At 37.9% G+C, this 288,358-nt stretch overlaps 1 protein-coding gene across 1 annotated transcript; it reads left to right on the forward strand.

Moving 5' to 3' along the window:
- Window positions 1-25,839: 25,839 nt before the first annotated feature.
- On the forward strand, window positions 25,840-214,094 carry Tll1 (tolloid like 1). The gene is made up of 21 exons (XM_032919237.1): window positions 25,840-26,222; window positions 110,673-110,783; window positions 114,178-114,258; window positions 116,146-116,298; window positions 116,782-116,899; window positions 129,174-129,352; window positions 131,908-132,013; window positions 136,278-136,402; window positions 142,967-143,082; window positions 159,412-159,514; window positions 162,110-162,226; window positions 163,263-163,408; window positions 177,948-178,143; window positions 179,631-179,756; window positions 182,805-182,965; window positions 187,016-187,196; window positions 190,077-190,202; window positions 192,659-192,786; window positions 202,297-202,510; window positions 210,538-210,788; window positions 212,100-214,094. Exons 1-21 carry the CDS (start codon window positions 26,054-26,056, stop codon window positions 212,232-212,234), a joined length of 3,042 nt encoding a protein of 1,013 aa, XP_032775128.1. The 5' UTR covers window positions 25,840-26,053; the 3' UTR covers window positions 212,235-214,094.
- The last annotated feature ends 74,264 nt before the right edge of the window (window positions 214,095-288,358 follow it).

Here is a 288,358-nt window from a genome sequence, read left to right on the forward strand (position 1 = left end):
GCAGAGGCACATGACGTATTGCAATCTTAGCTCTAGAGATGCAGGGCAGGAGGATTCTTGAAGTCTGCACGTCAGACTGTCTAGTGGCTCAGTGACCTCTCAGGACAATGAGAGACCTTGTGTAAAAATGAACACACACACACACACAGAGAGAGAGAGAGAGAGAGAGAGAGAGAGAGAGAGAGAGAGAGAGAGATCTCTATCCATGCATAAATATGTTCACACTCACCCCTTCACATAAACATGTTCCCACATGGAAACACATACAGGATTGATGATGATATTAATAATAATAAAAATATTTTAATTTTGGAGGGAATGCTGAGCTGCAACATGTGGCTTTGTCATTGCGTCTGTCTAAGTGTCTTCCTCTTGGCCAGGAGCAGCATGTGGTGGCATCTCTGGGTAGCTTGTGTCAATATGCTTTATTTTATTTTACTTTAGTTTTTTGGGAGAAAATATTCAGGGGTGACTCATAAGATTTTGTTTTGGAAAAAAATTGTAGTACATTTTTGACTTTTCCCTTTTCTTTTCCAAGCAGCTGTGATAGGTGCACTTGAGAGTCCAGGTGCTGCGTGGTATTTGAGAGAAACCGCTCTTGCTTTTCTTCCAAACCTGAAGTACCTGATTTTGCACACACCCAAGAATGTCTACCTAAAAATATCATCTGCAAAAGAAATAAATTATTTTTGGCATAACTTGTTGAAGAAATTGGTAGTATTTACTAACGTTTTATCACACCAATGTATAAAAAAGAAGTTAGTGACTTCGCCAGCTGGAAGAGTACTACATAAAGCAACCAAGTAAACAGAAAGTGAGTGTGTGTGCATACATGCGTGCATGTGTGCATGTGCATGCATGTATGTGCATGTGTGTTGTGTATGTTCGTGCATGTGTGAATGTGTGTATGTATGCGTGCTTTATTTGCCTGTGTACACATGTGCATATGTGTATGCTTGAGTATTGAGTTTTTTATCTTACACAAAATGCCTTCCAGTATAAGTAAATATACATAGCTATGTGCTTTCTAAGACATTATATTTTCTCTGTAATAATTTAACGTATAATCTCTATTTTAAATTTATAATATACTATCACTGGAATTATAAACTCATTTAATCTAGGTTTTGTGATTGGTCCTTTCAAAAGCATCATGTCTCCATCAAATTCCAGCATGTTCCTGTGGCCCACCATGCAGACAACGAGAGCAGTGCAAGCATGAACACATTCCTCACCACGGAGCTTTTGCTTTTGTTAAATTCAAAAGGGATAGAATTGCATTTAATGAGTGTTTCATGATTATGAACAGAGCATTGACCTAAGCACACATGCCCTGTGAATATGCGCCTCCCTCCCTCCTTTAGACTAAGCCTCCTTAAATGGGATTCTAGCAACTCTGCCCAATAGAAAGTCAGCATATAATTAATTTGTGCTGTGTGGATCACAGTGCTCAGGGCTTGGTAATCTATCTCACCTCATAAAATGGCATGTTAACTCTCTCTCAGCAACAAGTCATACAGAACCACTTGCGAGTTAGCTTTCCAGGTAGAATCAGGCCCTCTGAGTCTTCTTGTTGGATACCTTTTCAAAGCATCTCACTTTTCGATTCGGACATGCCATATTAAGGCCTTGAAGGGATTCATTTATTCCCAAAGAAGAAACAAATACCCATAGTGTCACAAACAAAAATGTAATCACTCAAATATAATTTGTTATTTTTGAAGGAATAGTCTGGGAGACATGTCCCTTTAAAGACGCACTTCTGATTTTTTGACCCTGGATTAACCATAAAAGATACATCCTGTGACCTAACGAAAAGGCAGCTTCTGGCATAAGAATTGTACAAAGCAATGGTGACACCTACAGAGAATGCATGTAAACTCTCAACTTTAGTTGGAACATACTCGATTGACTGCTACTAATACTTTACGTTACAACCGTCCTGGTGGGCACAAAGTAAGACAGCTTAAGTTTGATGTGTTCTGGTTTTGAAGGCACGCCATTTGTTGTGAAACATCTTACTTTATCACCCTGTCAACAAATATCATTGCTGCAATGTTACAATTTGATTGCCAATTTTCTGTCAGTCAAGTGTGCAGCCCACCTCGCTTAGCAACACTATGGTAGTCCCATCTGATGATGTGAAATCAGTGATGTGCATATAGGCCACACTTCTACTGAGGAAAGAGCTCTCTTCTCTTCTCTTTTCTGATGGTTCTATGATAGAATGTTCCAGAACATAAATCCAGATAAGAAGAAGAACTAAGAACCCCATCTTATGAAACAATTAGTCTCAAAAATTTATTTAATCATAGTCCACTGAATATATTTTAGGTAAGTTAAACCCCTATTAATGGACATTATGACAGAATGCAAATGTCATATGTTGTCTTAAGAAAAATTTATTGAGTATTAGAGCCTAATCTCTTCATGTGATGACTATTAATGAAGAGAAGTTGGACTCCACTGATTGGAGGAAAGCTGAAGGTATTACCAGCAACTGTTAAAAATTATCTCATTTATTTTCAATAAAAAAATAAAAACACCTGTCCTAGTTGGCATTCTATGGCTGTGATAAAGAACAGGACTGAGGGCTATTCAGGAGGAAGAGATTTATTTCAGCTTATGTGTTGCATCCCATCACTCAGGGAAACCAGGATAGGAATTCCAGTTAGGAACTTGGAGGTAGGAAATGAACCAACAGCCATGGGGTGTGACTGCTTACTGGTTCTTTCTACTTCGCCATAGCTAGCTACCCCTTAGAACAACCCAAGTCTACCTGTCTAGAAGTGGACCACCTATTGTGAGCTAGACTCTTCTCCATTTATTAGGAGAAATCAAGAAGATGTCTGACAAAGCTCGGATTACCCAAGATATAATCCACAGACTACATGAAGCTCAAGAAGAAGGATGACCAAAGTGCGGATCCTTCAGTCCTTCTTAGAAGGGGGAACAGAAATATTCATAGGAGGAGATATGGAGACAAAGTTTGGAGCAAAGACTGAAGGAATGGCCATTCAGAGCCTGCCCCACCTGGGGATGCAGTCCATATACATACAGCCACCAAACCCAGACAATATTGCTGATGCCAAGAAGTGCATGATGACAGGAGCCCGATATAGCTATCTCCTGAGAGGCTCTGCCAGAGCCTGACAAGTACAGAGGTGAATGACCACAGCCAACCATTGAACTGAGAACAAGGTCCCCATTGGAGGAGTTAGAGAAAGGACTAAAGGAGCTGAAAGGGTTTGCAACCCCATAAGAACAACAATGCCAATCAACCAGAGCTCCCAGGGACTAAACTACCATCCAAAGAGTACACATGGACAGATCCATGGCTCTAGCTGCATATATAACAAAGATGGCCTTGTTGGACACCAATGTAAGGAAAAGCCCTTGTTCCTGCCAAGGCCGGACCCTGCAGTGTATGGGAATATCAGAGCAGGGAGGCAGGAAGGGGTAGGTAGTTGGGTGGGGGGAACACCTTCATAGAAGAAGGGGGAGGGGAGAAGGGATAGGGGGGTTATGGATGGGAAGCTGGGAAAGGGAATAACATTTAAAATGTAAATAAAAAATATCCAATTAAAAAAAAAAGACCAAAAGAAAATGTCTGAAAGACATGCTTACAGGCCAATCTGATGGAGGCAACACTTCAATCAACAGCTCCTTTTCCCAGATGTGTCAAGGTGATACTAAAGTTAGTGTTACAATACCTAAAACAGCTTTAATCATGAAACCAGATCCAACCTTAGTCAAGCGAGCATGCATGGATGCAATCTGTGCACTTACATAATTCTACACATTTCCAAGAAAGTATTCCCAAGAGTCTTGTTTTCATTGTTTTAGATGCTCATGGGCAACCCAGGGCCTTGCGCTTGCTAGGTAAGCGCTCTACCACTGAGCTAAATCCCCAGCCCCTAAGTGTACTTTTAATATGAAAATAGTAGCAAACTGATGAAGGAGTTAATAAAACTATATTCCAGTATAAGTAAAATATCACATTATTATTCATATGATATGAACACAAAAGTCTGACAACTCAGAAACAGCATTATCTAGACAGACATATCAAGACTTGTCATTTACACTTAGACTCTTGGATCACAAGTTACTGCGGAAAGATGGATATTTAATGTAAATCTTAGGAGAACTGACTTCTCTACACAGTCACAGAGACCAAAGGAAACACAAAAGGTGAACTCCATCGTCATCTGATCTTACATGTGGACAAGCTGAAGGGAAATAAGATCACACAGCTCACAGTGACTAAAGAGAGGCCAGAAATGCAGGAATTTTTCTATGTAAAAATTATCACACAGGTAAAAAAGGAAACAGTAAATGTGAGGAAGATACAGAAATTATAAAAAAACACAGTATCCTAAAAATCTCAAAACACGCAGTCGAAAACAAAGATTATAGTGAGATTCTTTAATGTTATCTGGGACCCACAATCCAATCCAATTTGGGAATACACTGCACAGAAGAGGGTTAAAATTTTAAAAAATGTTAAATGAATAAACTGTTGATTATCTCAGAAAGTTTTAACCACTGAGAAATTAGTTGATAGTTTTAAGGCAAGCTCTTGTGGGTTTTCCTGCTTTTACATAGAACTATTTTAAAATAGACATTGAGAGCAGTGAGGGACAATATCCACACAAAAAAAATATACTTTATTAGAATATGGACAACCCTATCCCAGTGTGTATTTAATAAATATGAAAACTCTGACAAAAACAACTTGGGGAAGAAAGGATTTATTTTATCTTACACTTTCAGGTCATAACTCATCTTTGAGGGAAGTGAGGGCAGAAACTCATGGTAGAAACCAGAAGGCAGGATTGCTTGATTCTCCACAAAACATTGTCTCTGATAAAGAAACTCACTCACAGCTAAGGAAGCACTGTGGGGGCTATGGATGCTTTCTTGCTGGTTTGCTCATTGACTCATGCTTAGCCAGTTTCTTTATACATCACAGGACAACATGCTACATACGATGGCCTGGCCCCTCTTATATCAAATCAATCCCTACCTGATATGCCCTACCTGATGGACCAGACATAGACCTATCTGTTGAAGATAAATTCTCAATTACAGGCTTTTCATCTGATTCTAGATTGTGTCAAATTTACAGTTAATACTTAAACTTTATGATAACTATCTTGGACCAATGAACACCAAAGGAGTAAATATAGGGTAGACACTCAAGAGTTGAACATATTCTGTTCTATCCTTTACCATACTCTTGTTTAAATTTTAACATGAATGAAAACTTCATTATCTTGAAGGGAAATCGTTCATTGTGGGACTTATGTAGTTTTTTATGTTTACATTTCATCTGTCTTTTAATGATTTAGAGATGTATTATATTGGCATGATACAGCTGTGTGTTTGGGCATGTTATGTTATTGTGCTAGATGGTGATAAATGAAAGTAATCACACAGGAAATAACCATTCATGACTGTACCAGATCAACTCTTTTACTTCATTGGGCGTTAAATATTTCTGAACTTTCTGGACTATTGGTATCCAAAATAAATGTAATTTAGGACCTGGGTATTTGAAGTCACAGTGAATAAAGACAATGAAATAAACAATTAACAACACGAGTTATATGTGTGATTCAAAACTAGGTCTAATGAATCGATGGAATTTCTAAGATAGAAGATAGATAGCAAGTGTGATGGTTTGTACATGCTCAGCCCAGAGAGTGGCACTATTAGAAAGTGTGGCCTTGTTGGAGTAGGTGTGTCACTGTGGGTGTGGGCTATAAGACTCTCATCCTACCTGCCTGGAAGTCAGTATTCTGCTAGCAGCCTTCAGATGAAGATGTAAAACTCTCAGCTCCTCCTGTACCAGGCCTGTCTCCTGCCATGCTCCTGCCTTGGTGATAATGGACTGAACCATCTGTAAGCCAGCCTCAGTTAAACGTTAGCCTCATAAGAGTTGCCTTGGTCATGGTGTTTGTTCAAAGTGGTAAAACCCTAACTAAGACAGCAAGTGAAGGGGAGATGGTGTAGCAGTACCAAATTAGATCAAACAGATTTTTACTATGCATACCTTAAGTGGATAGCAAAATTTTACCCCTAGCCTGATTCACTACTTTAATTCTTTCTCTTTTGTCACCTGCTCTGTCTCTTGTGCACTGCTAGACTCAAAAATTCAATGTAACTACGTCATGGTGGATTTAAGCACACTAGTTTACTAGTAGGCTATACTTCTGTATATAGACATTATTCAAATAATTTTAAACATATAATTTCAGTTAAATTATTTACTGTATATCTATAGCTATGAGATTTTTAAGTGATTTTATCCCAGCAATTAATTTAGGTTTGTGTATAATTAAAATTTTTCCAAAAATAAAAAGGGTCATTTTGAAAGAATTAACACATGTGTTTAATAAATAATAAAACAAGTCAAACATTGCTTTTCTTTCTCAGTGTAGCTCATATTTCAGAAAGCCATTAATAATATTGTCCACACCCATTGCCTGCACTGTAAAGAACCAATACTGAACAAATTTGTTCCCAAGAGTTGTAACCCCCCATCCCACCCTTATCTTCAGAATTGTGGGGCTCAAAGCAAAGCAAAATGAAACAAAAGCAACATAGGAAGACAGAACAAGAGGAGTGACAGTTCGTCTGCTATAAATAGCCACGTTAGCACATACAGATTTTCTTTCGCTGTAGCACAGAAAGCCTGATTCTGTACCACGCCTGAGGGCCGTTGGAATAGCTTCATATATTTTAGCCACAAAGTAAATTTTAATATATGCCAAACATAAAAAGTACATAGAAATGAACTAAATATAGTTGGATCCAACTGAAAGAAGAAGAGAAAAGACAATCCAGCCAGGTTAGAGTAGGTCTTACTTTTAATCTCAGTTGAAAGAAAACACAGTTCATCTCAGTTCTGAGGAGGACAGGGTAGGTGAATTGGTCAAGTTGAAGATCGGTCTAGATGGTCTGTTGAGTGAAATCTTATTTCCAAACCCCTTTCCCTTACAAAACCCTTCCTCAAATAAATAACAGCAATAAACCCAAACATCAAAATCAGCACACACAGGAAAAGGAAAAACGAAAGGAGGAAAACGGATGACTCATATGACTCAGATACTAGAAATTTAGAACTTTAAAAAAAAACAACCCTTGGGAAGGATTTTGAGCTGCACATTGTCAAGACATTACCATGAGAAAAGTAAAGCTGACCACAGGATCCAGGGCCGAGGGTATAACTCAGTGGTAAGTACATGTACAATGGCCTGGATTCAATCCTAGCATTAAAGCAAGCTAGAGCAAACCCAAACAGATGGGCCTCATGAGAGATACTGCCTGAGTTTACTGCAAGCCTACAGCCAACATCAAATTAAATGGAGAGCAACTCAAGGCAATTCCAGTAAAAATCAGGAACAAAACAACATTGTCCGCTCTTTCCATATCTACTCAATTCAGAACTTGAAGTTTTAGCTAGAACAAGGGAAAAACTGGAGGAGATCAAGGGGACAGAAATTGAAAAGAAAGATGCTATGGTAACATATATAAGGAAGCCTAAAATTTCCATTAGGAAACTGTTACAGCCAATAAACACTTTCAGAAATGTGGCTGTATATAAGATAAGCTCAAAACATGAAATTAATAGCCTTCCTATAATATACAAACAAATGGACTGAGAAAGAAATCATAGCAGTAACCCTTCATAGTCAACTTCAACAATATAAAATATCTTGGTTTAACTCTAACCAAGCAAGTGAAAGACTTGTATGATAAAACCTTTAAGTCTTTTAAGAAAGGAATTGAAAGTCTGCAGGTCTCCCATGAAATCAGCTACAACCATGGACACAGAGGAGACCCCGCCCAAATTATCATCCCAGCTGGTATCCCCACAGAGCCCAATAGACTTGGGACCTCTCCCCTCTAGAAAAACCCTCCTCCCTTTCAGTCTGCCCCTCTGTCAGTGGGGCAGATCAGTGTGTCTGCCCCTCTCCCCACCCCAGTCTGCAGGTCTCCCAGGAGATCGGTAGCAACCAGGAACACAGGAGGCGGGCAGCAGACAGACACACAGGCCAGTTAACACCAGGGATAACCATTCACAAGTCAGCAAAGGAAATTATATCCAGAAGAAACTGCAAAGCTCTACAAATTGGCCAGTGTCCATGGAAACAGGAAGCCAAGGGAATATTACTAGAAATTCTTTGGTGCTTTTGTCTTTATGAAGTCAGACAAAAGATGATTAGCCAAGAAGGCAAAGCAAACCAATGCCATAGTGTTGTCAGCAAAGACCAGTGTCAGCAAAACCCAAAGAAGAGGAAAGAGTGACAAGGTGAATCAATGCTACAGTCTTGTCCACTGTCTGTGGTGTTATACTTCTACCCTTCTCAAACATCAGAGGTTCTCTCAGACATCTGTTCTAGTAAAACATCACATGCCCCTTTCCAGATAGCTTCCAGAAAAACACCATGTGTCTTCTCAACGAAGCATCTTCTCATGTGTCTGCCTCAGCAAAAACATCCTCTCATGAGACAGTTTCCAGAAAAACATCACATGACACAACTGAGTCTCCAAAGAAACCAGACATTTCTACTTCAGTCTAAAGAGTTAGAAACTGAAAAAAAAATTGATAGAATAGGGCAAAATTAAACATTTCAAAACACTGTATATGCACATAAATATTTATAATACAGAACATTTAGAAAAAATAAGTGGCATGAAGATTGGATTCCTAAAATAAATAAAATGATCAAAATGATGATAATTGATTTAAAAATAGAGAAAAGTCAAATACTTATAAAAATAGAGCCCCCAGCTTACAGAGACCTTGTATATGAAAGAAACTTCACTGATGGAGAAGTCTTTCTCTTCAGATTTCCACAACTCAGAGGAGTAAGATGTAAAACAGAGGTGAGACTAGAGTTGAAGTTGGCTGTGCTCCACACTGCTGACTCCAGCATCTCATGCTCTTAGCTCTCAGCTCTCAGCAGTATTCATGAAAGCAGCAGAAAACCCTGTGATTTCAAGTGTTAAAACCCATGTAAACACTTGCAAAAGGGCTGGACATTGGGCTTGTCTTACCAGAGTCTGGGCAAGTCACAGAGCAAAATAGCCAATGCCTTTGGATGAATAGTGCTTGGCTGGCAGATACAAGGAAGCCTTTTCATTCTTCACATACTGGTATTGTTGGGCTGTGCATAACTTTCCATTCAGTCAACTGGACAAGCAGATGATGAAGTTAAGAAAAGAGATAGCAAGTCATACATGTGCTCTATAAAGTGCATATTAATATGTATTAACTATTCTTTGATTGTGAAGGAACCATATACAACTTTTATCATTATCAATATTTTACTCATAAAAATATGAATAGGATAAGACAGAATAGGAAACATTGAACTGTGTCAATCCCTCCTCCTTCCTTCCTCTCTCCCTTCCTTCCTTCTTTCCTCCCTATCCTTAGGGATGGTGATACATGTGTGGTAGGTGTCACCATCTCAAGTGCGCATAGGTGTGTCTCCTACATGATTTTAGATACAATGGAGTCGACAATGGCAATGCTTTATGGTTAGCCAAATACTTTATGAATAAATTACATCTCCAGCCTAGATGAGTCTTCATTTTGTGATAATGCAGTCATTTTTGGAGTTCTAGGCTAGCGAAACAATTAGCAAATGGATGATTATAGATTGTAGGAGCACACAATTTCTCAGGTTACACCTATGATCTTTTATATACAATATAAAAGAAGAAGCCTTTTGCTTCATTCTTGTATCTTTCGACTCAGAGTGACCTTTTTTCTTCTTTTATTTAGCATGTGTTATTTACTCTCTTCTTCTTCCTCAACATATCCAGCCTCGCCATGATCAATTTATTAGGTCATGACCTATGTTCATGCACATGTACACACGAACACACGCACACATGTTAAAACCTATGATCCATACATGAAAACGAACATGTATTACTTATTTTCCTGAGTATGGGTTATTTTACCTCCTACAATTTCCACATCCATTGTTTGTTTGTTTGTTTCAGTTTTTGTAATTTCATTTTTCTTTTTGGCCAAAGTGCTTTGAGAATTAAGCCGGAAATGGTATGACTGAACTGGCTTCATTGAGCTATTTTACCTTGTGAGTCAGGTTCTTTGGAGAGCAATAAAACAACAAACACCAATCATTTGTGCCATAGTGCATTTAAATAGCCTTGCTAAGAATTCTGAGTAATCAGAGACCTTCAAAGCGAGCAAGCCAGATGGCATGAAAGGATGGCTTCTTAGACCTGAACAGTGGTATGCTGTTGCTTACTTCTCCATTGTCTTACGCCAGCGCCATCATCTGTCCTCTGCGTGTGGTGTAGAGCTAAGCAATGTTGCTCCCGACGACAGGCTGGGCTGTGTTTCGAGTGCTTAAGAAGATTTCTTCCTTATGGAGAACTTTTGAGAACTAAGATCGCAGTCATTGAGTCCAGATTGTGACCTTGACACTTAGAAAGATCAAAGGGCAGAGGTACAGCTGAGATACCCACTGGATACCTGCCCGTCGTACAGAATGACAAGAGATTAAGAGGGTGTAGGTACGTCTAGACATAAGGGTATAGGATGCTTCTGTGTGTCATTTAAACTATGATGGCCCAGATAATTTATGCTAACAAGCTAAAAATATTTAAATAATAAATTTAAAGTTTTACATGAATTTGTTCATTCTGTATCGTGCATTTAACTTAAATATATCAGTTAATTACTTAAAATTGTTTTTTTATTTGCTCATTACAAAATTAGAAATTGGACCCATACTGACCAGTATGTATGATGGAAAAGTGCTTATATAATATATACCTTATACATGTTAGGATTGTTTCATTTATCAAATTTCTGTCCAGTTAAAATAAATTAAGCACACTGAGAAACTGTATCCGCAACTGTACATGCAGAATTATTTAGACTAAATTTTTTTCATAGACTTCTCTTTAATTGTTATCATTGTACATAATGCATGTATACATACACATACATGTGCGCACACACATGTATATATTCCTTATTGAGTCCGTTTAGTATTCCTCTTATGTACATGCAGTCAAGGCTAAACCCTTGCAATTAAAAACCTATATGGAAGTTCGTCCCTGGAGGAAGCTAATTTCTTCTTTTCCCATCAGCCGTTGATCACTTGTAGCTCTCCATGTACCTGTGAGAACATGTGAAATTTCCTTTGTCTATGCTTCCATTCCAATTGGTGCTGGTCTTTTTCCAGTAGCTATACTGTTGAAATCTGATGGTTTTGTTTTACTTCTCATGTCTAGGAGACGGTCTCCAGCAACAAATGTCCTGGGCCTTTTACTTCATCCTTTCTTGCCTCCTCTTCCCCAGTGTTCCCTGAATTTTTTTTTTCTCCATCTTTATTAACTTGGGTATTTCTCATTTACATTTCGATTGTTATTTCCTTTCCCGGTTTCTGGGCCAACATCCCCCTAACCCCTCTCCCTCCCCTTCTATATGGGTGTTCCCCTCCCCATCCTCCCCCCATTACCGCCCTCCCCCCAACAATCACTTCACTGGGGGTTCAGTCTTAGCAGGACCAAGGGCTTCCCCTTCCACTGGTGCTCTTACTAGGATATTCATTGCTACCTATGAAGTTGGAGCCCAGGGTCAGTCCATGAATAGTCTTTGAGTAGTGGCTTAGGCCCAGGAAGCTCTGGTTGGTTTGCATTGTTGTTCATATGGGGTCTCAAGCCCCTTCAAGTTCTTCCAGTCCTTTCTCTGAATCCTTCAACGGGGGTCCTGTTCTCAGTTCAGTGGTTTAATGATGGCATTCGCCTATGTATTTGCTGTATTCTGGCTGTGTCTCTCAGGAGAGATCTACATCCAGTTCCTGTCAGCCTGCACTTCTTTGCTTCATCCATCTTATCTAGTTTGATGGCTGTATATGTATGGGCCACATGTGGGGCAGGCTCTGAATGGGTGTTCCTTCAGCCTCTGTTCTACACTTTGCCTCCCTATTCCCTCCCAAGGGTATTCTTGTTCCCCTTTCAAAGAAGTTGCAAAGCATTTGCATTTTGGTCATCCTTCTTGAGTTTCATGTGTTCTGTGCATCTAGGGTAATTCAAACATTTGGGCTAATATCCACTTATCAATGAGTGCATACCATGTGTGTTTTTCTGTGATTGGGTTACCTCACTCAGGATGATATTTTCCAGTTCCAACCATTTGCCTATGACTTTCATGAAGTCATTGTTTTTGATAGCTGAGTAATATTCCATTGTGTAGATGTACCACATTTTCTGTATCCGTTCCTCTGTTGAAGGGCACCTGGGTTCTTTCCAGCTTCTGGCTATTATAAATAGGGCTGCGATGAACATAGTGGAGCATGTTAATTTCTTATTTCTTATTAAATTTATTTCTAAATTTCTTATTAAAAGCAAAACAACACAAAAGGAAGGACAAAAGGAAGAGAGGAAGCTGAGGTAGGGGAGAAAGGGAAAAACAGGAGGGAGAGAGAGCAAGTGATCGGACAAAGGCGACAAAAGAGGCAGGCCACGTGTGGAAAACTCTAAAATTAAACCTTGACTTTTCTCAGGGTTTCATAATCATGTACATTATATATGTTATACATGTATGTGTATACAACATGCCTGTGAAAAACCACCAGTACCTGTTGTGTCTCATAAGTGGACTCCTGAGCAAAAGGTCTGAAATTTGTCAAATGATTGCGATTCAGTTCTATTAAATATATTTACACCAGAAAATATGCCTATATAATACATATCTTGTGTGTGTGTGTGTGTGTGTGTGTGTGTGTGTTATAAATCCCCAAATAAACATTATTTCATCAAGGAGTATTTATTACCAATTTTAAGGATGAATTTTTTTTATATATAAAACTCTTTGGTTTAAGGTATTGTTAAGAATTAACAGCACTAGCAGGTAAGTTTAGAGTGTTCCAATTTAAGTGCAGATAAAATCTATCATTTACAATAGTAGCTCTAAAACACGGAAAATAAATACTTAATCATAAAGCTGATTTAGAATGAGTATTCTTTATAACAAATGCTCTGGTAAATACAGTGATACAGTGCATTAATATGTTCATTTATTAACATCAGATTTTTTTTTTAATACAGAGGACTTTAAAGTAGAGGCGAAGTATGAGAGGAAGGTGAAATTAGAATCTGGGTCTGACTTAAAGAGGATAGTTTTCACATTTCTCTTGAATGAACTCAGGAGGGGATGGTAAATAGTGCTGTAGAGAGAACAGAATTCACAGGCATCCAAGGAATGGGAAATGGTTGCTGCTCCCACTGCATTTCCCATCACAGCCCCTACTGAGGTCTGGGATGGTACAACTCCTGCATGGATCCTCCTCTCCCTCTGTGAAGTGAAAGTCGTAACCTGTCTACGCTATCTCGTATCCCTCATGGAAGTCCCCTACATGTTCTCATCAGTGTTGTTAGCAATAGCCGTTGTCCACCCTATAGACTGTCACCTTCAGAGTGAGCACTCATCTTCCATGTGTGTATAGTATATGTATATGCCCATACACATTTTGCTGAGAATGTGTGATGGGGTTTGTTTGATTGTCTGAGCCCCACTCTGAAAATTATAGTTATTACAAGTAAAATTACAAGGGTGAGTAGTGTTCAGTGGTAGCTGTTATGAACATGTTAATACACTGAGTGTGCCAGAGCACTTGTTACAAAGAATACTCATTGGAAATATACTTTACAATGGAATATTTATAAATGGCTGTTCAGTGTCTTAGAACTACCGTTGTAATGACCATTGACTCATACCAGCTACTCTGTGCTTTAGAGTTTAAAATTGAGATGTTTACATTTACTCTTACCTGTTTATGCATTTGTGTTTTAAACTGAAGTTATATTTACTTCATTAGCTTTTTTAATTGGAGAGAAACATATGTTTTATAAAATTAGTCAGGCTGTGGAGTATAATTGAATCATTCTATAATTTGAGCAGGTAGCTTACAAAAACGTTTGCTGCAAAACATGCATGGGTTGATTACATTTTCTTACCGGTGTATGTGGCAGAGGTATCTGTCTTTCACTGAAGCTGATTTCACAGTGATTTTACATTTTTACCCTTGTTCATTTCATTTTTAATTATTTAGTAACAGAAGATACACTGGTGATTAATAGAATGTCTATTAGAACATTAAGATATGTAAGTCATCTCAAACTGTAATCAGGAAAAGAGTAAGTAAAGGTTCTCTGAGAGTAGCGGGGGTAACTGTTTTCCTGTGTTTTTTCCAGAGTTCCTCCTGTAGGGACTCAGACTCTGTAAAGAAATTTATGTTGGCTGATAACTGGATCTCACTAGAGGTCGCAGGATGTCAAAAGACTGACCAGCTGACAGAGACACAGCTGCTTATGTTTCTCTGCGTAAGCAGGGTCTTTGTACATCGGGGGAATGCCTCAGACGGTGGGCCAGAGAAGCCATGACTTTGCAACACATTAGTGCCCCTTAGTGCCTGACTATTGCGCTGTTCCAGGGTTTGAAATTAAAGAGTTTCAGGGCAGATGAGATGGGAGTTCCAGGTAGTATGGCGGAACAGACACGTGCTGGGGGGGGGGGGGTGAGGAGAGAGAGAGAGAGAGAGAGAGAGAGAGAGAGAGAGAGAGAGAGAGAGAGAGACATTGTTGCTCATAAAGACCTTAGAGAAAAGCAAGCTCTAGAGGGTTGGTCCAGTCTCTTAAGCAGGGGTTTCCTCATATTGAGATCGAGAGCTTCCATTATGATCGTGTCTTCTTTATTTTAGGGAGAACCAGAGACATTTAATAAACATCACAGTCAATTAGAGGAGTTCAGCACATACGAAATCAATGCTTCAGAGTCTTAACCACTTTGCTAGAAAACTGGTGAATGCTCTGCTTTCCTTAATAGCACCGGCATTTTCCACGTGTGTATGAGTATGTCTTTGATGATTTTATTCCTCACGTTCCATTCAAGCCGTTCATACACATCCTTCAATGTTCAAACTCCAACACAGAACTTAAGACAGGTAGTCTTTGCTGGTCTTAAGTAGCTGATTAAGAAAACAAATCAATGTTGAAAACACATGCAAAAATCCCTCTCACACACAATTTTATCGGTGTGCCCCTGCTGAATCCCCTGGAGAACATTTAAATGGAAAATACTCTCACAAATTTACCTTGACATGAGTAACAATACAGTGATATAATTAATTTCATGGAAAAATACATTTTTGAAAGTTGAGAAAATCTGACTGCCTTTGGTAAAATTCAAAAGCCACGGGGTTTCTTACGCATGCAAACATTAACCATTATAAGGCTCATGGTTCGTATTGAAAGAAATCTAGTTTCACTGTAAGCTCTATTTAGATAGATTAAAATTTATCTTTATATTATTCACTTTGATGTTTGCTATTTGGAAAAATGACATATTAGAAACAACCAAGTGTGGAACCAAAGTAGTATCTTGACTTACAGGTTTAAGAACACCACAATATGTAACTGATCCACTATGCTTTAGGATATGTAAGATCAATAATTAGCGTGATTGGTATCCACATTTCCATGTCATCCATATCTTTCTGCTTCATGGCCATTCTATTTTTCCTTTAATGTATGCCCTGAGAACTGCAGTGTCTGTCTACTAGGGCGCCGGAATAAAAGTTGCTAGTAAACTCTCCCTGTACATATTGGATTAATTGCACTACTAATTGCTTTCCTGTTTTACTAGTAATTAAGAGGACACAGCTTCAGTTTCTCAGCATGTGGTCTGACCATTTCAGAGTAAGTCATAAACCTTGCACTAAATAATAGTACAGCGAAAGGCACAATTTCCATTCCTTGTAGCAATTGTTACTACAGACTCAGAAAGCAAAGAGAATTGTCTCATTCAGCGGTATCTCCAGAAATATGCAAATCTGTAGTTACTTCTGGACATTATTAGTGTAATATTTTTCAAAGGGAGATGTTCTTAGAAATTGTTCTAGCAATGGGATTGAATTCCTTTTCATCTAAATGTTGAGATAAAAAGAACATGTAGTCTTTTTTCAAATCCTTCTGAAGACTGAAGATCAGAGGGAGGGAGGGGGAGGGGCAGGGGGAGGAAAGGGGAAGGAGGAGGGAGAGACAGACAGAGATTTAGAGACACAGAGACAATGGGTTCTGCGCTCCCAAACTTTGGCATTTCAGAGGTGTGATGGTGGCTAGAAAGCGCTAGGTATACCTTTTTCTGAAACTAAATTTAAATTTAAAAAACCATGGAAATTGTCCAGAAATGTCAGCATTCTCCCCCTAGCAAAAACTCAAACCGCCATGCCCATCTGAAATAGTTAGATAATTGGGGATCAAAACCTTGGCTGGGTAATTAGCTCTTGACAGCTTGGCTCTCCTGTGCACACTGGCAAGGCAGCATGGGTAGCCGCCCCACTGACTCTAGAGACGAATAGAACCACCATTACATCACTGATTTGTTTTCTCAATTGTGCTCAGTTTTACAGGGCTTCTTTTCCACCTTGGATTGTCACACTCAGAGTAAATCCAAACGAAACGTTTTCTGCAAGAGTCGAGGGAGAAGTAAACCATGAACAAAATTGTCCCCTCTGAGTTGAGGATGCGCCTATGTCTCTGGGTTTTAGAGCTGGTGTTGTGGCTTAAGAATAAATGCTATGCACACATTCTAGGGACATTAATGTCGTTAAAGTGCTCTAAAGATGAAAAGCAATAGTTATATAAACAAGCACACTTCAGACATTCTGTATTGGTTTAGTTTTATAGTGTAAAATTAGTGTTTTAGTGGTTGGAAAAGCCACCCCAAAATGAGTTACAATGCCTGAAGATGAAGGCCAAGGTCATTATTTATTGCCCCTTAAAAGCCTAGTGCAGTTTACAAAATAAATCTGGCTAGATCCCAGAGCTAAGTTGAGAACAGAATGGAGAGTTTAGAAATACAGAAAAGCTAGTTTCCAAGTGCAGCTGTGTACGATGAATAGAGTTAAATCAGTCATAAAGTAACTTGGTGATTTTATAATGCATCATAAAAAGGAAGTCACACAAGTTTTAAATATATAGTAAGCAGTTACGCAACAACTTACTTAGGAGGATAGTAAACAATGCTCGTTTCTAAATTTCTTTCGTTTTAAAACCCTGTGTATTTATTTACTATAAGCTGTTTAATTTGAGAAACCCAAACTGTCAGAGACTCGCTTTACCAAAAGTAAACTAATACAATCAACGGTACTATTACTTGACATTCTTTTTATCTGAAAAATAAACCTCGTTTTTGACAATTTGTTCATAAGTAATGATTATTAATGGACTTTCAGAGTCTGAATGGATTAGTGGCGCCCTTATGGAGAGGCATCATTTGAGAACAGAAAAATGGGTGATTATAACAGCCACTGAGCTCTCACAAGCTGGCTTTATGCTGAGTGGCTGAACTATTCACCTCATTTGCCTCTCAGTCACCATACATGCTGTTGCTGTTTATCTTAAGGGCCTTATGAAGGTCCATGTGTTAAAATTTTGTCACCAGTGTGATGTTAGTGGAATGTATGGGGATATGTACAGGTCACCGATAGTGCCCTTAAAAGAGAGAGTGGGACACTAATAATTTCATTTTTCTATGTTCCTGTTCCTCAACTTTTGAGTTAGCAATTCCCTTCCTCTGTTATATATCATAACCACTAGCACCAAAAGTAACAAAGATAACTGGTTAAATACTGAAAATTCCAAAGCTTTGAGTCCAAAGACCCTAAACAGATCTTTTCCTCTTTTAAAGTTATGGAAATCTGATTTATTCATGATTAAGCATTTTTTATTTTAATGGTGGGGAGACATGAAATTAAGACAGATCAGAGGAACTCTGGTCTAGAGTAAAATCTAAGGTCACAAGGGGAATACTTCACATTGAAGCTCAAAGGGAACAGGTTGCAGTAGGTGCCAAAGGCTACTGGCATTGTCAGACATATTCTTTAGTGATCAGTGCTTGTAAGCATTGTTAGCAGAAATGCTGAGCCCAATAAATGGCAATTGGAGGACCTTGCAGAAGGTCAGAGTTAAATGGTGAAAAGAATGTGTTCAGTATCACTTGTTCTTCCAATGCTTATCTCCGTCTTCAAAATAATACCATATTGACAAGTAACTGGCATGTATCTGGTCCTATGCAATTTATGCCTTCTTGTCTTTTTAAAAAGATAAAACTATTCCATTCAACTCTTATTGCATTGGGGATTTATAGGAAGTATGTAGGCGGCTGTACTGGAAACTTCATGGCTATATTTTAATTGTTGAAGTAAGTACAATGAAATAGAACCCAAAGAACAAGTCATCTCAGTGTCCCACAGTGAGGGCACAGTAGTTACGAAGGGCATAACGACAAACTTCTAGGGAATACTGAAAGACTGAAAGGTCTGTTAAAACCAGCATCAAAACTAGGTATCAACAAAACAAAACAAAAACAAACAAACAACAACAACAAAAAAAAAACAAATTAAAATAGGGCACAGATCTAAACAGAATTTTAGAATGGGAAACTCAAATGTCAGAGAAACATTTACAGAAATGGTTAACTTAGCAATCAGGGAAATGCAAATCAAAAGTACCTTGAGATTTCATCTTATACCAGTCAGAATGACTAAGATCAGAAAAGTGACAGCTCATGCTGAGGACACTGTGGAGAAAAAGGAACAGTCATCCATTGCCGGTGGCAATGGCTAGCAATGAAGGGCAAACTTGTGCAGTGACTACGGAAAGCAATGTGCCAGTTTCTCAGAAGAAGGGAACTAGTCTACCTACCAGAGACACTTGCTCAAATGTGTTCACAGCTGCATTATGTGTAATAGCCAGAAATGGGAAACAACCTAGATGTCCCTCAACAAAAGAATAGATAAAGAAAATGGGACACATTTAACATTGTAGTATTATTTGACCATTTTTTTAAAAAATGATGAAATTACCAGGTAAATGGATAGAACTAGAAAAAAAAATGATCCTGAGTGAAGTATTCCAGATACAAAATAGACAAATACGGTACGTATTCACTTTTATGCAGATATTAGCTGTTAAGTCAATGATAACCAAGCTACAATCTATAGAACCACAGAGGTTAGGCATAAATGGACTAAGGGGATCTCTCAGGAAAGGGAAATAGAACAGATACCTATGAGTGAAGGAGGATATGGAAGAGGAAGATCGGGTAGGGGGATGGGAGAAAGATGAAGGTAATATGGGGAGAGACAACTAAAATTAAGGGCCTGTAAAAGTAACATTTACTTGTCGTCTTGGAAGCTTACTGCTGAATAAGCTCAGACTTTCTAGTTCTCTCTAAATTAGGGCTAGCTGATTCTACTCAGCTGTTCTGGCTCAAGCTCCTCTCCAAGCTGACTGATTCAGTCAGGCTTCTCTCAGCTTCTGACTGAATTGCTCTTCTTGGCCCCAAGCTAATTCTGGCTATTTGTTCTAATCTTCTGGTTCCTTCTTATCCTCTGGCTTCACCTGCCTCTGCTGACCTGCCTCTGCTGACCTGCCTCTGCTGACCTGCCTCTGCATAAACTCGGGAACAAACACAGTTGCACTTCTCTGCACTCACTGCACTGACTCCCAACTCACTAGGTCAGCTTCACTGCACCGAACTCAACTGACTGAACAGAACTGACCACTCAATCTCTCTTCCTGACCTGCTTTTAAGTGGCTTTTCTACCGAGAGTTGAGGGATCTTATCTCTGACTCATTTTGTCAGATCGGTTTTTCTGATTCATTACTTTGCCCCTCAAGTCAACTTCATTTTTGGAGATTAAAGGTGTGTACTGAGGCCATGTCTGCATTCCAGCCAGATCACAAGACCTAGGTCTTTCAATGTGATCAGAGCGGCCATGTTGCTGGGTTAAAATTTCTCTGTGAGGGCTGTGTGGGGGGCAGTATGGAAGCCACATGCAGTAGAAGCTTCCTAAAATACATACATATATAAAGATAATCTAAATAAAATCTCCATATTATGCGACAGAGTCCCAATTGCTCATCTTGTTACCAAATGAAGCTTCTAGTCTCAGCACTGGGTTACACCCAATTGAGTTGTTGACCAGAGAGCTCACATGGGAATCCCTGAACAAACCAGACAGTTGCTGAGACCTTAGATGTGTCCATGAACTGACATCAAAGTCTCAGGGTTGAAGGGAACAGCTACACAAGTTATTGAGCACAGAGAAATTGAGCTGGTGCCTACGTAGAACCTTCAGCCATACTTCCTGTGGTCTTTTGAACAGGAAGGTTCTCTGCATGATATCTCAGCCACAAACCCTTTGATCTACAACAGTGTCTTGTCTGCAACATGTGCTAGGGCAAGAGTGGTACAAAGCTTATGGAATTCGCCAACCAATGTCTTAGTTGACTTAATTCCCACTCTATGAGATGGAGCCCGTACCCAACACTGCTTAGGTAATGAAGAACCTGAAGCTAGATAGTCTAGGGACTCAGAACAAAACCAAATATTAGTGTTTGTTAATAAAAATGTAACAACAAATGAACAAACACAAAAACAAAACACTACAAAACAAAACCCTTGCACTAAAAAGACTTCTAATGACATTCTGCTACACTCCGAGATCAGTTTCTCCTCAGCCTTCAACAGAGAAGGTTCCTCTTGCAACTGATTTAAAGAAATACCCTGCCCCCGTCAGACATTATTATATAAAGAGTGAGATACCATTGAACACTCAGCCCTAAATATCAAATACCTCCCACAGGGTCTCAGGAAACCCTATGAAAGCGAGGGCAGAAAGAGTATATGTAAAAGCCAGAGAGGATGGAGGACATCAAGGAAACAAGACCCTCAACCTAATAACAGATCATATAAACTCCCAGGGACTGTGTACAGCCTATATGGAGTCTGCAGCAGGTCCTCTGTGGACACATTATGGCTTCCAGTGGGATTCCTGACTCTGCAAATGAATGGGGTTTCTTTTCATGTGCCTTCTCTTGGGCTCTTTTCCTCCTCCTCCCTCTCTTCTTTTTTATACTTCCAATTCCAATGTGTTAGTTTTTGTTTTATTATTATCCCTTAGAGCTAGTTTGTTTTCTAAGAGACAGAAAGAGAGTCTATCAGAATTGGAGGGGATGTGGGGAAGAACTGGGAGGATAAAGAGAAGGGCAACCACAATTAGGATATGTTATGTGAGAAAGAAAATCTATTTTCAATAAAAGAAAAAGAGAAAACAAACAAATGAGCAAACAAGTATGCAGAATACATTGCATCGAGATGCTTTCTTTCTGCCCTGGAAAGTCGCAAGCCTTTTCTTCAACAAATAACTTTCATTCTGAAGCAAATATTGCCATATGCTCCCTTCTTTCTTAGCTGATACTATGCTGATATGTGTCAGTTGTTATTAGCAACATGGACAGATCTTGACTAAGTGTTAGATCGCTGTAATTAGTTTTAGTTGTGGGGCTGGGGATATGGTTCAGTGGGAGAATACCCACCTGGCTTGCCCCAGGCTCTGGTTTTAATCTTTGGTACCATGAAGGAACTTCAAAAGAGAAGTCCTAAAATGTGTTGCCAAGGATAAACTAAAACAGAGGTAAATGAACTGGGGCCATTCAGTAATGGTGACATGTAAAATAATATGACCTGAAACGTCACAGTGCTGGCACTGGAGAGGTGGCTCAGTTGTTCTGAAGAGCACTTAGCTTGCTGCTCTCTCAGAGGATGCTGGTTCCACTCCAGACACCCCTGTGCGATGCCTCCATTTCCAGGGGATCTGGCACTCTCTGCCGGCTTCTCAGGTACCAGGAATTCACATGGTTTGCAGATATACATGAAGCAAAACATTCTTATCCACAAATGAAAATAAATAATTTTTGAAGTAATAGTTTTATTTTTATTTTTAAAAAGTAGAAGAATAAAACGATGTAAAAGTTGGATTTCACAGAGGTTCGGTGTCTGTTTCACAGGAAAGTATTTTACTAAAGTATATAAAATTTCACCCAGAAGAATAATGCTAATAGCATAAATCATTCTTCTAAAATTTGAAGCAGCATAAAATTGCCAATATTGGCTGTCTTTGACCCCCAGCGAGGACAGTTTCCTAGGAATGCGTCTTTATAGAATTCCCTAGTTATAATCTAATGTGTTAAAACAATACAAAACAAACAACAAGCAACACAAAACAAAAACTAAACTGCGCAGAGAGGGTGGCCTCCATTTCACTCCACAATAAAGTTTGAAAATTTTTGTCCACATAGTTTTCCAGACCTGTGTTTTACAGGAACTACATGTTTTGTGCAACATTTTTCACAGGAAGGGAATGCATTTGCATGTTACTTAATGTCATAGGAAAGCTTTCGTCTAACTGGCTAGATGATGAAGCAGACATATCTGGTTGGCATTCTCTCTACACACAGTATAATTTAACTAGTATGATAGCAAAGGAAATATGATGGTCGGCTATGAAGGTGTCCTTTTCCTGGGGTCACGGTTTGCTCCTATCATGAGGGGCTGAGCGTCTTGGCAGGTGCCACGGTGGTGGTCAAGGGCAGCCACCAGCTAGATGATGCCAGAGCCATGTCAGCAGGTTTCCCTGAAGAAATCAATTTCTCTTTTTCATCTTCCTGAAGAGATTGAATTTAGATACTGCATATGTCTTCAGCTACACTCAGATCCAACTTCTTAACCACAGTCCTATTTATCCAAATTGATCTTTTCACATGTGCAGGACAAAAAAAATCTGCCATCAACTATAGGAAAAAAGAATGACATTTAAAGCCAGCTGATTTGTTACAAATAGAGCTAAGTTTAAGATTTAGAAACTGAAAACTAGGGCTGGGAAGGTTTTCGGTGAGTAAAAGCATTTTCCGGGTACACGTGACAACCTGAGTTTAATCTCTCAAACCCACATAAAGCTGGACGCTGAAATACATCTATAATTCAGCATTCCTAAAGCAGGGTAGGAGGCAGAGACAGGAGAATTTAGAGAATCTTGTGGGCCAGCTAAGGCAGGAGCTGAGGAAGCAGAGGAGACGGTCCACAAGGTGGGTGGCCAGAAACTGGAAGGCAAGAATTGACTCTAGAAAGTTGTTCCTTGCTTACCTACACACACACACACACACACACACACACACACACACACACACACACACACACACACACACACACACACACACACACACACACACACACACACACACAGAGAGAGAGAGAGAGAGAGAGAGAGAGATATAAATATAAGGCCCAGAATATTGTGATATAAACAAATACTCTTGGCAAACACTTTAACCATAAATAAACATTTCTCCACTTAAATCTCATGCTTTAGTATGATAGACATCAATTCTCTGGATATAAATATATTGAATTTTTATTCATTAATTTATTTCATTTTTTTTTTTGATAAAGGGTCACATGTATTGCAGGCTGGCTTTAAAATCCTTACGTAGTTGAGATGACCTTGAACTCCACGTCATCTAGTAAGTTTAAATTTACTTTAGGGGGTAATGAGGATCCAACTGAGGGAATGTGCACGCTAAGCGAGCTCTCTATGGACTCAACCCCTAGTCCAAATTGATAAAAATTTCCAACCAAGCAGTGACAGATCTGTAAGGAAGATCTAACAGACATCACTGTCCATTAATAATAAGGCAGATGTCCCCATATGGTACCATTTTCTTTCCCAATAAATGATAAAACATGTTCATACTTGCCAAGGTTGTGCATTCTAGGTACAGACTCTGAAGAACCATATCTGACGAGAGTCTTAGATGTTTCCTGGCATTTAGTGGGCCCAGGGTAAGAAATGCAGACAGAGTCAGCAGTTCGAGAGCAGAGGTCTTCTAAAGAAAAATCGGATTTCTGGTTCTGAGCTGGGCTATGTAGGATGCACTTTTGCTTAGCCCTGCAGGAGCAGCACCAGCATTAATTATACAAACAGCTTTTTTTGGTTGGGTTGATCATGACTCAGCAAGAAATTTCAAAAGCAGTGTCTTTACCTCCTTATCAAGCAATTTTTCTTTTTTGTAAACCTGTGGTCTGGGTCTGCTCTATAGGAAGGGGTTAGATGTTTAAGATCTACAGAAAGAGGACATCATTGTGGTGGTTTTCAAGAAACTCCAACTTTGCTAAGGGGAAACAATCACTTCCCATTTACCTCCGGTTCCTCCTACCCTTTTCTTCAAGAAGAAAACAGTATGTTGTCTTCCAGATTATCTGCTTACTTTTCTGCTCCAAGTATACAAGCAAAGGTTGTTTCTTCCTATCCTAAGAGAGACAGACACAAAGACTCTCTTTCTCATACACACATATATATATACAGAGAGAGAGAGAGAGAGAGAGAGAGAGAGAGAGAGACTCCTGGCTCCTTACTTTTGCCTAAATGGCTACTTGGAACCGGGATGGGTTCCTCAAATAAAGATACAAAGGCACCAGAAGACAGTCCCTGCTAAAGTGACAGTAAAGTCCTGTTAGAAAAGGAAAACTCAGCTCTCCAGGCCCCCGGAAGCTTGGGGGTGGGGGAAGTCGGCTCACCTATTTTGGAAACTACTTACAGATGTGGGGAAACCTCGGAATTGCTCACACCAGGGGTTTTTTCAGAGATTTCCTCTGATTTTTTTTCCCCCTTCCTCAATTTCCCACAACCTGTGTTTGTCTTGAGTCTGCTGGGCTGAGGAGTGGTTTACCTCTCTGATCCAGCTGCCGGCTCTTAACACACCGTCCTAGGGAGGAAATCAAACAAGTGAAGCCGAAGGGTACTAGGAGGCGCTGGGCACCGGCTCCAGAACTGTCAGAAAATTTGCGTGGCTAGTGTTCCAACTTCTCTTCCAGCGCCCACGTGAGCCCTAGCCCCAGCCCATCGGCGAGGGCTTAGCGTTTCCTGCTGGTGCGATCTGGAACTCGAGTTTTTTTTTCTTTTAAATTAATTTCTCTAGTTCTTAGTAAAACTTTGTTGGTTAGGAGACTTTGGACAGAAGTCTGTTTTCTTATCCAAACAGAGAAAGGTCAGATACTTTTTTTCTTCCACCCTTGAGGTAGGAAGGTTCAACAGCAGCAAGGGAAAGAAACACACACCGCCTATTTATCTGGGGGTGGGGCGGGGGGGGCAGGATAGAGAGATTTGCAGCGAAGTTGTCACGATCCCTCGCGCCGCCCCCGGTCTGGCGCTCTGCTCTGACACGTACCTCATCTATTAATTGCTGGTCGTGGACACAAATGCGGAATGCATTCGGTTTTTTTTTTATCTTTAGTAAAATAGAAATGGAAATGCCAGCGCGCTCGTGTCTGTTTGTTTGTATAAGGCTATCAAACGAAGTCAGAGAGGAGGCTGGGGCCCGGATCCTGACCCTGATTGTATGAATAAGTAAGCAGGATGCGAGTGATTGGGTTAGATGCTGCGAAGATTTTTTTTTTTTTTCAAGTTAGGAAGAGGGTAAAAAAGACAGCCTGGAGGGGGGAAAGAGGCACTCCAAATCCTCACACCCCTTTGCTCTCCGGGCAGTCGGGAGCTTCCCTAGCTTCTGCAGGCTTTTAAGGTCTGGCGGCGTAGACATGCCTGGCTCCCACCCCCTTCCTCGGTCTCCCCTTTCAGTTCAGATGTGCTGATGTGCAGACCGGATTCATCTTCCCGGAGCGGCGGCGGCGGCGGCGGCAGCGGCAGCGGCAGCGGCGGGCGCAGGCGGCTGCAGCTCGCTCGGCCGCGGGGGTCCTGACAGCGGCGGGGCGCGGCGCGGGAGCCGGAGCTCGGGTGGCAGCTGAGCCCGCCGTGCGCCTCTCGCCGCGGCCGGTCGCGATCGCGATCGCGGGAAGTTCGGCCGCTGGAAGGAGGACCTGGACCGTGCCGGGTTGGCTGCGGCTGCCCTGGGCCGAGCTCCTCACCTGCCTTCCGCCCACCCGCGGGTCCCTGGCCAAGTTCCCCAGCATCCGGGGGAGCCAGGCAGCGTTTGCCCTCTCTAGCGTCCGGAAGACACCCGCATGTCTCCGGACACCTGAACACTCAGGTCTTTCCGAGGATCCTCCCAGTGGGGAGAAGAGCACTGTCCCTAGAGCCCCGCATATCCACGCGGCCCTCGGGGTCTGGTCCCCTCCTTCCTCTAGGGGAGGAGGATGGGTTTGCAAGCGCTCTCCCCTAGGATGCTTCTGTGGTTGGTGGTCTCGGGTATTGTTTTCTCCCGGGAGCTGTGGGTCTGCGCTGGCCTCGATTATGATTACACTTTTGATGGGAACGAAGAGGACAAAACGGAGCCTATAGATTACAAGGACCCGTGCAAAGCTGGTAAGTGCCTGTCTAAGTTGGGACTGTGGCGCGCTGCTGGGGACCAAGGTGCTGGAATCTCCTACTAGAGGCAGTGGGAGCTCACCTGTTTCCTTCTCTCCTCTTCCGCCCCTCCGTCGTCGCCCCTCCTCTCTCCCCCTCCTTTTTCCTTTCCCCCTCTCCACCCTGCGCGGCCCAAGTTCCCTGGAGTTCTGTGCTGGTAGGATCGGATGCCAAGCACTGGTCCCCCTCGCTAGAGGCAAACGTCCCGTCCTGGAGTTTCTGATCCCTCCCCCATCCCCTGTGAAATTAAACAAGTCATAAACACAGCTGGCTTCTGTGGGTTTTAAATGCCAGCACGCAGCGGGTTCAATGCACCAGGAAGGGACAAGACCTCCGCTGTTCCAGGACGAGGTTTCCCAGCATCTGTTCATGACCGAGTGGGCAGAGTTTTCCAAAAGGTGGGTGGAGAAAGCATCGCTACCTCTGGACACTCTCACTCCTTGTTTTACTAAGAGTTTAAGTGTGAGTTCCAGGCCAGAAGCACCAGTGTTGTGACAACCTTAAAAGAACTCAATTGTAGATAAGATTGGAGTTATTATTTTCTCCCATTTAAAAATAAATCTAAAAGTATTTATACCAAGTTGCTACCCCATTCAAATTTGTGTCTTCCTGAAAATACTCCCTGGAGCCGCAGTGGCACCGACATTGTCTGAAGCCCAGGGATCACCTCACGGGGCAGGGAACTCTTTGCTCCCACGAGCCCGGCGCCACCACGCGTCCCTCCTCTGCACCTCGCATAGCTTCTGCCTGCCTGTGGTGGGAGCTCCACGCGCGGTTCTCAGGAACCACGTGAGCGCAGTGCCCCAGGGAACCCAACACTGGCTGGAGCACCAGGGAGGGTTTTGGGGATTCCCTGTCCTAAGTTCTGTTGGATTGTGGCCGAGGCAATCTCAGTTCAGCACGGACGGACTCATAACTAACTTTGGGAAGGTTGCTGTAACAGGCCCAAGTAACAATGTCCTTGAGAAACTGAAGGCAAGCATGATCTGGTCTGCCCCAAGGGAAGGGGTGTGGTCTCCAGACAAGGGTGCAGAGGAAGGGTGGGTCAAATAGCCAATAGACCTAAGTGTATCCAGATCCCAAGACTGATGGTTAGGTCTGTGACTGTGTTTTCTCCCCTTCCCTAGGTAAGTAAGACCTAGTCAAACCTTCTTGGGCATGAAGGAGACCAGTGCACAAGTGAAGGAAAACCCTGGAAAATTCCCTGTTAACCTTTGATGACATATTCCCTCTTGTTATCAATAACACAGTTTCCCCAGGAATTCTTCAGGCTATAGTGGTGACTAGATGCCAAGTGACAGCTCAAATGTAACTTTTGGTAGGTGGTGTATTTGCAGTAATGCTGCACTAAGGGATGTGGAATTTCTGGTTTGTCTTAAGGGATGGACGAGGCCCCAGATTTATAATAGTGTAAAAGGAACTGTCTATTTTGATGTTCTTTCTTGTGGAAGAGTCAGTCAGCTACCAAGGTGAGGTGTAGGTACTGTGAGCTCAAGCATATGTAAACCATAGGTGTTTATTTTTCTTTACAAATAAACACCGAAAGAAAAAAGACAACTTGAGTGATACCGGCTTTTCATTTCCCCTTCAGTATAACATTATTTTTGAATAAGGATAGAAAATAATAACTTAGAATTACTATTGCTTTTCTTACCAATCTTTGACTAGGAGTATATCTGTGGGCGTGTGTCTATTTGCATCTGTTGTGAAGGGAAGACTGGCCAGTGTAGAAGGCTAAGATACATAAAGATACAGGGGTCTCTTTCCAAGTCCCCCCCCCCTTTAACATACTGAGATGAAAGGCTTTAATTTATCACTCCGGCTACAGAATGATAAAATCTTACTGTCTCTTTTATTAGCACTGTATAAGGCAAATGCAAGTTAAAATAACAGGGGAAGATAAGACCTGAGCACACTGAAATCCCAAACAAGAGTCAAAAGAAGGTTGCTGAAATAAGACACACGCAGGGGATCAGGGGCGAGCAGGCAAGCACATTGAGAAATATAGCCACCCAAAAGCAAGACAGGGGATTTCTAGGTACACATCGCCTTTGGTCTGTCTTTCATGTGTAGTGGATTCCAGGACTTAGTCCAGGGTTGAGAAGTGAGTCCTTTCTGAAGTTCACTAAGAACCATCCTGACGTCCCTTGCTCCTTTGTACACGACGGCTTGATGGTACACAGACAAACAGCTTTATGGTTTTGAAACTTCACTGAGTCTGTCGTTCCAGCTAGGTCCACGGCATTCCAGTGTGCTGGAGCTTGTTAATCTTCCCATTGCACAGAGAGGAAAAGAGAGACCCAGTGACATTAAATGCCTTTATGATGTCACCCCAGAACTCCATTCCTGCTGCATTTTGAATTTTCCTTTCTGATTATTTGAAACACAAAGAAACAATAAACACAAACCAAAGAAATGAGCCCAGGTTTTCTTGTAATCCTGATTGGTTTGGAGGAAAGTACTTTGATATCAGAAGTTAATTTCATTTACTTTGAATTTAAATCCTGGAAGTCATAGCCACTTACATATCTACTGCAGTGCAATATTGCCAGACCCACTCTTAGGAATTTAGCGCATACTCAACACAAGGCTGTCCATAGTCTCATCTACAAAACTCTATTCCAAGTAAGATGACAACAACAAAACACATATTCACGTACACAAGTCACCACTACAAAACCTGTGCTACGCAATGTGTTCCGTTCTTAATACCTTTATGAAGTTGAGGGCAATTATTAATCTGTAAGAGTTCTGATTTCAAGTCTGGAAAACCGTGGGAGAGAAGGAAAGCCTGTAATCATTTAGCTGAGTTGGTTGAGACATTTCTAGTACAAACGAAAATGCTTGGTTTAGCCTGCCATGACTTCAACTGTGTTCACAGATGAAATCTGCAGGGATAGAAGGGGGTACTTCTCTCTGTGAATGACTCTGCACAGAGATGCAGAGAGAATGACACTAAAGGATGCCTGGCTGGCCTCTCGGCTGCTCTATACTGGGGGATCCTCTGCTCAGCTGAGTGTTCAGTCAGGTGCTTTTCACTCTCTGTAGTGGAGAAGGTCATCAGAGACATGGTGAGGTGAGGCGACAGGGCGGGGGTGTTGTCTTAAAGAGAGGGTTGGCCTGTCTCCTTTCAGGATGCTGCTCCAGTGAGTGTTAACCTGCAGACTGACTTCTGTGAAGTGTCAGTTTACAAACTGTGTGTGTATGTGTGTGTGTGTGTGTGTGTGTAGGGGGGGATTTGTGTAGAAACAATGTTTAAAAGCAGAGACCCATGAAACAATTGGATGTTTTCCTCCCTCCTTCCTTCTTTTCCCACTTCCCTGCCTTTCTCTTTATCCTTCTGTACCTCTCTTTTGTTTCCTTCCTTTTCTCTTCCTTCTTGCTCTTTTCTTTATATTTAAGAAGGTATTAAGGATGTCCAGACAACTGAAAATATGGAGTTTGACTAAATTAGGGTTTTATATGGTGAGTGGACACTTGAAAGACTTATGAAATGTTTGGTCAGTAAGTTTGTTATCCCCTCTGTATTCACATGGGAGCTGCATGTGAAACAGTTCTCTACCTGGAAATTCATGAGTAGATGGCTCCTTTTCTGTTTCTTAAAGGTCAGTGAAGGTGAGAGGTTGAACTTGCCCTTTGAGAAGGATCTGCAGGCACCGTCATGAAAAAGTAAGCTTTTGGTATCCCAAGGAATCTTTGCTGTTTTTCCTACGACCAGGGTCCTAGTTTCCATGTCCCTGAGGTCTTGGGAATTTTTTCACCAGTTTCTAATTTCTAGGGTAGTTGTTTTTGTTGTTCTTGGTGGTATTTTCTGGCTGGACCGGCATCCTCTTAGGTTCAGTGTTTCAGAATTTGATGCTCAATTCCACGTCTACTTTATTCCATCACAATTTGAAATATCCAAACAGTTCCCTTGAAGTCAGCACCTCTCTGGGCTGCCAAGCTCTGCTTTGAAAACTCACTTTCAGGGTCTGCTGCTTTAACTGGTCTCTTCTGCCTTAGCTTTCGTGGCTCAGATCTTCAAAATATTTTCTTTTCCCACATTTTGCCTGTGGTGCCAACCAACTTAGACAGGGCCAAAATAAGGTTTGCCTAATGGCTGGATAAGGCGTTATGGTCTGTATACTTGAATTCTAGCCTTCATTTCTGTGCACACTTATTTCCCCTTATCTGGAGGGCCAGTGGGTGTTTGGTTCACAAGTAGAAGTTATCGACAATTAAAATAGATAAATTACTTTTCCTTGAATTTCTTAGATCAAGTCACTTCTTCTTTCTGTCTTCTCTTCTCATTCTTCCTCTTCTTCCTTTATTTTCCTACCCTGAACTCTTCACACCTGTTGTCTCCACAGTGTGACTGGCAAATTCAAAATTCACCTCCATAGTTTGGGGTGTGTTCCTAGTTTCCTCAAATATTCTGAATATTAACTGCTCAATGGATGAGTTTGTGAAAATTTCTCCTATCCTGTAAGTTGCTCCTTTACTCTGCTGTCTCTTCCCTACAGGCTGCAATCTTTCTAGTTTCATATAATCTTACTTGTCTAAATTTTCCTTTGTGGCCTGCACTTTTATATTCTCGACCAAGATATAATCCTTCTTTGGATCAGAGGTATAAAGTGACTTCCTATTTCTTTTTGTAGTTCTAAAGTTTGGGGGTTTATATTTGTCTTTAACCCCATTCGGGTTGGTTTTTCACTTATTCCTCACACAGACAGCATTTTCTTAGAACTGTTTGTTTAAACATGTGTTTTGACAGGTGTGAGGTACACGTCTGAAATTGCAGCACCTGTGAATTTGGGTAAGAGGATCAAGAGTTCTGTGTGGCCCTTGGTTACCAATCATACACAGCAAGTTAGGGCCCAGCTTAGTCAAATGGGACTTTGTCTGTCATGTGTGTTTTGAGAGCTTCTGTGGGAAGCCATTTGGCTCTAAATGCATGAGACTATCACTGGGTCCTCTTTATTCTGTTTGGCTGTATGTTTCGTTTTAATACCAGTACCATGCAGGGAGAATTATTACACCTTTGTGGTATAGTTTGGAATGACATACTCTGATTCTTCTAGCTCCCTTCTCTCTCATTGTGTTGGTTATTCTAGGTTTTTTCTTTCTTTGTTCCTACAAAATTTAAGAATGATTTTCTTATTTTAGTAAGTAAGACATTAATGTTTTGAATTAATTAAGTAAATATGTTTGGACAATGGGTGTATTTTAGCAATATCCTTGTGTCTTCCCATTTGTTCATATTCTTTTCAGTTTCCTCATTCATTATTGTTGTATATGTATGTGTGTATGTCTGGTTGTATGTGTATGTATGTACATGTATTTGTGTGTATGTGTGTGTCTGAGTGTGTATATGTGTGTGAGTGTATGTGTATACATGTATTTGTGTATGTGTGTCTGAGTATATATGTGTGTGAGTGTGTATGTGTACACATGTACTAGTATGTTTGTGTGTGTGTGAGTGTGTATATATGTGTGTGTGTGAATGTATACTACCTGTTGCCTGCTTGTAAATCTGTGTACCATATGTGTGCCAGGAGAATGGGTAATAGATCCATGAAACTAGAGTTACAAATGGTTGTGAACCTTCCTGGAGGTGCTGCGAATCAAACCTCTAGGGCTGCACCAAGTGCTCTTAACAACTTGGCCATGTCTTCAGCCCCCATCATCAGTGCTTTGAGGCTTATTACAGAGATCTTTCATTTCTCACTCCTCCTTGACTATTTTCTGTGATGGTTCATGGAGTTTTCATGGAGTCAGTTCAAGGAGTGATGTATTTAGCATTACTGTCTATATTTAAGATCATATTAAATATAACTCAGAATATGTAAGAATTTGGAAAGACTTTGCAAAACTTGATCTGTATAAAACCAACTCTTACCTTCATGATGAGTCAGTTTTATATGACAATCTAAGGTGAACATATTTTTTTTCTGTTGAAACTTACTCTTCCCTTTATTGTGTAGGTATGAGCCCTACATGTGAGTGTCTCATCAAATATGACTTATATAAACATTAAATTCACAACTAACAGTACAGGAAATCTATAGGCTCATTGGCCCCTGTGATGCTGACACGTAGATTCATATCCTGCCTGCTGATTGACCATTATTTACTTTAGGACATTATCTATGGTTTTAATTGTGCTCTAGTCCTTCCATGAAAATGTTTTAACTGCGATCTTCTGTAAGCATTTGTAACAAATGTTAGAAAACACAGTTGGATAGCCATTTAAACGAGTCATGGCACATTCTGCTGGAACTATCTAGTGTTAAGGGAGGTGGTGACGGTTCTAGTAAGGGCTCTGTGCTACCCCTCCTCACTGTATGGATGCCTGCTGCATGAGCTCAGAACAAGGCTAGGCCAGTGCTCAGGGGCCCAGAGAGACCCCAGGGACTATAAGATTTCATTTTCTGGGAGATTTTTGAAATCATTTGCGATCTTTTTTTATTCTAAGACTGGGAATGAATTGTAGAATTATCAAACTTTAAGGAGTGAGAAATTTTCTCCCCATCTTTAGCTATAACACAACTATTCAGTTTGTTTCCTTTAGTTTTCTATTGAATAATAACACTTTGAGAGGAAAAATATTTAAAACATTCTTTCTAGCCCTCAAAGCTATGAAATGAATTTCACAGAATGATGGGCTTTCCCAGAGTGCCAGAGGGGTCCTCTAGTTTATTTATTTAGCTCTTGTCATTTTAAGTCCTAAGACTGGATATTGACTATTGGAGTTTGGGGCACCTTTTTGACCTAATGTGTTGCTCATTTCACTGGCTTCTTGCAAAATGTGGGCTTATCCTAACAGGTCATTCTAAAGTGCTTGGCCATATATTTGTATTAAGAAGCATTGTAAATTAGGTGATAATTGAAATCCAAAAAGTGAACTGGGACATGTTTATTCTATTCAGCCTTTTCTCTTGCAATTTACATTTGTAGTTTCAGCTAAACATTTCCTGTCAATCACACTTTAACAATTCCCTTACTGCTGGTAACGAGGTCACAAGTAGCTACAAACCAAATCTAATGGTGTGTGTCCATACACTGTACAAAGCATTCAGACTTGGGGTATTAAAAAATATTCTAATAACATTTAACACTGTAGTATTTCATCAATGAAAAGAGTCACCACAGAGCCTGAGATAAAATATATGTATTTACCGTTAGGGTTTGATATCTGCTGTGTTACTAAGATTCCTGTTGATGCCATTTGATTGGTGTGATGGGGGAGGCAGGGGTGGAGGACAACAGGGTGTAACGGTTTGCTCATTCCTCGCATTTCTCATCCATGTTGAGCTGTCAGCATGTGGATTGTGCACCACAGAGTCACCTCCAGGGGTTACTGGCCTGTTTGCTCCTATCAGAGTCCTTTGAACTCTTTCTTTACTTTGACTGGATGTGAAGTGTTTACTGGGATAATTGCTGGTTTTTGCGCCATGCTGGGCATGTCTGTGGCGTCAGGTTAGTTGATTGACTACTCTAGATCCATGGAGCTCTGGTCCTCTTCCACGATCTGTTCTGAGATGGCAAATGCTTAGTAGTTGAGTGAGTGAGTGCGCGTGTGTGTGTGTTCTAGTAAGTATTGTGTTTTAAGATGGGTATATGTGGTCATATACACTTACATAAAATAATGTATATGTTTACATACACTATTTTAGTAAGTAACAGACTTCTTACAATGGTTGTCCCATAAAATGATATCATCTAGTAAGGTCACCTTAAGTTTCTACACAATGCTATACAGTAGACAAATTACTTAAAGACACATTTATTGAGCTCCATCCTCTTACTGGGTGCCATGACTATATTTCACTGCACAGATAATAGAACCTTTAAGTTTGAAAGCAAAATAAATAGAAAATATCCAAGAGGGCAGAAGTTAAGTGTCTCTGTATTTAGGAATCATCTTCATGATATATATCACACTGAAGATGGGATGGCACACATACATAGTCCCCTAAAACATAAGGATGATCTCTGTGAGTTTGTCTTAGTTAGGGTCTTATTGCTGTGAACAGACACCATGACCAATGTAAGTTTTATAAAGGACAACATTTAATCGAGGCTGGCTTACAGGTTCAGAGGTTCAGTCCATTATCATCAAGGCAGAAGCATTGCAGCATCTAGGCAGGCATGGTGTAGGAGGAGCTGAGTTCTACATCTTCACCCAAAGGAAACCAGGAAGACACGGAGGATCCTCAGGCAACTAGAGGAGGGTCTCCAAGCCCACCCCCACAGTGACACATTTCCTCCAACAAGGCCACACCTTTTAATAGTGCCACTCCCTGGGCCAAGCATATGCAAACCACCACAGAGTTCAAGGCCATCTTGGTCTACATTTTTGAATTCCATGTCACCCAAGGCTATATAGTAAGACTTAGTCTTAAAATAAGAAGAATCTAGAGTCCCCTCTCTGTGGAAGAAGTCCATGTTAATTGCATCAGTCACACAAATATCATAGTCTCTCATGAATATGTGAAGAAATTAAGACCTAGGAAAGGCTTGCTAGTGTCCTGTCCTGTCCCAGGGGTAGGAAGTGATGAGAAATTAGCCCAGGTTTCCATGTATACAATGTCTTCCCTTCCTTAGCCCCATATTCTGATACTCCAGTCAATACAATGCAAATGCGGTAAGACTTTCATTTGAGGAGGTGATAAATCTAACACAGGCATCCATGTGTTGTGATTGGCTCTTGCAAGGTTCCATATTTTCGTCATTGCTTGTGAATTTTAAAGACCTTCCCCTCCACCTTCAGAGTAAGACCAGAGTGTTTCACTTGTGTGAAGTGAAATGAAGGTCCTCTTTTGAGAGAGCATTCTCTATATTAGAGGAGCTAGAAATGAAATACCTCCCCCCATGTATGAGATAACTAAGAATGCATATGACTAGTAATTGTAGAGTTGAATATTTGAGTGGTTGGGGAAAGACACTGCTGGGCTTTTCTTCCCTGTGTTTAAATTGTAAAGGTAACTTAGTGTGGAACATTTTCCTGGCACAAAGTCTTCAGTACTAGGCACATGTGCAATGCAAAATTTAACATTTTTTTCTAATAAATTGTGGCAGCAGGTTTACCGTGTCACGGAGGCAGTGTGAATGGGTTTGGGCAGAGATTAGTCACTGGCATCCAGCTGCTCACACAGGTGGTGATATTTTGCATTTTTTACAGTTGAGATTATCAGAGAATGGTTATGAATCCACAATGGGTATGAAGAGCATTCTTTTAAATGCTGGCCATCCGTGGAAATTATTCATACTATATCTTATATATGCAGATGGTGTGTGAGTTTTTTTTTTAGGAGACAAATAAGCTGTGTAATGATATATACATTTTTAAATTACCCTTTTCAAACACAGTATCTAAAAGACCTAAGGTCATATGTTTTGAAAACTTTAAGGAATAGTAAGGTTAGGTAAACTGCTTGGAAGCCTAGTACTATTATGGTGATGAAAATTTCTTCAAAGAAAATATATTTATTACCTTTACCAAATGATCATGATTTTTAGAAAGGAGAATTTCTGTTTGTATTTGTTCTAGTAAGTAGGTTTAGCACAAAATCTGGTAAAAACTAGTCTTTTTAGGTTTTTGAAACCTTAAAACTGGCTGGCATTGGTGCTTTATAGGCAATTACAATCCATAAAAGAAATTGTGTATATCTGGGCCCAAGTGAAATGTGGCCAAAAGGCACACTCACCAGGGTTAGAATATGAAGAGTGGGGATAATAGACTAGATTGGGAGCTTGGGTTGCTTTAAATGTCTGTTTGGAATGGCGTGTATGAGCAGTTGGCTGGTTGAAGTAGCCATAGTTAACACAGTGAAAAAATAGTGATGATTGAGAGCTTCTTCATGGGATTCTAGGCTTGGAATATCCACAGGAGGAGCAAATCTTTAGGAGATACTCTGAAACTCAGAGAAGAATAAGACAAACTTCAAATACAAACTCTAACTTCAAAAAAAAAAAACCATTTTATTGTATGACTTTTTTTTTTTTTGATGAAACAGACAACTAAGCATTTAAAGATAACTTGCATTTCACTGTGACAGACAAGAATTGAACCCAGGACCCTGGACAACCAACCACATTGTCTGCCTCCCTCCCCATCCCTTTCTTTTCTTATTTCCTTTTCTTATTATATGCAAATATTTTGTGTGATCTTGATTTAGTTTCAAAATTATTTTTCAAAAAAAAATTATTTTTCAAGGTTTCAAAGGAGTAGGATAATAATTTGTTAATAACTTGAAGGTCGGTGAGGTGGCTCACAGGGTAAGGGCCCCTGCTTCTATGGGAGATATACTAGATAGGGTTTCTCTTGCTATAAAGAGACATCATGGCCACAGCAACTCTTACAAAGGAATGCATTTAATGGGGGCTGACTTACAGTTTTAGAGGACTAATCCCACTGCCACCATGGCAGGAAGCATGGTGATAGTCCCACTGTCACCGTGGCAGGCAGCATGGTGACACGCAGGCACATGTGATGCTGGAGAAGCAGTCACTGAGAGTTCCACACTGGATCCTCAGGCAGCAGGAAGCAAAAGGCTTGGAATGGGCTCTTCGAAACCTCAAAGACCATCCCCAGACACACTTCGTCTAACAAGACCACACCTTCTAGTCCTTCCAAATAGTGTCACTCCCTGGTGACCAAACGCTGAAATCTATGTGCCTGTGAGGGTCATTGTCATCTAAACCACCACACCAATGACTTGAATGTAATCCCAGAACCTACATAGTGGAAGTAGAAAACTGTCTACTGAGAGTCGTTCTCTGTCCTATACAGGGGTGAACAAACACACACACTAAATAATACAGGAAACAGTGGGCTTCAGAGTTAGGCGCGAATGGACTCCAATACTGCACCTTCTATATAATAACCATGGCTTTGGCAATTTGGTTAGTAACTCAGGTATGCTTAATTTTCTGATAGACAAAATGGAGATAATATGATCTGCATAATGTTATTATGAGAACTATATGAGTGTAAAGTATATGTTACTTCGCTTAAGACATACTGATGTATTACTTTTGTGTAAAACTCTACAAGTACATAGGGCATAGAGAACTTCTTAAGTCACAAGTACTTATTTTTTTTTACAAATCTTCATAAAAACAGTGAGATAAAGGTTGCTTTCTCCTGGATGAGTGAAGACGTATTCATTCTCCAGTATTCTAATACCTTTCTTCTTGACAAGTTAAAGCCCTTCCCCACAAAGAAGTTTTTGTCCCAAGAGATGTGATAGGACACCAGTGTGCCAAATGTGTTCCTGAATTCTATATACTCAAGATATATTGTCAATGTTCAATTAGCATCGACTAGTGTGTGAATAGAATCTTGGCTACATTGTCTTCTAGTAGTTTCTGGTTTGGATTTTATTTGCCATCTGGATTGACTTGAGTTTAAACATTTACAATCCCGTGTTTACAAAGAGCTAAGTTTGAGCATATGAGTCTAAGCTGCAAATGTTCATTAATTCATTCAGTATTTCTTGAGCATTTACCATGAATGAAACATGGTTCTCTCAGACACAGAAATATGAAATAAAATTGAGTCCTGAGGTTCTCACTTTACTGTGTGCATGCGTGCATGCATGTGTGTGTGTGTGTGTGTGTGTGTGTGTGTGTGTCTGTGTCTGTGTCTGTGTCTGCGTGTATCTTACCGCGTGCAGTTTGTGGAGGGCAGGATTCAACATTATCAGATGTCTTCCTCAATCACTTCTCCACCTCTCTGTGTCTCTACCTTAGCTTTTCAGATATAGTCTTTCACTGAACCTAGATTTCAGTGACTGGCTACATTGACTGGCTAGCCATCAATCAGGACCTAGTCATCCTCCTGACTCGACCTCCCTTAAACTGCACTAGTTTTCTAGAAACATGTCCAGAACTGTATTTTATTTAACATGGGGCTAGCGACTAAACTCAGTTCTTCATGCTTCCGTGGCAAGCCCTTTACTGACCAAGCCACTCCCCTAATCTCCTCACTTTTCTGTTTTGCAAATATATACTAGTTCATATACATGGTTATATACTAATAGCATAATTGCACTCTAAAAGTTAGCTTTGGCATATAATAGTGCCACAATTGTATGCTAAACTTATTTCAATTTAGCTTTTGAAAGTGGATACTAGGATAAATTATGACAAATTGAATTTATGGTCTCATACAGCTTGGGAGGATTTTTTTCTCAAGATACATGAAGAATTACACTTTGATGGGAGTACTTCCTGTAAGTACCCCATAGACTTTGACACTTGGCAGTGGACTGGGATGAGATGTAACCAGTAACTGCTTATGGAATTATTTGGTTGATAGAGTATGTTAGCTACCTTGATTTCAATTACTTTTTCTTAAGCAATTTGATCTTTGCGTTTTCAGCTTTTTATATTCCTCTGTAATTTTGAGTAGGTAAAAAAGCACACTTTGTGCTTATTCTTGTACAGATTTAAAAGCACATGGTTCACATTTTCTTTGTTTACAAAGAAAAGCAGAAATGCGATAAAAGAAATTAAATAAGAGGCTGTTCTTTTGATTCATACTATTCTACTGTAACTTTGCAAAGTAATTGTAATTGTCACTCTCTTTAAATAAACTTATCTGGACTGTGCTTTAGTAACTAGAAAAGAAACTAGCCTACTCGTTTAGGATTATATATATATATGTATATATATATATATATATATATATATATATATATATATATATATGGGCTGGCTGTGCTCTTATAACCCTGCCATGCAGGCAATACCTCTTGTTTTTGCTGGTCTTGGTCTTCAAGGTTTAAAAATGTCTAAGACCAGTTGAGCCCTAGCAATGTCTGAATTCTGCTGTCCTTGACATTATGAGCAGCTTCTCTGAAATCGGAGTCACAGGATAGGTGGCCCCTGTCAACTGAATGGAAAAGAAGGTTTGCCACTTCTGACTCACTGGTACAATGTCTCAGCCAGACCGTGGTAGCCATCAGACTGAAGTGGCCATAAGCTCTCTAGGTTTCCTCTCTTTATCACACAATAGCCTTGTAAGCCAGGCATGGTGATGCCCACCTTCAAAGCCAGCATTCAGGAGTCAGAGGCAGGTACATCTCTGTGAGTTTGAGGCCATTTTGATCTACAAAACTAGATCCATGCCAGTCAGAGTTATATGGTAAGGCAATGTCTCAAAATACAGTAGGTTTGAAAATAATGTGTGTGTAATTTTCCATCCTCTTTCTCTTCTTAAGTCCATCAGCAAAATATTTGCCTGTCCACGGAAGAGCAAGGGATGCTTGGTACCCCCGCCTGCTTCTCTAAGAGGGTTTAGTGCCACATTACCATCAGACTAGAGGTCAGCCTGATGAACTTGTTTCATGGGAAAGGTTTGACTATCAAGTGGGTACAGTGTGAGTAGAAGAAGGCAGAAATCAAATGTTCTCAAGTTAAGGTCAGTTTCACAGCAGAGTGCATAAGAGATATAAGCAAAGAAACTTGGAAAGCAATCTTGCCTTAAGGCATTTTACTGATTGTGGGGAATATTAGGATGTGTATTATTGTTTCAGAAAGAGTACAATGTAGCCCAGGATGTCCTTGAGTTTACTATGTGGCTAAGACTGCCCTTGATCTTCTTGTCTCACCTCATCTTAGTTGCTAAGATTACAGATGTGGGACCTGGAGACCCTCAGGGGTTAAGAGCACTCTCTGCTCTTTTAGAGTTCATGAGTTCAATTCCCAGCAACCACATGGTGGCTCACAACCATCTGTAATTGGATCCAATGCACTTTTCTGGTGTGTCAGCAACAGTGTGCTCATATACATAAAGTAAATTGAAGAAGACACCTGGCTAAAATATATACTTTTTAATTAACCACATACACATATTATCACTTATATTTAATCACTTGTATATATGTATATATATATGTGTGTATATATATTGCTCTTTAGCTTAGCATAAGCATATATTTTTAATTATTCTATGAAATTGACCTTCATAAATCTTCATTTTATCTGAATTTCCTAGTAAAGAGTAACTTTCTGTTATGTTACTTATTTTATGTAAAACATGCTTTAAAATGAAGAACAAACTTCTTAAATTGCTGTCAAAGGAAGTTTCATTCTTAAGGATTTTGTATCAGTAAATAAAGAAGTCCAACAGAAATTAGCAACAGAAAGTGGAGGTGGTGTAATTTAATGTAAACACTACTGAGTATTGTGTGGGAAACATGCATACAAATCATAGCTCTTGATGTTAAATTATATTAGCTTGCTCTCCTTCCAGAGCCTTTGAACTTAAGCCTGTTCAGTTGTAACTCGGGGAAAGTAATATCTAGTTCATAAAACAGGTAAGGATTAAGAGCACAAGGTCTGTGTAAGCCGATAAGCTGTATGATACAAATGAACATAAACAATGTACCGTACCTGATCTGTTTCATGAATGTGTGAGGTGAATTTGAACAGTTCTGTGCCCTTCCTGCAAGGATTTCATTACGTACATGGGAATGGGGCAATAACGCTTCAACTGTAAATATCAAAGCATAAGAAGCAAAATATTGTGTTAGTACTGAAGGTGGAATTCTCCACATCTGGTATAAAGAAGGCTTCTCATGAAGGATGACATTTGAGCTGAATCTTGACGTTGTGCAATTTTTTTTTTCTTGGTAAAAAGGTGGGGCAAAAATTTAGAGCCAAATAACGAAGATAAAAGCTGGAGCTGTGAAAGTTCATGACTTTTATGAAAGTGTGGAAAAGTGGGAATTAGTTCTATGTGAAAGGAGCAAAGGGTGGGTAAAATTTATGCTTTGGCAAGACCAGATCCTGAGTGATACAGTGTCAAGAACTTTTAACACCCAGACTTTGAACTTGATCCTGTTTGTAGTGAGAAAAGGGATTACTAGGGATTTAGAAACAGACTGCTGGCTTGATTGCAGCCATATCAAGATGTGTGAGAATGTAAGTGGGCTTGTCTAATAGTTGAAGGACGTGTGGGAACAGTGTGACTGTGAGCTTAGTGAAAGACCAGGGATGAACTCATGTACACTGGCTTCTGGGTCACAGAAGAGAAAGATCAGGTTTAAAACACAAGAGACACCATTGAGGATCAGATTGGGAGGTCAGCAGTGTCAAAGGCATGGCTATGGACACTGAACCTGTCTCAGTCAGAAAAGTTCTTGCAAGCATGTAGACCTGAGTTCTATTGCCAGCTTATGCATAAGGCAGTGTGATGGTACACCCTTGCAATCCCAAATCTGTGTAAGCAGAGACAGGCAGACGCCTGAGAGTAAATGGACAACGAGCCTACCATAATCTGCTTTCCACACACGCACACATACTTGAACACAGGTACACACATGCATACCCATTGACATATACATACATACTCAAAAATGAATAAATAAAGAAATCAAGAATGATAGGAAGGAAAGAAGGGAGGGGAGGGTAGAAGAAGCTTGAAAACACAAGCAAAGTAAGAGATAGAATATAATAACCAAGTTTGTGTTTTGAAAGTAAATAAACTTAGTTTAAAATCCCTTTGACTTACATGTAATTCTTCATTGTTGCTCATATATATATATACATATATATATATATATATATATATCAACTTGAAAAGTCTCAGTGTTTACATTCAACAGGAGTCACATTATTATGGGCTAATTCGGAAAGAATTATTTTTAAGGTAATCTTTTAATGCATGAGTATTGACTATAATCAATATTTGTTCATGCCTTCTTTAACTATATTTAATAGGTTTTAAGGACATAAGGGGATAGCACAGTTGACAAAGTCCCTTGTATACAAGCTAAATTCGTAACCACCATTCACATGAAGTCAGTTAAATTAATAGAAAGCAGATAGCTGGGTCCCTGGAGTTCATTGACTAGCTGACCTAGCCAAGTAGATGAGTTTCAAGTTCAGAACAAAAGAGCTAGTCTCTAGAGAAAAGGCCTACAGGAACTGAAGAGTACATCTGAAGTTGATCTCCGGCCTCCACCTATAGATCCATATACATGCTTTTGTATTTTTACACATATGTTAGCAAACACATGAACATACATATCTTCCACCCACCCATTCTGAGAAAGTAGTTTAACTGTAACATTTGTCAGTTTTGATAGATTTACTAACATTTTCTATTTTATGTATATCTCTTTCCCCTTTAAACTACTTATTGAAGCTATGTAAAATATCTCATTATATTTAAGATTTATTTCGTTGTTATGTATATTGACATGTATCTGTGTGCGGGCATGTGTACATGTGAGTGTAGAAACATTCAGAGTTGAGAAAAGGTGTTGCATCCCCTAGAGCTAGAGTTACAAGTGGTGCGAGCTGCCCAGTATGGGTGCGGGATGCTAAACTTGGCTCTTCTGAAAGAGCAGCAAGTGCTTTTAACCACCGCGCCATCTCAACCCTGAACTGTATATTTTTTTCCTTTGACGCTTTTATTCTTTTTTCAAATCTCCAGCAATTTCTTATAAACTAAATAAAAATTTCTTTTTATCAACTTTAAAATATTTTACTGTTCTTTGTTTGTCTGGTATTTTGAGACAGAACAACTTTAGCCCAGGCTGGCCCTGTACTCCCCACATATTTGAGGAAGATCTTGAATTCTTGATCATACTATTTCTACTTACCAAGTAACTGAATTAGAGGTGTGTCCCACTTTGCCCAACTCCTTTCATATACAATCAAGTCATGGTGAATAAGCATATAGTGTTGTTCCTTCCTTTACATTCCTTGAATATTTTAGTTTGTTAACCTTTTCTTACTGTGCTTACTGTCACCTTGTTCTACATTTTAAAGAGGAGCTTTCAGTTATGTGTCAGGTACCATTTATGATGTAAACTAGAGATACCATTTATCAGATTAAAGAATACTGCAGGTTTTAAATATGCATTTTTAAGATTGATGCAATCTGACTTATTAATGTATAATCACAAAAATTTGTTCATCAATATGAAACCAATCTATACTCCTGGGATAAATCATGTTTGAGTATCCTCTCTCTCCTCCTATTCTCTTCTCTTCTTCTTTCTCTTCTCTTCTCTTCTTCTCTTCTCTTCTCTCCTCCTCCTCCTCCCTCTCTCCCTCTCCTCCCTCCCTCCCTCCCCCCCCTCCCTCCCTCCCTCCCCTCCTCATCTCTTTTAATTTTGCCACATTCAGTTTACTGATACTTGGAGGATTTTATTTTCATATTTCCCATTTCTACTAAATTTGGAAGCTTTTTTCTTGCTTCTGCTGGGTCTGAGCACACTAAGAGCGAGAAGCACTTTAAAATAAATCCACTTTCCAAGCTTCCCAAGCACCACCATTCCAGCATAGACACTTAGTTCTGGAGCAGATTTTACTTATGATCTCAAGGTACATTTGCTTCTTTTCCTGCTTAGTTTCAAGCCTTTCAGAAAAATCCATACTGTGTACAAGGGATGGAATAAATTTAATTTTCATTCCTTATTATACATTATACATTTTACTTCCTAATTTTTGAGTTGTGTGCTTGCTCAGACGTTCCAGCTTTAGTGTGCCTTGTCCTCTGCTTTTTGGGTTTTGAGTCCCAGAGCACCAAGGAACTCAATAATCATGTCAATCAAATTGTGCTAATGTCTTTAAAACTGGCAATATTTTTTTGTTCCTGATTTTCCTATCAGCCACATGTTATAACATGTGGTTACATTACACAGGGATATATTGAATGTGTACAATATCTCATCCGTGTGTCTATAAAACTCACAGAGTGATCATTTTGAGCGTCTATGAGCTAGTATATCTCACATTGCTAGTTTTTTACGACAGTCAGCGTGTGTGGCCCATGTGTGAGCATAAGCATGTCGAGCCTGGAGGTTGATGGCTGGGGTTGTATTTTATTGCTCTTTTAAGTTATTCTTTGAGGCAAGAGCCCTCAATGTAACTCAGAGCATGTCAATGTGCCTATTCTAGACAGCCAGCTTGTTCCCCAGGTCCCCTGTCTTTGCCTTCTAAGGCTGCAATTCCATGAGGGCTGCTATGCCTTGTGGACACTTACATGGGTTCTAGAGGTCTCATCTCTTGTGCTCTGTCTTGAGAATAAAGTGTTTAACTGCTGAGACATCTCATTTGCTACCAGTTGGAGCCCTTTATACTACTATTTTAACTTTATCTTCATTTTTTCCCAGAATCTCATTTGGTGATGCAGGCTCACTTTTGGAACTTGCGATACTTTGTCTTAGCCTCTAAAGTTTGGGGATTATGTGTGCCTTCATGCCTGCTGATAACATTATTTCAACCTCAACTAAACTGTATATTTAGTCACATTTCTTTCAGCATCGTCTTCCACTAACATGGCCTCAAAGAGAATTTCATTCTTTTAATTTGTGGAAATGTAGCTGTTCATGTTATGTTAAGGTATTATAACCCTCAACTCCTCATAGAAAAATGCTATTCTAAAGTCTTAAAATAATTGCAATTATCATATTCAGCCTATTTGAAGCAGATTATGCAAATGAGTGAAGTTAGCAGTAGTGACTTGTGTACATGAATAGGGGTCAATTAGAAAGGTCACTCACTGACCCGCACTGTGCTGTTCACACATTAATTATAGTTCCCTGTGAGATATGCCATTGTGTTACACCATCCTTTCAGTTAAGATTTCTCTCTCTCTTTCCTTTTGAAACACAAGTGTTTTTTACTGGGCGAACACGAGTTCTGAACATGAAAGATCAGATCTGTTCATCAATATCCATACAAATCCGGATGTTGGAAAGGCCCTGAAGGAAACTAGCCTGCTTTGCTCAGTGTGCGCCAATAACGCTCTTGTTCTTAAATTCTTGCATCATCTCCATTGGTGCCTGTGTGTTTCACAGGGTCAGTCATTGCTGCCATTGATCTGGAGTTGGTTATAGACCAGGAAATTTTCTTACCTAGGAAGTCTGAAGGCAACACTAACAGCCAATACCGACAGTAGAACTTGAGTGAAATGTCTGGAGTGAGGGGCTAGATGGTGAGGTTTCAGTGAGGGAGGCAGGAGGGAGTTAACCACAACTGAGAGGAAGAAGCCGTATGGAAACACATGATTTTATAAGCTAACTTAAAGAAATTAGAAAGGAAAACCCTACCGAAAATATCCAAACAACCCAGTGGCTTTCCAGAACAAAGCTTGCGAGTGTTTATTGGAATGTGTATGCGTTCATGGATTGTTCAGTCAGTATTGAAACATTGTTTTAAAAGGCAAAACCCCATAAAACATCACAGTGTTTGGGGTTGGGGATTTAGCTCAGTGGTAGAGCACTTGCCTAGCAAGCACAAGGCCCTGGGTTCTGTCCCTGGCTCCAAAAAGAAAAGAAAAAACAAAAACAAACAAACAAACAAACAAAAACATCACAGTGTTCATCATGAGGCAAATGGCTGACTGAATTATGGCACATTTTTTGGAGAATCTATAAGGAAGGTTCTGTAAAAATTAGTTATTTTATACTGGATAACCAATTGCTGTGCTCTTCCCTAGGGAAGACCATTTCTTCCACTCTCAGCATTCCTTGACATCTGTAGTTCTTGGTGTAGGTTTGAGATCATAAGGGCTTTCCCTTATCCGTTTGGACATGAAAACATGTATATATATATATATATACATATGTATATATATATGTGTGTGTAAAATAAATATGTATGTACATATACTCATGTAATAACAATTAATGTAAAAGAAAGGCCATGAATTTGAATGAAAGCAAAGAAGGGTATATAACAGGGCTTGGAGAAATGATGTAATTATATTATAATCTCAAAAACAATGAAAGAAAAAATGGAAAGAATCAGCTTAAGTGTATTTGTTTCCATTTGCGGGAATATTGACAATACATTACACAAAAAGAAAAAGTTTTCTAAAATACGCATTTTATAGTAAAAGTGTTTATTGTATGTTGTTTACTTATGAATGATAGAGAAAAAATAGAAAAAAAATACTTGAAATAGATCTGCCCAAGTATTAATGTTTGTTACTTGATGATGAAATTGGAGTGGCCTGGAAGTGTTATGACTTAAAAAGAAATCATGTAAGTGTAATGGTTGACTTGTAGAAGCACATATAAATTATTTCAATTTTAAACAATAAAATTCTTTAGAGAATAATAGTAAAGAGTTTGTGGAAGCACTCAGTATTTTATAATGCATATTGTGGGGTGGGGTTATTCATTTGAATGCTTATGATTATAGAAGTGACACATGTACAGGACCTGGCACAAACTGCAGTTTTTTGTAGGTCTAAATATTTGCATGTGCCGCATATGTATATATGTGTTCATTTTTATGTAGCTATACACATTATTACATACACAAATTTTCAGAGATATAGACTAGCAAAAAAGATTTTAAATTGAGTAAAATCAATAGATCTATTTTAAAGGATATTTGAGTATGTAAGGTAATGAAAACCCGATCCATTGTAAAGTTTTAAAAGATGGTAATGATGAGTTAAAGGCCAGTAGCAGAAAGAAAAGTATAGTGCTTTGGTTCTAATTTGTTTTATATTTGAGAAATGAACAGGATACCGAGGAAGGGGTGTGATTATATTATGATCTCAGATCATTTAAAATAGAACTTATCAGATAATTTTTTGGTGGGCAGAGAAGTGAAGGATTTAAATTACAAGGAAGAAGCTGTGGTATTGAAATTACTTTGAATTTAATTATTGTAACTTCTCAATAACAGGACTATAATTAGCTAATTGGCAAGTGTTTGTACTTGGTATGTTCCCACTTTGAATTAGGTTCACATTTTGGGCTAAGTTACAGGAGGTGACTGAGAGTCGTTTTTTTCAGCTTCTTTAATACTCTTTTTCCCCCATTGTCATATTGCCTGTGGAATGGTTCTATCAAGGATTCAGAATCACTTCTAAAATTTCAGTTTCATTGATATGAGTTTGCCTTAAAGCTGTTTCATGTTATCTCGAAATCAGTAAACATCCATTTCAATAATTGGTTGAAGCTAAAGAATATGAAATAAAACAGGCTCAAAAATTCTGATGGCATGAATATATATGAATATATATATGAAAATATTCAGTTTTGAATGCTCAATTGAATACATGCACACACACACACACACACACAGACACACACAAACATACCTCATAAATAGGTCTATGAGTTGCTTTTGAGTAGATAGAAATGACTGGACTACAATCAACACTAAGTATTTCTCTAGTAATTTATATTTACCAATGATCTTTCATTTATCAAGTATGATTTTTCAACCTTGTATAACAATTATTATTATTAATTATTCCTTTTAAAAGTTAAATCTTAGTTTTAGAGAGACAAAATGATTTTGATACATATTCATTATCTAAGGCTTCTAATTTCAAATCTATTTCTCATAATGTTTCATACTCTAAAGAAAAAAGAAGAAAACACCATCACATGTCAATTGTAGTGAAATCAGGTTAAGAAGGCTAAAAATTAAACTTCAGTGAGAGGAGGCTAGATTCAAAAGCTCCATATGTGTCAAGGAATATATGTGAGGTAGGGTAGGGGCAAGGGCAGAGGCAGAGATAAGAAAGGCTCTGTGTGCGCATGTGTGCATCGTGTGTGCGTGTGTTCAGATGCATACGTGTCTTGCTGTGTGTGTGTGTGTGTGTGTGTGTGTGTGTGTGTGTGTGTGTGTGTGTGTAAGTGGACTGCATGAGCATGGTCAGATTAGGGCATCAGTAAGAGAGCACAAGGAAGTACTCAGATCCTGCAAATGGTTTGCAGGCAGAAACACTTGAACATGTTCGTGAGCCCAAAGTAGGGTTTTGAAAGAGAGAGACATAAACATTAACGTTGAATAAGTAGACAATTGGACATTTGAATTTAAAGTTGATAGGAGAGTCTGGGCTTGAGGTCTGAACTTAGAATGTTACTCATAGTAGTAATGCTTCTTTAGTGGGGAGAAGGCTGTTAGTAAGGAAGACAAGTGATCCAGAATCTTGGTTCTGGGATGTAGCAATACTTTTATTGAAGATGAGGAGGAACCAATATGCAGCCTGATATTTTTAAAATTGTTTTAAGATAATCTGGAATGAAGCTAGTTAGAATGGAAAAAGCTGTAGTTATGATAAAATATAGACAGCCATTTTCCCGACCATGCCCCGAGCCTCATACTATAATAAACATTGATACATGTAAGTGAAGTCCATTTTTTTCTTACTGATAAACTTTTGGGTGTTGTGTAAAAGAATGTTTATTTATTTTATTTATTTTAGTTTTCATTGTACCTCCTCATCCTCTTCCTTATGAAGAAACTTATTCAAAAGAAAGTGGAAAGTTTGCTTGTGATTTTACAATAACAGCCTATTTTTTATCCCAATAAGACATGCTCTGGCCCATGAGGACAGAGGTATCAATACATTTCTAGAGTGATGTGCTTTATAAGTGGAGACGATCAGTGGTGAGAATTACGTAGTGAAGTAAAAGACACTGGGAGGCACAAAAGATTTAAAGGACACGTGCTGGTGTGCTCTGTAAGAGAGACCCAGCCAGGCTTCAGCATTAACTGAGAGGAAGCATGGGTGCCAGACCCGTCTGCTTAGGTCTCTGAAAGCTTGAACCCAGTTTCCCAAGGCTAGGCTTGCAGAGCACGTGTCTTTCACAAGGGTTTGCACACTCATTAAAACGTCTGAGAGGGCACAGACTCCAGACTGACTTCAGGTTCAGGTTAGACTGAGAGTGGGAGAAGAACAGACTTCCTTTTAGCGCAACTGTGTTGTTTATAGCTAGGATATGTTGCTTCCTTTAACTTAATAGCAGAAGTGAAAATGGGAAATAATCAAGGTAAAAATTCACTCAAGAACTCTCTAGTAGAAAGATACAGCACATATCTATATGGCCTCTAAATCTTAGTTGCTCCTTTTATAAAGTTTGACAGACTGACTTCCAAGTCCCTAAAACAAAATAATGTCTACAAAAGTCCCTGTGATGCTAAATGGGGCCACATGTTCCAGGATGTCCGACATTTTTATACCTAAAATGTAAAAGCAAATGATTGTAGTAATATATTCAAGAAGATCAGGTGACTCAAATTCAGGGAGTTTTTTTTTTTATATAAAATAATGTTTATTATAATTCAGGTCAGAATTAAGGATTTTGAAAATAATGTACTATTCAAATAATCACATTGATCACTTGAAATAGTTCTTGTTATTATCCATTGTCCAATTTTACCTATGCAAAGACTTGGGATTTGCTAAGATTTAGTAACATTTCTAGACTATGAAGCTGCTATCTGATGAAACACAAAATACTTAAAGATTTGTTTTCTTTTCATACGTGGTGTGTGTGTGTGTGTGTGTGTGTGTGTGTGTGTGGTGTGTGTATACATGAGTTCAGAGCCCACATTGGCTTGAGGTGTCAGATTCATCATGGATATGGAGTTACAAGCAATTTTGAGTTGCACAACATAAGACCTTAGACTCAAGCAAGGATCACCTGCAAAATCAGAATGCACACTTTTTAAAATTATTATTTTCTCACATATAACATCCCAACTGAAGTTTGTTTTCCATCCTCTTCTCTCAGCCCCTCCTTCTGACATCCTCTTTCTTCCAGGTCTAGCCCTTCCTCATTTCTCTTTAGAAAAGAACAGGCCTCTCAGGGATGTCAAGAAAACATGTCATAACATGGTGTAATAAGACGAGGCACATCCTCTCATATTAAGGCTGGACTAGGCAACCCAGCAGGAGGAAAAGGGCCCCAAAAGCAGGCAAAAGAGTAAGAGACAGCACCACTTCCACTGTTATGTGTCCCACAAATCCATCAAGTTACACAACCACAATTTACACGCACTCTTAACCACTGAACCTTCTCTCTAGCCATCCCATCCCATCCTAATTGATGAATATCTCTTTCCTGTCTTTTGATCATGCGACATGTCACATCTGATGACTCACTTCAGCATGCTCAGAAAGAGAAACCAAGGTCAGTTTGACTTTGGCCAAGTTTCTCCATTTTAAATCTCATCTTTCTTTTCAAGGTAATGGTTCAACTTAAAGTCCCACCCCTGCCTCAAATGTTTAATCTACCCACATATTCTGTATAAATGCATAACTTCAATTTTAATGCCCTGAGGGATAAATGTACCATAATACATGTAATACATGGACCTGTTTAACAGTATTTCTTTTTGCTACAGAAACATTTAAGTCAGGGAAGTCCTTAAACATGGCATTTTCTCCATAGACGGAAACCAAAACAGTGGTTTTTCTGATAGAGGCACCTTTTCCTTGGTTTAACAAATTTCCTGAGGGTTTTCCTGGCTCCTATGTATCATCTTACTCAGATTGCTGGACCTGACACTCTGACTTCAGTTTCTCCTTTAATTATCATTCTGGGAGGCCTGCTAGTGCTAGCCCAACCCTTTCTTGCTTTATACTTCTCACTCCAAAACTTGATTAGCTTTTCTTCCTTTTCTCCTTAGCCACCCAGTCTCTGGAACCCATGTCCATCCTGGTTAAATCTGCCCAAGGGAGCATCTTTAGCAATAGGTTCTGAAGTACAGATCAGAGTGCAGGCTTCCTATCTGGATTGGACCTAAAGATCACTGTTGAAATGAATGAGTTTTTGTTTATCTAGTCTTTGTATTACCTGAAGTAAGATCCTCTGAGTTCAGTGATCTGAGAAGTTGAGAAGGAAGGACTAACCAAAATATTATTGTACATTATATTTATTGTGTATTATTTCATTATAGAATCTTGCAAAGGAACTTTAGTGTTGAGAGCAAATTGTAAATGCCAGAGAGTGTATCTGTTAATACTTACAACTGTGTGAGGACATCATAGCTAATTAGATTTAGAATTACATATCCCACAGAGTTCGTCATCTTACTATATAACAAATAGAAACCTTTTAGGTTGAATTCCTGCCTGTTTTCTGTCTCTAATCACCATACTACTTTAATTATGCTTTAGAGTCCACAAGCAAAACTTTTATTCAAATAATGCTTGTGCCCCACACAGTGTGAAAGAAGCACGTGTTTATTCCAAACCATTTCTGAACTGAAAGATTTTGGCCAAGTATCCCAATACATACTTATCTTACTTGAATAACAAATCCATTTCATTTTGAAAAAAATAGTGTTCAATGTTGTCAAGATGACAATCTTCCATGAAACTAAAGCTAATTGTATTAACTGATCTCATACATATTTCATAAATATCTATGTATGCTAAACGTTGTTTGAATGCCAGAGAAACCATGTCTTCATGTTCCTACAAGTGTTAGTAGTGGGAGAGAGGCCTTTTAAAGCTGAGTTTACTTGTATGACTCTGCATGCTACTTTTTCTTCTGAGAAAGACCACATAGATTACTTCTGAACTGTTGGCTTAATTATAGAGAACTCCTGAAAGCATATAAAATGATATATAATTTACTCACCCGAGCAACACATAGGTCAAAGCAGATCTTGCTTAGGCATGAAAATCGAGTTGAAAATGTGTTAATATTGTGTTCCCAGGCTCTAACCCTGTTTTACTGAGCCCATCTACCCTGTGTCTCAGCCTTAATTTGCAGTCATGAAAAATGACAGCTGTCTCATGGTAGCCAATTAAACTGAGGTATTATATAAAGGATTTATATATTAGGTTATCTTATCTCCAGTTTGTAGCATCAAGGGGTAAATTAATGAATGACAAGAAAGCCCATGAGTTAAATCTGAACAATTCTCCCTTATATTGAATCATTTCTCGCTGCATCAAGAGTTTATATGTGGAAATGCCTAATTACCTTTTACACGCACTACGTTCATTAGATGATGTTTTCTCTCAGCATTTGTAATCTGTTGGTATGTGTGCAATATTTATAGGGTTGCTTTCTTCTCAGTATTTCAGAGAACCAAAGATTCTCCTCACAACATCTACCTATGCATACTCACCCATTTTTTTTTTCAGATTGTATTTCTAAATAAGTTACATCTATCTATCTATCTATCTATCTATCTATCTATCTATCTATCTATCTATCTATCATCCATCTATCAATCTATCTATCTATCTATCTATCTATCTATCTATCTATCTATCTATCTATCAGTCATCTATCTCATAGTAGCTTCATTGAGGTTTTAGATAATATATAATATGGAAAATGTATTCTTTGAAACAGTTTTACATTAAATATATACTATCAAATTGTGAATATATGTCTACCAGCAAAATAGGACTACTACTTAATAAAATAGTACATGTGTGGATGGAAAGAACTGAGGAGCATCTGCGAATGTTGTCGGTTCAGTCATTCAGATGCACAGAGTACTTTCAAGATTTCAGGGAAGGTCATGTGAGGCCAGGAGGACCAAGCTAGCTCAGGATTACCTGAGAGAAACTTCATGATCCTGCCTTCACACCAAGACACCTAGTGTGGATAATGACAGTGTCTGCAGAGCTGTGATATTACAGACTTTACCTGTAGGCTAGCAAGCTGCTACCATTTAACAGGTTCTGGCAGAAATTCTTCTGGCATATTTTTTTTAGACATTAAAACCTTCATTATGCCTGGCATTGCCAAGGGCGTGACCTTTGTGTCTGTGGGAACGGTTCTGTTCTTGTGCTCTGAATCCTTTGGGGCTGACACAGGATAGGTAGTCCAGGCAGATACTAAAAATGGAGAGGATTTTTTGAGACCGTGAAGAGCACTGAGCTTGGGGACTTGTTAAAATAAGCGGTAAGTCAACCCAACCAAGCTTTGCCCCAGAGAGATAGATGATAGATAGAGGATGATGAAGATAAATAGATAGATGAACAATAAATAGATGATAGAGATAGTGAGACACACAGAGACACAGACACACACCTAGAGAGAGAGAGAGAGAGAGAGAGAGAGAGAGAGAGAGAGAGAGAGCAGAAATGATCATTCTTCTACACATAGCCAACTCCGCTGTCACAGTAGACATCTATTGTGGGTTGACATCTTATTTGGGAAGGAACTGACCCAAATGTAGGAAGTCTTCCTCCAGTTTGTGACTAGAGCTTTTCCCTATACAGAAAATATGAATTGCCTTCCAAAATCACTTAAAAAGATGAGTGTCCAGGGTGGCCCTAAAGACAATAAACAGACAAGCCAATTCCCATTGACTAGAGGTTGTGGCAATGGTCCCAGATTCCTGTGTCAGTGAGAATCTTTCTTCCACAGTCAGATGCATGGGCTATAGGATTCTACAGGAGCCCAGACAGCCTCAGTGGGGATGGTGTGCCCTCCCCTACTTAAGGAGCTGCAAGCTCTAGAAACCTTCACAGGTCAAGGAGATGCTCTGAGAGAAAAGATCTTTGCTATAGTCCCTATTTGTATTACATCCATTTCCCTTTAATTTTGTGTGCCATCTTGGCTTCTGCTCTTTGAAAGACAGCTAAAGGCAAGAGAATGCACATTGAACACCTCTATGTTTTAAATACTTGGAGTTTATGTGATATGGGAGAAAGGATTGTAATGAATGGCAGGCAGCATGCTGGGATATTTAAGTCTTAGACTGATGCTAGTTGATTTCCTTTGAAAAGGGCTCAGACCAAGGTGAATTGATACATGCAAGAGAGATACACGATGAAGCAAATGGAGAAACAGGGTAAAATGCATGTAGAGGGTCTACGTGGTTTATTGTATAACCATTTCAACTTTTTATAATTATTTCCATTTCATAATAATTTGTTGAGAAAATCACAACATAATGTTGTAGTTGACAGCTGAAGAAAGGGGGAGTTTCTGCAGAGTAAGATTAAAGCCTGCAGTGTCTGAAGTGATTCGTAGAGGAAACAGCATCCTGTCAGACCTTTGTGAAGTCATAGTGTTAAACCCATGAATGTAAACACTCTTGGTCTCTTAAACTTACTGGTTTGCTTTCTCTAATTTGCATTTGGAGTTTGGGCAGCTTCCCCAAACTGATGGGATTAGTTTATGATGTGGAATGAAACTTCTCTGGTGGATAAACCTCAGAGCTATCAAGGCTGTGTGTATTTGCCAGAGCTTGAGAGATGGCTTTGCACAATGGTTCTCAACCTGTGAGTCAAGACCCATTTGGGGGTCAACTGAGCCTTACCCATCACAGGGACCATAAACCAAATATACTGCATATCGGTTATTCATATTACTATTCATAACAGTAGCAAAATGACAGTTATGAAATAGCAACAAAAATAGTTTTGTGGTTGGGAGTCACTACCCAGGAAGGTTTGTATTAAAGAGTCACAGCATTAGGACACTTGAGAGCCACTGCCTCAGAGGTTAAAAGTACTTACTGCTCTTGCAGAGAATATCAGTTCAGTTCTTAGTATCTGTATGGTGGCTCACAACTCTTAACCAACTGTAAGGCTAATTTCAGGGGATACAATGCCTTCTTCTAGTCTCGTTGGGTACTTGTTAATGTACACGGCACATAGGCAACACACACACACACACACACACACACACACACACACACACACAAACCTAAAACAAATGAAGAATTCACATTTCCCAAGAATGAGAAGTGTCAAACTTGTACATCTCCAGCATCCTTAAACTAGACTGGTCAGATAGTCTTAATCAGAGATGAGGAGAAGCACATTGGTACATCTAGTTGGTTATCTAAGTTTTAAGCATGTATTAATTTCATTCTATACTTCATAATAAAAGGGTAAATGTACAGTAAACCAGTTTGGCTATCAGCGTATATTAGGTTTTCAAAGGCATCATAGAATAAGCAAAAAACAATGTATTCTAATTGGAGTTTTCCCAAATATTAAATTAGATACTATTTAATCCTACTGTTATTTACAGTTTGTAAATTTCATATTTCATTAACAGCTAACTGATTTTCTATACAATCTGGTAGCGTGTTTACTATTGGGATATGTATTATAGTAATAAAGGTTAAATTTTCAATTGGATGGCAGCATGAAGAAAGGACTTATAACCCATTTATGACTCATCCTTTGGAGGAGTGCAGTTTATTCTCAACATCCTTAACCTGTCTGTCTGTGGTGGGATGATGGTGTAGCCTCAAACAGCTTGTGGCAAAACATGGATGCAGAGTTAGTGCCTCTCCTGTAGGCCTTGTTTAAAACACTCACTCTGGGATACTCCTGTGCTTCTTTACCTCCAGGCCGACCACTGCTCTATGCAGTGTTGGGGCAATGCCTGGGCAGCCTGAGCCCTTGAAGTTCAAGAAGGAACATCTGGACTTCTCATGATGGGAGGTCAGAGGCAATGTAAGTGACTTCCTAATTTGGGGGGGCTAAATCCCTTCAGTGTCTGAGGTCTGTACAATGTTAGCCATAGAAGTGGTTTCCCTATGTGTTTAACACCATCATACCCTGATAGATCACCATGGGCCTCAGATTTACAAGAGTTTCTCTGCTGTCCCTCTAGTGAAAATATAGTTTAAAGGGAGGACACACTTCGTCTTGGTTTCTGTTGTGTTATTTGGACTATTTTCAGGTGGTAAGTGGAAACTCTTTATCTTTTAGGCTACTCTCAAATTTCATGGCAACTTAAACATCGTTGCTAAGCATTGTTGCTCAGATGTAGCTCTGTGTGTTTGCTAATGTTAGTTAATGGAGTCTGAATCATGAAAGGCTTTTCAAAGTTAAAGGCGTTAGGCTTGATGGTAGAGGCTGGTGATCCAAGTGGCTCAGAGGACGCATTATGAGGAAGATTACAGTTCAAGCTCTGCTTGGGCCATGGAGCAAGTTCATGACACTGAAAACTCAGTGAAATTGCAGCTGCAAGTGAATACAGGGCTGGAAATGGACCTCAGTCACAGAGCGTCTGAGCAGCAGATGTGGAAGCCCTGGATACCATCCCTGGTACTGTCGAAATGAATAAGGAGTAGTCGAGTGGAAAGGATGTTCGCTTTTGATAAATTGCATGGGACCAGAATTAAGGTGTTTTCATTGGAAAATGAAGCTGTGATGTTTACATTTAATTACCATTTTCATTAAAAACAGAGGTAGAACAGGAAATATTAGAATACCATCAAGTTGTATTTTCATCAGATCCTAGGACTCTAAATCTCATTGCAAATGATTATATAACTGTTTATGAGCTATTTGGTAACATGTGCCCTCATGCAGTTGGATTCCAGAATTTCTGTGCAATGTCAAACGTTTTGTCAGCATGAAGGGAAGATGAAATTCTGCAAGAAGGACGAGCGTTAGCTTCATCTCTTCTAGTTTCTTGTTTAAATAGATTTGAGGAATTAGTGTGAGATGAGTGATCTTTTCCCTCCTGTCTACTGTCCTTAACCAATCTACTAAGCAATCCATTGAAGTAGAAAGCACTGGGCATAGTAGGCAGCTTACACGAATACGGAACTCCCACGTGTACTCCGGGTTCATGTTTCCACACCTCTGAGGCATTAGCTTGAGGCACTTCCTCACCAACTGTGCTCAATTGTAAGGAGCAAATAAGAGTATATCTATCTGTGGAAGAAATTTTGTTAACTCTAAAACTCTGATAAATTTTTTGTTAATCATTTGGAGGTGACACTTAGAAAAGAATTAAAATTATCTGCATATTTTATACAATAATTTTAGAGATTGAACTATTCGCTTTTACATGGTTTGGTTTAAAAACCCCCAAGGAAACAAGTAACTATCGTATAATGCGCACACAGAATGCATGGGATGCCATCACCATATGTATGAAAAGCAACATTAGTTAGCATGGTGTGTCTAGGGTCAAGCTTTCCCTGCTTTCCCAGGTAACTTCCACTTCCTCCTCCTTTACCTCGCCATTCCTCCCACTTTTTCCATTTTCCCAACGTTAGTCGACTTTTCCGCTTTGTCTGTGGGTCTTAAGTTTTTTTTACCCCATGAATTCTTTTCTATCAGTCATCATGTTACTTAGATTTGCCCTGGCAGGCGTTCTCCAAAAACATTTTTGACATCCTTCCCTTGATAGCTTATAGCGAGACAAGGGAAGTTCTAAGCTGCTGGACCAGAACAAAAGGAGAGCAGCCATTGCTCCCCAGAGAGCCACGTGGTGCTGACAGGTGCGTATGGTCACAATTCAGCCAAGGAGGCTGCTCTGTGGCTTACGTCTCTAGCTGAGTTGGCCACACTTTCAATTAACTTTCTACAGCCACACCACCACTTGTTTTACATGGAGTGACTCAGAGAAGAACAGAAGCATAGACAGTAATGTATGAAAGGAAACCAACCAGTTGGAGAAAAGAAACACATAGCGATCTAAAAAGAAGGAGGGGTGTGATTTTAGATGCAAAAGGCCATTGCATGAAAAAGACAAAGAAACTACTTTCTGTCTGCTGTGGCTGGTCAGAACTGATTTCAAAAACGCTGACAGCCACTCTGGGGCGCCAGGAAAGGGTGCACTCCAATAGACCAAGGCCAAGAGCGCTAGGCTCAGGGAGAAGATAAAAGTGACCATGTAACAGGAGGCAAAGAACATGTTTATCTTGCTGTTAACAGTTTAAACATTATGAATTCAAGAGCAATATATAATTTAAAAGGATTTTTGACTGGCTAGCCTCAAATATACTCTGGCATTCTTTGTAATTGGCTGTTTCTTTTGGAAACCTACAGTGGAAAGAGAGGTGTAGAAAGCTTGGTGTTTGTGTGAACATGGTTCAGTATTCTCTAATTCCCCCAAAGCTGTTAAAAACTGAGATTTATTTTCTCATTTAAAAAATATATTAAGGATCCTTTTTGTTCTCCTATGTTGTTTTTTTCTTTCTTTTCTTTCTTGGTCATGAGCCACAGTCAAGTTTCTCTTGATGCAAAATGACTGATACATTTTTATATCTAATCAGAAAGGTAGTGACCCATTAAGTTGAGAGACATTTGGTGGGTATTAGCTTAGAACTTTCGAGGTTGTTTTCCATTTAGAAATGCTGGGGATTAAAACTAGCTGCTGTGCTCACTGGACACATGCTCTACCACTTGCTGCATCCATAGCTGGGTTGCAGGGTTTGTATATGTGTGAACACTGAAACTCTAAGAACAAAGGATGGCATTTGAATCGCACCTGCTTTCTGTTCCAGATCTTGTTAAAGACCCGAGTGCAGGACAGTGTCTGAGTGTGCTGGCCATTGCCACATCTGAGTGTGCCGTCTTTGCTCACTTTGTCTGCTTCTTCCACCTTCAGGTGACGACTGTGAGGCACTGTGCATCCCTAATTTCAGGCAAGACTCCCTATCACCAAAAGCTTGCACTTGCCTTTGGATAAATGACCAGCAAAGTATACCTTATGAGCCAAAGGATCACAGCAAAGCACATTCCCTTCCTGGTTTGTCTTGGCAGTGAAGCTTGGAATCAATAACCCCATTGACACCTAGAGCTCTGCAAATGAGTATTTAGTACAGTCACATGTGGTAGTTCCTGCAAAATACAAATAACATCCCGAATGGTTGTTATTTATAAAGTTAGCATAGACCTCAAAGTATTGTAGCAATATTTACAGTCTTTGGTAATAGAGTTTTCTGACATATGGAATTAGGTTATCAGTATTTTGTCTGGGAAGTTTCAAATAAGATACAACTTTACTCATGCAAATATTTAAAGTGGTTTGGTGGGAGCGCTAGACAATCTAACTTAAATGGAAATTTAAAATTAGGGATCCTGCCATGGACCAATGAGTTGATGACTTTAGGTGTAGGTTGCTAGCCTTGGTGCCCCAGAGACCCAGATTGCCAGACAACTTTGGAAGCTATGGAATGGAAGATAACAAACACATGTGCCAGCCTCATTCTTTCTCATTGCCCTTTTTCATTTGTAACATGTAAATTCAAGATTAAGACCATACTGAAGCTGTAACATTCAGAGTGGGAAAGATGTCTGGTTGAATCTTCATGCTAGAACATATACTGCTTCTCTTAAATGAATTTAAATGCATGAATAACTATTTAGATGATTAAAAAAACCTCTGGTACGTGCATATGACATGACTTGTACTTATTTCTACTTGTTCTCTTCCTTCTGTCTTCTTTCCTTCTCTCTTTCTTTGTTTCTTTCTTCTTTCATTTTTACATTCTGACTGCAGTTTTCATCCCTTCTCTTTTCCCAGTCCTTCTCCCTCTCCTCCCTTCCCCCAACTCCTCCTCCTTTCTCTTCATAAAAGATCAGCCCCTCCATGGATATGAACTAGCTATGGCATATTAAGTTTCAGGAAGATTTTAAGGCTAGATGAGACAACTCAACAGGACGAAGGGGTCCTAAAGGCAGGCAATGGAGACAGCCTCTGCTACCACAGTTAGGAGTCCCACAAGAAGGCTAAGCTACAGTTACATATATGCACTGGGTTAGGTTATTCCTGTGCATGCTCTCTGGGTTGTGGTTCAGTGACTGTGATCCCCTATGAACCCAGGTTAGTTGATGCTGTAGGTTTCCTTGTGGTGTCCTTGACCCATCTAGCTCCTTCAATCTTTCACCCTCTCTTCTACAGGATTCCCCAAGCCCCACCTAATGTTTGGTTTTTCATATCTGCATCTATTCCTATCAGTTGCTGGATGAAGCCTCTCTGATGACAGTTGGGCTAGTCACCAATCTGAGTATAGCAGAATAACATTAGGAATCATTTTATTAACTTTTTTTTTTACATTCATGTTTGATTTTATCCTAGGTTCCTAAAGCTATCTTATGATGAAATGTTTTTTTCTTACTTGAAAGGTGATTGGGTAGTAAACAGGAAGCTACTCTTTCAGGAAGCTGAAACTTTGACATCTGATAGTTTTGCCACCTTGTCATGGTGGTCTTACAGTTTCTATTGCTGTGTTGAAACACCATGATCAAAAGCAAGTTGGGAAGGAAAAGGGTTTATTTGGCTTACACATCACAGTTCAATAAAGGAAGTCAGGACAGGAACTCAGGCAGGGCTGGAACCTGGAGGCAGAGCTGTTGCAGAGAACCAGGGAGAGCTGTTGCTGGCTTACTAAACATGGCTTGCTCAACCTGCTTTCAAGGATTGAATCAAGGACTACCAGCCCAATGATGGCACCACCCACAATGGACTGGTCCCTCCTCCATCAATCAATGATTAAGAAAATGCCAATTAATTAGGAGAAGCATTGTCTTGAATGAAGTTTCTTCCCTTCAGATAGCACTAACTTGTGTCAAGTTGACATAAAACTTGCCAGGACAATGGCGTTGCCTAAGTTTCAGAGGTCCCTTTGTTTGCTGGACCTTATAGATAGCACAATTATCATGTATTTTTGCCATTAGTTCTTAACTGACTAGAGACAACTGTTAATCTGGGATTTTATAACAGAGTTAGGAACTGGAAGCCAGACTCTAAGAATACTCAGCTCACCAAATTTACTGTGCTTCCATGCCTTTTCATTAACATGACAATGAAGAAATGTTTTATATAGATTTGGGTTCCACCTACTCTATCACAATAAAGTTATATTTTACTAAATGATGTGTATTAGGGTTTGCTGTTTTATATTTGATCAATTTTGGGCTGGAGAAATGGTTCAGTCTTTAAAGGCTAGGCTCACAACCAAAACATTTTTTTTATCAATTTTAACTTTGTTATGAAAAAATTACAAGTAGGAGTTCTGGCCATTGAGTATTCATCCTTGGGTTGATAGTATTGAGAAATGAATTGACGTCATGTTTCATGTCTAGAAACAAGAACGGCACTCTGGAAATGAATACAAGAACAGAAAAATATAGAAGGAAAATGAAAGCAAAGAACAACAAAATAATTAAAATACGAATCAGGATTGAGAAAAATGTGGGTTAATCCCATAATTCCAGAGCAAGAAAATGTATAAAAATTTACTTTAGAAACATCTGTATGCCATAGAATAAAACAGTCTTTCTAATTTTCATATCAAAGTCTAGGAAAGATATTTGCTTATGCTTTTGTTTTTTTTAATTCCTCAACTCAATCTAACACAGAATTTGTGATTCCTATGGTTCATATTCATAAAGGAGCTTTCATTAGTTTCAAAGTAAAGTTAAGTAAGAAATATTAACATTACATCTAAAACCTATTAAGTGTGTGTTTTATTTCCCTCAGAACTGGAAGATTTACATTTAGATTTTGTTTTTTTCTTCTCTGGCTATTGCATTTGTAGCCATAAGCCAAGTGACATCATCATTGTTTTTAATTAAAAGGATTAATAAAAATATAAGAGGATTAAGCCTTTCAGGCTTTGGCTTCTATATTTAATAAAAAGAATATTGGTTTCAAGCCAGTGTGCTATACATGCTAATTGACTGATGGGTTGTTTGAAGTTATGTAGAAGATTTTCTCACCAGAGATGGTTCAACAAAGGTTGTAGTTCTTAGAAACAATTTTGCACTCATGGAACACAGGTCAATGTTTTAAGACATTTTTAATTGTAATTACTGGTGATGGAATGTCTGCTATTAGCACCTAGTGAACAGAGGCTTAAGGTGTGGCTATCTTGCAATATTCTGGAAAAGTCTACAGCAAAGACTTATCTCACCTAAAACACCGTTTTTTGTTTTTTGTTTTTTTTTTTGTTTTGTTTTGGTTTTTTTTTAAAGTTGAAAAAACAAATCCAGGAGAATTTATAGTTTAATTTCTTATAGCCTTGAGTCTTATTACCTTCCTTTTTCTCAGTCTTTATTAAATAGTTTGTGTTAATTGGTATGGCTATGAGCAGGTGGCTATATTTTGTGCTTAATGTGATATTTACAGGGCCATTTTTCAAGGCGTGCTGTGTCATAGAGAAAAATACAATCAAGGCTTCCCTAGCAGCTATATGACCTTGGTCATATTTTTCTGCCTTTTATTGATTTGTTATTGGAAATCAGAGTTAGAGACAATCTAATATTTCTTTTAGTTCAAACACATTAAAAATTGCAGTATTATTGATTCTTCAAAACTCTAGCATCTTCTGGGTCAGACCATAAGCCACAAGTTGAAGGGTAATAAGATTATAGCTTTGATTCCCTTTATCCTGCAATTTAGCTGGGGAGTCAGTTCAGGAAGGGACCATGTACCTTAATGAACATTCCATGAAAGCATGATTACGGTTCTCAAGTACACAGAGAGGTCAGCCATTTTGTCGTAAGTTGTATTGGGTAAGTAAGTAAGTACTCTAGGAGAACACAGCTATGGCTTGGATATTGGAGAAAAGATGGAGTAGGCTTTACAGATGGGAAGGAAAGTGATAGCCATATAAAACACACAGGCACTGCTTAGTAATGTTGAATATGTTTAGTATGTTAGATAAATGAAAGTCACTGGATAAAAATACTTCTGTAGAGGGCTGGGGATGTAGTTCAGTTGGCAGAATGCTTGGCCAGCACTTTGCAGGTAGAGGAAATTCAAGGTCACCGTTAGCTGCATGGCCAAAGACAGTCTGGTCTGCATAAAACCTTGACTCAAAACAGTTTTCTTCTTATCTTTCCTTAGAGGATCAACAGTTTCCACAGAAATGTTAAATCCATGACAAATCAGTTTTGCCACTTATGTCGAGTGCCTGCCTCAGGAGCACCCAGCTTTCGTCAGCACCCCACATTCCCTCAGCTCCAGACGCTTCTACCTCACCCACCTGAACCTTTGCTCAGTGTCCTATTTCATTGTCAATACCTGGAAGTACATTGTAGAAATTTCAAGTTCAACAGGTCTAATTTGGTTAAAAATAAAAAAGTCCCTGATACTTTCTTTATGAAGGTCCCTTAAAATAATTGTGAATTTTCATAACCTTGTTGAAGTGGTGGATTTGCATCATTAAAAGTTGCTGGTTAATTAACAGTCCATAGGAGTCAAGTATAATACCCTACTATATGTAAATTGTAAAATAAGGAATCTGATGGCAAAAATAGTGCCAAGACTTGTGTGATAAATAGACACACAGGTAGAGCCTATTTTTGCCCAGAATTGTAGGGCGTGTGGTTGTCAGTGTTGCCTCAGTCATCCTGTCAGAATACTTCTGTGGCTAAGAACATCAGAATCTTCCTCAGCGTGTGCCACAGAGGAAAGCAAACAGATAAGGGTCTCCCTAGCCATTCTTGATGGTCTGCAAGAGAAGGGTGTTCAAGTGGGATCAAGCCTCTGGGTTTTGCTTTTGGAAATATCCAGATCCAATGAGCCATTTACATAACACCTATTAGTGGCCTCAAGAAAGTTCAGGAAATTTACCCCATCCAAGCAGCTGAGTTCGCGTGACTCCTGATTTCTTGACATTTGAGCTCTTTCTAGAAATAAACCTAAGAATACCTACTGTTCTTTGCTCAGGACTTATCAAGTAATGTGTGCAAAGTATGTAAGAACAAAAAGTGTCTGTAGCACATAAAGGCACCATTTATATGATTAAGTTCTGAGTGCTTTGACACTTGGCAACCTGAATTTTTCTCTCAACAGAAAGTAAAAATTCCTCATTAACTGTTCCTTATGCATTTGTCACAACTTTACTTATCCTAGAAAATATCCCCCAAAAGAGCAGATTTGGCTGAAGTTGAATCAGTGCAGCTTTTCTAATTTGACCATGAAACGAAGCCAGTGCTATTTTAATCTGGTGGAGCTAAGGGGGTGGGGGAGTTAGAAATCACAATTTGGGTGCATTCTCCCAGAAATCTCTGGGGCTCAGCTACTTCTCTCCACTCTGAGTGAGAAAAGGAGTGGTAATTGAATGCATTCAAGGATACCATTGGACCCTGTGCTGTGAGTAGACGCACCAACAGTAGAGATAGAACGAAGATTGATGGGTAAGCTACTCTACTCAGAATATGTGAGAATTTAGGATTGAGATCCAAAAAACAGGTCTTTACACAATAGGGGCAAACTTATTTCATTTTATTGCCTATTAGATTTTACTTTCAAAATAAAAAAAGAAAAAGGAAAAGAAAAATTACTTCATGTGAGAGAAAAACTCATGAATTCCATGTTTTTCCTGACTCTTTGTAGCAAAATAAGAGTTTAGTAGTTGCAACAAAAGCTGGAAAAATATTGTCTGTCTGTCTGTCTGCCTGCCTGCCTGGTCGGTCTGTCTGTCTGTCTGTCTGTCTGTCTGTCTCTCTGCCTGCCTGCCTGCCTGTCTGCCTATCTATCTATCTATCTATCTATCTATCTATCTATCTATCTATCTATCTATCTATCTATCTATCTATTTATCTATCTATCCATCCATCCATCTCCCTACTAATCTCTTCATTTAAAAAATCTTTTCACTACATATGCTTCATAGTACTCTGGATAGTCTTTTAAAATGTAACTGTCAAAATAACATGTAAGAAGGAAAGTTTCTGATCTAAGTGTCAGAGGCTTTGCTGCTGTGCAGTGGCTCCTCACGGATTTTATCTGGCTCTCGCAACTGCTAGCTACATCCTGCGTCAGTCATAGACACGTTACTGAGTGCTTTTTCTGACTCATAAAGTGAGGAGGGCTTGACTTGGAAGTGCTAATATGGGCTTCCATATAACTAGAATTTGGGTGCTATTTATTCTGAGATAGCAATACCCCAAGGAAGCAGGTCCCCTCCAAAGGTTCTTCACCCCCATAGTTCATGGTTCTACCTGCCCTGTGGCCTTATACTTCCTTTGTCTCTTTGCTATGTATCAACAACTTCCTCGCCGCAAACCATTAACTCTTTTGACACACAGCATGGGACTCAGGACACGTGACTATTCTCTTGCTCCTCATGTCCTTCATGCTGCAGTGGGTGTCTTTGATTTGTTGGCATAGTATTGGAAATTCACGTTTCACATCCACCTTCTTATAGGAGAGCCACTTTCCTTTTCTAAACTGCAGAGGACTTCTAGGAAATATTCTTTAAAAAAGAGGAAAATGTCTTAATATACTAAACCTTTCCCAAATTATTCTTCTATCCTCTGTTGTGTGACTTATAATGACTCTATCCTGGCAAATAGACAGTAGATGAAGGACTTTCTGTGTCATGTAGCTGTAGACCTCATCAAAGTACAGAATGAAGTGTTATGAAGCAGACCTACAGAACTCATAACAGGGGCTAGAGAATGTCCATTGTCCTGAGCGCAGTGGAGGGAGAGGTCCTGTTGAGTACAAACACCAGCGGTAATTGAGGGTTCCCTATGTTGCAGTACCCCATCTTACCATAGTGCCATATTAACTTCACTCAGCAGATTCTCTGGCCACCACTGGTTCGTTCATTTCCCTTCAGCCTTTGCTGTTAGTGGCCTCCAGGAGTCTGGTGCATGCCAATATGCTTGTCAAAATGGCCAAGCTTTCTGAATTGCGGAGATGATTATAATTTCATATTAGTTTCTAGTGCTCATAAAGCATAGAAGACAGTAGAAATGTTAAGAGACTGTTTCACTTGCTATAGATTGGTTAGATATGACAATAATCAGTATTTTGGATTTTGTTTTGGTGAAATAAGTCTTAGAATTTAAATTTCTCATGAACAAGAATAGCAGCGAATGGTTCTTGTATGCTTAACCTACAACTAGATGCTTTACATAAAATATTTCATGTTGGAAAGGAAATATTAGACAGATATGTTTTCTACTTTTAAGATATAGAAATAGAGATGGGATTGGAATTTAACTCTGTCTCAGGTTGTCACATGCACTGTTCAAGTTAGAATTGGTAAATAGATCACATTAGAAAATAGCTTGGTGTCAAAATCCTACAATAAATAAAAAATGTTTAAAGCTTAGTTACCTTAGGAACACACTGGGGTAGCTGTGTTAAAAGAGAGAATGTTATTTTTCTGGTATCAATCTCTGTGGCTATACCAGCATAGAACGTTAATGCTTTTCATGATCTATGCTTATTCTGTTAAACCTTAGCATTAGGTGATAAAGCTCAGATGTAGAAAATCAAGTCAAACAACAGCTTAGTGAATTGTAAACTGAATGCCTGTGTAACACCACCCAAAGCCAGAGCATTTACATACCCAGCACTGTAGCTCAGTGAGAGTGCTTGTTTAGTAATCGTGGGACTCTAAATTCAATTCCTACCAATAAAAAGGGTAACATTTACGCCACGCTTAAACCCTGTCCTGGTCAATGGTTTCTCCAAGCTTCCCATCTATCCCCCTGTCTTGACTTATAACTTCTTTTTGTTCTAATGTCCTAGATACTACAGGTTAGTTTGGCTCGTTTAAAAATCCAGTCTTAAAAAAGATTAAGTCTAAAGCATGCTCCCCAATCTACTTCTTTATCATTGATCCACGTGAGAGATTATAGTCTGCCTTTAAATGGTGAAATTCTTCATAATCCATGGTTTTCTGTTGTGGGTGTTTGGTGAATTTAGCATGGTCCAATGACTTCTGTGTCTCCTTCAGTGACCATTTGGACACAGATACACAGTCAGGCTCCTGTAGTTCTTGCGTGGCCTGTGCCATTTAGATAGGACATATATGATGCTTGGTTTTCATTTTAAAAAATGTTAAGAGCTACTTGTCCTTAGTGTCTAGGACTACTCATTTATGTGAGCATTGGGAATGATAGTCCACCATTGATTTTAATTTATGTTAAATAATTTTACTTAGATATTTTTACTCTTCTATTTAGTTCCCCAGAGGAAAACTTCATGTTGGAAAGGCAAGATTAGATATATTTTTTTTACATGTTGCATACTTTTAAAAGCAACAGTTTCATTCACCGTCATTGTTTGACAGTGATAGATTAGTTTTAAATCTTCAAGATTTTTATTTTTGGTTACGTGCATATTTGTTTGTTGATATGCAGGTTCTTGAGAATGCCAGGAAATGGCTTCAGATCTCCTGGAGGTGAATTTACAGACAGTTGTAGGCTGCCCAACATGGGTGCTAGGTACCATAAACTGGCTCTCGATTTTTAACTGCTTAACCATCTCTGCAAATTAGTATTTTGAATTATCATTAATAACTGACTAATTCAGTAATTTCTGATGTGTTCAAATCAATAGTCAAAATAAATTAGGGATTTATCTCCTTTATAGCGATTTTGATGGTCTCGTCTTGTGTAGATTTCATGACCTTCGCTCTTCCTCCTACAGTATATGTGTGCATTATGTTACAACCAACTTTGTTTCACTGCATGAAGTGAAGTAAGGGAGCGTCCATCTAGGTCTATTTGCTTTTTCCTACTTTCAAACATCACAATCTTAAGTGTCAAAAACCATGTTAAAGTGTTGTTCCATGTGTATCAAATACAATCCAGTGCTGTGACCACCATTTTAGGTCTCTATCAGTTTTCTTAAATGCCAATGGAGGTTTCCCTTCTCCTTCCCCTCCTGCATTCTCTTCTCTTCAGTCTATATTTGCCATGCTGCTTCCATCATTTGATTCATGCTGTCCTGCCTGGGTAGGATTCAGGCTTTTACCTCTCTCTATCTCTACTGCTGGCTTTCTAACCATGGTCATGCTGGTGCCAATATCCAGCTTGGGGAAGCTGCAGCTTCAGGTATCAGTCTTCTTGCTAAACCTCTCTGCCCATTCCTGTGTCATGTTCATATCCGTGAGGCACAGATCACAAAAAGCAAAGCTCTATTTCTCACTAAATATTTCTTTTCACTTTTGTCTATTTTCATGATACTGGGAATTACCATCCTGTGAAAATGAGATCTTTCAGAAGTACCATATATATTTTGTATATAATAAATAAGTAAATATATAATATATTCATATTATTTATGTTAATATATATTAATTATATAATATAACTAAGAAGAAATATATAATATACTTACATATTTTATGTATTTGTTAGTTAGGTCAAAACTGTAGGTTATTTCTTTCAATATTTACTTTCCCTCATCAAGAATTCAGCTGAAATATTTTGTATACTAAAGCAACTTGATATACCATTAAGTAAATTTGTGTATAAATATGTATTTTTATCAATGTACCTAATATGTTTGCTATATTATTTCTGTAAAGATATTAGGAATTCTAACTCCTGTATATATACAACAAAATATGCATAAGCATAGCTTGTGCCCTATAGTTATAACCTCCTTAGAGACTGGTAATTTTATGATGATTGAGTTTGTAATATAAAAAAAAAGTTTGTTTCTTACTTTGTTACATGAAATGAAGTTATTCATTAATATGAAAATGTCCAAAGTAGACATAGTTCCAAGCAAAATACCATGAGACTTCGCTTCCTCTCTGAGTTGTTCCTGCCTGTGTTTTGGTTAGGAAAGACATGAGGGGAACATGTGACCTTTTCGTTCTCTTATGCTGTCTATTTTACTAAAGAGCAAAACACACATGGCCAACCTTTGTTATCTAGTTTCCCGACCATGAGCAGTATTGAGCAAGGGAAAGCTTGCCTGCGTTCTATCAGCAGTCACCATTTTGGGGTCATCTTCCTGGTGTCCTGTATCCTGCTATTCAGCTGAAAATGTCATAATTTGCTCAATCCTGTTTCTTAGGAGAGCTTGTTTTATTAACTCTGTGTACATGCCAACTCATCAGTTAACATGATTTTGTTATATAAGAGAATTCATGATCATGTTATAACATTTGCATCTGAGATGATACAAGCTCAGGGTGTATTTTCTGTACCTGTAGCTTCTTGTAATTATATCTGGGTTATATAAAAATGAAACTTAATGTCTTCTTGATGTTTTAGATTGAGAGATGCAATCGGTTTGTATGTTATGACTCATGTTGTTTCTTCCAAACATATGATATTTGCTCAATGGGATTTTACTGTTCAATAAGACAGAGGCAGGGCTTGTTCTAGATAAAGACACTTTGAAGAGATTTCTGATGCCTTTCAGGATAAATTGATTTTGTTCTTTTAAAAGGGGTAAGACTTTGAATTTAGGAAAACTGGGAGCTGAAAGGAAGGGTAAAGTTGAAGCACAAAGGAATCCTGTAGTATGAATTGTGAAGCTAAGGTACAAATGGTTATAGCAAGGCTTAAAATCCCGAAGTAGGAAGCCTAAGATAGAGCTACTGACCGAATGAGGAGATTTCTTTCCATAATTCATTGTTGCTAAGGTATTCTAATTTCACCTAACAAATTATTGGGATTTTTGTAGCTAAATGTTAACACAAAAATATTTAAAATAATTAAAAAATATGAAGTAATTTTATAAACCAGCACTCATAATATGTTAATAATTAAACATTTAGTTCCTCATAATCTTCTAGAGAATACATGATTATTAGTTCTTCCATACAGATTAGTTCTTCCATAGTTACTTTAGTCTTGGTCAGAGCACAGCTGTATGATCTACATCTAATTTATCTTTTTCTCTCTGTCTCTGTCTCTCTGTCTCTGTCTGTCTGTTTCTCTGTCTGTCTCTGTGTCTGTCTGTCTGTCTCTGTCTCTCATTCTCACTCGCTCACTCGCTCTCTCCTTTCTCCTATTAAGAACATCAAATGCACATAACTGAGTGTGTACTAAGCTTGACCTTTTTTTTCCTGGTTTAACTTTTCAGTAGTTGACTCATCTATGCCTTTTAAGTTCCCAGATGATTTAATCCATTTTACAGATAGCTATGGCCAACTTCTCCCATCCAAGTACTAAATGCTTAGCTTTAAACCCTGCTTAGCTTGTGAAGTTAGATGAGATCAGGTACATTCAAGGTGCTATGTCCGTGAATGGTCACTTTCGTAAGAACAGTGAAGTTCTCTTTCTCTATTAGAAATACTTGTCAATGTCCTTCCATGTTTCTTTGCAGTCATATCATCCCACAAGTCTCATGATCCTGATAACCGTGGCACTTGCAACTGTGGAAAGGAACCGAGCCACTTCACATGTCTGGGTTTTCACTTCACACTTTCTGCAGGGCCTCCCTCCAGTTCCCCTCTTCTCCTGGCTAACTCTATTGTTCAAGGCTTTTTTGAACACCGTCATCACGTAAATGGTCCTTCTTGGTATGCTCTTGTCTTATCAGTGCTGCTTGTATGATGGGTATGTACTTGATTTGTTGATCTTCACGACCATACCGAGGCTTACTTACATCCAATCTCTCTTTGTGTTACAGAACCTAATCTGGCAGGGCAACTCTCCATGTTAAATAGGACAGCGGTTGCAAAAATATATAATTACAAACCTAATAGTTTGAAAATTGAATGACTAGGGATTTTTTCCTGTGACAAAGCTAGGCAGAGTTCAGTGTAGTTTCATCCTCACAGGATAATTTGTGACACACCTATCATACCTTCAGGAATTTACTGAGTAAATGAGAGTTATGCTTTAGTTTCATTAGTGGCGTAGATCTTTTGTCTGCTTTGTAGATTTTTATCAGGAAACCAAGACCCAAAGCTCATTACTTGATGTTCCTTAACAACAATAATGTCACTTTGGGCAGATATTTTCACTGTTGAATTATTTTATTTAAAGGGTAAAAATAACAGTAAAAATAATTGTCCCAGTATTAGAGGTGACTAGGGCATACGAGGTCCCTTTATTACTTATCTGGGTACTTGAAACAAAATTAATTATGATTTGCTAGCTCATGCAATTCCTTAAAATTGTTATTTTCTTCTAAATCTATTTATCAACTTTAAAAACCAACGTTCAAAAGAAGAAATTTGGGCTATTGTAATGAAAATAGCATTGTTGTTTCTTAGAAGTTATCTCCTCGATAAGAAAGAAGATGCTCATTGGTGCTATCACATTAGTTTTATTTATGATTCTAGAAATCTCCAAAGAGTTCAAGAGTGCTAAATTTAAAAGCTCACCAATTCTCTCCACATTTTTATGGTTTTATTCTCCTCTTGTAGCTTTCCTTAAGAATAGATTAAGCCCATGAAATGCCTCTTTAAAATGAAACTGCTTATTGCCTTAAGAATTCAGTCTTCAAAATGCTTATGTCTAGAAATATTAAGTTGATCATGTATTTGAGTTCTAGCTGGGGTTGGTTACTTGGAAATTCTAATCTTTCTAAGCCACGTTTACTCTTTGGAAAAAGTGAAGCAAACTATTTATTACTCACTTCATCATTTAAAGCCATGGAAAAATGCATATGCTATATAAATTAAGCTGCAAACAGACTGTGGTAACTTTTTATTTCTGACTTTTCCCATATATTTTACTCAGAATAGCACATTTACGGTTAGAAATGTTTTAAAGCTGTTGAATTTGTCAACTTGTGTTGGCATTTGCCCATCACATTATGAAGGTCAGCTAACTCTCTTCCTCTTGGGAACTGACGTTTTTTGGACCTGCCCATGCATAGTTTAGCAGTTTCAAATAAATGGTTGCTTCAGTCCTCATGGATTCAGCTCTCTGGGACTACACTGCCTTCTAATATATCTATGTAATAACAATTTAAATACTTCTTTGGAGACTCATTTTGTATTTGGAGGTGGTCATTTGGTGACATCAACAGTTGATTCTGGGCTGCATTATGAGGGGGTGGGGGAGGTTCTAAACTATATTTTATTAAAATAATTTTTATATATCAAGTGTTGTCACTCTCTTGCATAGAAATTTAAGTATGTCCAATGTTCTTATAGTTGTCCTGCTTCCTCATCTTTAGCTCTCTGCTTATTTATTTCTTCTCTGATTTAAACATAGTGTTGGGTATCTAACCTTATTGTAGGGACTTTACTTTTCTTTGCTTGAATGCTGTTGGCTCATTTATTTAGTTGACTCATTTTTATCATTCATTTATTAATTTAAATAATATGTTCTTATGAACCTTCTCCATCAACGCTAAATATTTCCATCCCTTATATTATGGTATTATTCATTTACTTCATTATGCATATGTAAAATTTTATTGATATGTATTGCCCATATATATGCTATATCTGTGTATACACACACATATTTTAGTTGCTTTTCTGATACTGTGGCAAAATGTTTTGGTAGAAAGCAGCTTAGAGATAGAAGAGTTTTCTTTGGCTTTTAGTTTGAGGAATAATCCATCATGATGGGTAGATCAAGACAGCAGAATCTTGAATCAGCTGGTCACATTGCATCAATATTCATGAAGAAGAAGTGAGTGATTCTGGTCATCTCACTTGCTTCTTCTCATACATATAGCCTACAATTTTACCACAGGAAGGGTCTTCCTACCTCAATTCATCTAAACTAGACAATCCCCACAGGAATGGCACCTGTAACACTAGTCTAGATGTCATCAGGTTGAAAATTGAGATTACCAACCACAATTCTACCCCCTAACAACTTCACATGTAAAAACATCACTTTAAATCATAATTTTTTACTGCTTATAGCCAAATCTCATGTTCTTCTCATAGTCTAAAATACAACTCGAGTTCAATAGTCCTTATGGTCATTAACTATTTTATCACTTTAAAACTCCAAAAATTTCTTTAATATGAGATTCAGACCCTCTAATTTAAGCTGCTATTTTTAAAAGCCCCTAAAACTCATGATAACAATTCCAAAACAGAATAAATGTTCCCATTTGAAAATTTAATAATTGAGGCATAGTAAGGAATGATAGGATGAAATCAAGACCATAATTCAGCAGAACAAACACAAAATCCTGCTTCTGTATGTCTGTGCCTATTGCTAAATAGATTACAGAGGGGAATAGTGATTTTTTTTTTTTATTAACTTGAGATTTCTTATATACATTTCCGAATGTTATTCCTTTCCCGGTTTCCGGGCAAACATCCCCTCCCCCTCCTTCCTTATGGGTGTTCCCTCCCAACCCTCCCCCCATTGCTGCCCTCTCCCCAACAGTCTAGTTCACTTTTAAACAATTGCATGAGCTAGCAAATCATTGTGTATGGGCTGTGTCTATTCAATGAATAATGCAGTTAATCTTTTCAGTGTAGTTCATTTTTACTTCAGGTACACAGATAAAGGAACCTTGGATTGGATGCTACATGAGCTTTCTAATCTCCTCAGGTGGTATCAGAAAATATGATAAGTAAGACTATTATACATCAAATATAATTTCCAGGGATGTGGAGGCGAGGAATTCCAGCATCAACATGGAAAAGGAAACATCTATCCTATGCCTCATTGGTTGGACATGCCCACAATCCACCTGTGTGCTCTGTGTGGTCATAGGACATATTTTCTGTATGGTTAAATGATGGATGTAGGGATCTCATTGTCCTTCCTTTCTCTTTCTAAAATAATATGCTATTTATTATTAATCTTTGAAAATTTCACAATGTATTTTTGATAATATTTATCCCTTACTCCTTACCTTAACTTCTCTCAGAGCCACTAATACCTCTCTACTTCCTTGCAACAATTTATCTTCTTTTAATATTTTTAAACAACTGAATTGAATCCAATTTGTGCTTTCCATATACTCATAAGTGTGGAGTCATCTACTGGAACATGGTAAGCCAGGGGTCTCACTCAGAAAGAATACTGACTGTCCCTCATCCTGTATCTTCTTAGTTAGGGATGGAAGGGATGGAGGTTGGTGAGTCTCTTTTCCTTCTAGGCAAGCATATTGCCTGAATTCATCTGCTATGGCTACTTACTTGAATGTAAGTAAACACAGATACCGTGAGTTCATGAGTATGTTGGTCCTATCATGTCCAGAAGACACTGTTAGGCTCTAATCTTTCCAAATCTCTGGCTTTTACACTATTTCTATTTTTGTTTCTAGGATTGTCTCTGAGTCTTGGGGAGGGCATCCTATAGAGATAGTATTTATGACTGAGCATTCTACTCACCCTTTTCTCTGTACTTTTTGACCAACTATGGATTTCTATGCTAACAAATCTGTACCACACATAAGGTTTGAGAGCTGCATCAATACATGGTTGTTTATATGCATAAAGTACCATGGCAATATAATACAGTACTTGTAGGTTCACCTCTGGGACCTGTAAGTGCCTCAATCACAGGTTGTAGACTTGATATTGAGGACCAGACATGTGTGACTTCCTATGGATCAGGCTTAAATCTAGTTGAAAATCAGTTAGTTATCCCTATAATATTCGTAACACTATAGCACCCATGGCTCTATTTTATAGCTGCAGATAGGGTGATAGAGTGTTTCTGTTCCCTTTATTACCAAACTGTAATTAACTGCTTGTTATAAGATTGTTTTAGCCTGCAATTTTAGTCTGCAATTTTAGTCTCTCTTCTTTTAAGGACATTAATCCTATCAGATCTAGTCTCATTCTTATGACTTCATTTAACCTGAGTACAGTTATATGTTAGTATAAATTATAAGATTTATAATTAGGAAATACTGTTGATGGCAATCATTTTTATTCTGTATATTTAATAATTTAACTGAATATGGTACAAGCAATTTCTTTTCTGTGGATGTTATATGTACCTCTTGTGTTGGTGTCTCTTTGCTTAGATTTGGAAAAATTTCTTCTTTTATGTTATTAAAATATTTTCTATGTTTTTTTAATGAAATTCTTCTCATTGCATACTATATAATGTGACATTTTACCTTTTTATGGAGTTAGAGATCCTACATATTTGGTTCATACAATTGAAAAACATCAATGAGTGAGAATAAATTATATACTTTCTCTATTTTGTCTTCAAACCCTGACAGTCTGTCTTCCACATGATTCATTACTTTGGGAGACTTTCCATTGAACTCCTTACTTGATGTCTTCTATTTTTTCATTTCCATCATTATTTCTATTTGGGTTTTATCCATTTCTTCTATCTCTTTATTAAATTCTATTTTCACACTCCAGAATGACCTACTTATCTCATTTGCCTTTTATGTTCTCATAGAAAAACATCAGAGTCCTCTCTGAGATTTTTTTCACCATATCTATAATCACTCTTGCATCCTCTGTCTAAAATTTATTCTAAGTGATATTCATCAGGGGTCACTGGTATGGGTCTAGTCATTGTTAGAGCAGGTTCACTGTCTTGATTTTTTTATGCTGCGTGTGCTTTTTCTTTGAGATCTGCATGAATGACCTTAGGCTGCTCTTTAAATTGTTTTCTTTTCCTTTTAATTCAGGCCACCTCTGTTCTTTCACTGGATAAATTTGCAGTATTCAGGGAGTGGTGCTTAGTTTATAGTAACATTGTGGTACTGTTTTCGTGCCTTGTACTAGTATTCCAGGAATGAGACTTTACATCCAATCTACCAGTAGATTAAGTGCTGTCTGCACTAACACTCTCTGTCCAGTCTGATAATGGAGTAGCAGATAATTGTGAATGCATACTTGTTACAGACTTTATGGAGTAGGTAAAGGAGTCAAAGAACCCAAAGGGTATGGCATGCTCTAATCTGTTGACATAAATGGAAAGGAAAAGGAAAAAAGAGAGAACAGGCAAGCAACCTCGGTCAGACTAATAATTAGTAGGTTGTTAGGTGGGAAGGAGAACAGAGGAGCATAGGTAAGAATGGAAAAAATGTGGCAAAAGAAAAATTAAGGTGGTTATATGGGAGATTTGGTTAAAGGTAGAGGAAAAAGAAGAGGCAAAGATATGACCCCGGAGTCTCTGGGCTTTGGGAGATGTAACAGTAAGAGAAATGGATATAGGGAAGGAGCCTTTTAACCCAGTTTGCCTGGAGTAAAATGTGGTACGCCGATTGCAACTGCTGTGCTTTTAGATGTAGGAATATTATGTTGAGTTTGATGGTAATGTTTCTTGGTCTGGTGACAGAAGGGGTGCTTGGGTGTTGATCAAGTGGTTATGGGATTGAAGAAGTGGCAGATAGGGTGGTAAAATGTTTCTGTTCCCTTTATTTCTAAACTATAATTAACCACTTGACCCAACACAAATTTTAGTTTGCTATTTTACTTAGTCTTTCTTCTTTTGAAGACATTAATCCCATCAAATCTGATTCCATTTTTATGATTTCATTTAACTTTAATAAGTCACACTAGTGATTAGGATTTTAACATGGGTTTTTCTGATGGAAAAATTGGTGTAGATATTTAATCCATAATATTGTATTTCTTCAGCTGCTTATAGTAAAACATGAAAGCTGTGAGGCAAATTATGGGAGAGTGTTAAACAAAAAGAATGAGGAATTTGTGATTTCAGAAGTTTACAGCTTCTTCAGAGGATAAGAGATTATCAAGTTAAAGATTCATTGTCAGTAAAGGTGGCTTTCAGGAGATGTTAAGTATGTGACTCTTCCCAGAAACCTCAGAAACATCAGAAGACGAGGGTACCAAGCACATGAAATACTCTTTAAGCTATCAGGCATGTGATAATGATGCCACATTGAATTTGTGTTGTTTCTAGAAATTTGCTTGGGTGATGTTAAATGGATGGGCTTACTCACTTTAACTGAAACTAAATAGGGAGAAAGGGTTATCAAGGAAGAGTCAAAAGAAAAGCATCTTGTCAAATATAGTACAATGCTGTGGCCTTAATGAAAAACTCACATAATTCATAAGACCTTTATTCCAGTAAAAACTACCAGATTAGACAGAAATGGGAAAAATAGGAAAAGCAATTTTTGTGATATATAGACTTTTCCAAATAGATGGAAATGAAACTAAAGTCAAATTAGTCAAAGTGGGGAAGTCCCTCAAATTTCCCCACAGGGTAAGGGCACAGGGGAAAATTTCCTGAACAGAACAACAATGGCTTATGCTCTAAGATCAAGAATCAACAAATGGGATCTTACAAAATTGCAAAGCTTCTGTGAGGCAAAGGATACCGTCGCTAGGACCTAAATGTCCTTTAACAGAGGAATGGTTACAGAAAGTGCGTTACATTTACACAATGGAGTATTACTCAGCTATTAAAAATAATGACTTCATGAAATTCTTAGGCAAATGGATGGAACTAGAAAGTATCATCCTGAGTGAGGTAACCCTATCACATAAGAACATTCATGATATATACTCTCTGATAAGTGGATATTAGCCCAAAATCAAGGAATACCCAAGATACAATTCACAGACGACATGAAAATCAAGAAGAAGAAAGACAAAAGTGTTGATGCTTCAGTCCTTCTTAGAAGGGGGACCAAAATACTCACAGAAGGAAATGCAGAGACAATGTGTAGCAGAGACTAAAGGAAAGGTCATCTAGAAACTGCCACACTTGGGGATCCATCCCACATTCAGTCACCAAACCCAGTCACTACTGGGGATGCCAAGAAGTGCTTGCTGACAAGATCCTGACATAGCTGTCTCCTGATAGGCTCTGCCAGAGCCTGACAAATACAGAGGCAAATGCTTGCAGCCAACCATTGGACTGAGAATGGGGTCCCCAATGGAGGAGTTAGAGAAAGGACTGAGGTAACTGAGAGGGTTTGCAACCCCACAGGAAGAACAACAATATCAACCAACCAGATACCCCTTAGTTCCCAGGGACTAAATCACCAACCAAAGAGTACACATGGAGGGACCCGTGGCTCCAGCTGCATATGTAGCAGAGGATGATCTTGTCTGGCATCAATGGGAGGAGAAGCCCTTGGTCTTGTGAAGGCTTGATGCCCCAGTGTAGGGGAATGCCTTGGCAGGGTATTGGGAGGGAGTGGATGGGTGGATGAGGGAGCACTCTCATGGATAGGGACTGGGGAGATGGTATGGGGGGGGTTACAGAGGTGAACCTGAGAAAGAAGATAACCTTTGAAATGTAAATAAAGAAAATATCCAATAAAAGAAGAAAAAAATAGCAGTAATATTCAATAAAGCATACTTCGAGTAATAAAAAATTACTGGTGACAGAAGTTACCGGTCAGCTCGTTTTATTTATAAAATACAAAAGTTTATATAGGCTTTGTTTAATGTATATATAATATAATATAATATAATATAATTTATGATATGATATGATATGATATAATATGATAAGTATATTACTTGGACATTTTCCTAGCAACACATAGGGCGTATTCTTTTTTTTTAAATTTTTTATTTATTTTTATTCCAGCCATTGCTCCTCCTCCCAGTCCCTTCTCCCAAAGTTCCTTATCCCACTTTTTATCCTCCCCCAGGTCTCCATACACAGAATGGCAATGCTTCAACATAGATCACAATTTTATTAAAATAAAAATCTGAAGTATATTCTATGATTACAAAACAAAGTAGAAATTGATAGCAGAGAGGTAAATTGAAAATAACCAATATTTGGAAATAGTAAATCACATGCCAATAGTAATTCACTGGTCATGAAAGAAATATCAGGGAGAATTAGGCAATATTTTAAACTGAAAGAAAGTATTTTACAAATTGAAATTTTAATTCAATCTAGAAGAGGAAAAAATGTAAAATGACCAAAAGGAAGAAAATCATGAAGATTAGTGCAGAAGTCGTTAAATTTAAAAGGTGCAGACAGAAAAATCAATGAACCTAAGAGCTAGATCTTTGGGGGGGAAAATCAATAAAATTCTAGACAGAGAGACCAAGGGAAAAAGAAAACGCACAAAGTATGAAAACCAGGCTTCAAAATTGGGGATGTAATTACTGATCTCAGAATCATTAAATGGGAATGCTACAAAAGTTCTTATATAAATATGATAAATCGGCCAAGTCCTTGAAAAACACAAAGTATATAAACTCATCCAAGAAGAAATAATAATCTAGATAGCCCACATTTATTAACAAAATAAAGTTCCAGGTTAAAATCCTTCCAACATAGAAAGCTGAGAGGGCACTTAGAATTATGGGAAGGCATGGAAATAGCAAAGTAATGGAAAGTTAGGCCTTGAGAGTGAGGCATTAGTAGTAGATGAAGGCCTGTTCCATGAAGGGAACCCCAGAATGGAACACATCCCTGACCAAGTTCTGGGTTGGTCTTCATCGGCTCATATTTACTTAATGCCAATTTCTATTTCTAATGGGGCCCTTGGTAACTCACAATTAGGTGTAGGCAGTTGCTGTTTCAAGGAAGCTTAGACTTTAGAGCATGAAAAGAAAAAGGATGACTCATCCTAGCGAAAGAACAGGTCTCTGAGAGACTTGACCAAATTGTTCATGACTTTAGACCCGGAGGTAAGTAGCAAAGATGCTCCTCACTCAAACTCACGTATACATCCCATATTCAGATCTGATATGGGACACTGGCGGCCAATACAGGCATTGAGCTGGAGTCCTGAGTTTGAACTCTATTTTAAACATTGGTCCATTTCTTCAGGTCAGCTGGATTCTGTTGAATGGTTTCCTTTTATAGAAGTGTTGGGAATGTTGTTGATCTTTAAAATAAAGATCATTAATGATGCCTTGTTTTAGTCAGGTTTACTGTTGCCATTGTGAAAACACCATGACCAAAAGTAATGTAGGGAGGAAAGAGTTTATTTGGTTTATGTGTCCTAGATCACACAGTCCATTGAGGAAAGACAAAAGAGGGACTCGAATTGCGTGAGAACTTGGAGGAAGGAGGTGAACAGAGCCCATGAGGAAGTGCTGCTTGCTCCTCATGACTTGCTTAGCCTGCTTCCTTGTAGTTCCCAGAAATGCTTGTCAGAGAGGTCACACCTATAATGGGGCTAGGCCCTCCCACATCAACTAAATTAAGAAATACCCTACAGGCTTGCCTACAGTCCAACTTACCAAGGCATTTTCTCAACTGAGACTCCCTCTCAGATGTCTCTAGTCTGTGTCAAGTTGACATAAAACTAGCCAGTGCATGCCTCATTGACTAATAGTACTTGCTGATCTTTCACAGATTCAATTCCAAGCACTTATATGGTGCCTTACAATCATCAGAAATTCCAGATACGGGTGATCAGAAGCCTTCTTTTTCTGTAGGCATCAGGCTTGCAGGTGCTACATGAATCAACATGTAGACAAATGATTCATACACATAAAATAAATCTAAAGCAAAAGAAAGCAAAATACCGAGTGCTAGAGTACCACAACGCTACTTTGTACATAAAGTTGTCCCTTGGTAGCCTCCAGGAAGTGCTTTGAGAATACTTCTGCCCACAACGTACACCATAAAATTGTGGCTACTCAAGTTCTTTACATAAGAAAGCATTGCACTGGCATAAAACTGAAAGAAAGGATCCTCCTTTAGACTTTAAACCACTGGTGCATATAAAATGTAAATGCTGTGTGAATGACTTACAATTTTGTTGTTAGAATTGCATCCGGTTGTTCTTGTTAGGGAAAATTATCGTTATACACTCCATACACATGCAACTTTCCCCTCAAACATTTTCTGATAATTAAATTTGTTAAATTTATTTTAAAATCAAGATATATTAGCATATGCAAGTATGCAAATTGTATACAATAATAGATTAGTGTATTTCTCATTGTTACCCTTTTTCTGTGGAAGAATTGATTTACCATATTTTGTGTACTGTTCATTCTGAATAGTTAAGGATAAAAGACTGATGATTTTTGAAGTTACACATAAAACCTGCGGTACGAATAGTTTTCATATGATTTAAAAGGAAGAATTTCCTGCTCCTTTAAATTATTCTAATCAGCTTTGTGATCTTGTTCCAGGTCAAGGGAAATGCGAAAGGATCCAGTGATAGATTAAAAAAGTTCTAAATAAGTGCATGGAGTTTGTATTATAGTCTAATAGCTTTGTTTTGTTTTTTTTTTCCCTGTGTTTTTGGCCTATTTTAGTTGTGAGGTCTTGTCTGTCAAGTACAGCCGGCTGTAAGCTTTATCCAAAGGTCTCAGGAAGTTAGCTGGAAAATTTAGAGGAATTGTTCTAGGTTTAAAAACTTGCTTGGGGATGAATCCTCGGTTTTGCATTAACCACTAAGTTCTTATTAAAAATTTATACACTTGGGAGGAAAATAGGAAAGACATTAGAGCCAGAATTTTCAGATACTGTTTAAGGGTTTATGGCCTTGAAGCTATCAGACTTTTTTTTTTTTATGAAGGGCCATGAAAATGAGCAGACAGTAAAGATTTTAAATGCAAGTGTATTAAGAGGCGAAGCAGAATTGTTACTGCCCGCCTTAATGAGAGAGGCTTCTCTTTGCACGAACAGTGGAGAATACAGAGGAAAGAAATGCATAGCTGCTCAAGGTGTTAGGGCTGAGTGGAGGCTGAGCGTTCAGCCTTAGACAGAGCAACTATCCCATCCCATAAAGGGAACATCATGGAAGAAGGGGTGGGAAAAATGTAAGAGTCAGATGACAGGAAGAAGGACGATACGATACTGTCTCCCACGCACGACAGCCATTGCAGTTTGCTCTCACTGCTGCTCTGGCTGTCTTTCATTCACAGGACTGACCCTGCCAATGGTTAGTCACAGACTAGGGAGGTCTCTGCCGTCACAGGGATCTACCATCCTGGCTGAACTCTTGGCTCCTGATGGATTCAGGGGGAGTGGCAGCCATTGTCTCAGTCGTGCCCGCTGATGAGCTCACCAGGTTCCAGTGAGTAGCTCCAAAGCCATGCATGCACAGATGGCTCTGTGGAAAATCATGTGGGTAAGAAGAAAACAAAACAGGAGGAAAGGGCATAAATGAGGAGAAGGGACTTGAAGGTAGGAGGTGTCTAATAGGGAAAGAAGAGTGGGCGGGGACAACAGTAAGCAGGATACGTTGTACTCATGCCTGAAACTGTCAGAAGAAACAGTGAATATAAGTTGTTATGAGCCAAGAAAGAAAAGATACAATGCAGCCTCAAGTTATCAAGTGTCTTAGAAGGACACACATGCTCATTGCTCTCATGGCTGCAATATAGGAGGAGTCAGAGGAAGGTGGAGTAGGGTGGATTCTGCCAAATATTCCTGTGTGATCCTCTCACTGTTGCCGTCATTGGGGCCTAAAGATCAATATTTTCAGAGCCAGAGGAACCTGTAATTTACAAAACAATAAAAATAATAAAAAAATTAAAGAGCACGTTTGCATTTCAAGTTATAGCACACAGACTGTGGCACCCTAAGAGAGCAGGGTGATCTTTCAACACTGAGTAAAAGCTGGCTATTGTGCAGATCCCAATGCTTATGTTTTTGTTTCAATAGCTGACTTTTCTTGTTTAGGTTAATATAATTATAACACTGATAGATTTATCTTGTTGAACTGGCCATGAAAAGTCAAAATGAAGGTCATCATTACGTGTTAAAAGCCACTGTGGTCTTGTGAAGCACAGCTCTGAGTACTGGGCACGTCATCCAGTTGCCATAGTACCATGGAGAAAGAATGGCTCATACGACACACTGCACACGACACAGTGGCTCTTTGGATGTTAGAAGATCAAGAGTGATCGTAGACTTTCGTTTCTAATTGTCATTGTTCAGAACAGCATTTCACCCAACACGCAGCTTTCAAGAACCCCGAGGTTCGGCCAGATGGACCCACACACTTGGGTTCCCCTCTGCTTCCCTTCTCCATCTGGAGTCTGGTTCGCTTTGCCAGCACTACAGCACCAGAAGCTAGCTTCTCCCTGCCTCTCCAGGCCCTGTTCTCTCCATGGAGCATCTATTTATAAGCCACCTCATGCTGCTGCGTCCAGCTGGCTTGTTGCTTTCCATTTGCAGAGAGATGTTGACTGCAGTGGTATTCATTCCTCCTCAAGATGCCTTTGAGATGCGGCCTCCCTTTGTTCCTTGTTGTAATGCAGAACTTCTTTTTTTTTAATTCAAAAATTTAAGGCTCATCTAATTTTTTTTTGAGAATTTCATACATAAATAGAGTACTGTGTTTCTTTCAGTATAGACAAGGACACCTTGTCATTTGGATACCTTAACAATATAACAACAATCTCTTTTAATTTTATCTTTTGGTATCTTTTGAGGAAGAAAAAAATGTTTCTATAGTGAAGTGAGTTTTCTAACTGAAATCAATCAAAACAGACAATATAAAGGTCTGCAGAGAATAAGGAATCCTGTAGCAAAAAGACTTGAAATAGAGATAATATTTTCTCAAATTTTTACTTTTCTTGAAGAGATTTTTGCAGTTAACCTTTAGGGTTTGGCTTATTTCTTTATCTCAAATTTTACTCCAGCACTGGGATTCCTAATTTAGACATTTATTTTCACTTTCAAATGTAAGTTTCTTTCTCTTATCTTTTATTTGAAATCTTTGTTCAATTTCTCAAATAATTGTTGGCTTCCTTACAGTATTCACTAACTGTATTTGAATAAGAAATCTTCAAAGAGCCATAAGAAATATGTGGTAAAAAGTGGGGAGTGACAATGGATATGGGAAGAAGAGAATTGGATGAGGTTTGTGTAAGATTGAGCATAAGTGTTTGCCTGAAATATTCAGAATATTTGTACATTTGAGAAGAGAAGAAGGATAATATATTTATAATAAACAAGTTGACCCCCTCCAAAGAAGATGTTTTTGATATTCTGGAAACTATGGATGGACTTCTAAAGAGATAAGCAGAAAAATATGACTGTGAACTTAATAGTAAAACCAAAGGGAAACCTAGCTAAGCATAGTGTGGCAGCAGAAGAGAGAAAGGGGTTGATTAACTTAAACATCTAGGAGTCAGGGTTTTAAGCTGGGCATGGTAAACCATCATCTCAATATTTAAGAAGCAAAAGGGGAATCTCTACACTTGGGGGCTTGAGGCAGGAATGTGAATCCACAGTCATCTCAGATGAAAAAAATCTATTGGGTCAGCCTACACTACTTAATGAGACAATAAAAAATACTACAGATGAAGAGTGGATGATACACACAGTGCTTTTCTCCTGAGCTCATGCTTTCTAAACTGTCTTAGGTTTTCATATTTTATATTTGTTTTCTTTTTCCATTTTGGTTGGGGAAATTCTATTTCCCACATAGTCCCAGGGCAATAAAGTTTTGATTCTGTGGTTGTTAAAATATTTGTCATGATGTTGAAAGAATAATAAAAGAACAACAATCTAAGTGCATGAAAGAAACATACCAATTACCGGAAGCATGGAATGCTCTTGTATTTAAAATTGATCATTGACCACGAGAAGTGCAAGCTTGAGGAGGCCGTGTATGAACTTAGGTAGGAGATGATGTCTCCACTGTAATGGCTCACTGGTTTGCAGATTTATGGCAGCTGTGCTTGGGCTCAGAAAGAACCTGAGATTTGTCAGTGTAGCTTAGGAGGCATGAGCATGCTTGCCTATTAGCATACTATTCGAAACATCAGCAGTGTAAGACCCTGTCTCACTTAAAACATATTTTTGCGAGAGTTATATTAATTCCGCAGGGGCTCTTTAGTGCGTTATATTCTATACCAAGAACTAAAGCTGAATAAGGCAGAGTATGCCATGGATACTTTCCTGTGGCTACGATGGGATATTCTACAAAAAGTGTTTTAAAGGAGAGTTTCTTTTAGCCTATACTTCCAGTTCCAGAGGGATGCAGTCCATCATAGCGTGAAGGTCATGACAGTAGGCAAGAGTAGGAAACTGTCTTGTCACATTGCATTCTACACAGAAGAGGACACAGAGAACAGGAAGCAGGGTCGTGTTAATCCTCCTCTTCCCCCTTACTTCTTCCTTCCTGAGCAGGGTATGTACTAAAGGTTCCTCAGCCTTCCTAAGCAGCATCACAGGACAAGGAACAAATGGTGAAAGCTATGAGCCTATAGGGGACATTCCACACCCAGATCTGTACAATAAAATGAATTAGCATTATAGGAGAAGGATATTAGAGAACTAATTATAGCTAAATGTTTGCACTCTGGAATCGGACTGGTTTTGATAGTGTTCTGTGATTTAGGGGCTCAGAGTTTCTGAGGCTCTCTTGCTTTACCGTCTTATTTTCAAGATCATGGGAAAGTCACTGAACTGCTTAGTGGCCGTTTGTCTAAGAATATTGGCACCCTACTAACTTTTATGTTTATTGCATACAACAAGTTTGTTTGTAAGGTCAATAATGAATAGGTTGTTATGAAAGCAGCATGGTGATATATAGGAGCTAGGGTGTTTAAAATTTTGAAATGTGTGTGTGACGTGTGTATGTGAGTGTGCATGCATATGTGTGTGTGTGTGTGTGTGTGTGTGTGTGTGTGTGTGTGTGTGTGTGTGTGTGGTGTGTGGAGTGTGTGAGAGAAGAACACTGGTTTGAATATTATCCCACAGGTTTTAGCTCTGGTCCCTCCTCGAAGTTCATGAGTTATAACTCTTATGAGTCATTGTATGTTTTCACTCTCCTCATATGTTGTAATTCAGACCTCCAGGGGTTGTGCTGCATAGTTAAAAGAGATTCTAAATCCAATTATTATTGCATAATTGGAGCACTTATGTCCTTTCTTCTTAATACTTGACATTATGTAGATATATAATATTTGATTGTGCTCAAGTTACTCAGATTTCCAAAGGTATATTTTCATCTTTTCTTTAGCTTTTTTTTTTGGTAGCGTATTGAAGTCTATAGTTGAATGTTGACCAAAATGTATCTCTTTGTAGAAATGTTTTCATGATTTTTGATGAAATATTTACTTTAGAAAAACTGTACCTGCCAAGACTGTCTCAGAAGATTTTATCAATATACAAGTCTGAAGTGATTTGGGGTTATTTTAACACCATGGAACAGAGGCCCAAATCCTAGAGTAAGTGAGAAGTCACGCATCTCACAGGTCTTTGTCATCAAGCCATGTGTTAATCAGGCCACTTTATTCTTTTCAATTTCTGCCAGGTCTTAATATAATATACTTAATAGTCTCATTTATTAGCTTTATTGGCCATAATTAGTTGTATATGATATAGGAAAGGAGTGAGCAGAAACTTTGGAGGTAACTATGAGTAAAAGAAATGACCCACAGCAGAAAGACTGTGTTCTTCATGTTAGCATGGATGTGTACAGGTGTAGTTTCCAACAAACTTATATTTTGTTAATCACTAAGAAAGAATGCTGTGTACTCTTCATAAATATAGGCACATGTTCACTGCATTATTGTCTACAGTATTACCATCTAAGAATTTGATGTGCAATGCATACTTACCCAGGATCTTAAGATGAACCTTGGTCATTATAATAGCCCATGAAAACTGGGTTTGAACTTGAGAAATCTACAACAAAAAGAATCTACAGAAAAAAGAAACTACAGAAAAGCTTATCATCACAGAAAAACTTGTGGTCATAGGGCAATGAGAATGCTGAGAAGAGTAAGGCCCAGGAAAACTCAGACTTTAAGGAGTGTGTGTGTGTGTGTGTGTGTGTGTTTCTCTGCTATGGGACCTATAACAATTACCCAACTGACTGCTTAAAATTAATAGACTTACGTTTCTAGCTTCACAAAATATATTTCAGTCCATTGGTATTAGGTTATAGCATCAGAAATTTTTTTCTGCCTCTTCAGTGAATTCTACTGTGCATTATCCAATGTTCACACTTTGAGAAACAGTACCAATGAAGACAGAAGCCTGTGCTTGATTTTTCTCAGCAATACCAGGAATGTTCCTGAAAGATAACTCTGGTGGAGAGTTATTCTGGAGGCCAATGAGATAGCTACTGATTAGTTCAAGCAGGAGGTGCTGAGAGCCCTTACATCATGCTGAAAGAAGTGTTAGAAAAGATAAAACACAGGACGGGTGGGGAGAGGTAGCTTCAGAAAAATTCAATGATTCACACTAAATAGTGATAGAGAAGGGTAAAGCAATGGTGATGACATTCAGATATCTCTGGAAAGGAAATACATTTTAATGCAACAAACATTTTATATTTCATTGTCATTTATATAGTTATAATGAGGGTGGTTTATTCATAAGTATGATCTGCAAATTGTTTAATGGTCAATGTCTTGTTGAATTTCATCTCTTCGTTTTTGACAAGCTTTCTTATATCTCTGAGTTTTAGTTGTGTGTTACAGGGATGAGCAGTTTCACAGAGGACTCAGAACAGATCTAATCAGGCAAAGATCTGTATTTGTGCTTTACTTCCATTAGTTTTGTGATTCTGTTCATGGGACAAGAAATTTTATTTCTGTGAATATTTCTCTGCAATATCCTATCTAAACGCAATAGCATAGATCAAAATTTATGGGTCTGTTTTGAGCATTTTTCCCACAAAGAAATGTTACATGAGTAACCATGGCAGTGTGTATATGAAAAATTGAAACTCTTGTAATCAAACAGCCTCTAGGCTGGTGGGTTCCAAATTTTACCACTGAGCTCAGTACTAATCACACCATCTGTTCTGAGAGCTCAGTACTAATTCCCAGTTCACACCATTGATTCTCAGAGCTCAGTACTAATCCCCAGTTCACACCATCCATTCTCAGAACAGCATAGCTAGTAAGCAAATGACTAGGGGAAAAGCTATAACTTCATGTTCAATCTTTTTTTCTCTTGGAAAGAATCGCCATTTTCTTTGTCAAAATTCTTTTGTTTTGCATTTAAGTACCATAATGAACATGGAAGCATTGGGTCTCTCCAGAGGGGGCAAATCAAGTCAAATCAGCTACACTTGTGGTCTAAGAGGGAGGATGAGATCTGTTGGGGGGGGAGGGCTGTGATGTGTGGCTTATCAGATTTTCGTTTTTCATTTTCTGTGGTTTTTGTTTGTTTGTTTTGGAGGGGGTTGTTGTTTTTATGGTTTAATTAAGAAGCAAGATTTAATCATCAGGAACCCTACCAATTCACCACTGCAGCCCCAGAACTCAAAATGTTATGGTAGTTCACGTTTGATTTGAAAAGTCAGTCTTTCCCTATGTGTTATGTTGGCAATGTTCATCATGACGTCAACAGAGGAGTGTAATACCTTGGGTGAAAGAAATACCCCTCCTGTTTTTAATCTGCTTTTGCCTCTGCCCAGGTGGTTAAATGTGAGATGTAAGTGCCTAAGTGTTAAGCCTGGGGAACCTGGAAGTGTTTTTAGTTTGGCAAAATACAATTTCACATTGAGATGTTTTGTGCGTAGCAAAACTCAAAACATACTTTGAAAACTGTTTTCACGCTTAAGTTTATACTTCTGGGTATTTTAAGTCATATTATTTTTGTTTCTTATTCCCTTCCAATATTTTAGAAGAGATTTTTGATAATCATGGACCTTTTTCTTTGAACCTAGAAAATTTGCCTTGCCAATATTAAACTGTATTCTAGTCCAGAAAACTGAGTTCTGTTTAATTTTTCTTTTAATTTTTGCACTGATAGTTAGCCAAATATCTTGAGCAACTCCTCACAAGTCTGGGTTTAATTATTCTGAAATACTTAATCAGCATGTTATTATTGGCTATACAATTTTACCTTTGAGCATATCAATGGACTTTCACATTGAAAGTTCATGATTCTGAGCAGGTGAGCATCAGTGGAGGTAACACATTTTATTTACTGCTGAGAGTATGTAAAATGCTAAGTATTTGTGCATATATAGTTTAAAATATTACATACATATGGTGTATTATTAAATGGCCTCCAAAGTCACCAATTCCAGGTCTAAAGTAAGGTAGGAATAAAATGTTAAGGGAATAATGACCTGATTTTCTGTACGTGAATAGAAGTTGTTCTAGCAGTGAGAGCAGTGTGTGTATGGTGTGTGTGTGTGTGTGTGTGTGTGTATGTGTGTATTTGTGTGTGTGTGTGTATTTGTGTGTGTATGGTGTGTGTGTGTGTGTGTGTGAAAGAGAGAGAGAGAGAGAGAGAGAGAGAGAGAGAGAGAGAGAGGGAGAATGGTGTATGTATGAGTTTGTGTGTGTGTATTGTGTATGGTGTAATGCACCGGTGTGTGTGTGTGTGCCTATGGTGTGTATGTGTATGGTGTGTGCATGTATTGTATTTGTGTGTGTATGGTATGTGGGGTGTGTGTGTGTGTGTGTGTTGTGTTTGTGTGGTGTTTGTGTGTGTGTGTGTGTGTGTGTGTCTGTGTGTGTGAGAGAGAGAGATAGAGAGAGAGAGAGATTGTTAATATGACTTTGGGTGTGACTTAACAGTGTAATTTATGATAACAATGAACGTCATAGTTTGGTGTCTGTGTGCCTGTTATTATTTTAGAAATGACCTAACAAATTACTCAAGATCTGCTTTTCACTTTTCTTTCAGAACATTCTGAATGTCATGAAAACAAACAATAGAGTACAAATTCAGAACCACAAGTCGCTGTATTTCAGTGAGCCCTTTTCCTATTGAAATGGTGAAAAAGACTAATTGTTCCTTTGAGGACTCTTGCTTGTGTACTGTGCTATAATGGGGGCACATTCTTATCCCAGGACATTGATAAGGAGCTGTTGGTCCTAATTATCTTTCATGCTCTGTTGTAAGCACCAGTTTACAGGAACCCATGGCTTTTATTCCCATACAGGAGGATTCTGATTTGATGACTGTTCTACAGGCATAGAAAACTACTTTTGAAATAAAAAATTTCAGGATTGCCCTTGCCTATTCACAATCATATGTATGTAATTTTGGTGTTTACAGAGATTTTTGTTTCAGAAGCAGCAAACCCTAAAAGTATTAGACATTGCTGTGGTTTCAAGAAGGCTTTCCTTCCTTGATGTAGTATTGAAGTCAAATGAGTATGCACGTTGAAAGTGATTTCCAAAATGATTCATGAAAATCTTTTACAATGTTCAACCGAAATATGAACATATGCAGTATACCTCAGCAGGAAATGCCTTGAGATATTTAAATTATCTTTAAACGGTATTACATAATTGTCCCTTCATTTTCAGTATTGTCTTTCCTGGCAAATGAAAGATGATAGAGGACATTGACTTCGTTTTATCCATAGAAGCCATGAGAGTGCTATTATTTCAATAGATATTTTAATAGTATTAATGATAGACATTAGAATGTTTGGTCTTGTCTCTTTTCTTTTCAAAGTCCTTTTGTTGAGAATTAGCAAATTATTTAAATGTATAAATGAAATTGGATCAACAATATTTATATATATTAGATATCACACACACACACACACACACACACACACACACACACTCACTTCTAGCACTTCTAGTTTGTTTGACTCTTTCTACATTTCCTTCCACTTCGACACACATATTGAGAATCCGGAGACTGTGTCCACATATGATTGAGAGCATATGTATTTGCCTTACAAGGACCTGGGTTACCTTGCTTAATATAGTGTCTTCTAGTTTTCTTCAAGGAAATACATGGGAAAAGACAACAGAGCACATGAAATATTAGAACTGAAGTGAGAATACTGAAGCAAAGGTATAGAAAAGGGGAAGAGGGGCAGTGTCATGGAGGATAGGAGGAAAGAGAAATCATCAAATGGTTGATATGTGTGTTACAAGGAAACCTTTCAATTTGTATTCTAAACATATTATATGATAATATATATTATATACATTTTATATCATTACATTATTTATATCATGTATAATATATATGATGATAAATGGCCAACATGTCATTTGTATCATTCTACAGCGTCTTCTTAAAAATTTTGCATCTTGGGGTTGGAGATTTAGCTCAGTGGTAGAGCTCTTGCCTAGCAAGCGCAAGGCCCTGGGTTCGGTCCCCAGCTCTGAAAAAAAGAAAAAAAAATTTGCATCTTTTATTCTAGGACAGTGATATAACAGGAAAATTTTCCTTAAAACAGTTCATGATTTGCTTGTATAACTAATCTCAGATTATGCAGGTATAATTAGAAAAGATTTAATAGATTCTTTTGAACACAGGATCTTATGTTCTCTTTGAGGATCAACTTGGTCTAGTTTATGGTTCAACTTACACCACCTATTGGTTTAGTCTCTAGAAAGAGTAATAAAAGGGCAGATCTTTACTGATATATAATGTCTGCCAAGGAAGAAGCACCAAACCATCCTGATAAAAAGGAAGGACATAATTCTTGAATTTGAGTGTGCGTTTCTTCAAACTCAGAATACAAAGAAATCTGGAGGTTCATTTTTTATAGAAAAAAAACACTCATTTTTTCATGTAATGTCCTGCTATCCCATTATTTCTCAAGTTGGACTAGACCTTATCACAGCTGATAAGCTGGACTGTGTTAGTTCTTCCTTGGCGTTCTGTTAACTCTCATGGACAAGTCCTAGACCTCAGTCTTAACTTTCTCTCATAGCCTGTTTGAAATCTCCATTGTTAAAATCTAACAGCATTGTCTGGTGAGTACCAATATTGGTATCAACTGTTGGCATTCGGGCCACTCTGAAGGAAGCCTCCACAATGATGGTTAAAAAGGAATGTATGTATCAGGAAGACTTTTCAGGGTAATCATTTACGGAAGGCAAAGAAAGGAAGATGCATTAGACAAAGGAAGATCCTGAGCAACCTTGGGCTCACGGGTCTCAGGCAAACTGAAGGAGCTGATGCTTGGGTAACCCATTCGAAATGCTGCGGTTTGGGTGGAGGTATCCCAGATGTTGTCAGACCACTCTTTGGATGGGGAATAGGAAGTGGTTTGCATATGAATGAAGCAGCCTTTCATCCAAGAAGGCTGACAATTAAAGCCTTTCAGTCAACAACCGTCCTAGTATCTAAGGACAAATACTTCAGACTTGACTTTGTATCTGGCAATCCATCAAAGCCTCCTCTGAAAAATACCAGGGAAAAGATTCCAGCAGTTGGAATCCTCCCTCCTCCCTCTCCATATTTGTAGATGGTTTGGAAACAGAGAAAATATAGACTATTGTATAGGGAAGGTGTTTGCCCTTAAGTGGAATATCGTGCCCAGACAAATTTACAATACCCCCTGTTATTGCTTAAGAAAATTTCCTTTTCATATAGAAATTATCTGAATGACTAGAAATAGAGTTATGGCTGTCAGCTCATTTTATAAGGTTAGTATCACTTTGATTCCAGCTGTATAAAAAGAAGTTAGTTATGAGAAACTGATCATAGATTGATTCATTTTATAAATTAAATCCCTACAGGCAGTAAAATATCTGCCAAGCCTTTTAACTAACATTGTGGAAATAAAATATCAGAAATCTTTTCACTAAAATTATTAAAATTGGTCTTCATGAAATTGTAAAATTAGTATTTCTTCTATATGTTCTGTGCTTGTGTTCTGTTCATAGTTGTCAAGAAGAAAGTACTCTCCTTTGCCTCAGGGTTTTCCTGGATGTACTGCAATACCACTGGCCCCTAGAAATTTGGTTCAGTGATCTCGAACTGAAAACTCTAAAGTTGTGATCAAAGTAGTCCTTTTTCTGTTCAGGGGGTTATCTTGGGTATTATGAAACAGTCATAAGTAGCTGATTTATGCTACATAGGTATGTATGGGTGACAGAGTTGGTATCACAAATATCTGGGGGAAAGATACACAGAGTTTGTATGAGGCAGAGGTATTCATGAAGAAGAAATCGTCACAGAATTTTAAAGAACGGACTCATTTTAATCTAAAGATTTATGAAGGGTGGTATAAAAATCTTTAGGAGAGGGGCTGGAAAGATGGCATAGCATTTGAGAGCACTTTATCAAGAAGACATGAGTTCATATACCAACACCAATATTAGGTAAGGCTCAGAAACACTCATAAATCTAGCTCCAAGAAATCTCATACTCCTTTCTGACCTCCATGGGCATTAGATAATATGCATACAAATAAATTATAATCTCAAAAATAGCTTTAGGAAGTATGGAGAATTATTAGATGATTTAAAAAAAAAGATTTGTTGCTTAAGCATCATTCAAAAGCATACAATATACATAGGATGTCATTCTAGCCAGGAAGCCATCTGTAATTGACACCCGTTCAGAAAGGAGATACTGTTCTCCAATAGAGTTCTCCAGTGGAGTGTCACTGTGTCTATGAACACCCCATGCTCAAGAAAAGTTGGCTAACATAAAAATGCAACGGTATTTTTGTGGTGTTTTGTTTCATTTTGCTTTGTTTTGGTGCTTTTTGTTTTATTGAACTTTTGGTTGTTTTGGTTTTGGTGTGTGTGTGTGTGTGTGTGTGTGTGTGTGTGTGTGTGTATGTATGTTTGAAAGAGAAAGAGAGAAAACGAGGAACTATAAAATAGGGTGGATAGGGAGGTAAGGAGAATTTGCAAGGAATTAGGGAAAGGGAAAGCAAACATTATATATTATATAAAAAAGGACTTTTTTGTCAAAAAAAGTAATAAAAATGCAAACGTGTATAATAGAGGGAAATCATTAAGTTCATTATATGCTATCAAATGGCAAGTGTTGGAATTGAATATATCAATAAATCCCATTCATTGTAAACTGAAATCTATTCTACAGTTCCAAGAGGAGGAGGAAGTTAATTTCCAGAGCACATGGGACGTGTCTACACTGCAACCAAAGAAACATCTCAGTGAAAGGTGTTCAAAAAAGAGCATGAATTAAGGAGGCAATACAATACTCCACCATTTTAGTTATCAGGCAATGTGCTGTTTAAAATTCGTTTCTCTTTACAAAAGAAATGAATTGGAATCCCAGCATCCTGTAAAAGTGCCCAATTATAGTGGTATAATAACAATAGATTTAACCATATTTGATAAAGCGTTCTTATCTAGTAAATTATTATCTTTGTTGGTATGCAAATTTTGACTTACTGGAACTTACTCATTTTTTTTTACTCCTATAATACAATCCTTTATTCTTTGTTATCTTCACTGCTTTCTGGGATTCTGATGTGTGGGTAACCTCGTTTGTTTTCTGCTTCAGACTAGTAATTACTTCTTACTTTTCAAAAGCCCAGTTTCTCTATTGGAAAGGTTTTCTGTGTGATGGTGGTTTTCATTAGCATCGTGCTGGAAGTTCAGTTTCTAAGTGGACTGGGAAATGTGTGTGTGTGTGTGTGTGTGTGTGTGTGTGTGTGTGTGTGTGTGTGTGTGTGTGTGTGTGTGTGTGTGTGTGTGGTGTGTGTGTGTGGTGTGTGAGTGTGTGTGTGTGTGTGTGAGTGGTGTGTGTGTGAGTGTGTGTGTGTGTGTGTGTGTGTGTGTGTGTGTGTGAGAGCGTTGCATTTTGTCACATATGTGCAGAGCGTCTGAAGGGACAGAAGAGAAGTATTGGATCCCATGGAGCTAGAGTTATAGGAAGCTGTTAGTGCCTGAGATGTGTCTGGGAACTCAATTTTGGTTCTCTGGTAAATAATCAAGTTTTCTTAACCACTGAGCTATATTTGCAACTAATGTGTAATTTGTAATTTTAAGATATGAGATCATAAATTTACGTTGATAATTCCAATTTAAATTTTGGAATTTAAGTTTGACTTAATACAATCAACCCCTTCTACCATAAGAAAAAACTGGTTCAAAATAATAGTTTTGCCATTTATATATAATTTCACAATACATACTTTGCAATAACTATTTGTCATTATCAACCATAACCCACCTTAAGATTATTGAAAACAGTTTATTGAATTTCTTTTGAATTCATGATTTATTTCAATGAGCTTTTTTTTTATAATCAGCTTTCAATTTTGTTCTTTCTCAAATATCTTGGAACATGCGTATAGGTCTTCATTTTATCTTAGAGAGGCTAATTTTATAGTAGGAATTGAGAATATTTATTTATTTTGTTTCAGCTACTACATATATAGCCCATAATAAAAATATAGACCAATATCTTTAATACATTTTATAGATCACATTATATGACCAAATTGACTCCTTAATAGGTATCCTAGGCAAAATTTTACACAGTATATAATGGGCAAATTTATGTAAACAATGGAAAAATGTAAACATTTAGTCGCATAAATTAATAGCTTAAATAACTAAAAAATACAGTGAAATTATATCATGAACAGAAATTGTATTTTTGGTTTTGCTTGATAATCCAATTACAGAACATAGAGTTTAGTAATATTTGAACAGAACTTTAAATCATAGGGAGGGAGCAGTACTACTGTTTTTGCTAGATGTATACCAGAATTATAGATGAAAGGAAGAAGACACTGGAATGATAAATACTACACACTTGAAGCTGCTTACTTTGGACCGCAATGGGTTAAAAATTGGAAAATTTAATAGATGTTCTAATAATTCGAATTCAAGGACAAAATTTGCAAAAAGAACTACACTCACACATTTGCACAGCTAGATGAATGGTACTCATTTAAATGAGTTAAAATACAGCATGATTTCTAAGAAAGAGAGGACTAACCTGGTCCACTGATTATATTAATGTAAAGAATAAAATGACATGCCAACCATAGAAGATTAAATACAAAAGCTAGGAAAATATAGTCCCAAAGCCATTGTTGAAAGTGCTTTTCTAAACTCTCCTTATAAGGGGGAAATGACTGAATAATTTAGTCTATTTGACACTAGTATAAGAATACTAATTTGCTATGAATCTATACTGACTTGGTGTCCTGAGTATAGCTTTTAATGTATTTTCTTAATATATTTTTATATACTTGAACACATCCTGGATAAATATCCTAATGTTCATCCCCTTTTATAATTTTGATTTTCATGGTTTTAGTTTCTTCTGAGATTTTCCAAGCATGTCTGTGTTTTCACATGTGATTGACCATTGACACATGGAGCCCACCATCCAGATAGTGCTTCTAATTCTGCTCTAATTGAAACTTGTAATCAGAAATAGATAGTAGGTCAGAGGTATCATTCTGAAAACATCCCCATCTTCTAGAACATTTTTTTAGAATGATCTTTAATCTTTATTTACAATCATTATCCCCTTCCTGGTCTGCTCTCCAACAGTTTCTTATTCCATTTCTGCCCCCTGTCTCCAAGAGGATGCCCCCCACTATCCCACTACGCATCCCTACTCCTTGGGTCCTCATGAGGGTTAGGTGCATCTTCTCTCACTGAGGCCAGATCAGGCAGTCCTCTGCTGTAGATGTGTCAGGGGCCTCATATCAGCTGGTGTAAGCTGTCTGGTTGGTGGCTCAGTGTCAGGGAGATCTCAGGGGTCCAGATTTGTTGAGACTGCTGGTCTTCCTATGGGGTTGCCATATTCTTTTTGAGTTATGGCCAAGTGGCAAGTGAATGGCTGACAAAGTGACAGCCTCAGAGAAAAATAACCCACCCAAGTGCATCAGTTTCATCCAGAAATACTTAGGATTAGGGGTAATTAGCACTGTAAGTATAGAACTGATAAATCCACCTACCCAGTGATCGCTTGTGGGCCAGTGTGACTAATTCTGTCATTGCAGTCTATTTTTAATGTGCCTTGCAATGATTTAAAGTAGGCTTCAAAGGAACCTTGGCCGATTAGGATTTTTCTGAATGACGAGTAGGAGACTAAAGAGTCCATTCAAAATTGACTGTGAATGGCAGCCAGCAAAGCCTACCCAAGCTACAAATTACTGTTAAAATGAAGTTATAGAAATGATTCTTTCTCAGTGTTTAGGAGTGATTGGTAAAATACAATTCAAAAATTTAAAGACAGTAATGGATATAAAGCACCCCGAGTCAAGTAATTGTATAATCAAACATACTCCCATTTTCTATAGCTTTTTTCCATCCAGTTGTTTATTTAAAAGAAGATTATCTAGACTCATAAGATAAAAGTACTTGTGTAGACGTGAGAACTCAAGTTCAAATCCCCTTAACCCAGCGGTTCTCAATCTTCCAATTGCTATTATGCTTTACCATGGATCCTCAAGTTAGGCTGATCCCAAGTATAATGTATTTCGTTGCTACTTCATGAGTATAATCTTGCTAATCTTCTGAATCATACTGCGAATATCTGATATGCAAGATAATTGATATGTGACCCTCATGACCCAAAGGGGTCATGAACTGCAGGTTGAGAACCACTGCCCTAAACTATTGAAAAGCCAGGTAAGGCTAATTTCATGCCTGTAAGCTCAGTGCTATAAGGGCCTGAGAATGAACCATCACTTTGGTTTGCTACCTGTTATCCTCACATCTGCTTTAGTGACAGATTCTGTATGAAGGAAGCCATGTATAGAGCAGAATACCCAACATTGTTTTCTAGCTTTACAAACTAGAAATGTGTACATATGTGTACATACACTGTGTGTACATGGGCACAGACACACTCAGAGCGACAGAGAAGACAAATGAGGCATTAGTTTTTTTTTTAAATCAATTAACAGGATATTTTCTTAGATCTTGTGGTATTGCTCCTCAAGAGAAATGTTGAAATGTTTTGGGTATGATATTTTCCTAGGAAAATTAGATGAATATACAAATCTGAAGGTTTCTTTTCAAAAGAATACAGGAGGATTCCTTTAACAAGTTGTGCTGTGAGTCATTTAAGATGATAATTACAGTTCTAATTTTAGTCTACAGATTTAAAGAACTGATAGGCTTTGAGTCAAAGGGTGTAGTTAACATTGGTTAGTATGAAATTATGCAGTGAGATTATAGGAGTTCATGAGATAAAGTTTCAATTTATATATTTGCTAACTAAAAGCTACTATCATAGATCAAAATTCTTAAATTTTTATAATGACATATTAAGGATTATTATTCTTCAAATATTTTATTTACTTAAGAATAATTAATGATTTAGATGCCAAATCCCAAATATTATTATCCAAGACCATGCTTGAAACAGTACTAGCAGAATTATTAAACAGGTGTTAAAAATCATTTACCAGGTCTAAAGTTAGAATTTAATCCTTTATTCTTTTTCAAATGCTTTCTTTGTAGGTAGCTTCCATTTTTCTTTTTCTTTCTTTTTTAAAAATCTCTGCAATTGTTAGTTTAGTATCATCCAGGGTTCATGTTCAGTATTCCTCCTCAAATTCCATAAGAAACGCAAGTGTGAAGAACTCAAGTCAAAATTATATAGCAGCACTCTACCACAAAAAGCATGTAAAATTACAGGAACACTATTTTAAAACATTGACACTTTAAGAGAATGATAATCTCAAAAATACCCATAAAATTGCCAAATTGTTTCCTAAATGAAGCAAATTAAACACAATTAATGAATGAGTTTGGACTTTGTAAAGAAAAAAAATGGATTGGACAACTGGTACTAATATGCTTTCCTTGTACCTGATTTATAAAGGGACAGACATAGGAAAATATACCCTTCATTTTAAATGTGGCATAATTTTAAACACTGGCTCAACTAATTAAATATACCTTTAAACAGTCAAGTTTCCTGAGCAATCCGTATTTAGATAGAAAGGCAAAGGCATTACATCCAGCTTCTCATGATAGCCTTCGCTGGGACCAAGGTCAACAAATAGTACGGTAGTCTTGTATTTTAAGGTCATGCTTTTGGGGATGCATTCTCATGTCTTTAGTAGGGGAAACTACAAAATACAAACTGTCTTTACACAGCAATGGCAGTTAAAGGAGGGTCCTCATGTAAGGAGCAGAACATATTTTCTATTAGTTCTTTAAGGTCAGACTTTCAGATTGCTTGATTCTAATAATCCCGTGGTGTGACAGAATGGATCACTCCTTGCTTTGCCAAGTAGGTTTTAGAATATCGCTTATCCAGCTGATCACAATTTTGGAGAATTCTTCAGCTGTGGATGAAAGTGGTATCCCTCCCACAATATACAGGGTGTGCGAACAAAAGCTTTTTCCCAGCTAACTAAATGAAGAGATAGACATACGCTGTAATGATCCATGTGACCCAAAATGGGCAAAAGCAAAAGACTAGCTTCCCCTTGAGGAGAAAACTTTCAGACCTATGAAAAGGTCAATAAAATACTATTAAAAAAAAAAACCCTGTATTCATGTATTCACTTAGAAGCGTTCAGAATGTCAACAAAACTGTTGTAGTTAACAGAACAACAATTATCTTCATATAAGCTGCATCAGAGACAACTGAAGATGGAAAAAAAAACCCAAAAATAAAACAAAAGAAAAAGAAAACAAAACCAAAAATCTACTGTCCCCATGCATAACTAATTTGTGCTGTGCACCAACAAGAACCTGCTTTAAATTTCCATGCCGATTTGGAACCCCCAGTCTGTACCAGGCAAGGTTAGTGGCTATTGAAAATACCACCGGGACAGGGCTATCTAAAGACTCACTCGGTAGTGTGTTAACTATACAAAAAAGACACCGTACAGTTTAAAAGCAAATCTTGCACAGCCTTAAATTTCAATTTTTTTTTAAAGGAGTGAGCTGTAAACAGGAGAGTTAAATGCTTTATAAACAAGAAAAAAATGTGCTAGAACCAACTTATTCATCATCCTCATTTTCTTCACCTTTGTCTTCTTCCTCTTCCTCATTCTCTTTGTCCTCGGTCGTCCTCCTCTTCCTTCTTATTTTTGCTTTTTTCAGCCTTGACCATCCCCCCCTTTTTGCTGCATTAGGTTTTCCCTTAGCTCTATAGGCAGCAATATTCTTCTCGTACTTCTCCTTCAGCTTGGCAAGCTTCTCCTCAGAGGGCTGTATGTCCTCTGCAGCAGTGTTGTTCCACATCTCTCCTAGTTTCTTTGCGACATCACCAATGGATAAGCCAGGATGCTTACCTTTGATTTTTGGGCAGTACTCAGAACAGAGCAAGAAGAAGGCCAAAGGGAGACCCCTTAGGGGCATTGGGGTCCTTGAACTTCTTTTTGGTCTCCCCTTTGGGAGAGATGTAGGTTTTCATTTCTCTTTCATAATGAGCCTTGTCAGCCTTTGCCATATCTTCACATTTCCCCTTTTCTTTAGCAGACCTGGTCTTCCACCTCTCTGAGCAATTATTGGAGAACTCTGAGAAGTTGACAGAAGCATCCCGGTGCTTCTTCTTGTGCTCCTTCCGGTAGTTTTGCACAAAGAATACATATGAGGACATTTTGCCTCTTGACTTCTTAGGATTGCCTTTGCCCATGTTTAGTTGATTTTCCTCTGTGAGGCACAGTGTCCATCCACTGTCTCTATGGAGCTCATTGTACTGCAATGTCTGTGAGAGCGAGAGCCAGAGGCAGCCTTCTCACTCTCTCCTCTCTGTAACATTCTCCACTTTTCAGGAAAGGAAATCATCTCTGTATACCAATGCAACACTCCTATTTCTGCGGCCATGTAAAGGAAGTAGCCATCTGTTTAGTCAGTTCTGTGAGACTTTTCAGTGGTGTAGACACTTTACTATGACGACTTTGAGTAGAAAGCTTAACAACTAAAGATTCCAATTCAGAACTCTATATATTTAAGAAATTGTATATGTACTCAGAAACAAAAGCTTACTTCTATCAATCAAAGGGTATATCTATCATCTGATAATCAATACATTATTGGGGCATATTTTTTAGTTTTATTTTTCACATTGTATGTATGTATGTATGTATGTATGTATGTATGTATGTATGTATCTATCTATCTATCTATTTATCTATCTATCTATGTATCTATCTATTCACATGCTTACTATTTATGTGTATCTGTGACAGGGCAAGTATGTGTTTATTAGAAGGCAACATGCCAGATCCAGTTTTCTCTTTTTATCCTATAGGCTCTGGGACTTAAATTCAGATCTTTAAATTTAGCAACAATTACCTTTACACACTGAATCATCTCTCTGGTTCTTTAAAGAATTAAGTACAATTTCTTTGACAACGTCATACATATATGTGACATATTATATGTTCTTATTTCTGTCATTCTCTTATTAGCCTACAAACCAACTCAACCTGACTTCTTTTCTAAAGGTCCCCTTTCCATGTTCCAGTCCTTTGGTTTTGTTTGGGACCCACTGATTAACTAGAAATATCTGGGATAACACGGGCATAGAAGTAATAGAGCCTGGCGGACACACTGTAGTCACATACCTGGATATGATGAATCTTTCTCAGTCTATCAATAGAAAATAATTCAGCAAAATGGGCAGGACCTCTTGATCTTCTCCCCCATCTGTGATTGGATGTTGACAGGCCATGTCCTTTGCGGGCCAAGTAAGAGCAAGCCACTAGGCCTGCTGTAAGAACATGATCACAATGGCAGGTTGGTGCCCATAAGAATGTATTTGCAGTCCTTCTCCTTATATTCCGGCTCGTGAATTCTCTAAGTCTTCTCTTTAGTGATGTGATCTGAGCCTTAGGGGTTTGGAATCACATAAATGTTCTATTTATGGCCGAACACTCAACTGTCACTTATTTTTAGCACCTAGAGCAACCACGGGCATCTGCATTCACTACCCTTTCACTGAAAGGGAAGCTTCTCTGATTAATGCTGAGAATAGCACTTGTCTGCGAGTATTCACATAAATATCTAGAAAGCAGTTTGGCAATATGTTTAATTTACTTGGACTGCAGTGTTACGTTTCCTGTGTCACACACAGCCATGGATATTTTATTTTCACTGATGTACAGTGGCAGACATGAATTCCGTCCTGCAGAGCAGGGACCTGCTGAAATAGCAGTGGAACCATCGTTGCCACAGGGGAGCTTCTGAACTGGTGGGTTGTTAATGTGGTCCATAGAGACTTTTATCGGTGTTAACAATATTAATAAGTATAAGAATGCTGTCTATAAATACTCTGTATAAATGAATAACAGAATGTTCAAAGGGCATAATATCACTCGAGATTACACTTTGAATATTAACCACCAAACACTTCATCATTGGGAAAGTTACACTCTGGGACAGTTAAGATAAATTAAAACATGTAAAACACTGAAAACAACACAGAGAAATATTTTGTAGACCTTTTCCGTTTTTGCTTCATTTGATCTGAATTTAAGTCTCTTCAGCGATGCTCCAATTTTTAAAAAATATATTTATAACAGGAGAGGAAATAAAAATCAGCGTGTTGAACAGGGTTTCCGGGATGTCAGAGCACTTTTCTATTTCAGACAATTTACTTCAGGGAGCATGAACTGTTTTGTACAATGTAAAGTATTAACCAAAAGAAAATCCCCTAGCCTTTGACCTGTAACCAAAGGAAATCTCTTTATAGGAGAATAATAACCAGAGGGATGATAATCTAAACATTTTCCACAGCTGTCATTGTAATGTAAGCTAAGTGGAATGAGAAAGAGAAGGTAAAAGCCAAGAGATCCTTCTCTTTGTGGCATGAGGGTCTCAGGTAATAAAACAAACTAGTGTTTACCAAACAGGAAGTTTGCATCAGCCGCTCTTCCTTCCAGGAACTTAGACTTGAGATTTACTTCAAGAACTACTGTGAATATTCAGAAAGTAAACAGACTTAATGAAAAAAGAATTAGGAGGGCTGATCCTACCCTGCCTACAAATGTTAACAGTAACAGTACTAGGCGAAGAAAAAATAGCTGGTGTTTGCTTTGTCCTTACCAGATGTATAATGTGGGTAAATCAAGTAAGCCCACTCTTGTTAGTGGCTGATTATGAGCGCCGTGTTTGAACAGTGTAAGAATGTCAGATTTAAGAAACTTGTGAGCTGCAATGATTTATTTTCTCAAGGCTTGTGAGAGAAAAATATTAGGCCATACACACACAAAGAGTCTCAATATTTATTTTTACATTTGTTTGATCAAAGTGCTTTCAGACAGTGCCCTTTCTGTTTCAAGACACAGAGTTTCAAATGAATATTTGTGGTATGGGTGATATTTTAAAAATGTCCCGAGAAGCCCCATCCACAGGCATTGTGGGTTATAAATGCAGATTGACAGGAGGTTTCAATAGATCTTTTGTTATGGGAAAATTTCTGTTTTATGACTTAAAAAAAGAAAGATGTTAATTTAAAAATGTAGCATTTGATCAAATCCATAATGTAAAATGGTGTAAAATCAGAGACGACTGATTTTAGAAAGACAGCTTTCTGTCTGTGCTCTGCCTTTGGATTAGTGAGAAGAGTGCGGACTCACCCTGCTACTGATAATTAGGATGAGAAGTGACTATATTGTCAAATGTCACCATGGAGGACTTGTTATTGTTGACAGGGTAGTTCATTCCATCCATCCATCATCCATCCATCCATCCATCTCTATCTCCCTACTATCTATCTATCTATCTATCTATCTATCTATCTATCTATCTATCTATCTATCTATCATCTATCTATTATATATGGATGTATACCTATATATCCATCCATATATGTACACACATACATAATTACATTTATTTCACCTTTTATATACAACATCCATTTATGTTTTATTTTCAAATTTAATGAATAATTGAAGAGGGCCATTTAACTAGAAAAGAAATATCCACATTGTTTGAACAGACTTCAAAGATTAGAACATGCTTGAATAGTTTTCATCTCTCATAATCAATAATCCATAGTGTAACTTTCTTTTATATTGGATCTGTACTACCCTACCCTCACCAAAAAATCAATCTCTACCATTGGTAGAAAAAGACAAACTGACCATGTAAAATCCATGCCCATCTTCCTATCCTGTTTATGAAGAAAGACTACATAAGTATTTATTTCAGTATTGGCATTTTAACATAAGAACTTTTAAAGCTTTGATGATTTTACTGAATTTATACTTAAGATAGTGGAGCTTTTCTCTCCATCTCACAATCAAATGAAAATGCTAATTTTGAAAAATCTACCTATATACTAAGATAGGGTCTTGCTACTTAGTTGATAATGGCCTTGAACTTGTGATCTTGCCTCTCAGAATTCTGAGTATTAGTTTGTAGGAACGTTGTGGCACAAAATGTTTTGAAATAAAACACGGAGTGGGATGAATATTTTCATTTCTGGTGATTTACACAAGTCACATGTTACCTGGAAAATTTTCTGGTCCCTATTTAAAGCTTATTTCTAGGCAGTGATATAAAAAATAAAGTTAGTTTACTCTATCAAAAAAATTTCTAGATAATTGGGACAAAGGGTGCAAATGATAAGAAGTCCAAAGTCATTTTTGGCTAAATTGGGGGGTGGGGGCTGTCAAGACTACATTACCATTACTCCGCCGCAAAGGAACAACAACAACAACAAAAAATCAGATAATTGTTTTGCCTATTGGGAGTTTATATAAAATTTCATTTATATATAAGGGAAAAACTTGTTCAGAGCCTACAAAATGCTGACAGGAAATTCTCTTCTAACACTGTGTTAAAACATGTATTGAATCTTTTTCTGAAACTTACTTTTCCTTTGCCATTTGCAGAGTGGTTGTCTATGATGTAACAACAGTTGACTTAGAAATGTTACTGATGCCCCTGTCTGAATTTCCATTAGGTTTTCATTGTGAGTTGAAACAGTCTTGTTAGTTCCTTATATGATGTCATCCTTTCTCTCTCTAAATCTAATATGAAAAACAGCTGGAAGTTTAAACAGACTTGGAGAGTGGGAGGACACAGGTACTCTTGGCTATCCTCAGAGCTTGGAGCTTTCCCTATAAGTCCCAAGTATCTCAAGGTGACCAACTTCTAGAACAGTCATACATTATGTAGGTCTGTAAGTATGGTAGTTAGAAGAACAGAGTACATGTTCAAATATATTTCCTAATACATATTGCCAGAATAAAAATGGCAGATGTCTTGAGATCATATTCAATATTATACTTCTTTACGACACTTTCTATTAAATGAATTTAATGCACATTTTGGTTAAATAGCTAGTATTTTTGTATAAGGCAAATTTGTCAAGTAAGCATCAGATGAGGCTCACGTTTTTACAAAGCATCTACCCAACCTGTATTATATTTGAATTTCTATATTTGTTTGATTTTGTGTGTGGGGGGTGTGCTTGCACACATAAGAACATGTGCACATGTGCGGCAAAGGACAATATTAGGTGGCATCATTCTTTGGAGCTGCCTATCTTGTTCTATTGAGACATGGTTTCTTACTGGTCTAGAACTTGGCAAGATGAGCTAGGTCAACTTGCAAACTATGCCCTATGACCTTCTGTCCCTCCCTGCCTCTAACCACCCAGCGTCGACATTTCAAGTGTGCGCTACCATGCCTGGCTCTTTCCATTGGTTTCTGGATCCAACTCCTATTTCTCATGCCAGTGTAGGTGCAGCAAGCACTTTATGAACTGTGCTGTCTCTTCAGCTCCCAAGTTTCAGATTTAATATACCGGAAGTGTCTTTTTATATTTCTTTGGCAGTAAGGACTGAGGGCTTTGCCATGGCTCAGTGGATTGACGAGAGAGAAAGAGAACGCACATTTCTAATAGGTAAAGAATTTGGAAATGTTAATTTCAAGGAATGATAAACGGGGACTCATGAGATGGCTCAGTAGAGGCGCTTGCTGCCAAGCCTGTGGTTCTAACCAGAACTTGCAAGCTGCAAGGAAAAACCCAATTCTTATATTATTTTTATTTTTAAAACGTAGTTATTTGAGAATTTTTATGAAATGGTTTTTGCTCATATTCATCTTTCTCCTAACCCTTCCCAGATCCACCTCTTATGTCCCCACACACCCAGCTTTGTCTTCCGTTTGTGTTTTTAACCCATTAAGTCCAACTTGTGTTAGCATCCTTTGGGATATGTTGCCATGTGATGGAATTTATTTGGCCTACAAGGGTATGCAACTTTAAAGAGAACTGGCCCCCTCTGACTCCAAGGCTATAAATCGCCCGCAGCTTGTTAGTAGGGTAGGCCATCCTGTCCACTGCCCCTCTCCATGCTGAGACTTTTGTCTTGAAAATATTCTTGCAAGTTGATTTTTAACCTCCACACGTGCTTTGAAACACATGCCGGGTCTCCCTCAAACAAATGATAAATAAATGTGAAAAAGATAAGTGTTTTTGAAGGTAGATATATTTAACTTGATTTAAATATTATACAGTGCATATCTAGAGCAACATGCAGGGCTATCCCATTAATAGGTACAGAATAGTGCATGAGTGTTAGTTAAAAATAATCATATTTTTTTATAAAAAGGAATAAAAGGGAGAAGCAGGCACTCCCTGCTGTGATTAGTATTTTCAAATTTAGATTGAGAGGTCTAGATTTGATGATCAAAACCATTCCTATGGAGTTCGGTGACTCTGTCTATTGTTGATGGAAGTACCCTGAAGCAAGACATAGAGGGAGAAGAGACACCTGATTGGCACATTTGGGAAGAGGGGTTCCTGAGAGAAGGGTTTTCTCCCTTGGTCCAACAGACTCTCCTTGTCTATCATATACTCTGCTTGCAAGTATAATGGCAACCAGGCATAAGTTCTGGTACTGGGGTCAACCTAATAACTATACTGACTTCTTTAGGGCTATTCAGTGTGTCTTTGGGTAAGGCCATCATCTTTGCCATTGGTGTGAACTTTATAACAATGTATTGTGAACCTTTCTCCAGGAAAAAAATAAGTAGTTTCTCTGTTTATAAACCTGTACATATTTTATACTGATTAAAAAAACATATTCAGTACTACAAACTTTAATCCTCCTTAATGCTACCCATTGGATCTACCATCAGTACTAGAAGGTAAAGTAAACAGGCAATGAAGCAGACAAAATATCCATTTCTTTTGGTTGAAGCATTTTAAAATATGATTATTTATTATTTATTTATCCTCTCCCTGTCCTTCCTCCCAGAAAACCTCTGTTCATGAAACCCCCTCTTTCCAAATGTATGTGTCGGGGTGGGGGTGCTGTATGTATGTTATGGTATGTATGTATGTATGTATGTATGTATGTATGTATGTATGTGTTTGTACACGAGACTCCCAAAGCATGCATTTATATGTCAGAATATAATTGAATGAGTGGATTGATTTTCTCCTTCCACCATGCAGAACTTAAGGATTAACCTCAGGGTATCAGGTATGGTTGCAAGAACCTTTACAAACTATCTTAATGATCTCATATCTAAGAATGTGTAATTAAACATTTTGTTAGGTCTATAGTTTTTGTGTGGCTCAAGACACCTTACCGAGAATATGTGGAGAGTCATAGTTCAGATTGTGTAGTCTCACCATACATTATTTTATAAAGTACATTTATTCTGTGTACCATAACAGAATCACTGCAAGCGTCTTGATCTTTCCTAACGGCCGATTTTGTTGTACATTGAAGACAAGTGACTTTTAGGTGAAAAACGAAACCTTGTGATTTTGCATGTAGTTTCATAATTGCCCTTTCAACATTTAGTTCTGGCTTACTAGTTAGCTCCAGCTTCCTTTGGACCACAGGAATCCCAACAGAATTGCAGACTGAGAGGAAATTCTGTAATTCCACTTGGATACTTACTCCATAGTGTCATCCCGTAGAGCAGCTCCCCAGGTTCCTTTGAGCATTAATCTTGTCACTGTCAAATCACTGCATTAATTATGATTGATACTTTTGCTCCTTAGTTTTCATTGTTGTAAAATCAAGATCACATGGTCAAAATAGAGAAAAGGAAATGAAAAAATTTCCAAAGTAGAATCTGGAAGCTCGTGTATTTCTTTGCCACTAAATATTGGATCTATAACAGATTCTGTGAAAAGTAAATAGACCATACAATTTGTCATAGTCTAGCTTGATGGACCAAGGCAGAGAATATTTTATCATACAGAAAACAACACTTAGATATAACTAGAGATACAGAGAGAAAACCCAAAATTGTATGCAATATAAGAAATGGGACATTTTAATGCCAACCAAACAGAGCTTCCAGAGACTAAGCCACTACCCAAAGACTATACATGGACTGACCCTGGGCTCCAACTGCATAGGTAGCAATGAATAGCCTAGTAAGATCACCAGTGGAAGGGGAAGCCCTTGGTCCTGCCAAGGCTGGATCCCCAGTGAACGAGATTCTTGTGGGGAGGCGGGAAACGGGGGGAGGATTGGGAGGGGAACACCCATATAGATGGGAGTGAGAGGGGTTAGGGTGTTGTTGGCATGAGGCATTTTAAAAGTAAAGAGTGCATCATTGTGTGTGTGTGTGTGTGTGTGTGTGTGTGTGTGTGTGTGTGTGTGTGTGATTGTACTGTGTTGTGTGTTGTTACTGTTGATGTTGTTGTTCTTAGCATGCATTTGAAGATGTGTTGGTTTAATATGCATCCTGACAAGACATACATGAGTTATCTCTCACAACTTTCAAGGAAGTACTTAGTGTTTTCCTGGACCACTTGGTTTCTGAAGCAACTAGAACTGTTTGCTAAGCTGCATCTGAAGCTACGAGTTAGGACAAAGTATAAATAAATTGTTTTATATTCTCCAGAATGGTTATGACTTTAGTTAAGTGTCATCTGGCATGACCCCTCATGCTGCTCCTCTTCCTCTTCCTCTTCCTCTTCCTTTTTTTCTTCTTGTTCTCCCTCACCACCTTCTCCTCTTTATGATCCTCTTCTGCTTCTAATTGGTTTTCTTTTGTAACTGTCTTATCCTTGCCTTGTTGGTTGTGTTTGGTGTACACAGGAACATCAGGACATTTGCGCCTACCTCATGAAATGCCATATAAGAAAATAAAAATCCAAAACATGCTCAGATTTTAACCTACTGAAACTTGATAGATTAGAGCTTTACTACATTTTACTACAGTTTTACTCTGAACTGCCAACACGTCAATAGGTACAGAGCTTTGCGGTTGTACTCAGCCACTCTGAATATTTATTCTTACAGAATTAACATTAGTAATATTACAGGATTAAAATTAGTAATATTAAAGATGATGACAGTGATAACTGGAAGTTTATTAAGTGCAGAGATCTGAGGTTCATTTCCAGACACACTGAGTCCCGGCCTTTTATTTTAAGCAAATTCTTTGATTCTTGAGCAAAGTTAGAGAGTCCCTGATTTAGGCTCTCCAGTTGTCTACAATACTCCAGCATTGAGGGAGAGGTGGAGTGTCTCTGTTTGCTTGTGGTCACACCTATTACTCAGAGACATACACATAATAATAGTGTTTTTGAAAATTAGAAATTTGAACATACCTGAAAACCTTGAATGTGAAATTTATTTTAATGAAAACCAATTATGATTCTTTCGTTGTGACTGAAAAATAACGAAGTTAGATTTTCTCTTTCATGGGATGAGTTAATTTAGGGGTGTGGTACAGTGTGGAAGATGTTGCCTTTTCTGCAGCATATGTATGAAGTGGGATCCACTTTGAGTCTGGATTTAATTTGGGCCATCAAGGCTCTCAGTGTTATACACTGTTCTCTCTCTCTGACTTTGTTTCCATGATCAAAGTGATGATAAGCCTCTCTCTACACCTGTTAGATTGCCATTCTATTGACAGAGTTCAACCTTGGCGAGGGTACTATTGAGAAGGGAATTTTAAGTTTTTTTTTTAAAAAACTTTTTATTAGATATATTTCTTTACTTACATTTCAAATGTTATTCCCCTTCCCCATTTCCTATCCATAAGTCCCCATCCCGTCTCCTCCCCTCCCCCTCTCCCATATGGGTATTCCCCCCATACATACATCCCCCTTACTGTCCCCCATATTCCCCTGCACAGGGGGGGCAACCTTGGCAAGACCAAGGGCTTCCCCTTCTACTGGTGCCCCAACAAGGCTATTCTCTGCTACATATGCAGTGGGAGCCCTGGTTCAGTCCATGTATAGTCTTTTGGTAGTGGTTTAGTCCCTGGAAGCTCTGGTTGATTGGCATTGTTGTTCTTATACGGTTGCAAGCTCCTTCAGCCTTTTCAATACTTCCTCTAATTCCCCCCCAGAGGGGTCCTGTTCTCAGTTCAGTGGTTTGCTGCTAGCATTGACCTCTGTATTGGACATGCTCTGGATGTGTCTCTCAGACTTTCCATACTCTGAACCAATATTGTACATTGAACTAGTTCTGTTTTCTTCTCGTCTTTATTTGACATCAGTCTGACCCTCTCATCTCCTCTCAGTTTTGTATGGGGACCCAACCTTTTTAGGCAATTAAATTAATTATATAATATGACCAGCCTTTGATGAAAGCCCAAACAGTTCATGACCTTTAAGACTAGAGTTTAAATTTGGTAAAGTTCACTACTTTCCTAAAACTAGTTCTTTATAGTGATGGAATTCATAAAGGTAAAAATTACAATCCAACACATGATAGAAAATTGAAAAGGATAGTTTTCAATAAGTCATCATAAATTTTTTTTCTTTCACTTTTTTGTTTTACAGAAGGAGATCTGAATTTAATTTAAACAAAGAGAATATTTGTAAACCAGTATTAAAAAGAAAAGAGAGTTAAAGAACAAGAAAAATAATCTTGAAAATTCTAGGGATTTCTGAGTTTACTTTATCATGATAAATTCATTTTATCTAGCTCTCTGAAGTCAGTGTACTGTGGCATCCTTTGCTACAAAGTACTCACCAGGCTTAGTTTGAATTTGACCAAGGCAGAAATTTCATTATTACATTCTTATTTATCATCTCAAACAATAAATTTGTATGCTATTTTTAATTGATATGGCTTATATCATTGTTTTATAGATCTCTGCTTCTTCAAGTAGCATAAAGCCCTGGATAAAACCTGTTTGTTTTAGGTTGTGGAATGATTTTGAGGTTCCTAAAATGAAAAACCATTAAAACTATTAAAAGTCATTAAAAATGAACACCATAGCACCCAGTGGTTGCTTAAATAAATTACCTAACAAAACCTACTTAGAACTTCGGTTTCTTAATTGTGTGTGCATTTCTAGATACCCAGAATCAAGTTGGTCTTTAAACATATACCAGAAGCACACACAACTTGCTGACTGAGTGGCTGACCCAGAACAGCCTTCCTAGTTTGGAGTGCATCTTGCTGAATTGAGTCCTCACACTACATGGTTTCCTGGTTACTGCTTCCACCTGTTGGTGAAAGACTTGCACAGGTCCACAGGCATCTACAGAAAATTCATGTCAGATCTTCCCCAGTTTTCAGACTATCTCCCAGTACCAGCTTCTCCATGTACCCTGCAGACCAGCTCATTTGAGCAAAATAATTTTTTCCATTCTGTAAAAATGTCAAAGCTTTGGCTGGGAACACGTATTTATACTGTGAGAAATCTAATTGACTCAGGTAAGATTAACTTAAACATGTGCTCTTTAAAAAATAACCAAGGTTCATTTTTCATTATGTTCATGTGTGTGGGGGTGAGGGGAGTAATGTGCAGTGGCCTTACAGCTGGAAATACAGGTGCTCCTGGGGCACCTGAGGTAGGTACTGGAAGAGAATGCAGGTCCTTTGCAAGAGCAGCGTGTGCTCGAAAGCTTTGAGCCAGCGCCCCCCACTTTATAATGTCTTATAAGTAATTTTATTTGCATTGATTCTATTCCAAAATTTTTAACATTTTAATTTCACTTCTTGGTTTTAGCTGTGTTTTGGGGTGACATCGCCTTAGACGATGAAGACTTAAATATCTTCCAAATAGACAGGACAATTGACCTGACTCAGGGCCCCTTTGGAAAACTTGGACATATCACAGGTATGGCTGACTATTTGAACACATTTGTAATACTTTTGGAGGAAATATAATTGAAATTCTGTGGATGTGCCCATGGAAGTAAGGTTAAAGTTTAGGCTTCAATCATAGTCTTATTCAATGACCATGCCGTCACTTGCTCTATGCTTGCCTTGGCACCAATAATTTTTATCAAAGACCTTGAGCTGATTTCAATCTTAGTTGTTTTGAACGCTTTTGAATTATGCCTGTATGAAACCCCAGAGGTTTAAATATTTTGTATAATCTCTTAGTAAGATTTTTATTAGGAAGGAGATTGGAAGACTAAAAGACTATATTGTTTTTTAGTTTTTATCTGATAAATACTTATTTATTGTGAGATCTATTAATATTATATTAATACTTAGTTATATAAATATACTCGTATGAATTAAATATACTTACATTTATAAAAGTATGCTTATTATATAAATATTTATAGATAACATTTATTGTAACATAAATATATTATTTCTTATGAAAGTGTATCATGCAGCCAGGCTAGCTTTGAACTTGATATATAGGCCGAGCTAGACTCCAACTTCCTATCTTCTTAGCTTCACCTCTCAAGTGCTGTTATGATCATATGCTGCTATTCCAGGCATTGAAACTTCATTTTATCTTATTCAATTCTTCCCTTTGCTAGTTCTCCTTTTCTTATCCTGTGTAATATTAAATATATGTAATTCCTCTCTGCTGTGTTATCAGACAAGTCTGCCAAAGTGTGAAGGCTCTTTTCTGTGCATCAATGTTACTTTGTCTAACTTATTCATTTTAGTAACCTTTTTATTTCAGCAAATTTCAAACCTAGGGAAAAGTTATATGATAGTGCAAAGAGTGTCAGTGGAATAATTCCTAAATGAAGCAGATGTGAAGAGTTTGAAGAGTTCTCTCTCTCTCTCTCTCTCTCTCTCTCTCTCTCTCTCTCTCTCTGTGTGTGTGTGTGTGTGTGTGTGTGTGTGAGAGAGAGAGAGAGAGAGAGAGAGAATGTATGTGTAGATGCACATATGCACATGTGTGAAGACATTTTGAAATTAATTACAGAAAATATGTATAAAATGCAATATCACATTTCAGTATTATATGTTTTAGCAAGCAGTTTCTAAAATAAGGGTATTGACTCATGGAGTTAAAATACCATTTATAACAGCTAAGAAATGTCTTTGTCATGAGGAATGCTGAAGGGATTCAGTAAAAAATTATATTCTTTGTCCTTTGTTACATAGTGACAATGTTTCCTGAAGCCTGGACAGTGTGTGTACATATACAAATGTTAACACATTGATAATATATTGATTATACATACATACATACACACACACACATATATATATATATATATACATATATATATATACACATACATACATGTATGTTAGTATATCTTGAAAACTATTTGTGATTGGCATATGTATATCTGCCGTGCTGTGCATGAACAGCTAATGGCCACAGAATTCTCTCTGGGAACTCAGAAGTTCAAAGGCATCAATTTTCTCTAAGCTCCCTCGCACACACATAAAGATACAGGTTTCCTATGCATGACAAATGGATAAATGACAAAGGGACATTTTCCCATGCACTTAGTCCAAGTTGTTCCTCCCCCTGTGCCCTCCCTGTTGGTTCGGCATGGAATTTAGACAGCACCTTTGTCTGCAGTATGCTTCTTTCTCCAGCATTTGTCGGACAGTTTATTCTGGGCAATAACAAACTGACACTGCCCAGCCAACCACTGTGCTTGTTAAACAGCATTTTAAGGTTTGATTAAAGCTCCCTTTGCTGAAAGTGTTATTTAGGTCATCGCTTCTGTCACACTTCCCACAGTTTTGGAGCCATTGATTATCTGTGATTAGAAAAAAATGACACTATCATTTAATGTTGTTTCATATACAGTTAGGCTTTGAGAAAACATAGAGGGGGAAATGATATCTTCTTAAATATGTAGAATAGGAAATATACAATGATATTATAAACACTGCAAATGCATGGTTGAAAAGCACACAGATAGAAAAGCTTATAACTCTCTCTGGGTGAGTTTCAGATAATTTAAGTGTCTGGTATTTTATGATTTTTCAATGTCTTCCTCTTTCCCGTTAATTTATTTTTCTCTTCTCCTAATTGTAAAATGCATGACTTATATTTACAAATAAATAAACTCTTACAAATTATTGATTTGTGTATTTCCATTGTGTTCAAGAACATGTGACAATATTCAAAACTTAATGAATTACCTGTGTCAAGTTTTATTTCCTTTCTTCTAAATATTATTCAATAATTGCTAAAATGTTCTTCCAAACATGACTGCCTTTAATAGGCTTAGAACACTGCCTTTCAGGTCTATGATTTTATCCTTAGAACTCAATACTGGCCAAGATATTTCTTCTTTTTCCTAAGGAGACCTCGAAGAGCTCCTTAGACATGCACTTCAGTCCCACTTAATATAAATAAAGTTTTCATCTAATGGTCATTTCAAACATTTACAGTCCACACTTTAAAAGGATTTCAAGTAGCTGGTTAGGAATCAGTACGTTTTAGTATGACCTCATCGCTCTGAAATGTCCGATGGAAAAATTTCAAAAATTTTTCTCAAGATGCACAGCATAAATGTGACCATGTAATGCAAACAATTAAGCAGACTGCTTGCCCATTCTCCCACCAGTTTACCTTATAAGGTCATTTGACTTCTGTTTAAGAGGTTAGATTTCTTTATTCCTCTCCTCTTTTTTTTCTTATGTTCTAAAACATTCTTTAACACTTTTTAATTTTTTTAAATCTTTCAAACTACATATTGTAAAGCAACATATTTTTACAGTTAAACGTCCATTGGAGTATTCACAGTGTGACTTCTTTCCGGTTATATAATTTAGAGAAAACGATTTTCAGAATGTTGCTTAATGTATTACAAAATCTGACCTGATATTTCAGAACAACACTTGCCCTGCAGGCTTGCCCTTCTAGTGTTTTGACTCCCACTTACTGGCAAGACATCGGAATAGACTCTGTTTATGTAAAGTAGCTGGGAAGCAATCACTAGGGCTCTGTGACTTCCTGTCATTCTGAATAACACGGTTATGTGGCGACAGGTGGTGCTGAGGTCACAGAGAAGAAATGTATTTCAGATTATCAATAACTCAATTTTCACATTGTCCATATAAAGTCATTTAAATTGCTTTTTTCAGGTTTGCCTGCCTCTTTGCTTTTAGTTACTAATGTGTGTTCCTGTGCAAACCTTATCCTTAATATAGATTCATGGACATTAATTTCAAACTCGCTAATTCCACATAACAACTTGACCAAGGAGTAATCAGCAGTATTAGTATTGTTTATTTGCGAGAACCGGCAATGATACTAGACTTAATATATATGTATTTTTACTCTTTAGGTGGCTTTGGAGACCATGGCATGCCAAAGAAACGAGGGGCACTCTACCAACTTATAGACAGGATCAGAAGAATTGGCTCTGGTATAACAATGTTTAAAGTTGTAGACACTTGACTTGCTGTACAGTCAATATGATACCCATAGAAATTCAGTTAATTAAGATCAGTGTGCCACTGTTCTGTGAAGTAGGGAAAAAGATACGCTGAGAGAGTCCTTTTTCATTCGTGTTTGGTTAATTGGGATTTCATGCACTGTTTCTAGAGTTCAAGTTGGAGCAAACTGAAATGTTATTTTAGCTTAAGGTATTCCTTATATAGAATGACTTATTAGTTTATTATTGATATTTACTTCTGGTTGATTAAATTTTATACCAAAATATTTCTATAGGCTATGAATCTGCAACAATTTTTATCAAATGCAAAAGAAAAAACACACAGCAGTATTTGTTTTTAATTAACTTCTATTAACTTGAAAAAGGCAATTTCAGCATAGAAAATAGTGGAACCCAGCGTGGTGCTTCATGCTTATAATTTGTAGCACATTGGAGGTTGGGTAAGCTGGACTGCCATAAAGCTAATAGTGGTCAGAGCTACATTGTGAATATTAGGAATACAAGAGACCCTGCCTCAAAACAAACAAATAGCAAACATGTAACCAAAACAAAACTCCAACCCAAAACCATAGCTAAAACAAACCACAATCCAAGTAAAAATAAATTAAGAGCCCAGGTCCAGAGGTTAAGAGCGCTAGGCGCTAATCTGGAGAACCTCAGTTCAACTCTCAGCACCAACATTGCAGCTTACAGCTATAACTCCAGTCCCAGGGTACCTGATGCTCTCTATTGGCTTCTGTAGGTATCAGGCAGAAATGAAGTATGCAGACATACATGCTGGCAAAACACCCATATACGTGAAAAGAAATAGATTATAAAACAACACCAAATAACAGTAACATGTTTATGTATGAATATTTCATAAAATCTTCGTTTCATAATCAGTCCATACCCATAATATTGAATTTATCACCAATTGTAGTTTCTGAAAACATTTTTGCAAAGTTCTGTATTTGTGTTTCGTGTCCTAATACACCTTTAGTTGATAGGTCAATAATTCAATGACCGAAGAGCTTGCTTTCCAGGAGTGATTTCTCTAATACATTTGCTCAAGGACATCGCAGAGATAGACACATTCAAGATTTTGTCCTAAGAGCTTATGCTCAGTATTTGTCACAATAACACACTTAATAACGAGGGACATCACAATGATACTGATTGATGAATGAAAAGAACACTCATGAACATTCATGAAAAGAAAACTCAGCGATGAAAATTCCAAGAATGGCAAAGAAAAGAAGACTCTTAACTCAGAGTTTACTCTGAATAGGCAGCATTTTTTTTTTTTTGTTACAAGGTTGCAGCAGCCTTTGGGTCAGGCTGATAGCTGGATATGAACACTGGAGATAGGGATGGAGACAATTTATTGTCTCAATGACCAACCGTGCTTTTCTTAACTATGTATTTGATGTAATGTTTATGGCTTTAGGCTGTACTATTGGAATAGCAACTTTGATTGCAACAATTAAATACGTGGCCAAAATGACTTAAAGAAATAACCTTGAATGTGATATTTTATCAGTTGTGATGAATGGCTCATGGGCTGATAAGACAGTTAGCATAAGTCAGTTTTTCAATTATATTACCCTCTTCTAGACTTCTGGTCCCTGTTGTCTTCAATGTAGAAATTCATCATGACTCATCCATAGGGCATTAGGACATGATATTGGGGCATGGAATACTTAAATATTTGCATGTATTTAATAAGCACATAAAATAACTGACATTTGTCTTTAATGTAGTTCATGAATATTTATATAAATACATATATACAACATTTTAACTTTCATCCTTAAAGAGGTATATCAATCTGACTGAGGACTTCTGTTTGACAGAATGCTTTAAATGTCACTGCAGGCTTGGAGCAAAATAACACCACGAAGGGAAAGGCACCTCTAAAATTGTCAGAGCAAAATGAGAAAAATCGAGTTCCCAGAGCTGCTACATCAAGAACGGAAAGGATATGGCCTGGGGGTGTCATCCCTTATGTCATAGGAGGAAACTTTACTGGTAAGACATTCCCAGTGAGTATGTGTGTTTGTCTGAAAAAGGAAATCTCTTACACAAGTCAAATATTTTTTATAGAGTATTACTATAGAAAATATACTGTATAATTAAACCTGCAGGAGGGGCTCAATTAATGTGGGTTGCTAATTTCAGTCATCTCTGAAATTGAAGCAAAACAGTCTTGGATTTTAGAGTGTACGGTATTGTGCTGGATTTTAAACTGGATTTTCAATTTGCTGCGGAAGGGCAGCTTCTTTTTACTAAGAGGAAAAACATGCACCCCGTTCCCAGAGTCTTGTACGCACATATTTGTAAGGCTAGTGGTCCTTAAGTGAGTGTGGATGCTGAACAATGAATTGTTTGTGGTGCTGTGAACCAGACTTGGTTGATGCCAGTGCTGGTTGTCATTGTAAACGGCCAGCCAGGATGGAGGAGCCGGCACGAAGCCTTGTAAGCCTGTTTTATTAAAGTCCTGAATTTTTCCAGGCAGCCAGAGAGCCATGTTCAAGCAGGCCATGAGACACTGGGAAAAGCACACCTGCGTGACTTTTACGGAGAGAAGCGATGAAGAAAGTTACATTGTGTTCACCTACAGGCCTTGTGGGTAAGTGGAGAATAGACTTCCCTTTTTGAAGACTGAAAGGGGAAAGCCTGTGGGTAGGATACCGTCCTTCCTGTTTGCATTGTACTTTGCCAAGAGAGAATCTGCGTTTTACATGAGAAAATTTCCTTTCAGACAAATGTATCTTATGACCACTGGGATTTTTGTTCCTTTGCAGGTCATGTTGAGTGTAATTTTAAAAACATATTAGCTCTTTCTCGAGAGTAAGAGCTCTGCCTTAGCTCCCTCAACCTTTTCCAGCTAGCTTTGTGGAGCAGCCAACCAGATCGCCCTGGCTCTGGCCTTTGTCCTGCCCACCTTGTCACCATGGATAGAAAACACCAGACAGCCTTAATATTTTAAAACTAGCCAGATAACTCAATGCCTGGGTGAAGAATATCCTGCCCCCTCCTTCTTGGCCTTGGTCCATGGCGGAGGCTACAAACTGCAGGTACCCTGAGACCTACGGGTCTGCCACTTCCTCCGCTCTGGCCAGCCCTGTCTCCACCCTCTCGACCCCTTCCTTCTGGGACCTGGAAGTCCCATCTTTTTCCTTTCTCCCAATGATTAGCTTCTGCCTCCTTTATTGACAAAGTCAAGAACCAATTAGGGAATCAGTAACTACCCTACAGGGTTTTTCTCTTGCTCCAGCAGTTTTTCTAGGGCTTGCCTGTCTGTATCCAGTCTCCCTTGGAAGGCTAAGCAGTCTGTTTTCTAGTAGTTACCCACCATGTTATTTGGACTCTGCTGTCCTGTATTGGTACTCAGGTTCTCCTCCACAGCACCACAGACCTTTAGGGCCAACTACCTGCTCTCCTGTCTTAATCCATCAAACTGTGGTCATGAGAACTGTCTTCCAAACAAACTGGTTCGCACAAGATTTCAGAGTTTCTAAGAGTCTTTGATGTTTTCTCGTACCATTATGTCGTCCAAATGTGCTTAAAAGATAGCAGATATTTTCTTAAAAATGATTTTAGGAAAATAAAAAATAAAAAAAGAGGGTTTGACATTTAAAGAGAAATGTGTGGTGATTCAGGAGGAGTTGTGGAGGGAGGTAGGAGATAAATAGGATCAATGCATATATTAGAGTTAGCAAAGTATTATATTAGAATAGATAATAATTTTAGGGAGTTGGCAAGGTGTCCCAGAGAGTGAATGTGCTTGCAATCAGATCCGATTGCCTAAGTGATCTATAAACTTCACATGGTATAAGCAGAGAATAGACTCCCACTAGTTGTCTTCACATTTCTTCCCGTGTATCAAGTCATGTGTATTACCTCCCACACAAAATGAATAAAAAATGTAAACATTTTTCAATGAAAAAATTCTTTAAATACTGAGATTATATTTCAGTAGATGCTTCTACAGCAGAGGGCCAATGGCCATAATTGCTATTCAGCTATTTGAGTGTGTTTTCTAAACTTATTTGAAAGGAAGACTGCCACTCTCTACTTTAGAAGTGAATATTCACTTATACCCAAGTGTGACCATGTAAGTGTGACCATGAAAGACAATCCAACTTCCTCAAGAAGCATCGGGAACTTAGAGCAATGGCCAGATACGCATTTCTGCCTTCATATCTCTCCCCAAAATACATAATACTGCAAGCTACAGTAGCAACCGTCCAAATAGTGTCAAACATATTCAAAGTCATTTTATTTGCAGATATGCCTCACTGGTCCATGGAAGTCACTGCTCTTCCAGAGGACCCGAGTTCGGTTCCTAGCAACACATCAGGGCTACCTGTAACTCCAGTTTCCAGGGAACCCAATGCTGTGGTCTCTGTGAGCACCTGTCCTCACGTTCACACCCGCAACCCCACACACATATATTAAACAGCAATTAAAAACTTTAAAAAAGTCCTCTTATGGAATCCCTCAAACTTCTTTGCTGTACTTGGAATTCATTTACATTTCTGTCTGGAAATCTGATTAAATGTAGCTCGACTTGTCTTCTAGTGTTACTTGGTGTTGGTTCTGTCTGTTTTCTGTTCCCTGTCATCAGAAGGCACATATGGTCGGACTTTGTCATTTTTAATGGTCAGTAGAGAGATGCTCTGGTAGCTGGACCCAACTTCCACAAACATCCACAGCATTAAAAAATGTTGGTTTTACTTTTTCTGTCTTTTTAGCTTAGAAGTATCTTTTTATTGAACAAAAGAAGAATGACTATGGTCAATGATCGTTACATCACATCCGTACATCTAGGTATTTTTTTCATGTAATTTTTAAATAATTGAAATAGGATTTTTTCTTACAATATTAAGGTTTTCCCATTCCTATACTCCTCTCAGATCCTCATACTTCACCTATCAACCAGATCCACACCTTTTCTGCTCTCTCTCTCTCTCTCTTTCTCTCTCTCTCATTAGAAGACAGTCGTCTACAAAACAGTGAGAAATATCTGTTTAATATTAGGCTCTTAACCAAAAATGCTGACCTGATAATCTTGTTATTTCATTTCTTTTGAACTTATTTCCTGAAGATCTTTTAGACACAAGAGCTGCTCTAACTGCTACAATTACCTAAGTAGTCTGTGTTCACATATTGAAGGGAAAATAGTTACTTCATTGATTTGGAGAAGAAACACTTTGCCCGGAGAAGAAACACTTTGCCCTACAATCCTGCCCTGGTTCCTGCTCAAGGGAAGCACACATAATCTCAGGGTGGGGCATGGGAAGAGCCTCACCACATCATGTTCACTTTCCTTCTAGTTTTTCTAGATGATTTAACTTTACAATATAATGGATTTCAATCTTTGTCTGACCTGAAAGGCATTAAGAAAGCTCCAGATATTTTAATATAGTACTATAAAATATTATCCATTGTTTAATAATTAAGCACTATTTCCTTCAAATTACCCTAATTTTGTCTGTTAATTTTCAGTTAAATTTGAAATACGTTCTAGTTCTTATATCTGTTTAATATTTTAAACATCCAGATCTCCTAGCTTTCTTCTGATTATCTAATTTTAACAATCCCAGCCCCGTTTATACATTTCTCGATACATAATATATTTGAATTCAAACATCTTTTATCTTTCCCACTCTTAACTTTTGTAAAACGTAGCTGTATTTTTGTTTTAGTACAGGGATATTTATAATCTTTTTGTTTTCTTTAACATTTCTCCATTCACTTTCATCCTCCCACATCAGTTTTTCCCATTCACCATCTTTTCCATTTTATTAGTTCAAATTTTAAATGACTTTATGAGGTAGTTGGTGTGTTTAGAATGTAAGAGAAGAAAGATTGAACAATATGAAAAGTGGTATTTCTCAACAGGAGAGCGTTCATTCCTACGTCAGAGCAGACAGTGGATCATGGAGAAGTCAAACGGTATATAACAAACAAGACCTTCTGGCAATGGGGTCTATCCTGAGATGTAGTTAACACGCACTGAGGTTCTGTTAAAGATGGTTAAGGTTTCCTCTGCCAGTGGGTATCAAGTGGACATAGCTTCTTGGTTAAGGGTGGGAGCCTGCATCTTCTTCCTGTCACACAAGATGATTTTAAGGATATGTTTGTGGACTTTTGTCTCTGGTTGCTTGGGTTTTGGTTTTTTTGTTTGATGGTTTGTTTGTTTGTTTGTTTTTTTGCCTCTTGGTCTTCTGTTTATTCATTTTTGTAGTTTCTGTGTTTCTTTCTTTGCTGTTGTTTTTGCTTCTGTCTGTTTTAAAGAAAGGAAGAACAAGCTGAGAGGAACCAAGGGAGAGGAAAACATCAAAATATAATCTATGGACATTTGTTTCCATTAGAAAGGGGAGTGGTGGGCAGATAGTTAAAGATAGATCCTCCTAAAGATGTCACAGGAGAGGTCTGGGCAAATGGGTTCAAACTAGGTCAGGCTCCCATTTTGTTTAGGATCTGTTGCTAGAGATGGCCAGGAACTCATGCATGAAAACATATTGGCCCCTGTATATGTGTAGAGTCATCGCTATTTGTCAATTAAAAAATTAAGAGCTGGTAATGTCTCTCAGTTACAATTCACTTGCTTTGCTTGATAAAGGCTCTGGTTTGATTCATAACAGTACAAAATTAGCAAATATGGAAATAAAGTTCAATTAAGTAACCAATGATCTTTACATGAAGTAAAGTGCAACACTGTTACCATATTCTTTCTTCCATGGTATGGTCCCCAAGGATTCGTGTTTGAGATACTCACAGTGAGGTTGCCCTCCATCCATGATAGTCACGGTTACCTAACTTCCGTTTGCTCATGTGTCTGTCTTGGTAAAAGATGAGTGCACATGACTTTGGTGTCTCTCATGGCCCCCCATGCATTCTTTTATATGTAGGTGCTCAGTATTTCTTAAAAGAATTTTGCAAACAGCCAAACAATGAAATTATTTATCATTTACATCAAAATAAATTAAAAAGTTATAGCTTACCTACAAATAATTAAAACTCACCTGCACTCCTAAAAATCAGTTTTTGTATATAAAATTGTTTTGCTTAATTTTAAGATTGTAATTTAACTACATTTCTCCATTTCATTTCCTTCTAAACTCTCCCATATATCTTTCTTCACATGCCTTCAAATTCATAGCCTCTTTTTTCATATATATATATATGAATATATATCCCTATTTATTCCATATGTAACTGTATGGAAACCATACTTTTGAGTGTTAAGTATAAATATATTTGTCATTGTTACAGTGTTAATGTTGCCTATTGGTGATTTGGGGACACCATTTAACATTTTGTCATGGGCCTTATATTATTTATTGCAGTAGTAGTAATGACACTTTGCAATAGAAATAACTCAATGCTTTTTATCCCTTTAGTTATTTTAAACTTTACCCAGAACTAACAATATAGTTATGTCATCATTTTTGTTGATATAACGCTACATGTAAGTATAAAAATTAATCTGGCCTTGAAAAGGTCTTGGAATTTGGGTCACATGAAACATTTCGGACCTGCTAGAATACAGCAAGTTAAACGTTCATCACTCCGTCTGGAGTTCAACGTTAGTTATTTATGTCTGAAGCATTTAGGCATGGAACACATAACATTTAATTACTTATATGACTCTATAGCATGTGGCATGCCTGTACCATCGGGCAATTGTGATACCATTTCTTTTTACATATAAATGTATTTATTTTATGTACATTGATGTTTTGGCTGTGTGTATGTTTGCACCCTGTGTGTGCCTGGTACCTGCAGAAGCCAAAAGGGGACATTGGATCCTTTGGAGCTGGACATACAGTCAACTCTGAGTACCCTATGGGTGATGAGACTCGAACCCAGACCCTCTGGGATAGCAGCCAGTGTACTGAATCACTAACTCTTCTCTTTAAGCCCCATCAGTTCTATTTCTGATGTCCATACAGTAATCAAACACATTTTGTTTTTTAACACCCTGTCAATAAAGCAACTTGTAACTTTTATAATTTCTGAAGCTAGAAACTGAATTTAAAAGGAGAGTCTCCTCCACACACTCAGGGAGAACTACTGAATAGTTGGATGAAGCTTTAAGGAACTCTAGGACAGTAGTTCTTAACCTGTCAGTCACGACTCATCTGGAGGTCGCATATCCAATACCCTGACACCAGCATGTATGTCACAATTCATGACAGTGGTAAAGAAAATAATTTTATGGTTGGGGATCGGTCACCACACCATGAGAAACTGTATTAAAAGTTTGCAGCATTAGGAAGGTTGCAAAACTCTGTTCTATTTTTTTGTCTTATTTTGCTAAGGAAGCTTTGTTTCATGCCAACTGATGGTGGGGAATAATGAAATGTAATAAATAAAATAATGAAATGTAATCAAACAATAGAAATAAAATAATAAATAAATATTAAAAGATGTTAGATTATTTAGCTATAATGAGGTTCATAGTTTTAGATTATAGCTATTCACAAAGTTTTACCAGAATGTATGTTTTTATAAAGAAATGTTATCCTCGATCCATTTTCAATAGAATTTATAATTTAATCTGACTTCCCTATTGAAAGAAATTAAGATGAAAAATCTATATTTTCTATGAATGATTGTTAACAGTAGTAGTAATTATTATAAGAATATTATCAATAAAATATGATTTATTTTAGTGAAAATTATTTGATTTGTTTTTATGAGAGATTTATGTCATCAAATTTGTTACTTTAGTCTACTGCCCCTTATCTCTATTACTTCTGTTGTTTTGTCAGCTTCCTCAGCAACATTTTCCTACTTAATACTCTTTAATATTTTATTTTTAAAAAAGCTAACAATTTAATTTTTTATCAGTCTTCTAGGGTTTTGTTTTAATATTTGGATTTAGTCTGTTTGACATAAGCTATCCGTGAAATTGTCCTGTGTTTATTTCATGTGTACACCATTCTGTGACTCATTCATACTATTTTGGGGGACTATAACATTGAACAGAAGGTGTTTTCTTTCTGCCAGAGAATTTCAGTTAAAAGATGTTGCTAGCCAAGATGCTTGTATGCAAACAACAGAGACAAGTTAATTTAATAAAAATTAATTTAATAGAAGTTTTTTGGATAGTATTTTATTTTTTAAATTTATTCATTTATTTTTACACTCCAGATTTCTTCCCCTCCAAGTCCATTCTCCCCCACAGTTCCACATCCCACACCTCCTACCCTCAGTGTCTCCACAAGGATGTACCCACCCTACCCACCCCACCAGACCTCTAAATTTTCTGGGGCCTCCAGTCTCTGGAGGGTTGGGTGTGTCTTCTCTGACTGAACCCAGACCCAGGAGTCCTCTGATGTATATATGTTGGAGACCTCATCTCAGCTGCTGTATGCTGCCTAGTTGGTGATCCAGTGTCTGAGAGATCTCGGGGATCTCTCAGTGTTAATTGAGACTGCTGGTCCACCTACAGGGTTGCCCTCCTCCTCAGCTCCTTCCAGCTTCTCCCTAATTCAACCAGAGAGGTCAGCAGTTTCTGTCCATTGGTTGGGTGCACATGTCTGTATCTGACTCTTACAGCTGCTTGTTGGGTCTTTTGGAGGGCAGTCATGATAGTTCCCTTTTTGTAAATGCCCCATAGCCTCAGTAATGGTGTCAGGTCTGGGGGCCTCCCCTTGAGCTGGATCCCACTTTAGGCCTGTCACTGGACCTTCTTTTCCTCAGGATCTTTTCCATTTCCAACCCTGCATTTCTTATGGGTCAGAGCTTTGTGGGATAGCAACCCCATCCCTCACTTAATGCCCTCTCATTCTGCTGAAGGTGGGTTCAATAAGTTCACTCTCCCCACTGTATGCTTGCCCCATGCTAAATAAAAATTAGAGAACCAGGTTGAGGAGTGAAGGCCAAAAGAGTCCCCTTATCCATTGCTGTACCTGCTTTTGCCACTGGAGTCTTATCTCTCCTTTCTGACTTATAGGACTTAATTTCTCATGAAGTATTTATGGAGACTACGACATTTATGAGATTCTATTTTGTGAGCTAGAACTGGAGTAATGAACAGGTGGGGGTCCTGTCTCCTAAAATGCTTATATTCTAGAAAATACAGAACAGAAAAAAAAATAACCAGAAAAATAACACAACACTTTCTTAGAGGAAAGATAAACTGAGAAGATTCAAGGTCAAATATTTGGGAAGACTTGAAAAGGGGATGGAAGAGAGCTATGTGGGTATTTTGGAGGTTCAGATTTCTGCTGTGATAGACAGTAAAAGATAGTGAGGCATGAGTTTACTTCATGTTCAAGGCAAAACAGGGCAGTGATAACAGTGGGCAGTGATAACATGACTAGTGGTGAGAGATGAGTATATGTAGTAATATTTATGGCTGTGAATATAATTTCAAAATTTAGACAGCAAGATTTTGTCATCTCCATGAATGCATGCCATCAAACCTAAGGGTCTGAGACTCTATCTCAGACCCTTAGAGCAACAAATGCTTGTTACTAACACATGGTCATCTAAGTCCTTTGTGCATTCTAAATGACAGCCACATGGTCAGCCATGCGTCTACTCTTCCATGTTTTCCCCAGAGATGACAGTTTTGGCTACTGTGCTTTTGTTCAGAGCAAGCCTTTTAACCAACCCAGCATTAGTGGGGCAGGGACTTGTCATCATCAGTCAGAGATGGGAAGTGAGTATTTTTGAGCATTGACATGATTTACCACAGATTTGCTGAATAATGGCATAATATTACATGATATTTAAAAACGATCATGATGTTAAGAAACATACTGTGATAGTGAGGTAAGAAAGAAACAGAGAAAAATTTAGTGGACCATCCAACACTCCACATGACAAATGATAGGCCCTTAGAAAACGGCACTCACATTGCGTTCCATGAGAAGGACTCTGGGCATAGCTTAAAGATATAGCCAACAGGACTGACTACTGGGAAAAAAGGGAGGCTTGAGGATTTCTGGTTGTACTTGAACTGAGAAAGCTGAAGGAAGATTAAGGTTACCATTAATTTTCACTAAGACGAGCTAATTAGAGTATGGGGAGGTGATTTATTTACTTATTGTTACCTTTATTGAGAATGAAACTGGGGAGATGTTCAGTGAGATATTCTTCGTGGACGTAGAGAAGCTAAGGAAGTTGGCTAGATATTTGAGTAGGCTCTTCAATATGTAGTATCCTCCTTGAGTACATTGCCCTGGATGCTTGTTCTATGTCAGTGAATTAAAGAGGTAAAACCCTGGCCCTCATGTATCCTAAAGTGGGACACTTGAACTTCTGTGTCTTGAGACATTTTAGAAATAGCAAATAGCTAAAGAATCAAGTCCTCTTAATGAAGAAAATATGATTAAATAAAATAATTGGAAGTAATTTTTGAAAGTAAAAGCAATCCTAAGTTATGGAGTTATGGATCTCTAGAGAAAACTTTAATGGTGTTTTGATCAGTAAACTTTAAATGAAAGCCCAGAATAGGAGATTTAGATTGCTTTTTATAATTTAAGGCAAAATAAAATTTTCTTATATGTGAATCCTGTGTGTGTGTGTGTGTGTGTGTGTGTGTGAGAGAGAGAGAGAGAGAGAGAGAGAGAAAGAGAGAGAGATCAGATTGACCTTTGATATATCACAGTATAAAAATAACAATTAAATTAGAATGAAACATCAAGAATCAAGTAGAAGAAAATGGCATCAAACTTGATTTTGCCAGAAACTAAGACAGTGTTTTGATTAAACCGTGCATTTTTAACCCCATGTCACCTTGTGAACACATGCCTGACATTTTTATAAGCATATACATAATGGACCTAAATGTCTAGGATCTCCTGTACTTAAGACTTTAGTTAGTCAAGGATCAAAGTACCACATTTGTTTTATTTCCCAGAGCCATTGAAAATAATAGCTCTATGAAGTAGGCACTGTAAAATCCGTTTTTCCTTTCCACTATGAAATCCATCTTATTATGGGAAATTACTCTGGGTTCAATTTTGCCAAGAAGGGTGTTTGAGGATTAAATAAATAGCTTTTCTATGACCCAGAATTCCTTTTGCAAAGTGCTGTGTTCTTTGAATATAACCAGCTAGAATGAGTCAACATGGGTAGTTTAATTGCTATATAATCATCAGATATTTCTGTCTACTTACTGTTGCTTTAAAATAGCAAACATTTTAGCTTAACTCTCCAAAATTTACAAAAGTAATCCTTTTTCAAAATCAAGTAATTTTTGAATATGGAAGAAATTATGTTTTTGTATGTAGTAAGTACTTGTGTGTGAATTTTATGTATTGTGTATAAAATATATGTAGGGGGAAAAGAGAATATTTGTTAATTGTCACTCTTTCTCCATGAGTTACCAAAGACTTCTGTTACTGATGTATTAACCTTAATTAGTTGACATAACACTCACAAATAATGAGTATCAATTAACATCTCAAGTTAACATAGCATGAGTTAGAACTCATAGATATAGATATCTAAAGACTGCAAAATTAAGTTGGGAAGAATAAGGAAGGTGTGATATGAGAATTTATATTTGTGGAAAATCAGCAAGACTATCAAATTGACAAAAGTGAAATCCCTTCCCATCATTTGAGCAAATAATTTACTGTATTTAAAAATAATAAACAAAAAAGGCCTTTGACATTGTCTAATGCCCTGTTATTCCCAACAGGTTTTAAAAACCAACTATGGGCTGCTGTCTTTTGATGTTGAGGAAGATAGTCCAAGAATATTTACATGTGATCTGTAATTATTAGTGCTTCAGATGAACTTTATTTGTACTCATTACTTCAACCATTATAACAGTTAAAATTTACTTTAAAATAGATACCTTCTGTGTGTTTGCTCTTGTAAGTTTATACATGATTCTGTCACATACCCTCACACATGTGCATGGATGACATTCCTAAATGAATACATGGAAACAATATTTAAATGAAAAAACATCAAGTATGTACAAGTGTCGATAAATTTAAGACAACATGCAGTAAGTTGTTCTTGAGTGCTTAGCATTCCGTCTGACCGTTTATGGGCCTCCTTGAGTAGGTGTAATGAATATTGCACTCTAACATTTAGTGACTGGTCAATACACGGATTTTATGACATCCTAACAATATTTGCAAGCCTGATTGTCTCAGTTAGAGCTTTATTGCTGTCAAAAGACAACCTGACTCTTACAAAGGCAAACATTTAACTGGGGCTGGGTTACAGTTTCAGTGGTTCAGTCCATGCAGGCAGACAGGATGCTGGAGAAAGGGCTGAGAGTTCTACATCTTGATCCAAAGGCAGGCTGCCATGAGGAGGGTGTCTTCCACAGGGAACCAAGAAGAAGCTCTCTTCTACCCTGGGTGGAGCTTGTGAATAGGAACCCTCAAAGCCTACCTACACAGTGACACACTTCCTCTAACAAGGCTACAACTCCTCCAATAAGACTGCACATCCTAGTAGTGCTATGTTCCATGGGCCAAGCGTATTCAAACCAACACACTATGAACTGGTGGTTCTTCTTAGTGAGTTCTCACAGGTTACGCAGTGCTCTGTCACAGCACCATAGCCTGGGTATCTAATGCACTGTGAACTTTGTGAATTCTAAGTATGGCGAGGACAGTTCTTGGATGTTAAATGACTGTGTTCATGCTGCATTCTTACAAGGTGGAAAGGTTGAAGGTAGCTTTCTAGGTCAACTTCCAAAAGGTCTCTGACCTTATTAATGAGGAATCTGCACTCATGATCAATTAATTTTCAAAACCCCACTTTAAATAATTTCATCAGGGTTTTATTGTGACATATGAATTTTGAGAAGGCATTGAGATAGAAACTCTTTATCTAGTTAACTACTAACCATAGGTAATTCACCTTCAGTTAGCTTTTGTAATATTATCATGTTTATTTGTGGTTGCATGTGTGTATTAATCTGTGTAGATACTGATGCTATGGCACATATGTAGAAAGATAAGAGAACAACTTTCTGGACTGAGTCCTCTTTCCTTCTATTACATAGATCATGAGAATTAAACACATGTGTCTTCTTTATCTTTTCAGCCATCTTGTCAGGCCCCTCTATTAATTTTTTCTGCTTTAGTTTGTATGAATGTGTGTATCTGTGTGCATATGGGGGGTCTGGATTCATATTGGGACTGTCTTCGATGTGCCTCTCAAACAAACCACTGATTGACCCATATGGTTAATCTGTAACTCTATCCAGACTGCTCTAGTAATTAGCCTGGGCTATGACCTTAGAGGCTGAGATTTTAAGACATTCCAAGCCTATCTATATGTCTATGGGTCTGATGATCTAACCTCTGGTTCTAATATCATCAGTGGTAGTCACTCAACCCATGAGATACTGCCCTATCCCCTTAATTAACTTTTAAAAAGCACTATTATTATTATTTAGAACTAATCCTTTGGTAAGAAGATTAATTTATATGCAATTATCCAATGTTTTCTCACAGATGGATATTTTTTCTTTTTCTTAAAAGGATAAAAGCAATTTTTAACATAAAAGAAATGTAGTATTAGATTATTGGTGACTAACCACACTGATAGTCACTGATACTGATAGAACCATGTAGTGATTCTTGAAGCAGATATTGAGGGTTGAATGTACCTTTCAAAAGCACATTATATGCCATCGTTACCCCAACTGTCTCAAATCAAACTTCTGAACATATCTGAAAATAAGGCACAATATTATGTTCTAATAGAAAGACGATTGTCAAACATTTAATTAATGAGAAACTTTTAACATACATGAACTTAAAACTCCTTAATGAAAGGCTGTTCTGACTGCGGATATGTTGTGGTGTACAGGTGATCACTATGGTTTCTAAAAGTTCCGTGCTGTCACGTCCAGCTGTCTTCTCTCCTTAAGTTCTTTCTGTGGTGTCCACTTTTTATAGATGCTGCTCCTATGTTGGTCGGCGGGGGAATGGCCCTCAGGCCATCTCTATTGGCAAGAACTGTGACAAGTTTGGAATTGTTGTTCATGAACTGGGCCACGTGATAGGCTTCTGGCATGAGCATACCCGCCCAGACCGAGATAACCACGTCACCATCATAAGAGAGAACATCCAGCCAGGTGAGACCGGTTGGAACCTGCAAACTTGCATTTCTAAGCCATACAACTTTTTTTTCAATGTAGTAAACAACATTTTACTCTGTTAAAAATAGCCATTCCTAAGCTTTCTTTACTAAGAGGTAGTTATTTTATTTTAAATATCTGTGCTCTTCATGAATAGGCATGAGCTCTTGAGCAATAAGCTGACAAGATTTAATAATTTTAATAAACCATTTTTATTCTTAGTTCTTTGATTTATGCTATGTAGACTAAGATTTGCTGTTATATACTGTAGCTACAGGAATCAGTCTCGGGTCGGGTATAATTTGTAATTATATTTCTTCACTAATTGCAATATAATTTATGGTTAAAATCTAATTTTCTCGTATAGTCTTATGAGTTGTACTACACTCATTGTAAAATTATATATTTATTTTCACTTTCATACTGAAAAATACCAGTACATTTCATTTGAAAACAATGCGTAAGTCCGGTTTGTCATTTTGTTGCAGTATGCATTTTAAGCGTAAGTGGAGTAAAGGGTAACCTACTTTCTTAATCACAGTCAATTAAAAGACTATGTTGAATTATTTTAGAATTTTCTGTAATCACTATGGATTTTGTTGTTGTTGTTTGTTTGTTTGTTCCTCCTCGACTTCCTTCCAGTTACCACATGAACAATGGAAATACTGCCAGGAAAAATGCCAAGCTCAGTATAAACTCTGCGGATAAACACTGATGAATGTGAGGGGAAAAGCAATAACAGACATACACTTGGAGAACGCATGTCTTTGCTCAGAGTATGAGCAAAATGTGGCCAGTACTACTTTTGACAAATAAAAACAGTTCTCAACGAGATTATAGTTAAAGAAACTTAAAAGAAAACAAGTCAATAACGAACAAAAAAGGTGATAGAATGGTTAGCCTGCCATACCACATAATGGTATTTAGCCCTGGCCTACTATGTTAGTTCTAAGTAGGTGATTGGCTATTAATTATTAGTTACCTGGAGACATTATGAAGAATCAACACCATCCATATAGGCCTAGGGAATTAATGCTTTATCCTCTACTAAAGGTTAATTGAAGGATTGTGTGACAGTTACTTTTCATTGCTGATAAGACACTCTGACCAAGGCAAGTAGAGAAGCAGGAGTTTATTTGGGGCTTACTGATTTAGAGAGTTGAAGTTGGAGTGCTTGTCCATCATGGCGGCGAGCATAGCAGCGAGAAGGTAAGCATGACACTGGAGCAGTAGCTCAGAGCTTATATCTTGATCTGCAAGTAGGAAGAAGAAAGAGCTAAGTGTGAGTGATGTGGGCTTTTGAATCCTCAAAGTCCAATCCTCCCAGTAACATACTTCTTCAACAATGAGCTCACCTCCTAATTCTTCCCAAAGAGTTCCATGGCCTGAGGACCAAGTATTCAAGTATATGTGCCTTGAGATGAGAAAGGTGAAGCTAACATTCTTGAGAACTAGCAGAACCACGCACAAATAGTTTCTGAGAGATGAGTAGCTTCTCTGTATGTGAGTAGGAAAAGGCAAGAACAGTCTCAAAAATGTCTTACGTGAAACATGAGAAGAAATCTTCAAAAGTTTTATTCCAGGCAGCAAAGCAAATATTGGATCTATCAAATGGAGCAAAGAGACATCGACTGACACAAGGCTTTCGAGAAGGGAAAAAGACAACCACTGATTTCTTTTAGCTTAATTTTGGATCTGAAAAACCCTATAATGATCCTGCTTAGTAGCAAAGGAATGATAAGATCTTATCGCGGGGAGTATCTAAAGATGAGGGGACAGGGATAAAAAGGTAACATATACAGGATGGACAGCCACAATATTTAAGAAACATTTAGAAATGTCTACTGAACGATTATAGTAACATCTAGAAATAAGAACAGAATCAGTAGAGAGTGGTACTCAGAAACAAGGGAACATATCATTTTTCATCAGTAGACCAAAAATCAAAGAAAAAGCATGTGACTATGTGGATGGAATACCTAGGAACCTGAAGCTGGCATTAGTGTTCATCTTGCAATTATATCATTAAGAGTGAAATAAGGAGGGCATAATATTTCTGAATCTTTTTTCAAGCATCAAGTCAGTGAGAAGTTTACTATGAACCATCTTTGTATTGTCCTCTGGGTGTCAATAATTTTTATCAAGTGACTATGATAAAAATGAAAGTTGTATCAAGACATAATTGCTTGAATTTGTGTTAAACTGTGGTTATAAATAATTATAATTATTTGTGTAATACTCACCAGCAATAAAATCTTAAAGAAAAGGATATTATGAGATAGATGAAGAGTATTTGAAAGAACAATATGCTTTCCTTTATCTTCTTTCATAGAAATTAGCTCATTGTTCCATTCCAATATTACTTGACAATTAGGCATTTAGTGAGGACATATGGATTTGCTTCATTTTTTGCACGTGAATGGATAAGTGTATAAAAGCAAGCAACACACCATTAGTCACTTAGTAAAACCCACATAGAAGACCCAGATTTCTGTTCTTTTTTCTGTTCTTTACAAGTCTCCTGTGATGTTTTCTTTTTCCCGGACTCTTAGGTCAAGAGTACAATTTTCTAAAGATGGAGCCTGGAGAAGTGAACTCTCTTGGGGAAAGATACGATTTTGACAGTATCATGCACTACGCCAGGAACACCTTCTCAAGGTTGGAGTCTCAGGTTATACCTTTTGACTTTTAATTCTCTTTTTCACATGACTCCCCACAAAGCTGTGTTTATCTTTAGAACTAGAAATACTGCCCCAGGGCAAAAGTGGAGCAGAGAAACCTTAGTTAACACCCATACCAACAACAGACATTAAAAAAAGGACATTTATAACAAATTTCTATTATTCTTACTAAAAGCATTAATGAGAAGGGATGCTGACAATGCTATCGATTATTTAAGCAATTATACATCCTAAAGTTATTCAACATTTATAGTGAAAACAACTATCTAACCACTCAGCATATTAAGTCGGCAAAGCATCATTTAATAAAATTTCAGACTTCCCAAGTCAATTATGTGATCCCCCTGTTGCATGGAATTGGCATGCCGTGTGTTTGGATTGTGCTTTAGGCTGTGTGCTTTCACCTCCAGCTCCAGGCATGCCTCAGAACTGATATGAGTAGAGGAATTCTCAACGGCTCCATTAGGAAGGTGCTTCACCTCAAGTAGTTTACAAGCATAGCCACCCAACTATCAGCTTAAAATGGCGTCAATAAGAACTACATGTTTTAGCTTGAGTTGTTGAGTTTGGTTTTTCATGCACTTCATTCTAAAGCTTGTTCTACCAAGCGACTAGCTCCCAGGTAAGGAAGGTGGACTGAAAACACTGAGTTCTTCTCTCTCCCCTTTGACTTGCAGAGTCTCAGTTTTCATCACACACTCTTTTTCCCTTCACTCTTTCTGTTCGCCTCTGTCCAGTTCACAGTTCATTCACATTTCAAACAGAGAACAAAGGTTAATTTTTTAAAAAATGAAAATGGAAATAGCAGCATACTATTAACACTGAAAACATGGAGGTTTTCTAAAACTCCTTTTATTAAAAAAAAAAAATTAAACCTTAGCTTTATCAGGCATCAACAAGCCTTGAAGGCCTTGGTCTTATCAGGCTTGATTCCCCAGTGAGGTAGTTGTAGGTAGGTGGTGAGTGGGAGTGGGTGGGTAGGTGGGGAGCATCTCTGCAGGTTTAAGTGGTGGGGGATGGATGGGGCTTGTGGAGGGAGACCAGGAAGGGGACAACATTTGGAAATAAAAAAATAATAAAATAAATAAATAAATGCCTTAAAAGGAATTGAGTGTTAACAGACCTTTGAAGAGTTCTCCCCTAAAGTGCGTATTGTAGACATATTGATTCTCAGATACATTTATTTAAATATAACAATATCCAAATACTTACTGTTCCTGGAATTGGAGATTAAGTTTCGGTAAAAATACACCCAGAAATCTGGGCTGAAATTAAAGTTATAAAATTTTATTGTTTGGTTAGGAACTTGGAATTGATTTACGTTTTCCATAGAAACATAAAGAAATTGATTTGTGTAAGAAATTGATGTGTGGATCTCCGTTCAGACAAGACTTATCTGTCAAGGCACCAAAACGGATTATTCAGAGTTAACCTGAAGTTTAAGTTTTGGGGATATGGGTTGTAGCCAAACAACCACAGAGCTTCTTTCTCTCCTTCCTAGATGACTTACCTTAAGTCTGAGTTGTCTGTCTACCATTATTCTGTCTCCTGTGCCTCTGGTGCACTATTGCAGTCTTGCTGCCTGCAATCCCTGTCTCCCACACTGTCATTGCCTGTCAGCCTTGAGTAGCCACACTGTTCCAAAGCTATCCTCTTCGTCACACTGCTGTGACTGTGCACCCTTGCACAAGGTCAGACCAACCGAAATCCCAACATGGATTGGAAGAGTCCCACCTGTCCAGGGGAGCTTTTGACAATTGACAGCTACTGGGGACAGAGATGGTCAGTGGTTTTTTCCAGGAATCTGATAAGGTTGTCACAGCAGAGGAGATGGCCCTAAACACATATCAATTCTGACAGCACTAACTGGACTCCCTGAGAACATAAAACGGAGGGGGGAGTAGTGGGGGAAGATGTGGTAAGAGTTGGAATGGGGAGGACAGAAGGGTGTGGATTTGGTCAAAGCACATTATATACCTGTATGAAATTCTCAATCAATAAAACCCCATTCTATAAATTTTCATAAGGAAATCCACATTTCTATTAATTAATTATCTTATTTATCTACATAACAAAATGTTGCCCCTCCTGGTCTCCCCTCCCAGAGTTCTTCCCCCATGCCCTCTCCCCTTTACCTCTGAGAGGGTGGAATTTTAAGAGGTTGTATCTTCCCATTAGAAAGATAGCTATCTCACTGACCTGATTCATAATATTTTAGTTTGAATCTATAAAGAGATTGCTTAGTGATCTATTTAAAGAAATTATTTTAGGAAATAACAATTCTGCCACCTCAAAAGTATTTGAAGTTACTGTTTTGTAAATGATGTCAAAACTATATAAATAAAAATGTATCATTTCTTCCATTTTAAGTGTTAAATAGTGCTAAATATATTCATTGTTATAAAACATATCGCCAGAACATTTTCGTATTCTAAAACAGAAATAGTGAATCTATTAGACAACTCTGCTTCCTCTTTTTGTTTAACCTTCCAGCACCTTCAGTGCCCCTTTATCCTCAAATTCTATGAATTCAACTATTTTGGATACTTTTTGTACCTGAAACCATATGTATTCACCCCTTTGTGACTGACACATGCCAGTCATTTAGAAATATCTTTAGGACTTATCACAGCACGATTTACTTCCATGTTATCGATGAACAATGCCATCATATTAGCTTAATAGTTTTGATAGATTGCACATGTATATATGTATGTGAGTTGCATGTGTATGTGTGTGTTTGTGTTTGGGTGTGTGTGTGTGTGTGTGTGTGTGTGTGTGTGTGTGAGCGCACGCGCTTATCAGCGGACATTTGGGTTGCTAGGGCATTTGAGTTGTTTCCACTTTCTAGTGACTGAAATTGAGCTGCCATGATCATGGTGTACAGATATATCTCAGAGATGTTGCTTTCCATTCTTTCTCTGTCACCTGAAGAACCTGGAAGGCAGACTCACATGCTACTTTGACTCTTAGTCTTCTGGATAATTCCACACTGAATTCCACAGGGACTACACAATTCTGCAGTCTCATCATGTGGGCACAAGGTTTGCTTCTTCCAGGGCCTCCCAAGTGCATATTGGTTTCTGTTCTCTAGATAGCAAGAGACTAACTGGCAGGAAGAAGACTCTAGGTTGTGTTTCTGATTGGTATCCTTCTGACCTTAGAACTGCTTTACAGAGGGCAGGATGCTAGCATTATTAAGTTGCTGTTATAAATTCATGCCTAGAACTGTACTTAATAACTCAAAGGAAAAGAATAAAATGGGGCTGAAGCTGCTGCCCTATGACCTGCAATTCATGTGCAATCTGTTCTCTGTCATGTTTTGGAATAGAATAGCTCTACTCAAAATACCCTTATATTTTCATTAATTAGTTTAAAGATTTTGTATAAAGTGCATCCTACTTTTTTGTGTTTTATCTCCCTTAAAACTCCATTTGTACCCTCCTCCCAAGTTCTACCCTTTCAAAGACATTTCGCGTCCATTCACTGCTCCTTAGGAGTCATAAATGTTTGATATGCATTGCAAAGTCATAATGTATCTTTAGTGCAATGCAGTCAGAATTTTAAACTATGTATATTAGGGAAAATAGTAACTTCTCACTACAACCTTGAATCCAAAAGATCTCAGTATCTGCAGCAAATAAGTAAAATATATAAGCCATCAATAAGGACTTTTTAAAAAATTTGTTATTGATTTTGTCTTGAAAAATTGAATCATATATATACATTTTATTTACATTGTTTTGTATAACTGGTTATGCTGTTTATTCTTATTCTTTCATTGTAAGCTGGAGTAACACTCAGAATCCAAAGACAGCCAGCTTCAGTTAGTAGTTTAGTTAAAATCATACTTTAAACTTTGGTTCTTGCAACAAAATTTAGTAACCTCAAACCTACAATGGTGGCTATTTTCTTCCTTTGTTAGAATTATTTTACAATCTGGTAGTCTAATGTATTCTTGTATCAGTAGGGGGATTAAAACAAAAGCCATAGTGTTATTTGTGGAGTATTGTTGAATAATCCTTATTTTGAAAGCATATAATACACATCTAAGGGAAAAATATGTACCGTAGACTTTCTGGAAGTAGCACGTTTGTGAGTTTTTCCTGCCCTGATTAGAGTGTTCTGAGAGCCCCATATCCCACATTAAGTTCGCACTGCCGTAACTGCTGATTGAATTTGGAAAACGTGTCCCCTATGCTTTTCATAGACGTAGGTGTGTTTTGTTTCTACTTTTGCAGGGGGATGTTTTTAGACACAATACTCCCGTCCCGTGATGATAATGGCATCCGTCCTGCAATTGGTCAACGGACCCGGTTAAGCAAAGGAGACATTGCACAAGCAAGAAAGCTGTATCGATGTCCAGGTACTACTCACCCTCATACGTCCCAGATCTTCTCCAGATAATCAGGCCTTGATTTCCCCAACTGTTTACTTGTCTCTATTTTTGCAAATAGCAATGCATTTTTCAAATTCAGGGATTGTAAACAAGGACAAAGAGGACTGTTGAATAAGTAAAATTGTAAACTGAAACAAACTGGCAGAAATAAAATTTCAAACATGGGCTACATTTTATTTCTCTTAAATTAATGGGGGGTTACTAAATAGAACTATTATCATTATTAAATAGTCGGGCAATTTTTGTACTCTGTGCTGTGTCCTTGACAACATTAAGAATAGTTTCTCTTTCACAGTCAGATTCTGGGGGGAAGCGGGCTTGGTGGGTAAGAGCTCTTGCATCTCAAGCAGGAGGGCCTATCAGTCAGGTGTTCCTGTTACACTAAAATACCTTGTCTCAAGGTGAGACAAGGTGGAGGGAGAGTGGCAGATGAAAATAGCTGGTGTCTTTCTCTTGGCCTCCTTATGTTTTCATGGGACAACGCCCCCCACACTCATATGGGTACATCAAACAGACACTTCCCCCAGCATCAAATTTTTGAGTGATCTGTATTTGAAAAACTGTCATCAATAGGAAATAAGTTAGTATCAATTAGAATGTCCTATTGGAATAATAAAAAAAATAGTGCTTGTTGGAATAGGAAAAAAAAATAAAACAACTTTTTAGCCCAAATTGGAAAATGTTTGGACTATGTGTACCTCTTATATATCTCCTCTCAGTCTGTGACATTGTCATATAAGCCTGCTTGAGGCTTAGAAAGCTTTCCTCAGACTGTTGAAGGATATTCCCTCACCCCAGTACAGATTTGACAAACATACTTCTGGAAACTGGGATAATTATTAGACATACAGATGGTCACATAGCTAGATAGAAAAGTTTCAATGTGCAGTTGTAGCAATATTTTTTTCAGAATTTGAGGATAAAATAGATATATTAATCAAAATTTTAGGATAATACGATTTAAAGGCCTTCTGTATTGTAAGCTATTAGTAGCTGTCACATGAAGTCTGCTTGGATACTTCATTTTAGGAGTTAGTCATGAACACTTTCATTCTAAGACGTAAGAGAGTACAAGCTGGTTCATTTGCAAAAATTAAAATGCATTCATGGACATATGGCTTAGACTCTTTGAGTACATTAAAACCCAGAGTACTATATAAAGGGGAAACAACATAGAATACGAGCATGAAAACATTAATTGGTTGAATAAACCCAGGGAATGGATAGGAAGTTTATAATTCATTACCGGTGAGGATATTATCTGACTTGAGACAATATATTTTATTGGACCTTTTCTAAGACAAGAGATTTTATTCATCGAAAACAAAATTTCCATGGAAATACTTTAAGAATATTCCTTAAATTTTAATTGTAATAAAGTTCTTAAAATATAAGCCTATTAATTGTTCAAAAGATTTACATAGTTTCAATTTAAATGTGTACATAAAACCTTGTACATCTTTTCTGCTCATTGTCTTATACATATTTATTATTCAATAAATGATCAATAATTTAATTTTTGAAGTCTAACAGAGAAATGTTTTAGAAAAACCCAGTAGATGTTTAAAGCATCGTAATACAATGTATTGAAAGATATAAGTTTAAAAAATAATTCTTGTTGATATGTTTTCTATTTTCTATATTTAAAGTTTTTATTTATTCTTATCTTGTACTATAATCTTGACTGCGGTTTCCCCTCCTTCTACTTGTCTCATTCCCACCCCACCTGTTCTCTCCCCTAGATCCACTCTCTTCCATCTCCCTCTTTAAAAGAGCACAAGATACAATAAGATGAACTCAGTAGGTAAGAAAGGGTCCCAGGAGCAGGCAAAAGAGTCAGAGACCCATAATCCCAAAGTTAGGAGTTTCCCCACAAACCCCAAGCCAACAACCATATCATTTATGCCAAGGCACTAGCACAGACCCATGCAGGCTCCCCAGTTGCTGCTTTAGTCTCTGAAACGCCATGATTCTCCTTACTTGATTTTGTAGACTGAAAAGTGAATTGCTCCTTACAGCTCTTGCATCACAAGAAACAAAACTTGTCATTTGCATGATCCTACTGACAGCCTTGTTCTCACTCTTTTTAAAAATTATGTTTGTGAATAAAGTAATTAAAAATTGGCTAATTTTTATGCCAATATTTTTTCCTATCGGTTAACCTCCAAAGATCTATTAGGTCTGTAATGTAGGTATGTTTGTAAGTCTGACTTAATGTTACAGAGCAATTTTGTTGAGTTTAAAAATGCTTGAAGTGACTCCTAATCGGGGAAAGTGGATAGTTGGATATACAAGGCTGTGGCTTTTATGCTCTTTAATAATTATATCCTTTTCCAAAAGGCTAAGTTCCTAGTATGATGGCTGTAAATACTGATTCTTCCTCCTAGAGAATGCAGACTATAGTTTAAATTATTTAAGATATAGTATATGCAATGTACATATTGTTAATTTCTTTAAATCAATCTTAACTAATTTTATAAGAATGTATATTTATTCCATGCCTTGTAATTCATTCTAATATTTACAAATACACACTCTTACACATACACACACACATACACATGGGCATACACACACATACACATGCACATACACATATATACACACACACACAGATGCATGCACACAAGCACTAGTATGTGTGGTTTCAATTGCCTCTTGTATAGTCATTCCATTTTTGTCATGGAGAAGTTTAAGGTAACAGCAGAATTTGATTTTTAAGGTTCTATTAAAAGGATAACTTTCTTAGAGTTTAGAATTGTTTTCATTCCAATTTCTTGCTATTAACTTTAAAGACAAGTGAAGAGTCTTCTTTTTATTATTGTGTGGAAACATAAAGGTGATTCTTTTCAGCTGAAGGATTCTGTTGATAAAACACGCTCACTTTTGGCCGTTTAATAGAGCCTGATAAGGCCTGAGAGAGGAGAGGGTAGGACTGTTCAACATGGCAACCGTGGTATTCTGGGCTCTGCTCCCCAAAGACCAAAGGGCTTATTCATTTTTTGAGCACCAATAATTCTTAAAGGACACCCAATAATCCCAACTACTATTATTAGTCCTTGTATCTTCTATACTGTCTGGATAACAAATTACCTACTTAGGGCTGGATAATTAATTCTCTGTGGCTAATCTTCATCTTACCTTTATCCCAGTATTGTTACTTGGTTCATGAAGGAAGTCTGTTTAGTGCATGTGGCTTACAGCATATCTGACCTTAATAAATTATGCATTGATTTCTTATTGCTTCTCTTCTGAGCCCTTTATGTTATAATTCTCACATTTTCATATATTTCCCTTCATTCCTGTAATGTTAGGGTTATCTTATTTTCTTCCTAGATGATTAGTTGAACTCTTCTGTTACAGACCCTGAATTTTGTATGTATTTTGTCTTTATTTATTTTTGCAGTCCTGTAAAAGCTTTGCTCATAAGTATTTGGCGTTTACGCCAACTAGCAACATTGATATTTTCTCAGTAAATCTTCCTAAATTAAGTCTTCAAAGTATTTAACTCTCTGTTGCTATAACAAGTACTTCAGATAGTCATGTAATGAAGATTTAAAAAGTTAACCTGCAACACTGAAGCTCCAGCTGGTGGTCAGTTGGCCCCGTTGTTTTTAGGCCAGTGGTAGCACAGCTCATCCTAGCAAAGTGTGAGAGACAGCAGACCTGCTGCCCATAGGAAGGAACTGGGATCCCATCCCCCTTTCCCTGCTTTGAAAGTCTTCTCTGAGGCTTTACCAATTCAGGGTCTGACCATTTTCCAATAGGAGTACCTTTACCATAGGAACCTTTGAAAAAATACTCTACCCTGAACCAAAGCACCGAGGAAAAGAGCAAAGTTAAGAAAATTTTAAAGTAGGTGTCTAAAGTAGGTTTTGAATATTTGAGTCTCTTTTATCATTTGAGAAGGCCTATGCATTCACATATTAATACACATGTATAACTAACATGTGTCAACAAATTTATGTGTTTTTAGGTTTGTATGTAAATAGCACACAGATATAGGTGGGGGTATTTAAGGATTAAAACATGTCATTCACCCTAACAAAACAACCTTTTAGAATCTGATGATAGAAGTAGGTGGTTTTTCAGGCAAGAAAATTGATTAAAGCTTTTGAGATTTGCTATTACTTTGTGATTACTGAGTAACAGCATTGGAATTAAGGTTGCCCTCTCACTCCGATATTTGCTATTAATGGACAGCATTTGAATTAATCACGCCATCTGCCCTTCTCAGGTAACTCCCATCCCTTTCATTGAATGATGCTGCTTTGAGACAGGATATCACTCTGTAGCTCAGGCTGGCCTTCAACTCAAGGCAATTTTCCTGCCTCAGGCTCTAGAGGGATGAGATTGCAGATGAGAGCCAACATATTGAGCCAAAATTTGATTTTTATATTTGAGCAGAAATCAATCAGTGTGCAGTAGGTTGAGACTGGGAAACAGAGACAGCTGAGTTTACTGAAAAAAACAAATTCAAATGCTCACTAAAGCTTCATTTGAAATGCTTTTACATTTTTACAGTGCAATTTGACTGTAATTTACAGAGTGATACTTTTTAAATTATGTTATATTTTGGCTATTTAGAGAATCTAGTTTTAGTTGAAACACAATAGTTTGTATGTATTTGTGAATCAAACATTTTATTGTTTTAATTCTATTATAGCAAATACAACGTAATCTTCACTTTGCCTAATAGAGGCTTTGATTCTCACAGAATTTGTTTATAAATAGTGGAAAAATATATTTTTTTCCATAAAACACTTTTAGGTCCCCAGTTGTTATTTAACATCTAAACATATCTTTCTTACAAGCATGCGGTCTAATGTTAGTAGATTTTCTAAGTCTCCTTGCAATGTATCAAGGACCTTAAGTGGTTCAGTAACTGTGCTAAATTATTTGCTTCTGACCTTGGGCATTTTCATTTTCTTCTATAATTCCTTTATCTGTCTGGCTCATCAGAATAAGCATCACTCATTCCTACGTTAGATTTACTTTGTTGTGCAAACCTAGTGTCTGTTTTGCTGATGATATAAATATTTATATCATCCCAGACTGTTTTTATAGCTCTGTTTTACGTTTCCAGAGTCGTTATCTTTCTTTATTTAACACAAGATATGCGGAGTCATTTATAATTTATTGAGTATTTGAGGAGATGAGAGTTCACATGCCGTGTGTTATGCCTCCTCGGATCCAGGAAATGTCTCATTTTTGAGTGCTATACCCTTTATGGGGAAGACAGTGTCTTTTAGACAATTGAATGAAGGTTGTGAAAAGTGCAGTGCGGAAGAAATTCTCAAAGACAGAAATCCAGCTAGGTGCATAGGGTGCATAACATATCCCTTGCAAAAGTTACAGGAAAACTAACGGAATTGTGTCCATCGGCCTACAGCAAGCATGAAAAGCATATAGCTTACAAATTGTAATTTCAGGTCACTGATACCTTTTCCCAAAGAATAGCTAGGAAAGTGAAAACTATACAATCCCCCTTCTAGAAATTTCTACATATGAGTAGAGAAAAGAAAACAGAGAATAGAACATTCTAGAAAATGGGTGTTTTTTTAAAAAAGATATTTTTTTATTTTTAAGTTATGTGTATGAATGTTTTCCTATATGGATGTCTGTGTGTGTGAGTGCCTGGCACTCACAAAGGTCAGATGAGAGTATCAAACTGAAGATCAGAGGGTGTTAGAGACACAATGTAGATTCTGGGGACTAAACCTATGTCCTTTGCAAGAGTAACAAGTATTAAGCTTTAGCCCTCACTCCTGCCTCTCAATGTTTTTCTATTTATTTATTTATTTATTTATTTATTTATTTATTTATTTATTTATTTATTGGCTTTCTTATTTTGAATCATTGTATATTTCATTTTGATATTACCTTTATTAGATTTATTTATTAATCTAATCTACATAGATTAGATTATCTTTATTAGATATTACCTTTATTAGACAGCATGTATGACTTTTTAAATGTTAAAGTAGTGTGTAACTTTACTTAGAAATTACTATTTAGGTTTGCTACACACCACTGATAATATATAGCGTTCATTCACATTGATTATCTTAGTAGAAAAGAAAGGAACGTTTCTCAGGAATTCAGGAACACAGAAGTAGGTCTTCCCCAGCCTGAATGAGTATGGATGTCCTTGAAATTACCTACTGTAATAATGAATGAGAAAAGTTTCCATGAAGGCAACTTTATACATGCTAAATTATTTATCACCTTTTGTCTTTTATAGTTATCTTTAGTGGCCCCAGAAAGCATACTGAAGTTCTCTAAGAGAGACATAAAAAGAAATTCATTTGAAGGGTAGTCACTGTCTGGCGTGGGACATGGTGGTACATACCTGAAGTCCCCAGACTCAGGGGACTTCAATATGGGATACAGAGTCAGCACTAGTTACAAAATGAGCCTAAGAAAGAGAAGAAATAAAAGCACACAAACCACATATTGTTATCTAACACTCTATTATGTTCATGCCTTTCATAATGATTAGTAAATAATTTCATGCCTTTTCCCCTTCAGCATGTGGAGAAACCCTACAAGAATCCAGTGGCAACCTTTCTTCCCCAGGATTCCCAAATGGCTACCCTTCCTATACACACTGCATCTGGAGAGTGTCTGTGACCCCGGGAGAAAAGGTAGTTGATACCTGAGGAGTTCTTCAGTCTCCTCTAAGCAAAGCATTTCACTAGTTTTAAGTTATACTTTTCTTATTGTTTATTTACCATTGTTGTTCCTTATTATTATTTTGCTATGTTGTAGATTGAACCCTGGGCCTCAAACATGCTAGGCAAATGCTTTACCAGTGAGCACCACCCCACAGCCACACCCCACAGCCACACCTACAGCCACACCCACAGCCACACCCACAGCCACACCCACAGCCACACCCACAGCTGTAGCTATGCCTACAGCTACATCTACAGCCACAGTCACACCCACAGCCACACCCACAACCACACCCACAGCTACACACACAGCCACACCCCACAACTACATCTACATCTATCCATAGCCTACAGCCACACCCACATCTACAGCTATAGCTACGCCTCAGCTACAGCTACAGCTACAGCCATAGCCACAGCCAAACCTTCACCCCACAGCCATAGCCACATCCACACCCCACACCCACAGCCACACCCACAGCCACAGCTACACCCATAAATACACCCACACCTATAGCTATAGCTACACCACAGCCATACCCATAACCACACCCCACACCCACACCCACAGCGCCTTTACACCTCAGCCACAGCCACAGCTGCAGCCACAAATACACCATAGATATACCTACACCTACAACTATAACTATAACTACAGCTATAGCTACATCTAAACCTATAGCTACACCTACACTTACAACTGTAGCTATATCTACACCTATAGCTACAGCTATACCTACAGCTACACCTATAACTACACCTATACCTACAGGTACACCTGCACCTACAGCTATGCCTACACCTACATCTACAGCTACAGATACACTATAGATACACCTACACCTACAACTACAGCTATAACTACAGCTACAGCTACAGCTACAGCTAAACCTATAGCTACACATACACCTACACCTACACTACAGCTACAGCTACAGCTACAGCTACAGTTACAGCTACAGCTACAGCTACAGCTACAGCTACAGCTACAGTTACAGCTACAGCTACTGCTTCCCTTTGCTTTCTGTTTTAAGCTGGAATCTTTATAAGTTGCCCAACTCGTCTTTAGTCAAACTTTGTAGCCCAGATTGGGGCTTTAATTTATAGTCCTCCGCCTTTGTCTCTTAAGCAGTTGGGACTATGAATGGGATTGGATTATTAAGCCTGGGTTTTATTTTTGTTTCATTCTTCAAATATTTAAGTAAAATGGAAATGGCTTAGATTTGGATTTTTTGAAAGCCTTGATTTAAAACATTTTTGAATGCTTTAAAATGGTTGATGCAATATTCATCATATAATCTGACACAAATTTACTGGAAAAACATCAGAAAGACAAATTCCTGTACTTTAAACATGTAAAAGTATATATACACAAATGTTCAAATTAGCCAAGAATAAATCATAAGGAATACTAGAAAGTATTTGGAACTATAGTCTAATAAATGTCTTGAATACCAAGCCTGCAAATGCCATGAAAATAGTAATTACCAGGAAGTGAACAGAGCCAAGTATTTGCAATAGGAAACAGAATGGCCACGTTAGACTCAGCTCATAGCCATAGAAATATATAGAAGAAAAAGCATGGAATGAAATAAAAGTTACAAGAGAAGCAAAAATATAGATGAATAAAGTCAAAGTCAAATGACAGAAAGGTTAGACAAAGTTCCAAGTAGTAATAGAAAATAGACAGAAAGAGATCATGATGGAGATGGAAAATTTGATGATGGAGAAAACAACTGGTTAATATTTCTTGAAAGTGATTATTATAATCACAGGATTTGGAGATTAAATGAGCATAAATGTGTATTTTGGACATTGAGTCCACACTTAAACTGAGTAACCATGGGAATTTTTAATAAATGCTTTTCATCAAGGAAATTTCAGGTTGAAACGGCCTCTGTGAGAACCACCCAATAATTATTAGGACAGACAAAGAAGACATATTATCTACACGAAAACAAAACCTTGACACCAATATTAATATAGACAGTGAAGAAAAGAATTTATATTCTCGCAAATCACATTAAACCAGAGTCATAAAATCCCATTGTAGTTACCAAACAAATTCAGATGCTTGTATGTGTTTGACTATGTATTTGTGCATATATATGTACTCTGTGCATACAACCCATTAAATATGTATTTTGACAATTCTATTACCAATTGTAAAACAACAGTAAATGATCAATTAAGGCAGAGAAGATACTTATTATTTATTATTGCAAATTCTACTCTAAGGAATTTAAAATTTATTTCTTTTCAGATAGGTAAGAACCAAACCAAAACAAACCTGTAGTTTTTTTTTTCATTTTTTTCAGTATTGTTCTTGGGAAATATTAAGGCAAAAGAGTAAAAATAACACTTAAGTTCAAAAAGAAAGACTAGCAGTCTTCATTTTATTAATTGTGTTATGTTATTGCATTAAAAGCAATAGGTGAGAAATAGAATCAATGACTTCATTGATTTCTGGTTCTATGTTAAAAACAAACTTATTGCCTGTATTTGTCATAATAATGTCTATCTATATTAGCATTAACAAGTATATATATTAGTTAATCTTGGGTTTTCCAAGTTATTGTTTGAATTTGACTCTTTATTCACATGGAATGACTGTAAGCACACCCATTAGCCCTAGTGTAACACTGAGTTACTGAGGATTGCATACTGGTTCTTCTTTGAGATGTTTGAAGATTTTAAGTAAAAGCATGAATACAAAGTTGCACAGGGTCTAGTGATATTTACAGAAGAAATCTTTGAAAAGGGTACTTATGAAAAAATTTTACTTACAGAAATTATTGATTGGTTACATGAATAACCATATAGTTCCTATAGCTTTTCATAATTTAAGACTTATGTGCCTATTGAAATACTGTGATATGTTTTGTCATTTTCTGTACAGGTAACTTTAACAAGTCCCTTCTGTGTTATGAAAAACATGCTTCCGATTATTTTCTTTGTGACTTTTGGGGACAGATACCATCCCCCTACACTCAGGCACTGAGCCAGTGACCAAGGGCCTCCCCTCCCCTTGATGCCAGATAAAGTCATCCTCTGCTACATATGCAGCTGGAGCCATGGGTTGCTCCATGTGTACTTTTTGGTTGGTGGTTTAGTCCTTGAAAGCTCTGGAGGGGGGTTTGGTTGGTTGATGTTGTTATTCTTCCTATGCGTTGCAAACCCCTTAGCTCTTTCAGTCCTTTCTAACTCCTCCAATGGGGACCCTGTCCTCAGTCCAATGATTGGCTACAAGCATCCACCTCTGTATTTGTCAGACTCTGGCAGAGTCCCTCAGGAGACAACTACATCAGGCTCCTGTGAGCAAACACTTCTTGGCATCAGCAATAGTGTCTGTTTGGTATCTGTATATGGGATGGATCCCCAGGTAAGGCAGTGTCTGTATGGCCTTCCCTTTAGTCTCTGCTCCATTCTTAGTACCTGTATTTCCTTTAGACAGGAGTCAATCTGGGTTAAAAATTTGGAGACGAGTAGGCTCAACTGGGGGACATGCTGTCCTCTGGATATGGTCTCTACAGATTCTCTCTCCCCTTTGTTGGGTATTTCAGCTGATGTCATCACTGTTGGGTCCTGGGAGACTCTTGATTTCCTCGCATCTGGGACCTTCTGGTGGCTAGCCCCAGTTCCCCATTCTCCATTGCTAATACCTCTGTTCAATTCTAACCCTCTGTACAACTCCCCTCCTTCCATACCTGATCATGCCTTCTTTTTCCCCTCCCACTCATCTTTTCCTCTCAAGTTCCTCCCACCCTCTACCTCCCATGATCATTTTCTTCCCTCTCTTCGTAGGACTGAAGCATCCACACTTTAGTCTTCCTTCTTCTTGAGCTTCATATGGTGTTTGAATTGTATCGTGGGTATTCCAAGCTTTTAGCCTAATATCTACTTATCAGTGAGTACATACCATGTATGTTCTTTTGTGACTAAGTTATGTCACTCGAAGTGATACTTTCTAGTTCCATCCATTTGTCTAAGAATTTCATGAAACCAGTTTTTAGTAGCTGAGTAGTATTCCTTGGTGTAAGCATATCACTGTTTCTGTATCCATTCCCCTGTTGACCGACATCTGGGTTATTTTTAGCTTCTGATTTTATAAAGGAGGCTTCTATGAACATAGTGGAGCATATGTCCAGATTGGAGCATCTTTTGGGTATATGCCGAGGAATGGTATAGCTGGGTCCTCAGGAAGTACTGTATCCAATTTTCCAAGGAATAGCCAGACTAAATTTCAGAGTGGTTGTAACAGCTTGCAATCACACCAGCAATGAAGGAGTATTCCTCTTTCTCCATATCCTCACCAACATCTTCTACCATCTAGGTTTTTGGCTTTAGTCATTCTGACTGGTGTGAGGTGGAATCTCAGGGTCATTTTGATTTGCATTTCCCTGGTAGCTAAGGATGTTGAACATTTTTTTAGGTACTTCTTGTACATTTGAGATTCCTCAGTTGAAAATTCTTTGTTTAGATCTCTACTCAAATTTTAATAGGATTATTTGGTTCTCTGGAATCTAACTTCTTGAGTTCTTTAAATATATTGGATATTAGCCCTTTATCAAATGTAGGATTGGTAAAGACCTTTTCCCAATCTGTTGGTTGCCATTTTGTCCTATTGACAGTGTCCTTTGCATTACAGAAACTTTGCAATTTTATGAAGTCCCATTTGTTGATTCTAGATCTTAGAGCATAAGCCATTGGTGTTCTGTTCAGGAAATTTTCCCCTGCGCACGTGTTCAAGGCTCTTCCCCATGTTCTCTTCTATTAGATTCAGTATATCTGGCTTTATGTGGAGGTCCTTGATCCACTTGGACTTGAGTTTTTACAAGAGATAAGAATGGGTCAATTTACATTCTCCTACAGGCTGACTGACATTTGAACCAGCAGCATTTGTTGAAAATGCTATCTTTTTTCCACTGGGTGGTTTTGGCTCCTTGTCAAAGGTCAAGTGACCACAGATGTGTGGGCTCATTTCTGAGTCTTCAATCCTATTCCATATCTACCTGCCTGTCTCTGTACCATGCAGTTTTTATCACTATTTCTCTGTAATACAGCATGAGGCCAGGAATGGTGATTCCCCCAGAAATTTCTTTATTGTTGAGGACAGTTTTCACTATCCTGGGTTTTTTGTTATTTCAAATGAATTTGCAAATTGCTCTTTCTAATTTTATGAAAAATGAGTTGGAATTTTGATGGAGATTGCATTGAATCTGTAGATTGTTTTCAGCAAAATGACCATTTTTACAATATTAATCCTATCAATCCATGAGCATGGGGGTATTTTCCACAATCTAATATCTTCATTGATTTGTTTCTTCAGAGCCTTGAAGTTATTGTCATACAAATCTTTCACTTGCTTGTTTAGAGTCACACTGTGGTATTTTATACTATTTGTGACTCTTGGAAGGATGTCATTTCCCTAATTTCTTTCTCAGCCTGTTTATCCTTTGAGTAGAAGAAGGCTACTGATTTGCTTGAGTTAATTTTATATCCAGCCACTTTGCTGAAGTTGTTTTTCAGGTTTAGGCATTCTTGGTGGAATATCGGGGTCACTATAGTATACTATAGCAAATAGTGATATTTTGACTTCTTCCTTTCCAATCTCTATCCCTTTGACCACTTTTTGTTGTCTAATTGCTCTGTCTAGGACTTCAAGCACTATATTGAATAGTTAGGGAAAGAGTGGGCAGCCTTGTCTAGTCCCTGATTTTACTGGGATTGCTTCAAGTTTCTCTCCATTTGGTTTGATGGTGGCTCCTTGTTTGCTGTATATTGCTTTTTCTATGTTTAGTTATGGGCCTTGAATTCCTTATCTTGCTAAGACTTTTAGCATAAAGAGGTGTTGTATTTTGTCAAATGCTTTTAAGGAATCTAATAAGATGATCATGTGTTTTTTTTCCTTTGAGTTTGTTTATATAGTGGATTACTTTGATGGATTTCCATATATTGAACCATACTTGTATCCCTTGGATGAAGCCTACTTGATCATGATGGATGTTCATTTTGATGTGTTCTTGGATTCAGTTGTGTGAGAATCTTATTGAGTGTTCTGGAGTAAATATTCATAAGGAAAATTGGTCTGAAGTTCTTTTTCTTTATTGGGTCTTTGTGTGGTTTCTGTATAAGTGTAATTGTGGCTTCACAGAAAAAAGTGGGTAGTGTTTCTTCTGCTTCTATTTTGCAGACTAGTTTGAAGAGTATTGGTATTAGGTCTTCTTTGAGTGTCTGATAGAATTCTGCACTAAACACATCTGGTCCTGGGCTTTTTTTTGAGGGGGGACTTTTAATGACTGCTTATATTTCCTTAGAGGTTATGGCTCTGTTTAGATGGTTTATCTGATGCTGATTTAACTTTGAAACCTGGTATCTGTCTAGAAAACTATCCATTTCATCCAGATTTTTCAGCTTTGTTGAGTATAAGCTTTTGAAGTAGGATCTGATAATTTTTTTTAATTTCCTCCATTTCTATTGTTTTACTTCCCTTTTCATTTCTGATTTTGTTAATTTGGATACTATCTCTGTGCCTGTCTGGCTAAAGGTTTATCTATCTTTTTGATTTTCTCAAAGAAACAGCTCATGGTTTTGTTGATTCATTGTATAGTTTTCTTTGTTTCTAAGTGGTTGATTTCGTCCCTGAGTTTGATTATTTTCTGCCATCTATTCCTCTTTTGTGTATTTGCTTCTTTTTGTTCTGGATCTTTCAGATGTGCTGTTAGGTTGCTAGGGTATGTTCTTCTAGTTTCTTTATGGAGGCACTTAGACCTATGAGTTTTCCTCAGCACTGCTTTCATTGTGGTCCATAAGTTTGGGTATGTTGTCCCTTCATTTTCATTAAATTCTACAAAATACTTAATTTCTTCCTTTATTTCTTCCCTGACCAATTTATCACTGAATTGAGAGTTGCGTGGCTTCCAGGCGTATGTGAGTTTCCTGTTCTTTTTGTTGTTTTCAAGGAGAATACAAGAATTAAAGCAGAACTGTACAGGTCTTCAAACAAAAAATAGTAATATGGAAGTAAATATGGAAACATAAAATTTTGCAGTGCAGTGAAAATGAGCATAATGATACAATATTTTCCAGGATGAAGCACTATAGGGTTATAAATGTACAGTTTTCACCAAGTTCATGAAAACTATGGACTTCTAAACCTATTTCCAATAGATTTTTTTTTGTCTGTTAAACAGACCAAGATATTTTTCCAAAGTTTATTTAAGATGTAAAATGTGGGCAAAAAGAAGGTAACAGTGGGTAAAATGTCAATGTTGCTGAGTAAATTATATCAGAATCTTGTACACAAGCATGAGAAGCTTCTGGACCCTAGAGTGTGTAGCATTGTCAAAGGAACTTCTTATATCAATGGAGTCACATGGCCTGATGCCATTGGCCACATCTGATACATCCATATTATAAGGAACATGTTTACCTAAATTTGAAAACAACATTTTCAGTCAATAATTCTGAAATAATTTGTAACAATGTGTGAAAATTAGAATTTTATATTATATCATTCTCCTGAAGAAATGTGAACCTTCCAATTCAAAGAAAAGTACCTAGCACTTGTATTAGAAATTTAAAAAAGTACTTATTTGCTTATGTTTTAAAGTAAAAATATAAATTAAAATATACATGAATAGCACAGAGGCTCAAAAGAATGTAGGTGTTAATCAAACACCAAATTTGTTTTTGTGAAACAACCCACAGTAAGGATGAGCACTACAGAAGCAGAGCAGTAGAAACCCTTCTGAGTTTCAAGTGCAGCTCCTTACGTAGTCACCATGACGTCACTGGCTGTCAGTCTGTGAAGGAGATGCCCTCAAACTCATGCTGGTGTCTCACATTTCAGTCCCAAACCTTCGCCGATAGAACAGAATTGTATTATCAAGTGATGGGCAGGTTTCGAATCCTAGGAAGAAGTAATTGTGGTTAGCTCTAGGGAGACATTTGGGAACTTGTACTACCTCTAAATTATATACCTGCAGTTTCGGCAACAACACTTCCTAGAACATTGAACTGGGTGCATTCTGATAATAAAAACTTGAGAAGGAAACATGAATGTGGAAAAACACTTATAGTGTAATGTGAAAATGAAATTGCAAGTTAAACATCATATATCTAAATGTGTCAACTTTTGAATTGCATGCACCAAATACAAAATTATAGATGGTTGGATAGTTCACTTTAAGAAGCTCATAAATAGATTTTATTTTGTTCATTTTCATTTTCTCTAATACATATATGTTATTTTCAGATGAGAAAATATTTGTTTTTAAAATAAGGTCATAATTACAAAAGAATGTGAAGATTACTTACTAATACAGGACTATACACTTATAGATTTGTATGATGGCAAGTTGGATTTTATGGGCATTTCTCACAATCGAAACCAAAGGCCATCAGTTCACTACTATATGTTCTAAGGCTCCAGTCTCCCAAGGTAAAGAGATTCCAATTCAGTCTAAGACTATTCTTGGTGTTTTAACAGTTAAGCATGCATGTCTCAGAAATTCAACTGTGGTGACCAGGCAGAAACATATAGTATTGATCTACCTGTCACTTACAATAGATTGACCTTTGAACAAGGGCAGATTGCTTATGTCTCAAATGGAGTTAGAATAGTCTCCCATTTTTGTTCAGTATAACACATTTAAAAGCTGTCATTCAAGTGTCCTCTTTTCACAAACATTTATTTTGAATTACTTGTCTATGCTCTATCCATCATGATGATTCACAATCTATCATCTATATTGCCGAAATATGGAAAGTGAGCAGTGTGTGTGTGTGTGTGTGTGTGTATGTGTGTGTGTGTATGATCCTACTCAAGTAGATGTATGTTCTGATATGTAAAATAAATATTTGATTTCAATAATGATAAAATCTTGTAACCCAGTAATATATTGCCCCATTTTGGGAAATATCAGAGGAAATCACAATGCAACTTCTTGTGGGTGTATAGTAGTTCTCAGATCTCATTGGGGGTCTGAAGATGACTGAATCAATGATGGTATTTTGTCAAGACTAGAAGAGTTACAAGGAATGGGAAAGAGGCAAGAGGAATCTAGGCACACCTGTGGATACTTTCAGGAACTGATATTAACACTGGGCAGCTTTGTAAAGGCACAAAAGCTAGTAATAAATAGAAGATCTTTAGTTAAAAATAAGCATGCTTGAGATTATAAATATGAGTCAGCCAAAAGGCATCAGAGATTTTGAAACTTTGACGCATAAACCAATGGTAGCCAGAGTTGTCTAAAATTTATATGGTCACAGAGCACAGGAAATATTCTAGATGCATGAAAGTTAAAAACAAAAGGGCAGTAAGTTTGGAAGTGTCTGTGTCAGCTAGGAAATGAAGAGTATTTCCATGTCAAAGGTTTATGGTGAGTCAATGTGTTTAGAGCTTCCACAGTACATGGAAGTTGTTGATTAGCTAGAGAAAGAAAGAGAATTCTGGTAAGGGTGACTTGAAGAAAACTGTCAATATTAACCAACCAGACACCCCTGAGCTCCCAGGGACTAAATCACCAACAAAAGAGTACACATGGAGTGATCCATGGCTCCAGCCACATATGTAGCAGAAGATGGCCTTGCCTGGTATCAATGGGAGGAGAGGCCCGTGGTCCTGTGAAGGTTCGATGCCCAGTATAGGGGAATGCCAGGGCAGGGAGGCAGGAGGGAGTGTGTGGTTGGGTGGGTGGGTGCACACCCTCATAGAAGCAGGGGGAGGGGGATTGGGATTGAGAGTTTCTGGAGGGGAAACTGGGAAAGGGGATAACATTAGAAATTTAAATAAAGAATATATCCAATAAAAGAAAAGAAAGAAAAAAGAAAACAAAAGATTGTATTACTAAAATTTATTAATAGTCAGATAGGAACACAGCAGATTTTGATATATAGTATATATCAAAGGTTGCATGTAGTATATATATATATGTATTATATATATATTGTATATATATACATATTATATATAGATTTGTATTTACTATATATTATATATTTATTACTATATTATATACATATGATATATCAGTAAATTATATGGACATGTATACACATTTAGATAATAAACATATGTCTATTTGTTATATAGATACATATACATTATAGATGTATATGTTATTTGAGTTATGTCTACATGGAATATAGCTATGTGCCTATCACTATAAAAGATGGTCAAATGTTTATTGTGCCATAGTACTTTTTCAACTGTAGAAGTATTTTTAGTGATATGTCACTTTACCAAAATGTGCTATAATTTTCCTTTAACATTATATTCACTATGACAATGATTGAGCACATTTCGTTGTTTTGAAATACACTGTAAAAAATTAAACTGATTTCTTCTGTTTTCTAATGTTTTTTTGAGTAATCCTGATGCTTTCTCATGATAAAGATATGACTTTATTCTCTCTTGATAACTGTGAATAATCAAGAAATAAATTTTCCATAAGAACACATAACAAAAGAAAAAAACTGTCCTAATACCAGGCAATGTCTGATCAAATATTCGAAATGCAAACACTATTATATACTTTTAAGTAGTAGAATTCCTTTGCCAATTTAATCCCCACTTTCCCCTCTGTCTGCCATATAATTGCACTCTAAGAGAAGTTTGACTACTTGGGGTCATCTAACCTATAAGGCAGACACTTAAATGAAGGTCCCAAGGTTTCTCATCAATTCTTGAGTTCTTTTATATCCCACATTGTAATTGGATGGTTTTCCTATGGAACTTTAAAATAAATATCTTTTTAAAAGATATTTTAAATTTCTTATAACATAGTTGGCTTATGACAAGTGAACTGATGCTTCACTTAATTACACTTCTTTTCTTTTTTTAAATGAAAATATTATTCTCTCATAAAATTTAGCTTGACCAGTTTCCCCTCCTTCCAGTCTTCATAGTTCCCATACTACCTCTACTGTATCCTAGAACCTGTCTGTCTCCCTTCAGAAAAGAGCAGACCTCCAAATCACAACCAAAGAGGACAAAACAAAATTTAAAAAGATTAAAAAAAAAGAGATAAAGCAAAAGCCATCATAAAGGCTGAACAGGCAATCAATCCAATAGGAGGGAAAGACTTCCAAGAACAGACAAGTGACTGAAAGACACACCCATCCCCCCCCATTAGGAGTCCCACAGAACACCAAACTATCAGCAAAAACATACACACAGAAGAGATGGTGCAGACCCACACAGTCCCTCTGCTTGCCACTGTGAGTCCTTATACACCCTGCTTAGTTGATTCACAGAGCTGCATTCTCCTGATGTCCTCCATTCCCTTTGACTCCTATAACCTTTCCTCCCTCTCCTCCTCTGGGTTCCCCATATTTGAGGTTAGGGACTTAATGGAGCTCTCTGATTTAGACTCTGATTCTTTGTAATGACTTTCTGTTGGTCTCTCTACCAGCTCCCATCTGCTGCCAGAGAAAGCAGCTCTTTTGAATAGACAAGGAACTGATCTATGAGTATAGCCGAATACCATTAGGGTTATTTTAATTTTTTTTTTATTATTTGTGTAGACCAATAGTTTTCAAACTACCCTTGTTTTCAAAGCTTATGTTAAGATGGATGTTTGAGTATTACAATGACCATGGTTTACACGTGCACAATTCACAGAGCTCAGGGGTTGTCTTCTTGATTTTTCTTCACAGCATACAACTAAAAGCTTTGCAATCTAATCATGGGAGTGTAAGTTTGATTTGATGACATCCTACTCAAAAGGTTTCAACATTTGAAAGTTTAAGTAAACTAAAAATCTGAGAAGATAGGATTTGACCTTGAACCCAGGTCTTTTGATGTACTATAATGAACAGCTTCTAATTCAGAGGATAGAATACTTTCCCTGTTGTTCAAAGCAAGCTTTGATATAATGTTAATGGTCGATAGCTTCTGGATTACAAAGGACATGCAACTGGTAGCTATATTTTTATAGGTTTGCCATAAATATTCATTTCTGACAATACAGTGCCCAAAGTGCACAGACAATATTGTAGAGAATTGTTACAACTATTTATTTGTGAAAAATGAGCTGCAGATAGAATTTGTCTGTAGAATGGTTTACTGGTTTATTTGTGGCTTCAGAACTCGATTGCTGAGGAAAATCCTGTAGCCAACAAATGTAATGCATTAGATTTCCCTAGGTTTCCTCTGACCAGAGTTCAGTAATCTATTGTATTCTGCTACTTTTGATTCTAATATCTTTTTCCAAAAGCCATTAAATAACACCAACCAAATGGACTTGGTATATATGTTCCCTCTCCTTGTCGCTCAGAGGTGCCAATGCTATTGGAATCGGCCTTTTAACAGTGCCATGGAATTTGTGTAACTGGTCAGCATTGTCTTGATTGTGCTGACACTCACTGATTCTTGCTCTGGAGACTCGCAGATGTCCAGACCCTTGGACAGCTGATCTGCCTTTCTTCAAGATTCTTCACTCTGCTGCACTGTCAAACAGAGTCTTTAAGGAGCAAACTCAGCTGCAAGTCTATCACTTAGACTTTGCAACTGAATCTCCTCACAGACCAGGAAACTGGAGAACTTCCTCCCTGCTTTGTCTCCATTTGTGTTTCGAGGGAGCTGTGATTAATTTCAAATTGATGCTTATTACCACCAGGAATGAAATGGTTCTAATGCAGCATTCATTTATTATTCTTTGATAGGAGCAATATGTTTACATAAACTAGTATAATAGAAAACAAAACCAGTGTTTACCAAGTGCTTTTGATGTGTAATTCAACTAGGGAATTCTTATAGCAGCATTACTCAAAGGCCAGGATTTTACCTCCATAGTCACAGCCCCAAAATTTGATTTAGAAAACCTATCTTTATTACATTTTCTACTTCTAAAGGATTCTGTGTTTCATATTAGTGTCAGGCCGGTTTTGTTCCTCCATGGTGCTTGGAGCTTAAACTAGAAGATTAAAAACAAGATAGGAAACTCTTCTGTTCAGAATTATCCTCTTGTCTAGCTCTGCGTGTGTCTGTGTGTGTGGGGAGGGAGGTTCTGTGATTTTATGTATTAACTGTTTCTTAGCAGTCCAGCCACATCATTTTCAGTTTGGGTTGATGGTGATGATAAATGTATTTCCAGTTTAGCTGATTTCTTTTCCTCCTTTAGGAGGCAAATTAAAACTACTTGCACACGATTGTAAAATTTCCCCGTTTAAGAGAGGCCACCCAGGAACTTCAGTTATCTTCTTTGTGCCTTTATCCAGCCTTTGTGGCTCAACAGATTTCTCAAGTGATGAGGATGATCTGAAGCCCTGTTGTCTGCTGTTGACAGAATACAAATAAAACTGTCAGACACAGGCGTTACCACTCATATTTTGCTAGATGCAAACGGAATTAACAGGAATTAAGGTAAAAAAAATCCAGAAATTATATTCCAGCCATATCTGAAGGATAGTGAGTGTAAAGTTGTGTTGGTGTAGAAAATGTTTTGGAGAGTTGCTACAAATCAGAAATAAAATCTTTTTACAGTCAAATGTGGATGGAGACTAAGGAGAGAAAAGAACGATCTGGACTGTGCTCTTGGGTATTTGGGAACTTTTTGAAACTATCTGGGATAACAAAGCTGAATAAAGGAGAAGAAGAACAAGGAAAGTAGAGGGAGCACGCAATCTGGAAGATTAAAAACAAAGAGGAGATTTTATAAAACTAAGCTATGCCAGTGAGTCATGGATTGAAACCTCGAAATGCATTTCCCCTGTCTCATCCTGGGGAGTTAATAATCCAAATCGGATGCATTGAGTCATATAGACAATCGAAACTGACTTTGTAGTAAAGTTTCATCAGCAACAGTCATGGAGTCTAGACTTAAGATGCATAAGGTTTATTTACAGTGACCTCTTTGTGCTTTGAAGGTTTGGACTCAGGATGAGTTTCACCATAAGCAGTGTTTCCTTTTCCTTTTTCTCCTTTTTAGAGTATATGCGTGTGAGATGCATGGATGTATGTATGTATGTTCACATGTATGTGGGACTAGGCAAGTTTATATGCATATGTGCACATGCATGAAGAACCAGAGGTTTCTGTCTTCCTCCATTGATCTCTATCTTATACATCAATGCAGAGTCTCTCAGTCCAACCCAGAGCTTAGCTGGCCAGCTTGGTCCAAATGTTCCCTGTCTTTGTGTCCCAGGAAGCTATAGGGTGATAATTGGGTCGCCATGCCTGGCTGGCATTTAAGTGGGTACTGGGTATAGTCCTCATGTTTTGCTACATGTTTTGTTCTTTGTCTAATGTGTGATTCCCCCTTGCCCAGTGATCAACTTTCTTTTCCTTTCTCTTTTCTTTTTTTCTTTTACTTTCCCCTATAAGAGAGTGGTTTTTTTTATTACCTTTCTACATAAAGAAATAAGATTTTCAGATACTATCATGTTCAAATTTCAATTTCACAAGGAAGTGCCATTAGTTTCTCTAATAGGCAAACTAGGTTCCCAACAGTGTGCAAGGATTTTCCCCCCACATTTATACCTACTTTTTAAATCTTTCTTTCTGAAATAGTTATTCTAATAGGTGTGAAGTAGTACTTCACTGTGGTTTTAATGTGCATTTCTTGATTGATTAGAAACATTGTTATTAAAAATAGATACTTTTCATACAATATACTCTGATCATCTCCCCTCCCTAAGATATCAGACATTGTGTACTTCCCTACCCACCCAAACCCACACCCTTTCATTTTCTCTCCATCAGAATATAATAGGCATTAAAAATTAATAATAATAATAATAATAATAATAATAATAATAATAATAATAATAATGAAAAGAGGAGAAGCATATATTGTTATCAGTGTTGGCAGGCTGCTCTGGAATATGGATGTAGGAAGGTTAGTTTATTCTCTCTCTCTCTCTCTCTCTCTCTCTCTCTGTCTCTCTCTCCCTCTGTCTCTCTCTCTCTACCTCTTTCCCCTTTCTCTCTCAACCTGTATCCAGCCTTTCTACTCTCACTAAAAGGTTTTTTGAACATTGTTATAAACCCTAGTTTTATAGAAAGGCATTTCAAATATTCACAATTTATTGCTTTTGGCTAGCATCCATTTCAGTTTCTAAAGAACAAATTTATTATGAGCCTAAAACCTATTAGATATATTTAAAGTACCAGAGGGTTAATTGAGCTTTTGAATATACAAAATGGTTTCCAAATAATTTGACATCATAGAAGTACATGTCTCATGGTAATTCCACTGTACTTTTGGCATAACCGAGTCAAAGTAAAGAAGTTAAAGCTTTGAAAAATGAAGACTTTTATGAAGCCATGAAGAAAGTTATCTTTCCAAGGACTTTTTAAAAATTATCTATACAAAAAGCAGCATCATTCCAAATAAAGAAAGAATAAAGGGTCGTGTACAAGGTCGTCCAGCTCAGAAGCTTTTGCATGTATGTTCTTGGATCTGGATAACTGCTGTGCCATCTGCCTTTAATTACACTCGGAGGGATAAATCTAAATGTTAGAGCTGTATTTAAACATTTCAACACACACAAAGATATTATGTTCTGGGAATATAGCACATGGTGTTTATTTTTAACATAATTATAGTTGTCTTGATGGTTGTCTTTGAAATAAATTATTAAAAAGAAGTCATTTGTGGAAAAATTGGAAATTATTCATGGTTTAAACCTTTTATCCTAGGAAAAAATTCAAAGTAAACTTTTTGCATAAAGGTTTCTACTTGTTTTAAGATTGCTCAAATTAAAACTATGGATTTCAGGTTAATGGCTAAAATGCTTTTTATACCAGTGATTAACATTGTGTTGTTGTTGCTTTTATTAAGTATTCTATAAATGCAGCTGGGGGATGGCTTGTTTGGTAAAGTGCTTGCTTGAGTTAAAGTCTCCAGATTACAAAGTTGAGTGAAATATCAGACAAAGCGATTGCCCCTGTAATCTCAGCAAAGGTGCAATGAGAGACAGAGGCAGAGGCTGCCCTAGGAGTTCTCTCCAGTATAGCTTACCTGGCAAAGTTCCAGACCAATCAGATACCTTTTCTCAAATACAAGGTGGACCATGTCAGAGTACTGACACTTGAGGTTGCCCTCTGACTTCTAGACACATGCTGTGCACATGCAATACCCACACACTTATATGTTCTCATACATGTGAGTGCTCACACACATGCAGACCACACTAATGGGAATAAGAACGTGTGGTTTCAAGTTTTTAATTAAGTTGCCAGGGTTCTATAAGTATAGACAAAAGGAGTCTATTTTCGTTGTTTTGAATTCTCTCTTGGAATCAAATCTCTATGTACTAACAGTCACTTTTACTCTCTGTGCTTTGCAGATTGTCTTGAATTTTACCACGATGGACCTATACAAGAGTAGTTTGTGCTGGTATGATTACATTGAAGTAAGAGATGGCTACTGGAGAAAGTCACCTCTCCTTGGTAAGCTATTACTCATCTCCTCGGTGGTGGTATCTCTATTCTGTCTATGGTAGAGCCAGACAGTGTTTCCAAGACTTATCAGTTTTAATCTATATGGCTGAACTTGTTTATATTTTTAAATTTATATTTTTCAACCATACCAAAAACTTCTCAAGGGCAAATAGATGAATAGATTGATTCACTGACTTAAAATTACTTAAATATGGGGGTAGATTATTTGATCTGAACACAGCGATTGAGCATAGCTTCCCAAAGATTATGCTTACTGATTCCACACAGCATTTATTACTGAATTTGAAATTTAAGGATACTAGTTTTGATAGATTGCACGTGTATGTGGCCTGTGTGTGTGAGTGTGTGTGTGTGTGTGTGTGTGTGTGTGTTTTCTTTCCTATACCATAAGAGTGAGTAATCAGGTTCATCTTTGTTAGCTGCCTTCCTGTGACAAGCGAATATACTCCTATAAACATCTGCCCTTTGTTTCTCGGAGAATCCTTCAGAGGACAGTCACCTGTAGTTTGTGTCAGTAACTGCAGTTCAGATTGGTTCTCATGAATGTCTGCTCCCAGCTTTAAACTACAGACTACACAAGAAGCCTGCACGAAGCGGTGTAGTGCTGCTCTCTGATTGCTCAGGAGTGGGAGGAACTGTGAGCCCCAGCCACAGGCCAGCAACCCCTCAACACTGATTTTCTTTCTTTCTCAGACCGGACTTATCTTCCCTTTTAGTCATAGCTTTGCTCAGTTAAGGTTTTGTCCAGTAGGGATCTTTAGCCTTAGCCTCTGAAACCTGCTGAATGGACACTGCCGGACTTGAGGTGGAAACTACCTTATTAAGTAAGTCTGTTCCATCTGTGGAAATTCTTGAAAATAAGAATGAAGAGTCAAATTGATGTAATACTTCAAATTGAGGAAAACAAAGCACTGTTTTCTACATCTTGTTTCTCAGCCTATGTGAAACAATGCCCTGCATGCATAGTTGGAATTCCAAAAAAACCACTTCAATGGCTTCCAGTTGGAGAATCTAATCTGAATCTACATCCAGGAAAGCACTTTGTGGGATTGCACAATCTGCTTTCTGGTTCAGGGCAGAGTGGTCCACCAGAAAGACTCAGTGTGGTACAGATAATGTGTGAAATCTCTCTCATGTTCCTTGAAAGACAGCTCTGAGTGAAATAGCTGGGATTGACAGCATCAGCTCACCAGGAAGTGAGTTAGAATCACAGAGACTCCAGCAACCATATCACGGCCTCTAAAATGGAGGATGCAGTGATTTGTCCGTAGTTTGTATGCATGCAACAGTGAATGCAGTGCTGTCCTTTGCCATGGCTCTTTAATTTAATGCCTAGTATCAGAACTATTTCTTTACTTTCTGACCTTTTCTGTGAATTTTTTATTCAAGTTAGTTATTTTTTTTTTTACTTTGAATTTGTGGGTATGATTATTTTCAGCAGCACACAGACATGAATAGTAATGCTGGGAGTTTCTGTTCTGTCTCATATGCTGATCTGAACCAAGAGTGTACGCTTCTTTACACAGTTTGGCTATAAATGTGAATTGAGAGGAAAAGAGATGGAAGAGAGTGGGCTACACAGGAGGATAGGGTAGTGGGAGAAGTGAGAGGAGACAGAAGGAGAACATATTAAACACACTCATTCAAAAATGTCACAGAGATATTTAGTAGCTGTATGCTAGTTTAAAAAGGAAAACAGTTGTAAGAATGGATAATAGTATATATAGTATATATAGAATGATTGTAGAGTTATTTTACATGGTGTGTGTGTGTGAGAGAGTGTGTGTGTGTGTGTGTGTGTGTGTGTGTGTGTGTGTGTGTGTTTAAAGATTTGGATCATGTAGTGAGCATGTTGAAGGATGATGTGGAAAGGAAGGACTGTGACTTTACTCATTGTCTATGACCAGCATTCAGAATCAATTTGATATGACTATTCTGGTTACAATACCACAGACGATTAGCTTTATCTGCATTGGGGTGTGTGTTAATGTAAAACACCTGGACATCTTACACTATTTGTTCTGAGATGTTGTCATTACCTTGATGAGGGGAGAAACTTCTCTTTGCATTTAGAGCAAATTGTAGCCTTCTTGGGGGGGGGTGATCAGATTGATAATTGCTCTAATTTCTCAGGATGACTTGAGACTCTGTTTCCCATAGAGTCACAGCACCACCTTGAAGCATCATGTGATCCTTTATGAATTTGTGAGGTGGGGGTTAAATTAAATCTTTACATGATAATGATATGAGTGTCAATAGATGGAAGATTTAGAAATGGTCTGAAGGGAGTGCTGTATTTCTTTACCTTTATTAAGACAAAGTTATAGCTCTAAACCAGTGGTTTAACCTTCCTAATGCTGTGAATCTTTAATGCAGGTTCTTCACGATTTTCATTGCTACTTCTTGAGTGTTTTTTTGCTGCTGTAATAAATCATAATGTAGCATAAATACATATATATGCATATATATATAACTTATAGCTAATATGGAGTACAAGTCTTTAATTCAATGTACAATGTGTAATTTAATACATACTACATATTCATATTTAGGAACCTCTCTTTATTCTTTAATTTCTTTTAGGTAGATTCTGTGGGGACAAAGTGGCTGGAGTTCTTACATCAACAGACAGCAGAATGTGGATTGAGTTTCGTAGCAGCAGTAACTGGGTAGGAAAAGGGTTTGCAGCCGTCTATGAAGGTAAGTCATATTACATCTCCGAGATCACTTCATCCTCAGCATCTCAACAGAAACGCTGTTGCCTTTGGTTTCATTAAAACAATCTGGAATGCTTATTTTGCCATTGCATAGTTTTTTGGAACCAACATGTTGATGTTCACAGGATGATTTTAATAAAAAATACTTGATAAGTTTAAACGGCAAGAAGAACAGGTTTCTTAGGGTAAGTGATACAGTAATAAGACAAATAGACAACGGCTCTTAACGTTTGTTTTACGATGCTGTGAAATGTTAAGAAAAATTAGAATTTTTCTTTGTACTGATTTTAAAAAAAGTCTGTTTGACCCCTGTGGTGGTGAAATACCCCATTCTTGGAAACTGTACAGAGGGTGATTGTATACAGTTCTGAAGCATTCTTTGTCGAAATGGGAGAGTCAGCATGTGAAGAAGAATTTATTACATGCTTTTGTTCTATATTTCTTGAAGACAACGGGCTGGCATCCAGCTTCCTGGCTGTAAACCAGCCTTTCTGGGCAGGTTGTGGGTGGGTAAATCCCTTCTCCATATAGGAGATTAAGTAGTTTCCAAGACAGGACAGTCCCACTTCCCTTATAAAGATTCACCTCCCTGTCGGGGAGAGGGTTACTGGACAGACCCACAGATGCTGCATGCCAATGCTGTCAGAGGCTCCAGGGTTCTGACCAGTGAAGCTGCTTTGCTAAGCTATTTTACCTGTGTTCAGAAGCTCAAGAAACCAGCACAGGGAATCACAGGACAAATTCAGAGAAAATGACCTTACAAGATACATAAAAATGAAAATCAATTTTAGTTTTGGTTAAGGCATCACAGCGATGTCTATTCTCCTGGGCTGGTCATTCTCTAATGGGTACAGTTAAGCGACTGTGTTCATCCCACAGTCTTGGTTGGACTACAGTTGTCTAGCTTTGGTTTTCTTTATGTCATGGTCTTTGCATTCCTAGAGAATTGGACTTTAAATACTTTGCAGAAAATTGTGGTGAAATGGCCTGTTGAGACTTGTTTGTTTTGCCTTCGTCAGCGATTTGTGGAGGGGAGATAAGGAAAAATGAAGGACAAATTCAGTCTCCCAATTACCCCGACGACTACCGACCAATGAAGGAGTGTGTATGGAAAATAATGGTGTCCGAGGGCTACCATGTTGGACTGACCTTTCAGGCCTTTGAGGTAATGTTTTTTAGGGAAACTTCATGGTCGCATGTTCTCTATAAATGACAGCAGCATTTAAGGGCCTCCTCATTAAGTCAGTGTAGAAAAAGGATCAGCCTTTTAATCAGCGAAGAAGCAGAGGGTAGCCTATAAAATGCAACATCAATAGAGAAAGGTTGATTCTTTTTTCCTTTTCTCTTGTTACAGACATTTGCAAGAAGATTAAAGTGAGTTTACATTAACTGTGCTATTTGAATTAGAATGTTTGAAGTGTTGAGGATAGCTTTTGAAGCTTTTTTTTCTTAAAGCAAATGCACAGGCCTCTGTCATAAGATGGCTCGGAGGGTCTATTAAATCTCAGAAGCTTTATTTCTCCTCTAGAGGTTTCTTTTTATGTTACGATGGAGAACTTTTTTTTTTTTTTGGTTTTATATGATTGCAAAACTTGTTTATATCGAACATAATATTCTAAACATTCTTAGAAGCTTTTAACTTCATCAAAAACTATTTGTCGGTGCTCTGGGGAGATAGCTCATTGGATCAAGCACCTGCCTGGGGACCAGAGATTCTCCAGAACTCAGATAAAAGCTAGGCAGGCCACCTGTGATGCCATCGCATCTGGAGGGTCTGGAGGGAGGATCTAACAGGAAAATCAGCTAACTAGGCTATCTAGAATCCCTAAACTCTGGGCTCAGCCAGAGAATCTGTCTCAGTAGATAAACATTGGAAAACAGAGTAGTACCAACTTATGGCCTCTAGCCTTCAATGCAACTGGACACACACAAGTGTCCATACACATGTGAACACACACAAGTGCCAATACACATGTGAACACACATACAGAAAAGCATACACACCACACACGCATACATAAACATTCAGAAATTTACCACCCAGATCAATGGCATTATTGTATTGTTAGGTAAAGAATTAGAATATGCAAAGGCCAATATGGACCAAAAACTGACTCTGAGATTAATCAAGACAACTAATACTTCTTCTTCCCTCTCTCCCTCCCTCTTTCCTTCCTCCCTCCCTTCCCCCTTCTTTCTTTCCATCTGTATTACAATAAAAACTAAGAAAGGGAAGCAATAAGAAGTAAAGATATGGAGAAATCATCTAAGGACTCCGTAGCATGCTGTGGTTAGTAAAAGAATCTAGAAAGTGAGATCTCAAAGGGATGTTGAAAGCAAGATGAGATGACCGGGCGTGATGGGTCCCAGTAAGAGCTGGGAATCCAGATGTCACAGTGGAGAGTATTTCTGTGCTCACCAGAATAAGCCTGACTCAGTGTCCAAGCCATCAAAGGCAGGGGCTCCCGTGCAGTCACTGGTGAGGTATACTCGCCTCTGAGAACAAAGACTGTAGTCATTTCTTTGTTGTCATAGCACCAGCATCAGGGGCGTCTAGAAGACATCTATGCAGTTAGAGCCTCTCTTGTCTTACCTTCAGGCCTCTGATACATGCATACATACACACATACATACATACACATACACGCATGTGCACACACACACACACACACACACACACACATATATCTTTGATATGCCTGTCTTCGCTCTTGCTACATTATATCCCACACATATCTTCCATCATGAAAAATAAGTCTTTTCTGTTTTAACCACAATGCTGTATTTTATGCTTCTGACAACTTTGCAGTTGGGAGATCTTGGTTTTGAAATTGCTTTGCATTTGAAGTTTGTTATTGTAATTTTAATAATAATATTATTCACTAGCTCACAGCGAAGAGTGAATGAAAGTGTCTGATTAAAAACCTGGGCTTGAGAGATGGTTCAGTGGTTAAGAACGTTTGCTGATATTGCAGGAGGATCCAGATATGGAGGAGGACCCTCATCAGACGGCTCACAACCACTAATAACTGTGGTTCTGGGGAAAGTGATGCTCTCTTATAACCTCTACAGACAAAGCACATACATGGTACATGTATGTGCACTCACAACTATACACATCCACATAAAATAAAAAATAAATATTAAAAATATATATCTGGGTCCCATTGCCATTTTCTTATATATTTAGGAGATGAAGTATCATAAAACAAATAATTCAATAAATTATGGAATTCTTTTATTATAGTAATGATGTCTAAAATCTGAGAAATCTGAGGATTAGTGGCTTGGCTCTTCTGAAGTTTACTTATATCAATTAAATTGTTAGAGATAAATTTAGTAGCAGCAATTTTAAGGGTCTGAAGAAAGAAGGGTCTGAAGGAAGATCCCACTTACATAGTATGCAAAGAAAAAGAGCAAATCTGCAGAAATAACTAGCATGTGGTGATCCACCATTTTTCAAAATGGCGACTCCAGACAAAGGCTCACAAACCTTCTTATAGGGAACTGGGGGAACCCTTTAGAAGGATTAGCTAATCTAAAATTTCATTGGTAGGTGCTAGGGGCTCACAGGTAGTCAGTGGTCAGCATTCCTGTGTCATGAATGTTTAGCCATAGGATGAGACAGGGCTGCCCAGCACAGATGGCCCATGCTGAGAGAAGATAATTCTCATTCTTGTGGTTACCTTCAGACTGTTCTTTGGGAGGGGGTTTTATGATCTTGTTTCTGCACTTTATGGTCTGTTCCTAGAGTTGGTGCCTTGTAGGCTTCTTTTCTAAATCTGGCCCAGTTCCTCAATGGAGACAAATGGGGTTTATAATGTCCTTTCACAATCTTCAAAAGTAAGACGGTGAAAAGATAATATTCTCATCTTAGACACTCACAACTGTATACACATAAGCCATTTAATTTTTACTGATTAGTAGAATGATTTAATGACAACTAAACTTTTGGGGTTGAGTTTAGCCAATATAACATTTTATTACTATCTTTTATTTTCTACCCCTTCTTCCTTTTGCCTTATTTCTATTGTTTCTACCTCTATTTATGAGCTGAACACATTTTCTTTTTTTACTGGATTTTTAAAATTTATTTGCATTTCAAAGTTATTCTCTTTCCTGGTTTCCGATCCATAAGCCCCCTATCCTCTCCACTCCCCTTTTTCTATGAGGGTGTTCCCCTACCAATCCACCTACCCCATCCCATCTCCCTGCCCTGACATTTCCTTACACTCTGCTGGGGGGGGGTCCAGCCTTGGCAAGGTTTCTCCTCCCATTGGTGCCCAACAGGGCTATCCTTTGCTACATATGCAGCTGGAGCCATGTGTACTCTTTGGATGGTGGTTTAGTCCCTGGGAGCTCTGGTTGGTTGGTATTGTTGTTCTTATGGGGTTGCCAACCTCTTCAGCTCCTTCAATCCTTTCTCTAAGTCTTCCAATGGGTACCATGCTCTCAGCTCAGTGGTTGGCTACAAGCTCATGCTCTGGTTGAATGTCTCAGGAGACAGTTATATCAGACTCCCTAAACACATTTTCTTAACTGATTGAACCTGAGCCTGCAATTACTTTGATTACATGCTGAGAACCTCTTCTCTTATTCATTTCAGCACTTGACGTCAACACTCATCTAAAGAGTGTCATCAAATCTACTCCATTACTTGAACAATGACACATAATGGTTTATATCAACTGTTTTTTCCCCATCTTTATTAAATTGGGTATTTCTTATTTACATTTCAAATGTTATTCCCTCTCCCTGTTTCCATGCCAACATCCCACTAGCCCCTGCCCCTCCCCTCTATATGGGTGTTCCCCTCCCAATCCTCCCCCCATTACCACCCTCCCCACAAGAATCCCGTTTGCGGGGTCTAGCCTTGGCAGGATCAAGGGCTTCCCCTTCCACTGAAGCCCTTAGTAGGCTATTCATTGCTACCTATGCAGTTGGAGTCGAGGGTCAGTCCATGCATAGTCTTTGGGTATGGCTTAGTCCCTGGAAGCTCTGGTTGCTTGGCATTGTTGTTCATATGGGGTCTCAAGCGCCTTCAGGTCTTTTAGTCCTTTCTCTGATACCTTCAAATGGGGTTCCCATTCTTAGTTCAGTGGTTTGCTGCTGATATTCACCTATGTATTTGCCATATTCTGGCTGTGTCTCTCAGGAGAGATCTATGTCCAGTTCCTGTCAGCCTGCACGTCTTTGCTTCATCCATCTTGTCTAATTGGGTGGCTGTATATGTATGAGCCACATGTGGGGCAGGCTCTGAATGGTCGTTCCTTCAGCCTCTGTTCTAAACTTTGCCTCCCTATCCCTTCCCAAGGGTATTCTTGTTCCTCTTTAAAGAAAGAGTGAAGCATTTGCATTTTGGTCATCCTTCTTGAGTTTCATGTGTTCTGTGCATCTTGGGTAATTCGAGCATTTGGGCTAATATCCACTTATCAATGAGTGCATACCATGTGTGTTTTCCTGTGATTGGGTTACCTCATTCAGGATGATATTTCCCTGTTCCATCCAATTTGCCTATGAATTTCATAAAGTCATTGTTAAACTTTTGCTGTGCCTTACCTCTTTGCTTTTTACCTGGAATTTGAGGAGACAAAGAACTGCAGCCCTTAACTCTTGATCTTCATTTCTTATTTCATGCTGTGTAAGGTTGTAACATCACTTACAAATGCCTACCTAAAGGGTTTTGAGTAGAAAATAAAATCCATATTCAGTTGCTGTGGTTCAACTCTCTCCTCTTCTTACTCATGCACTATTGGTCTTATGATCTTCCTTACCTTCTGAAAAAAATAGTTTTTTCCCATATGACAACTTTTGCTTTCAGTGTTCTTCTGATTCTAGGTCTCTAGACATTTCTTTTTTTCCTATTTCAATTTATCTAGGCTTCTGTTTATTTCCTTCTTCAAAAGATATATGCTTGACAACTCAATTTAAACCATCCATACTCACAGCTATCCCTAAACCATTACCCACTTTTGTTCATTGCAGTTTTGACTACTTGATTTAAAGCAAAGATCTATATATAGACTTTATGTTTCTCATTAGAATATGACCATATAGAGCAGAGGCCCTTCATATGCTAAGGGTATCTTCAGCACCAATGGCTCTCTGAGTAATGCTTGGTAATGTAAAGGATGGATATCAGTGTGAGAGAGCATGGTGGTTGGAAATTTGCATACCCCTTTTATGTTAAGGAAAGGTACATGAGTTTCAGTTAAAGGCTATAAGAGTAAATAGGTAAGCTAAATTTATGTAAGACTTGGTCTGCTCTCTAGCTGAAGTTAGACTTGAAATCCAGAGTTCTAAAAAAGAAAAAAAAATCAGCTCAAGGGGAGGCCTCAAGGCCTGACACTACTACTGACGCTATGGTGTGGTGTGCTCACATAAAGGGACCTATCATGGCTGCCCTCCTAAAGACCCAACAAGCAGCTGAAAGAATCAGATGCAGATATTTGTACCCAACTACTGGACAGAAGCTGCTGACCCCTCTGGTTGAATTAGGGAAAAGCTGGAAGAAGTTGAGGAGGAGGGTAACCCTGTAGGAGGACCAGCAGTCTCAATTAACCTGGACCTTTGAGATCTCTCAGTCACTGGATCACCAACCAGGCAGCATACACCAGCTGATATGAGGCCCCCAACGCATATACAGCAGAGGACTGCATGTTCTGGGTTCAGTCAGAGAAGATGCACCAAACTCTCAAGAGACTGAGACCCAGGGAGTTTAGAGGTCTGGTGGGGTGGGGGGTGGCGACATCATAATGGAGACAGGGAGTGGGGAGGAGGTATGGGATGTGGAACAGTTGGAGGGTAGACCAGGAAGGGGATAAAATCTGGAATGTTAAAAAAAATAAATAAATAAAATTTTAAAAAATTGAGAAAGGGCAAAGATTTAGGTGTCCTGATAAACCCTTAATCTCCTAGGAGAAGGAACCAAGCTTGGGTAATTTTATTTATGGTGTCTGTGTTTTGTACTTATTAAAATCAAATCAGAATTGATATCTGTGCACAATTGATTTTTGTTTTACTTCCTAATTTTCCTACTCAGTAAAAATTATAGAAACCCCAAATCAACATTCTATTCATGTTTTCAGATTTTTTTAAAGACACATACCAAACACCTAACAGGCACATTACAAGCTGTGATGAGCCTTACTAAGTGAGTGTGTGTTCAGATGAACTCCATTCAGGCATGAGTTAGAGTGATTTTGTCTGTGAGTTCGGTACTAATGAATTGACAATATAAATTAAAGTATCCTGAAATAGCAATCCACTTAAAAGGAAGTTGTGCAATGATTGTGGATAAAACACCTTTTGACGAGAAGTGCACAGAAATCAAAACACTATGTTTGCCAAGGAGCAATGAATCTATAATTGTTAAGTCACATCTTCTCAACAACACATCTTATAGAACGTAAGTACTTCTAATACTATGAGTATAGAAAGATCATCTATACATATTTCCTTAATTGTTCTAATAGACACTTAGTTTACTTCATTTAATTATCTGTTCATATCAATCTATTTTTGTTTAGACATATATTTCTGTGGGGCCAGAGAGAAAAATGTATTTAATTTTTAGAATCCATATGGTAGGTTATAGCCTTTTATAACTAGTTTTCTAACCCCCACAGACACGAGGTGTGGTGCATATATGCCAAGAAATAATCATACATATCAAATAAAAATAAATAAATATGAAAAGGAAATGTTTGAATACTATGCTTATAATATAAAGACTATATCTCTCATCTTCAATTTTTATTAATTTAATTTTTGAGGACTTAATACACAAGTATTATATTTATATCACACCTACTCTTTCTCCCCCAACTATTCTCCCTCTCCCTCCCCAATTCATGATTTATTTATTATTGTTATATATATGCATGTATATGTGTACATATATATGTACATATTTACGAACATGTATACTTAACTTACTGGGCATCTTTAGCATTGATTATATTCATGCGTATGTGGCCAGGGGTAACTATTTGGGATTAGGCAATCTATGTGGGAGCTTATCTCTTGAGAAAACTCATGTTCCTTCTCTCAGCTTCAGTTAACCAACATGCTTTTCATTTAGGGATGGGACTACATGGAACACCCCTTGTCCATGTTGGTATGCCAACGGGTGTGGTCATAATGCTGGGCTTGTTTAGGTAATCGTTTATTGCAATTCTGCAGGTGCATTTTTCCTGTCATGCCTATGGGACAGTATCTAGCAGTAGGCATCCTAGGCTTCTAGCTTTTAGAATCTTTCTGCTTCCTCCTCCCCAACATCCTCCTAGGCTTAGGTGTAGAGGTTGCATTGCGGAAGAATCAGTGAGAGCTGGGTATTCCATAGTCACTAATTCTCTACATTTTGGCCATGTGTGGACTTCTGTAATAGTCTCTATCTGTTGCCAAAAAGAACTTCTGATGAGGTCCAAGAGGTACACTAACCTATAGGTATAACGATAAATATTTAGAATATTATAAATATATTTATATTATATTATATTATATTATAAATCAGAATATAGAATATAGAATAAATTATTATATTATAAATATAGAATATTATAAATATATTTATATTATATTAAAATATATTATAAATTGTATAGATTTAAAGACTGTGACCTCTCCAGTCACAGGTGTTTGGCTAACTGTGCAGTTTAAGTCATGAATTTTGTCCTATTGAATGGCCAACCTTAAATACAATTAAAAAACTTCTGGTTACCCTGAGATAAAAGTGCTACTCCTGTGCCATTGAGAATATATTGGTGGCCTGACGGTTATATCCGTAGTCTTTACAGTTAGGTAGGACTACTGATTATTTCTCTCTCTTAGCAGCTTGCATAGCACAGTCTGATGCTATGAAGCCAATCTCCGAGGAGGCTTTCAGCCCAGTCTCAGCTCACTTCCTCCAACTCTTGAGTCTGAGGTGGGCATTGCCTTCAACAATATGGGCTCACCTTCACCCTGGGGAAAGCAACCAAGGACAATGGGAATAGGCTATAATGTTTGTAGAGATTTGCATTTCTATAAAAAACAATTCAAGGAGTTATTTCCCAAATTCATGGACTTATGTCAGATAATTCATGGGCTTGTAGAAACAACCATCACTCCGTATTGTGTATCATCATTTAAATAGGTAGATCTATACAAAACTCAATATATGTATGCACACCCACATACATATCTATAATATATCTAAAGTAAGCGTCTAAATGTTTCCCTATTCTTTTTTATTTCAAACATCCTTAATGCTACCTATCTCCTTCCTTCCTTCTACTTCTTTTTTACCTTTCTTCCTGCTTCCCAACTAAAGCGTCTCCATTATTCCCATCTACCCCCATCCATAGCACGTGTCTTCCACTGCCCGCCCCTCAGTACTCACTGTCCCTCTACCTCTGCTCTTACTTTCCTGGTCTGAGGTCACCGTAACTCATACACTCAGATTTAAAGATTTGGAATTAAGTCTGGAAATAAGAATGAACTTTTGATGTTTGCCTTTCTGGGCCTGGATTAATTCACTCAATATAATAATTTTTAGTTTGGTTTACCAGACTAGATATTTCATTGTCTTTAGAGCTGAATAGAACTCCATTGTGTATTTGTTCCACTGTTTTCATGATTCATTCATCAGTTTAATGACAGGTTGTTTTAATCTTCTAGCTTTTGTGAACAGACCATCAAGAAACATGGCGGAACAATCTGTGTTCTAGGATGATGGGTATTTTGGGTCTATGTCAGGGAGTGGGATACCAGGGTAATATAGATTTATCTTTTAGCTTTTTCTCCTGATTTCCACAGTGGCTACACCAGTTCACAGTCCCACCAAGAGTGAATAAACGTCCCCTTCTCCTGCTCCTTCACCAGCATTTCTTCTTATCAGAAGTTTCCAGGATTATAGCTATCTCACTAGGGTGAGATGACTTCACAGAGTAGTTGTAATTTGAATTTACCAAATTACTAAGGATATTGAATGATTATTAAGACATTTCTTATCTTCTTTTCATTCTGAGAATTCTGTTAAAATACATAGCCCAGTTTTTACTGAGTCACTTGTTTTCTTGTGTGTTTTAATATTGAGTTCTTTGTATATTCTGGATATTAATCCTTTATCAGATGTACACAGATGTCAAATTGTATTGTTCTACCTATGAATATTCAGTTTTCCCAGAGCCCTTTGTAGGTGTTGTCTTTTTCCCATGTTGTGTTTTGGGTGTCTTTGTCAGATATCAGATGGACATAGTTTTGTGAATTCACATTTGGTTTTTTTCTTTTTCCCACTGACCTACATATCTGCCTTTGTTTCAGTACCATTCTTTTTAAATTATAGTTCTGTAATAAATGCGGTTCTTGTAATAAATTATAGTTCTTGAAATGTGCTTTGCCAATCCTTTGGTGTTATATAATTTGGCCACTATCATAATGAAAACTCTATCCATGAGCATGGAATGCCTTTTCACCATGGGATGCCTTTATATTTCTAATTTTTTCTCAATCTCTTCCTTCAAAGATTTATTTATAAAGATTATTTATTTATTTTCATTATAGAATTCTTTCACTTTCTTGGTTGGGCTAATTTCTGGATATTTTCTTACTTTGAGGCTATTGTGAATGGTAATATGTCCATGAGCTCTTTCTTAGTGTCCTTGTCACTGGTATATATGAAAGCTAATGAAATTTGTAAGTTGATTTTGTTGATTTTTAATTCTGCTACTTAGCAGAAAGTTTTGAATATTTCCAGGAATTTTCTGATATTATATATGGATCCTTTATGTATAATATTGAAGCGTCTACACAGAGGGATACTCTGGCTTCTTTGTTACCTATTTGTATCCCCTTTAATTTCCTCTCTTGTTCTTTTGATCTAGCTAGGGCTTCCAGCACTTGGAGACTCAGAGATGATCAAGGAAGCTTTTATCACATACTAAAGAAACACATGTCATTCTAAGCAAATACATCAAAAACCTATATTCTGTTAAGCTAGAGAACCAAAAATAAATGTCTAGATTCATCCAAACCATAAAGATTAAAGATGTCATCATCCTAAACAAACCCATAAGAAACAAGAACACTGAAACAGTGATGAATCCACAGAAGAATTCTGCTCGATTTGCAAGGAACTATAATCAATACTTCCTAAAATTAAGGATGATCAATAAAATAATGCACACTGAATACATGTTTATATAAAAAGAGTTATTCACAATAACCCAGTCAAATTGGTTTTATGCTAAAACCAGTTTTAATTTTTTTTATCTTACTTTTTGAATTCTTTCAAAAGTGCTTCTGGTTTTGTGTTTTTATTCTCTGTATAACTTTTTTCCTTCACATTACGGGCAATTAAGCTAAAATCGTTCCCCATTTGATTGAAATCTGTTGTAACGTGATAGTGTGACATAGTTTTACTGTTCACATTGCTACTTGCTTTATTATGGAAATACAAAAAAGCTGCATAAGTTTATCAATGAACTTCACACAGCTTTTCCCCCAGGAACAGACATTAGAGGGCCACACTGGTTATACCATTTGGAAAGTGCTATGTTCCATAAACTTGCACTCTCAAAATACATAGCCTGAGACCCCACCTGCTATGTTGACTTTAAAATTTGGAGTAAATATAAATGATTGGATAGAGCCTCACGAGTGGGCTCAGCGCCCTTGTGAAAGATAGATAGGAAGAAGATACAGAGAATAGGCATCCTTTGAAATAACATCCTCATTGGACAATGAATATGTCAGTACCTTAACTATAAGCTTGTCAGCTTCCAGAGACAAGAGAAAAAGTTCCATGGTCCACAAGCCACTTAGTCTGTGGGCTATAGCCTCAAAAAACAATGTATCCTGAATTGACCAACACTGGGAGCTTTTTCTTCTGCTACTGAATATATTGCCTCTTAACACCAACTTAATAAAGTAAGTTTGGATGTGAATATGGGATTAATTTGTGACACTTAAACTCCTTTCCTCCACAGTATTATCAGTAAAGGATCTTCTAGGACTGTTTTATTTGAGGGCTTTTGGCGCGTACCACTAAAGCAGAGGGAAAAAAAATTGGAGAGTAGAGATGTTTACAGGAATAGCTTCAAAGAAACTCCAATAAAGCAGAAAGAAGTAAAATAAACCCAGAGCTTAGTTTTGTTTAGAGTGAAATCTCCGCATGCATTAATTCAAGTGGGATTAAGTTTGAGGGACTTGTCAACATCCCTACACACCCTGGTTGGACCATACATCCCTTATGTAAGCCAGACATATTTAGCAGCCCTGGCTGTCCTGGAAATAAGCCTCAGCACTCCCAACCATGCCTGAGTTTTTGCCTTGCTGTTGTGCTTGGCAGAAAGCAATTATTTTGTCTCTTTAAACATGTTTCATTAGCTTACAGTAAATGAATATGCTTTGTGAATGTGCTAATAACCCAGGACAGGAAGGCGTGTTAATTAGTTTATGGTTCTCTGCTGGTCATTTGCTTACTGTTTTGGAGTGTTTCACTAAGAATATGAATTGGCTAATTATTACTCATAGTTTTCTTTACCATTTCCCTAAAAGGCAAACAAAACAAACAAACAAACAAAAAAAAACTACCACCACCACCACCAACCAAAAAACCAAATAAGTATATATACCATTTTGTTGTATTGTCTATAATATTGTATTTTTGATTGCCATGCTAGTATCTGATTGTGTTAATTATTAAACTGAACTAATACTTTATACCTTCATTTATGTCATTGAGGAGATGTCATATATATATATACATATATGTATATATATTTACATTTATCACCATGATCATTTTTAGATATACCATTTAGCCCTGAAGACACACGGATAGCAGTATAAGACTAAGTTCATTATATTTATGAATATATATGTAAATACATATATGCATTTAAAAATAATTAGAAAAAAATTGGGGCCATGAATTTCATTGTTTGTGTTGCATTTGTTTAGAGACAGGACTTTTATATGTCCAGGAACTGGCCAGGAACTCACTCTGTAAATCAGGCTGTGTAGATCAGGCTGGCCTTGAACTCAGAGATCTGCCTGCCTCTGCCTCCTGAGTGCTGTCTAATAAGGTGCCTGACCATGACAAACAGGTGGGAAAGGACAATGGGTTTGGAGAGCTAAGAGGAATATATGAAAGGCTTTGGAGGAAGGGGAAGGAACAAACCTCATAATTAAATTACAATCTCAAAAATAAAAGTAAGGAAAACAAAAAAGGAATTTGTTACAGTATTTTGAAGCCTATTTCCTCACCTTGTTTTGTCTTGCAAACTACAATTATGTTCCCAGTAAATGGCAACTTCCCTTTCCTTTCACCTCAGGTCCCTTCAAACACCAATTTTTACAGTGTCTATAAATTGGAATAGTGTAGTATCTCATGTAAGTAGAATGATTCAGAATTATTTTTAGTTTATTTCATTCACCACATAGTCTTCAAGTTTCATCCATAACAACAAATAATGCTTCGCTCTATTTATAGGTTAGATTTTCTTGTTTATTCATATATCAATTGATGGATGCTATTTAGGTCTTTCCACTATGATTAGTCATTTAGCATTGAACATGAACATGCAATTATAAAAATATATGTTTATATATGTGTGTATATATAATATATGTGTGTATTTGTGTGTGTGTATGTGTTATCTGTGTGTGTGTGTTATCTGTGTGTGTGTGTGTGTGTGTGAGTATGAGTGTGAGTGTGTGAATGAACATATATAAAGTATAACTGGGAACTGTGTGGTTGGTTGGACGTTGAGTCAGGGCCTGGTCCCTTCCTCTGAGTCCTACTATAAGCAGTCACATGGAAACAGTGGTGGGTTTTGACTCCTTTAGTGCAATTTCCATTACTTTAGTTCTCACTAAACAGAGAACATTCACTTAACCCTTGGTTCCCTCAAAGCAGCTGTCTCCTAAGTCTAATAAAGCACTGAGCCTCTCCAAAGCTCTGTCACCCCTTCTTTGTGGATTTGATCTCCTTCAAGGACCAGTTAAATATCAGCTTTTGAAAAATATGTTCTACATTTACTTTTACTTTCACCATGGTCTCTATGGATCTTAGATCTGTTTCCATTATAATAATCTTGCCAGATTCATAGAGATTTTAGGCTCTGGAGACCTTAAAGTCTGTAATCAACCAACAATGCTATTATCAAGACACATTCATCTTATGTCAGCCATGCATGGTATTGCGTCCAACACCTAGCTCTTCAACTATGTATGCTGTGTCTTGATAAGAAACTGCCGTTGATTTATTTTTGCCTTTATTTGTCTTTGGCTTTCTTATCTTTTTCGTGGAACTTATGGTTATTGGCTTACCATCCATGGGCTTGATGTAGATATTTACTCTTTTAAATTTATGTGTATGCGTGTGTGCAGCACACAGTTGCAGGAGCCTATGGTAGTTACAAGAGGGAGTTGGAAGCCATGGCGTGGGAGTTACAGGCAGCTGTGAGCTTCTGTGTGGATGCTGGGAGCTGAACCAGGGTTCTCTGCAAGAGCAGCAAGTGCTTTTAACCACTGAGGCATCTCTCTATCTCCTTAATTCAATTTTTTAACTTCTCCAGCAATATTTAGATCCATCCGACATATTAGTTGATAAAGTAATATAGCATAGCTAAAAGTATTGAATGCATGATATAAATTAATCACATTTTCACTTATATTTGATTGTTGCTCCCAAGTTGATGAACTATAGATGTAATTAGGGTCAGTGGAGGAGATTCATTGCATAGGCTTTCCACTCTGATTAAACCTAAGAAAGTGTGTGAACACCAGCATTCCATTCACTGACAATGTCTCTGAGATTGGTGCTGAGAAGCGAGAAGTGTTTCGGAACACTATAGACTTCCGTGCATGAGGAAAACTCCATAAGCTATACATCCGCAAATGTTTACTATGTGTGAGTGGATTTACCTTCCTCTTTACAGATTATTCATCAGTACCAGATCGGTATTATGTGAGGAATGTCAGATCTTAAATAGGTTCTGATGAAATTAAGAAGTTAATGATTTTATGAATTTTTAGCTGGAAATATACTTTTGTATATATAACTATTCAAATTTTTAAATGTAACTAAGTGAATAGTAGATTTCCTATAAATTAAAAATTGAAGTGATTTCAGTTAAAAATTTTAAAAAAAAATGAATGTTCGCAATAGGTTACAATCAACTTTTTTTTTCTTAAGCACAGAGATAATTATTTTTAAAATTTCAATAGTGCCTCTGTTAGTTTAATCCTGGTTAGTGGTGATTTTGGAAAACAGCGTTTAACCCATCATTAAGATTACTTGTACTTGATATTACTAAAATTTTAATCTATGTGATTTTTAATATAAAACTCATCATGGGGATGCTGAGTTTGAGGCCAGTGTGGAATACGTAACTAGTTCCAAGATAACCTAGGCTATACAGTGAGAGTCTACCAATCAACCAATCAGACTCGATCAATCGATGCATTTCCCTTCTGTTCACGCAGGCGTAGGTTGATGACTCTGTTTCTAGGATTTCTAAAGAAGAGTAGGAGTTCCTATGTGTGCAGCTTCTCCGTGAGCTCGTGTTTAGCCATGTGTTTTTCTTTCTGGTGTCATTTTCTACAGTAACACCTTAGTGATATGCCACCAAGAACTGAAGAATAACCTTCCCATTCCACTTGTCTTATAAATATCTCTTAATGAGACAAATTATTTTTACAATTTCCCATTGTAGATTGAAAGACATGACAGCTGTGCCTATGACCACCTAGAAGTTCGAGATGGAGGCAGTGAGAATAGTCCTTTGATAGGACGGTTCTGTGGTTATGACAAACCTGAAGATATTAGATCTACTTCCAACACCCTGTGGATGAAGTTCGTCTCTGATGGGACTGTGAACAAGGCAGGATTTGCTGCCAACTTTTTTAAAGGTAATCTTCAACAGCTTAGTTTTTTTTCTTTCTTTCTTTTTTTGTTTTTGTTTGGTTGTTTATTTTTGATCAGGGTGTTAGTCTTTGAATCTTGGCATAATTGGATTGGAGATCATTGAAAGTTGAAGTATGTCCTTACATTCCATAACTAGTGTGTATTACTAGGAAAATTAAAACCTATTTTATTGCAAAAGTTAGATGAAACTTACATGTAGGAAATGTATAGGCACTTATTTGAAGTGTGTCACGTTTGAATGAAAATAGGAAGAACCAAAACACTTTCCTTGGCATGGGTTATTATAGGATAAATGGCTAATTTACTTATGCCCAATTAACCAACAGATATCTAAGTGTTTTCATTATTTAAATAGCACAGTTCATTTTTCAACAAAACTTGCTCAGGAATTTGCTATATAAATTGAAAGGAAAATAAAGTTACTACTTCTGCTATATAAACTCATTAAAATATATTTTGACATGGTAAAATTTTTCTGGATATGTCATATGTCACAATGGTAGAAACATTATTTCTTATGATTGTGTGTTTAGCTGATGCATGTCTCCGTAAGGTACTTGTACTTGCATAATCCATATTAGTTCATTTATGAAGAGTAAAATTATGGAGCACCCTGTCTGTGTACATTTAAAAATAATGCATATTATATCTGCATCTGAGAAAAATTGGACTGAAGTTTATAATGAATTAATATTTATTCATTATATAGCATATAATTGAAGTATTTTATATGTTATATTTTATATAGTAAACAGCACATATATTTATGTAAATGTATATTCTTAGTCAAGTATTTATTTTAAAAACACTGAAGCATGAAAAGATGTAGACAACTACTAAATTTATAATCACTGTATTTTACTTCTTGATGAAGACATTTGTTTAAATCATTTGTGTGGTATGCATTTGTGTGCATGTGGTATTTGTGTGTTTGCACATGTGCTGGAAATTAAGTCCAGGTTTCCTCATATGTAAACCATATATTCTCATGTACAAATCATACACTTTCACACGCATATCACATAGTCTATTACATAAATCATATTCTCATGCCAGTCATGTTCTCACATGCAAGTCATATAGTCTCATATGTAAATCATATGTTCTGCCGCTCAGTTGCGTGTGTCTCCAGCTTCTAAAAGGATGTTCTGAGACATATTTAACAAATTTTGCTGTGAAATCATTAAGTGATGCTGTGCTTTTTCAACTTAATCCCCAAACCTCTCAGGATTTAATAATCTCCATTTGCCCTTACGTTCAGAAACAAAAGGTGTCGTGTGTGAGATAAGATGACCTTCAGTTGTCCCCTCCACAGGTGGGTTTCTAGCCTCGTTCTGTGGTTCAGGTTGTCATATCATGCTTTCCTACAGGTCACACAGCCACGGATTCGAACCTCTGTCATCTTTGTCACCATATTTCAGTCTCTATTTCAGTCACCTCCAGTTGTCCTGTGTCTTTCTTGGTTTTATAGAAGAAGATGAGTGTGCCAAGCCTGACCGGGGAGGCTGTGAGCAGAGGTGTCTCAACACGCTAGGCAGCTACCAGTGTGCCTGTGAGCCTGGCTACGAGCTGGGGCCAGACAGACGGAGCTGCGAAGGTGGGTCTGCCTGTCTGTCTGTCTGCGTGTCTGTCTGTCTGCCTGTCTGTCTGTCTGTCTGTCTGTCTGTCTCTGTCTTTCTCCCTCTTCCCCTCTTCCTCTCATTCTCCCTCTCCACCTCCACCTACTCTCCCTCCCCCCCTACTCTCTCCTCCTCCCCTTCCTCCCTCCCTCCCTTTCTCCCTCCCTCTCTTATTCTTCCTCTCTCTCCCTCTCTCTCCTCTCACTCTCCTTCTGCCCTCCTCTCTCCCTCTCTGTCTCTCTCCCCTCCCTCCCTCTTTTCTCCTTCCCTCCCTTTCCCCTCCCTCCCTCTTTTCTCCTTCCCTCCCTCCCTCCCTCAATCCCTCCCTCTCTTACTCTTCCTCTCTCTTCTCCTCACCTTCTGCCCTCCTCTCTCCCTCTCTGTCTCTCTCCCTCCTTCTTTTCCCCTCCTCCCCTCCCCTCCCTCCTTCCTCTCCCCTTTCCTCCCTTCCCCTCTCTTTCTCTCCCTCTGTCTGCTTCCCTCTCTCTGTCTCTCTCTAGCTTCATTTCCCCCCATAGCAACCATGGCTGACACGAAACCTCACCTGCTCTCTGACTGTTGACCACCACCCTTTGACTTTTGGTTATGCAGCATGTATGTGTTTATAGCTCTACTTTCCCTGACATCTAGCTCTGTGTGCATTCACACATCCCCTCATCATTCGGGAGTCATGTATTCTCCCTCCCTGTATCTGTACACTCAACTCTCCCTTCTGATCCATGACATTTGTCTTCATCATTTTCCTGGCATACTACATGCATAGACCACACGTGTTCTCTTGTTACACTAACCAGCTCCAAATTTCATTGTCATATCTTCAGCATGTACCACAGGCATAGCATTTAGCCTAAATCTAAACATATTTTATGCAATAAAATTTATTATACAATGGTATTTCTGTAGTTATTTACATTTCTTCATTGCAATCTCACATGAATGTTTATGCACAATGCTTTGTTACAAGGAACTGTAGTCTCTCCATTTAAAGCTGGTTAATTTAAATGCTGCTTAGTTTATTTAAGTAAGTGTGTGTGTGTGCGTGTGTGTGTGTGTGTTTTGCCTCCATGTATCTACCTGGTACCCCCGGAGGTTGGAAGAGAACTTTGGATCTCCTGGAACTGTAGTTATAGATGATGGTGAAGCACCATGTGGGTGATGCTAACTGAACCCAGGTCCTCTGCCAGGACAACCAGTGCCCTTAAGTAAGCACTGACCCACCGCTCAAGCTTCCTTTCCTCATTTCACACAGGCTTCTTCCCTCAGAGTAAGGGCAGAAAGTATTGGCTGATCTCCTCCCCTCCTTTCACTTTCTCTTTCAAGATCCCTGCTGTTTCACCTCCACAGATATTTACCATATAAATTATATACATATTTATATATTTTCTATTTTCTATATATTTAATTAAGGTTCTTACCACAAAAAAGTAAATATCATGAAAGTAAGCCCTTTCTTATCTACTGTGATTACATTTAACTACCAAAGGCAGCAACCTCCTTGCTTCACGTTTGACGCTGTGTTGCTGGCTTTTCTTTTTTCTTTTTATTTCTTTTTATGACCCTGCCTCCTTATTTCTTAATAGTCTGAATTCTTGTTTGGCTTCCAAGTCTCCATCTTACATATTAAATCACCACCCTCTGCACTGGGTGCAGAAATCAAAATGACCTAGAAAGTGAAGTATTTTTAAAGAGCATATCGTGTATTATCAATCCTCATGAACTATCCTTATTTCTGTCCGTCTCTCCAAGCCAGAGCCTTACATATCAGAGGCAATGCTGTGGCTCTGAGCTGCATCCCCCAGATTAACATGACTATTCCTTACATGTGGTTCCTAGAAATAGATCTTTTCCTTCATAGTCATTTATCAAAGACCCAGTACAGATGAGTGTGGGAGTCACTTTAAATATTCACTAATATGCTGTGAGAAAGACACATACCTATGTTCACATAAGCATATGAGCATACCTATGTCTATATAAACATGTGAACATAACTATGCTTATATAAACATGTGAACATGCCTGTGTTTGCATAAGCATGTGAACAAAGCGGCCATCCCAGACAAGCTATTGATATTCCAGGAAGCAGTTATGAGCTGTGTACATACAGTAGGTACTCATTTTATTCAACTTGCCTTGGGATGCTCTGACTTTGGCAATTTCAGTAAGAACAAAGAAAGGAAATATAAAGTGTCTATTCTAAAAAGATCATTAACAAAGAAAACAAGGTTTTAAATGAAATGCTTTGGAATAATATGTTATTTCGATTATTTTATCTTCCTTGCTAGTGTGCTTTAGTCTTACTTGCCATGGAATAAAGTATGGTAATTTGAAATAGTGGGCTTATATCTACCTATCTATTTATGTATGTATGTATGTATCTATCTATCTATCTATCTATGAATCTATCTATGTATCTATCTATATATGTATATATGTATCTATCTATCTATGTATATATGTATGTATCTATCTATCCATGTATATATGTATATATGTATGTATGTATGTATCTATTTATCTTTCTATCATCTATACACAGACACATATATAATTTACCTATATCATCTATTTATAATCATGTATTTATCAATCTATCATCTCTCCATTTCTACCGATCAGCATATCTATCATTTATCTCTATATGTGTTTTCTTACTTGCCACAATTATAATTTCACAAAATAATTTTATTTAAAATTTTCAGGCATCACAATATTCTAAGTTCTTTCCCATTGCATTTAGAAGAAAAGGAAACTTAGACCTAGTGTTATATTATTCACTTAAATTTTGAAGCAATTTGAAAAGTTGTGCTGTGGTCATAATTTGCTTCGTCACAAGCTGTTGATTAATAGCTGTGAATGGGATCTGATGATAAAAATGTTTAACTAAAACCTCAGGACAGAACATGCAGCATCTGGAGTTGACAACTAGAAGTCGCTTCATGTTAAATGTGGAGATGGCGCCTGGTGAGGGGAGGTGCTGAGAAGGGCACCTTCATTAAGAAGCACTCTTTCCTCTTCTCTTCCAGCTGCTTGTGGAGGACTTCTTACAAAACTCAATGGCACAATAACCACCCCCGGCTGGCCCAAAGAGTACCCTCCAAACAAAAACTGTGTGTGGCAAGTGATTGCGCCAAGCCAGTACAGAATCTCTGTGAAGTTTGAGTTTTTTGAATTGGAAGGCAATGAAGTAAGTGAGCGATGTCTACAACATCTATATCATGTTTTAACGGCAATCTGACAAGCTTAAAAGAAAGGAGAACGCGATGTGTTCATATAAATATGCTCTTCATTACACCACTGCTCCTTTCTGCAAGACTTAACACTGGTCTGTTTTAGGCTGTAGGGAGCACCTCAGCGGTCCCTGCCAAAGCATCTGGCGAACAATCAAGCTATGCTACAAGGGGACCTGGCGAAGGTGTTAGAGGCAGAGAAAGGGGAACAGAGAAGAACAGAAAGAGACAGGAGAGAAAAAGAGAGAAAGAGGGGAAGAGGCTGGCCAGAAACAAGTGGGGAAAGGGGAAGGGAGGAGGAGGGGGAGAGGGAGAGATAGACTGATAGGGAGCACGCGCATGCAAGTGGGGGGGTAGGGAGGAGGGAGGGAGGGAGACAGAGAGACAGAGAGACAGAGAGACAGAGAGAGCCAGACAGAGCCAGACGCAGAGGCAGAGGCAGAGGCAGAGGGGCAGAGGGGCAGAGGGGCAGAGGGGCAGAGGGGCAGAGGGGCAGAGGGGCAGAGGGGCAGAGGGGCAGAGGGGCAGAGGGGCAGAGGGGCAGAGGGGGGCAGAGGGGCAGAGACAGAGACAGACAAGCTGAACAATCTTTCTTATAGTTCCTACCAGGCTATTGCTACGTAACTGTTGGGTGGAGCCTATAGGAAATCCTAACACAACTCTGCTAGTGTGGGATTTACTTAGATTTGTGTGGGAGACTGAAAATTACCAGGAGAAATTTTCAGCTAATTTGATGTCTGATATTTAAACTTCCATGTCCCATAGATATTTCTAGAAAAATCATAAATAAAAAACAAAAACATGATTAAATCAGAACAAAAAATGTCCACTTATAAGAAGGGTATGGTCTACATTTGGATATTAGTTTACTTTCATATGTATGCAGTTTTTCATTATGAATTATGTTTATTAAAATATTAATTTTAATGTAAGAAATTATACATTTAATGGAACTTATTCCTTTTCAAAATATAGCTTACTGGACTGAAAGCTCAGCTTTCTGACAGAAGACCACATTGAAATTTGTGAAATCAGTTATGTGAAAATGTCTTTAGATGATTCGCACACATAGCAAACACAGGTGCATTCGGTACTTAGGAATGATACCAAGGAAATGCCAGCTGGATTTTGGTTTTACTGGGTTATTTTTATGAACAAGTTGTAAGCACATTTCCTTTGGTGTCTCATTTTTTCCATTAAGACCCCTTCCTGATTCCTTTCTTCTAACTTACATTTCTGTATTCATATTTAATTAACCATTATTTAATCCCACTAAGTATAATGAACATTTTTTAGCATTTATATTTAGTTGAACATGATTTAATTACACCAAGGATAATGAAAAGTTATTTTGCCTTTACTGCACACCTAGTAAAACTTGTCAAACATAGGATGAGAAATGCACGTGTGCCCCTGGGCCATTGCTAACTGGGGGCTTTTGGAGGTTTTATTCACAACCTTCTGCTCTACTAAGTTTTGGCTCTTGTTCCTTCTTCTCTCTGCTCCTTTTACAGCTTTTTAAATATTATTTGTCTCCAGTAATACAGCTTGTAGTTATTAAGGTACCTTTATGTATATAAAAAATAGCCTTTGGAGGATTTGAATTAAACATGGGGGGTGAGTAGTGGGTAGTAAATTTATACATTTTGAAGAAATGTAGAATCACAAAAATTACTTGGCTGGGATAAATAGAAAGGTGATTTGCAAGCTGTCATGCAACCATGGGGACCTGAGATCTGTACCCAGCACCTACAAAGAAAGCTAGCACGGGTGCTCAGGGTGTCAACACTAGAGAGGCCAAGACAGACAGGAGGATGCACAGGGCTTTTTAGGTGTTTAGTCTAGGCTAATTAGTGACCCTGCAGTTATATGAGAAATTCTAAAATAGAAACTTGAAACAGAAGTGGACAGCTCATGAAAAATGATAACAGAAGTTGACATTTGACCTACACAAATGTACATGAACACCTACCAATACAATTGCATGAAGATACAACACACACCCACGTACATGCCCACACATATACGCATACACACACACACACAAACACACACACACACACAAACATACATGCACGCACGCATGCACACGTCAATATGTTGATTTAGATTATTTTCCAATGTCATGTGTAAAAAAACAATGGGAATCAATTAATCCTTTAAACATATTTAATCCGTGTGGGATATAACTTTTCCTTATCAATTACCTCAAATCGGGGTGAACATTGAAATGAAGAGATTGATTTTTTTTCATAAGACATTCAGAAAAAGCTTTTACATACTATGCACTTTTCAGAAATGAGATTTCCCTCTCAGTCTGTGATTTGATATTAACTGCGTGTTGAATTAGTTCTACTATCATAATTATCGCCTCAGCTATTGGTTGTGCCAGGAGAGACAGTTTGAATTGACACATGGTGTGAGAAGAAAAGGAATTTGTGTGCAGGAGGAGGGCGCAGAGGCGGTTTCATTACAAATGCAGCTTTGTGCTCCAGAAATCCTATTCTCTTTGTAATGGCCACCACTCACAGAAGAGCTGGCTGTAAACTCCTCGGCATATGCCAGAATTCTTAAGCTCATAATGGGGTTTCTGTGTGGAAAGCCATTTCAACATTCTGTGTATTTCATAGCTTGATAACTTAACTGCTCACATTAGGCCTAAGCAAAACATTGACTTATAAAATATAAGAATAAGTCAACATTTCATTGATTTATTCACTACTGATGCCCCATAGGAAAGTCAATAGCAAACACATCCAGCCTCTGAAACATTTGTTTAGAATGGAATTCTCTCTAAACAAACATCGCAGACTAACAAAGTGTTTAGAAAAATTACTTCACTCCTTCCCACTAGTAGTTTGTTTATTTAGCACCTAATTAATATCACAAAAATCTCCCAATGATTTGCATTGACATACTTGAAGTACAGATCATGCCCCAGGGTTCAATTGTATGCATTGTTAAACCTCGCTAATTACACATTTATATAATAAGGTTTTTCATGCACGATGAATTCTGCAGAATATTCTCTGTTGGAGCTTGGGGAAAGTGTGCTGTGGAAACATCTGTTAGAGGCCATAAAATTGCTTAAGAATACTTGGCATTCAGCTCAGTCCTTGCATTTTCACGATGCCAGGTAAATAAATCAGACAAGCTTACTTCATTTTGTCACAAATCCATGGCTTATTCCACCAAGAGATTTAGCATTCGTTTGCAATCCTGGAGATGTCCAATAGAATAACCTCCAGTGCCGAACCCTGCAGGAAATGAAGGAACAGGAACCTTCGAGTTAGCTTTAAAGACAGGAACTTATTACTGCACACTAACTGTTTAACTTCACCTTGGACTTACGATTTGGACTTGCTTGAGGAAGAGTGTCATGCTTACAGGACACAGTGCTGCTTTAAACCTCAATCTGGACTGTTATTCAACTACCAGCACATGAGATCCTATGCCTTTGTACATAATATAGAAAAAAAATCTTAACAGAGAAAAAAGTTTTTTTGTTCATTCCCAAAATGAGAAGGATGACTTCTCTTGATAGTTGTCATTTCAGGAAAAATGTGCCAAGCAGTTTTATTCAATTGTCATTCATGTCACATAAGATGGGACAAATGCTTTCTTAATTCATTCCAAAATTTAGAAGAAAAATAAAAAGAAGGCAGCAACGAGCAGATTATCTTCTGCCTGAGATCTCAGCCTCTGAACAAATGCTCACCTTAATTCTCCTCAGATCTTGGTATTTTCGTAAAAGACACATGCTGTGAATCCCACAAGTAAAATGAAAAAAACAGGTGCCACTCCAGGAGTTTTTCCACAGTAAACTTGGTGAACTTTCATGATGCCTTCTGCCCCACACTGTATTCCTGCTATTTTTTTTCAAATGACTTACACCTTATAGTACTACGGTGTAACTAGTGTACTAAAACCATGGCAGGTTTCTCTAACGTAAATGTCAATCATGTTGTTCTCTCTAATCGGTGATCACGGCAACCATGTTTGCGCAGGTTTGCAAGTATGATTACGTGGAGATCTGGAGCGGTCTGTCCTCTGAATCTAAACTGCATGGCAAGTTCTGTGGCGCTGATGTCCCTGAGGTGATCACTTCCCATTTCAACAACATGAGGATTGAATTCAAATCGGACAACACTGTTTCCAAGAAGGGCTTCAAAGCACATTTCTTCTCAGGTATAAGAGTGCACATGCTGTATGGACAGGAGTTTCTGTCTTTCTGTATGTACTGCTTTTAACTGACATCTCTTCTTCTTGTATAAGCAGGAAGCATGTAGAATGCCTGACCTTGGATTGACAGCTTGATTTAGTCCAATGTTAGTATATAAATCTTATAAGCCCAGAGACACGCTGTCCTTGAATAATAGCTCATGTATAAAATTTAAACATGCAGAGCCTGGTACAAGGCTGAGAATAGTTCCACATTCCGACTCTTCACTACATGTGTGGTATAATACTGACACCAGACTTTCCCAAGTCGGCAGATTTTCCAAATAGCATTTATTGACTCAGTAAATGTGATCTCATCTGAACACTAAATTTGTTTCCCTGTTTTATGTTTCTTTAACGTGTTAGGCTAAAATTCATATTTTGTATAGTTTCTACAGAAATCATTGTGGTGAGTATAAAATTATAATTTTTGTGAATTACATTTATATAATTTTTATAGCTTTCCATAGATATATGGATATGTAATTTAATTTATATCTTATATCAATATAACAATACCTAACATTTAATGGGGTATAACTGTGAGTATACTTTAAAAGCAATTCAAAGTACATGTTTTACATAGAAAGCTAAAATGTAAAAAACTTAGTTTTAATAAAGAATATCTAAACATGAATGAATTGTATTCCTCCAGTTTAGACTCACTTTTCATAAAATCATTCTCTGAACTTCAGAAATGGGTTGTAATAGACTTTACCATAGGAATCTATTCAGCCTGTGTAGCTAGCAACCTATTTAACACAACTGAATCCCAATTATGTTTTAATATTAGGTAATTTAGAGTGAGTTAATTTAAATTCTATTTATGCCATCCTTCCTCTGTTTAAAACTAATGAGATTTACAGTGTCCAGGGTCTGCCTGAGTGTTCAGTGTAATTGAAGTTAATGGTTCACAAGCTCCATTGAGTTTCATGTCACCCTATCTTGCTTCCTTGTTCTCCAGCCCTCCTTTCTCTCAGATTTAATTACCTTTTAAAAATTCTTTGCGATCGTTGATTTAGGGTTTACTTTATTCAAAGTGGAATTTTAATATCCTACTCTAATAAAAGAAAGACATTTTCAGACCTACCTATTTATTTTGTAGCTGTGCTATATGAAATTTTAAGTGATCCAGAGGTTATATGGAGATAAGATGGCCTAACATAGTCCTGTCTAAATATTTATTTTAAAAGTTAAATTTATGAAATGAGTGAATTTTTGTAAACCATTCAAAACATCTAGGATCTTTTTACATTACTTTAAATGTACATTTTATCAAAAAAAGTTCTAAAGGTCTATTAACCAAATCCTGACTGCAAACTATGCTTAACTCTATAGATTCTTTAAATTTAAAATTCACTGTTACTTCTGTCCAGGCAAAGCTCTGTGAACGGTAGCATTGGTGTAGAAAATGCCTTTGCTTCATTCTTATGACATGGGTGTGAAAGGCACACGGCTGGAGGTCTGGCACATGTGTGCTCTGTGAACTTATAAAGTAGCCACATCCCTTGGCAGCACCCAAAATCAGGAATTTGGTATAATGCAAATTCCCCGGTATGTTCGTGAAGCAACTCTGAAGCTAGTATTTATGTCAATCTTTTAATGAAAAAAATGGTACACACACACACACACACACACACACACACACACACACACATATAAAATCTTAATTAATTTTGAAAAGCTGTAGACAAGATTATTATTTAGAGTGACGTTGCTGAATGTACTGAGTGGCTAAGATCAGGAAGCAACAGAAGCCCTAACTCTGTTTTGTATTCCTTCGTATGTGTTCATCTGCGAGCTGGGACATCTGAAGGCATAAATGCATTGTTCCATGTCACAATGTGTTATCTATTCCTTAGTTTATCTTGTTCTGCCGGCCACGGGCTTGACCATAAGAGCCAACCATGACCTTGGCAATTGGCCTTGGTAACCTTTTACACTAAGCATCCTTAGGACATGAGGGAAAAGGACATCCTTTGTTTCTTAATAGGTTTCTACTTGGTAAAGTCCACAGTAGCTGTTAGAAGAAAACCTTAAAAATTCTCTTTGAGGTTTATGGAAAGTTCTTAGAAATCTGTCAGATTCAGGCTTAGAAATATTTTGGATTTGGGTACATAATTACATATACTTTACACCTAAATTCCTGGCTCTTTTTGTTCGCTAAGAGGTCTGTTTGCTGTAGGAAAGGAAGGTAAATTGTATTTGACATTAAGTTGCTATTCAAGGTGCAAGTAAGGGATGGCAACAGACAAAGATTTAGGTCGAATGTCTCTCTAATGATGATCTTTCAGAATTCTAAACCAGGGGCACTTTTTCATCTTAATAGCTGTGTATTTTCCTTGAAGAAAAAACCATACTAGATTTCATAGTGTTTTGAGCATAATGGTATCCACAATAGTAATGTAATGGTGAGTTAAGATGAAGAATAAAGATTCTCCTGCTTCTACCAGAAGTTTCTACTCTAGCACAAATAAGATTGCCAAATGCCCCAACACTATCAAACTCGGAACCTCTTAGAAAGTCACTCCATGCCCAACACCAGAGCTCTCAGAGCCTCAGTTCATGTTCTGAGTGAACGTGCTCAAAAATCCAGCCAATGTCCAACAGAAGTACCTTCAGACACTCAATCCACAGGCCAAGAGTCCTAACCAAACAAGGGATGAGCTAAGCTACAGCCCCGTGAATCTTCTTTGCTTCGTGTTGAAAACCAGGAAATGTGTGGCTTATTTTATCTTCCCTCAGACTTTACCACGATGCACTGAATTCATTTTGATGCCGTTTGTTTTTTTTTTTTTTTTTAAAAAACAAACCTACTGTCTAATCAGGGCTTTATTTCTTTGCCAGATAAGGATGAGTGTTCAAAGGATAACGGTGGCTGCCAACATGAGTGTGTCAACACGATGGGAAGCTACACGTGTCAGTGCCGGAATGGATTTGTGTTGCATGAGAACAAACATGATTGTAAGGAAGGTATGGGAAAAATAATCTCTTCTTGACAACACCGCAAATCTCACATGGGCTGAGTAAATGTGGTCCCCACATTTACTGTTTATCACTTCTGTGTGAAAGACACTGCTACTGACTATCCAAACCTCAAAAAACATAGCAAAACAACAACAACAACAAAACCAACTAAGGAATTCTGTATGGTGCTTATGGTATTGGAAACCCCATTAAATGACCCAAGGCTTCTGCACTTCACACATGGATGGCATTTGGATTAAATTTATATAACATAGAAGTTGCTGCAGCACCATCTGCCAGACAGAATTTCACCACGTGGTTCCAAGTCTTTGTAGAAAATTTCGTTACCCTCTCCACATATAAACCCCTCCAAAATGGTTTACGTTGGGTGGGATGTTCCTCCCTGAATATGTCATACATTTCCTACATGAGCAATGCTCCTTCAAATATCATAAATATCAAACTCAAATGGTAGATTCTGTGCCCTTTAGAGTTTTATGCAAGGGTTTACGGGGAGTAGCATGTTAATAACTTACTAGATTTGTGTCTGAAAGATTTTGCTAAGTAGTTTTCATTCTGGCTCCTGTGAGCTTAATGGGAACCATGAGCAGTTATCTAGCTCTTTCTTCTAAGGGGTTTCTGCTTTGGAATTGCCCACTTAGATTAGAGACAAGCTTTTCTTGAAAGGAAAATTTTACAACTGTAATCATCAGTAGGCAAAGGTTACAGGAGTCGTTCTAAAACCAACAGCCTGTGAGCACTATTTGTGTAGGTCTTAGAAGAATTCATGATACCCTTATGGATCTTCCTTTCACCTACTGCCGCACATCGGGGATCTCTTCTTCCTCTTCCATGAGATAATGGCATTGTGCAGAACCATGTGCGAGTGAGGACTTGTGTGCTCTGTGTTTATGCACAGGATGTTTATAACTTGGTGGAGTGTGCTACTAAATCAAAGACTGGGACAAAAGGCACTGTAAACATGAAAAGTAATTCAGAGAAAGGAAAGCGGCTTTTACAGATTATATGTAGAATCCGTGCTCAAATCTATTCCTGACAGTAGCTTTCTGGAACTTATTTTATAGAAAACTTCCTGTTAGACCGAATGATTTCCAGATACTCCCTAATTTGTGGTTTATTTTTATTGCCAGGAAAGGAGTTGAGCTTTCCTCTCCTTGTGTTGTAGAGTATGCACCTTGTACTGCCTAGCGAGCAGACTCCAACTTTGCCATGAGCTGGTGCAGATTTTGCAGATGCCATGTTTCACAGGGGAAAGTCCAAACATGGGCAATAGAAGCCACGTGTCAGTTCAGAATTTTACCTTTTCACAGTTGTGGACCTGATGCCTGCTGGACAAAGTTTCTGTCTTGCTATATAATTCTTTCTTTCTTTCTTCCTTCCTTTCTTTCTTTCTTCTTCTTTCTTTCTTTTCTTTCTTTCTTTTCTTTTTTTTTTTTCTTTCTTTCTTTTCTTTCATCTTTCTTTTCTTTTCTCCTCCTCCTCCTACCCCTCCTACCCCCCCTCCTCCTCCTCCTCCTCCTCCTCCTCCTTCTTTCTCCTATTCCTCCTCCTCCTCCTCTTCTACCTCTACCTCTTCTGTTGAAAATTAAAATTTTCCTATGGAGCATAGAGTAACATAGAGGGTCTTTTAGGAAAGGAGGAAACTGTGAAGACAGCAAATGAAATTACCTTAATTCAGTTTGGAGATGGACTCTTAGGGAGTCCTGCAATCAAAGATGTGTATTATTCATGTAAGAAAAAAATCTCCCAAATGTGGTCTTCTCTAAAGTGAGACAAATTGTGAGAAACATAATGACACAACATGGTAATTTACTGTGACACCCACTGAAGTTATTTTAGACTTTCTTTTCAAGGTTAGTAGCAATTTGCTTGTTTTCGTTCCACCAAAACACAGTGGGGTTAATTTATTTTGCCAGCTAAAATGTCAGTGTAGACATTCAAGTGGATATTTAACTATACAAGGGAAAGAGAAAATATAAGCACATGAGTCATAGAATGGTTTAACAATGTTAATTATCATTAAGTGATATATCTGTCAATAGCAGAAAAAGAACTGGAAATGACATAGTCCATTGGCTTTTCTTGTGGTGACATCTTACCTATCTTACCAGTGTTGATATGGTTGATTTCCAATGCACATTAATCTACTGAAGTCTGAAGTTTCTGATTCAATAGTTTAAAATGAAGGTTCTTATTCTTCTAGACACTTATGCAGTTTATGGCAAGCATATAATTCCAGCGATTCAGAGTGCAAACACTGCCTGATTATGTTCAGCAACAGATTTTCTATACAGATGAAAATGGCAACATTGGATGTTGTGATGTTTAGCTAGCCTGTAGGGAAACCTTTCAGTAGAGAAGGGGGCAAATCAGCTTCACGTTTTCTGGCCTGGTTCTGCACTAGACTCCCATATCAACTCATACTATTGTTATTGGCACAGCGGAGTGTGAACAGAAGATCCACAGCCCAAGTGGCCTCATCACCAGTCCCAACTGGCCAGACAAGTATCCAAGCAGGAAAGAGTGCACGTGGGCGATCAGTGCCATTCCTGGCCACCGCATCAAATTAGTAAGTGATTCCCTTTCTTTGATTAAGCTGATTGTCCGTGTCTTTCTTGAATAACCCACAGGGAAGGGGGAAGAATGTTTTATTTACCTGACTTGAGTCAATTCTCCAGGCTTTCTACTTACACAAAGTACATGCTTGATTTCCCAGATCAAGGTGAAAGCCGTGTTCTCCCAAGGACTCTTTAAAAGGTGTTATTTAAATTGCTATAAGCATTAGAATTTGCAGCCTAACATTACAGGTTTTTTTATAAATGAGAGAATAAATGAAGTAATTCTTAAAATTTCAGAAATTCATCTGGAAAACAATAGCCTATTCTTTCACCTAAAAAAAGAGTATAATGTGTTCTTCTGATTCTATAAGTACTATTTGTCTCATAGACAAAGCATGCTTTTAAAAATAAAATCAATTTTGCCTTGTGGTTTGAAGAATATTAATTTACACAATTAATATTTTAAAATTTTAGTTATTTAATATGATTGCTCTGCTGCATATGTATCTGTATGCCAGAAGAGGGCGTTAGATTCCCTTAGAGACTATTGTGAGCCAACATGTGGTTGCCTAGAATTGAACTCAGGACCTCTAGAAGAACAGCCAGTGCTCTTAACCACTGAGCCATCTCTCCAGCCTATAGTTTTACTCTTTTTACCACATTTTACCCCCATTATCTGTATAAGGCCTCACCCTCAAAAACAGTTAAAAATTCAGCCAATTCTAAAATATGAACTTTAACTTTAATTTTAAATTTCTATAAAAATCAAACTTGTCTTAATTCCAGGGAACATGAGATAGAATTTGGATTTTTTTACTCCTATATATTATTCAAGGATGCTCTTGGTTTCAGTCTTCTTTTAAATTTTTTTATTAGATATATTTTTTTACTTACATTTCAAATGGTATTCCCTTTCCCAGTTTCCTGTCCATAAGCCCCCATCCCCAACCCTCCCCCATGCAGGCGTTCCCCCCATACATACCTCTTACCACCCCCCTGACATCCCCCTGCACTGGGGTCCAACCTTGGCAGGACCAAGGGCTTCCCCTTCCATTAGTTTCAGTCTGACATCTAATCCATTTTGATTTTGAATTATTATTATTATTATTATTATTATTATTATTTGGTATGAACTAAAGGCTTAGATTCTATTTCCATGCACATATCCAGTTTTTTCTAGTATCAGTTATCAAAGAAACCAATTGTTTTATTATGTTATTGACATCATCATAAAAAATAAATTTTGTGTAAATGCAGTTTTATTTATGGGCTCTTTACTCTGTTCTACCAGTCTAAGAGGCCTATTTTTCATGCTACTACTCTGTTCCTTAGGTTATTGTAGCTTTGGAAACTACATTGAAATAAAGAACTGTGATACTTCTATTGTTTACCCTCAGTGTTGCTTCTTTGTACTCCAGGGAAGTTTTACTTCCAAAACAGGTTTGGACCAGATTTGGTCTTCGGTGGTTCATCTTTTCTAGATTAAAAATTCTGAAGGCATTGTGTGAATATTGTTTGATGGTTCCACACATGGATAAAATGAATGGATTTCGGCCACTTTTACCCCTCCAACTATCTTCTATCTGTCCTGATCCCTCTTCAGCTGAGAAGCTCTAGTTCCCCTCCCTTTCATGTGATCTGTTTATGTCTGACACAGTTTTATTGTTTTAAGACACCAAGTTAATAGTCATTTTCTACAGCAGTTGCAGAAAAATGGGTACATTCATCTCAGTTTTAATGACTGTATGTTCCTGTGATTTTTAATGAAATGATCAGTTCATTGTGTCGTAACTTACAATAGAAAGATGACTTAATCAGTGATACTTGGGAGACGTCTACTAGAAAATCCATATAATTTTACCATTATGAATGAATGAGGATGTGGGCCTTTATTAAACCCTGATTTTATTGTGTCTTGGCTCAAAGAAATACAATTGGCCATTATTTTGAGCCAATATTTATAAAACACACACACACACACACACACACACACACACACACACACATGCACGCACACACACACACAAACAAAAAACTCAAAATAGACCAAATTGAAGCAACTAAAATAGACCCAACTGCTTATGGTGTTTGCTACTGTATTTATCAAATACTAGTTGCAGCTTACAAAGTTAAGTGTCAATAAGGCAAAGATAACTACACACAACTCATAGAATTTCCTACCATAACACAATGGAAGAGCTACTGAATAGAAACGACCTTCCTCAGATGACTGGGCTTGTGTTGCTCTTGACGTTCCTCCCAGTGGCCTCTAATCTTTCTTTTTCATATATTTCATATGAATCCTGTGATATTTCTCATCCAAAATAAAAGGCCAAATACAGTTCATATCTCACGGATATTTATTTCTTTTTCCTTTTCCTCTCCCTTCCTTCCTTCCTTCCTTCCTTCCTTCCTTCCTTCCTTTCTTTCTTTCTTTCTTCCTTCCTTTCTTCCTTTCTTCCTTTCTTCCTCCTTTTTCTTTTCTTTTTTCTTACTTTTCATTTTTTTGACTCTTTAATTCTCTTAGTTTGAAAGTCCACCTAAGACAAACTTCATTATGTGCATCATCTCGTTGCTTCTTTGTGAACATTTGTGTGCTTTGCCTGGCTGTCATTCCTCAATGTCTGTATTGTGAATGAAAGAACCTCTGTAGATGCCGTCTAAGAAGATGGCATATCCTGGGAAAGGGCATGACTATTTGGTGTAATTTTCCATTCTACATAGAAACCCATAGAATGGACTAGGTTTCTGGAAACACATGGTCATTACATTCAGACTATTAGCAAAACCAGAGCTCACTTTCTTTTACTTAAAGTGAACTTCTTATTCTTAGTTTGATTTATTAAAGTGTATTAGACTTTCTAATCAGAATTTATGGTTCTTTCTTGTGTCTTAGCTTTCCTATAATTTAGATTTCTCCCCTCTCCAAGATTGTAGAAATATAATTTTGATATGGATATACCTTGATGGTTTTAGTATCAAATCATTTGGTTTGATGTGGATGTTTAAGAAAATAATTTAGGACCCTGAGATGTAGCTCAATGATAGAGCACTTGCCCACCATATACAAAGCTCTTGTTAAAACTACAGCACAGAAAAATAAGATAACACTGTTTTAAATAGTTAAAGGCTTGAGTGTCCTGTATCTATTCACTGCTCAATGTGTGTCCTATAACAATGTATCATGAATCATATGCGTTAGTTACTATTGTGGTAACGTGACAAACAGCTTGAAATAAAAACAGCATAAAGGGAAGACTGCATATGCTGGTTCATGAGTCCACAGGAGTTAGCTCAGCATGTTGGGGAAGGCATGGCAGAACAGCTCAGGTCATTGTGGTAGAACAGTGTCATGGAGACTCTTCACATTACCGTGAACCACACATACAGAGAGGCAGGACCAGGGGTTAGTCTAACCTTCAGCAACCTGCCGTTACTGACCTATTCTGCCAGTGAAGCCCCATGTCCTAAATGTCTCACAGTCTCCTCAAAATAGCAGCACCAGCAGGCAACGAGCATGCACTCACCAGTCCGTGAAGGACAGTTCAGATTCAAAGTGCAGTGTGCACCTTGTGACCGGAAGTTTAAGCAGTATTTTTAAAGTTACTCCTATTTCTGAGTTGCTCCCCCAATAACTGTATGGCTTAGGGTTTTTTTTTTAATTTAGATAAATTAGTTGTATACAGACACTCATCTACACATGGCTTTTTGTGACACAAAGGCCAGACATCTGGGATCTCTAGCTGAAGTCCTCTGACCTTCTATAGAGCTTCATGCAACTTACTTTAGGGTTGATTTTTGTGATAAGAACCCTCATCCTCATTTTCTGCAGTTGCCTACAAGCTGTTTTTGTTGTTGCCAAACTGCTGTCCGTTTCAAGTGGAAAATTCATTGACTGTCTAATGAATGAGAGCTGTTTGAGTCCCATAAATATATATATCAGCTGTGAATCTCTGAATGATTTAATTCTTTGTCAACTCGGTCTGATTCCAGTAGCAAGCTGCAGCCACTTGGCTCTTGACAAGTGTTTGTGTGGTCCACAGCCTGCTAGGTCAAAGCCACTTTATTTGACGAGATAACTTTGTTCTGTTAAACAGATGTTATTATTTATTCCAACCATCCTGAATGTCACTGGAGGGTGAAATAGTCCCTCCTTTTCCAATGAAGCAGTGAATGGGCTGATCACATGCAGTAAGTCAATTCTGATTTGCTTTTAGCTATTTATGGGGTATCCTTTACAAAATTGTTACCCCAATCCTTCACAAAATGGTCTCCTCTACATGGGAGATTTCCATGTCTCCTCTATATTTCACAGCAAGAAATGATAATTACTTGACCTGTGATCTAGTTAGGGTTTCTATCACTGTGATGAAATATCACTCCAAAGCAGTTTAGGGAGGAAAGGGCACACTTCAACTTTCAACTCCCAGGCCATCATACTTCATCACTGAGGGGAATCTGGTCAGGAACTCAAGGCAGGAACAGTAGCTGAAGTCATGAAGTAACTAATATTGCTTACTGACTCACTCCTCATGACCTGGCCAGCCTGCTCTTTCCTAGTACCCAGTATCACCTGGGCAGGGGTAGCACCAGCCACACTGAGCAGGGCTTTTCCACATCAGCCACCACTCAAGAAAATGCCCTACTGACTTGCCTTTGATCAAGTCATATACAGGCATTTCCTCAATTGAGAGTCCTTCTGAAACCACTCTAGTTCATGTCAAGTAGACATAAAAGAAACCAAAAGGACACACAATGGTTTTCAGACACCGATTTCCCGAAACAATGTTTTATTTTTTTATGGTAACATTGTTCTTGTAATTCAGAGGCTTGGTTTCCTACTTAATAAAGAATTTGGCTATAGCCAAGCCAATTTTTCTTTTAGTGGTTTCTTACCAGTTCCATGCTGATACTAGGAATGTGGATGTGCGCCCAGTTGTAAGAGGCTGATTGAATAACATCTCATGAAAGGCATGAAACCAGAAAGTTTGATTGGCTACATTAACAAGATTTCAGGGTGAGATGAGAATGGCGGTTAGTGAGGTGAATGAACTGACAGACGGAATCAAGCTTCTAGACATCACCCGAGGCTCTTCTGCATCCCATACAGTGTGTCTACCTTAGTGTACTCCAGCCCTAGATTATAGAGCTTGACAAGTTTAAGTCACAGCATGACCCGTCTCAGTGCCTGCTTCCTTGGCTTGCTGCACCACGGGGTAAATAATTTCTGATGCTGACTTCTCATTCACTGTTTCCCTAGTCAGTTCTGATTTCTGGTGAGGTTCTTTGTGCTACAACCAATCTTATTTTCATATTTCCTAGTCCTTTTGTTTGTATGAATTGAGTATTGCTCTTGCCTCATAGTATTTACAACATCTCATGTTCATTGATACTGCATTTTTGTTAATCTTTCTAGTAGTATGCAATATCATAACATATAAACTCCCCTTCTCTTCTTGATCTTTTTAATAACTCCATTAGTTTCTCCCACTTCTTCCTTAGAATACGTTGCTTCACTCATCTTTTCTCTTCCAAAGGCAGAAGACAGATTCTAGATTAGTGTGAGATAAATATAAAGGCTATCAGTGAGAGTTTACTTTCTTAGTATGTCTCTAATTAAAATGGCAATCATAACTTTCCAGAATTGCTTCAGAGGAACAATATGCACAAATGTACTGAAAGGATTATCGTAGAACTATTAATGCATATTTTGTATTTCTTCTTTTCTAATTTTTTTATTTTTTCCTTCGTTTTCCAATCTTTTTTTTTTAAAGATTCATTTATTTATTTATGTGATTACACTGTCACTCTCTTTAGACACACCAGAAAGGGGCATCAGATCCCATTACAGATGGTTGTGAGTCACATGTGGTTGCTGGGAGTTGAACTCAGGACCTCTGGAATAGCAGTCAGTGTCCTTAACCACTGAGCCATCTCTCCAATCTCTGTGTAGTGATTTTTTAATATTTAAAAATAAAGTGTTAAATAAAGCAGGGGTTTCTTTGAAAAGGTTCTGTCTTGGGGGTGGAATTCCTCACATAGCTGACCTGCCTGAGGAAGTGGGGAGACCTGCACAGACACCTTCCCAGACTTCCAGACTCTCCCCATCTCCTGCTTGATTCTTCCCCAACTCTGATCCTACCCCCTTACAACACCCACCCCTCCTTTTAACAATTTCCTGGCCACAGCCTGGTGTAAAGCCAGGAGGCCTTTCAGGTTTGGCTAACAGGCATAACTTTAACACGTGGAAAATGGCACAGAGGAGGAGACAGACTTCATTATAGCAAAGGACTCTCAGTTTCTCTTGGCTTCCTGGACTTGCTGCTCACGTGGCTGCAAATATTTTGTATTTCTTGACGTCATACTGCTTAGCTTTGCTCTGTAGACTTAAGTAAGGGTGTTGGGTTAGTTTTGTTTATCTGGTTTTTGTTTGTTTTTCTTGGATATATAAGGGTTCCTGTGAAGAAAAAGAAACAGTTAATTGGCAATTGCAAATAGTCTATAATCTGTGGGAATTATGAAATACTAAATATTTGAACAATATTGTTTTCAGGCCATTCCAATTAATCTTTCTTGGGGCTTTAATGAACCATGTATCTAGTGAATTTTTAGTTTCAATTTAGAAATACATACATACAAAATTTCTGCAGAAGTAGAACAGGATTTTTTTTATTAATGTATGTATTTATTCACATTACATTCCAGTATCAGCCCTCTTGTTGCAGTTCCCCCTCACAGAGCTACTCCCCCAATCCTCCTTTTCCTTCTCCTCTGGCATGTCAAGTCACTGCAACAGCAGGCACATCCTCTCCCACTGAGGCAAGTTAAGGTTAGGGGACCAGGATTCACAGACAGGCAGAAGATTCAGAGACAGCCCTCACTTCACTTTTAAGGGGACTTGTATGAAGACCAAGCTGCACTTGTGCTGCATATGTACAAGGCCCTACATATGAGGGCCCATGCTTGCTCCTTGGTTGGTTACTCAGCCTCTGGAGCCCTTAAAAGGGCCATGTTAGTTGGCTCTATTAGTCTTCCTGTGGAGTCCCTATCTTCTTCAGGGCCCTCAATCCTGCCCCTAACACTTGTACAAGATTCCCTAGCTCCATCTAATGTTTGGCTATGAGTCTTCGCATCTGATTGCATTGACTGCTGGGTGAAGCCTCTCAGAGGACAGTTACGCTAGGTTCCTGCGTGTACTAAACAGTATCATTAATAGTATCAGGGATTGGTTCTGGCCCAAGGAATGGGTCTTAGTTTGTACCAGGCATTGGTTGGCCATTTTAAAATGGTATAAATAACAGCAAAACATGGCAAAGTTGCTAAGGTGCCATAGAATGAGCATAGCATTTAATGGAAAAATAAACGTAAATATCCTAGCTTAACAGAATGTCTGTTTTAGTGTTTTAGAAAACTATGGTGTGTAAGACCAACTAAAATGACGAAAAGTCAAATTCTCTTTTATTAGACTATAATGGTTTCCAACATTTATATTTCCTGAAAATACAATAGTTTCCTTATGGGGATCTTTTTAGGGTAGATAGTAAAATGATGTTCACTCACCATGATAATCAAAAGAAAACAATGTTTCATGTTTGCCCCACTGCTTCAGATGGATTTTCTCTAATATTTAACCTATCATTCATATTATATAATTATCATGGTAGTTTAAATTCCATGTAGAGTTAATTACAATGGTGACAATTGGAAAGGGGATAGCCCAATATTTACATAAGAATAACACAAAGAACAATGAGATAGAATACAGGACTGGGAAATAAAAATCAAATCTAGACACAGTTCATATTTGACAGAAAAGACAAAAACAGACAAGGGGGGGTGATAGTCAGAATTCACAAAGAATAGCAGAAATTAAATAAAACTGAAATAAAACTGCAGGTCAACAAATGAACAAATAAACTGAATGGATGTTTTTAAAGGAATTGCAAATGACCCCTAACTGTTTTTGAGGAGATCAATATTCCCAGCCATTGGGGAAGTTCAAATTAAAACTATTGTAAGACGCTTTATTCTACCCAAAATGGCTACCATCAACAAATCAGAAAACAAGCGTTGGCAATGATGTGGAGAGAAAGGGACGCTTATGCACTGTTGGTGGGGTATGGATCAGTACAGCCATTATGGGAGTCAGTGTGGAGAGTTCTCAAAATTAAAAAAACAAGTTACAACTACCATATGACACAGCTGCTTCATTCCTGGGAATATAGCATTTATCGCTGCTTTATTCACTGTAGCAACAAATTGGGATTGACCGAGTTGTTCATCAAAATAAGAATGGTGTATGAATATTATGCATCCCTACGAAAGGCACTCAGCTGTAAAGGAAGATTTGCAAGGAAGTGGAGAGACCTAGCATGTGTCATACTAAGCTGTTACACATCACATCACGGAGTCTGAGAAGAAAGAAAGAAAGGAGAGAGAGAGGGAGGGAGGGAGGGAAGGTGAGACAGAGAGAGAGAGAGAGAGAGAGAGAGAGAGAGAGAGAGAGAGAGAGAGAGAGAAATGCACTTGGATATGCTGAATCTAGCCAATAGCATGTGTGTGTATGTAAACAAACATGTATGTGTGTGAAATATAAGATGAGAGAAAGGGGGAACCATAAGGGGACTCAGAAGGACTGAATGCAGGCAACGGACATGAACCATGATGGACAACGTAAAGCTAATGGTCATTTTAATTCTCATTCTGCCATGGAATATTTGTTTGTTTTTCTGTTTTGCTGGTAGATAAATAGTATAAAACAGCTTCAGTACTGAAAATATAAGGTTTAACCGAGCCTCCACAGCTTCCGTTCTGAACGCTTATACTAATTGTATACAAGTTTATTCAGGTCTAAAGACCTTGCATTTGCTTATTTTTGGACTAATTTTAAAGATTCATTTGCAAGATTATTTTCCAAGTTTATAAAATTAAAACAGTTACAGTAGTTGAACATGTTATAATATTCTGCTTAGTAATTCATATCACCCGAGGCAGCTTTCCTTCAAGATGCCCGAGGTAGTGAATTTATAAAGAGAAAAAGGTTACCTTGGCCCATAATTACAGAAGAATGAGTCCATGGCTGTATTATGTGGCTTGTGGCAGAGAACTTCCTGGTAGGAGTTCAAGATCCAAGGGAATAGTCTTCACACCATGGTTAGGAAGAACACATGAGAGGCCGAAGTAATTGGCATGTCCATCATGACCTAAAGGCCTCCCAAGGAATTGTTGCTTCTAGAATCTGCACAACAGTTTGGTCTATCTGGAGTCAAATCTGTGACAAACAGCCCTTGCAGAATACCTGATCTCTGGCTGGCATAACAGTTACGCTGACACCTTGTGTTTATCTTCATGCTCTTACAGTAAGTCAACACCATGTGACTCTCACAAGCCTTCCGATGATGTGCTCCATGGATTAATTCCCGTGTTTACCATGAACGAATGTTATTAATAGTTGATTATTCCCCTGGAGAATTTTTTTTAATGATGTGTTGCTAGATAAACGTTCCCTTCTTCTGCAATAGGCCTTCAATGAGTTCGAGGTTGAGCAGCATCAAGAATGTGCTTATGATCACTTGGAAATTTTCGACGGACAAACGGAGAAGTCACCAATCCTTGGCCGACTGTGTGGCAGCAAGATCCCAGATCCCCTCATGGCTACCGGGAATGAAATGTTTATTCGGTTCATTTCTGATGCCTCTGTTCAAAGGAAAGGGTTTCAAGCCACCCACTCCACAGGTCAGCAAATCATCTTCCTGTTTTACTTCTAAGAAAATACTGTTGAAAAAACTAATCTTCAAGTCAGCATATAAGCTAATGGGTTTCATGAATATATATATATATATATATATATATATATATATATATATATATGTATGTATGAACTTACTGCCATACTTTCCTCTCTTTTTTATTACTCTTGGTATGTAGATGTGCCTTATTAATAAAATTACCCCAAGTTTTAACTGTAGCTGATGTCCTAGCTACATTTCTATTGCTGTGATGAAATGCCTTGACAAAAAGCAACCTTGGGGTCAAAGAAAACTGGCTCACAATTCCCGGTTGCAGTCCATCTTTATTGGGAGGTCAGAGCAGGGACTTGAAGCCACTAGTTACATTCCTACTCAAGAACAGAGAGAAGAAGTGTATGCCCCGCGTGCTGATTAATTCACAACCTGCTCCGTATAGGGAGGCCAGGATCCCCTATCCTGAATGTAGGGCAAACACAGTGAACTGCATTTCTCCATATTAATTAATGTAATTAAAGAATCCCCCACAGACATACCCAAGGTCAACCTGATCTAGGCAAACCCCCAGTGAGACTGTCTTTCAGATGATTCCGTATTGTGTCAGGCTGCCAATTGAAAGTAAATATCACAGCTGGTAAATCTCACTGAAATGTGTTATATGGAATATTTGGGAACTATTCTGGCTACCTTGATGCTTTTGCAGAAGTTGAAGATTCGTGGAATATAAAGCAACTAATAATAGTAATAAATCATTTTGGTTTCCTATCAGTGTAAACTGGGGAAGTAGAAATATTTCTAAGTATTCGTGTACTTAATCTTATAGCTAAGTTACTAGTTTTACTGACATGTTGCCTTTTACAGATAGAAAGCTATACCTTGCTATTAAAAACCTGTATTTCATCTATTAAACTGTTTACTTTTTTAAGGCAGTTTCTTCCTAATACATGTTTTGTAAAGGATTTGGGAATTTATTTCTTTGTTCAACAGATTGTCATTTCCCCCTAACTTGTATTTGGTATGACCTTTTCCCTAATCCTGATTTTTTGCTATTTAGGAAAAAGTTTACTTAAGGAAAGTATAAATATGTAGAGGTCAAATGAGTAAAGATAAAATTATTTATATCATGGGGTGAATTTAAATATATGGTCCATAAAATACACTAAGGAATATTTCCTTTTCTTTTTAGATTTTAGGGGGAAAAAGGATAATCATAGCTATTTGTAAAAGTCATTGAGCTTATACTGACACCTGGTGGCTATATTGAAGTACTATATAGGACGATGTCAGAGTAATACATGCCCATATGTGAAATAATTTAATACAGTATTTGTCATGTTTTCTTGGTAATTGCTTTGGTGTTTTAATTTTTCCTTTAGCAATCTGTGTGTGTTAAGCGTTTTATTGGACAATATTTTCTTTCTGTGTTTTTATTTTGCTGCATAATTGATTTACAATTAACGGTGGGAAAGTGGGAATTGTTATTCTATGCACTGTTAATTATTAGACTCTTAACAATAATAGTAATTGATTATTTCTTGTAATAGTCATAAATGTTGTAATTTTAGAAAAAGTCAAACTATAGACATTTTCTGCTGATTTTCTAGACAACTGATGTTTTAGATACATGCCTGTTAATTTGCCAAGTATTCAAGCTGTGGAAAAATTGGTGTCCCATAATACCTTCTGAATTTTTTTGATAGTACAAAGTTGGTGGCTCTTAAACACACACACACACACACACACACACACACACACAGAGAGAGAGAGAGAGAGAGAGAGAGAGAGAGAGAGAGAGAGAGAGAGGCACACATATATACATATATACACACACATGCACACACATATACACACATGAACACACACATACACATGCACATACTTACACATGCACGCACACATGTGCCCACATATACACACAAATGGCCTTGATGTTTTTGACACCTGTAAAAACAATGACACCTTTCCAGAAGTTTGTGACATCTACCTTTGTTATCATGAACACAGTTTACATAAATTCTCTCAAACTATCTGAGATCAGCCGTATTATTTACATTGTGTAGACAAAGAAACTGAATTTGTAGATGGATAATTAAATTTAAAATGTTTGCAACATCTAATCATGGTTTTACTCCAATTTTGGCCACCTCTTAGCCTAATGTATCCATCTATAAGTATTTTATTAATTTAAAACTATAGAATTAAGACAGAAATGAGTACAAATTCAAGTATTCCTTGAAGCAATAGGTAAAGACTGAATTTGATGTTTAGATTATATAAATGTCATGGCAGGTGTGTTTAGTTTATATCTATTCAAATATCACAGTGACTAGCCTCAGTCAAATGTTAAGCAAACATCCGAGTTGGGTATTATTCATTTGGTTCTGTCACTTTAAATATGAGGAATCTAAAGCTGGAACTTAAATGTCAACCGAAGTTCCACAAATATCAGTGACAATTGCCATTAGAATCTCGGCTTCCCCACTGTGCTCATTTATTCTGATCAATATGTCTGCTATGGTTTGCATGTTTGCCTTTCCTGTTGTTCACGAACTTTGGCTTTCAGATGACTGGTTGTCAAACTTTCCATACATTAGTTTGCATTACACTGGCTGGGTACATCTCCTTAAACAACATTCTTTCTATTAAGTTCAGTTGTTCTACAACTTCCCATCCAAATTGTGTTTTGCCATTTGCTCAGACAGTGTGACGGGTTAGTATTCTTTATGGAAAAAGAACCCAGGGATTTATGGGTAAAGTACAATGGAAAATCCCATAAGTTAACAGCTCACAGTGTAAGTTAAAGTCCAAGCTGTGATCGCATCTGCTAGCTTTATCACATGTGTAAAGCACTTTATATTGCTTACCTCCTTCTAGAACAAATCCAATAGGTTTGTGGCCTCAACTATATATTTTAATTTAAGTAAGTAAATTTATTTTACTATACACAATGTTAACTTTGGCTCCAAAAGAATTTAAAACAGCCCATTACAATGTTATTGTTAGGTAGTTTGTTTGTTTGTTTTTATGAAAGGATGCTAGTTGTACAATGTAGGCAGGCATTGTTGGGCAGAGAACTTTGTTTCCCTCTGATGGTCGGTTCACATTCTAGTTCAATTTAATTTAATCCAATAGGCAAAAGAAACAAAATGTGCAAGAATGTGTATTCTGTCAGATATTCTGTCTTCCAAGAAGAAGATGAAGAAGAAGAAACAAAAGAGAAGAAGAAGGTGGAGAGAGAGAGATGTATTTAAAATGGGGCTTTCACTTTCTGCATGATTTTTCTTGAATATCAAACATTTTTTGGTTTGTCAGTGACATTTAAGATTCCAATAATATGGTATCATGCTCTTTTCAGAGAAAGTTGTTTACATAGAGGTCAACTGAATTAAAATGGACCAATAAAAGCACTTATAGGTTGACTTACCCGATGCCTTTGGGAATTTTATACTTACAAGGAAATAAACAAATTTGATTTTGCAAATTAAAATGGAATTTATACATAGTTTCTCTTCCCAAGTCCATTTCTCGCGAGTGTGGATTAGGCTTCAGGATCTGACAGAGCAGTATTTAATGATTGATTTAAAAGTAGTATTGCTAACATGTTCAAGACCGGTGTTATATATTTTGGCTTGATAACTTAATACAGATATATATTGACAACATTTTGACTATATAAACTATCTTTTCTGAGAAAGTGTCTAATACTGTGTTGGGTTGAGTCTGCAGGACCAGGAGAAGTGAAAAGCAGTGAGTTGTCTCATGATGTTAGTGTGTTACTCTATGATGGGTTTCTTCCAGGGCGTCCATGTTTCACACTGCTGCATACATAACATCCCAATGATTACCTTAAACTATCACCTGGCGGACTAAATTTCCTCTTTGGGATTTAGTGATAAGAAAATTATTTTTACATCTATTAGTATGAAGAGAAATCAATGGTCATCAAGGAATGAATAAACCTGGTAATATGAAGGAATCGTTTTTCATAGTATTTTACACTGTTCCCGAACCTAAAGCTGTATGACTTTTTAAAAAGATTTTTATTGGTTATTTTATTTATTTACATTTCAAACGTTATCCTCCTTCCCTGTTTCCCCTTCACAAGCCCCCTATTTCCTCCTTCCTCCTCCTGCCTCTATGAGGGTGCTCCCCCAACTGCCCACCTACTCCTGCCTCAACGCCCTAGCATTCCCCTATTCTGGGTCATCAAGCTTCCACAGGACCAAGGGGCACCACTCTCAGGGATGCCAGATAAGGCTACATATCCAGCTGGAGTTGTGAGTTCCCCCCAACCCCCACCCTGTGTACTCTTTGGTTGGTGGTTTAGTTCCTGGGAGCTTGGGGGGGGGTTCTGGTTGGTTGATATTGTTGTTCTTCCTATGGGGCTGCAAACCCCTTCAGCTCCTACAGTCCTTGCCCTAACTTCTCCACTGGGGTCAGTATGCTCAGTCCAACGGTTGGTTATACACATTGTTGTCGCGCCCACCTCGACCGGCAAGGAAGACGCAACACCGTTGGATCCTTCTCAATCAGCCTTTATTGCAGGACACCTCATTGATGATACGGGGACCCCGAGGAACAAAGGCACTTGCCTTATATGCAAAACAGACTGTGGCTGTAAATTTGTCCACTGGGGATTGGTGGAGTATGAAATAACCTATTTAGCATGAATATCACCCTGGCCTTGTAGGTGCTGGGGGTATGCCAACACATGCGCTGTAGGTGTTTACCACAAACGACCACCGGATGTCGGCGCCATCTTTAGCCGCTCCCTACACATTGTGTCTGCACTGGTCCATCTCTGGCAGAGCCTCTCAGGCGACAGCTATACTGGGCTCCTATCTGTAAGCAATTCTTGGCATCAGCAATAGTGTCTGGGTTTGGTGTCAGCAGATGGGATGGATCCCTAGGTGGGGCAGTCTCTGGATGGCCTTTCCTTCAGTTTCTGCTCCACTCTTTGTCCCTGCATTTCCTTTCGACAGGAGGAATTCTGGATTAATATTTTTGAGGTGGCTGGGTAGTCCTATCTCTCAACTGCGGGCCATGCCGATCCACTGGATATGATCTCTAAAGGTTCTATCTCTCCTTGGTTGGATATTTTGGATAATATCCTCCCTGTTGGTCCTAGGAACCTCTTGGGTCCCTGGCATCTGGGACTTTCTAGTGGCTACCCTCAGTTCCCCCTTCCCACTGCTACACACTTACTTCAATTTTTTTACTTTTACTGGAAACATAAGTTGACAACTTCGTTATGCTTAAATTCCTAAGTCTTTAAGTGTCTTTCTACATTTTGTTCTATTTCCCTCCTACCTTACCTCTCCTTCTAAGATGGGAATGACAGAGGACTTCTTCTGAAACAGGTGTTCCAAAGCAGCACACCCCATGTCTCATGCCACCTCCTCAACCCATTCTTCCTGACCCACGTAGCCATTGTAGTTAGTGTTGACAGACTTTAAAACTTGGAAACAATATCAAACCATCAGTTATGTCAAACCTTGAGAATTAGCAGTTATTAAAATCAGGAACTGCAATTTACTAGTTCACATAATTCCACCTTGCAATCAGATGTATTTCTAAGATTCTTTTCTTTTTAATTCCATGTGTAGAACTGTTTTGTCTGCATGTGTGCTCACGTGCGTGTGTGCGTGCGTGTGTATGTGTCAGGGGAGTGGGTGTATCATGTCCATGCCTGGTGTTTGTGCAAGGCAGAAGGGGGCACTAGAACTGGAGTTACAGAAGGTTGTGAACCATCTTATGGGCAGTGAAAATTTATTCCAGGTCTTCTAGAAGAGCAGCCAATGCTCTTAACTATGGAGTCCCAAATCAGATGTGTTGTTCACATGATGTTTTACTGGTCTTAAAGATATAACATTTCCTTGCTGATGGAAAGTTCTTCTAAAGTTATTCTTTTTTGTAGCTTTCAATAACACATCTGAATATTTTCATGTACTCTCATAGCCTGAATACACTAAGATAGCTTTTAGCTATGAATCACAAACCACAATATTTTATGTATGGTTTAATCATCCGTTTTCCATGTAGACCATCTAACATGAGCACTGTGTGCGATCTCCATTTTGAAAAGAAACTGTAGGATTTGGGATGTAGCTCGGTGGCTGGGCCTTACATGCAATGCCCTTTGTTCAATCCTAGATTTAGACCTATGTAATCTGAAGGTCGGTAGCATATAGAAGAGACTATTTCCTGGGAGTTGTATAAGAGCTACTCTGGGGCAGCAGAATGTTTTGCTTCCAATGTATGATCATGGATAAATACAACCCCAATATGGTGCAAATTTCCAGCCTTTAGGGATAGTTTCATGAATGTGTTATCCAATGGGTAAATGTCTGTAATAGTATCATTTCTGTCAGAATACTGAGCAAAAAGCCATAGCTAACTGTCTGAGGAATACATTCTTGGGGAATAGAAGTATGAAGCCCTCTGAATGAATTGCTACCCTGTAACAAAGCCCGAGGATTGGTTGACACTATACATTTAGATATAGGATCCATACATCAGATTCAGAAATAATTAATATAAAATCATTACCAACCAGGTTGCTGGGGAGATGGCTCAGTCAATAAATTGCTTACCCCCAAGCATGAAGGCCTGAGTTGATATCCCTAGTATGAAGTTTAAATAGCTGGTATTGTGCTGCACGGTTCTCTAATTAAGTGCTGGAGAGACAGAGAGCCTGTCAAGTTTGCTGACCACATAGATATTCCGACTAAATCAGTCAAATTGATGAGATACGGGATCAATGGACAACGCTGTCTTTAAAAAAAAATAAGTCATAGAATAGTTGAGAAAATCACCTAGTTTGTACCCCTGACTTCCACAGTGTGGGCGGGCACACATGCATCTTCTCACGTATATAAACAAGGTGAGTAAAATAACCACTACCCCAAGCAGAGTGCAATTTCACCAACACAAGTCTGAGAAACCCTCAGTAAGTGTTTCTGCTGTCCAGTCATCAGCACTCTGGGTTATCTTATGACCAATGGTGACATTGCTATGAGTGTTTTCTCATACATGGTAGTTTAACATCCTACATCTCAGAACACCGTATTTTCTGGGGGAATCTCCTGGTCTCAGCTTTGAAATTCCTAGTTCTAAGGACTGTCACAGATGCTTGTTAAGTTACTTTAGGCTCCTGATGCTTCCACTTGATCTCTGTCATAGTGAATTGAAGCCTCTGACCATAGTGAACAACTAAAAAGTTTGGGGAACATCCCTTTCTCTGAATTAGAAGAACTAAGACATTCTATCTTCACAGCTTTAGTTCTCTGATATATTTTGTATGGGTGATGATGGCAGTGCACAGAAGTGATATGTATTTCTCTAAAAACACTGAAGCTAAAATTGTATTATATCAAATACACCAATTTTACCTGGACTGAATCTGTGATGAATTGTGTGTTCTTTTGCTGATTGTGTGAGATGATATTACTACTCAAATAATATTGTTGTATATGTATAATAATGTTGTACACATATTATATAAAATTCTATACAGCAAATATATATATATATATATATATATATATATAGTTTACATGCTTTGATACTTTTTCAGGTTATTTATTTGATTACTGAATCCTAAATTTTCATTATGAAGAGAATGATTTTTGAAACTAAAGTATTATCAGATGTATCTTCCATAGTTCTATTGAACAAATTATGTGACAGGTACTCTTCTGGGTGACTTTTGTGTATTACATTTGAAAACTCACAAAGATTGGTGTCATTAGCACATGTACTTTGTCTTTGGGAAAATAAGGATCAGAGACATGATCTTGAGTGCTCATAGTCTCATAGTTAGATGTTTAAGCTAGTTTCCTAAGGCAGACAGGCTGTATGTGATATTCCTGCATATACACATGACACTGTCTGATTCTCTATTCACAAACACATACCTAATCCTGGATGTGGAAACAGGTGTTAGAGGTTGGGCAGACTCCACTGAAATAGAGGCTGGACCAGCTCACCAACCTTATTCCTTTCTTCCTTGGGCAGAATGTGGAGGCCGATTGAAAGCAGAGCGGAAGCCCAAAGATCTGTACTCTCATGCTCAGTTTGGTGATAATAATTACCCAGGACAACTGGACTGTGAATGGTTGTTGGTGTCAGAACAAGGCTCTCGGCTTGAATTGTCCTTCCAGACTTTCGAAGTAGAAGAAGAAGCCGACTGTGGCTATGACTATGTTGAAGTCTTTGATGGTCTCAATTCCAAAGCTGTGGGTCTTGGTAGATTCTGTGGATCAGGGGTAAGTATGCCGCCAACAGGATCCATAGTCAACTAATGGGAAGCCTGGTAGTCAGTGGTTACTCTACATAATATTACAAACTGGAAAGATTTTTGAAATAAAGTCATACTGTGTTCTTAATGATGACTCAATAAAAATGAACATGGTTTTCCTATCTTCCTATCTCTCCACCTTTAAAGAGTTTGCATTATAATTTGTGTGAGTATATGGACTTAGTTGTTCCGGTCTCATGTCACTTTTCATATTCTAACTTTTCATTGTGTGGTGATTGTTTAAATGATCAGTAATCCAAAACCAATATATACAAGAACACAACCTTGACAACATTGTTCCCTCTGAAATTAAAGCATGAGAAAAAAATCCATATCTCTCCAGTTTACATTCCATTCTTTGATGGCTCAGAGGTTAAGAACACTGTATACACTTCCAGAGGTTCTGAGTTCAATTACCAGCTACCACATGGTGGTTTACAATCATCTGCAATGGGATCTGATGACCTCTTCTGGTATGCATGTAGAACATTCATATATAATGAAGAGAGAGGGGGAGAGAGAGAGAGGGAGGGAGGGAGGGAGAGAGAGATGATAGATAGATCCTTTTGGTCAGAGTGGCAGGGCCAGCCACTAGTTTAGTTCCAGCAATGCAGAATGCTCCTCCATTGCGCTGCATGCAGAGGTACAGTACAGAGATAGGTAGGGGAGAGGTCACATGAGAAACACTCTGGTTTTCTCTAGTTCCCCCAGGACTCACTGCATTCAAATTTAGACTATTCTCCTGTGTATTTTGCTTGACCCCCTGACTCTCTGAGTCTCAACTCTTATCTATAAATTAAATGATAATAATAATAATAATAATAATAATAATAATAATAATAATAATAATATCAAACTTCTACCAAAATAACACTTGTAACAAAAGGGCTTCTTGGACTGTTCTAGACTCTTAAACGAGGAAGAAAATGAAGACTTAGATTCCACAAGTGGCTTAGTTCACAATAACCACTGCATATCTCTTTACTGTTTTGTAATCTCCTTTATTTACATAAAAATGAACAGAAGATGGATTACAGTTTTAAAAAACCCAAATCTTACTGAAATTTCTGGAATTTAGGGGTACATTAAAATGTCTTTGAAATATGAGCTCTTCAGCATGCCAGCTTCCTCTCTAAATCTCATGCTTTCTCAGCTTTGTGAGAGCAAATCAATAGTACTTGCTAGGTTGCTGGATGGGTTGAATGATTAGAGCGTGCACACGACATGAAGCAATGGCCCATTCTTCTCTCATTTCTGCTTTATTTGCCTTTTCTTTCAGCCACCAGAAGAAATCTATTCAATTGGAGATGTGGCTTTAATTCATTTTCACACAGATGACACTATCAACAAGAAAGGATTTTATATAAGATATAAAAGTATAAGATACCCAGAAACCATGCATGCCGAGAACTAACGCCGACCCTCCCTCAGAACAGAAAGGAATGTGCACATGGAAAGAAGACATTTTTAAAATCGACAATATTAGTACAATTGTTTTATATAATGAATCTGAACAAGAGAAACCTGCAAGATTAAAGATATCTCCAAAGTCAAAGAGAATTTTCCAGAAAACCTGATTGGCATTGCAAGGATGTTTGAAAGTCATGCTTGTTCAAGGAAGATTAATGGCTTGAAATAGATGCCTCACACTTTGGACAATTCACTTCATGGGCTGTGAATCTCTGGAGTGATTTCTTGACTACTTTTTCAAGATCTGGGGATATAAAAATGATCGGACAGATCATAGTTTGGAAACCCACTTCTTGGGTCCCAGCATGTTTGCTTAGACTTTGTAGGTCAGACAGTGTAAGCCAAATTCTTGAAAGGTAATGTGGAATAGTGGTCTTTGGAAGGTGGTTCGTCATTTAAAAGTAGATGTGTGTTTGTGTATGTTCATTTGTGTGTGTGTGTGTGTGTGTGTGTGTGTGTGTGTGTGTGTGTGTGTGTGTGTGTGTGTTTGGAAACTGGAATATTTCATCTTCATTATTTTCAAGTGCAGGCCAGCTTAACCTGTTCACACAAATGATTTCGTGACCACTTCATTGTATCTATATCTTGAGAAGTTTGAACTATGTATAGTGTCTACAATGCAGTTAATCCCTAGATATCATATTTAATTACTGGATAATACCCAGTTCATTAGTAAACTCATTTTTCTCTGGGGAAGTGCTGAATAGTCACACCAAATCCGAGAAACTCACTATGTCTTATAAACCTTTAAGATAAAATTTCAACGAGGTGTGCAGCCATCTTCCAAATGACTGCCTGGATGTTTCTTATTCCAGTTACTACTGCTGCTGCTATGGTCTTTCTTTTATTGTTAATGTGTTGATATGTTATTATTATGGATATTGTTATTGATGTTGTTACTATATTTAAAAATGATGAGATGGAGTGAAAGTAGAGTTTGGGAGAAATTAAATCTATCTCTTTTATTTTTTGTTCTCTTCTTGAAATTCAGTTTCAAAAATACAATATTGGGTGGAAAATGATTTGTTTCTGACATATTTCCTATGGTGCTATTCCATAAACATTAAAACAGCAGCAACAACAAGTCTCTGACCTTTGAGCCAAATGCCTGTGTACTATGAATGCCTCCCTCTGTGTAGCTGGCAAAGGAGACTCAAGACTTCTTAGATATTTCAAGAGTGTATCGTGACAAGGACAAAGATTGTCCTGTGGAACAACTACTTCCAATGCCTTAGAATTCCTGCACACAATCAAAGCAATCTGCTTAAAGACAAGCCTCTTGAGATGTTGTCCACCATAGCGTATGTTAATCAGGAACTCCAAGAAGAAAATCCATTTCCATAACAGAGACATTGAACATACAGATACATACACATGTGTACACCCCAATCTGCTTTTGTTGTAGAGATATAATTTTAGGACAAACTTTTGCTCTATAGCGCTGTGCGTTTTTTAATATTAATGTATGTATATATGAGACTCTGAGTGAGAGTGTCTGCTAGGAGGTGAAGAGCTATAGGTGGTTGATAACTTTAATTCTGCGTGCCAAGTTGTCCTAGAACTGTGTTTGAAGTAGCACCATGATAAGGTTTCATGGCCATATAATGGATAATTCTAATTACCGTCAATCATAGCAAAGAAAGGCTCTTTCTCTTAGACAATCTATTTTGAACTTTTTATGTTGATGTGAGTTACTGTGCAAAGGAGCTTTTTCTGCTTAATTGTCCACGAACACTGACTGTCTGAAAAATGAGGTATATTTCTTTATTTTTACAAAATTAAACTCTACATCTAGATATAACAATTTTACTTTTCTCATTTTTTTTCCTTGAACAATCTTTCTCTATTTATGTTGCGTGAAATGTCAACACAGTTCTTGAGCCAGTGTTTGGATCTCATTGAACGTGGCCTTCAAACTATGTAACTGCTGCCTGTAATGTAGATGTGGAAATGACATATTCCAGTAACTTCTTTCGTTATCACTCATCTCATGCTAACCAAGACACACCCACATTGAGGGAAAGAAAAAAAAAAAAAAGGCATCCACCCTGAAAGTGTTTTGCGCTGTTCCAGGCTTTGTGGAGGCAGGAGCCGGATTCCAAACTCCATGCATGCTTCTCTTCAGTGATGCTGAATTAAACCATGCAATGAAATGCGACCTAGAGATGTCATGATACTTCCCAGGGTAACAGAGGAAGTTAGGTGTAGAAACTCTGCGTACTGCCAGAATCTGTGCTAATTTGGCAACGTGCAGTAGATCACATCACAATACACCTGAACAGCAGAATTTTTACATGATGAAAACTTTCTCCACAAAGCAAATTCCAGGTAGGACTCACAGACAGTTATTAGTTTATGAGTAACATTTCTATTCAGCAACTGCATGAAAATCAGAAGGTCAACTACATGTAGATGTCCGTATGCACCAAAGGCAGTACGAAAACTAACAACAACCCTATAGTTTGGTGCACTGAGCTTTTTATTAAAATGAATATATTAAATCATTTTAAGTGTCATGGTGGGAAAATGTAGCTATTTTAAGAAATAGCCCAGATACTCCAATTGATCTCCTACTAGGCCACAGAAACTAAACTGAAATACCTAGGAAATTACAGAGAGGGGGTAAAAATGTGTTGTCCTAACTTCGGATCGTTGATGAAGATAATTCATTTTTATTGTACCTTGTTTCAGAAATTAGACAGTACCACATATTATTTTTAAAATGAATCAGCAGTTGCCTTAAATGTGTTGTGAAGTGAAAATAGAAGCAGCGTCCTTGTTGTTTTTCTCATATATACTATTGTCCTAGGCGTTTCATTAACTGTATACAGTATTTTAGACTTCTACCGTATGCTGGTTGTGCTTCCTATTTGCCGAGGTTCTATACACTCAATATTTCTCACTGTATACAGAAAAACACTAGCTTTTAGATATTATCAGTTTATTGCAAAGAGAAACCTAGTTCAATAGGGAGACCATTAGTTCAAATAATTATACAAAATGACATTTTTAAAGAAACACGTGAAGGCTGATAAGGTCTGTCAGCAGGAAGCCCTGCGGGACAGCAAAGCTGATGACGGAAGTTGGCTTTCGAAGTTGATGTGGAAGAAGGAAAGACATCAGTCCTGAGGGTTTTCCTATTGTTCTGTAACGCCATGCACGTTCTTAAAAGCATGGCTACACCTGTGTGAAGAGATTAAGGTGGCCTGCATTTGAAAACAGAGAAGATAAAATATACCAGTTTCTCAACACACACACACACACACACACACACACACACACACACACACACACACACACACACACACACCACATACACAAATATTTTTAAAGAAGTAGATAGATGAGAACCAGGAATTCTTTATCTATACCTCTATGGGCAGACTTTATGCTGTCCTGGACTAGTGTTAATGTAGCATTTTGTCACATTCAAATTTTGTTCATGCTTGTTCTTAAAATAACCTATTTGGGAGGTTGGGGATTTAGCTCAGTGGTAGAGTGCTTGCCTAGCAAACTCAAGGCCCTGGGTTCGATCCCCAGCTCTGAAAAAAAAAAATAACCTATTTGACTTTAATGAGTGTTTTAATTATGGGATATTTTACAGTAAACTTCAAATGTCACTATTTTCTGCTATGTAGAATTCTCTATAATATTTAAAATTTTAATTTTTTTAAATTTACTTTTAAAAGCTATACTAAATTTTGTTTTTTATTTATTTATTAGAGTTACCTCTATACGTTGGATCAGAATAAGATTTTACCAAAAGCAATTATGAAAATAATCGGAAGTTTTAGTGCTGATGAGTTGAACTTTTCAAAACCTTTGATTTTGCTTTTAAAAGATATCATGGAAACGAAAAATATAGGAAGATGTATCCTCTTCTAAATAGTTTTTTAATTTCTTATTAGGTATATTTCTTTACTTACATTTCAAATGTTGTTCCCCTTCCCGGTTTCCTGTCCATAAGCTCCCATTCCCTCCCCTCCCCTCTCCCCCATACAGGTATTCCCCCTATATATCCCCCTTATTGCCCCCCCCATATTCCCCTGCACTGGGGGTCCAACCTTTGCAGGACCAAGCACTTCCTCTTCCCCTGCTGCCCCAACAAGGCTATTCTCTGCTATATATGCAGTTGGAGCCCTGGGTCAGTCCATGTGTAGTCTTTCGGTAGTGGTTTAGTCCCTGGAAGCTCTGGTTGGTTGGCATTGTTGTTTTTATCAGGTTTCAAGCTCCTTCTAAATATTTATAAACTAAAATTGTGGGAACAACTTCTATTTTACCAGAACAAATATATAACATAAACTTACCACAAAGCCGAGTGTTCTGCTAATAGATTATTGGGCCTTCTGAATGATTCAAGGCAGGGTAAATGGTTGCCAAAGATATTAATCTTTGATTAACCATAGATATATAATTAGGAGACATGTCATTATCATTAGAACTAATTAAGAAACACTATCTGTGATGCAGTGTGACATACTATAGTCTCCAATGGTTTTCTTAAATCAACCATTGTCACTACATTTCTGCAACCTGCCATTTTTCATTTACACACAATACAAACATCCTGAGTTTATGATGACCATACCCTAGTTCAAGGGCTAGTGCAGGTAATGCAAAGAAATCTTAGATCCCTGAGTATAACTCACAAAATAGAACTGTTCCTTCATCTCATAATTCAAGTTAAAATGAGCAGAGCACAGCAAAGTATACACTGACCTTCAACTTTAAAACACTTGTGGAAATAGGTTTACATTTTAAATAAATTGGACCCTCCATAATTTTAAGGCAAAAGCCAACCCTAAAGGTATCAGTATAGAAAATGAAGCCTGTACCTAGGTGGCCTTCATGGTAGATCTTGTGGGCTAGGGTGCAGTATGAAGTAAGAGGTGAAATTACCTATGTTATGTGTCTTATTTTTATACAAATGAAAGTCATGACTTTATCATTCTTTCTGGCTTGGTTTGTTTGTAATGTTCATTTGTTTAACATTCCAAATTTTCATCTACAGTCAACTAAAGTTAGCAATTAACCATACTGCACCAACATTCACTAGTTTACACGTGTGCACAGACTTCAGTATGTTTTGTAAATCATATTTTAATAGCCATTCTGTAGTGCTTTGGTTGAATAATATCAAAGAAAGATCGCTTTAGTCAATAGCTCAATAACAAAGCTAAGAACAGTTCTTTCCGAAGTGTTACTAGATTTTTTTCACTGAACAAGTGTAGAAAATTAAAGAACGTATTTCATAAAATGAAAAAAGTGAACATATAATCCTTCATAGTGTTTTTTATGTAACAAAATCAAGAGGCAGTGCTAATAAAGCAGTGTCACAGGGCTTAAGGGGTTTACTTCAAGGAATGTCTTTAAATTTATCTAAGTAGGGCGGATTGCTTAGAAACACGGGAACTGAAAGAATTAGATAATAAATCTCATGTCTTTAAAAAGTCTCTAAAAGCAACTGAATAGGCAATTCTTTGAGGGCTATCGTAAAACCTGTAAGTACCTTTCAGGAAAGGTTTTCTGCATGGCTCTAATAAACATGCCAGTTATACTTCTGTACTGCATATTTATTAGCCGTTTGAATTTCCTGAGACTAAATGATTATTCATAATAAGTCATGCTATTTCCAGGACAAAGGCATAGATTTGCATCACATATTTTGTTGCTAAATATATGTTCTGTTTGTTTGTTTGTTTGTTTATTTATTAGGTCAACAAATATTTGCCTTCATTTAAGATAAAATACATCACAGTTTCTCGTCTGATACAGCTCAAATTTTAATTAGAGGGAATGTATTTAAGAGCAATCCCTCCAATTTGGAAATTGTAAAAATGTGCCCTGCTACCATTTTGGTGATATCTCAAAATTAACATAGTCCCTATTTGGACACTAATATTAACATATAAATTTTTTTCCTTAACCTCGATTTTACATCGGACTATTAACAAAATCAGTTGATTTATAAGAATACTCAGTTTCTCATCATTCTAGTACATTCGATTGTTTATTTTCAGATTGGGTAATGAGTGACCTTTGTAAATACAAATTTAAAGTACTGGTGTATGGACTGTTGTCCCTGCACTGCGTGCTCTCAGCAGGATAATTCAGGAAGAGCTGAGTTAATAGAAGCCTGAGCTACATAGGAACACCTTGTCTCAGAAACAGACAAGCAAAACACCGCCCAGTACCAGCGCCAATGTGAGTGTACATTGAAGACTTCATTAGGATCCCCACTGAAACACTTGAAAGTCATAATCATGACGAATTACCAATTAGTGCATCAAAATGAAGTTTCCCAGGACAGTGTCTCGTGGTCCTACTATTTGTATCTTCTCCTTAACCTCCAAGGATTTTTCTCGTTTAATTTACTTATTTTAGTGTTGTTTGAAATGGACCTGATCCACCCTCACGAATGCTAGGCAAGTTCCCCACTGTTGAACTCCATTCTGAGTTCCAAGAAATGTTGCTGAAGTGAGCCCCAAGGGCGTCAGACTGTGAGGAACGTGCAAAGCGCTGTGGAGCACAGCATGCCCGCAGAGCAGTTACTCTCTCAGTCGCAGATAAACGTCAACAATAACAATGCCACAAAAAGAGGTGTAAAATGGTCAAGTGAGAGTGATACAAATAACAGACACAAAATACTTTAAATAGCAGAATAATTACATGATGGCTGGAAAGTATTCTGAGATAAAGAAGAGATGAAAAATATATGAAAATGTATGATCACTTAAATTCTAAGATTTAAAAAGAATAAATATGTAGAGATAAAGAAAAACAAATTAAAATACAAATTAAAATTAGATAGAGCTGGTAGTATGGTCCATGGGGTGGGGGAACACGTTACAGAATACAACAGAAAGTCAAGACTAGTCCAGGAGGTGGGACAGAATGTGAACGTTGAATACATGTTATAGGAGTTAAGGAATTAGAGAAGTACTGTGAATAAGAGAAGAAGAGAAATAAGAGTGAAGACCCTGTATTTAAATATTCCATTTCCAAAGCATCTTGGAAGGGATATATATAGCTCCACTTTGAAAAACAGGACACATTGGGAAGACAGGATACACTCAAGAAAAGTAAGATGAAATCGAGCCAAGCCTCACACGCAGTACTGAAGTTGCTCAACACAGAAAAAGAGAAAAATCTTAAAAATAATCAAACCAAAAGACTTTGCCTGAAAGGAACATATTTTTATAAGTATAACAAGTTTTCCAACATGAAAAGATATTATATGATATATGTAGAATACATATTATATGTTATCTTAATAATCAATGATAATTATTACTAATAATTAATATACATATTGCATATTATACATAAGTTTTGTTTCTCTAGAGGACTCTGCCTAATACAGAGAATCTATAGTGGTAAAATAATAAAAATTCAGAAAGTTTAAAACCAATTTATAGGAATGTAAAAATTAACTTTTAAATATATTAAGTTGTCAAAACCATAAAATACAATCCATGAATAAATGAAGATATTTAAATTTCCGTAAGAATAGCACTGAGATTTAAAACATGCATAATGTGTATTCCAGACAAATAATTCACAGTCATGTCATGGTAAAATTCTTATTTCAGATGAGCAACTCCAAGTAAAGAATAAAACCCCAGATTATGGGAGACAACTGTCATATTTGGTGACATCTAAGAACTCAAAAGATCAGGAGTTGAAAAAAATGTACCTATGAATAAAACACACCTTGGTGCCTGTTTATGGTCTACATGCTATGAAGGGTACAGATAAATGACAATTAGTGTTTGGGGAAGATTAATTCATAGGTTGAAGATTTTGTCTGCTGGCGTGCAAATTCTAGCATGTTATTTGTCCTTTTCTCAAAGGAGATAATCAATGTTATGTTATAAATAATAAATATGGAAAGGCTATATATACATCTATATATGTATATATACATATATATGTATATATGTACACACACACACATATATATGTATATATATACATATGTGTATATATATATATATTCAAAAGAAGAAGCAAGAATAGCCATTAAGTACATAAGAAATAGCTTTGGGTCGATGGAGAGATGACACAATTGTGAAGACAAGTCCAGAGACAGCTGCCCTAAGACGCATGCACCCTGACGCAGACACACACAGTGACATAATGAAACAAAAACTTTATAAAAGCACAGAACAAGTTTGTATAACTTAGTTATTTGGGCAAGTCACATTTAAAAGACAAGAAAGTCCCATGTCCACAAACCTATACAATTTAAACATGGTGAAGTACTTTGCAGAGATGAATAGCTCGTCAGTTTAGGGATTCCTCAGTGTTTCTCAGGAGTGGAGCGTGCAGGACAACTGCTGGGACTTAAGAGTGTCCCTTCTGGAAGCCCTTGGTCCTGCCAAGGTTGGACCCCCAGTGCAGAGGAATATGAGGGGATGGATGGGGGGAACGCCCCTATGGGGAAGGGGGGAGGGATGGGAGCTTATGAACAGGAAACCTGGAAAGGGAATAACATTTGAAATGTAAGTAAAGAAATACATCTAATAAAAAATAAAAATAAATGAAAAAAAAAAAAAAGAGTGTCCCTTCCTACTGGCTGACAGTCCCACCCCTCTGTGTGGCAAAGCTCCCGTACTCTTGCCTGGTGCTGATGAAGCCAAGTCACCCACCTTGCTATGGTTTGTGAGAACGTGCAGCTTGTAGGAACCAGGGGCCCACCAGAACCTGAAAAGTCTTTCTCCGGAAGTGCCCTCCAGAGCTCTGCATTGATGCAGTTGTTCACGCAGAGAAGGGCTAACGCCACTACCACAGTAGGCAACAAAAATAATACATAAAATTGGGAGAAAATAGATAACTGCCATGTATACCTTGTGTAAGGATATACGTGTGTGTTATACAACTTATGTTGCTTTTTACATTCTTAAAAACTTTTAATACAGAATTAAATATTAACCACACTTGGAAGTGAAGGAATGGGTATGCCTTCGGTGCTACACTGGATAGGAAAGCAAACAGAGCAAGTCAGAGGGGCCAAACCACTAAGCACTGTTCCTTCCAGATCTCTGCTTCCGTTTCTGCATGAGCTTCTTCCCTGATTTCTCTTTATTATGACTATAAACTGGAGCAAGCCCTTTCCACCCCAAGTTGCTTTCAGCTATGGTGTTTGTCACAATAGAAACCTAAGTAATACATCACCTTAGGTCTTTCTACTTGCAATGTTAGATCCCATTACAAAACAAACAAACAAACAAACAGAAACAAAACCAAAAACAAACCAAAAGATAAAACCCATGCTTTTGATGAATTCCTAAGCAAGATAGTGTATGTGATACGTATTATGTACACTTGCAGTTCTCATCATCTGCCCTAGAGATAAATATTATATAATTTTATAAGTAGTGTTCTGAAATATAAAGTGGGCTAAGGTTCCCAAGATCTAATGGTGTCCATGATGAAGAGAGTCCATGTAAAGAGGAATAAAGATACAAATTACATATTGAATTTTAAAAGGTGAGTATAGAATAGGGGGTGGGTCTAGGTGAAAGTGTAGTGAATAGATATGGCTCCCATTGACTCGTATTTGTATGCTTGACCCACAGGGAGTGACAGACACTATTAGGTGTGTCTCTGTTAGAATAGGCATAGCCTTGTTGAAGGAAATATGTCACTGTGGGGGTGGGTTTTGACGTCCTATGTTCAAGCTGGACCCAGTGTGGAAGAGACAGTCCTCTCCTGGCTGTCTGAGGATCAAGATATAGAACTCTTGGCTCTACTAGGTCTGTCTTCACACCGATAAGATTACATCCATGTTGACAGTGGACTGAACCTCTGAAGTATAAGTCAGCCCCAATCAAATGTCACTTATAAGAGCCCAGTGGAGGCTCCATGACCCAGGGCAGGGGAATGGTAGGCAGGAGTGTGTGGGTGGGAGCACCCTCATAGAAATAGGGGAAGGGGAGAGGATAGGGGATTTGTGGAAAGGAAACTGTGAAGGGGGGTAACATTGGAAATGTAAATTAATAAAATAACCAATAAAAAGAAAAAAAAAGGGGGTTGGGGATTTAGCTCAGTGGTAGGGCGCTTGCCTAGGAAGCGGAAGGCCCTGGGTTCGGTCCCCAGCTCCGAAGAAAAAAAAAAAAAAAAAAAAAAAAAAGTTAACTTGGTCATGGTGTCTCTTCACAACAATAAAATCTGAAGAAAGAGGGATAGTGACTATCATCAAAATACAATGTATAAAATTCTCAGGTAATAAAAGTATTAACTACAATTTTAAAAAGTAACCATAAATATAGATTTTTTTGGTATTGTAACTCAATACTGTAATTTTGAATATTAAATATTAAAATAACAAGCCAAGTATTTTTACATTAACTAACTGATTTTATATTTTGATATAAAGCATAAGTAAACAATCTGAATTTTTATTTGAAGTAATGATGCAGTAGGTTTCTGAGAAAGTTTGATAGCTTCCACCCTAAACAATCATCAAAATAAAACAACATCTTAAAAGCTGCCAACAGTTTAATATTTAAAGCTCTGGAGACGTCCATGGGATGGAAATCTGTCAAAGATGGCCCCAGGATGGCTTTTCCATCTCCTTCCCACATGTGAACTTGTTCTTAGAACTGGCAGAGGAACTATGTGTACCTTGACTGGCTCGTCTTCACCACGCTTTGCTTGAGATCAATGTGTTGAATCACTAACTTATTTAAATACTCATATCATGGCAACTATAGGGAATTCGGAAACTTTGAAATAAATCATTTTAGTAGATTTTTAAATGGTTTGTAAACTGAAGGCATTCATATATATATTAGAGGAAAAAAGACAATGGTAGACAATGGTAATAATAAAGTAAGAATGGACAATGGAAACCCCCTATATTGCAGTGGAAGATGACTGACAATGACCAGACTCAGTAACTCTGCCCCAATGATGGCAGCAAACTGTGCACTAAAAGCCAAAATTCAGATGGAAATTCAAACTTTTGAATGTATTTGAATTATTGCAAATTACAAAGTCTTTGTTTTTCCAAGAAGTTGTGCTAACTTCCAGGAAATAGCATTACCAAAACAATAACTTTAAAGATTATTCTTTTCCCATGTGTATTTTTCTGTCTCAATGGCTTTTAATGAGATCAAGATGATATTGGGTAAGACAAGAGGAAAACATGCAGACAGGAGGAATTACGAAGCCTTTCCTTAGCTGTTGTCTAGAAAGAGCAGAGATAAGGACCATTTATGCTGCAGTTGACTTCAGGTCATTGTGCAGAAGATGTAATGAGTCAGTTTAGTACTGGTCTGTTTCAGATGGACACATTTCATTTTAAGATAATGTGCTTTTCCAAGGATAGGGCAGGTTTTGGAAATTATCTGGCGAGCATCGTTTACTGTGTTTCCAAATTGTGTATCACGCTGGTTACATTTCTTAAACTGATTGGCTTTTCCTATACAAAGGTTTTAGGTTCTTGGAATCAGGACTATATTCATTGTTTGCCTATGCTTGTTCAGAATTGCACAGTAAAAATCATCCAATGTACACTGTATTGAGTCAAATTATAATGGGATCCATTTATACTGTTTTACTAGATTAATAAACTAAAAAAAACTTTATAGAAAATTTTGCCTGTAACATTACCATGTGAGCTATGATATTTTCTGAATAACATTGTCATAAACTTAATAAATTGTGTGACTGTTAATAGGAAGAAACTCACTATTTACAATGAAATGGATTCTATTATTTTTTTAGCTTCACAATCCTATTTAATTATGCTACAGTGCTTTGAAATCTTGTTTAAAATTAGTCATCTCTGTCGGCCTCTCTATTCATCTCAATGACTTTTAGATAAAGAAGGACAAAATCTGTATATGACTCTAACATAAATTTATAAGAACTTTCCCCTGAGATAATGGGGAAAATCTTATTATTTTAGTTTTAGAAAGTATTTTTCACTGTAGTAAACCAAGTTTAAAAAAGTCTTTAGGAGATTAGTATAGTTTCATGCTTATCCATCTAGTCTCTACATGAAGATGTATTTAATAAAGATAAAAAGATGATGATGAAGATATGGCCTGAACTGGCCATCTTCTGTAACCAGGCATGGCTACCGGTTGTGGGACTGGGGCATCAGCCCAGCCACAATACCTTTGCCCTACAATTGTTCTGCTTACCAGGTGCACTTGGATAATGATGTCACAGACAAGATGACACCCCAGGAACACAGCCCACAGCGTCAAATAAGAAAGGCACATGGGGGCTCACAGAGACTAAAGTGAAAATCAGGGGACTTATCTAGGTCCTCTCATATATGTGCTGGCTGAGTGAGTAGCTTGGTGTTTTTTAGGACTCCTAACAATGAGAGGGGAGCTGCCTCAGACTCTTTTGCCTGCTCTCAGAACCTTTACCTCCTACTACTCTTTACTGCCTTGTACACTTGATACAGGGATCTGTGGCTTATCTTATTGTAATATTTTATACTGTGTTTGGTTAACATCACTTGGAGGCCTGTTCTTTTCTAAAGGGAAAGAGAGGAAGAGTGGATCTGGAGGAGAGGGTATGGGGCTGGCAGGAATGGAGAGAGGGGACACTGTAGTCCAGATGTAATAAAGGAGAAGACCATTAAAAGTGATGAGTAACATTAAATTTATAAAAGTTTTAGTTTATTTGAAAATTTGATTTTTGCAAACTAAATATTTCGAGGCTGAATTTTAGATTACATGCCTGTAATCTCCATATTAAGGAGCAGAGGCAGGAGGATCATGGCAAGTTCATGGCCTCTCTCACCTGCACCCTTCTGACCTGGAGAAAAGAGTGAATTTCAGGCCACCCTAAGAGATAAGCCAGAATTTCTACTTTTGTTTATTCTTTGGTTTCAAAGCCTTTTGCTGTTGTAATAGATAATTTTATTCCTGGAAAACACGGGTCAGAATTTCACAGAGAAGTCTTTAAATCCAAAATGATTAGACATTTTAGTTCTTAGAAAATTGATTGTTACGCTAAATTAACTTTAAAAGGCCAGCAATGACTTTGTCATAGATTTTAGAGCATTTGTTCATCTCTTTTAAATTCTATCAGGGTCAGGCTTCCTAGACGCTAATGGAAAGACGGAACATAAATACTGTCTAGAAGTGGAGACTGCTGCAGAGGACAGGCTTGCTGATGTAAAAAGATGTGGTACCAGAGCCCAGGAACTAAACCACCCAAAGAGTACACGTGGACAGACCCATGACTCCAGCTGCATATGTAGCAGAGGATGGCCTTGTTGGGCACCAATCAGAGGAGAAGCCATTGGTCTTGCCAAGGCTGGACACCCCCAGTGTAGGGGAATGTCAGGGCTGGGAGGCGGAAGGGGGGTGGGTGTGGTTGGGTGGGGGAACACACTCATACAAGAAAGGGGAGGGAATGGGATAAGGGGCTTATGGACGGGAAACCGGGAAAGGGGATACCAGTTGAAATGTAAATAAATTTAAAAAACCCAATTAAAAAAATTCTGACATCAAGTGAACACTATCAGTTTGATCGTCTTAAGAGTGTGTTACAGTATCAAACGAGATGGAAATGCATCTGTCTACACACAAGAGGTTAAATAGCTGTGATATGGTTCCTTTAAGTAATACTCATTAAGGTCACTTGGCCGTTTCACAGGAGACCACTTTTTCTTCTGTAGAGTCTAGCTTCTATGCATTTTTATGTCAATTACCAGATAAATAGCTTTCAGATATTTTTCTTAATCTATGTCTTTTCTTAATTTTATTTAAAACAATCTCTCTACTCTATTGGTTCCTTTACTATACAAAAATTACTCAATACCATTTGCCTGTTGCTGCTTTTTGCTTGATATTTAGTGAACCATTACTACTTCTTCATTGCAATAAATTCTCCAACCCAAATAAGCCTGTGCAAAAAAACAAAACAAAACTAAAAAAAAAAAAAAACCAAAAAACTAAAAAAAAACCCCATAACTCAATTAATATGAATACAAGCTGCATGCCTTGATTGGGCAGATCCACCATTGCACTACTCTATTCCCCAGCTCTGAGATCCCTTATAATTTTCGGTTTCTCCAGGCCATGTGCTTCTGCTCCATCTTCCTTCCACCTCCTCTTCCTCTCCTCTTCTCTTCCCCATCACCAACTCTTCAGCTCCACCTTCCTTCCCCTGCCCAATCACCCGCTCTCGCCTTTATTTTACAAGTTAAATGAGGAGAAAGTTCTGATGAAGTCACCTGAATATGATTCACTCCTTTTCCTAGGCAACCCCTATTGAGGAAGTGTAATTAGCATCAAATACAAGCAGCATCAGAACAACTCACATTTCTACTACTACTAGAATGATGATGGCAACTATGGTGATGATGACATAATAATAATAACAATGATAATAACAATGACAATAATAACAATAACTCAATTCCTAAGCGAGTGTTATAGCATTTTCTCCTTGACATTTCCTGGCATAATTTTATAGTTTTTGGTCTTACATTTAAGCCTTTAATCCATTTGAATTTGTTTTTCTCCTTGTGTGAGATAAAGCTCCAGTTTCATTCTTTCCTCCACAGATGTCTGGTTCTCTGGAATCATTTATTGAGAAGATGCTGCATTTCCCATTGTGTATTCTTGTAAAGTTGGTGGACAGCCAATTGGCCACCATGGATGTGGTTTTGTTTAGGTCTTTTTTTGTTGTTGTTCTAGTCCATTGTCTGGTTTTGTTAGGCTTCCAGTACTTTTTAGTAGGTTTAAAGAAGGAATGTGATGCCTTCTACATCAAATAGTATAATTTTATGGTTCTATATTCATTTGGGTGATTTTCCTATTTGTATTGAGGATGACATTGAAATTTTGTTCAAGATTGCACTGAATCTGCAGATCACTTTTCATTATGAAAAGCTTAATGCTATTGCTGGGTTTATGTGTTGATCCTTGTATCCTAGACTTTTACAAACTTATTTATTAGTTCTGTTTCTTTTTTAGTGGAACCTTGATGACTCGTGCTATATAAAATTATGAAATTGGTGAATAGCCTCTATTTCATTTGTTCTTGTTTCATTTGAACACTTTTTATTTTGGTGTTACTCAGTTGCTTTCACTGGCCTTGCAAGTACTGTATTTCATGAGACTGAACATTCCTGTTCCAGACCTGATAGGATAGAACTTCAAAATTTCATCTATGTATGTTGTTAGCTAGGAGCTTTTATAATTGGATGTTTGGAGTTTTAATATACATTCCTTCTAAGCCTACCCTATTCACATATAGAGAATTTTAATTAAAATCACAGTGAGATGGCATTTCACATCTATTAAACGGTCATTGAACAAATACAAAGATAGCAAAGGCCGATACAAATATGGAGAAGAGGAGCCACGTGCAGGCTTGGTGGGATTATACATTAGTAAGGACATTATGGAGAGACATATGGAGTTTCCTCAGGGATCTAAAACTAGACTATATGAACCAAGAAACTCACTTAATAAATGGTATGAAGTTGGTATATCAAAGAGATGGTTATATTCCCATGGTAGTTTTATTGTTGAATGAATCAAGCTATAGAATCAAAAGTATGTCCACCAACCAATGATGAATGAAGAAAACATTTTACATTGTATATATAACATTATTTGGGCTGAAAACAAAGATATTACAATATAGATAGAACTATAAAGCATTATGCTAAATGAGGTTGTCTACGTAGATAAAGATACCCTGTGTTATCATGAATATGTGGGATCTTAGACAATTGAAACCAAAGAAGCAGATAGTCAAATGGTGATCATTATTAGCTAAGGAGAATAGTAAACACAGAGTTCATTACCAATGTGTTTTAGGATTCAGTTATTCAATAGGAACATAATCATGAATAGTGTGAACAATAGTGCACTTTTGAAAAGGCTAAGAAAAAAGTCAATGTCTCAACACGAATACAAATGTTCAAGATAGTGAATATTATTTATCACGACAAAATTAGTTTACATTGTACTCATAAGTTATATTGTCATTTGTACTTCAATATATCTCACTATAATTTGTTAGTTTATATAATTCAAAAGATTAAAAACTAAAACTAGGTCAATTGCTGCCCAAGTAAGATAGTTGTTTATATTTAACCAGTCGGGTGATTTTTTTCTATTTAATTCTCCATGTACCCTTTAAAACCCTGATCATTTTATGGGACAAAGCCTCAGAACCTTCTTTTGTTATGAGAGACGCTGTTGTGTACCGGTTTTGTCTGAGAGAAAACATATTATCTCAGAGCAAAGCTCACTAGGGTATAAGACAGTCTAACAGGAGTAGAGGTGGTGTAGGGTGTAGGTGGTGGGGTAGGGAGATCGAGTCAGACAGAGAGACAGAGAGAGACAAAGATACAGAGAGATAGAGACAGAGGGAGAAAGAGAGAAACAGCTCATTTCATAAAGAAACTTCTGCTTTTTTCCTTTTATTTAACCTTTTTTTTTAAAAAAAAAAAATCCAGATTTCTCCCCCTCCTGGTTCACCTGTTTCATATCCCAAACTTCTTCCAATCGCCACCCTGTCTCCAAGAGGAAATCCCTACCCCCCTACCCACCACATTCCTCAAACCTCCCCATTCCCTGGGGCCTCTAGTCTCTTGAGGGTTAGGTGCATCGTCTCTGACTTTGTCCACACCCAGCAGTCCTCTGCTGTATATGTGTTGGGGCTCAGCAGTTAATAGCACTCACTGCTCTTCAGGAGGTCCTGAGTTCAATTCCCAGAAACCACATGGTGACTTACAACCATCTGTAATGGTATTCGATGCCCTCTTCTGGTGTGTCTGAAGAGAGTGACAGTGCACTCATATACACATAATTAGTAAATACATAAATAAATAAATCTTTTATATAAATAGAGAAAAGAAGCGTCTTAAGATAAAGAATGTTAAGGGGTAGAGAGGGATGGCTCAGTGGTAAGAGCACTGGCTGCTCTTCTAGAGGTCATGAGTTCAATTCCTGTCAGCCACACAGTGGATCAGTATGGTGTTCTTTTCTGTCTGATGCCCTCTTCTGTCCTGCAAATACATGCAAATAGAGTGTTTATATACTTAAAATAGATAAATAAATGTTTAGAAAAGGATAAAGAATGTTAAAAGAGAGGTGAAACAACAGGATATTCTATAGACAGGTGAAAGATCCCATCTTTTGTGGGGATCCTTAAGCTAGGAAGGGAACAACTCCACAGTTTTAGGAAACCCCTGAAATTGACTAGATTTCTAGACTCCTCTCTCTCCATACATATATAAGCATTAACACCTGCTGAGAGAGTCTCTCAGCCTGGCTGACATGCATAGAAGAGGCCCTGGAAGAGATTGAGACAAGACAACCCTCCTAGAAGAACCTTCTGGAAGTAGCTCAGACCACTTAGGCTGCTTTAAAGAGACATTTTCCAAGGTGTGAAGCTGCCTGCAATTTGTGCAGGGAGCCCTTAAGCCGTTACCCAAGCTTGGATGGACTCTTGGTGATGCGACTGTATATCAGCCTATCTGATTGAATAACTGATCTCTCGCCCTTATTCCTCAATGAAAGCAATCTCCATCCTCTTCAAGACCAGCAGGAGCTTTTCAAGGTTTAGCTCTATCTCCAGCCCCCACCTTTATTTTCCTAACAAATCTTCATGCCAAAGAAATTTCTAATTTAAAGTTATTTTCCGTAATTAGCAACTTTTAAAAATTACATATGGATCACTAATTGCATTTTTCAAATCAAGGAACCTGGTAAAACCATCCAATGTGGCAAAATTCCAGAAAAAAAAATCTAAAAAGTTTTTATAATTGAAATAATTGGAAACCAACTGTGAAGGTTTCAACAAGAATACCCCCTATAGTATTTGAACCCTTAGTCATCAGGAATCCCACTGTTTGAGAAGCATTAGGAGGTGTGGTCTTTTGGTGTGGGTGTAACCTTGCCAGAGGAAATATGTTCACGCGCGCACGTGTGTGTTGGGGGGCCGTGGGGGGGGAGTGGGCAGGGTGGTTGAGCTTTCAAATCCGGTACCAGGTCTAGTCTCCTCCCTCTCCCTCTCCCTCTCCATCTCCCCCTCCCACTCCTCCCCCTCCCCCTCTCCCTCTGTCAGGATTCTGACCCTTTGAATCTGTCAGGAAACCCCAGTTAAATGCTTTCTTTTATAAGCGTTGCCTTGGTCCTGAGTTTCCTCACAGTAAAGGAACAGTGTCTGACTTACCAGCACATGTTCATATGGATAAATGCTACTCTCAGTCTTTCCCCAAGCAACACTAGGGAATTCAGAGACTCATGGCTGCTCATGATGCTTAGGAAAATGATTATGAATTCTCAGCCCTAAACAGGAGACCCAAATCACCCTCTCGAAGGCTTAGGGAACATCATAGAAATGAGGAAAGATGAGGAATACAAGAGCTGGAAGATACGGGGCAGAGGCACAAAATGCCATCTTCTGGGAACAACACAGCCATTGTAAACACGATTCCACAGAAACCATGCGTATTTGCAGTGGTACTGCACAAGGCTGATATCGTCAACTGCCAATCATACGATGGGGAGGGGCTCCTTGGCTCCATCCCTCTCTGATGAACTTAGTGCCGGATAGATTTTGAGGGAACTGCTGATATTCAGCTGTGTAACAGTGAACCCACCAGGTTTTAGTGCAGGGATCCACAACCACCATTGAACTGAGAACGGGGTTCCCATCAGAAGAGTTAGAGAAAGGATTGAAGGAGCTGAAAGGGCTTACAACCCCATAAGAACAACAATACCAACCAACCAGAGCTCCCAGGGACTAAACCACCATCCAAAGAGTACACATGAACAGGCCCATGACTCGAGCTGCATATGTAGCAGAGGATGGCCTTGTTGGACACCAATGCGAGGAGAAGCCCTTGGTCCTGCCATGGCTGGAGGCCCCAGTGTAAGGGAATGTCAGGGCGTGGAGGCAGGAAGGGTGGATGAATGGCTGGAGGAACACCCTCATAGAAGAAGGGGGAGGGGCTGGGATAGGGGTTTATGGTTGGGAAACCGGGAAAAGGGATAACGTTGGAAATGTAAATAAATAAAAAATGCCCCTACAAAAGAAAACGACCAAAAAGTTGGGAATGCAGGAAAGAGTCCTGTTGGGAGGAGATAGGGTAACAAGAATAGTACAGCAGTGAGAGACGTTTGGAGAGCGAACAGAATATATAATTATATAAACGCGTTAAAGTGTCAAAATATAAGTTTAATCTATGAAAAAACGTGAAAACATAGCTTCAGCTGCCTTACTGATTACAGACATTTGCCTTATGTTGCTTCTTAGAACTCACAAAAGAGTATTCTCAGTAGTAAACACCCACACAGAGTGCTGGTGCACACAGAGGAGAAATGAAGCCAAGATCCTAGCACCCTCAAGTTCTCCGCCCCCACCGCTTCTTGTAATGTGACTTACAGTGATTGTGAGCCAAGTAGAAACCAGAGAAACGATGCCTTTGTTATCATACCCCTCGCAGCTAAGTGCTGTTTCTTGTTATAAGACATTTTTAGTCCAGCTCTTCTTCGTATTGAAAAGCCTTAGAAGAGAAAGAAAAAAAAAAAAGAAAAAAGAAAAGAAAAAGAAATTCTGTAGCTGAAAACTAACAGGGCCAAGTTCAAAACAGATGAATGCAGGAGTAGAGAAAGGCAGCACGAACACTTCTTGGAATTTGCTAGTTTTGCTTTGTTTTTTTTCATAGTTAATCCGCTTTAATCCCCGAGCCACTACAATAGTCTGTGGATATTATAAATTAAATCTTGAAACAGTGAGGAAGAGGTTGCCTAAAGCTAATGAAGATCCTTTTCAAAATATCTAAAAATATTTAAAATGAGAAGCCCTAGTTGGCTTCAAACTCCTGATCCTCCTGCCTTTGCTTCCTTAGCAAATCTTACCGGCAAGTGCTAACTGGCAGCTGAAGGGGTTTGCAATCCCAAAGAAGAAACAATACCAACTAACCGGACCCCTCAGAGTGTCCCCCTCAGGGACTAATCCACCAAACAAGGAGTACACGTGGGTGGACCCATGGCTCCAGCTGCATATATAACAGAGGATTGCCTTATCTGGCACCAATGGGAGGAGAGGTACTTGGTCCTGTGGAGGCTAGTTTCCCTAACAAGGGGGGATGCTAGAGGGGTGAAGTGGGAGGGGGTGGGTGGGGGAGCACCCTCTTAGAGGCCAAGGGGACGGGGGCATAGGATGGGGGTTCGCAAAAGGAATACCAGAAAGCGGGACATTTGACATGTAAATAAATGAAATAATTAAAAAAACATTTAGGATATTTTAGAATATTTTGTAAAACTGTTGGTAGATAGAGTTTTCAAGTACATGCTACTTTTATTACAGGATGTTTTCTGCTAGTGCTTATTTAAAGTATCTAAAATGACTTTATATAGTATTCAAAGTTTACTTCTTTAGAGAGAGAGCCTTTACCTTGATTGTTGAGATCAATTCTTCGTGTATAGCCCAGGCTAGCCGGGGAGTCTCAGTTCTCTTGCCTGATGCTTTGGAGTGCTGGGATTGGAGGAATAGTATAATATGCCTGGCTCAAATTTAATTTAGAGGTTAGGCAAGATCTATTCTATACTGATGTGTTTAAAGTTATTTTTTAAATTTTATGTGTTTTTGCCTGCCTGTGTCTGAGCACTATATGCATACCTACTATCTGTGCAGGCCTGAAGAGAACACTGGATCCCCTTGACCTGGAGTTGTATATGGTTTTGAGCCAAAATATGGGTGTTGGGAGATAAACTCAGGTCCTCTGCCAGAGTGCTGAGCCATCACTATAGCACCTATAGCATGCTTTTATTAAATAGATGCAGAGATGCTTCAGTGGTTATTTATAATAACACTCTTTAAATATTATTAAACGACTATAGCTTTCTTTTCGGTGTGTATGTTTTATTTAATTAAAATACATACCTTTTTCTTATAATGGCCATTTAACATAAAGTCGTTTTCTTTTGCTCTTGGAATAACACTGTACATTGGACACCCATGAGTTAACCCATCTAAAATGTATCCATTCCCCAATTATAATTTGGCTAAATGGATGCAGAGTAGACTAGAAGAAATTATTAAAAGAATCAAAAAATATTTTAAAAAGCTGCATTTGCATATAATGAACAATGAATGTGTATATGTATATGATGTATATGTATATGATATAAATGTATATGATGTCTATGTATGTGTATGTGTATATGTATATGTATATATTCCAGTGAGATGCACAGGGAAGTGCCATACTGCCATGCTGAAAGCCAGCTTTGGTCACCAGGAAGGGCACTGCTCTTCTCAGTGGCAGTACCCAACTGCACATCACACTACCATGCTTCAAAAGTTTAACAAATCAGACTTAGGAATATTGTCTCATCCCCTATAGTCATGCAAACTAATTGCCACTTCTTCATGAAACTAGTCTGCTTTCTTGCATGAAAAATGCTTCTACAACCATCAGGATACAAAAAGCTTCTCTATTAATCTTGAAGTATAGATTTGAACACCTCAGGAATAAACAAAAAACATTTCTTCTTGAAAAACATGTGTTTGTTTGCATGGTTCCTATTTTGATTAATAAAGATGGCATTGCCTGGCATCAATAGGAGGAGAAGCCCTTGGTCCTAAGAAGGCTCCTTTCCCCACTGTAGGGGAATGCCACAGTGTTGAGATGGGAATGGGTAGGTGGGAAGGAGAGCATCTTCATAGAAGCAGGGGGAGGGGGAGGGGGATGGAGAGAGCAAGGAAAGGGGAAAACATTTGAAATGTAAGTACATAAAATATCCAATAAAACTTTTTAAAAAAGATGTGTTTGAGCCTAGTTATAATGATTTAAATTTCAACCCAGAGTCTAAAACTACTGTTACCTTTTCTCCAACCCAATAGCAATATTTGCTTCAATATGCCAAGGAGAGGAGACCCACCAAATGCTAGTGTTCCCACCAAACAAGAACTACGGTAGTCTCTCGCTGGAAAGGTGCGCCACGGAGAAAGCAATGTCTGCTAGCAGAGCTGTGGTATTAAACAGTTCACCTCCATTTTAGCTCCCAGTGAGCAGAATCTAGTGCTTGACCCACCACTGTGCCCATGAGCTTTCCCTCAGACTCGCCCAGCAATGGAAGATAGACATTTCTCAGAATCAGGAATGAAGGTTTGTAAAATCTGAAGTGCACTGCAAAGAAACTGAGCATGAATAGTATAACAGGAAATGATCTGACAAAATACCATGCAACCCAATAGAAATCCAAAGATGCAATAAATAAAATCTCAAATAATAAGCTCACCAAAATACTACCGTGTTAAAACAGGAGGAAAGGGAGCAGAGGAATGGCTCAGTGGTAAAAAACACTTGCTGCTCTCGAGGGCACCTGGGTTTGACTCTCAGCATGCACAGGGTAGCGCACAACTGTTCCTCATCTAGGGTACAGATCCCTCCTTTGACATTCTCTAGAACCAGGCATACAATGGGGCACATGCATGCACATACTGCACACACACATACGCACATGCACACACATACATAATACATACATACATAGACACATATACACCATACACACCCATATGCAAACACAGAGAGAGAGAGAGACAGAGAGACAGAGAGACAGAGAGAGAGACAGAGACAGAGAGACAGAGAGAGAGACAGAGACAGAGAGAGAGACAGAGTGACAGACAGACAGAAAAAAACTGAGAAGATAACTGTTAAGACAGAGGGGGAAAAACAAAACAAACCAAAAAATAAAAATAAAAAAGACCAATGCTACAATTTCATACTAAAAATTATATTTCAATTTGATAACCCATTTAAAATGGAACTATTCAACAATGTAGCAAAAATAAGTTTTCTAGAAATGAAATGAGTGACTCTGTAAACTGAACAGTACACACTGAATGTAGCTGCAGAGCGATTAAATTTTTACAAGAATGAACATGTAATTATTCAGAAAATATGAATAAAGGAATGCATTTGATAATGGCGAACAACATAGGCGGTTTGGGGCCTCTTCACAATGAGCATCATGGCTTAAAGAAAACAGAGGTGGTTCTCTCTATGTATCCTAAGTAGAACACAGAGACCAGGCTCCAGCCACACCCTGGGTGGGTGTTCACTACTGTGCCTGCTGCACCGGAAGCTGTCCATGGCATGTGCTAGATGCTCCGAGAGAGGGTGGCTGCAGAAGTCAGATTTCACTCAAAATTGAAAGGGCTGCCTAAAGCATAAAGTGACCGAAGAATCACACCTCCTAATCAGTCACGTGAGAGTTGATCCCTCGTGCAGTATAAGAAGATGGAAATGGCCATATGATAATGTCATTCTTACAGAAACAGTACAGACGCCATTTTAAAGTCAGAGCGGAAGGAGAGAACAAGGGCAAGAAGATAAAACACACCCGTGATGGCCAATGGGCTGGACTGGGATACAGAACCAAAGGGAAGGTTTCTGGGACTGGAGATTTGAAGAGTGATACTCAAGAGCAAGCATGAGATTTAAGGGATTATGTGGGTTCTGCAAGTAAATATTTGTTCCTCAAAATGCATCTTTCTGAAAGCAACATTGCATCAGAAATGTTATAAAGTAGGTGTGTGTATGAGGTTGATAATCTCGGAAATACTTTTTCTGTTCACTGTACATAGAACGGTTGTAAAGCATGTATTCAAAATTGTTGTAGACAAATGGTATTTTAAGCTATTTTACTTTACATGAACGTATTTTATCTATATTTAAGAATCATGGAAGTTTATGTTTAATTGCTAGAGATACAGTTTGGCTGCGTCCATCATCTATATTTCTAATATTTAAGTTTACACCAGTCAAAATGTTAGGTTTTCTACCGTTTTTGTCATCTCTCAAAATGTATAAGATTTTTTTCATATACAAATTTATTTCAAAAACAAATTTCAGCAATAAAATTCTTCCTAGGATTATGTAATTTTTCATTGGTAAAAGAGCTTCATTATTCATTTCAACCATTTTACTTTAGAGAACAAATGAAGCCATATCCATTTTAACACTTATTTATTCTTACAAAATTCTGTACATGAATATATTGTATCTTTTTTTCTTTTATTAGATATTTTCTTTATTTGCATTTGAAATGTTATCATCTTTCCCAGTTTCTCCTCCAGAAACCTGCTATCCTCTCCCCCTGCTTCTACAAGGGTGCTCCTCCACTCACCCACCCACCCACATACTCCCTCCCTCTTCCCTGCCCTGGAATTCCCGTACATTGGGATGTCCAGCCTTCACACGACCAAGGGCCTCTCCTCCTATTGATGTCCAACAAGGTCATCCTCTGCTACATAAGCAGCAGGAGCCATGGGTTGCTCCACGGAATACACTGTATCTTGATCATTCACCTTTCATGCTCCCACTCCAACTCCCACACAACCCTCCAATACACCCCTCTCTTTTCATTCATTTCTTTTCATTCAAAATCTTGTTTCTTTTCATTCTAAAATATACGTTCCAGAGAGGCCAATTAGTGCTCACCAAATGTGCATAAGTGTGAGGCCAAACATTGGGTTATGGGCATAGTTCCCGTAGCCATAACTACAATTCTTCACAAATGAGTCTTGTTCCCATAGACTTCAATGATTCTTCAATCAGCTGTAGGCCTTTGGGAATGTCTGCTGCATCTGAGACGGAAATTCCCACTTTCCACCCTGTCTTCTATGACGTGCCTGAAACTTGAGGTTGAACAGTGGATAAAGATGCCCCATATATGCCTAACTCTTCGCAGTCCTTTGTTCCAAGCACTTGGAACAATGAGGAATCTGCACAAACCTCGGCACATTGCACAGGAAGTATCATGCAATAGACATTTCTAGAATAGTCCAAGGTCCCACTGAGCTCGTTATAAAGTTATCCACTTGCCAGCATCCATCTTTCCTTTGTCCTTAAACATTAAAGCATTGTAGCATATATTTCACACTTTTAAAACACTTCCAAATGTGAGCAGTTTATTTGAGTGCTTATTAAATTTACTATTAAATTCTGAGAATTTAATAGTCTTCCTTTGACCCTCCTGTTAGTTTATGCAGGCCACGACCACAATCCAACAATGGGGAAGCCAAGTGTCATACAGAACCTTCTGAGCATTTCCACAAATTTTGAGATCTATATCAAGTCTTGCAATTTGCCTCCAAAAATATTTGGTAAACACAATTTATATTTCATTTATTTAAACATCCACAGGGGCCAGGAGATGAGCAAAAAGACATGTAGGCTCATCTATAAATTTTATTACTAATCTATAAAATGTATTACTAATATTTGGCTTAGAATACTTTTTTGGTAGTGAGTTGCTTTACAAAATATTAGCTGTTTAGGACATTAAAAAAAGAGTTCTACCGCAGGATGAAAAGGAAAAAAAATCAATTTCTCAGGGTGTAAGACAATTGAAACAGATTGGTTTGGTACGAATCTAAATAGGCTTTCCCCCTTACATTTCACTCACTAGAGCTAATATTTAAAAGATTTTCATAAGTAAAAGAAGTCTAATCCAACCAAATGATTAACATTAAAATAGTAATTGTTATTTAGGATACTAAATTCAAATACATTTCAACAGTTTTTACTTCATTAGCCCATGAGTTTTTGAATATTAAAGAAGTAATATATGTGACATATCATTTTTTTCCTAAGTAAGAGGATGCATTCTTTTGTATTTCAAGAAGGATATAAGCTTAGACACTGTGTCATTCTTCTCCCCACTGGAGTCTCCTTTCATGTATTTTATCAGCAATTGGAAGATTAAAATTCTCTTTTTTGCATTCATGATGGATGGTAGATTTTCTTCCTTTTGTCCATTTTTGTTTGTTTTTATTCTGGAAGCACCTGTTAGGAACAAGTAATTTCATCTCCAGTGGAAATAAATATATTTTGGCTAATGAAAAATCATATTGACTGTAGTAAGAGTCAGTTTTATGGGAGAAGACTTCATGGTTGCTGTATGCCATCTCATCTGGTAAGCTGTTAAGAGAAAATATAGGGCTACTTTTACTGTATAAACATGTTGTAAGCAGCTAGAATGTGACAGCAATGCCCTTAGCTATAACAGCAGCTCCCAAGAGACTTGAGGGTTTAAACTCAATTGCCTACTTTAACTCTTAATAAAGGAAATGTTACTTGGCTCTGCCTAGATTTCACTAATTGGGTACAGGTTTCATGGAATCAGGCTATCTGCTGTTTATCCCGACTAACCACTTAGGTCTTAGATTTGCTATTTCTAACTAGCACTAACTCTCACAATTTCCAAGCACTGCACTGTTTGTAGAATAAAAGGAGAATATTTACAAGAAATCCAAGGCAAGATAGTTTAGACACATTAAATTTCAGTCAAGCAAGCACTGGCATTATCCTTAGTGGTTAAAAGATTTTCATATGTTTATTGCTTTTTTGCTAATCATACATAATCATAAAGCATTTCTGCAAACATTAGAGGCAGAGGCATTATACCTTCCAATATATGATCTTAATGATTCAGCTTTGGATTTGCTTATTCTTGTCTGTTAAAAGCATTTTTTTCAAGTTCAAATTTTGCTTAAGTTCTATATTTTATTGTCTTGCCCAGACATATATTTTCCACTGACTTTGATACTATCAATATTTTACCAAATTAAAACTGTCTTCTGGAATTGTAGGGTATTTGGTTTATTCTGTCTCATTGTCATCACCATTAGGACTTCTGCTTTGTTGTCTGTTTTATTGTTATTATCATTAGGTCCTCTGTTAGTTGTGTGACCTCTGACATTCAAGTTCTAGCATCACAGTTCTTTCTTTTATAATTAAGTTGATGTGCAATCATCTTGTAAAGTGGCTGATCCTAAATGAGACACATATTTTAATAAAATCTTCAAGACAGTATGTCGAACAAAATGGATTTTAATTTGTAAATAAAACAAACTATCTGACTGGACTCACAAAGGTAAAAATATATATATATATATATATACACACACACATACAATTTTGTTGACACCTTTTTTATAGTAGTTGTTACCAATATTTAATTTTTATTATAAATATGTAGCTATTCAAATAAAACTATCTAATGTTTACTTTGAAGCTGTCTGTTAGGTTCCCTGCAACTTACCATAAAAAACAGAATGATGAAGACATAAGATGCTGAAGAAACTTAGGAAGTGAGTGTAATATTAAGTTTAGCAGATGAGACTGCTGATTAGTTGCATCCAATCTGGAATGAACAAGTTGGGGGACAGGATCGCTGCCCCTGCAAGGACATCGAAAATAAATAAAACAGAATTAAAGAGAAAGAAGTAATCTTAGGCTTGTGTGGATATGGAGTTTCGAGATGTTTTAAATTATGAAAAAGGTATTGAATTGTTTCCATAATAGAAGCAAGCGAGTATTTCCAAAGACATAGAATACTGTGACCCGAGAATGTAAGGTTACTTTCTAGGCTCTTATCCAGGAGAAGACCATAAAGAATATGACCATGGGGATTAGGGGAACCACAAAGGTTGCAAGGTCCTGAGAGGCAGTTGATGCAGGCAGAGCCACAGCTGGTAAGAATTGTTTGTAATCCTGCTGGAGAATATTAAATTGGCAGGGCTACACAGTGATTTAAAAAAAAGCACACATCAAAATTAGGTTTTATGCGTTCAAAGTTTTAAACAACTACTTTGTAGTTGTCATATAAGTGTGTAGTATTTGCTACCGTTCGAAAGGATGGGACAACTGGATACTTTTAAGTATAATGGTTGAAATGTTATTATTCCCATCTGCTAGATGGCTCATAAATTTGCATGGATGGTTATTGCAATATAGCTCAGCATTATATTTTCATGTGTATTTCAAATAAATGTAGTATACTATCTCTTTCCAAGAGGTTAGGAGCCTGGTTTTCATTCAAACCCTATTCTCCTGCAGGAGGTTATGACAGATGTCAATAAAGTTTTATAGTTGTTTCAAATATTAAAGTACTAAGCCAATAAATTTAATTTGTAGGATATTTTTCCTAGATTTGAGTTCATGTTTAATGGTCAAGTAACCAGAAAAAAATATGTTATTATCAACATAAGGGCTTCATAAACAGTACTAGCTGAGCAGATGCTATAATTTTGCAATATGCTTAGCTGATTTTTTTCTTTTTGGCACAAATGGTTGAGTCATTTTCTGATTTTTTTCTTTTTACTAGGAATAGCTGGTACAATTCAAGGAAGTAACATGATTCTTTCGCCACACCTCAGTGGATATTTTCTCCAAATACAATATCGTTTATATGAAAGTTTCAACAATGTTATGAGAGACTTTCAAATTGGTTCTGTAGCATTTATTTGGTTTCTTGCCTCTACATATGAAGAGAAACAAACTTATTGTTTATAACAGATATGATTTTATTGTAATATTTAATGCCTTTTATGTTTGTAGCATATATTCATGTCTTGCTTCAGAGAAATAAACTTTAAGTTTTTCATAATATTTTTGGCTATCTAGGACTCATTAGTGGAAAGGGCTTTGGAAGACATTTTCAAAATCTTCTGTGAATTTCCCTAGATCTGGCAATGTGGACAGGCACTATACTAATTCCAGAATGGGGACCCTTGACGAGAGTTTAATGTAGTTTGCTTTATAACATGATAGTTTCTGATTCTTTGTTTTGTTTCAGGGTACAGACATTGCTTTTAGGTGTGCAGAGTTTGGGTGTCAAGATCTGAATGCCAAACAGTGAGGCTCTGTAGTTCCTCAAGTAAACAAGTCTGACGTAGAAGATAGGAAAAGCATCTCACAAGCTTTGCTGTTATTTTGACTCAGAGGTCTTATTCCTTTAGGATCAGGAGTAAGCGTTCTGCGCCCAATAAACCGAACAAATCTGGAAGATTTGGCCGTATGACACAGCCATTTTTTTCTGCCTTGGACTTGTAACTTTTTTCTTCTGTAGTTGAGCCAAAACAATAAGAAACAAGGCCAAAAGAGAAAATCAAAACTAACAAACTAAGAAACACACACATAAACAAATCCAACCACACAAACAAACAAAATCACTCCAAACTCAGAAGCTAAGTACAAACATGTAAAAGTCTATTTTTGTTTATATGTGGATTGTTCATATAAAAGTCTATTTTTGTTTATCTGTGGATTGTTCATTCTTGGTGAGAACTGGCAATCACAAGAAAAAAAAAAGAAAAACTACATGCAGAGTCGCACTCTTTACATGGAGCAAAAATCTCACTGAGCTCTTATTGTTAGTTTTGCTGAATAATAGAAATTCTTCCAAGTATCAAGGTTTATGAGTCTGATGTCCATTGTCCTGGACTTTCTCGTGGTGTCATGATGTAGCTTCTTCACTTAGGAAGAGGAGTCCACAGCGGTTTCTCTTGAGGAAATATTCAGTACTTAACTATTTTATTGAAGAATCATACATTTTTATGAAAATAAAATTAAACTATAAAATAATACTTTGTAACATTGTAAACAATCTTTTAATCAAATTCAATTAATAATTTAATTGTATTGTTAAGAACTTAAATTAAGAATATTATAGTTACATTATTTCTGTTTTTTCCTTTCTCTCTCTAGTATTCCTCTGTTCCACACCAATCCTTCTCAAATTCATGATCTCTCATTATTTTTGTTATATATTATACATATTTATAAATTTACTTGTGGAGGTCCTTTATTGTTGCTTGTATATAGATATGTGTGTATGTGTGTGTCTGTGTGTGTGTGTTTGTGTGTGTGTATGCATGTGTGTGTATGTGCGTGTGTGTGTGGTGTGTGTGTGTGTGTGTGTGTGTGTGTGTGTGTGTGTGTGTGTGTGTGTGTGTGGTGTGTGTGTGTGTGTGTGTGTGTGTGTGTGTTTAAGAATGACAACTTGGGTTTACCAGGAGCATGGTCCAAGATGAAGATTGTTTCTCCCTCACAGCAGAGATTAATTGCTCATTGCTCTTAATGTCAGGGTGAAACCTTGTCCTATTTCCCTACATTTACATTGGCATAGAAATTTCATGCATATATACAATTTCATTGTGCTATATACAACCCCTAATCCTAACTCATCAACTTCTTTGAGACCCCTCGTCCACTTTCCATTCCGACCTCATGGCTTCTTTTTTCATACCCTGCTGATTCCATTTAGTGCTTCTAGTATGTTCTGTCATCTACTGGAGCACAGACAGCTCGCTAGCTGCTACATCCTCAAAGAAAATCGACTCTTCCTCCACTAGAAGCTATCAGTTGCCAAGGGGTAAACCTGAGTGTCCCCCAACTCTACTGAAATGTTTACTGGTTTATCCCATGCAGATCTTATATAAGGAACCACAGTTCCTATGGGCCCATGCAGAAGAACAACTTGTTGGTTTTGTTGTACATTCAATTGTGTCATGCGATGTTTTTCTGGAAACTGTCTTATGAGTGGATGTTTTGCTGAAACAGAACATGAGAAGATGTTTCCTGAAGCAGACATGTGAGAGGATGTTTTGCTGAGAAGAGACACATGGTGTTTTCTGGAAGCTGCCTGGTGAAAGGGCATGTGATGTTTGGCTGGAGCAGATGCTTGAGAGGAGACATTATAGATAGAAAGTATAAGTATAATCCAACACAGTATATGTTGCTGTGGCATTGGTTCACATTGCTTGTCTCCATTGGGCTTCACAGATGCTGGTCTTCCTTGACAACGCTCACGAATTGGTTCACCTTGTTTTCTTTGCTGACCTTTGCTTGCTGTGACTTTGTAGAGGGAAATGCACTAAAGAACTTCTAGTAGTATTCTGGCTGCTTCTTGTCACATCCTGCTTGTTGGAGTCTTGCCGTTTCTTCCTGATTGAGCCTCTGCTACTGCTTTGCGTTTGCTGTTAGCCAAGCGGACTGGACTGCTGCTGTTGATTTGTGTTTGGTGTTTGCCAAGTGGACTGGACTGCTGCTGTTGATTTGTGTTTGGTGTTTGCCAAGTGGACTGGACTGCTGCTGTTGATTTGTGTTTGGTGTTTGCCAAGTGGACTGGACTTCTGACAATAAAGATTGGATTTACTCCAAAGAACTATTTGTAAAGTCCACAACCCCTGTTTCCTAGTAACCTCTGTTTCGCCCACCCTCTGGTGGGCAGTATGTTATAAGGGAGGATGAAGGACCATAACTGAAGTAGGTTTAAAAAAATCTAAGCCTACAGGTGGTACCCAATGGTGGCTTAGGTATAATGGGTAACACTGCTTCTAATGTAGTTGAGATAAAAGCAGGTTGTAATGGGTTAGAATTGTTGTTTAAGAATGTTGGCAAAAATAGCAGCTGTTGCCATTGGGTGGTCTCCAGCCTTGCTCTTCGAGAAGATTTTCTGGTTTGCTTTGTAGTCTTTATACCATTTTGGAAATGATTGACTTAAAATTCTTGTCATACAGATCTTTCACTTGTTTGGTTAAAGTCATGCTGAGGTATTTTATATTATTTGGGACTATTGTGAAGCGTGTCATTTCCCTAATTTCTTTCTCAGCCTATTTCTTCTTTGAGTAGAGGAAGGCTGCTGATTTGCTTGGGTTAATTTTGTACCCAGCCATTTTGCTGAAGTTGTTTATCAGGCTTAGTAGTTCTCTGGTGGAACTTTTGGGGTCACTTAAGTACACTATAATATCATCAGCAAATAGTGATATTTTGACTTCTTCTTTTCCAATTTGTATCCCTTTGACCTCCTTTCATTATCTGATAGCTCTAGGTAGTACTTCGAGTACTATATTGAATAAGTAGGGAGAAAGTGGGCAGCCTTGCCTAGTACCTGATTCTAGTGGGATTGCTTCAAGTTTCCCTCCATTTAGTTTAATGTTAGCTACTGGTTTGCTGTATATTGCTTCTACTATGTTTAGGTATGAGCCTTGAATTCCTGATCTTTTCAGGATATATATATATTCCACCAAAACTAGAGATTGATGAAGCTAAGAGGTGCATGTTGACAGGAACCGGATATAGATGTCTCCTGAGAGACATAGCCAGAGCATATCAAATACAGAGACGAATGCTAGCAGCAAACCATTGAACTGAGAATGAGATCCCCATTGGAGGAATTAGAGAAGGGATTGAAAGAGCTGAAGGGGTTTGAAACACCATAAGAACAACAATGCCACCCAACCCGAGCTCCCAGGGACTAAACCACTACCCAAAGAGTACACATGGACAGACCCATGGTTCCAGCTGCATATGTAGCAGAGGATGCCCTTGTTGGGCACCAAAGGAAGGAGAAGCCCTTGGTCCTGCCAAGGTTGGACCCCAATGTAAGGGAATGTGTTGGGGGGGGCAGAAAGGGGGTGGATGGGGAGGGGAACACCCTTATAGAAGAAGGGGAGGGAAACTTATGGACAGGAAATCAGGAAAGAGAATAACATTTAAAATGTAAATTTAAAATATCCAATAAAAAATAAATCAGGGGGAAAACTGATAATTCCTTTGTGTTAGAAAAGATTGAAGAGTTGGCTATATAGTTAGAGAGTTTGAGGTTAGATGTAGTAGGGCTTGGAAAGCAAAACGAGCCATTGAGAGGAGAACAACAGGGTTCAGGCTTGGTATCTGAGACTGGGAACTTACTGAATGATGAATTGTGAAGCAAAGTAGGCTGGATGTTAAACTGCCACCCCACCCTGCTCTATGCACTTTTAGGGTCAGGTGCCCAGAGCATGCCAGTCTGAAAAGCGTCTGGGAAGAGCAGGAATTATACAGAGTCAATGGGTTAGTATTCAGCCAAAGGCACCACCAGAGCACTTGCTGGGGCTACATGGATGCTTTTAGACTTCCCTGTCTTTGTGCAGAACATGCTTGCTAAGGATGGTGATCAGACTTATAATGAGTTGACCTGGCATCTGAAGTGCTAGATCTAAAACATTTTATTGGATATTGTTTTATTTACATTTCAAATGTTATTCCCTTTCTCTGGACATAAGCCCCCTATCCCAACCCATCCTGGGAGCTCGGGTTGAGTGGCATTGTTGTTCTTATGGGGTTATAAGCCCCTTCAGCTCTTTCAATCCTTTCTCAAATTCCTCCAACAGGGATCTCATTCTCAGTTCAATGGTTTGTTGCTAGTATTCGCCTCTGTATTTGACATGCTCTGGCTGTGCCTCTCAGGAAACAGCTATATCTGGCTTCTCTCAGTATGCACTTCTTAGCTTCATCAGTCTTCTCTAGTTTGGGTAACGATCTAAGCATTTTAAAGAGACTGTTGTATTATATGACTTGCATTCTCCTTTGGTTAAATAAATGTTAACTGGTTTATGTAGCATAATGTTATTCCCCATGATTGGAAGAGATTGTTGTCAGGTGTGCCCAAAGCAGGTCAACGATTATAATAGTTGTCTTGGTGGAGGCACAAAGCCACCCAAATAGAACCATGCAAGCTTGCAAGGAGGATGAATGTCACTAAAGAACAGTTGCTTGGTGAAGGACCTTATGGTGTCTTATAAGAACAAATATGATCTGATGATATTGTAATTGAGCAATATTGTGCTGTGATTTTAAGAGCTTAGGATACAGTTGAGAAGTTTGGCAAAAAGTTTCCCTCATTTACTAATGTTAATATGGGGTTCTGAAGAAACTTTTATTTATATCTTACACATATTGGGTTAAGATGTAAATACAGCCAAATCAGACCCTGAAACTAGACAGTCATTGATAGAAATCTTAGCATTTGAAAATGCAACTACTGAATGTATGAGAGCAACCAGACCATTAAAAGCACAGCAACCCTGATAGATAATTGGATAAGAAAGACAATTGGTTCTTAAAAGCATAATGCCAATATCATAGGGCAAATTGTAGCTAGAAGTCTCAGAAATCAAAATGTTCAAAGCTTTAATTTTGGTGGATTTGGTCACTTCCAAGGAAATTGTAAGGACTGAATATTCACAGTTCAAGGTAACAAGTATGTTGATGGACTCTGGAGAATGTGGTATTTGTAGAAGAGAATAAGCAGGTATTGGTTACAATGAACCACAGTGGCTTTGAGGTATTGTAGCCAATGTGGGAAGGAAAAACATTTGTCTAAAGGTTGTCATTTCAAAAGTGACATAAAAAGTAATCTCTTGAGATTGGGAAATGAGCTTCCGTTTGAGGCCCCATAGAAAACAATACTAGCCATCTTTTGTAGGTCAACCAGGTGGTACTGGGCTGGCAAGAAAATCAAAACTGAATATTTCTGATCTTATACATGGTACAAAAGGAAGTGCAGATTTGGATCTGGCTACAGACTATACTTACATTATCCCCCAAAATTGAATGTTACAAATTAACCACTGATATTTACAGTACTTTGCTTCAGGGACAGAGGGAATTGTCTTTGCAAAATGAGGATTAACTTTTCAAGGATTTATTGTGCATCCAGGTATAGTGGATGGGAATAGCAAGAAAGAAATCAAAGTCATGGCATATGTGAAAAAGGAGATGCAAATTGATGTAGGGGATAGAATTCCTCAGCTCTTCTTGTTTCCTTACAACAAGGGCAAGGCTGGTCCTGCTCCAGTAGAAAGAACAGGGGCTTTTGGGAGTACTGGAAAACATGCGTTTGGGCAAACAGTGGTTAATGATTAATGATGCAAATTAGTGGTGTTGAAATAGAAGTTTTGGTAGATACATGAGCTGACATTCGTATACTTTCCCAACAGTCTTAGAATCCAGAATGACAACTTCATAAGGTTTACACACAACATACAGGAATTGATAAATTGATACAAATAAGACAAAGTGTCCAATGGAATAACTATGTGGGACCAGAAGGGCAAACAAGAAAGTTGAGACCTTATATGGTTCATGTACCCATAAATCTATAAGAAAGGGATCTTTTACAACAATGGAATACTCAAATTAATATTCCTACAATTCCAGTGACAGCCAATGAGGAGAGACTATGAGTGATATGGTAGATGCTCCTGGGGAAGGTATTGATACTGATGATTGAGAACAATCACAAGTTGAAACACAGGTGATCAGAGGTATTGATTTTCCAAACTTATAAAAGAGGCCACTACTGACATACCAACAGCTTTGCCCCTAAAATTGTGATCAAACAGACATGAGCAGGCAAGAGCAGTGGCACATAACAAAAGAAAAACTCCAGGCACTGGTACAATAGGTACAAGAGCAGTTGGAGACTGAACATGTAGAAGAGTCTAGTAGTCCATGGAATTCTCCATGTGTTTGTTTTAATAAAGAAATAAGGCAAGTAGAGAGTGATAACAGATTTAGGGGCAGTTAGTAGAGCAATTAAAAGAATTGATCCAGGTTGGACTTCCTTTACTCTATTTGTGACTGAGATCATGGCCTATAATAATAATCAACTTGAAAGATTGCTTTTTCAGAATATCCTTGCATGAGTAGGATTGGGAAAGGTTTGCTTTCTCAGTATCTACTCTGAACAATAGTCATACAATAAAAAGACTTCCACAGAAAATGTTATATCAATATTTTGTGCTAAACCATTCGATATAATTTACAAGCAATTGCCTCAATCTATCATTTAACACTATATAGATGACATTTTGTTGGCTGATTCTGACAAAGATGTTTTAGAGATTATGTTTAAGGAAATACAAAGACATGTGTCATGCTGGGGGTTAAATATTGCTACAGGAAAAAAATACAGGGAGGAGATTCACTTAGTTATTTGGGTTCTAAAATCAGAAAAAAAAAATTGACCACAAAAGGTACAGATTCAAAGGGACCAACTGCAAACTCTTTTCAAATGTTAATGGACTGGAGGGTGGTAAGGTGGAAGTAGGTAGGTGGGTGGGGGAGTGTTGTCTTAAATTAAACCATATTAAGTTAAATCCTCTGGTGGTAGATCCTGGGGGATCCGCCATCTAACAGGAGGTCTCTAGTTTGTTATATCCTCTACCCCAAGCTCTCTGAGGAGTCTTGCCTACTCCTCACCCACTGATTGGTCCCCTGAAATCTTTATTCATTAGGGCAAGGTCCTTTGCCCTAGGGGAGCACCCTCATAAAAGCAGGGGGAGGGAGGATGGGTTGGGGGTTTCCGGAGGGGAAACTGGGAATGGGGATAGAATTTGAAATGTAAATAAATAAAATATACAATAAAAAAACAGTTAATGGGAGATATTAACTGGCTGAGTCCTATAATTAGATTAAGTACATATGAGTTAAGTAATTTGTTTCAAACATACAAGGAGATTCAAATTTAAACAGTGTAAGATGTTTCACAGTTGAAGCAGAAAAAGAGTTAACTCCTGTAGAACAAAGACTGCGAGATGGATATGGGGATCGAATTGATCCTAAACTTGATTGTTTTTTGGTCATTTTGCCTTCAGCTCATTCTCCTACTGGGCTCCTTATGCAAAAGGAAGATAGTATTATGAAGTGGATTTTCTTAGCCCTTAAACAAAGTAAAAAATTGAGGACATATATAGATAAAGGTTTTCTAAAAGTTAGAATAAGACTCTGTCGATTGTCAGAAACTGATACAGCTGACACTATATGTAGCACCTCTTAACAATGCTGAGATTGTGTCATTTTGAGTGATCAATGAAGATTGGCTTTAGTATCCACTCAGGAAAAATTAATAAGAAGCATCTAAAAGGCAAATATATGTAGTTTATAAAAAGTATTGTTAGATTACCCTGCATCTCATAATATAATTATTGATTCTTTATATGCAGAAAGAGGTTTTTGCATATAGAGACTACTAAATTTGTACCTGATAACCCAGAATTAATTTTTTTAGTTATACAATTGCAGTAGGACAGCAGAAGTAGAAACTATCCATTTTATTTTACTCATAATCAGTCTCATACAGGTTTGCAAGTCCATTAGCTCAAGGAAATGAAAAAATTTATCAATTACTAATAGAAAATATGTTAGAAACCTCAGAATTTCATGAGAAATAACATATTAATGGGAAATGTTTAAAGAAAAATATATATCACTTGGAAACCATCATCATCATCATCATAATTATAATACTGATGATAAAAATAAGGGTCCTACATGTACTCTCTACAACCAACCTCCATCATCTGAATAAACACAGAAACTGGGCGACAAATGCTAAAGCTTTTTTAAACTAATCTTTTTCCCCCCTTTGGTCACTAAACAAGAATTCTTCACCCCAATTCAGCAAGAAGCAATTATAAGAAGACCATTGTCCAGGTCCCTAATAGGTAAGTAACGGTATAAATGGTTTTGTTCATTTGATGTGTTTTGGTTATTATAATCTAGGATGGTAGGCTGTTTTGTATAATTATTGTATATTTCTAGAAATTTAAGGTTGTTTTGTTTGAATTATTGTATATTAATAGAAATTTAAGGTTGTTTTGTTTGAATTATTGTATATTAATAGAAATTTAAGGTTGTTTTGTTTGAATTATTGTATATTAATAGAAATTTAAGGTTGTTTTGTTAGATTATTGTTTGACTCTATCATACACAAGCCATTTATTTAAAATATGATATAAAGTTCTAGTTTTATAGTTCTTATAATTATTTGTATTGTATGCAGATTGTTAGTGTTAGAGAAAAAGAGTTTTTCAAACAGAAAGAAGGATATGAAGTGAGAATTTCTAGTTTTGTTGAAGACTCAGTTGGGTCATGTAATGTTTTTCTGGAAACTGTCTTATGAGTGGATATTCGCTGAAGCAGACACGAGAGCAGACACACGGGCGCTGCCTCATGAAAGAGCATGTGATGTTTTACTGGATTGGATGCTTGCAATGACACATGATGTTTGGAAAGACATAACGCAGCAGACAGTGCATGATGCTCTGGTCTTGGTTCCCTTGCTCATCTTCATCTTCACTGAGTTTCACCAATGCTGGTTTTTGCTGACAATGCTCTTCCATTGGCTCACCTTCCTGTCTTTGCTGATATTTGCTTGTTGAGAATTTGTAGAGAAAAAAGCAATGAAGAACTTCTGTTGCTTTTCTGGCTACTTCTTGCCACTTCCGTGGACTTGCTGTTTTCCTAGTAACCTTTTGCCCCCTACTTCTGTGGGGTGGTGAATTAGAAGGGAGGTTGAAGCATTAGAGAACCACAATTAAAGTAGGTTTTGAAAAATCTGAGCACACAGGCTTTTGTGTACAATGTCATTGTCATGTCCAGAAAATAGTTTCATAGCAGTCTTTATGTAACAGCTTCTATGCTGGCTAGTCTTATGTCAACTTCACACACACACACACACACACACACACACACACACACACACACACACACACACACACACTAAGGTTATCTGAAAGGAAGAAGCCTCAACAAAGAAGATGCCTACGTGAAATCTAGCTGTAATGTTGTAATGTGTCATCTTAACTAGTGATTGATGGGGAAGGCTAAGCCTATTTTGGGCAGTTACGCCCCTAGGCTGGTAAACCTGGATTCTCTAAGAAAGCAGGCTGAGCAAACAAGGGGAAGAATCAAGCCAGTAAGAACCACCCCATTCATGATCCTGCAACAGCTCCCACCACCAGGTTCCTGCCATGTTGTGCTTCCTGTCCTGACTTCCTTCCAGGGTGAACAGCAAGATAGCAAGTGTAACAAAGCAAACCCTTTCCTTTTCTACTTGGTTTTTGGTCATGGTGTTCACTAGAATAATAGGAATCCTACATAAGACACCTTCTAATAATCCTTTAGACCCTTTCTTCCTCAATGGATAAGCCCTAAGCCACCGCAGACATAATGTGATACACGCATCCCATTTGGGACTTAACATTCTACAGCTGTTTGTCCTCTGCAGTTTGACCAGTTGTGGTTTTCTTAATTAACCATAATTTGCCACACATGGGAAGATCTCTGAGTAAAAGGTACTTATTATTTATTTAGATGGTAGTTATTTTTTTAAGGTTCATCTAGAAAAATAACAGATCATTTTTTTGAGAAAATAGTAAAAGTTGTTACAAGGAATAATTTTTAAGAATTTATAAACTGCCAAACTTGATTTTAAGCATCTTCTTTTATGCTTGCCTTTTTATTTATGCAAAAGACAAGGACATTATTCAAACATTACTGGTTGCCGTTTCTTCACAAGAGTCTCTATAATTGAGAAAAAGAATTACAAAGGCATCAAAGATTATTCTCAGTAGGAAAACAATACAGTAGCTGTTTAGGCTGAAGAGCACAAGGAAAGTGTCCTGAGGGCTTTGTGACATTAGAAAGCGGGTAGTGAAATGACCTTTTCCTGAAGTAGCTCAATATTTGCTGTTGCATTCCTTTGTCAATTTCATGAAGTACATGAGCAAATAGTGCAAAAATGTATAGGCTGCATGGCTATGGAATGAAGTGTTCCAGTGGTGACAGTCCATGGTACACCTGCATGTCCCTATCAGAAGAAACAAGACACCCACAAGCAATGTCAAATGAAAACAGAAAATTTCCCCTTGCATATTAGAATCCTTGGTTTCCAGAGGCAACATTCAGAGCGTCTTCTCTCCGCAGTGTCTGCACTGCCTCTGTACTCTCATGCTGCCCTACCTCCTGAGTGCTGGAGGCCAACAGAGCTTCACTGGGAAAAATGTTGAGATCCAAATTAAATTTATAACTTCCTACTGGCTTTCTTAATGCATTAACAATAATTTCATAACTGAAGGCTTCTTTCAAACTATAAAAAGCCTAAAGTCATAAACCCTGTTATACCCAAGTCATTTTTAAAACCTGATATTTATTGGGAGAGTAATAATGCTGCTCAGTTTAGGAAACAGAAAGTACTCTATTGTTATTTTAATTTAGTTTTAATTGTAGTATAATCTCAACATTTCCCCCTTCCTTTTGCTCTCTTCAAATCCTCCTATGTATCATTTTCTACTCTCCTTAAAATTCATGGCTTCTATTTTTATTAATTGTGTGTGTGTGTGTGTGTGTGTTTATGTGTATACATACATATGTATATTTATTACTGTACGTGTATTTTCAGGACTATAATATCTATGAACCTCATACAAAACTAGAATGACATAATAACCTTAAGGGTTCAGTACTGGCACATGCACATACACCCTATAGCCCTCCAATTAGACTTAAGATCTGATCAACTAGAGGTATTGTAAGAACAGTAAAGGTTGAGTAATTGAATGGCTTATAGAGCTTGGAGAAAATAGGTAAGAATGAGGATTATTATACGATACATTTTTAAGAGACTAAGGTGTTGAAGCCTATCATTCTTGTGAACACACCAATTCTGATATACTAGACTTCCAGGGGATGATGTGTTTGTTCTTTTGCCCACCATGTTTCCAGGATTAAGCAGTGTTATAATAGAAACTTTAAGTACGTAGTTCTGTTGTTTTGCTTTTCTTTATCTTCTTCTTCTTCTTCTTCTTCTTCTTCTTCTTCTTCTTCTTCTTCTTCTTCTTCTTCTTCTTCTTCTTCTTCTTCTTCTTCTTCTTCTTCTTCTTCTTCTTCTTCTTCTTCTTCTTCTTCTTCTTCTTCTTTTCTTGAGATGGAGCTTCTCCATGTAGCCCTGGAAATAGCTCTGTAGACCAGGCTGACATTGACCTCACAGATATCCACCTGCCACTGTATCCTGAGTGCTGCGATTAAAACTGTGCACCTATACTGCCCACTGCCAATGGGTAGTTATTAAAGGGTATCAGTTTAAATAATTTTGTAATATCCAGGGACTTTCTTTTTCATTTACATGCATATGTGTGGTTTTGAGAGTACCATATACATGCTTGAGTCTGCAGAGGCCAGAAGAGGCCACCGGATCCCTGGTAAATAAAATTATAGGCAATTGAAGCTGACAAATGGGTTTAAGGAAAGAAACAGCTGATGTAGAAGAGCAGTAACTACCGTTATCCACTGAGCCAGACATGCTTTTAAAGACTATACATGGACTGACCCATGGCTCCAGCTGCATATGTAGCAGAGGATGGCCTTGTTGGGCACTAATGGAAGGAGAAGACCTTGGTACTACAAAGACTGGAGCCCCCGGTGTAGGGGAATGTTGGGGGGACTGGAAGGGGTGGATGGGGAAGGGAACATCCTTATAGAAGAAGAGGAGGGGTATGGCACAGGGGGCTTATGTCCAGGAAACAGGGAAAGGGAATAACATTTAAAATGTAAATAAAAAGTCCAATAAAAGAAAAAAAAAGAAAAATGGAAGAAAATGGAAGTTTGGAGTCATGATACATTTTGAGGAAGAGAACAAGGTAGGGGTTGGATCCCATTATTAACAGCCAGAAGTGTAAAATAGGAACAGCTAACAGGAAGGCTTGATTTTATAATGAGTTTGCATGACACATTTGACATCACCATTTGTACAAATATTTTTCTGGACATTGGCTCTAATTAAGTCATGTCAATATTCATGTTTTACCTGTTTATTTCAAATATGTATGTATTGTATTATATTTATTTCTTTTTTAATTGGATATTTTATTTATTTACAATTCAAATGTTATTCTCCCCTTTCACAGTTTCCCCTCCACAAACCCCCTATTCCATCCCCCCTTGCCCTGCTTATATGAGGGTGGCCCCACTCCCACCTCATTGCCCTGGTAGTCCCCTACACTGCAGCATCAAGTCTTCACAGCTCCACAGGCCTCTTCTCCCATTGATGCCAGAAAAGGCCAGCCTCTGCCACATATGCAACTTGAGCCATGAAAACCCCTTCAGCTCCTTCAGTCCTTTCCCTAACTCCTGCATTGGGGTCCCCGTGCTCAGTCCTGTGGTTGGCTGCCAACATCCACATCTGTATTTGTGATGCTCTGGAAGAGCCTCTCAGGAGATAACTATATCAGGCTCTTGTCACCAAGCACTTCTTGACATCCACAATAGTGTCTGAGTTTGGTGTTTGTATATGGGATAGATTTCCAGGTGGGGCAGTCGCTGGATGACCTTTCCTTCAGTCTCTGCTCCACACATTGTCCCCGTTTTTTTCTTTAGGCAGGAGTAATTCTGGGTTAAAAATTTGCAGGTGAATGGGTGGTCCACTACTCAACTGGTCCTTGCCTAACCACTGCATATTGTCTCTAGAGGTTCTCTCTCCCCTTTGTTGGACATTTCATCTAATCTCATCCCAATGGGGTCCTGGGAGCCTCTTGCTTTCCTGGCATCTAGAAATTGATGGTGACTACCTCAAGTTCTTCATTCTCCATTGCTACATACCTCTGTTTAATTTCCTGACCCTCTGAATAACATCCCTATCTCCTCCTACCTGCCCCTGCCCCACTCTTTTTCCTCTCCCCCTCTTCCCATCCTCCCAAGTCCTTGACACCCTCTAAGTCCTGTGAGTACTTTGTTCCCCCTTCTAAGGACTGAGGCACCCACACTTTGGTCTTCCTTATTCTTGAGTTTCACATGGTCTGTGAGTTGTATCATGGGCATTCTGATCTTTTTGCCTAATATCCACTTATCAGTGAGTACATCTCATGAGTGTTCTTTTGTGACTGGGTTACATAACTCAGGATGGTATTTTCTAGTTTTATCTACTTGCTTAAAAATTTTGTGTAGTCATTGTTTTTAATAGCTGAGTAGTACTCCACTGTGTAAATGTACCACATTTTCTGTATCCATTCTTCTGTTCAGGGACATCTGGGTTCTTTCCAGCTTCTGTCCATTATAAATAAGACTGCCATGAACATAGTGGAACATGTGTCCTTGTTATATGTCGGAGCATCTTTTGGGAATATACCGAGGAGTAGTATAGTTGGGTCCTCATGTAGAACTACCCCCACCAACAGTGAAGGAATGTTCATCTTTCTCCAAATCCTCACCAGCATGTGCTGTCACCTGAGTTTTTTATCTTAGCTATACTCACTGGTGTGAGGTGAAATCTCAGGTTTGTTTTGATTTGCATTTCCCTGATGACTAAGGATGTCGAACATTTCTTTAGGTGCTTCTCAGACATTTGACAATTCTCAGTTGAGAATTTTCTCTTTACCTATGTACTCCATTTTTAATAGGGTTGTTTGATTCTGTGGAATCTAAGTTCTTGAGGTCTTTGTATATACTGGATGTAGGATTGCTAAATGTCTTTTCCCAATCTGTTGGTTGACATTTTGTCCTATTGACAGTGTCTTTGCCTTACAGAAACTTTGCAATTTTATGAGGTCCCATTTGTCGATTGTTGACCTTAGAGTATAAGTCATTGGTATTCTGTTCAGGAAAATTTCCCCTGTGCCTGTGTGTTCAAGACTCTTCCCCACCTTTTCTTCTAGTAGAGTCAGTGTTTGTGTTTTTATGTGGAGGTCCTTGATCCACTTGGACTTGAGCTTTGTACAAGAAGATAAGAATGGATTGACTTGCATTCTTCTACATTTTGACCTCCAGTTGAACCAATACTATTTGTTGAAAATATTGTCTAATTTCTACCGGGTGATTTTAGCTCCTTTGTCAAAGATCAAGTGATAATAGTTGTGTGGGTTAATATCTGGTCTTCAATTTTAGTCCATTAATCTTCATGCCTGTCTCTGTACAATACCATGCAGTTTTTATCACTAGTGTTCTGTAATACAGCTTGCGGTCAGGGATGTTGAGAATAGTTGTCACTATCCTGGGATTTTGTTATTCCAAATGAATTTGCAAATTGCTCTTTACAATTCTATGAAGAATTGAGTTGGAATTTTGATGGGGGATAGCATTGAATCTTTAGATTGCTTTAGGCAAGAGGGCTATTTTAACTTCCTTCCAATCCATGATTGTGAAAGATCTTTCCAACTTCTGAGATCTTCAATTTCTTTCTTCAGAAACTTGAAATTCTTGTCATACATATGTTTCAGTTGCTTGGTTAGAGTCACACCAAGATATTTTATATTATTTGTGACTATTGTGAAGGGTGTTGTTTCCCTAATTTCTTTCTCAGCCTGTTTATCCTTTGAGTAGAGGAAGGCTAAAGATTTGTTTGAGTTGATTTTATATCTAGCCACTTTGCTGAAGTCATTTATCAGCTGTAAGAGTTCTTTAGTTTAATTTTGGGTTCACTTCAGTAAACTACCATATCATCTGCAAATCATGGTATTTTGACTTCTTCCTTTCCAATTTGCATCGGTTTGACTTCCTTTATTGTCTAATTACTCTGGTTAGAACTTGGAGGACTATATTGAATAAATAGGGAGAGAGTGGGCAGCCTTATCTAGTCCCTGATTTTAGTGGGATTGCTCCAAGATTCTCTCCATTTAGTTTGATGTTGCTAACTGGGTTGCTATATATTGTTTTTACCCTGTTTAGGTTTGGGCCTTGAATTCCTGATCTTGCTAAGAGTTTTAACATGAAGGGGTGTTGAATTTTGTCAAATGCTTTCTCAGCAGCTAAGGAAATGATCATGTGTTTTTTTTCCTTTGAGTTTGTTTACATAGTGCATTAAGTTGATGGATTTCTGTATATTGAAATATCCCTACATCCCTGGGATGAAGCGTACTTGATCATGATGGATGATCATTTTGATGTGTTCTTGGATTAGGTTTTCGAGAATTTTATTGAGTATTTTTGTGTTGATGTTCATAAGGGAAATTGGTCTGAAGTTCTCTTTCTTTGTTGCATTTTTTGTGGTGTAGGTATAAGCATAATTGTAGCTTTGGGTAGGGCTCCTTCTGTTTCTTTTTTTTTTTTTTAATAGTTTGGACAGTATTTGTATGAGGTCTTCTATAAAGGTCTGATAGAATTCTTCATTAAACCCATCTGGTCCTGGGCTTTTTTTAGTTAGGAGGCTTTTAATAACTGCTTCTATTTCTTTAGGAGTTATGGGGTTGTTTAGTTTAACTTTGGTATGTGATATTTGTCTAGAATATTGTCCATTACCTCCAGATTTTCCAATTTTGTTGAATATAGGGTTTCGTAGTAGGATATGATGATTTTTTGAATTTCCTCAGATTCTGTTGTTATGTCTCTGTTTTCATTTCTGATTTTGTTAATTTGGATACACTCTCTGTGCCCTCTGGTTAGTCTGGCTAAGGGTTTATCTATCTTGTTGATTTTCTCAAAGAACCAGCTCCTGTTTTTCTTGATTCTTTGTATAGTCCTTTTTGTTTCTACTTGGTTGATTTCAGCTCTGAGTTTGAATATTTCCTGCCATCTACCCCTTTTGGGTGTATCTGCTTCTTTTTGTTCTAAAACTTTTAGGTGGTCAGTCAAGCTGCTAATGTATGCTTTCTCCAGTTTCTTTTTGGAGGCACTCAGAGCTATGAGTTTTCCTCTTAGCACTGCTTTAATAGTATCCCATAAGATTAGCTATGTTGTGCCTTCATTTTCATTAAATTCTAAAAAGTGTTTAATTTCTTTCTTTGTTTCTTTCTTGACCAAGTTATCATTGAGCAGAGAGTTACATAACTTCTATGTATATGTGGGCTTTCTGTCATTTTTGTTGTTATTGAAGACCAGCCTTAGTCCGTGGTGATCTGATAGGATGCATGGGGTTATTTCTACCTTCTTGTATCTCTTGAGGCATGTTTTGTGCCTATTTTGGAGAAGGTACCATGAGGTGCTGAGATGAATATATATCCTTTGTTTTAGGATGAAATGTTCTATAAATATCTATTAGGTCCATTTGGTTCAAAAATTTGTTAGTTTCTCTATGTCTCTATTTAATTTCTGCTTCCATGATCTGTCCATTGATGAGAGTGGGGTGTTGAAATCTCCTACTATTATTGTGTGAGGTACAATGTGTGTTTTGAGCTTTACTAAGGTTTCTTTTATGTATGTAGGTGCCCTTGCATTTGGAGCATAGATATTTAGGACTGAGAGTTCATCTTGGTGGATTTTTCCTTTGATGAATATGAAGTGTCCTTTCTTATCTTTTTTGATGACTTTTGGTTGAAAGTCAATTTTATTCAATATTAGAATGGCTACTCCAGCTTGTTTTCTGACCATTTGCTTGGAAGACTGTTTTCCAGTCTTTCACTCTGAGGTAGTGTCTGTCTTTGTCCCTGAGGTGAGTTTCCTGTATGCAGCAAAAACTGGGCCCTCTTTATGCATCCAGTCTTTTAGTCTGTCTTTTTATCAGGGAATCGAGTCCAATGATGTTAAGAGATATTAAGGAATAGTGATTGTCACTTCCTGTTATTTTAGTTGTCAGAGGTGGAATTATGTTTGTGTGTCTCTTTTCTTTTAGTTTCCTTGTAAGATTACTTTCTTGCTTTTTCTAGCATGTAGTTTCCCTCCTTGTGTTGGAGTTTTCCATCTATTATTCTTTCTAGGGCTAGATTTGTAGAAAGATATTGTATAAGTTTGGTTTTGTCATAGAATACCTTGGTTTCTCCTTCTATGTTAATTGAAAGTTTTGCTGGACATAGTAGCTTAGACTGGCATTTGTATTCTCTTAGGGTCTGTATGACATCTGTCCAGGATCTTCTGGCTTTCACAGTCTCTGGTGAGAAGTGAGGTGTAATTCTGATAGGTCTGCCTTTATATGTCACTTGACCTTTTTCCCTTACTGTTTTTAATGTTCTTTCTTTGTTTTGTGCATTTTGTGTTTTGACTATTGTGTGACAGGAGGAATTTCTTTTGTGGTCCAATCTATTTGGAGTTCTGTATGCTTCTTGTATGTTTATGGGCATTTCTTTCTTTAGGTTAGGGATGATTTTATTGAAGATGTATACTGGCCCTTTTCGTTGAGAGTGTTCACTTTCATCTATACCTATTATCCTTAGGTTTAATCTTATTGTGTTCTGTATTAACTGGATGTTTTGGGCTAGGAGGTTTTTGTGTTTTGTATTATCTTTGATGGTTGTGTCAATGTTTTATATGGTACCTTCTGCCGCTGAGTTTCTCTTTTCTATCTCTTATATTTTGTTGTTGATGCTTGCATCTAAGACTCCTGATCTCTTCCCTAGTTTTTCTATCTCCAGGGCTGTATCCCTTTGTGCTTTCTTTATTGTTTCTATTTCCATTATAAAATCCTGGATGGTTTTCTTCAATTCCTTCACCTGCTTGTTTGTGTTTTCCTGTAATTCTTTAAGGTATTTTTATGTTTTCTCTTTAAGGAATTCTACTTTTTTACTTGTACTGTCCTGTATTTCTTTAAGGGAATTATTTATGTCCTTCTTAAAGTCCTCCATCATCATCATAAAATGTGATCTTAAATCTAAATCTTGTTTTTCTGGTGTATTTGGTTATACAGTATTTGCTTTGGTGGGAGAACTGGGCTCTGATGATGCCTAGTCTTGGTTTCTGTTGCTTGGGTTCCTGCGCTTGTCTGTTGTCATCAGGTTGTCCCTGGTATTAGCTTGTCTTGCTTCCTCTGACAGTGGCTTAACCCTCCTGTAGGCCTGTATGTCAGCACTCCTGTAGACCTGTTTTCTCTCAGTCAGATCTGGGAACAGAGAACTCTGCTGTCAGGTATGTAGGCGCTCATGGCAACTGGCTCTCAGCTCTTGGCACAGGCAGAAACCCATCGGGTCCTGCCTCTGACTCCTCCTAGATCCCTGTGTCCAGAAGGCACAGATGCACTAGGTGATATCCTCTTGGGTCAGGAATGTGGGCAGAATGTAGTTGTTTCCTCTGAGCTCTCCAGAGTGTCCCGCTCTCTCCCCCATGGGATTTGGGTCATGATTTCCTTATTGTTTCCATTTCCACCTCTAGATCCTGGATTGTTTTGTCCAATTCCTTCACCTGTTTGCCTGTGTTTTCCTGTATTTCTTCATGAAAGTTGTTTACATCCTTCTTAAAGTCTTTTATCATCATTGTCAAATGTGATTTTAAATCTGAATCTTGCTTTTCTGTGTCTTGGGTTATCCAGGACTTGCTGCAGTGGGAGAACTGGGTTCTGATGATGCTAAGTAGCTTTGGTTTCTTCTGCTTAGGTTCCTGCATTTGCCTCTTGCCATCTGATTATCTCTGGTGTTAGTGTGTCTTGCTGTCTCTGACTGGAGCCTCTTTCTCCTGTTAGCCTTTGTGCCTGTGATCTAAGGTGCGTCAGCACTCCTGGGAGTCCAGCTCTCTCTCAGTGGGAATTGGGTAAGGAGAACTGTAGCACAGGGTTATCTCTCAGATGCAGATGGACACTGGAAGGATATTGACCCAGGCTTTTTCTGTGCCCTGTGGGCTCCTGGTCGTTCCCTCTTGGGTCAACTTTTGGAACAATAGTAGTATTCTCACCTGTGACCTTGGGTGTGACAGTACTCCTGGGATGCAAGCTCTTTCTGGGCAGGATTTGGGTATGGAGGGCTGTGGTACAGGCTTATCTGGGGGTTGCAGATGGAAACCAGAACATTATGTTTATTTCTAAGTGACTCACATGATTCTGTTGATAGGCCTATCTACTGAAGAAGTATGGAATAATTTAATTTTTTCAGACATTAGGGGCTGGTTTTCTTAATCACAATTATTGTATCATTTATGGCATAGATTTTAACCATGGGCTTATTAGATGTTCTGAAGACAAAAAATGTATACCTTAGAAGATAAGTGCTGGTAATACTGAGTTAATTTCTTTATTTTTAGACATAAAACTTGGCATTTCTAAGAACCCTTCTGTGTTTAGCCTCATAGCCCCAACAAGATTTGACTAATGAAAAGGAAAGACCCCAAATTATATAGTATGCCACTGATCTAACTAAGGAATTTAAGAGGGATGATCCTTCACTAAAAATGCTATAATTAAGGCCAAAAGGCATGAGGGAAAAATTATTTAATACATATAGAAAGAAATGTTATTTCTCATAGTACCATATGAATTACTATAAATCAATAATAAAAAATGAAAAAAGTAGTTAACTTTAAAAGCAACAATACCGTGTGAAAATTGTAAGACAAAAAGAATCTAAAAGCAGAGTGAGATACCATTTTCTCATTGTATTATTATTCCTGCTTTATCTGGTATGTCTCCTCAGAACCATGTGTGCCTTTCTATGCAGCTTGCCACTTTTGTGAGAAAGGGGAACCATATGTATGTATGTGTATATATATATTATATATAGCTTCATGGGAGGTCATAGTTCAATGGAGGTACAGAGCACAATGTAGTACTAGACTTTTTGATTCCATGATGATTAGGTAAATAGTTTATCACATGCTGTCACCATGAAATACTGCCTTACGACAGTCAAAAGCAATAGAGCCAATTAAGCTAGTCTAATACATTCAAAACCAGGAATGAAAATAACCCCTTTCTTTTTTCTTTTTTCTTTCTCTCTCTCTTTCTTTCTTTCTTTCTTTCTTTCTTTCTTTCTTTCTTTCTCTCTCTCTCTCTCTCTCTCTCTCTCTCTCTTTCTTTCTTTGCTGTTCAGAGCATATTTATTCTTAATTAGTTGTCCATATCTTGCTATTTCTTATAATAATTGGTACATACACTGAAATCACCTGATGATATTCCAAAGACAGTTCCTTAAGCACACTGGATTCCTGATGGTTTCCTGTGCTACCAGGGATTAAGTATGCTGTGCTTTTACTCTTGAAGCTATATTCCAAGAAAGCTGGAAATACCAGCCTCACCTGTAGAATAAGGCATTATCCAGCTTTTCAGAGGTCGCAAAACTATGTTTATATGTTTATATTCTAATCCCATGCCTGTCACAATTTAGCCAAGGTAAGAAATACCAGCTTTGTATTACTGATCTAAATATTTACAAAAAAGCAAGGTCTTCCTCTATAACCTGGTCAGTGACCTCAACTTCCTCTAGGCATATTGGCAATGCATGGCACTTGCTGACTCTGCAGAGAAGCATCCAGAATGCTCATGTAGCTGCAGGATAAATCATGTTTTATTATAGATATACATTTCCAAAATGGTTAGCATTTCATCTTATGTCATGTTCAGTTCATTTAGGATTTTTTTCTTGTTTTTATCTTTCCTTTCCTTTTTTTTTTTTTTTAAAAAAAAACACTTGTTTTTCTGTTCATTTATATTTTAATTTCTTTTGTTTCCAGAAAATTTTACAGATTTATCTTTTTTTTCTATAAGGATGTTCACTTTCCCATCCATCCCTGCCCTCCAACATTCCCCTGTATTGGGGGTCCAACCTTAGCAGGACCAAGGGCTTTACTTCCCATTGGTACTGAGCAAGGCCATCCTCTGCTACATGTGAAGTTGAAGCCATGAGTCAGTTCATGTATAGTCTTTGGTTAGTGGTTTAGTCCCTGGGAGCTCTGGTTGATTGACATTCTTGTTCTTATGGGGTTGCAAGCCCCTTCAGCTCTTTCAATCCTTTCTCCAATTCCTCCAGTGGGGTCTGGTTCTCAGTTCAATGGTTTGCTGCTAGCATTTGCCTTCGTATTTGCCTCTCAGGAGATATCTATATCCATTTCCTGTTAGAATACACCTCTTAGCTTCATCAATCTTATCTAGTTTTGGTGGCTGTGTGTACACACACACACACACACACACACACACACACACACACAGAGGCACGCACACTCACATGCACACACATATGGGCCACATGTGGGGCAGGTTCTGAATGGCCATTCCTTCAGTCTCTGCAACAAATTTTGCCTCCATATCATCTCCTATGATTATTTTTATTTCCCCTTTTGAGAAGGAGTGAAGCATCCACAGTTTGCTCATCCTTCTTCTTGAGCTTCATGTGGTCTGTGGATTGTATCTTGGGTAATTCAAGCTTTTGGGATAATATCCACTTATCAGTGAATGCATACCATGTGTGTTTTTGTATGATTGGGTTACTTCACTCACAATGATATTTTCTAGTTCCATCCATTTGCCTATGAATTTCATTAAGTCATTGTTTTTGGTAGCTGAGTAGTACTCCATTGTGTAGATATACCACATTTTCTGTATCCATTCCTCTGTTGAAGGATATCTGAGTTCTTTCCAGCTTCTGGCTATTATAAACAAGGCTGCTATAAACATAATGGAGCATGTGTCTTTGTTGTATGTTGGAGCATCTTTTGAGTATATGCCCATGAAAGGTATAGCTGGGTCCTCAGGTAGTACAATGTGCAATTTTCTGAGGAACCTCCAAACTGATTTCCAGAGTGGTTGTACCAATTTGCAATCCCACCAAGAATGGAGGAGCGTTCTTCTTTCTCCACATCTTTGCCAGCATCTGTTGTCACCTACGTTTTCGATCTTAGCCATTCTGACTGATGTGAGGTAGAATCTCACGGTTGTTTTGATTTGCATTTTCCTGATGATTAAGGATGTTGAGCATTTCTTTAGGTACTTCTCAGCCAATTGATATTTCTCAGCTCAGAATTCTTTGTTTAGCTCTGTACCTCATTTTTAATATGGTTATTTGGTTCTCTGGAGTTTAATTTCTTGAGTTCTTCATATATTTTGTATATTTGCCCTCTATCAGACGTAGGCTTGGTAAAGATCTTTTCCCAATCTGTTGGTTGTCATTTTGTCCTAATGACAGTGTCCTTTGCCTTACAGAATCTTTGCAGCTTTATGAGGTCCTGTTTATTCATTCTTGACCTTAGAACATAAGCCCATGTGATTGATACTCTTCCTCTCTTTCTCTTCCATTAGTTTGAGTGTATATGGTTTGATGTGGAGGTCCTTGATCTACTTGGACTTAAGCTTTGTACAGTGTGATAAAAATGGATTGGATTGCATGCTTACACATGCTGATCTCCAGTTGAACCAGCAGCATTTGTTGAAAATGCTATCTTTTTTCCATTGGATGGTTTTATAACCTTTGTCAAAAATCAAGTGACCATATGTGTGTGGGTTCATTTCAGAGTCCTTAATTCTATTCTACTGATCTCTGTACCGATACCATACTGATTTTATCACTAGTGATCTATAATACTGCTTGAGGTCAGAGATGGTGATTCCTCCAGAAGTTCTTTTATTGTTGAATCTAATTTTTGCTATACTGTATTTTTTGTTATTACAAATGAATTTGCAAATTGCTCTTTCTAACTCTATGAAGAATCGAGTAAGAGTTTTGATGGGGATTGCTTTGAACCTGCAGATAGTTTTTGGCAAAATGGCCATTTTTACTATATTAATCCTGCCAATCCATAAGCATGGGAGATCTTTTCATCTTCTGAGATCTTCAATTTCTTTCTTCAGAGACTTGAGGTTCTTTTCATACAGATCTTTCCCTTGCTTGGTTAGAGTCACACTGAGTTATTTTATATTATTTGGGACTATTGTGAAGGGTGTCATTTCCCTGATTTCTTTGTCAGTGTGTTTATTCTTTGAGTAGAGGAAGGCCACTGATTCGTTTGCATTAATTTTATACCCAGCACTTTGCTGACATTGTTTATCAGGCTTAGTAGTTCTGTGGTGGAACTTTTGGGGTCACTTAAGTATATTATCATATCATCTGAAAATAGTGATATTTTGACTTCTTCCTTTCTAATCTGTATCCCTTTGACCTCTTTTCCTTGTCTGATTGCTCTGAGTAGTATTTTGAGTACTATATTGAATAAGTAGGGAGAGAGTAGGCAGCCTTGTCTAGTCCCTGATTCTAGTGATTGCTTCAAGTTTCATTTAGTTTGATGTGGGCTACTGGTTTGCCGTATATTGCTTTTACTATTTTTTAGGTATGGGCCTTGAAGTCTTTCCAAGACTTTTATCATGAAGGGGTGTTGAATTTTTTTCAAATGCATTCTCAGCATCTAATGAAATGATCATGTGTCTTTTTTTCCTTTGAGTTTGTTTATATAGTGGAATATGTTAATGGATTTCTGTATATTGAACCATCCCTGCATCACTGGCATGAAGCCTACCTTATCATGATGGATGATTGTTTTGATGTGTTCTTGGATTTGAATAACCACTTTCTTTATGGAAGTTGATTATTGTATTTATTAATAGAAAAAAATTCAGCAGAGGTGGCAACTATCTATATTCCCCTATACATTTTGCTCCCTTTCTTACTGACTGTGATATTTATTCATGGTTGTCAACTTGAATATATCTGGATGAACTATAAACCAGTAATGGGGGGCCCACCTATGAAATATTTTTGCTTGGTTTGAAGTGGGCAGATCTACTTTTAGTTCAGACCTTTGTGGTAGGAAGACACAAGACTTTGAGCTGGGCCATCTCTTCTCCTGGAAACCTATATAAGGATTTGGAAGACAGAAGCTTTTGCTCTTTGCTCGATTCTTTCACCTCATTTCCAAGTACATTTCTTTATTGGCATTACAGCCTGCTTCTTCCACCTTTTGTTGAAGATCAGCTGAGACATCCTGCCTTGTGGACTGAGTAACTTCTGGGTTCTGCGACTTTTTGTTCATAGTCAGGTATTGATTGATTTGCCGAAACACACACACACACACGCGCGCGCGCGCGCGCACACACACACACACACACACACACACACACATTCATTCTATAAGTACTGTTTCTCTAGGGAATCTTGACTAATACAGTGGCTCAAAAAAAAAAGATATTAACTCCTTAACTTTTTTAGTTGGGACAATGAGACCTGCCAATGAGTGGTAAAATAAAGTAATTTGTCTTCTGTAATAGACATTTAAATTCAATTGTTATCCCTCCTTCTATAGAAAGTGTCACAAATGGTTATATAGAACTCTGTGACATAGAAGAAGAAATTTAGTAATAGGTAAATATAATTTGTATTTCTTGTTTATGCCATGGTAACTCTTGTTAAAAGGGTAAATTCATTGATACTTAATGTATGTGTGTATGTGGAGAAACAGGCACAAACTCTTGTTAGTATGGTTGACATTTGGGGAACAATAATTCATATCTAAACTTAAATTTATGTGGAAAGTTAAATTCTGAGTGTCAATTAGCCAATGATATACCTTTTATGATTCTATATAGTGAATAGATTTAACAAGAGATGAAAAAACTGTTTTTGTAGAAATTTTTAGACTGATGGCATAAGATGAGCTAAGAATTGTGAATCAGCAAAGTGGCTTCACTAACAATGAAAACAAAAGAAGTCTGAGGAATGAAGACTTTGCCTTTTGACTATCACCATCACCATAACTGAGTTTCTAAACAAGTCAGATGATGATGACAGCAAGCTTCCAATGTAGCAATTTGAGTGGGAGTGGCCTGATAGACTCCTTGTGCTTCAATGCTTGGTACCTGCATTTTGGAACTGTTTGGTAGGGATTTTATTTCTATAAATAATAATGTTTTCTTGAAGAAAATGAAAGAAAGAAAGATTATTTAAATCTAATTGTTAAGTTTTAATTAATTATTTTTGTTGTTGTTATTGCCAAAATGATAGAATTATTGTGCCTAAAACTCCTAGTGAGTTAAGGAAAACTTCAGGGTATGTGAGTTTTCCAAGTTATTCAATCATAGGCTACTAGAGTATCTGATAAATATCTCATACCATTTTACTATTTCACAAAATGGCTTAGAAAATTAGGAAAGCTCATAGTACAAGATTGAATAGAAAGTAGTCATTTAAATTATGATTAGAATCACTTTCACCCATTTTTAAAAATAAATGTTCCCTTTGTATGGATTATAGTATTACTATACGATCAGGGAATTCACACTAATTCTTAACAAACTTGTTTATGGAAAATAATAGATTCTGGAGTACTGGGAGTTAAGTAATATTTTACAAATGAAAATATTGATTTTTGCCTCGGTACTAACTTTTAGGTGTTTAAAAACAGAGAGAAAAAGCTTAGCATGTTTTGAAAAGTGGATGCTGGAGGAAATCTGTATCTTCACTTGTATGACCTATGGTCAGAGATACATGAGGCAGATGCATAAGTACACATAAAGCTGCTTAGGTTGAAACAAAAAGATTTCCACAGCAAATATGCTGGCATAATTGACAAAACCTGAATGGGGGAACAAAGGGTATAAGTGATGAAATATAGACAGTAACTCAGCAACAATAAGGATGTGTCATCAAAGAAAATAGGCTGTGGAGTTTTGTGTGTGTGTGTGTGTGTGTGTGTGTGTATGCGTGTGTGTGTTTGTTATGTGATAAATGATCATCACAACAGTTGTTTCTAATTTTTAGGTCTATATGACTACAGAAAGCAATGTGGCCATGTACAGCTTATGACAGATAATTTAAACAGGTATGATTCCTATCCCAATATTTATGTAATTCAAGTAATTGCTTTTCCTGACAAATAAAAAAACAAAGTTAGCAATGATGTGCTGCCCTTGCTTTGCTGAGGAACAATCTGCCTGAGGCTATTTTCAGCATGATTATGTGCTCCTCCTTTGCTGATTTGGCTCATGGGTTTGTCTTGGGAATGAGTTATTAAACATGGATTTAATACACAGCCGCACTGTGTCAGTGTGTGGGCTGCAAGCAAAACAGCACAGCACAAAGGCACTCTGCCCGGCTAGTTTCAGCGGGAGCCCAGCTCCCAGGGGCTACAAATACACAAGTTCAAGAAGGACCAGGCAAAAACAAATAATGTCTCTCATGTTTCTATGTGGTATATCTCAGATTTAATTTTTAAATGTTACATGCCAATTTAAGAGAAAACAACTTTCCTAAATAGAAACACCATGGCCTTTGAAGTTGAGTTTTACCCTTGTCCATAAAAGGAATATCTTAGAAATAAGGGCAGAATACTTATGCAACAGGGGAGGTGTGTTTCATTTACATACTTGCTGATAAATGGATATTAGCCAAAAAGTACAGAATACCCATGATACATCCCTCAGACCCTAAGAAGTGAGGCCCAAGTGAGGATGCTTCAATCCCTCTTAGAAGGGGGAACAAAATAATCATGGGAGGCAGAGGGAGGGTCTTGAGTGAGAGAGGGGAGGGGAAACGGGGCAGTATAGGTATAGGGAGAATCGAGAGGACCAGGACAATGAATCAAAATATGCAGCTGCCAGGACTGGGGGTGTTGGTGGTGGACAGAACCTCTAGAATGTCCCAGAGACCTTGGATATAAAAGGCTTCCAGGATTCAATGGAGATGACTTTAGCTGAAATGCCCAACACTGGGGACATGGAACCTGTTAAGGCCATCGCCAGTAGTTAGACAGGACCCCCAGTGGAGGGATGGTGACACTTACTCACATTCAAAAATTTTGAACTATGATTGTTCCTGTCTAAAAGAAATGCAAGGACAAAATGGAACATAGACTGAAGGAAAGGCTGACCATTGACAAGCCCATCATGGGATCCTTCACTTGAGCAGGTACCAAACCCTGACATATTACTGATGCTATGTTGTGCTTATAAACAGGAGCCTAGCATGGCTGATCTCTGAGAGGCTCTACCAGCAGCTGACTGAGACAGATGCAGATACTTAAGGCACCACTAGACTGAGATAGGGGATCCCTATGGAAGAGTTAGGGGAAGGATTGAAGGAGCCAAAGGTGATGCCAACCCCACAGGAAGATTAACTGTGCCAACTTACCTGGACCCTTGGGAGCTCCCAGAGAATAAGTTCCCAACCAAAGAGCATAAACAAACTGGTCCAAGGCCTCTGACACATATATAGCAGAGTCCTTGTCTAGCCTCAGTGGGAGAGGATGTGCCTCGACCTGTAGAGATTTGATGTCCCAGAAAAGATGGATATCAGGGGAGGTTTGGGGCATCTTCTCAGAGACAAAGGGGAGAGCAATAAGGGATAGCACTCTGGGAGGTAGGACTAGGAGGAGGGCAACATTTGGGATATAAATAAATAAAATAATTTTAAAAAAGTAAAAGGGAATTTTAAACCCTTTCAAGTATCTTAAAGGAAGTACTCATAGCCTTTGTATTCATTTTTTTCTAATTGCCAAACACTAGGTATTTCCCACAGGTTTTAAACTTAAGCTCTTGGCACTGTAAGCTCATGAAATGACAAAAATTTCATATTTTTCTAAAGAGTAATGGTATTTTCCTTTTCTTATATCTCCCATGAAGATGTCAAAAAATTTTTCCCTCTGCTTATTATGGAAACTGAGTAGTCTATGTCTGACAACAGTTCAATGAGGTCTGTGAAAATTTATATACATCTTGATTTGTGGCTAGTGTGTAAATTAATCATTAAGGATGAAGAAACTTCTACCTTGGTATTGATAACATTTGTGCAGATGGTAATTTAGCAAAAATGCCAAGTATAAGTAGACCTGTCATCCTGAAAATACATGTCTTCGTAAGTGAACAAAAGCAGGTGTGCAATATTAGTAGGAATTTTGAAAAACTTTTGGATTCTTTTCTATTATTACTAATAAATGTTCTTTCATTAAGATTCAGAGCAGAGAAAGGAGGGAACTTAAAGAAGGGGGAATAGATAGAGCAGAATGTATAAAAAGGGAAACGTCTTAACAAATGAGGGCCAGTACTTCAGTGAAGATCCAATGAGAACCAGGAGGAGAGCACCCAATCTACTTGATTTCCAAGTCCTTGGTTTCCAAGTACATCAGACAGAGAAAACAGATAGTGGCTCAGAGGAGAAAGGGACATTTGTATGCATAATCAAACGAGTTGGCATTAGAAAGGAAACTTTATCTATGTGAGTTCACGTGCTGACGAGCCTTTATGTGTGTGAATGAGCATTCCACAGCACACAGGTGTAGCAGGGAGAGCATAGTCTTAGATGTTGCCTCTCACATTACTCACTATTTGAGATAGAAATCTTTGTTGAGATCTGACTGTGTAATATAGACTGTCTGGTCTATGAGTTCTTCGCCTTTCCCTATGTCCCATCTTTCTGCACTGGGAAAACAAATGCTCATGTTTCTTGGTCTAGCTTCTGTGTAGGCTCTGAGGATTTGAGTTCAGATTCTCACACTCACATCAAAAGCACTTTAACCATGAGCTTCTTTATTTTCCCAACATATACCGTAGCAATGGAGAAATTAAAATAAGTTTATATGAATGAATGCTGATTCATAGATGTGGTAGACAATGGGGGAATGCATTTGTACTGATGTTATTTCCTTTGCGAAATAAAAAGCAAAGCTATTGGAATATGTAATGCTGAGGCAATTTGAAAAATGAAGCCATCATTCTGGAGAAACAAAGGGGGAAATGACTAGGGCATTTTTGAAAGCACATTAGGTACTATAAAGATTCAGTTAGTGAGTTTTCAGAAATGTTAGCTAAATGGGGTAGAGGTTTTCATGAGATCTGTCTACTGTTAGATGTGATTCATTGAACATTCTACATGGGAAGTTAAGAGATTATGTCTAGAGAATGGGGAAGGTGCTGCACTCAGTAATGAAAAGTGACCCGTCCAGTGGGTCCAGTTATTCAGGGTCCCAAAGAGGCTTTCTACCTGTGGGCCAAATGGGGGTGAAGAGAAGAAGGAGACCAAGCAAGATTCTATTGTCAAGGTCTTGTTTATTGGGGTGAATGTTACAGCTTTTAAGCCTTTCAGGTAGGGGGAGTGTCCTTTGTGAAACACGAAGGATGGAGGGATGAGGGTATAGGCAGTGATAGCAGGAGGCAAAGAGGTCAGGCAGTAGACGATGAGGTCAGGCTGTAGACGATGAGGTCAGGCGGTGGAGACACCGGGTGTTGACTCAGGAGATAACTGGTATCTGCTTGAGCTGAGGCATCCCTTGAATGTTATCTTCCTGTGCCGTAAATTCATGGGAGAGGCTTTTGTCCAACAATCTCAAGACTTTATGGCAGTCATCTTAGGGGTGAATATCTGTGGCCAAACAGCCCAAAGTCACCTAGCCACTTTGAGTCATGCAGTCAAAAAGCGGCCAAGCCCAAATCCAATACAGCTCCCTACATCTCCCCCGTTTTTCTTTTATAAAAGACCATTAGATGGAAGTAGTGGTCTGAGAGAGATCAGACATGCCTCACAGAGTGCCCAGCTCAGCCATGGCGAGCCACTCTTGCAGTTAGGACTGCACCCCAATGGCTAGGAATGAACTTATGCTGTAACACACCGTTCTGGGCTATACGTGTGTGTTTATTGGTGGAGAAACTGGGCAGAGGAGCATTTGACCGACCCGTACATTTAAACGGGGTGTAGCCACCTCTGTCTTAGGATTGACCTCTCAGACCCCAGCCTTATCTGTCATAGGATCACCTTGTTGCCCTCAAGGCTCCATGTCTTAGATTGGTCAAGGGTCAGAGGAAGTTGCCCTGAGGATGATGGCTACATTTGGTCATCTTCTCATTCCTCTTACTTGAGCCCAGAGTCGAAAGAGTAGAGGCCAGATGGCATGAATTTAGGAGATTGTGGAAGTTGAGCCTCTCCCGATATGTTGTAGGCACCTCATCTTGATCGTTGTCTCTCTGGTTCTTCTCAGCTGTTCCAGTTTCCAAGCAATGATAATGTACTGAAACAGAATTTCTAGGCAAAGCAGAATATATTTGTGATTTAATAAAGCATGTGAGTCACTGAAAGGCCCAAGGACCAAAGGAAATCAACAAAAGTAGGCCCACAAGGGGTCCCAAAATTGAGGGCAGCAGGGTAGAGAGCCATGGGGATGTGGAGAACCAGTTATTATACCAGGACTCCTGTTGTTCTCTCTCCCTTTTTCGTTTTTCCAGGCTACCTCTCACTTTTCTTAGACTGTCTTCTACAAGTCCAGTCTTATCTACATAAACACAGCATTCCTCTTTTAAGGCTGCACAAAGTCCTCCTTATTGTAGGAAGAGCAAATCAAGCCCTCTTCTATTTTGTAGTACTACTTCTGAAAGGAGGGAACAGAATCTTTTAAATTGGCTAAGCCCTCTCTCAGTAGCTAGGTCCTGGTCAATTGCAGCACTGAGTAAATGATAGCATTGTTGGTTTATTAATGCTGAGTCTTGGGAGTAGTTGTACCAATACACAATAATCGCGCTGCTGCAAGAACTCAGATATTATTACATAGGTAGTCAGCCCTGATGAACATGCCAGATAGGTATGGTTTGGGGCGAGCAGGTACTCATGATGTTTGTTAACAACCAAGGTATGGTTGTATATTTCTAACAGCTGGTGAGGAGGGGCATATGTCCTCCCAAAATATAACTTTCCACCCCGGATACCTCGGTGAGGGTAAATCTTAAAAAGTCTCCATCTTCCTTCAAGGGCACAGGAATGACTCCAGGGACCCGAACCAGGAAAGCTGAATCTTCATGCTCCCAGGATCAGCATGTCTCACCAGCCACTCAGGCAGCTGGCACACTCCTGTAGCATCCTGTAGAAAAAAACACAAACATTCCCTCTTCCCCACAAAAATACCTGGACAGGATCATGCCAATATGTGGATCTTTCTATTTCACCTAGGCAGAGTATGCCTAGTTGTAGACTAAGCTTGGATCGACAGTTTACACAGACCTAGAAATCACCTAGGATGATGACATGGATATTGGTGGAGGGAAATTTTATGTCAGGTATACTAAGATAGAATGGGTGAGGGGAGAAGGAAAAGGAGAGGGGAGAGGGAGATGCAGAGGAAGAGGGAGAGGAGGAGAGAGCAGGGAGGGGAGAAAGGAGGGAGGGAGAGAGAGAGAGAGAGAGAGAGAGAGAGAGAAGTTGAGTAGTCAACTTTGACAGATGGCCATGCATGCTATTTCCCTCATGTTCTGGACTTGTTCTTTTAAGGGAAGTAAAAGGAAGTATTCATCAGTATTTAAGAAGTTCTTAACTTGAGTCAAAATTAGCCTTTCAAAAGATAAAGGGGGATGAGATGGGGAAGAATAACAAAATAAATAAAAATAAAAAATAAAATAAAATAATCAGTTGATAAAAAGGTAGCCTCTTTTACTTGGAAGATATCATAACCTTACCTTCTTAAGATTATACTTTATTTCTCAGTATATTAAGTATGTCACCTGCATCCTGGCTCATTTTAGGAAAGATGTAAAAGAAAAAGGTATAATGCTTAATACACTGTGTCCGTTCAGTAAGTTTGTATATCGGTCCTCTTAGTGGTAAAAAGATCAAGAGAGGAAGGTATTAATGCAAACCCAATAATACTCCACACCCCCAGGTAATAGTCTGGTTTCTGAGAGCACTGTGAGCTTAAGGGAGGATCCTACAGCCTTGAGTCTGGAGAACAGTTTGGTGTCCTGTCGTCCTAACTCATTGTGCACTATTGGTTCTGTGGTAGTAACTCATAGCTGACAGAGCTCAGTGGTCAGTTTTTGATAGTAACTCCTAGTCAAAAGTTTTCAGCAGTAGGTTTTATACAATTAACGCACAGCCAGCAAGGTGCAATGGCAAAGGTCTGTGGTAGTAACTGAAGTATCATTCTATATTGTATTGTGAGAAATGACTGAAAATTAAAACTTGCCATCTGTATCTATAGCAAACTACTTTATTAAATATAAATGTTAAATACAACACTCTTTTCAAAAATGTAGCTATTAACTAATCATCACCGCTTTCTCAGTTTGATCTGTCCTGAAGTTGTCTGATCTTCCTGACATATAACACGTCAGGATATACTGTCCTGAACATTTCCTGTACCTGTGGATGGCAAGTCTAACAGGATGGCTCAGAAAAAAGAGCAGCAGGAACATTTTACTTCTGGCAAATCTCGTGCATTTATTTACACTCACCTAAAGAAAAATGAAGAAAACCAGGTTTTGATTCACTTAGAACTATAATTAAATGAGGATCTATTTTAACTATATAAATCCTACTTGTGTAAAGCATAAACAGATAATAATTGAACAATTCCAAATACCATTGTAATATGGATAATTTGTCTTAATCATGTATTTAAGTTTGAATGTTTTCACAACATCTGAAAGTTCTGCGTTTTGTCAGTATGTCGTATCGTTTGTACACTACTTCTTTCTGCCACATATTAGCTGCTCTCATGCATCTCTCTGCAATCGAACCTACAACTCAAAGTGCAACACATACAGCTTTTTAAGGAATCAATAAGCGAGTAAGGATTTACGACCAACAACTCTTTAAAAATGCACTAAGGTGGAGTTTACGGAGACAAAAGTAAACGATAACAGGAAAATAGATGAGGAGCAAGATTTTCAAATGGTCTATAATGACGGTAAGTGCCATTGTAGTTCAAAACTTCTCAATCCTCCAAACATGGGTGGCACTAGAATTTTTACCCTAGAGATCTTGTTAATATGTTTATTAAAAAATGTAATTCTAGGTTAAATGACAAACATTTAAGACTTGCTCTTATGGATATATGCACTGGGCTTTTGATACTAAATAAATGAATTGAAATAAGGGGAACCCAAAACAGATTATACGAAAATCAAAAAGTAATGAAGAGTGCATATAAAAGGCATTATGAATGCTTGCACAAATTGAACAACCCATAGCATTTTCAGATGTTTTCTAGGTCAGCACAAATGAAATATATTGTTTTGCCTTAAGGAAATGTTGCTCTACATATCTCAGCTGACTGAATAAGCTATACTTCACTATAACAAATCATTAGTTAGATATGCCCAATTGTGTTTTTCCCCCTGGGGACTAATATTTTTTGCAAAACAAGATTATTGATTTATCATGTTATTATCAATCTGTTACTAGTGAAATCATAATTTAAAAAGCTTATTAGTGATTTATTTTTATTTTACTAATTTTTTATTTTAATGAGAATCTAGTCTCTCCTGTGTACCTTTTAAATTTTCTTACATTTTAACTCTTGTTATAACAATTTCAATGTGTGATGGATCAATGTGAAAGTAAAATTAATGTCATCAGTATTCATGGGCAACAAGACTTCCTCTTAAAGGCTAAGTTTGTAGAGGAATCTATAGCAGTCTAAAATACCACAGCAAGATATCTTATCATCGATTCTTCTTCTTTCATCACTTGCCGTCAAAGCAGTAGGACAATGATACAGAAATGTACGTTGGTGACCACTCAGACTCCAAATCTCCATCCACAAATGCAAAAGAAAACTTCTGCACCATATACAAAGGAGCTCTCCCATACTTAGGCAGAATCTGATGTCTTAACTAAACAGCCCAGGTGTAAACCTTGTCAAATGTTTTTTTAATATCTGTGTAAACCCCATGATGCAGTAAAGTTAAACAGACCCAAGGGAGTACAGAGAACAACATGAACTAGCGAGGTTGGAAACAGAGCCCGCAGAATCTGGTAATAGTGATTTCTTTCTTGCAGCAGAATTTTGGACTTTCTTGAGTTCTCATGTTAAAAGACACACAATATCGGAAGGATAAAACACATGGGCAGGTGGGAATATTTGCAATAAAACTGACAAGGTTTCTTCCCAATATTGGTGGGGAGCAGAATCCCACCAGTATTGATTGGCATTTGATCATCTACTGTAAAGGAAACAAAGGTTAATAATTAGGCACCTGACAGTCAAGAAAAGAGGAGGGCCCCGAAATACAAAACATGTATCCGTTCCTTGGAGAATCTCACATAATAATCCAATTTTACAAAAACTCCTAAAGCTACAGGGTAGGTCCACTGCACTTGCAGAATAACTTGGATTTTACAGTAAGATCTATGGGATCTTATGGGATCTTATGGGATGGAGTCTGAGGTAGTGAGGATGGGACTACCAGGTATGTGTTTCCAGATAAGATCAGGACATGCCCAGTGAGTACCAGAGAGGGAGATATCTAGAGCAGATTATGAAGATAGGGAACCTCAGAAAGCAAGATTTCACATTATAAGTATGCGTGTGTGTATGTATCATATTATATATATTAAGCACATAACAAATTAAAGCTTCTTCGGTAACAAAATATTAAAGAGGAGGAATAGCTTTTTATAGAAAATATAAACTCCAAACCACCTTCAAACCAGATGCCACAAAATATGAATGAGCAAATTACTGTAGAAAAATTCAAGATGAAATTAGGAATGAAAAAAGTAACAAAAAAGTAGAAGAAGTAAAGTCTTTATGAAGGCAAAAAATGAAAACTTTAAAATAAGTGATAGTAAGGATTTAAGAAAAAATGAAGACTTAATAAAAGCATAGAAAATCTAAGATAAGGATAAATTTAATCTGCTAGAAAAAAAGCAAGGATACCAGAATAATAAATATTACTACAAATGATGGTTTGGTTAAAAGGACTTGTCCAGAAAAACAAAGGACATTTGACATCATTCAGGATTAAATGGAACACTAATGCCAAAACTTAGTATAGTAAAATGACCAGAATGCAAAGAACTCAACCCACCTCCCATGTGCATTCTAGTAAATTAAGTAATTCATAAGGAAGCAAAATAAAATTGTAATAATACCTCTCAACAACATTGATTTATAACAGTAAAGGATATTACAGTTTCAAATGAAGTCAATGGAAGGAAAAGTTTTACAGTCAACAAAACTAATCCTTTGATTAATCAAAAGAGCACTATTAGTAAATAGTAGCTAAAATATTTTTGTTCTGTATCCATGTAATTTTCTTTTCTTTTCTTATTCTTTTCTTTTTGATTTGGTACTTGGGATTGACCTTAACGCTTAGCACATGCTAGGCAAGTACTCAGTATTCGAGCCTTCATATTATTTAAATTGTATAAAATGTTAATAATTAGAACTATGTTTATTTTTAGCATTATAAAGACTTCATTAGGACATTTTTATGAAAACAAAATTTATTTTCATTTGAAAATAAAACTGGAATATTATATATTTTAGTACTGTATTTAGATGATTTCCTTTCCTCCCTTCCCCCTCGACCAGTCAGTCTGTCTGTCTTGTGTTCTCTCCACTTCCTCTCAAACCAATGGCATCTTTGTTAATGATAGTAGTTATTTGTGTGTGTGCACTCATGCATGTGTAGATGTGTGTGCACATGTGTGTGTGTATGTGTGTTTGTGTGCATATAACTACAACATGATGGATTCATTTGTAGTTGCTCATATGTACACATGTTTAGGGTTGGCTATCTGGATTAAATAACCTACCAGGAGATCATCCTTGGATAAGACTGATTATCTCTCAGCAGGCATTGACAGGCTATAAATCTTCAATAACAGGGGTGATCTTGGGAGATTTCCCTCATCCAGGTTGACATGTCAGCTGGTGTCCACCATATTGTTGAAACTTCATGGTTAAAATGTTCATGCCACATAGAAAACACTATCTTATTCAGGAAATTTCCCATGTGTTCAAGGCTCTTCCCCACTTTCTCTTCTATTAGAGATATTTACCAATCTTACATCCAATAGAGGGATAATATCTACTATATACAAGGAACTCACAAAGATAGACTCCAGAGAAACAAATAATTCTATTAAAAATGGGGTATAGAGCTAAACAAAGAATTCTCAACCGAGGAATGTCTAATGGCTGAGAAGCACCTAAAGAAATGTTGAAAGTCATCAGGGAAATGCAAATTAAAATGACCCCAAGATTCTACCTCACTCCAGTCAGAATGGCTAAGATAAAAACTCAGGTGACAACAGATGCTGGTAAGGATGTGGAGAAAGAGGAACACTCCTCCATTGTTGGTGGGACTGCAAACTGGTACAACCACTCCGGAAATCAGTCTAGCAGTTCCTCAGAAAATTAGACATAGTACTACATGAGGATGAAGCTATATCACTCCTGGGCATATACCCAAAAGATGCTCCAACATACAACAAGGACACATGCTCCACTATATTCATAGCAGCCTTATTTATAATAGGCAGAAAGAACCCAGATGTCCTTCAACACTGGAATGGATACAGAAAATGTGGTACATCTACACAATGGAGTACTACTCAGCTATCAAAAACAATGACTTCAAGAAATTCTTAGGCAAGTGGATGGAACTAGAAAATATCATCCTGAGTGAGGTAACCCAAATACAAAAGAACGTGCATGGTATGAACTCACTGATAAGTGGATATTATCACAAAACCTCCGAATACTCAATATACAATTCAAGGACCACATGAAGCTCAAGAAGTAAGACCAAAATGTGGATGCTTCAGTCTTTCTTAGAAAAGGGAGAAAAATACTCACAGGAGGAAATTCAGAAATAAAGTGTGGAGCAGAGACTGAAGGAAAGGCCATCCACAGACTGTCCCATGTGGGGATCTACCTCACATAAGGTCACCAAATCCAGACACTACGGTGGAGTCCAAGAAGTGCATGCTGACAGGAGCCTGATATAGCTGTTTCCTGAGAGGCTCTGCCAGAGCCTTACAAATATAGAGGTGGATGCTCACAGCCAACCACTGGAGTGAGATGGGGTTTGCAATGGAAGAGGTGGAGAAAGGGCTGAAGGAGTTGAAGGGGCTTGTAACTCCTTAGGAAGAACAATAATATTAATCAACCAGACCCCCGAGCTCCTAGGGACTAAATCAACTAAAGAGTACACCTGGAGGGACCCATGGCTCCAGCTGCATATGAAGCAGAGGATGGACTTGTTGAACATCAATGGGAGGAGAAGCCTCCAGTCCTATAAAGGCTTGATGTCCCAATGTAGGGGAATGCCAGGATAGGGAGGCAGAAGTGATTGGGTGGGTAGCTGGGTGGGGGAGCACTCTCATAGAAGCAGGGGGAGAGGGGATGGAATAGTAAGTTTCTGGAAAGGAAACCAGGAAAGGGGATAACATTTGAAATGTAAATCAATAAAATATCTAATAAACAAAAAGAAAAAAATGAAAACACTCTTGGAGAAGAAATCTTGTTTCTGTAGATTTTATAAATTGTCAATGTTTGTAAAATGTTAACATTTGTAAAATAAAAAAAATGTTTTTTTGCCATTTTCCTTGAGCCTCAGTTCTAGGGCCTGAATCGTACATGTATTATCAATTGATTTGGGAACTCTATAGTCAGTGGTTCTCTGCAGTTTGAACAGTTTAGACTTTTTGTAGCAGTCTCCAATTCAGGCAAAAGGAAGCTTCTTTGATGAGAGGTAGGAGTTATGCTTACTTATGGGTTTCAGCATAAATGTTTATAATGCAGTTGGGAATTATAATGGTTTTGGAAAGTGACAGTACTAGATTCTCCCTTAGGATCTATGACACCCCCAGCCAAAGTAGTTGGCTAGATTTACTATACTGAGGGTGAGTTCTCTCCTATTCAGTGGGCTAAAAGCCCAGTTAGGCATCTGCTTGTAAGGGCCACAAGCACATACTTTGAGGTGTCCCGACCTTTCTGAGGAATTTACTAGGGGAGAAGCTTCATGTAACCCAAAAGCACAGAGGTGCGCAAACCGTCACTAGCTGTTAGAAGAACATTTTTGATAGTCATTTGTAGACTTAAAGATGAGTAAGAGCGGAAAGTGAGATGTGAGAAATGATAGCAGTGGCTGTGATGATGGAGACACAGAAGGAAGAACAACTGGAGAAACGTAGAAAAAGTAACTGCTTTCATTAATCTGTGTTAGGATGGCCATCCAGAGTGTTCTACATGTAGCGCAATCTGAAGCATTAATGCATAGGGAATATTTGAGTTATGCAATTCCCTGTGTGTGTACATATGTATGTGTGTTTGTGTAATATGATTTGCACACGTGTGTACAGCTCTGTGTACGTGTATATTCAGTTTAGAGTTGAACCAAACCACTAGACTAGACTTAGTGAGTGCAGCATCCTTTCCCATTTCTGATGCTCTCTGACCATTAGCCGTTGCCTTAGAGATGTTTGCTATGGCAGCTTTGGCGGCTTTGTTTTCTTCTCCTGTTTTTTAATTGGATATTTTTTATTGACATTTCAAATATTATCCCCTTTCCGGTTTCCCATCCATAAACCCCTTATCCCACCCTGCTCCCCTTCTTCTATGAGGATGTTCCCCCACCCATCCACCCCTTCCTGCCTCCCCACTCTGACATTCCGCTACACTAGGGGGGGATACAGCCTTGGCAGAACCAAGGTCTTCTCTTCCTATAGGTGCCCCAAAAGGCCATTCTCTGCTACCTATGCAGCTGGAATCATTGGTCTGTCCATGTGTACTCTTTGGGTAGTGCTTTAGGCCCTGGGAGCTCTGGTTGGTTGGTATTGTTGTTCCTATGGGGTTGCAAGCCCCTTCAGCTCCTTCAATCCTTTCTCTAACTCCTCCAATGGGGACCCCATTCTCAGTTCAATGTTTGCTGCTAGCATTCACATCTGTATTTGTCATGCTCTGGCTGAGCCTCTCAAGGAGACATCTATATCAGGTTCCTGTCAACATGCACTTCTCAGCTTTGTTTTCTTAATGTGGGTGCTGGGTGTTCTGATGCAGATCCTTACACCTGCCTCTTGTCGGCCAATTAACTGACCAAAGTACCTCCTCAGCCTCCTTTGTTCTTACTAGGGATCCTCAGTGCCAGTACCAATTAAAGAGAATACATTACATAATAGGTCTTGTTCAAGCTACCTTTACACGTTGTACTACTAAATTTGAATTAGAAATGAGTATAGTTTCTCAATATTTTTATTAAGACTTTGAGGATATTATTCATGCATATGTATCTTGGTCATATTTGCCTTCACTTCTCCCCCTAAGGAATCCGAGATCTGATCCAACTTGTTCTGTCTTTCTGGTTTAGATTTTTGTCAACTTGATGCAGACAAGAGGAACCTCAACTAAGACAACAGTCCCTCCATCAGATTGCCTGTAGGGAGTTTCCCTGATTAATGATTGAGCACAACCCAGTGGAGGAATTTGGTTCTGAGTGAGATAAGAAAGCAAGCTGATCAAGCTGCAGAGAAAAAAGTCAGTAAGCAACTTTTCCATGGTCTCCGGTTCAGTTCCTGTCTCCCGTTCCCTGCCTTGAGCTGTTTTCAGAATGGACTATGATCACAACCTGGAAGCCAAGCAAACTTTTCCCCCCTCCAAGTGGCTTTTGTTTTATTACAACAATAAGAAACAAAATGTAAAATAAAAACAAAAAACCCATAACATGATGCTGTCCACACAGTAACAGGTTTGGTACCATACACTGGAAGGTGGTCTGTCTTCCAGGGACTGCACCCGTACAGAAAATTGACTGTCTTTTTGTCTGTCGATAGCTTCTCAGTTAGGACTGGGGACTTTTGAGTTCCTCCTCCCACAGTTCCGGAATATTGACTGGCGTCATAAGGCATTACTTAATCTAGTCCCTTGGAAAGTCTTAGAAATAACAAACTGGCAGAGTTGTAGTCAGTGAATTGCATGCTTTAAACATTACTCCATAAAATTGAAAATAAAAACTCTAATAGTTCTTATTTTAATATTTGTTTGTGTTGCTGAACTGGATAGAGCAAGCACAAAATAAAACAGAATCACTTTGGTACATGAGATAATAAGGGAGGAATCAAAAATCACTAAGACCATTTCAAATCGCAGGAGTCATTACGAGCATGTGTCCACTAGCCAAAATTGAAACAATTTAATTTTCACTAGCAATAACAAATTGTGATGAATAGAAACACAAGGAGCACTTAAATCAATGAGCTTTCAGTATAGATTATTTTTTGGGCAGACTTGAAGCAAAGTCATTAGTTTGATAAATTGTTTTATGAAGGGAAAGAATTAAGACTTTAACCTTCTTTTCTCTAAATTAACAAGACTACCAATTTACAGCTGATGTATGTGACCAGTATGATAGAATTAATATATTGCTGTTCTGAAACTTCTAATATATTCAAATAAAGGGACTTTGAGAAATAATGGTTGCTAAAACCAGTGACATATGAAATGGTCAATAAATGACTGGTAGAAAGAACAGCCCGGAAGTCTACTTGCTGAAGTAAAACTTTGAATGCCATGCATGTATTAATGTACTTACAGGGCCCTCCAAGGGCAGGAGAAATATTTGGCTGACTCAGCAAAACCAGTCCAACAGTGTCAATAATGGAGATGGAGCAGACCAAAAGGCGGCACTTTAGACATCACAATCATTTTGTTTTTGTAAACTGAAAAATAAAATTCATTAATCCTGTTTTCAAGGTAAGAAAAAGGATCCTTCACAGAAGAAGGAGTGCTAAGATAGTAATGGTGGAGAGGAAGGCTTTCTGGGATGCTTGGCAGAGTTCATGATGTTCTGACTGGGTGGTGGTGCAGAAACACTCTGTAATAATGCACAGTACATATGTGTTCGGTAACTTTAAAAACTATTTTAAATTACTTTCTTCTATTGAAAATATAATTTTTTGCATAATATATCCTGATTACAGTTTCCACTTGAAGCTTAGTGGTGATTCTATCAGGTTTTTCCTAGGGATCTAGCAACACCTGATGTCATCATTTGTATCTGGGGACAGATGCAGGTGCTGTCTGTGTATAGAAGGGCTGTCCACCACCCCAGCACACACCTCTCTCTCTCTCTCTCTCTCTCTCTCTCTCTCTCTCTCTCTCTCTCTCTCTCTCTCTATCTCTATCTCTATCTCTCTGTTTCCAGGGGTCCCTCTCTTCCCCTTTCTGTCCTCCATTTCTCCCTTTTCTGTCCTCATGGCTTTGCCCACATCTGTCTGTCTCTACCCTTTCCAAGGTCTCCATTCCTCTCCATTCTTCTCTCTGCCTTCATGCTCACTCCTCTGACTCTACCCTTTCCCAGGTCCTCACTCCTCTCCATTTACCCAATACACCTTCCTTATACAAGATCTATTGCATGACATAATTACTCAGGGTCACACCTTGGCATGAGCCAGGCAGGTACCTCTTCACTCCATCATATTTCATAATATTGGTGCAGAGACTCATTAGGCTGTCCTGGTCTTGTGCTCCTTCTTGTGGGACTAAGTCACAAGTTGGGACCCTATTTCCTCTCCATCGCCACCTGCAACAAATCTGCTTTCCAGTTCACTGACTGTTTAGCACTTCATCCACAACTGACAATTAGGTAAGTTTCCCTTTTTGTTTGTGTAAACATTTCCCTGAGTCCCAGGAAGTGATCTTTGAATGTCCAGCACTCCTCTTATACTCTTAAAGTCAGAGAGAGGTACTCCCAACCAGGGCCTTTAAGGCCAAGGTGGGCCCTCTTACCTGATATCATTTCAACATTCTTGGTGGTACAACCCTGCAGTTTCCTTAGGTATGACTGGGCTATGGGTCCCTACTTTTCCTCTTCTATCATCTACACTTTGGAGCTCTTATACATCCCACAGTGCCTCTAGCCCCACCTAGCTTTAGCAACTCTGTTCCTCAACCCTATCCTGTGAATACAACCCTATTACTGGAGCTCAGTTTTCTTCCTTGCCTTTTGGCCTCTAACACAGCTCTGGTACCAGGTGCCAAGTCTCTGGCTTAGCCAGGATAAGCCTCTCATTCCCGTTGAGTGTGGGGATGACCTACTGAACAGCTCCTTCCTAGTTTGATTGACCCATGGTCCTGGGACACACAGCTGCAGGCACAGTGACATTTTCCTTCTCCTTATCCACAGGAATGGTGTTTTCCATAGCCTCTCATTCCCACATTGGATTCTGCTTAGAACACTTCAGTCTCTACACCTGAAACCCAACAGAAAGACCCTAAATTTATTCACCTTTCCAATAAAACTTCTAATATCATTCGAGAACTTTACAAATACTATGAGCAATTGATGAAGTGGAAAAAGATTTCCTATTTCTTATTCCTCTTTTCCCAAAACCCTGCTTCTTTCTGCCTCTTCTCCCTTCCTACATTCCTTAAACATCTTTTCTGTAAGTTGCCACAGGGAAGGGCCAGGTAAGACCAGGGACTGCAGCGCACACAAACACGTTTTCTGCTGCAGCAAGCAGCTGTTGTCAAGTCCATTCCTGAGGTGTGTGTTAATTATTGTCTCTGAGCTTGATTCCACATTCTAGCTAAAATCCCATGCCTCCCCTCACCCTCCTGCAGCTGGCCTTTACCAAGCCCAAGCGCATACACACTCTCTTCCTTCGTGAACTCAGATTTTATTATAAATTGGCACACCTGATCTTCAACCTCTAACTCCCATGGACAAATGATTCCCAGATGTCTAAACCTGTTCTGTTCTACACTCCCAACATCACCTATTTCCAAGTCTCTACTTCTGCTGCACTTAAGAAAAAACAACTCTTTTTATCTCTTGCTGAACCACTACTCTACTGGCCTCCACCAGGTCCTCTGCACAAGTAATATCCAGGTTACATTCCTTTGCCCGCACTGTTCCTGTGCCCACTGAATCTTCCTGGGCATGTACAAACGCCCTGAATGGCTTCAAATGTCCTTCAGAGCTTCATTGCCTGACCAGAGATGCTGTACCAAGAACATTGAGGTTAGACTCTTCCCCCAGCTCTGAATCCCTCCCCACCATACCCAGCTGCTCTGAGACACACACTGCACCCCGAGTTTCATTGTCCAAGCCCAAGGCTCCCCTCCAGAGGCTTACTACACTGGGAAAATTCAAATTATGCCCACCTTCTCAATACCTGCTACACCAGTAGCACCCATGGACAACCAGAGGGTTTAAGACCAGCTTAAAACACAATTCACCAAAGGCCAATATGGCACCTTCAGAGCAAAGCTATCTCACTTCAGCAAGCCCTGGATATCCTAATGTAATTGAAGCACAAGAAATTGATCTTAAATCCAACCTTTAAATTATGATAGATGCTTGAAAGAGGAAATAAATAAATCCCTCAAAGAAATTCTGAAAAATACAAGCAAACAGTTAGAAAGTGTTAGATAAAAAAATGAATAAACCCTTAAAAGAAATATAAGAAAATACAATTATACAGGTGAAGTAAAACAGATCAAGACATGAAATTGAAAAAAGAAGCAAAAAAGAAAACACAAACTGAGGGAAATCTGGAGGTGAAATAGCTAGTAAAAGGAAGCAACTGACAGAACGCACAAGAAGGGACAGTCTCAGGCACAGAAGATACAAAGGAAGAAATTGTTACATCGGTCAACAAAAATGTTACATTGAAACATTCCTGGTACAAAACATCAAGGAAATTCAGATACTGTGAAAAAAATCAAACCTAAGAATAATAGGAATAGAAAAAGGTGAAGAGTTCCAGCTCCAAGGGCCAGAAAATATTTTTAACAAAATCATAGAAGAAACTTTAGTAGTCTAAAGAAATAGATGCCTATAAACATACAAGAAGTTTATAGAACACCAATAGATTGGACTAGATAATAATAGTCTCCCACCATGTAATAATCAAAGCATTAAGGCTACAGAACAAAGAAAGAATATTAAAAGATGAATATTAAAAGATGTAAGGGAAAAGGCTAAGTAGCACACAAAGGCAGACTGATCAGAATTATACCTGACTTCTCAACAGATATTCTAAAGGCTAGAAGGGCCTTAAGAAACCACAAGGACACTCTAGACTACTATACCCAGCAAAACTCTTAGTCATACATGGTGAAATCAAGATATTCCAAGACAAAACCAACTTAAACAGTATCTACCAACAAATCCAGCCCTACAGAAAACACAAGGAAATCTCAAACTACACACAAGAAAACACAAGATAGAAACAATTCTACACAAGCAAAAACAAAATAAAGGAAGTACACACACACACACAAACACAAACACACAAACACACACACATGCAAATACACACACACACACACACACACACACACACACACCTGCACATACAATAACACCACCAACATCAAAAAATATCAATAATCGTCATTCCTTTCAAAATCAATGGAGTCAATTCCCCCAATAAACAGAGGCAGGCATCATTCTATTACATACAATAAAAACAAGAAAGATAGACATCACTTCAGAGTAAAAGACTGGAAAAGATTTCCAAGCAAACAGACCCAAGAATCAAGATGAGATAGCCATTAATTATCTAGTAAAATATACTTCAACCAGAATTAATCAACAGAGATGGGAAAGGGCACTTCATACTCATTACAGAAAAAAATACCCCAAGATGAAGTCTCATTTTTGAACATCTATGCCCCCAATAAAAGTGTACTCACATTCGTAAAAGAAACATTACTAATACTTAAACTACACATCAACCCCATATATTATTAATGAGAGACTTTAGCACTCCACTCTCACCAATTGAAAAGTCATCAAAACAGAAATGAAACAGAGAAATAGTGAAGCTAACAGAGGTTATGAATCCCACCAACAATGGAACAGAATTCCAATGGCTTATCAAAGATCAAGAATCAACAAATGGGACCTCACAAAATTGCAAAGTTTCTGTAAGGCAATGGGCACTGTCATTAGGGCAAAACAGCAACCAACAGATTGGGAAAAGATTTTGTCAATCCTACATTTGATAGAGGGCAAATATTCAATATATGCAAAGAACTCAAAAAGTTACACTACAGAGAATCAAGTAACCCTACTAAAAATGATATACATACCTACACATAGAATTCTCCCCTGAGGAATATCAAATGGCTGAGAAGTACCTAAAGAAATGTTCAACATCCTTAGTTATTAGGGAAATGCATATCAAAACAACTCTGCGATTCCATCTCACGCCAGTCAGATTGGCTAAGATCAAAAACTCAGGTGAGAATAGGTGCTGGCAAGGATATAGAGAAAGAGGAACACTCCTCCATTGTTGGTGGGATTGCAAGCTGGTACAACCACTATGGAAATCAGTCTGGAGCTTTCTTAGAAAATATATCCTCAGGTTGGATATAGTACAACCTGAGGACGTAGCTATACTATGCCTGGGCATATACCTAAATGATGCTCCAATTTATGACAAGACACATGCTCTACTATGTTCACGGTAGCCTTATTCATAATAGCCAGAAGTTGGAAAGAACCCATCTGCCCTTAAACAGAAGAATGGATACAGAAAATGTGGTACATCTACTCAATGGAGTACTACTCAGCTATCAAAAGCAATAAGTTTATGAATTCATAGAAAAATGGATGGAAGTAGAAAACATCATCCTGAGTTAGGTAACCCAATCCAAATAAACACACATGGTATGCACAGACTGATAAGTGGATATTAGTCCAAAAGCTCGAATTACCCAAGATACAATCCACAGGCCACATGACGCTCAAGAAGGATGACCAAACTGCAGATTCTTCAGTCCTTCTTAAAAGGGGGAATAAAAATATTCATAGGAGGAGAAATGAAGATAAAGTTTGGAGCAGAGATTGAAGGAATGACCATTCAGAGCCTGCCCCATCTAGGGATCCAGCCCATATTTATATATACAGCCACCCAAACTAGACAATATTGATGAAGCCAAGAAATACATGCTGACAGGAACCAGATATAGATGTCTCCTGAGAGACTCAGCCAGAGCAGGACAAATACAGAGGTTAATGATAGCAGCAAACCATTGAACTGAGAATGGGAACCCTATGGGAGGAGTTAGAGAAATTATCGAAAGAGGTGAAGGGGCTTGCAACCCCATACGAACAACAGTACCAACCAACCAGATCTCCCAGGGACTAAACCACTACGCAAAGAGTACACATATTTATATATGAGTCAGCTCTTGTTTAGGGCATATACATGTGTGTGTAAATTTTATGTAAGTCTCATCTAAAATATATAAATATATTTACAGAAAAACAAATGTTTTAAAACAGCAGCCATATGCCTCTTCTTCATCTAGGCTGGTGACTTCTCTAGGATGTAAGTGGCCACATGGCGTGCAATCTGCCATGTGATTTAACCATCCTAAATTGACCACAAGAAGGTATAAAACAACAATTATAATTATACTGAGTCCTAATGAACTCTGTTTATGAGTGTATCTCTTGAATAAGAAAGCAACAAGTCTCACATTTTAAGTTGGTATGGATTTTTATATGCCGTTAGAAATTCAGTTACATTCTTATACTGCATATGTGACTTAGAGCTATTAAATGTGCATGTGTATTTAATTGACAAAACTGCAACATATTATATATGCAATATATGTAATATATAACTAACCACTATATGTACATATACATGCATGCATACCCATATACAAACTCATACATTATAAGTAACCACGTTCTCACTTTACCTGCTGTGTTGGTTCTTCCACTTCCCTCTCTGATTGGTTTAACTGCAGAGTTACATATTCCTTCTCTGTCCTTTTAATGATCTGCGTTCCAACTCTACAGCCCTGGAATTCCTAACTTCCATCATTTGAGCATGCTACACAGGCAAGTGAGTGGTTTGCACTACAATCTGTGGATGTCCTGTACAGCTTCCATGGCCACTTTACAAATGAAAAATCAAATTATAACTAATTAACTATTATGTCTATTACGTTACAGCAGCTGACATTAAATATTAAAAAGACAACTTTGTCTGGACTTTCCCCTCCATCAGTTTGATGGTGTAAAAGCTCAAATGGTGTGTTAAGATTCTTTCATGAAGTTTGTGTTTCAATGCTCAGATATATAAAGTTTGAATTTTATTAGTGTTTTTTTCACTCTAGCATTTTTCTGTTTCATTGGTAGGACTTGAATTGGTAGGACTTGAAATTTGTAAGAAATGGTTGAAAGAAAAGTGAACTCCTGGTGTGGAAACGTAAGGGTTCTCTGTAAAGTCAGTTGTGTTGGATGGTGTTTCGCTAAGGCAAACGTGAACGAATGTTTCATTGAAGCAGACACAAGTGAAAGACTAAGGCAGACTCATGAAGGAATGTTTCACTGCAGCAGACACAGGAGAAAGGATGTTCTGCTAAAGCAAACTTGTAAAAGGACACAT

The sequence above is a fragment of the Rattus rattus genome, chromosome 13 (assembly GCF_011064425.1).
Source record: "Rattus rattus isolate New Zealand chromosome 13, Rrattus_CSIRO_v1, whole genome shotgun sequence".
Classification (NCBI taxonomy): Eukaryota; Metazoa; Chordata; class Mammalia; order Rodentia; family Muridae; genus Rattus; species Rattus rattus.

Excerpts from the sequence above, each read along its gene's own strand:
- Tll1 (XM_032919237.1), top strand. The coding sequence starts at position 26,054 with ATGGGTTTGCAAGCGCTCTCCCCTAGGATGCTTCTGTGGTTGGTGGTC. Across the intron at positions 114,259-116,145 it reads GATCAGAAGAATTGGCTCTG|GCTTGGAGCAAAATAACACC; the intron begins GTATAACAATGT and ends ATGTCACTGCAG. Across the intron at positions 116,299-116,781 it reads CATAGGAGGAAACTTTACTG|GCAGCCAGAGAGCCATGTTC; the intron begins GTAAGACATTCC and ends GAATTTTTCCAG.